Raw genomic sequence first — 235,321 nt, forward strand, 5'->3', positions numbered from 1 at the left:
CTGTCTGTCTGTCTATCTATCTGTCTGTCTGTCTGTCTATCATTCAGTCATTCTATTGATCTATCTGTCTGTCTGTCTGTCTGTCTGCCTATTTCTGTCTGTCTATCTATCATTCAGTCATTCTATCTGTCTGTCTGTCTATCTGTCTTCCTATTTCTGTCTGCCTGTCTGTCTGTCTCTCGTTCTATCTATCTGTCTGTCTGTCTGTATGCCTGTCTATCTTGTTCTGTTGTCTGTCTGTCTATCTATCTATCTATCTGTCTGTCTGATTCTGTCTATCTATCTGTCTGTCTGTCTGTCTGTCTGTCTGCCTATTTCTGTCTGTCTGTCTGTCTGCCTATTTCTGTTTGTCTATCTATCATTCAGTCATTCTATCTGTCTGTCTGTCTGTCTGCCTGCCTGTCTGTCTGTCTATCATCTATCTGTCTGTCTATCTGTCTGTCTGTCTGTCTTCCTATTTCTGTCTGCCTGTCTGTCTGTCCGTCTGTCTCTCATTCTGTCTATCTTGTTCTGTTGTCTGTCTGTCTATCTATCTGTCTGTCTGTTTCTATCTGTCTGTCTGTCTGTCTGTTTCTGTCTATCTATCTATCTGTCTATCTATCTGTCTGTTTCTATCTATCTATCTGTCTGTCTGTCTGTCTGTCTGTTTCTATCTGTCTGTCTGTCTGTCTGTCTGTCTGCCTATTTCTGTCTGTCTATCTATCACTCAGTCATTCTATCTGTCTGTCTGTCTGTCTGCCTGTCTATCGTCTATCTGTCTGTCTGTCTGTCTATCTATCTATCTTGTTCTGTTGTCTATCTATCTATCTATCTATCTGTCTGTCTGTCTGTCTGTCTGTCTGTTTCTATCTGTCTGTCTGTCTGTCTGTCTGCCTATTTCTGTCTGTCTATCTATCATTCAGTCATTCTATCTGTCTGCCTGTCTGCCTGTCTATCATCTATTTGTCTGTCTGTCTGTCTATCTATCTGTCAATCATCTAATCTAGTTTTGGTATAATTTAATTTGTATTATAGAACATTATTGCAGCATTGCAGACTATATCTCTTGTCATACAAACCTATCTTGCATTTAAAAAGTATAAAAAGGTATACAAATTAACTGGAAGAATTTAATCATTATCCTTAACTCCACAAGCCAAATTCGAGGCAAATACAGTTTTTCTCAATCGCTTTGGCTCAATTTTTGAAACAGACTTCACATTCTCTGAACTGTAAGTGCAATTGTCACAACTGTTTTATGGGACATCACAACTCTATTGCATGTCTGCAGAATTCACCCAAAACATTTAATTCATGCTTCAAATCCTACAGTAGTTATTGTGTCAGTAAATTGACCAATGCCACCAAAATGAAAAGTGTTTTTGTCATTGTGTGAGCCGTACTGGTCAAAATGTTTAGATGTTTTTTCAGCATGGTGGTCAACCCTGGAAATGTTTGTTTACTGTACTTACTGTATTATACAAGAATGTCAGTTTTATCTAGCTGAATGCTAGTGTGTATCACACTGGGCTTTTTATATACCGATATCAACAGTAGGTCAAAGTTTACTGGGAAAAGTCAATACTGTACAATACTGTAATACACAGAAAATGGATATGCACATTTGTATGTATAAAGTAAATTTATTTTTGTAGCAATGTTACATGTAAACAGAAAATTCACATTTGCATGTCCATTTTTACACACTTCTTACATGTAAAGTCATATATAGTGAAAAGAAAATTGCCACAAAATGACCAAAAAAAAAAAAAACCTGCAACAATGAAAAAACCTGCGGTTGTTCTGTAAAAAAACAATAAATTGTACCTCCTCACAGTACTTAACACTACAAGTTCCCATCTTCTTGGTGGACATCCTGTTGCTCATGTTTTATCATTTTGCATGTGATGGCACACATGATGAAAGAATGTTTAGAAGTTGTGAAGAGTATGACACTTTCACTGAGAATCAACTCATCAGTTTTGATCAGCGAGCCTTATTCCTTTGCACACATGTGCACATGCAATTTTCTTAAATGAATAAGAAATTCAAATCTGATGTGAACAAGTAACTAGTTGTTCAGAGATTTGAACTTACTGTTATGAACTGAACCAAAACGATTGAGAAAAACTGGAACTGCATGGACTGATATTCAAAATTGGCGCGTGCTGCCATCTAGCGATTATACCTATTGACATGTATTTAATGTAAGCCTAAATAAAGCTTAAATACAAACAAACAAATATAGTTCCTACAAGGCTCGAAAACAGAAAAGTGAAGGTTTGGTAATATGTGCTATTTTTGAATTACACTACAATCTTTTGCTTCATGTGGCTTAAAGGGATAGTTCACCCAAAAATAAAATTCTCTCATCATGTACTCACCCTCATGCCATCCCAGATGTGTATGACTTTCTTTGTTCTGCTGAACACAAATTAAGATTTTTAGAAGAGTATTTCAGCTCTGTAGGTCCATACAATGCAAGTGAATTGTGGCAAGAACTTTGAAGCTCCAAAAAGCACATAAAGGCAGCATGTATTTAAAGATGTTATGTATTGGGTTTTCTTGTGTATGTTATCCCTGAACTAGAGCTCTCTGCCTCTTTCTAATTGGCGTGGAGTGTGCTGATTTGAATAAATATGTAAAACTATAAACAGTGCATTAAAAACACAGATACATCAGATTTGCTATGCATTTAATATGTAATTTTACTTCTAAAAGATTGGCAACATAATTATTGACATTGTTGTCTGACACATTATTATGCATAGGTATGCAATAATTTACTCTTTAATTATTGCACTGTGTCATCCATCACACCCATTGATGCCTGAAGTACAGTAATTCACTGTTTATGTGACACTCATTCTATATTGTGTCTCAGTAACACTTATCAAAAATAATTTAGCTACTAATGTGAAATATGTATATATATATATATATATATATATATATATATATATATATATATATATATATATATTAACAAGCTGTACTACTTTTATTAGTGGTTGTTGAAATATTTAAGTAAAATATTATTTTCAATGCATCGGTCAATTTTTGTGAGTGTCACGCGGGAAAAATAAAAAGGCAGGGCACAGCACATGCATTTTGACGTACATGAAAACAACATATTTAAAGGCAATTATGAAGGAATATTAAATTATTAAAGTATGATTCCGGTCGCTGCCATCTCACTTGACACTGAAAAGGCATTTGATATTGTAGAATGGATTATCTTTTTAAGATTTTGGAAATATATGGGTTCGGGAATACTTTTATTGGTTGGTTTAAGTTACTTTATAGACGCCCGGTAGCAGCAGTACAAACAAATGGATTAATTTCAGATTATTTTACTCTGGATAGGGGCACCCGGCAGGGTTGCCCTCTTTCCCCATTATTGTTCTGTCTTTTCCTGGAACAATAAAATTAGCAGCCGCGATAAGAAAGGAGGATGATTTTCCAGGGGTGATGGCAGGAGGTATGGCGCATAAGCTTCTGCTTTACGCAGATGATATTTTATTATTCGTCTCCGACCCCATTAGATCTATGCCTTACCTCCACAGAAGTATTCATTCCTTTTCTAAATTCTCAGGATACAGAGTCAATTGGTCTAAATCCGAAACTTTGGCTCTGACAGCGCACTGCCCAGTAACGGCTTTTCAGCCGGGCGCATTCCAGTGGCCCAAACAGGGTATTTTATTTATTTATTTTGGGGGGGATTTTTTTCCCCTTTTTCACCCAATTTGGAATGCCCAATTCCCAATGCGTTTTTTAAGTCCTCGTGGTCGAGTAATGATTCGCCTCAATCCGGGTGGCAGAGGACGAATCTCAGTTGCCTCCGCGTCTGAGACCGTCAACCCGTGCATCTTATCATCTGAGCGCGTTGCCATGGAGACATAGTGCGTGTGGAGGCTTCACGCCATCCACAGCGGCATCCACGCTCAACTCACCACGCACCCCACCGAAAGCGAACCACATTATAGCGACCACGAGGAGGTTACCCCATTTGACTACCCTCCCTAGCAACCGGGCCAATTTTCACTTTTGTGTATATAAAATTTCCCAAGAATAAGAATATTATTAACCAGAAAATCGTCTTTGTTGCTGTTCATAACAAGTCCATAAACAATGTCCTTATGAGAGAAGACATCAAGAAGAGGAACCTTTGGGTAAAGCCCCTCATGAATATCAAGCCATAAAGCATCTACATACATACAATGAAAAATAAATGATCAGTAGTTTCAATATTATCACAAAATACACAATTACGAGTTTCAATTCCAAATCTTAGTCGTACAAATTCACTGGAGGGATAAACATCATTTAAAATGTTGAAATGAATTTCCTTAGCTTTGGGAGTTAATGGGAATTTTAAATAATTTGTACATAACCTGTAAATTGTTTCTTTTGAAAAAAACTGTGAAATAAAGTTTCTAAACTACAGTATGGAATAAAATGTTATCAAACATATTTCTGACAGTTTTGTTGGGAAATTTAGTTTCTTTGAAATCGCAACCGCCAATTAAAAGTGATGGGAGACTCGGGGTGGTGGGATTAGAATTTGGAAGAAATTCTTTGATTAGACATATAATAGAGTTGGGGATAGCTTTGATTATAGAATTAAATGTGTTCCGATTACAGGTTATATCATATTTAAGACAGAAATTCTGGGTCACCCCGTGTTCCTCTGCTATTGACTAAATGAAGCATGTCCCTGGAATGTAATAAGGAAGATTTACAATTCAAGCTTGAAGTACCACCTGTTTCGGCACACCATGTAATTAATTTGATTACAAATTTTAATCGATTGACAGCCCTAATTAAAATACTTATCTCAATCTCAGATATACTAAAAACTATAAATTCTCCTTCCTGCCCAGTAGGTGGCGATATGCATGAAGAATGCAAATTGCCAAAAGCAAAAGAAGAATGTGAAAGTGGAGATTTTTGGTAAAAAAAAAAACTTAAATATTGATCTGTTTCTCACCCACATGGATTAAACCACTGGAGTCATTTGGATTACTTTTATGCTGCCTTTATGTCCATTGACCCATTCACTTGCATTGTATGGACCTACAGAGCTGAAATATTCTTCTAAAAATCTTTGTTTGTGTTCAGCAGAAGAAAGAAAGTCATACACATCTGGGATGGCATGAGGGTGAGTAAATGATGAGAGAATTTTCATTTTTGGCTGAACTATCCCTTTAATGGGACCCAGCCCCCTTGTTGAGAACCACTGTTTTAATACATACATTTGTTTCATTTACCAGCACCATGCAATGAAATAGTAATAACCCTCAAAGAGGCTTACTAATTTAACTAGCACCAAACAGTCATATTCAAATCAATACTTGAGATGTGTCAATACAACAAGACCACTCTCGACATTTTCTTCACCTCAATCATCTGTGATTTCATAAATATCAATTGCCCAAAGTGTATCTTCAATGCTTTAAACTAGCCATGTCTAAAGGAAAAGCTTCCTGTCTGGGGGGGCCTTAAGAGAGAGAGAGAGAGAGAGAGAGAGAGAGAGAGAGAGAGAGAGAGAGAGAGAGATCATCTGTTAATGGGAGGTGTTGGAATCCCTTTTATGTACTGCCGCAGACTCCCACAAATGTACACTGGCTAATGACCTTTTTACGGCGGTTTGGAATCTTTACGACGACTCTCTGAATGGGATTCACAGAAGAATGAAGACGAGGAGAGAGAGAGTTTGTCTACTATCCAGACAGAAGTCTTACAGTTTCAGAGCAGATGGTGTGACATTGAAAGGATTGCATCTATCTTTTCCCGCAAGCAGGACTTGTTTTCAGGATTCTGAATGGAACTTTCTGGTCTCAGCATCATCTGGGAACACAAATACAAAAAGGCTGGATATATGTAAGAAAGTTCTGGAAATGCACATTTTATTGTATGCTTTAAACATCTTTAAAATGTATGTCTTTAACCCTCAGGGAGCTGAGGAGATCTGTAAAATTAAAAATAAATGTGATGTTTTAGTAAAAAGAAAAAAAAAAGCATTAAAATGTATTATGTAGACCTAACATGTTGGAAAATTAATAAATGATTAAATTTTCAGAGGTAGCTTTCTATTCTTGCCCTTTTTTAGGGTCAAAGTGTACCACGTTTGTATTTCCAATGAGTATTTATATGTAAACAATTACTAGCAATTTTGATCAAAATGTAGTTGAAGTCTAATTAATGAATAAATCTAAACGCAGTTAAACCACCTGTTTGAATAATGTGTAGATATTATATCTTTATATGGGAAAACCTGTTGCACTTAACGTGTTATGCGAGTAGATTGGAATGAATTAGGAATAGATTTTGGATTTGGAACCATTTGTAATAAACATATTAAAAGGCTGTATTTGTAAAGGATGTTTGTTAATAACATTTCCTTTTTGCAAAATCTCAATTTGATTGTTGGTGGGACTAAAACACCTTTCTCTGTACACTATAAAAAAATAAATAAAAAAAAACTGAATATAGCATTAATGTAGAATAACAGCCCTGGATTGAACTTGCCAATATAACTAGTTTTTGTTGGCTGAACTCAGTAAGTTATACAACTTTGAAAAAATATTCAGCAGAAATCATAAATGCTACCATGGTTTGTGTGTAAAGTGTGCAAAATCTTAAGTCTGATTATGACACATGACGCCTCTTATACACTATAGACTATTTAGGGGCCAAGCATTGAAAGTGCGCAGGCACCTATTTTATCCTGTTCTTCTTCTTCTTCTTCCGCCATTGAAGTCTATGGCCGTCCATAGAACCGTACATAGGAAAGTTATGAAATTTGGCACATTGATAGAGGACACTCTAAACTAAAACTGACACAAATTTGAGGTCTCTAACTCGTACTCTGTAGTGCCACCAACAATTAAAAGTTGCACTTAAGTTTATGCTCATAACTTTTGAATTGTAAGGAAAGTGTTGGGTGTAATGCATTACTAAGTAATTCATTACTGTAATTAAGTTACTTTTTCAATGAAAAAGTAAAGTAAGGGATTACTCTTAATTTTTCAGTAATTTAACTACAGTTACTTCTGATGTAATTGTGTTAAATACCAAATAGACTATAGAACAATTCTATATAAAACGAGTGAATTTAAAATTGAAATTTAATGTCTAATGTTAAAATATACGTTTTCTAATTTAACGCTGCAACTTTAAATTCTTTGGCCAGTTCATGAATAATTTATTTGATTTTATATGATTTATTTGAAAGAATTAAAAGAACAATTTCATGTCTATCCTTATAATTAATAATTAATTACTTTTTTTAGATTAACTTACCCAACACTGTGTAAGGACTAGAATCAAAATCCTCTGATTTCCTTGGTTGCAATTTCTGCCCGACTAGATTTTCCGGCATTTTGTATTTATCTAACAAAAAGTAATCACAAGCTTTTTGATAGACCAAACCGTTTTCGAATAGCGCTTAAATGAATTCAACAGCTAGCAAGCCATAATGGACGTGAGGATGTTTCTTCGCAACGCTTTGGCATATTGACACGAAACTTGGTATATGTCATAGCCATCATGACTTGAGGGTACCTGCAGCGTTTTGGCACAGCGCCACCTAGTGGTCAGGAGATATGAAAAATGACTATTTTTGCTTATAACTTCTGAATAGTTTGGCTAAAAATCATGAGAATGGTCTCTAAAGATCCATTGGGGCACAACGAGTTGAATGATGGCCAATTGTTCTATGTCTGCCTTTTTGAATTTTGTCGTAAAATGCTGTATTTTACAAACGCATTGGCGGCACATTAAAAAACTCGGTATGCATCATCGGCAATATACCCTGAGGTTACCTAGAAAGTTTTGGGCCAGTGCCACCTTGTGGTCAAACATTATAACGAAATGTTTAAAAATGCTTATAACGTTTGATCGTCCTGTTACTGCTCTCTTTAGATTCCTTCGGTCATGCCGAATATGCTGATACCAAATTTGCCATTTTTAATTTCATTGAAAACTTACTTTTCCCAAATCCTCCTAGGCTGTAAGTCCGATTTGCATTAAATTTGTCATGCATCATCTAGGGACACTCTCGACAAAAAGCTATTCGATAGACAAAACGGTTCTCGAATAGCGCACCAACGAATTTGATGGCAGGTTGGCAAAAAGCATCTGAGGCTTTATTTCTGCAACACTTTGCTGTATTTTCATGAAACTTTGTGTGTGTCATAATAACCACACCCTGACCTCAACATGTAAATTTGGTGACTGCGCCACCTATTGGTCAAAAGTTATAATTAACTGTATTTTAATTTGAGCAATTCTATCTTTGTTTTTTATGCTGCTTTTCTTAAAGTCATAATCACTGATGTCCAATGACACTTCCGTACATGCCGTTGGTGTGCTTGGCCCCGGTATTGCTGCTTACAGCTATATTTATCCTTAAGATGTTTCTTATTTCTTTAGGACGGGGTGACCCTTAATACAGCTATTTAGCTTAAAAATTTAAGGCTGCACGGACACTTATGTACTGTATATTGCTGTTTATTTTGCTTTGTTCACTTTTCTTATAACTAAGTGGAGTAACTGAGGAATAAAAAGGAAGTCCCCCATCCCAGTGTCAGCTTGCACAGTACGTCAGCTGCAGCCAATTTTCCCCAAACCGAGATGTGACTTATCACTTGCCGAGTGAGCAGAGGCTTTGATTCCAGAGAGCAGGATTCCTCAGAAGCTGCAGTAATTTGTTATGATGTCAAATGGAAGAAAAGCTTTTCTTAGTCAAGTGCTTTGATTCTCTGAAGGTATTTGTGATTTAGTGATAATATTCTTTTGCACAGCACAATGTTGGTGGAATAAATTGCATTCAGATGCCAGTAGGGAGTATGAATTATAATCCCTGTCTTCTGTAATGCTGTTGTATGGTTTCCGGGACAGGTTCATAGACTCTGGGACAAACCTGATCTCACTTGTGATTAACGAGAAGAGTGTATTATTACAGAGATAACAGATAAATATTGAATACAAGTTCATTTTAAGCTTTATGAAAATGATATTTTCATATTACGTCAATGTTTATGGAACGTGATTGTACTGTACTGTTAGTAAGCTTTCTGATTCTTTTTGTCTTGTTCTCAAAATCCTGTCCAGTTTCCTATTTAGGAGCTGTCAAGTTGCTGTCCACTTCATGTAGTGCTCCAGGACATCATGGGCAGAATCTCTCCAAAAGGTCAAAAGTATCACATTTCAGTTGGTCATTTAAAATTTTTAAAGCTTAAAGGAATATTTTGGGTTCAATACAAGTTCAGCTGAATTGACAGTATTTGTGGCACAATGTTGATTACCACAAAAACATATTTCGATTCATCCCTTGTTTTTTAAAAAAAAGCAAAAATGGAGGTTACAGTGAGGCACTTACAATGGAAGTCAATGGGGCCAATTTATGGAGGGTTTAAAGGCAGAAATGTGAAGCTTATAAATTTATAAAAAACATTTACATTAATTCTTCTTTTAAAACGTATGTTATTTGAGCTGTAAAGTTGTGTAAAGTTGTTTTAGGGTTTGTTGACATTACATAATCATGGCAAGGAAGTTGTAAAATTGGCTATAACTTAACACAGATGCAGTTAGTAAGTGATTTTACACTAAAATCATGTCAACATACATAATGTTCAAAAAAGTGAGTATTTTATCGTTTACCGATAAGTTCACTTCCATTGTAAGTGTCTCATTGTAACACAGAATTTTTTTTTTTTTTTTTTTTTTTTAAGACATTTTGCCACAAATGCTGTCGATTGAGCTTAACTTGTATCAAACCTGGAATATTCCTTTAATTTTGATTTTAAATGTTACACCCTTCCTTTGTAGACAGAAGATGGTAAAAAAGATGGTAGTAAGGAGAAATCAAGTATTGAGGATTTACACCCCTCAAATACCCTTAATGGTACAGCTTTCTCTTTGTTTATTATTGTGCACTGTAAATAAACAAATACATGTACTTTGTACTCTGTCACATACTTCCTATTTCACTCACCTGTCCATTCCTCAGAGCCATTCTGCTGAGAGATTTACTTGAAAGAGACTTCAGCGTCTCCTGTTTCAGACAGGTAGGAGCTCTTCGGGTTAGTAATTATGTTGCTTTTCTGACATTTTGGAGACGTTTTGATCACAGCTTCATTTTGTGATCTGTTTATTATCTGATATATTTAGCATTCTGTAAATTGTTACAAAATGCTTTTTTGTAGAGCGAAAATAATTTTAACAAAAAAAGAATGTAAAAATGCTACTTTAAAAACACATTAAAGGGATACTTCAACCAAAAATGAAAATGCTCTCATCATTTACTCACCCTCATGCCATCCCAGATGTGTATGACTTTCTTTCTTCTGCAGAAGACAATGAAGATTTTTAGAAGAATATTTCAGCTCTGTAGGTCCATACAATGCAAGTGAATGGTGACCAGAACTTTGAAGCTAAAAAAAAAACACATAAAGGCAGAATGAAAGTAATCCATACGACTCCAGTGGTTAAATTATTGTTTTCTGAAGCGATATGATCACTTTGGGTGAGAAACAGATAAATATTTTTATTATAAATCTCCACTTTCACTTTCAGAATGTGAAAGTGAAGGTAGTGAAAGTGATAGTGGAGATTTATAGTAAAAAAGGATTTAAATATTGATCTGTTACTCATTCACACCTATCACATCACTTCAGAAGACACGGATTTAACCACTGGAGTCATATGGATTACTTTTATGCTGCCTTTATGTGCTTTTTGGAGCTTTAAATTTCTGGCCACCATTCACTTCCGTTGTATGGACCTACAGAGCTGAAATATTCTTCTGAAAATCTTCATTTGTGTTCTGCAGAAGAAAGAAAGTCATACACATCTGGGATGGCATGAAGGTGAATAAATGATGAGAGAATTTTCAATTTTGGGTGAACTATCCCTTTAATTGGTTAACTGTTACCTTATAGTGAAAAATATACTAGATTTATCAACACAATATGTGTAACGTTACAGTAACATTCTGTTAAAATTGTTTTTGGAAGTAAAAGTGTAAAATAACTAACAATTACAGTGAGAAGATTCCCTGTTTGATGCATCCCATTTCATTATATTTTATTTAAATAGTTATTTTTCTTCTTATTTTTGGAAAACCTGGATATATAAGATAATTTTTGTGGAAAAGTGTGCTTTCCATGTCTGGAAATACTATTAGCAATTTCTATAGTGCCCATATATTTGTCTACTTTTGATCTGCTCTGAAATATTTCATTTATGTATAAACCTTATAATGCAGTCCTCTATTTTAACACCTGTAATATTATGGCAGGCATCAGTATATTTTAATGTACACATCAGATTTTAGTCAGTTGGTATATTAACATTACACTTAAAAAATATTTAAGCCTAATTTTAAGATTTACGCATTTCGGGGGTCTAGGTAGCTCAGCGAGTATTGACACTGACTATCACCCCTGGAGTTGTGAGTTCGAATCCAGGATGTACAGAGTGACTCCAGCCAGGTCTCCTAAGCAACCAAATTGGCCTGGTTGCTAGGGAGGGAAGAGTCACATGGGGTAACCTCCTCGTGGTCACGATTAGTGGTTCTCGCTCTCAATGGGGCGTGTGGTAAGTTGTGCGTGGATCGCGGAGAGTAGCATGAGCCTCCACATGCTGTGAGTCTATCTATCTATATTTCTATCTTTCTTCTTTTCTCTTTCTTCTTTCTTATTATCTTTCTTTCTATATTCTTCTTTTCTCTTTCTTTCTTTCTTTGTTTCTTTCTTTCTTTCTATCTTTCTTTCTATTTAGCTTCCTTACTTTTTCTCTTTCTTCTTTTCTCTTCTTTCTTTTTATCTTCTTTTCTTTCTTTTTCTCTTTCTTTCTTTCTTTTTTATTTCTTCTTTCTTTTATCTTTCTTTTCTTCTTCCTTTTTTCTTTATTTCTTTCTTTTTTCTTCCTTTGTTTCTATCTATCTATCTATCTATCAATCTTTCTTCTTTTCTCTTTCTTCTTTCTTTTTTATGTATTCTTCTTTTCTCTTTCTTTCTTTGTTTCTGTCTTTCTATCTTTATTTTTAGCTTCCTTTCTTTTCTCTTTCTTCTTTCTTTCTTCTTTCTTTTTTCATTTTACCTTTCTTTCTTTCTTTCTTTCTTTCTTTCTGTCTGTCTCTCTGTCTCTCTCCAGTCCAGAGTCCCTCCCAGTAATAAATTTAAAGTTGGAATGAAAGTGGAGTCTTGTGATCCCAGGAATTCCACCTCTGTGTGCATCGCCATGGTGATGGGGTTAATGGGTCTGCATCTGCGGCTCAGACTAGATGGCGGTGACAACACCAATGACTTCTGGCGACTGGTCGACTCTTCGGACATTCAGTCTATTGGCACGTGTGAAAAGAGTGGAGACATGCTGCAGCCGCCGCTGGGTAAAGTGTGCACTTCTGAGTAGTGACAAACAGAAAAGAATTAAACAGCAAAATATAATACATTTCAGAAAATCAGTAGGGTACAATCAAATCGTTGTACCCTACTGATTTGAAATGAAATTCTACTTGTGGTCATACATACTTATAGCTACTTATTTTGCATTCAGTTCATTTTCCAGACCCTCTTTAATGCCTTTTTCTGTTCAGGGTTCAGAATGAATGCCTCTTCATGGCCCATGTTCCTGTTAAAAACATTAAGTGGGGCCGAGACAGCTCCAACTTCGGCCTTTAAAAAGGTAATTACTGTCTTCAACTTACAAATTGTATAAAATATACATTTTAAAGAATTTAAGAGACAACTGTTTGGAGCAAAGCTTTGAAAGGGATGCGGATGGACTGTTTCTTCTGCAGTTCCTCAGGAGCCTTCCAAACCCTCTCAGAACTACTTCAGTTTGGTATGAAACTGGAAGCGGTGGACTGAAAGAATCCAAATCTCATCTGTCCAGCTACCATCGGAGAGGTGAGATGGAGCGAGATATTCGTCATGTTTGATGGTTGGAGGGGAGAATTTGATTACTGGTGCCAGTATGACTCCAGAGACATCTTCCCTGTGGGCTGGTGTCAACTGACCAATCACAGCAGCCTCCTGGGAACTGCTGTGAGTATAGGCTCTGACCACTAGAGGTCACTATTGTTTTGTTTTGCTTTTCAATGCATCTCAGTTTCAGGTGCCATATAGAGTGAGTCAGTGATAAGAAGAACTGAAATTTTAAATTAGTGTTTAAGCTCAAAATTGGTTTTTGGGTTTAATATAAAGCAATTCTGAATTGAATTATAAGAAATGTTTTTATTATTATTATGTCTATAGTATTGGGACTGATCTGAATGCTAAATTTGGTATTTTGTTGCAGTTGGTTTTCTGTTGTGATTACAGAAGTCTGAGGTGTAATATCCAATATTCTGCGAGGAAAAACTATTTAATGATCGTTCACTAAATTACCATTTTGAGGATTTGATGATTATTGTATGGTGATTTTTTGGTTGGAGGATTTATTTTCTATCAATTCCACTCTCTAAAAGCAACATATTATGTTTGTTATTTAGTATTTAATAAAATAAGTATATTGATTAGGGCTGTCAATCATTTACATTTTTTTATCTACAGTAATTAATTACATGATGTGCTGATTAATTATTTGAATTATTCACAATTAATCACGTATCTGTATTTACTGAGAAAAGCCCCCAAGTAAATATAATTTAGGATATAATAATTCAAATAATTATAAATATAACTAGGACTGTCAATTGATATATATATATATATTTTTTTTTTTTTTATTGAGTTAATTACATGATATGCCGAATAATGAATCAAATAAATCGCAATTAATCTATCAATAATTACTGAGAAAGGCGCATAAAGATAATTTAGTATATAATAATACAAATAATTATAAATATAAAATATTATAAATATTATAATTCCGATAATTCAAAAAAACATTACATATAAAATATAAATATATTATGGCAGCAGACAAGTTAAGCATTTAGACAATACTTTTAAGTATTTTAAGTATGTTTTATTACATGTTACAACATGTTTTATAACATAACCCTATTATTTGCCTATTTTCATCTGCTCTATTTGTCAAGTCATTTTTATTTGTATAGCACTTTTCACAACACACATCGTTTCAAAGCAGCTTTACAGGAAATTCTGCTTCAACAGAAAATGAAACTGTAATGTCTATAAAGTCTTCATTGTGTAGTCTGATTAAATATGATTGTAAATTGTTTATAGAAATTAAGTAATTAAATAATAATTGTATTTATAACTCCAGTGATCAAGCTGAAGGCGACTGTGGCAAGGAACACAAAACTCCATAAGATGTTGGTAAAGGAGAAAAATAACCTTGGGAGAAACCAGACTCACATGACTCACTTCATGTAGTTTAGCATATTTTGCATTATTTTAGTGTCATATGTGTTACCCTGATGGTGTTTTGAGTTTGTGTGAGTGACACTGTGCACTTTCTATACATGTGTATTAATTATTAAGTCATCATGTTGCATTTTGTAGTTACTACAGTGATTAACAGAACATTTTGTTACACAAATTGAAAAGCAGAATTTATAGTTCCTGAAGGATATCAAGTTTATATCATTTAATAACATAAAGAGTAGTGAACTGTAACATACAGAGGCATCAAAACTGCATCCCGTAAAGCCTGAAATATGGTCATTGTATTTTTTGCGGTAACAAATATTTTTTTTGGCCACCACGGTTGCTGGTATTTTACTGTAAATTTAAAGGGGCAATATGTAACATTGATATCAAGCATTTAATATAGGTAATGCAGTCCAAATTATTGGAGAGATTTGTCTCCCCCGCTCCCTCTTCCCCAGACTCGAAGCTCATGTGGGTTGCCAGGTTGAGGACACGCAACAGGAACGAGCAAACTCACAATAGCAAGCGACGAGCCTTACACTGTAAGTTGATCAGCTAATGTATACATTTGCAATGTTTTTATTGTTTACAAATTATAAACCAGCTCATGTGGATTTTTTATATCTCTGTCAATGTTAGCTAGATGTATTGCTGGCTTCCATGGCTGCAGCGCGCTGTGTTTGCCCGCTAACTTGTTTCAAATCTGGCAACCCGGGGTGTTGAAATACTATTGGGAAATGGGCAGTGGGCGGGATCACACAGGCCAAAACACAAACAGAAATTCCGGCCCGGGAAGGGACATTTCAAAGTAGAATATACTGGCTGTAGCATTGTTTTCGGAGAAGTATTTCAACTTAGCATGTTTCCTAAATCTCTGATAACATATTATGATAATTTTATGCTTTAGTACAGTAAATATATTACATATTAAACCTTTAGCCAAATTTTGTTTTACAGTGTATGTACTCATGTGTCAGACGGGAGCATTTCATGATTAATTGCATTCATTTTAATTAATGCGTTATTTTTTTTATAATTATTCGCACTAAATTAATGCATTAAATCGACAGCTCTAATTATGATATTTTGATCCTTGCTGCCAAATTTATGAAAAAATGTATTACTCTTAAGAGAAATGCAAAAGTGTTTTGCTACAGTATATGAATATGAAGACTGTAATGCACAAATAATCATCCATCATGCCTTTTTCTCATCATAAATACTGATGTTGCGCTGTTTCTGCTCTCATTAGGAATTTCACTTTGACTGACACCATCTTTTGCATTTTCATTTTTAATTATTTTTAATTTCAAAGCCTCATCCTCATTTTGCATCTAATTTTTCCATTATCAAAACATTTAATTACATTCAAATTAATACATTTTAATGAACTGAACTGAGTGTGGATATACTTTCAATTAGGTTCACTGAAGGAACACTTACGGAACATTTTTTATTTTCAGCTGGAAATAAAGAATAAGCAAGGATGCATTTAAAGCTAAATTCCTAAATCATCAACACTCTACAATTTTACTACCTTGAATCCCTCTTCATTTTAACTTAAGATATTATTATGAAGTGTGAGGGACAAGAAAACCCACTGCATCTAAACTCTTCTTGACATCAACATTTACATAGCATGCGCACTTTGCTGGACTAAATATAATTTTCTGATGTGCCGTAAATCTGGGATGTGATGTTTATTGCTGCCTGTTGGCACTTTGTAAAGTGTTTAACTTGTGCTTAAGTAGTTTGTGTGGCTCTGGCAGGATAATTGATGTGAAGTGAATGAACATGGCGGTCTTGATGGATGATGGTAGTCACGTGTTACGTGTCACTGTAAAGCCTTTATCGGCTCTTCCTCCTCTGGTAAACGCAGGAAAGGAGCAGCAAACATGCCCGCGAAGTACTCAAAATGGACACGACCAGACTAAAAAGGTACTGGGTGACAAAAGGGGTGTTGGCAGAGGTTTGCTATTTATCTGACAATAGGACCTACAGTATGTATAAAGCATCTATGATTTAAAACCTCTTCAACTCTGCTGACCCACCGGCGGGTCCAAAAGGGGGCACTATAAGTCATGAAAAAAGTTTATGCTTAAAATGTTTAAGTCTTCAAATACTAAGTCAGGCATATGGGGTACTGTTTGAAAGCTTAGAATCTGAACTTGTCATAGATAGCCATCACTTCTGCATTTATGTTACATAAAATAACAAACTATAGCCTGAAAACATTTGCGTCGCAAATTAGCACCACCTTGTGGTTATGTGGTAGAAATATTAATATGAATATAAAAGTCTTTCAAATATCACTTACATAGACAATTATATATCAAATGAAAGCTCTCATTCTCACGAATGTGACTGTACTTTTATCTTAGGCGGTTTTCTAAATAAAATAATGTGCCATTAATTAACCTGTCTGTGAGCCTGCTTTTGAGAATAATCCAATGTTAAATCTTAAATGTCCAGAACAAAATATGCGGTCCAGCGGAAAAGCATGCTAAATAAATCAGTGGAAATATATGTTATCGACTATTGATCAAATGTTATACATCATCGCAAAGGGGAGGATCTCAGCAATATTTTTACCATGATCAATGGAATCACATAATTCTTCACACTATAACCTCCCCAATGTTCAAGCCAAATATACACCCTTGTGCTAACCACAATTTAAAAGTGTCTGTTTTTAAAGAAACGCTACAGGCTAAAAGTGTTCTTGATACTTTAAACAAAAAAGCAAATGGTTTTAATGTACATGGATCCTGGTGGCTTTTATGTCTGCTTTGAATTGAGGTGTGAGATCAGGAATTGTGGTTTTGTCCTTTTCTTTGTATGAGCTTTATCCCTTTCTTCATTTGCCTTGCATGGTAGTTTTTACTGATCATTAGAGAACATTTCTAATGAGCGCTGAAAAATGTGTGTCTGTGGGTGTTTGAGGTTAATCTTTAACTTGCTGGGTTTAACCTCAGGCACAGAGCACATTGTACAGTGTGTGTGTGCACGCACATGTGTATATATTAATAATGTAGCAAAGAACAACATGCAGTAACAAATGCTTAGGACAATGGAAAGGCAATCTCTTCAGATCTTTTGCAGTCTAATTTAAGCTTTTAGGCTTATTTATTTTACATTGAAAACCTAGTTTCCTTAAAAACAGTATATTTATTTTTGTTTTCCTGTTTCTTTTGCTCAGTTTGTAGAGAAGGGAGTGCTGCTTTGTGTTAGACATGTCTTGTGAGAGTTTGTTTTGATCCAGGTCACCAGTTGAATTTACGTCTCTCATGTACTATTACAAAAGACCTCAAAGATTTCACCTCTGGGTATTTGGAAGCACATTTAAAGGAATATTACGGGTTCATTACACATAATGATCAATCGCCAGCATTTGTGGCATTATGTTGATATTAAAATTCATTTTTAAAAAAGGGTGGCAAAGGAGCCTTTTACCCCAAGTGTGGGGTTATAGTGATATTGTGTTAATATAAGGACAATTGTTATAGGGCAACATTTTTCAACTTAGGCAGTTTTTTTGGAGACAGCTAGATGCTTTTGTGAGTAACAAATTAAAGGAGCAATATGTAACATTGTAGTGATGGGTCGTTCATGAAGGATTTGTTCATTTTGAACGAATCTTTTATGTGACTCAGAAGAACGAGTAGTCTCTGAGAGTGATTCGTTCATTTTGTGTTGGCGCGCATGCGCATTGCGCAACCTCCGCTCGTTTGTTACGTGAAAACCGCATAGGCGCTGTACAGGAAACAGAAATGATTAGTTCACCTTTCAACTCTTTTGGTCCGAGTCGTTCGTACCCAGCTAACAAAAAAAGGTCCTCAGAACGTCCCCTAAATTACCTCTACGAACGTCCCACGAACGTCCATGTGTAGGGTCCTCTTGCCATCCTCTGGACGTTCAAGGGGACGTTCACAGGACGTCCATTCAGGACGTTTAGGGGACGTTCACAGAGGCCATTTAGGGGACGTTCTGAGGACCTTTTTTTGTTAGCTGGGTTAGTTTAATTTTTCCTTTGTCTGAGTTGCAAGGTGTCAGGTCTGATGATAAAAGGGAACACATGGGCGAATGGATTTTGCAAGTGTTGCTATGGAAATGTCAGATGAGGGACGATATAGGGACGGTAGCAAACTCTGGCCCGGACAAAATTTGGACTTGTAGGGAACGTTCAGAATGTCCTCGGAACATCCGCCAGCGAACGTTACAAAGCGGACCAAATGCGGACCTAAGCGGACTTTCGCAACGTCCGGGGGATGTCCCCTTTTTGCTGGGTATATGCTATGCATTACTCACACAGGAAACAGAAATGAATGGTTCACCTCTCCAGTCATCTGGTCCGAGTCATTCCTTCTTTTGTCACGTGACAAAAGAACAAAAGACTTGGACAAGAAGATTCCAGAGGTGAACTAATCAAAAGTTTGCGTAAGTAGTTTAATTATGCTCAAATTAACGAAATGAACAAAATGACTTGAATAAAGGTTCGTTCATTTTACTGAACGATACTCAAAGGTCCAAGTCAGTAAAATGATCCGATCTTCCCATCACTATAACTTTGACATCAAGCGTTTAAAATGGGTACTGCAGTCCAAACGTGGGTTGCCAGGTTGAGGACACGCAACAGGAACGAGCAAACTGACAATGGCAAGCGACGAGCCTTACACTGTAAGTTGATCAGCTAATGTATACGTTTGCAATGTTTTTATTGTTTACAAATTATAAATCAGCCCATGTGGATTTTTTATATCTCTGACTCTGTCAATGTTAGCTAGATGTATTGCTGTGCGCTGTGTTTGCCTGCTAACTTGTTTCAAATCTGGCAACCCGGGGTGTCAAAATACTATTGGGAAATGGGCAGTGGGCGAGATCACACAGGCCAAAACACAAACAGAAATTCCGGCCCAGAACGGACATTTCAAAGTAGAATATACTGGCTGTAGCATTGTTTTCGGAGAAGCCAGTATTTCAACTTAGCATGTTTCCTAAATCTATAATGACATATTCTGATAATTTTATGCTTTAGTACAGTAAATATATTACATATTGCACTTTTAAGATCATGCTTATTCAAAATAAAAACTTCAGAAAAGTGTTAAACATTTTCTGTTAGTTTCTGTCAAATTTGGCATTTCATAACATAAAGTGTTTTATAACACTTTAAAGTGTTTTATAAACAAACAAATCTCCATTGTGATTTGACCAGTCAATGTGAGTCCACTTTGAACATTTTTTAGAAACAATTCTATTCACCCACTTAAGAAAAATAATGTGTTTTATAGGGGCCTTTAGCATCTGCAACAAGGGGGGCTTTTTACCCCAAATATGATCCTCTCTCTTACTGGACAGTTATTATTATTTTTTTTAACTTTTGATTTAATAGCCTTGAACACAACTTAAAATTATAAATGAGTATTTTATCTAAAAAAATATATAAATGTAAAAAATACATAAATTTGCAATACGATCTAAAATGATTTAATATTAGATCAAATTACCTCAAAATGAAACTTTAGATATTGCACGCAGGAATATATTTTTCAGTGCATATTTAACAAACCGGTGTTAAAGAAAGTAGTTTGGTAGTTTTTGTTGCTATTTAGTGTTTTGAAGGAACATAAAATCGAATGTGCCTTTTACCCCGGGGAGCCTTTAGCACCCTATTGGATGAATGTCAAATAAAGTGATACATTTTGTCAGAATTTTGACAGATTGACCTAAGTAACATTTCAAAAAAGTGCTGTGATGTTGTGTTTAATTCTGTTTTTATTTTAATTTTTTTTTAATGCAAAGGCCTATTTAAAAATACTATTAAATCTCAACCTTAGCCAATAAATCTCAATGTTAAATCAAAACCAAATAATAATAATAATAATAATAATAATACGTTTAATTTATATAGCGCCTTTCCAGAGCTCAAGGACGCTTTACAAAAGTAACACAATAATACACAAACAAAGAACAGTCACAAAATCACAGTTCAGATAGTACAGTCATTAAAAGTGAATACATAACACATTAAGATAAATAACACTGAGAAATCAAAAAGTTTTAAGTTGAGGTTTAAACTCAGAGATAGAAGAGATGCTGTGAAGAGTCAGGGGGAGTGAATTCCATATATTGGGTGCTCAACGCTGAATGACCTGCCACCCATAGTAGAGAGGCGAGATCTAGGGACAGAAAGGAGTCCGGACCCAGAAGCCCTAAGAGAGCGGATCGGCTTGTAGGGGAGAAGCAATTCACTAAGATAGTGAGGTGCTAGGGGGCCTGGGTAGCTCAGTGGTAAAAATACGCTGGCTACCACCCCTGGAGTTCGCTAGTTCGCTAGTTCGAATCCCAGGGCGTGCTGAGTGACTCCAGCCAGGTCTCCTAAGCAACCAAATTGGCCCGGTTGCTAGGGAGGGTAGAGTCACATGGGGTAACCTCCTCGTGGTCGCTATAATGTGGTTTGTTCTCGGTGGGGCGCATGGTGAATTGAGCGTGGTTGCCGTGGTGGATGGCGTGAAGCCTTCACACACACTATGTCTCCATGGCAACGCGCTCAACAAGCCATGTGATAAGATGCGCGGGTTGACTGTCTCAGACGCGGAGGCAACTGGGATTCGTCCTCCGCCACCCGGACTGAAGCGAATCACTATGCGACCACGAGGACTTAGAGCGCATTGGGAATTGGGCATTCCAAATTGGGAGAAAAAGGGGAAAACCCCCCCCCCCCCCCCCCAAAAAAATAAATAAATAAATAAAAAAGATAGTGAGGTGCCAGACTATGAAGTGATTTAAATGTAAGCAGGATTAGTTTATATTTGATGCGAAACAAAACTGGTAATCAGTGAAGTTCAAACAGGAATGGAGTAATATGAGCTGAGCGCTTGGTATGTGTAAGAATTCTAGCAGCAGAATTTTGAATATATTGCAACTTAGCAATAGAGTTAGCAGATAAACCAATGAAGAGGGCATTGCAGTAGTCAAGACATGAGGATACAGATGCATGAACCAGTGTTTCGGCGTCTTTGAGACTGATAAAGGGATGAAGGCGAGCAATGCGGCGAAGGTGAAAGAAGGCAATTTTAGATACAGCTTCAAAAGTGAGGGAGGGATCAAAGATGATACCTACATTTTTTACATTATTGGACGGTTTGATGAAAGTGCCATCAATATCACAAGCAAAGTCATAAAGGAATTTTTTTCGTAAGTGTTGGTGTTCCAATAATAATGATCTCAGTTCATTATCCATGTTCAAATTTAGGAAGTTGGAGTTAAGCCATTTTTTTTATTTCATTTACACATTTTGTAAGACTTTGGATCTTCTGTTTATATCTAAATCTTTACTTCTAAATCTTTATCTTTACTGATTTCATTAAGTTATAGGCTACATAAGCTCTCCTGTGAAATGAATACGATTATTTGCTCTAATAACCTCCCTCCTCCTCCTCCTCCTCCTCCTCGCCTCCATGTTAATCAGATGTTGCCCGAGCAGGGCTCCACCGGCACGGGCTTTGTCATGCGCTTCTGCCGCTGCTGCTGCCACTGAGACCGGGTGGAAAAGTGCGCGCGAGCTCCGGCTGCTCTTCTCGTATTTAAAATAAACAGTATCGACTAAGCGAAACAGATATACCGGATTCGTTGGTGCACAACGCGGATATAGTTGGCATATAAATTGGCATTTAGGTGAGTTCCTCTCTGGCGTGTTTTCGAGGCTTTTGTCTCTGATGTCTGTTGCTTTGTTTTAGTGGCTTGTGCATTGAGGTCACATGAGTTTATTTTGAGTTGTATTTTCGCCAGTGTTTCATTCCTGATGCATTTCTCATTTTGCTCTTAGAGGAAATAGACACTACTTTTATTTCTCTTTTTGTGTGTGTGTGTGTGTGTGTGTGTGTGTGGAAAAACGTACATTGAGCTGAGAAGAAAGGTTAAATTGTAATCTTTATAGATGGTAGACTTTATACAATGGCCATAGATTATGTGCATTAACTAAAAAGTTAATATAAGTTCATTAATATTATTTGTATGTTTTGTGCTATGTTGAATGAAGTTAGTATTTTTTTTTTCACTAACCTTAAGTGAAAAATATTAAAATATGCATTAAGTGCACAATCTTCTTAGCCATTCCCAAAAATAAGATCCAATAATTTCCCAAAAGAATGAAAAAAATAAAATAATAATAATAATAAATAAATAAATAAATGCTATGAGAGTTATAAAGGAAAAGCTTAGACTGGCATGCTGTATTAAAGGCCAACTTTTAAAAGCTTTAGTTGTGTTGTAGCTGTTTTTACTTCAGTTCCTCTAACAGATTGCATTGTTTCATTAAATCACCTGGGGCTCAGAGAACCCTATATCCCCTCTTAACACACACACACACACACATGCACACACACACACACATGCACACACACACACACATGCACACACACACACACACACACACACATGCACACACACACACACACACATGCACACACACACACACACACACACACACACACACATGCACACACACACACACACATGCACACACACACACACACACACACACACACACACACACACACACACACACATGTTGGTGCAGCTATCATTATGAGGACTCTCCATAGCCATAATGATTTTTATACTGTACGAACTATAGATTCTATCCCCTAACCCTAACCCTACCCCTAAACCTAACCCTCACAAAAAACTTTCTGCATTTTTACATTTAAAAACAACACAAAACATAGTTTTGTATGTTTTTTAAGCAATTTGAATTATGGGGACACTAGAAATGTCCTCATAAACCACATTTATAGCATAATACCCTTGCAATTACCAGTCTGGAACCTTAAAAAATGTCCTCGTAAACCACCCAAGCCCACACACACACACACACACTTTTTGGCATTACTCCCCCCACAACATGTGGTTCTAGTTGCTTCTAAGCTTAAGCCGCAGTCAGCCGTAGACTGATTGCTCAGGCGTTCAGGTCTGGTGTAGGGCGAAATGTAAATACTGCGTATGAGATAGAGTAATTAGACTGGTTTTGCCTGAATGCCTTTTTTCCACATCACTAGCAACCTCTCCCGTGACCAGACGCCCCTCGGGTCCAGCACCGGGCATTGTGGAGTCCTCAGAGTCAACTTGCAGGTCACTGGGTCACACCGCAGCAGGGAGTGAATAGATCACCTATGTATGTGATTCAGCCATTGTGAAACGTGGTTAGAAATGTGCTTCACCTTTAAAAAAAAAAAAAACAGTACTTGCTGACTGATTAGGGTGGGGAAACGTTGCTCTTTGTGAAGTGCTTTTGAAAATGCTTCTGTTTTGCACGCCCATAGCGTGCATGTGTGTTTGTTTAAAAAGCTAGATTCCTCATGTGCCACCTTATATTTGTAAGCTACTTGAATGAGAATCACCCACTCCCCAACCCTCCAATGAAAGAAAACACTTGCCCATTCCTCACACGCTTGCTTGCTTTCTTCTCCTCATTAAACGTCTGCGTGGCTTGGGCTTCGTTTCTCTTCTCGTTCCCCTCTCGAGGCCTAGGAGAGCAGCTGCACGACTCTGCGAAAGCTCCCAGATGTACTTAACAAAGTCGACTTCTGCTGACCTCCCATCAGCCGCCCTGTAACATGAGACGTTTATCTGATCTTTTAGAGATGGCTTGGCTTGTACAGAGCCAATAATAGGAGAATATGGTGGCTTTGTGTTTTGGAACCACTTTCATGAATGGATTGGTTGACACAGAATTGCCGGTATCTGATACTTCGTTAAGGATTCGCAAACATTAAGCATGTTTGAATTGCGAGCCATGCCGTTAAATATTTTATAAGCATGCTCTCATAGATGTATTTGATGAATTTGCAGTGAGCATATAACTAATTTTGCGCTTTGCACATCTGCTTGTCATATCAAATATCATACTTAACCAAAAAGATTTGTTTTCCTACTTCTTTTTTAAGTGTATTACAGTTGAAACTTTTAACACTGACTGAAAACAGCTTTTCAGAAAATACAGAGCACTGTAATGATGTAGAATGCTACAACAACAAATAAAGGTGCTCTCTTAATTGAGACTATGAAGTAGGCATTGCACAGCAACAAAATGAATAATACATTAACTTGCCTGCTCAGAAATATTCATGGGAAATTGTTTGTCGCTCTATAAATTATAAAACTGGCTTGGAAGTCTTTGTCATCTTTTGTCTAAAATTCATCTGATATTTGGGCTGGGTCAGAAGCATTATTGATTTGAGTCAGATTCATCTGAGTACACTAAAAAAACCCTAATAAGTTGACTCTACACATTTGATTGCGTAAACTCGTTCCTTCAATTGAATTGAGTAATGCCGTCACCAAAACGTATGTAATTTAGTTCAGTTAACTAACGGTGTTCATATACAATGGACTTAACTATATGCATTGAGGTAACTTGACTTAACTCAGAATTGCTATTTAAATATTGTTGTTTCTACTGTTGTTAATACTTTTAATTGGATTGATTCTTGGGATGTGAATTCATTTTCAGTAATTCAACGATCAGAGTCCGCTTATACCGCTGTTGCCATATGTAGGGCCCTATGATTTCTGCGATGTGGAAAACTGGATAAAGTCCTAAAAATAGCATTAGCTATAAAACGTGGAAAGTCACGGAATTTGAAATATTTGCGATGAAGATGAATGCTCTAATGTACAGTTAATTCAATTAAGGGTAATTATTAAACCACAAAAGGCTGCAATTTTACTGTAATTAAATAAATATATAATCTGCATGTGCTGCATGCTTCAAAATGAATGCATGCACGCCGGCCGCCCATAAACTGAAAACACCTCCTCGTGATCATGTAGATGACAAACAGCAGAGTGCTCTAAAGCACGTAGCACATACGAACTATATATATATATATATATATATATATATATATTGTATTGGAGTTTAATAATCACACTGGGCCATGTAGCAAGGTTCTTATCCGGAGGTGAGAAACTACCGCCAAAAACACACAGAATGGTGAAAATAAAAGCTCTATTGAAATGGGGAAAATAAAACAATATATTACCACTGTATAGTAATGCAATGTTTACTGTAATTAAATATTAATAATAATGTATTAAAGCAATATCTCCCACATGTGACAAAAATATCTACCATTCACTTCCATGGTAAGTGCCTCTGTAACCCACATTGGGACGACACAATTGTGGTCGATTGAGCTTAACTTGTATTGAACTGGGAATATTCCTTTAATATTTTGCAGTATTGCTTACCAGGTAAATGTGTCTTATTTTAAGGATGATTAGGTATTTTACTGGAAAACAAGACAAAGACATCCATTAAAGATTTTTTGTACAGTGAATTTTAGCTGTGAACACCTTCCATAGTCCACACTAGTGACATCATGTCCCACAGCTTGAAAACACACACACACACACACACACACACACACACACACACACACACACACACATGTAGGTGGAGATGGGGGTCATTCTCTCACCCTAATAAGGATTACCTGTTGGCCCCAGAAAAGAGGCCTTTGACCAGAGATCCGGTGGGGGGGAGGCCTGCAAAACAATAGAGTGCTGAAAAGCACAAACCTCCTGTGAGGCACAGTGGCAAGCTGAAACAGTCGCGCTCTCTCCGTCTTCAAGAGAATCCCCAGACAACTAAATTTTTGTGCTCACCTTTTTGAAAAGTGCTGCTTTCAAGACTGTAACGAGATGCTTCTAATATGCAAAATGGCAAAATCTAAAGGGGAAAAATTGGCAGTATAAAGAGCGTAGAGTCGTTCACTGGTCAGATTCATAGAGAAAATATCAAAGTTTTTTTTTTTTCTTTGTGCCACGTCTCTGTTTGATCCACTCATCAGGACTGCCTCACTTTAGTGAGATACTTGATCTGCAGAAGAAGCATGATTTGACTATATATATATATATATACATAGAATTTAACATTAACCAAGATTATTAAGTATTGTGTATTTTTAGTCTTAAACTAATGTTAACAAATACAACCTTATTGTGAAGTTGTCTTTCTTTCTTTTTTCTTTTTATCTTTCTTTATTTTCCTTTTTACTTTATTTTTTCTTTCTTTCTCTCTCTTTCTTTCTGTTCCTTTTCTTTCTTCTTTATTTCTTTATTTATTTCCTCCTTTTTCTTTTCCTTTCTTTCCTTGTTTTTACCTTCCTTTCATTCTTTCATTCTTTCTTTCTTTAATTTCTCTTTTCTTTCTTCTTTCATTCCTTTCTTTCTTTCCTCCTTTCTTTTCCTTTCTTTCCTTGTTTTTACCTTCCTTTCATTCTTTCATTCTTTCTTTCTTTAATTTCTCTTTTCTTTCTTCTTTCATTCCTTTCTTTCTTTCCTCCTTTCTTTTCCTTTCTTTCCTTGTTTTTTATTTTCTTTCTTTTTACCTTCCTTTCATTCTTCCTTCCTTTCTTTCTTTCTTTAATTTCTCCTTCTTTCTTCTTTCATTCCTTTCTTTCCTTCATTCTTTCAGTTTCTTTCTTCTTTATTTCTTTCCTCCTTTCTTTTTCTTTCTTTTTACCTTCTTTCTTTCCTTCTTTCTTTCCTTCTTTCTTTCCATCTTTCATTCCTCCTTTTATTTTCTCTTTGTTTTTCTTTCATTCTTTCTTTCCATTTCCTTCTCTCTTTCTTTCTCTTTCTTTCTTTCTTTCTTACTTTCTTTAATTTCTCTTTCTTCTTTCATTCCTTTCCTTCTTTCTCTGTTTTTTTCTTTCTTTACTTACTTAAAAAGTACTTAAAGACACTTCGAAGAATACCATTGCATAGTACATGTACAAAAACACGTATTTGTTTGCTACATCATGAGTATCATCATCATCAAATGTTTTGTTTCCATCTAATGATAATATGCATAATCTTTTACAGTCGAATCAAGATTGCTCAATCAGTATTATTTAACATTTATGTGACCTGCATGCACGGATCACTCAGTGTATCCTAACTTTTTCCATTTTTATTTCCCTCTCTATTCACTTTCTCGAAGACTTTTATTCCGGCATTGGGCCAGTCCAGTTGGTCCAGGTGCTCCATGCAGTCCCCTTACCACCTGCCGCACCCCCTGCCTCCTCTACCCGTGCGCAAGGGGGTGCGAGGGAGGAGACCCAAGAGCCAGACCATCGCCATGCTAAAGGCAGCAGCCGAAGCTGCAGCAGCTGCAGCCGCCACATCACAGAACGGCCAAACGCAGTCTAACGCAGCCAAGAATCCCATGACCTCACCGCTCACATCAAAACCCTATAAAAAGAGAGGCCCTAAACCCGGCAGCAAGGTAGAACTGCCTTTTTGACTTTGGAGGGCCTATTGATAGGTTTAAATCAAGTTATTTTGCTTAAGGACCCAGATTTTTACATTGGACGTCAAGTGGCAGTCCAACATCGTATAAAAATTAAGTGTTTACAAAACTAAACACAAATGTCCTCAAACATTAAGTAGCACCACTTTTCAATTTCCATTTTCATTTCTATTTTGTGCCAATTTCCCCAGAAGTGACAATTTTGAAAACATCTGGGTAGATTAGATGCTTTTCAAATGTTTTGGCATAAATTAAATTGGCAAAATAGCTTATGTAAATTAGACTAATTATAGATTGCGCTTCATTCGCAAAACTTTGTGTAATTTGCCCAGCGCAGTTAACATTGGGCTTTTAATGCCCGAGAAAAGCAGACGGTAAACACATTTTTTTATTTTTATTTATTTACATTTTTATCCCCTTTTCTCCCAATTTGGAATGCTCAGTTCCCACTACTTAGTAGGTCCTCGTGGTGGCACAGTTACTCACCTCAATCTGGGTGGCGGAGGACAATTCTCAGTTGTCTCCGCTTCTGAGACCGTCAATCCGCGCATCTTATCACATGGCTTGTTGTGCATGACACCGCGGAGACTCACAGCACGTGGAGGCTCATGCTACTCTCCGCAATCCGCACACAACTTACCACGTGCCCCATTGAGAGCGAGAACCACTAATCATGACCACAAGGAGGTTACCCCATGTGACTCTACCCTCCCTAGCAACCGGGCCAATTTGGTTGCTTAGGAGTCCTGGCTGGAGTCACTCAGCACACCCTGGATTCAAACTCGCGACTCTAGGGGTGATAGTCAGCGTCAATACTCGCTGAGTTTAACATTAGTCTGCTAAATGACTAAATGTACAACAGGGAAAAAACTATGTTAAACACAAATAATAAAATGTAACAAGGCATATAATCATGCATAGTTAGGATGTTGTCTATGACCATATCAAAACAGACCGCAATGCAATAGTTAACCATGTAAAGCCTGTGAAAGAATTGTCCGAATGTTTTTTATTTATTTTTTATTTTTTACATTAAACTGTTTTTAGTATCATTAGACAAACTATCGCTGGGTGTCAGGAACTTATGGTAAGATTACATCATAATAGCATGTAGTGTGAAATAATAAGATCTTTATAATAACAGAGCAGGCTGCATATATGAAAATACACAGAAATATTAGTTCACACTTTAAATATATCTTATAAAATACAGAGATATACTTCAGAAGCCTGTTTTATCATATTTGATACATGTATTTCAAAGGGGATTTTCAATAAAATAATATTCAAAATTTTAACCAAGCACAAGTTGCTTTTATTCAGCAAATACTCATTTTAAAATATCAGTAACAATATAATAATTAATGTCACTTTTACTGTATTAAATAAAGCTGTTATTTATCCCAACATAAGAGTCACTATTCACAGAAATCCGCCGATATAAACATTGAAAGCACTTTTATTTTTTTATTTTATTTTATTTATTTTTTTTTTTACAAATAACCATACCATAAACATGTGAAACTTAAATACCATAGGTTTTTGGCTCCTCAGCTTGAACAGAGAGTGAAACAAGAGCCATTAAAGGTTGTGTATCATATTTGATACACACTGCGTTATAGGGTTAAAAACCTCTCATTTAAAATATATTTACAATTACAGTCTTAACTGATGTTTTGAATGTTTTGAATTAATCTAATTCCAGCAATAGCCAATAGGATGGGATTATAAAAAACAAACTGGGAACAAAAGAAGAAAATTGCCCTGGGAACTGATCATTATGCATCTTTTGTTTGATTTGAGGGTGGGCCGTAAGTCATAAGCAATTATTCAAATGAAACAATAACACTTCCTCTAAAATCCTTCCCCAAAAATGGTCATGCTGGATTCTACTCAAGTCTGATACAATTAAGATAAGGCCTTTATTCAGAATTAAACTAAGGGTGGGGTTGTTTGTGTGAGTGTGTATTTTAGTTTTATCTCTTGTTTTCTGTCTTCCTTCACAGAGGAAACCAAAGGTTACTCATTCACTATCAAGCCCCACTTTGTCCTCTTCAGTGTCAGATGGGAGACTGTCTAGTCTGCAGACAGCAAGAGACTCAGGTGTCGTCTCCACCGGTAGGGCTCTAACTTATTGCTAACTGAAGTAAAATGTATGATGGGTTGATTCTCACGAAACCTGTCAAGAAAATGTCCAGGTCCTATTTTTACTCGAAAACCAAAAGAAACAAAGAATACATTATATTTTGCTTACAGAAAATGAAACCCATTCAGAGTTTTTACATTGTGACATTGCTTCATGACAGTTACGCACATTTTACCCCCCAAATCACATTACCACAATGCGGAAAAAGATTGTCATTATGACCCTGATAGCACACGTACATCACCCAGACATCTGTTTGATGTGTGTGTTTACATCTGGAAGACATATTTTTGATGTTGTTTGCTCATCTTCAATATGTCTATAAAACGTATGTCAGTAAGTATGTCTCAGGTTTGTTTGCAAATATGATTATAAATATGATTATAAAATATATTATTTACATCATAGTAGCACTCCCTTGGTACTGCCTTTTATTTTCGCTGATTTTAATTTACAAAATCATACATCAGCATCTTTTTTTTACTGTAATACAGTAAAAACATGTCTGTGTTATGGTAATAAGAATCATGATGGTAAACAATGGAAACTGTAAAAGTAAAACGACCAGACGTGTTGCGGTAATAAGAGTTATTGGGTAAAATGTGCTTAAGTGTCCTGAAAATAATGACACTATGCTAATAATTGTCATGGTCCAAAAAGTAGGCTTCATTGTCTTCTATGAAAAAAATAATTGTATATATAATTGTGTATTGATTTGGGGTTAAAAATGACCAGGAAATTTTCTTGACATGGTTCGTACATCATCGCCCTATGATGTAAAGTTAAGATCAGTATGAAATACACTGATGAGCCAAAACATTATGACCACTCACAGGTGAAGTGAATAACGTTGATCATCTCCTAACAAGGCCACATGTCAAGATCTCGGTAGATTAGATGGTAATCGAACAATCAGTTCTCGTAGTCAACGTGTTGAATGCAGGAGAAATGGGCAGGAGTAAAGACCTGAGCGACTTTGACAAGGGCCAAATTGTTATGCCAGATGACTGGGTCAGAGCATTTCTGAAACGGCAAGGCTTATGGGGTGCTCCCGGTCAGCAGTGGCGAGTATATATAGACAGTGATCCGAGGAGGGACAGGGTGTTGGGTGCCCAAGGCTCATCGATGCACGAGGGCATCGAACGCTATCCCGTCTGGTCCGAACCGACAGAAGGTCTACTGTGGCACAAATCACAGAAAATTGTAATGATGGTTACAGGAGGAATGTGTCACAACACACAGTGCATCGCACCTTGCTGCATATGGGGCTGTGTAGCCACAGACCGTTCAGAGTGCCCATGATGACCATTGTCCACCATTGAAAGCGCCTACAATGAACACGGGCATCTGAACTGGACATTGGAGCAGTGGAAGAAGGTCACTTGGTCCAATAAATCCCGCTTTCTTTAACATCACGTGGACAACCGTGTATGTGTGCGCCATTTACCTGGGAAGTGATGGCACCAGGATGCACTGTGGAAGATGACAAGCCGGTGGTGGGAGTGTGATGCTCTGGGTAATGTTCTGCTGGGAAACCCTGGGTCCGGCCATTCATGTGGACGTCAGTTTGACACGTGCCACCTACCTAAACATCATTGCAGACCAGGTACACCCCTTCTTGGCAATGGTATTCCCTGATGGCAGTGGCCTCTTTCAGCAGGATAATGCGCCCTGCCACACTGCACACATTGTTCGGGAATGGTTTGAGGAACATTGGCTCCACCTCGCAACTTACAGGACTTGCAGGATCTGCTGCTAATGTCTTCATGCCAGATACCACAGGACACCTTCAGGGGTCTTGTAGAGTCCATGCCTTGGCGGGTTGGCGCTGTTTTGGCGGCACGCGGAGGACCAACAGCATATTAAGCGGGTGGTCATAATGTTTTGGCTCATCAGTGTACACTACTAGTCAAAAGTTTGGACTAGGGCTGTCAATTTAATGCGTTAATTTGGTGCAATTATACAAAAAACCGGACCGTAATGTCCCCGGACCGTACTAAGGAATATTCCTTATATCTGAGCAATTCAAGCTTGAAGTACCACCTGTTTTCTCCTGGAGGCAGTAAGCAAAACTCGTTGTATAGGCAACGCACAGTTATACAGACAGAGAACAAACCACACTCACCGAGAGCAGACAGCACAAGATGAGAACACGTACTTGCGTACAAACACAACTTGATGGAGCGCAAATCCGAACGCTGGGATCTCAAGATGTGTTTTTCTAAGTTTTAAACTTCATTTAACTTGACACAGTGACCTTAAAATGGTATGTTTATGACGTGATGCAACCGAGACGGTCCAAAAGTGTCCATCTGATGCTGGGGTACATTGACACATCTTTAAACAAGCCCTTATGATGAAACAAAAAACCTCCAGCGAAAATGGCTTGTTAATGACAGAGGTCACAGAAGAATGGCCGGACTGGTCCAAGCTGACAGGAAGGTGACAGTAACCAAGTAAACACGTGTTACAACAGTGCTATGCAGAAAAGCATTTCTGAACATACAGCACATCGAACATTGAGGCGGATCGGCTACAGCAGCAGAAGACCCCTCCGGGGTACCACTACTGTCAGCTAAGAACAGGAAACTGAGGCTACAGTGGGCACAGGCTCACCAAAACTGGATTGTAGACAACTGGAAAAACATCACCTGGTCTGACGAATCTGGATCTCTGCTGAGGTACACAAATGGTAGGCCCAATGCAGCCACAGTTTTCTGTTCTTGGCTGACAGAAGCGGAACCCGACGTGATCTTCTGCTGTTGTATCGGCATAGATATTTGTCGCTAACCGATAGTAAAACCGATATATTACCTCTAGTCAGTATACAAATCCCCATACTTACATTTGTGTTATTTCGTAGTTTCGGTGACCTTACTGTTAGTATAACACGTGGAAAATAGCACTAATAAAGATGAATTATGTGTCCAAACTTTTGACTGGTAACAATATTTTTCACAGCAGTTCATCAGTATTACATTTCTAAATCTTCAAATAATTCTCTATACATCTCTCAAACAAATCTTTGAGCAGCTCTAGGAGTTTTTGCTTGATGTAGCCTGTTTTATTACCTCATTCTAGGTTATCACAGTTAACACTTAAAACAGAAATGGTTCATCAGGTACAAACCTTAGCATTTTCACTTTCCACCCAATATGTGCCAAATTCTTTTCAATGTTCTGATGTTTTTGTGTTTACCTGACTGTGCGCCCCTCTAGTTTGCGTGTACGTGAATAAACATGGAGACTCGGGACCGCACATGGACCGCAAGCTGTTGTTGCAGCTGCCGGATCATTTCGGACCGGGTCCAGTGAACACGGTTCTGCAGCATGCGGTCCAAGCCTGCGTTGACTGTGCATTTCAACCCAAAGCTCTGTTCAGCTTCCTGCAGTCTCAGTCTGATGGCGGGGAGATCATCAGAGGTTAGTTTGAAATGTTTATGTAAACTGCTTTTAATGTAATCAAACACGTTTTAAGAGATGATTTATTTGATTATGTATAATTGGACGATTCTTCAAAACAGCACAACAGTCGGGCAACGGAAGTAAAAGTCCCATTCATTTTTTCCATACCACTTACACTGTAAAGCCTGACATATGAAAGAACTGTCAGAAAATTAGACAAACTATAAAAAAAAAAAAAATGCATTTTTTTTTTTTTATGTATCATACATTAGGCTTTAAAAGTCATTATCCTCCAGAGGCCCAGCAATTCATTTTTGTGTAGGACATTTGTTATTGAAGTTTCTCTTAGCCCATACATGCTACAGTGGTAAATCTTGGGGTATTATCAGAGGAATTCATGTGCTTTTCAGAGATACCAAATGTTTGAGAGTTTGGCCATTACAACTTCCTCTCCATGGTCTATAAATATGGATTGAAATGTATCACAGTTCAGTTCAGCACATCAAATACAATATGAATAAAATATTATTTTATATATTTATAGAAGTCTCTTATGATAAGATCATAATAGCTTATAATGTAAAATAATGAGATCTTTATAATAACAGAGCAGGCTGCATATATGACAATACACAGAAATATTAGTTCACACTTTATATATATCTTATAAAATGTATATGGCAGATTTATTTATTTATTTTTATTTATTTTTGTGGTGGGCATAAATGTAATGTAATGTAATGGTGACTGAGTGATATACATCAAAAGCCTGTTGTATCATATTTTGTATCATATTTGATACATGGATTTCAAAGGGGGTTTTTCGATAAAATAATATACAACATTTTAAACAAGCACAAGTTGCTTATATTCAGCAAATACGCATTTTAAAATATCATTAATAATATAATCATACTGTCACTTTTACTTTATTAAAATCAGCAAAGATTTCACATCAAAAATTGTGTATTAAATTTGATACAGGCGGTGTTATAGGGTTAATTATTAACGATAAATTATAAACCTTTCAGACTTATCATGAACCAACAACATAAAAAGTAAGGGAACGTAGATATAAACAGAGACTGTTATAAATAGCATAATTCTATATACATTATTAAATACTTTAATGTGATGCACCTGTAAATAAAATATAAATAATAAAATAATAATAACTAAATGAAATGGTGACAATGAAAAAATAACCAAAACATTATAATCCACCACATTATGTTAAATTACTATAAAAATGTATATATTTTTTGTTAGATTATTTTACAGTAAAATTTGCCAGTATTTCTCTTATTTTGGGCTTAATTAAAATAGAGACATTAATTAATAAGTTACATTAATAAGTTTATAAAAAGTGTTAAAATCAAGAATATTTTATTTAGTGCACTTTCACAGGAATTTAAATATCATATTTTCAATTTATTTAGTATTTATGGGTGCAGCTTGAGCTCATAATTGTGTTATTTTAATGCTGCAGTGCTGTCAACATGTATGTTATTTGCAATAAAGGGAGAAGTGAAAGCAGGTGTGTGTGACCTGAAAAGAGAAGGGTGTGTGTGCACAGCTGATGTCATCAGACTGTGGGTAATAAGGGAGGACATCTGTGTGTAACCTGGTTTTGGATCATTTGATTGGGACACTCCCCGGGGAAATGTGCGTTTTTGTATATGAGTGTCTATGTTGATGTGTGCAGCAGGGGGTGAAGCCCACACTGGGACTCTGGGGCCATCTGCTGCAACCCCCTGGCCCCTTAATCGGCACATATTTAGCCAGCTCAACAACACCCCCCACCCCTTTTTAAAAAGACTGTTTAGAAAATGCTTGCGTTTTTGGAGGAGTGGGAGCGTTTTTTTGTGTGTGTGTGTGTGTTTTTTAGCATATGTTTTGCAACTATGGAAAGGAAAAGTGATCAGGGAACACACCTCGCACAGAGTGACAGTTTAAAGATCAGAAATGAAATTAATTTTAAAATGTATACCTCATGATCTCACAAGTGATATATTCATGAAAAGTGTACTATAGTACAGAAAACAGCTACATTCTGCCATTATAATTGACTTGTTTACAAGTATTTCAATTACTTAAAATTAGATTTTGATTAGATGTTCCTGTGTTAATATAGTCAATGAAATTACTGATAAAAATGTTCATTGAAGAAGGTTTTTTTTGGCTAACAAAGAAGAGACGAAAAAGACGCATCATGACTATAATCAGAGGTTTTTAATTAAAACATATTATTTACGAAAATATGGTGAGAAAAAAATACTGCAAGATATTAACAAAGCACTAACACTGTTTTTTATTTATGTATTTATTTATTTATTTTTTTTTTAAATCTGGAAATAATTGATTGAAATAATCCAGTCATAGTATGTTGGGGATGCACTACAACAACCAGGGAAAATTAAAATTTTCTTTACCTTGTGATAAACAATATTTCTGTCAAAACAGTAGATTGTACCCTTGTCCTCTATTTGGCAACTCTAGTTTGTGCCTGAAAATACCCTTTACCCGTGGTAAAATCACTGTAACACATGGCCTCTTGTGGCTTATTGCTTTTAATTTATCACTCTGTATTTTTTATCTTTTTCTTTCTCAGTTCGCTCTGATGGAGGAATACACTACGTCAAGCTCCCCACGGCCTCCAGTGCATCATTTGTTTTGCGGTTTCTAGAAACTCTGTGTCACCACCTGCAGTGTGACAACTTGTTCAGCAGCCAGCCCTTCAGTCCACTTACTAACACACACACTTCCTATGACAGGAGCAAGTCAGGTATGTTTATGTTTAGGTATGAAGCATGAAATCCAGTGGTCTACTAGTATCCCAAACAGTCCGATCTCTTACCATCTGATGCATATTGTACACAAACTGGAAAGCACTTTCTAGATCTGGCAAGCTCTGATCTGATTGGCAGGCTTTATGCAACATCTAAGAGTTAAGGCACACAGGTTTTTTTTTTTTTTTTGGTACAATGAGCATTTTTGAAGAATAAATATTCACTGGATTTGAAGTTAGTGGCACTTAGTAGCAAGTTAACTAGAAATCCACTAGTGTAACCGGTCCTGCTCGACCCGCTCCGAATGGGATTCGAACCGGCATCTCCGGCATGGGGGGGGTGCGCTAACGAGGAGGCTAAAGGCTACAGCCCCTAGCATCAGTCGCTAGTGCGTCTCTTGAGGCCAGGGGAGTGAGGTTTACAACCACCACACAGCACATACCAGCTGGCTACCGTTACACTAGCATAACTCTATGTATCAAGTTACATTTTTGTCATGTTTTTTTTTCTGTACAAAGTTTTGCAGAGCTGATCCCAAAATAATTTGCGAGACAATGCAAACTATTGCAAGGAACATAAAACTTATTGCGAAGGAATGTAAAACGAATTGCGAGGGAACAAAAACAATTACGAGGTAATACAAACTATTGCGAGGGAACTCAAAACTTATTGCGAGGGGACTCAAAATCTTATTGTGAGAGAAAGCAAACTTTTGCGGGGGAATGCAAAACTCATTGAGGGGGAAAGCAAATTTTATTGTGAGGGAATGCAAACTATGGCAGAGAAACGCAAAACTTATTGCGAGGGAATGCAAAATATTTGTAAGGGAACGCAGAACTATTGTGAGGGAATGCAAAATTGTTTGTGAGAGAACGCAAATGTTATTTCAAGGTAACGGAGAACTTATTGCAAGGGAACCCAAAACTGTTGCGAGGGAACCCAAAACTTATTGTGAGAGAAAGCAAACTTTTGCGGGGGAATGCAAAACTCATTGAGGGGGAAAGCAAATTTTATTGTGAGGGACTGCAAACTATGGCGGAGAAACGCAAAACGTATTGCGAGGGAACGCAAAATTCTTTGTGAGAGAACGCAAATGTTATTTCAAGGGAACACAGAACTTATTGCAAGGGAACCCAAAACTGTTGCGAGGGAACTCAAAACGTATTGTGAGGGAACGCAAACTATTGCGAGGGAACCCCAAACTTGTTGTTGAAATACGCTTTGTTGTTGCGAGGAAACACAAAACTGTTGTGAGGGAACGTAAAACTTATTGCGAAAGAACCCAAAACTGATTGCAATGGACCAAAAAACTCTTAAGAGGGAACGCAAAACAGATTGCAAGGGAACGCAAAACTTATTACAAGGAAATGCAAACTCTTGCAAGGGAATGCTAAATATTTGTAAGGGAATGCAGAACTATTGTGAGGGAATGTAAAACTCTTTGTTAGAGAACGCAAATGTTATATCAAGGGAACGCAGAACTTATTGCGAGGGAACGCAAAACTTATTGCGAGTGAACCCAAAACTGATGGCAAGGGAACGAAAACTATTACGAGGGAACGCAAAACCTATTGAGAGGGAACGCAAAATATTGCAAAGGAACTGTAAACGTATTGCAAGGAAATGCAATGTATCTGTAAGGGAATGCAGAACTATTGCAAGGGAACGCAAAGCTTTTTGTGAGAAAATGTAAACTATTGTGAGGGAACACAAAACTATTGCGAAGGAACGTGAAGTAACACAAGGGAGCGCAAAACTTTTTGTGAGAGAACGTGAAACTGTTACTAGGGAATGCAAAACTCTTTTCACTCCCTGTCCTCTAAGGGTCTCCATACCTGTCAGATAGTCCAAGCAGGTGTTTCTTTGGCCAGAATAACCTGCCATGTGGACCAATCCTTATTTTGTTAGTCAAAGGTCTGGCTACACAAGACTAATGTTCTTCCAGTTGTGATTATAACTGTATCTTTTTTTCTGTTTTCATTGGCAGTGAAAGAGGAGACATCAGAAGCTTTGTCCGTAGCACGGGGTACGAGACGATTCAACAGAGATTCAGCTTCTTACACTGCTGCTCTGTCACCTAAACTACACAGAACAGAAGCTCTACCCTCTGATGGTATGACCTGTTCAACTATTCTGAGTGTTTGAGCTTGTCTGTGAGTGAATGGTACAAATTGAGTGTTTATGGCACACTTGCAGCAGTTCTAGGCCGGTTTTGATTGGCCGAATTGAAACAGAATGAAAGATGGAGCTTCCTTTATGTGCAAAGAGGCATGTATTCTCTCATTAACCTACCCACTGCACTTAAACTCTTTTTTTTTTTTTTTTATGCAGACAGACTCCTAATTAAATTGCCCATGTTGTTAACTAATTAAGTCTCTGATTTTTTCTGAGGGTGAAAATGAAAATGTCAATTCAGGTTATTTTTGTGCTGGTGTGGGTGTAGTTTTATGATTATAGTTTGACAAATGTGGGCGTTATGTGTTCAGTTCTCGTAGTTTAAGCTCATTGTCACAAACCGAAGGTAAATGTGTTAATTAATAAGAGTAGTGTTGCCGTCATTATAGAATTGCTTTGCAGTTGGGTGTCAACACACATGAACGAGAGGAGGATTATAAGCTCAGATCAGAGGCATGTTCCTACTTGTTATATATGATTTATATTCATGCATAACATAACAAATCCAGTCCTACCGTTTGTTTTGGTGTGGGTTTATGTGTTGGTTACATTCTAAAGGTGAGTGTGTAGACTTGTTGTCTCCAGTATGCAAGCTTATTATTCCGAAAAAATCTAGTATAAACCTTCTGTAGGGTAGACCGATGTTCGTTGTCACACATTTTACTTCAGTGAATATTTTTTCAGGGTAGGTTTATTTTTGAAAGACATTGGCTCCATAAGGCTTTTGAACATTTACACAGTTTTTGCCCAGGAAAAGTCAAGTAATTTACATTTAAGCACTTATAAGGGCAGACTGCGCTGATGACAAAATTTGTGCCACACATACCCTAGTATACTTTGGCCTTAAGGATGAACTTAAAACACTGTTATTCACTCTTTGTGACAGACACTGTGGCACATGCTGAAAATGGTGCCACTACAGACCAGCAGTTCTCAGAGGAGTCGATGGACTCGGCTTCTAATTCTGTCGCCCCACGACCCTCTGCGCTACGGAGCACGTCTGAATATCACAACCCGGCCGGGAGCAGCCCGCACTACCCCTCTCACCCTCCACTCCTCCACAGATTCACCTCCAACCCCTCTGAGCTGGGCCCCGCACGCGCACACAGACGAGTGGAAGGTAGGCTATGTAAGAAAGCTTTGTTTCAGCAACTTCACATACACTATTACAATTTCAGATGGCTTGTAAATGAGTGACTACTTTATAACACCTTTTATAACAATATATAACTTTCATTAATAACATTGAAGCTTATGTGTGTCATTTTTAGATGGTAATATACATTCTATCTTAGCATAATATACAGAGTCAGCTATTAGTAAGCCATTTGTAGGTTAATTTGCTTGAAAAGTGCAACATTGTTGCTCTTTGATGCTATTCAAACATCACTCTGTTTTTTTGAGCATTCCGACGAGTCTGACACAGCAACACTGAGCTTGTTTACATAGACATCAGAAAGCTGCGTAAGAGATGCGTTTGCGTTAACTAGGGGTAGACATGATTTACATTTTGTTTTATCGTCTCTAAACGCAAAATTGCCACACGATAAATGTGTACAGCACATAACATGTACGCATTACACACCCTGTCGGATAAATGGAGGAAGGCGGAGTGACTGCTCGTTCTTCAAATTAATTTGAATGAGAAGATGAGAGGAGATTTTGAAGGAAAAAGTGTGTCCTCCTTGGTGTGGAATTGGTTTGGCTTTAGAAAACGTGATACCGAGCAGAAAACAGCGATTTGCATGGTTTGTACATTGTGTATGTCGATATATCCATGTGTGCCTATACAGTATATCAGTGGTCAGGGCTTCATGTGAGACTGATTGAAATAATGAAATGCAGTTTTTCACTGACAGCTGCACGTGTCATTAGATGAGAAAAAATGACACTGAATCCGCTTCTGCGGCATTAAATTTCGTTTGAGCCACCGTCAAAGCAAACTGAATGACATTCATCCCGCACTCCAAACATGCCTCCCGTCCAAACACGTGCAGCTGTGTTTTGAGCGAGTGTTGCGCACCCAGTCTGAAGTCATCCCAGTCCCTTCATTTGTGCTCCTGTGACAGAAAAAGCGCAGATCACACGGTTACCCATTCTGGTTTCTCTCGATGTCATGTGGGTTTTTAAAACACACATCAAAACCCTTTCTAAAATTCTGTTCGATTGATGTTTGATATCAGGAAACAAACCAGACATATTTTCCTTCAGATATTTTCTTTATAGAGATTACTAAAAACACAAAGAGCCTAATTAATAAATTTTATTTATGGATATTTGTTTTTTATTTATAGGTTATTTTACTTTTTGCATTGCTTTGAGATGTTAAGTTTCTTGAGGAAAGTTATAGCAATAATCATAATAATAACAAGAATAACAACAGCAACAATAATAATAATAATAAACAGAAAAAGAAGAAAATTGGTGTACATCATCAGACTGAAATTTGGCATTTATTTTTTTACTTTGACTATGTTTGTCAAGTTCAAAATAAAGAGAAAATTATATAAGATGAAGTTTTCATTTATAAAGTATTTAATTCACTGACTGGATTACTTAGAATTACACATTGAGACATGGCTTAATATATAATGCAATTTTATTGATTTTTCAGAAAAATGTAACTATATCGTGATATAGTATATTGTTATCGTGACATATAATTACTCATATCGTGATATAGGATTTTGGTCATATCGCCCACCCCTAGCGTTTACATGCACTGTGTAAGTGGTGTACTCTTAACCCTCGGCCAGTAGCAGCTTTCTCTGCAGCAAAGGGGACCTAGCGTAATTTTCCCATGACACTGGTGTAAATAACAAACATGGCATCTGAGGAAGGCTTGGCCATTTTTTGTTCTGCGTTGCTTCTCTTCAAGATGTTCCACAGTTGCTGCTGTGTTTGCTTCCTTAACTTTCCATCGCGACCTGCTGTGCTGCAATAGTAGGGTTTTCCTCTTACGTCAAACTCTGGGATTACCCAGGTGCGTTTGAGTGCATGCTCACTCTATAAGAACCTATAAGAATGCCGCTCATGCGTTTACATGGCTACATAAGCCATGTTCTCCGGCAGTAACGTTCTAGTTTACAAGACATTTCAGAATGTCACCTTCTGCAAACCCCCTGGAATGATCAGTTTTCTGGCTCAATCCCGTATAGCGTCATTTGGTTACACAAGTGTCAAAAAATGCACACTTCCGTTTAAACGTAAAATGTGTAAATGTGTAATTTCTGCATATTGCACCAGATAAAATTGCAAAAAGAATTGTTTTCAGATATGTTTCCCCAACATCTGCCATTGGTTGTGCAAACAGATAGTCCCGCCCCACACTCATGTCATTGGTTGAGCCAATGTTGCTGTGTCGGGCCGGTTAGAATGTTAGTTTTTGTGGAAATCAGCCTACTTATAGTTCTTAAACTAGGATAGAAACTATTTTACATGCTTAAGAGATCATTAGAAATAGACATTTTTAAGTATTTATTTATATTTGCATGTAAGTGATCTGTTCATTGCAAGTTAAGCTCAATCGATAGAATTTGTGATATAATGGAAGTGAATGGGGCCAATTCGTAAACGTTAAAAATCTTCACATTTCTGCCTTTAAACCCTCTAAAAATTGAATTCCATTGTAAATGCCTCGCTGTAACCTCGATTTTTTTTTAAAGAAGAAGAGGGATATGTCGAGATGATTTTTTGTGGTAATCAACATTATGAAACAAATGCTGTCGATTGAGTTTAACTTGTATTGAACCAGGAATATTTCCTTAAGTAATGTTTGATAATGCCATATTGAAGTTATTTTAAAGGGTCACTAATTCATAGAATCTAATAATTTTTGGTTATTTATAGTTCAAGCTTTTATTGTCTCCAGTGTTTCAGTGCTGTTTACCAATACGCTGTGCTTCAGTCCTAAAAGCAGGATATTGTATTGTAAGCTGCCAAACCGAAAGCATTCTGTGATCACTGCTGTTCTTTGGAGACTTAAAATCTATTTCTGCCCTGGGATAAACACCCATATCAGTTCCGTACAGCATGCTTGTGTGAGGAACAGATGTATTTTCTTTAATCAAATGTCAAGTGGCAAAATATGCTTTGATATGGATTAAATCCTGTTAGCAGCTCAAGGGGCCATATTTATTTTAGTGTGGGAGTTCTGTTTGGGGTTCAGTTTCATTATCCACCTTTTAGCAACTGAGTTCAAAGACAGTCTAGAAGTGACTGATCCTAGACCAGCTGTCCCATTCAGAGATACTTACTGAACACATGTATATTTTGGGAAATTAAAAATCAGTTGAGGCAGGCAGAGAATAGGATGAACCAAGACTTAATTACTTGGTGATTATGAAACATGCAATATTTCATTACTGTGCTATTACTCATAGAAACCGCTGCATTTAGACTGTTTTTGACATCTTGCATGTCCTGCTTTTAGTCTTGGGTTTGAAATAGCAAACTACCAAATTACTCTTACTATTTCTGCAGTATGTAGATTTCCATTTCCAGTGGGACAAATGAAACATAACTAATTACAGCTGTGTAATTAGTATATAATATAATTTTAGTCTGCCAAAAGTTAGTACCTTTTTACCAAAAATTGGCTTAAAAATGAATGATGATTTTTTTTCCTTGATGATAACACATTATAAAAAAAAAAAAAAAAAAAAACACCCATTATAGACAGTATCATGTACAGTCAGCTGGTCGTTAAACCCCAACAGGGTGATCATAGATGAGTTCAGGTATTTTGCAAGAAAGAACAGCTGACTGTACATTATCCTGCTGATTACACGACAACTTGCCAAATAAAAAAATTAATAAATGGACATAAAATATTGATTTGCATTAAATTATGTTATTATGTGAGAAGAAGGAGAAACTGTTGGTGCTGTTGGTGTTTATTTTGTGAAAATGACCATCTGACGGCTCATTATATCCCATTGTTACATGACTACTTGCCAATTAAATAAATAAAAGGATGTGAAACATTGATTTAAGTTGAAATTATTTTATTAGCTTACTTTTAACCCTTTAAGCTCTGAAGGTGTTTTAAAGATTTCCTGTTTCAGTGGCATACCCAAAATTAAAGGCTTATAACTCGGAAAACAAAACAAAACAAAACAAAACAAAAAAACAAGGAGGGTCGTGTTTTTCAATTTTTTTAATTATATAGATTGATATGTTCTGAGACTCTCAGCCTAAGAAACTGCTGAAAAATCATTAAAAAAAAGAAAAGAAAATTGAGCTAATAATTTACTTATTCTTTCTTATTTGATTATATCTCTGAGTGTAAATAAAGTGGTTCTGAAAAAACTGCGTTTGTTTTGTTCCCAATCATGTTAACTGTATCTGAGAAAAAGTTTGTGTTGATACGACAAAGCAATCAAAAGTTATAGCATTACAAAAATTATTTATCATAGAGTCCATAAGCCTCTCCAAACAAATAAAACAGTAATTGTATATAAGAACTAATTACACATGCAAAAACAACAATGAGGTTTGCATAGCATGGAGACATGATTTTAGTAATTAGATTTCACAGAATGAGTTTCATTCTGTGCCATTTGAGTCATCATTGTGTCTGTGTCATGTACTTGGCACCATCTTCTGGTGGCCATATTTAACATTGTGCTTCATGTGGATTATCTAATGATCTATTGCATCCGATTACCTTGTATGTGGGCTCATTTGAAAGATAATCACCTCCTCTAATGGTATGTGATATTTTATGTTACTTTGAAGTTATAAGTAAAAACATGGCATATAAGCAACACCAACATAATTGTCAAAGACATATACATATACTATTACTCGCTATATTTTTGTCTATGAGTAAAACAAATAGGCTGGTTGTATTCTACTCTTTGAGAGCTTTCCAATGATATATGACACATGGCTATTTGATGAGTTTGATGTTTTTACTGATTGCAATAATTGGTACAGTGCAATATTATCAAAACGGAACACTTCTGATTTGTCTGCAAATTTCAAAGCACTTGTTCAGTTTTGGTCATAATGTCTAAATGCATTGTAAAGTAGAGCTTCTAAGCTTTCAAACGATACCTATTTTGTGTTGGTTAAGACTGAAGTTATTAATATATTGATGTTTATTATTTTTTCTCGCAAGCCCATCCGAGCTTAAAGGGTTAAAAATCGCAGAGTGATACCAGAAGTATTTCAGTATGTATCACAGTGTGCTCTAGTGGCAAAATATCCTAAGCAGGTATTACTGCAGATCAGAGTTCTCCAAATAGATTTCCAAAGGAAGGCGGAGTAACTCCAAAAGGGGGCAGGGTTATTTCAGAAGGGGATTATCATCCAAATGAACCCAAATCTGCTTAATCTTCCTAGAAGCTGAGTAAAAACCCATACCTTTTGCCTTTCATTACCATTTTTTTTTTATTATTATTTGTATTTACAGCTTTTACTTTCAGTTGATTTACAATTGTTGGTGTCGTTGATTATGAAGAAATGTTCTTTGTTGGTTTGGTACTGCTTTGCCATCATTTGTGTTTCTTATTTTGTGTGTTGATGTATCTCATCTAGCTGCCAGCTCAACCACTGGTCCAGATCATCAGGCAGTGGAGAGGGATCTTTCCAGATCATCCAACAAGAGTCCGTCGTGTTGGAGTATAGAGGAAGTGATGCAGTTTGTGCATGATGCCGATCCTCAGGCGCTGGGCCCACATGCAGAGCTCTTCAGGAAACATGTGAGATACATTTTTCTATCCAATCTCTGCGTAACACAAGCCTGTTGAACTGTAGTTACCATTGAAGTTTTACCTTTTAAGTTAATTTCCTTCTCAATATTTTGGCATTGGTGTTTTTCTTTATATGTTTCGCTTTTCCTCAGGAGATTGACGGCAAAGCCTTGATGCTTTTACGGAGTGACATGATTATGAAGTACATGGGGCTGAAACTAGGCCCTGCTCTCAAGCTCTGCCATCACATCGAGAGACTCAAACAAGTGAAATAGTAGTTGGTTGAGCAAATGCATACAGTCTCCACCAGGGGCAACAGAGCAAAACGGAGGTTCACTCCAGTTCAGAGTTGATACCAGACACTTCACTGGAGATACATGGATATTTACTGCTAGAGATGTGGGTCGAGGGTCCAACATGCTGACCCACTTCACATGAAGTCCCCTACTCCTGTTGGTAAATCCAGTGGAAAGAAACAACTGACCTGATAAAATTTTGTAGCAAAAAACAAATGCAACCATTAACATTATCAGATCTGATGGTCTAATTCTGCTTGGACATTGTGTACAAGCTTTAGGGATGATCACTGACTCTATTCTAATAGTCATCTCAAATACAAATACAGTGTAAAACTGCAGCTACAGACCTCAGTACCCCAACGAAGTTCTGGTTTACAGACTATAGTGGAAAGCTGAATCCAAAGGATTACACGGTGTTGTTTATGTATTGTGTTCTGGTACTGTCTACATGCACAGACAAAGTCACAAATGTTCACTTTCCACTGTGGTTTATACTCTGTTTACGTCTGTTAAAGATGTATTTGAATTTAAGGTTTTTGGAAATGAACTACTAAGTGTTTTGGTGCCATTTAATCAAATTCTATTGTTTAGCATTTGTCACAGTTGATTCTTTGGGGTTGGTTTCTATTTATGACTTGAAATTCACAATCATATCATTTCAAAATGTACTGCTGTTCCTAAAAATGATCTTTTTAAGTGCTATAAACCAACAGCGGTTTTGTTATAGTCTATAAAAGGCACCTATTTTAAAAGCACAAACCTGTGTTTCTGACTCACTGTTATTTTGAAAATGTCATTACGGTTGTTTATTGCTCAAGATGATAATTACTCAGGACACTCATCTAAGTCATTTTCATTTATTCATATTTTGTTAAACCAGCAATGATGTCTTTTCCCTAGAAAAAAAAAAGAGGGAAATAAAAGAGACTATATTCAAAGCCCTTACCAGCTCTTTTTGGGTGACCCCCATAAACATGCAGCAGTCCCACATATGTTATGTGTTATGTAGTTATTTTTATTTCTGTATCATATAAATGTGCAACTTTCGGTTCAGTATTCTAAAATTCAATGCATTTGATTATATATATTTTTAATTTAATAAGTAGAAATTGCCTCTTTTTGAGCGCATTTAGTCTATTTAATTGATATTAAGATTCACTGATCTAGTTACTCTGGAGGATGGAGACTTTTTTTTATTATACATTTTTATACATCAGTTTTTAGCTCCTTTTAGATACACTGTATTACTTCTTAAACTCAGGTTGACATATTTTGTATTTACTTATTTGAACTCATTTCTACTATTGAATAAATAATTGCATTTATAAAATTGTCGCTTTTACCGCATCTTTTTCCAAGTGGAAAGGCACTACATTATTTAAATGTGGCGCAGTGACAGAACACGGAAGAACCAATGAAGTTTGTGAGCAATTTCTGCTTCACGTACATCACCCAGACGTCTATTTGATGTGTGTGTTTCAACATCTGGATTCGTACGATATGGTGCGACTGTACAGCCAATGACGTCGCTGGATATCATTTCCATCTAATATGCGAAAATGACTTGCTTCTGTCACACACAACAGCTTCCTATCATGTTTACACTCTAATGATTGGTTACGTTTAGATAAGGGGTTTGGGTAAAGGCATAATATTAATAAGTATGTCCTTAAAGCCTCGTGTGCGGAACTCGCGCTTACTTCCGCATTAGACATCCAGGAATTTGCACGTGATGAAGTCGTACGAGTTTATTAGAACAACATCGTGTGAGACCATATGAAATGGCCAACTCGTAAATTATGTATGACTTTTCATGAGATCGGGTTGGTGTGTTTACATCTGGAAAACGTATTTTTTTACGTTGTTTGATCATCTCCAATATAAGACGTGTCAATAGAGCTGTTCAGCTTGCAGTCCAAAAACCCGGAAGAGAATCCGCCGTGGGTTCCCTAGGGATTTTCCTATGGGTTTTTATAATGGGGTTTTTGAACTTGTGTGTAAAATAAGGTCTGTCGAATACATTACTTGACGAAACGTGGACGTTTTGTTCTACAACATAAATTACACACAGTCATACCTCAAACATGAATTTTGAAGGCGTATTAAATGATTTTTTTTTTTACGCGCCGGCTTCAAAATTCACGTTTCAGGTATGACTGTGTGTAATTTATGTTGTGGAACGAAACATCCACATATCGTCAAGTAATGTTTACCACAGACCAAGGGCGTAGAATACGCGGGGGACGTGTCCCCCTCACTTTTTCATGGGGCATATGTGCTGTGTCTATCATACAGCAAATGTCTAAATGTGTAAATGGAAAAGTTAAAATTCACTGGTCAATCACGTAATTCATTAGATTAAAAAAACGTATCAATTGACAGCTCTAAAAATATATATCTTATATATTTATTTTCGTCTTGCGCTAAACATTCTGTCCCCCTCACTTTTGAGATGATTTCTACGCCCCTGCCACAGACCAAATTCATGTTACGGCTGAACAGCTCTGTAAGTATGTCTCAGATGTCAAAAAGACATTCAGCAGGTGTCTTTGAGATGTTTATGATTTAGAATGTTTTTAAATCTGATCTTTTAAAATCTAATACAGACATATCTGAGATGTATGTGTGCTATCTGGGTGGTATCGAATGTGTCTTATGTTAATTTTAGGCCAGAAACATAATTTACACAGACTATGCGTATGGAAATGCAAGTGCTTACCCAACAAATTATGTGTTTTCGACTTGAACTGCATCTCGATTTACCGATCAGTGAGATTTGCCAGTTTTAGTGTATGGAGTTATATGTCTGCCACAATTCTGCGCGCGCAAGATGATATTTTGAGTGCATTAAAAGGTCTTTTGTACGTGCATGATCTCAGTTTTGTAAAGCAATATATCTTCGTGCAAAGATGAATTCATTTTGCACAAACAAAAATCTATTTCGTGCTTGAATAAAGTTTCTTTGAATGTGAATTTGCACAGATTTCTGAAATTTGTGTAACTCCACTGTTTTTTGCATGTGCAAGATCTCACTCTCTCCTACTACTCATTCTGCATGCGCTCAAAGCTTTGATCACTTGCTTGCTTAACAAATTTACAGCATTATAATGTGCCAGAATTTCAACCAATCAGAGATGAGGTGGTCAATTTTGATTGGCTGGCTAGATCACAGATCAAACTGCTAATCAAAACAGGAGCAAAAGGAGAATTGGATAGTTGTTTTCAAGAAAGGAAATGTGTAACACTATGACCACAAAATCAGTTCTTTTGTTGAAATAAAGCTACACTATGTAACTTTTGGCCCTCTAGCGGTTAAAAAATAAAACTGCATGTGTCTTGCGGAAGAACATTGTTTTGGTAATGACTAAAGTCGTGCTTCGGCTCTGCTCCTCTGCACGGATGAATGTGCTTTGAGGCAACGGTGTACACTGGATACAGGACATCTTATCAGAGCGAATGGACAAATAAATAATGAAAGAAAGGCTGAAAAGAAGGATATCCCAAAACATGTCACCTGAGCAGGTAAGTGACATATCTTATGCTGTTGTTTTGAAAACATTGATGTTTTGAAATGATTGACTTTACAAAAGTCAGGTAACATTCGTTAACATTAGACATAACGATTGCTAGTATGATAAGGTCAAACATTGTAAATTTTTATAACTGCAGGATATTCTGGCCAAATAGACCACGGTAGTAACTAATTTATAGATTGTCATTGTTCCCAACCAGTGGTCAACATCATTTCAAGACTCACATGTTCTTGGCAAGCCTAAGACTAAAGGATTTATTTATATCGGAGTTGTCGCCACCTCTGAAAAGCCGATGTTAATTTGGGTTTTATTACGGACTCTGTTGCTTTCTCTTTTTGCTTGTAGACTCTGCTCTGTTTGGGGTTTCTTTGATTTTACAACTGGTGATTCCCCGGAGGTTTGCTGTTTTGAATGATCCATGGTCAATTTTTCTCGTTCATTGTGACAACAAACTTTCAGCTTCACACTACTCCCACACATGCGCTACAGTAGCTGGAGCTGATTTTCTCTGTGTACGGATATGATGTGAACACGCACGGGCGAATGACGTATGTATGCAATATCCTGCAAAATCCATCCCGACAGCTCTAAAATATAAATCATTATTATAGGTTTATCAAAGCGTATTTGGGTAAAGACATGGTTTGGAAGATGGATTTTTGTTGCACTCTCTCATTAATAACATTTAGTTTTTTTTTTTTTTTTTTTTTTTTTTTTTTAAAAACAAGTTACATAGTGTAGATTTAACTGCTTTTATTTAACCTTAATGAAATATATATTTTTAGTCTGTACACTGCCAATAGGCTTACTAGCTAGATAACTATCTGTCTAGCTCTCTTAGTTTGGTCTATATTAGTATTTGGTTCTCTTGGCTAGTGTTAGGTTATCTAGGTAACCAAGTTACACTTACGTAGCTACTAGCTTGGCCATGTTAGCTACCACTTTAATCTGAAATTATATTAATATAGTCTCTCCCATGTGTAAAACTACATTGTAAATCGTAATAGTGTAGTTTTGTGGGAACTTAATTTGACTTCTATCTATCCCAAAGGATATTCTGAGAGATCAGTTTATTAAAATTAACATGACCAGGTTACAGTCTACCATGGATCATCTAAGTCTTCTTTTTGTTATTATTACATGAATATTATTTTCTTTAATAAACATTTAATATTGTCCACCTTCTTCAGTGTGTCCTCTCCCATTTTTTCTTCAGCCTTGTGTATTGTAAATGTTGCCTAAACTAACATATCCTATTGAAAATAAATTAGAAAAGCTGTTTATGTTTGCATTTCAAAGCTGTGGGGTATCTTGAAATGTTCAGTATGCTGTTTTTATGAAGTTTATGCATTCTACCACAACCCTTATGACAAAAATGATTAATGAGAAGAAACAGAAGAAAAGGAAAAGAGGATAATTATGTCTCCTGTCATAGTTTGGGGTAAATTAACTGTACAGTATATTGAATATCAGTTGTTTGAGACTGCAAAAAAATAAAAATAAAACATAATTGAAAGAACTCCTTATATTGCATGATCCCAAGCTACTATATTTTGAAAAATTTACATTGCAGTAAGTTAAGCCTTACAGTACTCCTGGTATGTCTATAATCCATGGGGTAAATATCTTTTGTAATGATAACTGCATGCAGTATATAAAATGTGTACTGAACTTGGAGCATTGTGCCTGTTGGCTCTTCTGTAATATTTACACTGAGATGTTCATACTGCTGTAGCTACCTCAACTGTCCAATCACAGAGTGCTTGTAAGCAGCTCCTAATAGCCAATCCTGACATAGGAGGCGGGACTTGTCGGAATACCGGTGCAAAAGCAAGCGGGCAGTCTAAAGTTCAGAGCGCACGCAAAGTGCATACGAGGAGCGAGTGAGATCTTAAATATGCAAAAAATGTATTAATCTTTGCAAGAAGATACATTGCTTTACAAAACTGAGTTCAAGCGTGTGCAAAATAACTTTTTGTTTGCTCAAAATATTATCTTGCAAGCGCAGAACATTTTTGTGCACTCAAAATGTAATCTTGCGCATTCAAAAATTCTTTTTTTGCACTCAAAATATCAACTTGCGTGCTCAAAATATAATCTTGCATGCACTGAACATTTTTGTGCGCTCAAAATATTATTTTGCACGTACAGAATTTTGGCACATATATATCTCCATAGCAATCAGGGGAGGAGTTGAAAAGAGAGCCGTCAAGCCCAAGTATGTATAGCTGCAGACTGGAGACCTTCAAGTGGGAGGGCCTCGCCTCCAAGGGAGGAGTTTATGCTGCAAGTATGCCCCACTTGTACAGCCCACTTATGCTGGCCCGCCCCTTTGTAGCTGGCTATGACCTCCGTTTAAAACAGACTCGTTAAGCTGAAAGTCCAATAAAAGCCGTATAGTTAAATACCAAAAAAAGGAGTCAGTATCTTTTTGAATAAGCATGGTATTACTATGACATAATATAACATGATATAAACATGATGTACTGTTATAAAAACACAGATTTGTGAGAGTTTTCGCAGAACTGGAGGTGTCAGAACACACAGTAATGGCATACCACTCTTACTATTTCTCCCATAGATTGATAAATCAAGAGTAGTATGCGTAGTATGCCACTGCGAACGCAGCCCATGAAACACGTGTATACGTTGTCACTTTTGAGTCTAGCCAATCGCAAGCTACTCTGGAGAAACTGCACCGGATGAGCCAGATGTCTGGTCTCGAATCGCTCTCGCAGTACTTTGATTGTATACGTCACAGTGACGCGGTGATTACATCGTCTCAAGTCAGACAAAATTTCTAACCGACATACACTGCTTCAAGTCTGCGCAGCGCTGCATGAAGTCGAACACCTATTGCCAACTCGCGGTCTGGTTGAACATGCTTAACTTGCGTTCTTGCGTTACTGTTGTGATAACAAGCATCGGGACTCAAGGGGGCGATAGAGTTACCTTTAAACACATGTGCAGTTAAACTGGATGTGTTAATATTTAGGTAAATTTGTATAAAAATATTGACTTTGACTTACTGGCTTAGCAATATTCTTTTCAAATTGTTGCTCCGCCATGACAGTAGTTGAGTTGAAAGAGAAAATATACCGTAGAAGTGAACATTTAACACTAATGTCCGCTATAGCGCCCCTTGCTGCAATGTTAAGAATACAACACGTACTTGCGGTTTGACACATTGTGGAATGCAACAACACACAAAATCAAGCCTGTGTAGCTAGAAGCGCCGGCGTTCACAAACTTGCATAGAGTATATTTCGGCCTAAGAAGTTCTTGCATGTGTGCTGGACTGGACATATGGCGTGACCAAAAAAATTTATAAAAAAATGAACCCACTTTATATGAGGTGTCTGTACTTAAGCATTTGATACAATTTACTTATTATATAAATACGTGTTGTTGCATTGTGCTTACATTTAAAGTACCTGCATTTAATTACATCTTTAGTTACACTGTTAACCTTACCCCTAACCCCTAACCCTACTCCTAAACCTATCCGTACCTCAACCTCAATAGCAGCAAATGTGAATCTTGTGAGAATTTTGCAGAACAACATGTAGTTACACAATAAGTGCGTTGTATTGCATGTATTTTAATGTTATTACATAGTAATTAAAGACACCTAATATAAAGTGGGACCAAATAAATTATTGACAACCACTGATTTACATGATTGATTATAATATTCTTAAAATGTGACATTTAAAAGGGTCCTTAAAGCATGTACATCAGTTTACACTTACATAATGTTTTCAGTGTTCATTTGTCATTTTTTAGACCTATATTCTGACCTCTCTGACTATTAATTGTTTGAGCTAAAAGTGGGGATTTGTAAAGTTTGTTAGTCCTTGTAAAGTAACAAATTATAAGTGTTGTAATAATAATCACAATCTCATTCAACAAAGTATTCTTATTTGCAGCTATATTTGCTGGGCAGAAAGGAAGCCAGATGCTGTTTACTATATAGAGCAGTGTGTCCTTGAATGTGTTGTGACCTACTCCTTTTGAAATGGGCTGTTCTGTCCTGTCGGTGTCGTTCACTGAAAAGACTGTGAGTTTTAGGTCTCCTAAAGCACTCTTGTGGCAGGGAATCCTGTCTGCTCTCTGGATTCATGTGGATGCTGGAAAAATATCTCTGTTTGTCACAGAGAATTGGAGGAACCGTCTCTGTGGCCGACACAATGACTTTGACAGTTTGAGTTGAGCTCACAGTTCTGCCATTGTGGGCCTCATCATTTGAATGTGTGATGACCTTTCCATTGCCTTCGCCTATTGTCCATTTGAAGTGTGCACTTTGTCTGGAGTATCTTTGGCTATTCACATCATCATGGTTTAGCCTCTGCAAGCACTTTACTGGTTGACAAATGTCCAAAAATGAACCTTTAGTTGAATCTGTATTAAATAATCGATTGGATTTCAGGCCATGCCAAGGGAATTGTCGTTTAGTAATTGATCTTGCCACTGATAGGTCCAGGGCTGTGTTTGGTGAAGCAGATAACATATGTTCCTGCTTGGTTTGAGTTTGGGTTGTCTTAAGTGACAGATCAAGCACCTCATCCTGAGAGACCAGTTGGGTAGGAGGAAATACGGAATAGCTACCACAACAAGAGATAGTAGGCAAGTCTTCAGTGGAGGTCTGAGTGCTTTTGTTCATTGTAGTACCAGTTCTAGAGGTTTTAATGAATATTTTTGAGTCTGGGCTCTGGGGTATTTGGATTGGAATGGGGACTGGAATTGGTAACGGCACTGGAAGTGGGACCACAACTGGATACGGGACCAACAAAGTGGCTGGAGGGACCAGTGATGGCACAGTTTCATTGGGTAAGAAGTTTGGAGCAAAAGGGAATGGTAGGTCTGGAGAATAATTTTTCTGAAATGGTTTTAGATCTTCCAAAGCTGTGCCAGTTCTTTGGTTTTGAAATGTGGGAACATCTTTGTTGTAAAGCAAAGCTTCTGGCTCCAGGACAGTATGCTGAGGTTGACTCAAAAGTGAGTTTTCGGACAAGGTGTTTGTTTGAATATTGGCAAACGGGCAAGAATGTAAGGAATGTGGAGGTTGGGAGTTTAAATACTGATGGACCTGCTGCTCCAAAACCAAAGGCATGGAGATGGTGCTTGAAGCAGGTACATTGAAGGGATGTAACTCTCTCTCATCAATATGGGGTTGAACATCCTGTGTTAGCTGTAGATGAACAGGCACTATAACAGAACTGTTTCCAAGGCAGAAAGACTGCTGCAAAGATGTGGCCATTTTAAGAGCAAGGCTCAAAGAGTGTTCATTTGAATGACTAAACTCAGTTGAAGTTTCCAAATCAGCATCATTTTTAGTCTGATCAATAGAATTGAAACTATAAGAATCAGAAGTGCAGGCACCATCTTCATCTGGTATTTCTGTGTCGGCTTGTCTTGACTGACACATTTTTACAACTTTTGTTTGGAGGTCCTCCATCGTTGATTCCAAGACGCTGTGGTTTCCACTCAGAAAGACATCAAACTTTAAACTTCTTGTAGTTGACAGATATGTGATCCTGGTAGGAGGGGGAAAAAATTAGTTGGCATCAAAACTTTATGTTCCTTGTCAGTGTGATTTCAGTGAGTTATCTCTGAGTGGTTTTCCAAGGCCAAAGTATACTTCAGTTTTCCGTGTGCTGCTACGTCTTGCACACAGTGTGTGTGATGCAAAATCTTGTCATCAGCAGTGTACGCCGGACAATGGTGCCTTGATCCCGCCATATAATAGAAAAATAAAAAAGGTAACTCTCACAATTGTGACTTTATACCTCACAATACTGATTTTATTTCTCACAATTGCAAGAGATAAAGTTGAAATTGTGAGAGTTTATATCATACAATTGCAAGAAAAAAAGTCAGAATTGTGAGGTATAAAGTCAGAATTTCCTTTTATAAAGATGAAAAGTTACGAAGTCACAATTACAAGAAATTATATCTTGCAATTGCAATTTTATATCTTGCCATTTCAACTTTATTTCTCACTATTTCAGCGTAATACCTCACAGTGTGAGAAAAAGTTGCAATTGCAAGTAATTAAGTTCACAATTGTGAGATATAAAGTCAGAGTTAACATTTATTTTTTTTTTCGTGGCGGGATCCGGCTTCCATATCGAATTGTCTGCATGCAGACTATTTTTTTCGAGACACGCGGACAGTCCACTTCTTTGTGCATTGTCGGCGCATGCACCTGGTGTTGACTGTGCTGAAAAGAGTATTGCAAAGCAGTCATTGTGCACGTGTCAAACGAGTGCACGAGACCTACCCAGAGATCTTCTATACAGATATAACAACCTCTGCGTTTTTCCTTAGGAGAGAGTGTAATGTTCAACTAGCGTGTAAGTCACCATTTGCGGATACCATTCAAAGAAATGAAGAGAGCCATAAACTGACACCTACCTGTCACAAAATTGTCAGTGTCTTCTCTTATAAAACAGCAATTTTATTGTAGAAAAATCCACACATAGTTCATTCCAAAAGGATTGTTTAGTGTAAGTGTAGTCTCTGGGACTGCCGCATTATGCATTTTGTTGCTAATCTTGTAGGCTCCAACTGGTTTAAAGGCTCTGACCTACCAACACGTGGAAAAACAAAGGATGCCATAGCCTTACCACAATTTAAACATCAAAAAATGTGTAGATGCTGCTTAAAAGAAAAGAAAAGAAAACATTTTTCAGTATAATGACTCACCATATTGACTCACCATAAGGACAAGCCGGAACTAGTTAATCCACATTAAATAACAAATCCCTTCACAATGAGATGCCACATTATGTAAGTACATAAACTCTTACAGACAGTTCTATAAATAGCATGGGTTGCTAATCAGCAAAATTACTCTGTACAACCCTGATCCACGTTGATTCAATCCCATCTTTTTCATCTCAAGTGAACAGTATACAGTTTTCGTGCTGGAAACAAGCACAATATCATTCCCATCTCCAGCTGAGGAGGTTAAGCCCAAGGCCCATATGTCATTGTTTAAAGGAAAACGGCAATATTTTAGTGGCATGCCTCTGGAGAACACACACATAAACATTTACACACAGAGATGCATAGGGAAAATAACGTCCCAGAATAGTTGGGCCAGTTTCCACCACAGTATTTAAGTAATGTGTAAATCAAACTGATGATAGCCCATATTGCTTTTCAATTTCCTGCTATATATATATATATATATATATATATATATATATATGCTGCTGTATGGGAAACTTTTTACTCCAGTCAATTTCTATAGCAAGATACACTGGCAAGAAAAATATGTGAACCCTTTGGAATTAGTTGGTTTTCTGCATTAATTGGTCACAAGTATAGACAAACACAATGTGCTTCAGCTATCAAAACACAAACAATCATAATCTTTCATGTCTTTATTGAACACATCCCATTAAATATTCACAATGCAGTGGAAAAAGTAAGAGAACCATTGTATTTAATAACTGGTCGATCCTCCTTTGGCAGCAATAACCTCAACCAAGCGTTTCCGGTAGCTGCGGATTAGACTTGCACAACGTTCTGAAGGAATTTTGGACCATTCTTCCTTACAGAACTTCTTCAACTCAGCCATATTCTGAGGATGTCTGGTGTGACTGGCTCTTTTGAGGTCATTTCACAGTGGGTTAAGGTCTGGGCTCTGACTGGGACACTCCAAAATGTGGATTTTATTTTTGTTAAGCCATCCTGTAGTTTAGAGACTTTAACCAGTTCCAATGATTCCTTCAAGTCTCTAGCTGTCACTCTAAGGTTCTTTTTTACCTCAATGTGCATTCTGCGGTGTGCCCTTTGAGTCATCTTGGCTGGACAGCCACTTCTAGGGAGAGTAGCTACAGTACTATATTGTCTCCATTTATAGACAGTTTGTCTAACTGTGGACATATGAATATCTAAGCTCTTCGAGATAACTTTGTAACCCTTTCCAACTTTATACAACAATACTTGATCATCTGTCTTCTGAAATCTCTTTTTTTTTTTTTTTTTGCAAGGCATGGTCCACGTCAGCAGATGCTTCTTGTGAATAGCAAACTAAAGATGTTTGAGTGCTTTTTATAAGTAAAAGTAGCTCTAACCCACACATCAAATATTGTTTCATTAATTGGATCCCAGGTTTGCCAACTCCTGACTCTAATTAGCTTTTTTTGACATCTTTAGCCTAGGGATTCACTTAGTTTTTCCACAGCACTGTGAATGTTTAATGGGATGTGTTCAATAAATACATGAAAGATTATAATTGTTTGTGTGTTGTTAGCTTAAGCACATTGTGTTTGTCTATACTTGTGACTTTGATGAAGTTGAGATCACATTTTATGACCAATTAATGGAGAAAACCAGCTAATTTCAAAGGTTCATATACTTTTTCTTGCCACTGTATCTTTCTGGATGTCTACAGTATTAGTAGTTTTAAGATATAAACTGAAAATTCTTGCTTGCTTAAACTATACAGCTGTCTGAGGACTCATCTTTTACAAAAACGTTTTCAAACATTTGCCCATGCACTATTGATTTTTGGGCTTACAATTGAATAAAAAAATGTTTAATGAAGTAGTCATTCATCAGTTTGGCTATGTTGGAAAATAAATGCATAAGCCTGACACTATAGCACCCAAATTTCCTCTTACCACAAGCCCAACATCCATTAAAATGCTCTAAAAAACAAAACAGGGCTTTTGAGAGACAGAACCTTATAAATGTCAAAACCATTGAAGTTAATAAATAGAATCCAATTGAAATTAGCATTTCCATGCATGGCAGAAAAAACGACACTTATCGAGACTATTCCTTCTTGTATGACGTAATGTTTACCATGACTTTACATCACATTTTAAATATCAGTTCAGCAGATGCAAATAGACCCACACTGGTGTCCTTATAACTTAACATCAGGGTGAATTTATTATTGTTTTGGGAAACATAATAGTAGATTTGAGAGGATTTAGGATGGTCCTGAGTAGTCAATACTTCTGGGAAATTTAATCCAGATTAGGTTAGCACTAATATAAGTGACTAACATTGACCAGATGCTAGCGCTGCTTTGGGTTAAATTGCAATGAACAAATCCACATGATGAGTGGAGACAGGCCTTGCAAACTATTGTGCAAGTCTTTAAACCTCCATGCAATGGGAAATAATGCTATCATGAATCACATATGGGCAAAAAAAACAAAAAAAGAGAAATGCTTCCTTTATTTTCAGTAGATGGTAGCAAAGAGAGTGGATCTCGAAGCACTGGGGCAAAACTCCAAGTCTTCTCAAAGCAGATGTGTTTAATCTAGCGAGAAGTGGGTGGAACATAAACCAGCCTGTGTATTATTCACATATATTTATCCATTCATTGTTCTGTTTATTTCTTGCTTGCCTTTTAATGTTCTGGACTGAAAGTACCATGGATGAGTTTCAATCTTCCATGCACAAGAATATTGTGTTCACTCTTGTGAAGCTAAATGTTTGCTCCAAATGCAAGTAATACAAACCAAAGAACTGTGTACATGCCCATACAGAAATCTGATAGATGTCAATACATGTAAGACACATCATGGTAACACTTTACAATAAGGTTACATTTTTTAACACTAGTTAACTATATTCGTTAACATGAACTAACAATGAACACTATTACAGCATATTATTATTAATTTATTAATGTTAATTTCAACATATACTAATACATTTATGTATACATTAACATTAGTTCATACATTATGAACTAACATGAACTAAACGAACATTATAGGTGCTGTATGCGATTTTAGCCATTCTAAAATTTCCCCAAGATGAGCTGTTGGATTAGCCACGCCCCCTCTTTCCAAAGATACCCCGCACTCCAAAGATACCAAATAAGCTGTATTGAGACCGACACGAGTAGAAACAGTTGTCAAAACAACAGCAGCAAAATAGCGCCCTCAGCTGACAAATTTTATGAGCAACATGGCATAAAAATGGCATTAAGCCTCAATAATTTGCTGCAACTACGTGCAAAATGATTGGCAGTAGAAAGCGTCATTGTCCGCGGCCCACAGACACATTTTTGTTTGCTGTTTTCAGAGTCTAGATTTGTCACAGAGACCGGTGAGATATCTCACGGCACTTATTTCATTAATATCTTTCAGGGAGTAGTAACATTTTTTGCAAACATTTCCATGAATTAAAAAAAAAAAAAAAAAAAAAAATTATATATATATATATAACCAAGATTAACCCTTAAACATATACCTCGGTCTTTAGAGACCCGGGACCTCATTTAACCCCCTGTACTGTTTTTTTAACTGAGTTGTGCCAACACCTCTTTAGAATTCCTCATTCTACAATATCTCTTATTAATAGTGTAACACACATAAAATAAGAAGACGAAAAAAAGCCAAATATAATGGTTTGAGTACCAAAAGTGTGTAGTGTGTAGGTATGAAACACTTTTTTTTTTTTTTGCACTTGCATAAATTATATTTTTTTATGATTATTTCATAAATATATACATTTACTATCACATGATTTCTATTTCTTTGTTCATTACAAAGAAATTAGTACTGTATTCGTACAAATAAATAGTTTATTTTTCGTGTACACATACATAATATATGTGCTATTTCGTACTCAAGGTGGCGTTGTTGATTCGTTGATTTACTTGATTTACATTTGACATTGCAATTTGATGAAGAAACAAAGTGGAAGTAAACTATAGCAAGTGTAACACATGAACAGTATGATCTGACTATTGTAATTTGAGTGTACTATTGAAATGATGTAAGTTTTGCAACTATTTAGAGTCAATAAGTGCCTGAGAAAATACTTATGTGTATCTTATGTATTATGTGTAGCTCAATATGTGTTTGACAGCCAGTTGCATCTCATGAAATTTCAGTGTGAAAGTAATTGCCTGTTCCTTTTGTCCTGATTTGTTGCATTATCTCTAATAAATGAATATAAACAAAATAAAACATCAAAATATATCAAAATATATTTTATATTATTATGTTCTAATTGTCTTGAAAATATTTTGAAAATGTTACACTACTGGTCAATTTATACATGCCGGGTCTCTAAAGACCTGAATATGTAAAAGTGGTGAAATTCCTATGCATTTAAGGGTTAATAAATACTATAGAAATATATGGTTCATTGTTAGTTACATGATACATAATGGATTAACTAATGCAAACAAATGGAACCTTATTGTAAAAATTTTCACACAAAGAATATGTAAATAGTCACATTTTACATTACATTTACACACATTACTTACAATTACATACATGCAACAAATATTTTGGCTGTTTTCATATATGTAACATAGATTTTTCCAAATGCACACATATATGACAAATACCTGTACATGTACATCTATGAATTCCCATTAGAGGTTGACCGATTGTAGATTGTGCCGATACCGATAACCAAGGTGATGGGAAAGGCCGAAAACCGATTCATATATATATATATATAAATATACAGGGTTGAGAGGGTTACTTTTGAAATGTATTCCAGTACAGATTACAGAATACATGCTGTAAAATGTCATTTGTAACGTATTCTGTTAGATTACTCAAGGTCAGTAATGTAATCTAAATACTTTGGATTACTTCTTCAGCACTGGTAGATTTTTTCACTTGTTTTGACTATAAAAACTCTGTCAGTACAGTAAGACAAAATACACATGTTAAAAATCTTGTTTTAAGGATTTTTATATATTTTTAAAGGGAAAAAATAAAAAAAATTATGACCAAGAATAAAATGTTTGCCCTAATATCAAAGGTCTTACTAGAAAAAAAGAAATTATGATCCAACGTGAAATTTCTTGATAAAAAAATAAGATAGTGTCTGGTAACATGTGCATGTAAAATGGTAAATTTTAGCGTAAAGCTGACAGTTTACACAAGGTTTATTTCTATTTCTTCTGCTCCAAACTTACTTCAAACTTACTTCTCTGTCTGCTCGTATGAATGTAACACATCATAAGAAAGTGTTTCACCGCTGTTCAATGCACTTTGGATCGCATCATTTATATGTATAAATGTTTTCCATCTGAAAGGACTAAATATTAAATGAAACAAATGACAATAAAATGCAAAGTAATCTCTGCAGTAATTAAAATACTTTTTGAATGTAACTGTATTCTAATTACTAATGATTTAAATTGTAACTGTAGTGGAATACAGTTACTTATATTTTTAATACATAATCCCGTTACATGTATAATATATATATATATATATATATATATATATATATATTCTTTATTATGGTGGGCAAAGACAAAAATGAATAAGAAATGAATAAAATCCCAGATGCAGTTTTTTGTTCAACCAAAATCCGAATAATAACCAGAAACATGAAGATTTGGTACATAATGTGGTACTTTTAAGTATAAACCAGCCCAAAACACACTGGGGACTCTTATTTTGAAATGACTAAATGATAAATATTAATGGTAACTATCGACAGATTTTTGCCGATAACCGATAGTTCCAAAAATCAACTATTGGCACCAATTAATCGGTAAAACCGATATATCGGTCTACCTCTAGTTCCTACGTGCTGTATCACTATGTATAAGTTTAAATACATTCAACACTTCATGTTCACATAAGTAATTAGAATCTATGTCTGAAACCAATAGTGGAAGTGGAAATACGGTATGTACATAAATGCTCATATGAATGAACTATATTCTGATAAATAGCTATTTATCAGATTTCTATATGGGCATAATGGAAATGTTGCCCAACAATGTTCCTGTTGCCAAACCAGAGTGGATTAAAGTACTAGATATTTGGAACTTAATAGCCTCCATGTGGCAGGTTAAATGATGCATTGCAACTTCATGAGGATTTGGGGTAAAAAAAAATGCTCAACAGAGAAAGTATTATACCGTTATATTTGTTTATTATTATTATTTAGATAAGTTTGGGAGTGTGCAAAAAATGTTGTGCCCTTTTCCTTAAAAAAAAAAAAAAAAAAGTTTTAGAGATAGAGAGACGCGTGTGGTTTTGTGTTTTTTTTTTTCCTTCATGCATATGTTTGTGGATAAACAGCTACAGTGAATTCCACTTTTTGCACCTTAATGGCTTCCATGCTGTTCTGCCTCAGTCAAGCACAAACCCAATACAACCATAAACCATTTTACCAAAACCACCGGGATAAATATCTCATTTGTGGTCCAAAACATTTGCTCAAAAGTGAAATGCATGTCATGACTGTAGCACTTTCATACTTTCCAGACATTCTTTGAGGATTATTAACACATTTGAATCGATTTGATCCCTAATTAACTTGTCACATGGTTCTTTGCTTTGTCCAAAAGCATGGAAAATTCCTTTCTTTCAAAAATATATTTTCTTTCTTTAGAGAAATGAAATGCGACAGGACATTGTAAATCCTTTAAAGAAAGAATAAGGGTGGCATAGGTCTTATATACATCTCATACAGTTCAAAACTAGATCCTTAAAAAGAATGACACTTCATGCATCTACTCTCAGTATAATCTGAGATTAGGCAGACAATCGTATTGATTATCTACAAACAATTTATTTATGCATTTAGGAAAACATTGTTTAAGAAAACACTGACCTTCAAGTTTAAACATTGATAAGGTATGTGTCTTCTGAGCCTATTTAAACCTTTTCGATTTAAAGTTCTTGCAAACTATGAGACATTTCTATTAAACATATCTCACAAGAACAAACGTTGTAAAAATGCTTGGCAAGTCTTGGTGAATGTTTGTTGTAAACAACAGGAAAAAATGCATCGAAGAGTCTCTTGATGAGTTTAAGAGATTCCAATGTATTTTTAAGGTATATGCCTATATTTAAAATGCTACTTAACACAATTTGTATAGATCCATGAATTCACAGAAACACTCTTACCTTTGTGTAGTTGCCAACACCAGTTTAGATGTGCAGTTTTAATACTTCCACTGTCTGTGTTGTCAAATTTTAGTTTAGTTTAGTATAGTTTTTAAAAGTTTATTACTTGAAAGATAAAGTCTGGCTGTCGCTGCAAATATGTGACAGAGCAGCCTGATCTCAGCGAATTAAACTGTAGAACTGCCCCTTCTGCCCTTGCCCAGCTGAATGTTATTAACTTGATTTCAATGCAGACTAACAACTAGCCCTTTTAAACATGACATCTAAAATGTAATAATATGCCAGTTGAACATGTTCCAATGGTATTGCATACAGTGGAGTGTTTAACAAATCCACAGCTTTTAAAGTGTCTTTAATCAAATTAGGAATCTCAGAGTGTCATACAGGAACTAGGACTTTGTCAGAAGTGATGGTGGTCTGTTGCCTCATGCCTTCCCTTGTCTCCTGCCTCTAAAAGACCCATTGTTCCACATTCAGCCTCAAAGACCTTCTAAGACACTAGACGCTAACCTCAGGGGTCAGAAGGTCTACCTCTGACTAACAGCCTTCCGTCATATCTCGTCTGGCGCTTAATCACTTCTCAATGGCTTCTGTCTAATCTCTTATGGAGAGTTCACGGATCATGAGGGCTTTGTTCACTGTCTCTGTGATGTCTCATTTAGAGTGACAGATGAATACAGGTTTGTTGTTGGGAGTTTTTTATGGAATATTTAGCTGAAATTGGTCATCCCAATGGTGGTTAATGAGATATAAATATGAAAAGATTGTCAGTCAGTTCATTTCGGTTCTGGAGTAACCTATTCAGCTTATTTGCTCTTTTAAACAATGATTCTGTCTTAGAATTAACCATCAGCGATGAGCTTGGTGAAAAAAATTAATCCAAGATGGCGGATGCAGCGAGGTAAATTTTTATTAGCCTAGACCCTACATATACTTAGAATCAGGGGGCTCTATTTTCGTAAGCATGCAAAGCGCAGCACTGCGTGTAACGACCATGCGCTACGTCTTATTAAATTGAGAGTGCTAATTTTAAGTGCAATTTTCGTGCCAGCGCAAAGCGCATGTGGGCGTGGGTGAGAGTGTTTGCGCTACTGTGGGTGTATTGTATGTTAATGAAGTAGTGCAAAGCCAGTTTGCAATTTTCCTGAGAAATAGGTCATTGCGCAAAGACATTTCAATACCATGACTGTTTTCAGCGCAAATGTCTAAACTCAGTTCCTGCATTTGCAGTTTGGAGATTCTACCAGCACGTGGTAATAAAGTTCATGTCCAATCTTTTAAAATAAAGTTGAACATCAAATAATGTCCCTGACAATAGCCTTTTTATGAAACATAAATGTATGAGATTTGTGTTAAACTATCTATAGGTTTATTTTTCAATTGTTATTATTATGTTTATATTTATAATTGTATTTATGATCTAATTAGTATTGGTATTTTTCCACCTGTTGTCGTACAGTGATTTTTAAGTTACTGCAAAAGGAGCCGGTGGAAGAAGTTGGATTTGGTATGACTTTTTGACCACTTTGTTATTTTGATTATATTTGCATTTTGTTTGAAGTATAATTTGAATTTAGAAATAGTTTTGGTTTAATTTTTTAGTGTTTCAACAAATGAATTGAATTGTACAAAATTGACCGGTAGCAGTGAAGTGCGTGCCGATACATTAATGATTCATTCTAGCCATAATTTGTGAGTCAGTAGATGAAAATTATTAATAATACTTACATTCCCTATAATTTAACAGAGCCTTCATCCAAATCCTGGTGAGAACACATTTTCTATGCGTATAAAAGGAACTTGTCACTGTCATAGAAATATGCCTGACATTCAACAAGGACGCAGTTAATCCACAGTAGAACGTAAATTCATATTTCTATTCTTCTAATTTATTATATGCAGTCCATTTACACTACCAATGTCTTATGAATGTGCTGTCTTTGTTTATTTCGCTGGTGCTTGACAGGCAATGGACTATATAATAGGATGCAGATGGTGCAATAACCGGAGAAGAACCTCAGAATTAAATTGCATTTGACCCAGCCAATTAGTGCATTGCGCAGGTGATTTTGCAAACCCATGTGCACCAAGACTTAACGCATTCTTGCAAGAAAATACTCAAACTTTGTGCTTATAATTTAAAATAGGGTCCAGGGACTAAAAACAGTTCAAGGAATGAAAACAAAAGCTGAAAATGAATGAAATTATTTGCAGAATGTAACCGAAAACAAGAACAAAATCCCTACCAGTTGTTCCGGAGTGAAATTGTTATTTTTAAATGAGGGTATAACTGGTTAATTTCATCCCGATAATTTGTTTAATAAAAACCAGAGACTAAATGGTTTATCACTTTAAATTTAGGAATTACACCACTTCCTATTGCCCAGAAAATGGGGCTTCACTCTTTTTAGTAGAACATGATAGCATGTTCCTGCATCACACATTTCTTTGCCTAATTTGCACATTTTAGATGTAGCCTTCCATGACATGCGGAAGACCTTTTCAGCAACTACTGTATATATAATTATTACATATACATAAACAATTAATCCAGATTAAAGGAAAAATATTAAGGTAAAAAGTACATTTCTCAGTTGTTTCCAAGACTTCACTGAATTATTGTTAGATATGATGCATTAATACAGATTTGATGCTGCCGGGCTTACTGGGAAGCAGATCTAATATATAAATCCCATTAGATGAAGTTGAGCCCAAACGTGACCAGAAGCAGTGTGTGCATGTATGCAGGAGAGAGAGATTTAGGATATTAATTGATTTTAGATGGCCAGATGTATGTTTGACATATTTTTGGGGGATATATTAATATAAAGAATACTTTTATTGAAAAGACGTTATTCTGTATAGGCTGCTGTATACATTGCTTATGATGATTTTCATGTTGATACTTCCCCCACATGGGGAAAAAATGAATGTCTTATTATCTCTTATATTGGTTGAGGAAAGCCCCTTATTTTGAGCTTGTTTCTCTTGTGAGATCTGACAACACTGCAACTGAAACATCACCCACCCTTAGCACAGAGTCCTGTCATTTTAAAAAGAACGTTGTTAACTAAAAGGAGGCTGTGGAATGCCCGAACCGGAATGTTTCTGCTCAGAATGAACAGAAATGAAAAACATTTTGTTTTTAGTGCATGCTTAGAATCCATTAAATACTGAAAAGTATCGATACACATTTGTTTAAAATAATAGAAAACTGACTTTTACTCAAAATATGTGTGCGCTATGTAGGGCCTATTTATGCTCATTAGAGTATTGCCTCAAGCCTCGCGTGTCACCTTTATTTAAATCAATTGCAAGTTCAAATCACCCACTTGAGGCTCCATTGTAGTTGCTATAGATGCTACCATAGAAGGCAGCTGCCTATGTAGGCAGGAGGCAGCTCACTAGGTTTGGAACAGACCCACAGTGGCCCCAAAAAGGACAATTTGGACAATTAGGTCACTCTTGAAAATGTCTGCAATGCAATTAGATAAAAAAACAAAACAAATGATTCTACACCAACAAAAAAATTGTCCAAATACTTTTAGGGCCATTGTATGTTTTAGAAATCTTCAACTGCCAGTGATAACGACATAAAACATGACATTTTGAGAAAGAAAATTCTTCTCAGATCCCACCAGTATTAAATTCTATTACACTGCCATCTGGTGGATAATTTGAGTAACACATTGATTATTTGGGCACTTAAGACAGAAAAGTACAAAAACATTTTGACATTATTTGAAACTATTACAGTTTCATTCTGAAACCACGAGATTAATCACGATTTTTTTATTTTTTTATACTGAATGCCATAATTTTAAACCATAAGAAATCAAAAACAAATCTGCATATAATTTAATATATTATGAAAAATAAAATAAAATAAATAATAATAATAATAATAATAATAATAATAATATATATTCTTATTTGTAAGAAATAAGAGTTGTACCTCTTTAAAAGAATACTTCGGGTTCAACACAAGTTGCTCAATTGCAACTCAATGTATTTCTCAATTGCTCAATCGACAGCATTTGTGCCATAATAGTGAATACCACAGAAAAATTATTTCGACTCGTCCCTCCTTTTCTTTAAAAAAAAAAAAAAAAGAAAAGAAAAAATCTGGGTTACAGTGAGACACTTACAATGGAAGTGAATGGGGCCAATCTGTAAACATTAAAATACTGTTTCAAAAGTTTAGCCACAAGATGTAAACAATATACATGTTAACATGATTTTAGTGTGATCAAATCTTTTACTAACCTTTTCTGTGTAAAGTTATAGCCAATTTTACAACTTCGTTGCAATGACGACATAATTCAGTCAATTCTAAAACCCTAAAATGGAAAATTTTACTGCTAAAATAATACACAAATTTTAACAGAAGAATTAATATAAGTGCTTTTATAAAATGATAAACTTCACAATTCTGCCTTTAAACCCTCCAAACATTGGCCCCATTCACTTCCACTGTAAGTGCCTCACTGTAACCTTGAGTTTTGCTTTTTTTAAAGAAAAGGACGGACGAGTCAATATTTTATATATTTTTTGGTAATCAACATTATGCCTCAAATGCTGCTGGTTGAGTTTAACTTGTATTGAACTTGGAATATTGCTTTAAAGCTGCTTTAAAACAATATTTATTGTGAAAAGTGCTATACAAATACATTTTAATTGAAAATGTTTATTTTCTGTTTTAAACATCTTACATTACTATAGTAGAAAAAGACACACTGTCAAATTAATTAAAAGTATACACACAGCGAGCGGCAGTTCTGTGGACGGAAATGCCTTGTTAATGACAGAGGTCAGAGGAGAATGGCCAGACTGGTCCAAGCTTACAGGAAGGTAACAGTAACCCAAAACTGAGGCTGCAGTGGGCACAGTTTTCTGTTCTTGGCTGACAGAAGTGGAACCCGACGTGGTCTTCTGCTGTTGTAGCCCATCCGTCTCAAGGTTCGACATGTTGTGCATTCTGAGATGCTATTCTGCTCACTACAATTGTACAGAGTGGTTATCTGAGTTACCGTAGCCTTTCTGTCAGCTCGAACCAGTCTGGCCATTCTCTGTTGACCTCTCTCATCAACAAGGAATTTTCATCCACAGAACTGCCACTGATGTTTTTTGTTTTTGGCACCATTCTGAGTAAATTCTAGAGTCCCAGGAGATCAGCAGTTACAGAAATACTCAAACCAGCCCACCAGGCACCAACAATCATGCCACAGTCCAAATTTTTCCCCATTCTGATGGTTGATGTGAACATTAACTGAAGCTCCTGACCCGTATCTGCAAGATTTTATACATTACACTGCAGCCACATGATTGGCTGATTAGATAATCGCATGAATAAACAGACGTACAGGTGTACCTTATAAAGTGGCCGGTGAGTGTGTATTTCCATATAACATTTGAATAATTAATTTTGTTTTAGTACAATTGCACTTATAAAATCCAATTATTTTAATTTTGCAAAGATGTCTTTATAAAATGTTTAATGACACAGAGGGGAACGTCATATTTGGAGGTTTGAAGCAGTACAGACTGGCATCAGATTATTAGTCTTATGCCACATGACAGGACTTTTTGATTCTGCTATCACTGTAAGATGTTTATCACGCTGAATCAGTGTTGCATTTTAGAAAGTTTAAAATAAAAATCATACTTCAACCACCAAGAGTTATTTTCCAATGCAGTCACATTTATTGGCTTTCTCTATGCACAGTTACTAAGCAGTCACTTGAGCTGGCAAGAAATGGTTAAAATTTACAATGGAATTCCCACAATGTTTACTAAAAAATAAATACGGGACTCAGAGAGTTGCACAGCTCAAAAATATACAAAGGCTTGGAATTAATGTAAACTTTTAAAACATTTTAAAAAAAGGAAACATTTGTGTCTTTTCTCTCTCTCTCTCTCTCTCTCTCTCTTTTTTTTTTTTTACTTTAAAAAGATCATATGTACAGGTTTATACAAAAATACAAAATGGATTCAAATCTCTTGCAGTGGAGCCTGTATGCTGAGTGAGATTTGTTTCCTATTTATTGTAACTGAATGAGATGCATCTTGTTCCAATACATTTTCACTTTAACCCTCATTTTTTAATTCATCAATTCACTGTTTGTAATTTGTAATTATATCACACCAATACACATCTGAAACCCTTTGGCAAAAACAGACTGTGCTTCTCCATTAATGTAGAGTAATTCAACAACGCTTTTATTAAAATCAAAACCATATAAATAGTCCAAGATGAATTATGACACTTCAGTTACAACAAAGGAAAGAAAACAATAAAATAACTCTTCAACAGAGTGTATTTTTTGTTTCCTAACTTCTTTCTTTATTGATATGATCAGTTTTGTAAAGTATCTTACATGTTTAAAACAGTCCAAAGAAATGGCCCCCTATGTGATTTTCCTTTGTTTTTTCATGAATATTTAGACTGAACGCAAGGCCGAAATTGTCTGGTCAGCTTCACTACGGGTACCACTAGGTGATACCTCAAATGTGGCTACTGTATGAAAACTGAAATAAAAACAGAAAGACATATACATTGCTACATATCTGAACTTTGTTTGAGTTATCACGAGTGTTGTGTAACGGTAATCTTTTGTTTCTTCTCTTTTTTTGGATGGCAAAAATGATAGAATATGGCCTGGGTATAGAATTCAAAGCACCAAAACATTTAACAGCAGTTACATAACATAAAGAGTAGCTTATTTGTTAAAAATGCAACTTTACAGCTAATTAGAAAGGTTTACATGTTCTGTATCTTTATCATTGGCCGATACACCCCTGATATTACGTATGTTCAAACATTTTTATTTTTACTTAAATAAAGCTTTATCATTATTCTTTTCCAAATGTATTAACAAAATACTTCACTGGATAAAATATTCCATAATTAAAAATATATATATATTTTCCCTATTAAATGTTGCAATCTAAAAGAAGACTTTATAGATTTAGTTCTAGTGCATGGACACAAGAGGAAAAAAAGGAGAGAACGTCTGCACGTCCAAAAGTCGTTAGTCATAAAGCAAAGTTAATTGCGACAACCATTAGACAGGTTTATATTGAAGGAGAAATAAGGAAAGAAAAGACGTGGTTCTGGCGCATTGCAGCACCTAGATTGTATGAGAAAATATCTGATAATATCTCTCCTCATAAAAAACAATACAAATTCAATGGACAAACAGTACATGACAAGCCAACAACAGTGGAGAAAAAAGGCTGAAATATTACATAAGTCAAACATCCATGTACACCAGTCAGCAAAAACATTAAAACCACCTGCCTAATATCGTGTAGATGTAGACCTAACTCAGATAACCGCTCTGTACAATTGTGGTGAGAAGAATGCTATTCTGAGATGCGGGTTGGCGCTGTTTTGGCGGCACGAGGGGGACCTACACAATATTAGGCAGGTGGTTTAATGTTGTGGCTGATCGGTGTATATACAGATGAGCAACCAACTTAACCACCGCTGCTTGTTTGCAGTCAATTTAGTTCACCCAAAAATTAAATGCAATCAAATGGTGACAGAGGCAAACATTTTGTGTTCACAGTAGAATGAATTCCATCTTCATTTAAATAGAAGTATTAAAACAATGGCCCCATAATATTCCCTTCTGCCTAAATCTGTTCTTTCCAAGCTCCATTCTTTTACATGGACGGTGCTTCATTACATTAGATTGCCTAGTTCCTCCACTTTAGGGATAAAGCTCAAACTGTGTGTACAATGATGTGAAAACTGCAAATTTCAACAAATCTTACACATTTTGTACATTTACCGAACATAGAACATACTCAACAAATTTAAGTAAAAGTGAAAATAATTTTTTTTTGGTGGAGATGTCTACTTGACATGTTCTTGTGTTTTATTGCATGCTGTACACAGGATGAAGCAACTGAATTACGAACACAGTGAACATCAGAAACTGATGACCAACGGATGATCTTTTAACAGCTTGTTACCTTCCCTTTAGTGGCACAGTGTAGGATTGACAAATCTAGCTAATTCCTAGGAGTTTGGAACTCAGAGAAGACCTTTAAAAGTGAATCCATTCTTCTTCAGTTGAACAGTATGCTTGATTTTAAGGGTATTCACAGAATACATTGAGACTGAAGTTTCTCTGAAGTCCTCATTTCTTTTGAAGCAAAATATTCTTCCATGTTGGACTCTGGTTGTAAAAACGTGACAAATATCCAACCCAATTTGGGTCTTTGAAAAAATGGTAAACTAAACACAGGTACAAGGGTTTAATTTTGGAATGATTTTGGCTCAGTCCAAGATTCAAACAGCATAAAAAAAAAAAAAAAAAAAAACACCTCACAAAGAGTCAAACACACATGTGACAGATGCTCCATTAATGTAATCTGAAAACTAAAAATGTATTACTTACTGTATGTCCGTTTGCCTTGATTTCTAGTGGTAAATCGATAACAGTATTCCATCTCAAGTATATTTAAGGTATTATAATTTAATTTAAAAAAAGAATTTAAGGATTTTGCAACCCAGTCCACTTCTAGACTTATGTTTATAACATCTCTGGCTTCCTTTATATCAAAAGCCTTTTCCCTTGCACACTTACACACCCTGCTGAGAAAGGCCATGGCGCGATTGTCCTCAGTAAAGCTGATTTTTGCTGAAATGTTTAAAGCTGAAATTTCTAATTTAAAAAAAATCATTGAATCTGTGTTTGTGATGATGTACTGATGTAAATGTTCAGATCAGCATGACGTCTTGTTAGTTCTTCTGTAAAAAAAAGCTAATTGGTCACTTGATGAGATCACAAGAGCCCAGCCCAGAGACATAATGTTTTTTACTAACAAGTTTGTCCTGCTTTTCCAGTTTTCAGTGCCATTAACTCAACATGGAGTCCAAGTTGCCAAGGGATAAATGACCTCTTGCTTGGAAACGCTAATCAGAGCTCCATCTCTCACCTACTGGCCGGTGATAAAGTAAATGAAGGTTACGCCTGAAAATCGCTGGAAAAATCGGCTAGTGTGACTCAGCTTAAGCCTAATGCCTACAGATTCATTTCTATAAATTACACTGTAATTTATGGACACCCACAAGAACTCTGCACCTTGGATCATTAAATACCACTCAAACCATATTTTTGTGATGGGATGATGGAAATAGGATTGTTTTCCATTATATTAAATAAGCAATAAGTAAACTTTTTCCAATGTCTTAACAAAGACTGTAATACAATTGATATCGCATTCTTATTTTGTGAGCAAATAAAAGTGGGATTATGACGAAAGTCATTTTTCAATGATGACAAAATGCCAACAATCCACACAATTCATTAATGCATTATTTTCTTTCCAGTTTTCATCTGACCTCTAGAGTATAAAAGTAGCTAAAAGAAATCAAGATTTTTGATGCAGCAAACATTTTAGAGGGAAAAATGTTGTAGATCATAATTCGTGTACAGCACTTTCATTCAGTTCATATAGAACTCCCAAATGTTTTAATTTATCATTTTGCTTAGTGAAAATGTTTATGCCACTAGGAAGAGCGGTCATCGTGTGGACTTCCATCCGAGTTCTCAGTCTCTCCTTCTGATATGGCCTGCATTGGGGCTGTGTAGAGCCGACTCCGCGTGCTATAGCGGCTGCTGTTTGCTGCAGGTGGAATTCTAGATCGTCCCTGTCTAGAAGCAGCTGACATGGTCAGTGTTTTCGGGGAGAATCCCTCACTGTTAGCTTTAGGAAATGGACTCGGAAGGGGATCCTCACCACCAGGAGATTCCTGTTGGGTTAAGGAGGGCTCCTCTGGTTGCCCTGCAGTCTCTAATAGCAGCTCTCCTTGAGACTTGGGTGTGACAGGGCTCTTCAGGATCTCTATAGCAGACATGCGATAACTCGAATCTGAGCGACTACCCTTCTTCAGTAGCAGGAGTTTGAACTCCTCACTGGACGTGCTGGACTTTTTGGCACTTCTGTAGATGGGTCCTGAGGCTCGCTGGGAGATGTTTGGAGGGACTGAGGCAGCAGGGATGACCAGGCATAAAGGAGGATTACAGACAGGGGCTGTTGCAGGTACAACACCAGGTCGACTTTTTACACTCAGCTCCCCCGAATCTTTACGTCCGAGCACTTTCCGTTTAGATCTGAAATAATTTGGGTGATAGGATATTTAGATGAAATAAGTCAGAAACATACTCTACACAAGTACGTGAAAGCAGACTCTTCTAGCAACGCAAGCTCAATGTGTCAGACCGCAATTCATAACACAATGCAAGTATGCGTTGCATTATCAATGTTGTCATAAGGGACGCTATAGTGTAAATTTGACATGAACTGTCTACTTCTCAATAATAACGCATCTGGTTTTATGGCTCAAACTTTTGAAGGTAACTCTATTGCCACCTTGAGTACTGAGGTTTTTTTAATCACCACAGTAACGCAAGAACGCATGTTCTTGTTCAACCAGACTGTCCGTTGCCAATATGTTGGCCAAGCACTTGCATCTGCATATTGCGTAAAATATTCTTGTCATAATTCTATACATATATTACAAGAGCCATGTCAGGATCAGTTTCCATGGTTACATGCAATGCCAAACAAACTTTAAGATTTTGCATTGACTTGTATGATAAAACAATCAGACTTACCTGTGTATCATAGCAAACAGATCTTCAGTTGTGCGTAGTTTGTTGGGAGATGGGAAAACACTATCATCATCGTCATCATCATCAGGTTTAGAGTCATCGGTCAAAGGAGATGTTGAATTTTCACTGGGAGTAGACTCTGTTAAAATTCAAGGTAACCCCCAAAAGCTTTAGTATACAATATGATAACAGTCTATTAAGAAATAATGTATGTGTATCAGCAATTAGACCAACTGCAGAAGATTGAATTCTAATTTCTGCTTTGTGAAACTAGAGGATTTTTCAATTACCTTTACTGAAGTAGTCCTCTGTTTCTGGGGTTGACCCTTCCTCCCTTATGTCCTGTGAGGCACTTCTGGTTGCAATACCTGATGTCTCATAATCCTCCTCTCTGCCTTGTACATCGCTGATTGTGTAAGTGTGCGATGCCTCTTGAGTAGAAACAGGCACTTTGACAGGACTGTTGCACAGTACAAAATTGCTCCTCGGAATCTCCCTGTAAGCTGGGGGTGGCATTGTGCTGGCCAAACACAGGGGCTCTGTTGAAGAGTCTGGCTGTGTTAGTTGATGAAGTACTTGTTTAAGTCTCTCTGGTGAAAATGCCAGTTGCTCATCTTGGAACTTTCTGTTGTCTTGTTCTTGCTGAGACCTGAGCATCTCAGAACTTAGAGACGATCTGGTTAAAGGTTCATCTTTTTCAGGAGTAGGGTCTACAGGTGTTCTGAAGGCAGTCATTGCCCAGTAAGTACCAGGACCAAGCTTTTGCTGTCTCACTCTCACCTCCTCTTGGGGAAGAACAACATTGTCTGTCAGTGGAACCTGCGACTCACAGAGCTGCACTGCTGGGGGTTTATAGGCTGGCGGTTTCCTGTTGTACTTGTTGCGAGAGGATAGGGGATCATTTACTATGGGACACCTGGGACGAGCTGCTTGATTAACACTGACCAGATCATACTCGTTGTTTCCATCAACTTGTCTACAAATAGATCGCAGTTGCACGGATCTAAGAACAGTTGGAGTGATGGCCAAATGGGCTGAACCAGATTCCGAACTTGCTGCACTTTCTGTAGAAGATGCGGCAACTGCATTGCGAGCTTCTGCAGCAGCAGCTGCAGCTATTGCAGCTTTCTGCTTGTTCTGGTGGAGAATGTGCATCTGATTCCTGTAAGGAAACTGCTTGCTGAGAAGAGCACTAAGGTCGAGGTGACTGGGGGGTATGGCCTGGAAGTCAGTTTCTCTCCTGCCTGGATCTCTGACAGAAAACTGTGGCTGTTGGAGAGAACAAAGTGAGGATTTCCTTTCAGGTACTTTGGGTTTTCTCTTGCCGCTGGTTGGAGACAGCGGTCCTGGAAAGAAAGCAGAGGGGAAGGAAGATGTAGGTGTCTCTGATTGGCTGGAATATCCACTAGAAGGGGACGCCAAGCCTGCCAGCTTTTCAGGAGAACTCAGCTTAAAGTCACCCTCAGGTGGAGGAAGAGTTGGGGAAGTAGGTCTGGACCTGGGTCGACAGGCTTGCACTTCTGCATTTTCTGGTGACTTGATGCATTCGAGAACAGTTGTACTTGTAGCAGCGCTAGAGTTGGACAGTGACCTGTAAGAGTCATTGGATTTCAAGTCATTGTGGAGCCAGAGGTCTGCATAGTCTGCTTGCACAGCACCTTCGTCCTTGAAGGAATGCGTGTCTGAGGAACTGAATGGAGAGGAGCAGTCGAGTATATCTGTAACATTCTCCACTCCCCATGCGCCAAGTGACTCAAGACCTGCAGTCTCAAGGTTCCCTGCAGAACCAGCTAAGTTCAGTTGCAATTTCATCTCTCTGGAAGACAAGGGCAGTGGCAGCTCGCTAGTAATCTTTGGTTCGTTCTGCTCTAGAACGTTCACACCGCTGCTTGTTTCCTTTAATGAAGAGCTACGTTTTGGTGGGGGTGGTTTGGCCTTTGGTTTTCTTAAAGAGAAACATGTTCTCCCCAGTGTCCTGGTAGCTCTGTATTCTGACTGGGGGTATTCACCCATGACAGGTGCTATATTCCCACATGGGCCACAGTCAGGGTCGATGGCTGCATAGTTGTAGTAGCTTCTGCTACCTTTAAGACCACAATCAAAGTGCATGGAGGAATAGAATCCTTCAGTGTCAACAATATAGTGTGTCTCTGATTTCCCAGTGGACAGTTGTTCACTGTAGCTCTCGTATGTTTCCCCACTGGAATAACTGGGACAGCTGACACCACTCTCATCCTCTCTGGAATGCTTTGGGCTGAATTCTTGGGGGCAGAGCTGATCCTGTATGTCCTGGGTGCAGTTCCACTCACCATCACTTGCAGTGCTGACCCCTGCATCATCCAACTGATCAGTTGCTGATGAGGTGAAAGAATTGGACCTGTGCCCCTGTCCTTGTGGCTTGTCCATGTGGCAGGGGTCAGTTATAAAGCCAGTGCTGTCATCAATGACATGGGAGCCAGTATTGAGGGAAAGTTCTGAATCACAGTGTGAGGATCCAGTCAGGGGAGGTGAGGCAGCAGCCGGGATAGTCTCAGATGTCTGTGATGGGCATGTGGAGCTACTTCCACTCCAGTTGCCACTTGAGGACTGGTGATCCTCTTTATGGTCGATCTGGCTGCCAAGCACTCCTGTAGTCGAGGCAGAGTGGATGGGGCTGCTAAAAGTATCTGAGCTGGAGGAAATCTCACAGCTCCCCATGTCAACTTTGCGTGGGAGCCTGGATCTGCCTCTCTCAATCCATGCATGGTCAGGGCTCCCAGAGTGCTGCATACGCTTGAGACTTCCAAACTGGAGCTCTGGCATGGCCTGGTCGTCGGTACTCTCCTCCTCATCCTTTGGGATTCTCTGTCCTGGGCCTGGCAGAAAGTCCTCAGCCTCATAAGGAGAGAGCTCCTCATCTTCCTCTTCGTCATCATCATCATCATCACTGTCATCTTGGTCCTCATCTAGAAGCCGTCCACCTTCACGGGGTAAGCTTCTAGAACGGATGCGCATAGCTGATGCTGCAGCATACACCGTATCAGAACGATCCGGCAGGGAGGTGATGTTTCCTGTTGAATGTGAGAGAGAGGCTGGAATTCCTTGACCTCTCTGGGCACGAATACGCCTCCTGGATGGAGCAGCAATCAGTAAGTCATCTGTCTGACATCCAGAGTCCTTGGTGTGCAAAACTCGGCCGCTCAGAGAGAGCTCCTCATGCCACAGTGACTTGTGTGGGTTGGCATGGATAATCACTGTTCTCTCTCTAGCCACAGGTGATTCATCAGAGTCTACAGGTAAAAACAATTATTACCCAATAAACTTTACTTTGCAAAAAGGCTTTACATTTGAATTTATTTCAATTTAAATCTGTTGATGAACTGAAACTTTAGATGGAAAGTATAATTTGGCCATACCCATGTCTTGCTGAACTCGTTTGGGGATGCCAGTGATCGTTTTTCGCCTCCTGAGTTTCCGACGCCTCTGTAGAACCGATTGCGAGTGAACAAGAGAGCAGCGAGCACTGGCTTCTCTGTCAAATCCAACACCTGTGGAGAATGAGGAAAATATAATCCCTCAGAACTAGGTAAGCATCTGTCATGGCATTACTTTATCAGGGAGACTGCTGGAAATTCTGTTGATTAATAACCAGAATCTGCTTAGTATATTAATATCACATTCTCTTAAAAAGCTTTAATATTTTTCAAATCTTTCAGTCCTTGATTTATTATTTTATTTATGTGAAATTAGCACATAATAGATTGTTTTATTTTATTTTTGTAGTCTGTATTTCTCAAATGTATAATTCACCCAAAAAATGTCATAATTTACTCATGCCTAATGTTGTTCCAAACATGTATGACTTTATTTATGTGGAACACAAAAGGAGATATTAGACAGAATGACAGCCTCAGTCACTTTCATTGTATGGAAAAAAGATGCCATGAAAGTGAATGGTGACAGAGTAAACATTCTGCCAAACATCTCCTTTTGTGTTCTACAGAAGAAAGAAAGTCATACAGATTTAAATTTTTGGGGTGAACTATATTTTTAATTGCTGTCAGACTCTGATGTAACGATTCTTTACCAGAGACATTGATGGGAATGATACAGGATGAAACCACTTGAGAGTCATTCTTCATTCTCTCTTCTGGTGAGGGAAGAGGCAGGGCTTTGGTCCAATTCGTCTGTTTGTCCAGGGTGTTAGGGACATTGGGAACTGGACATTTAGGCCTGTGGCTCAGCACTGGTATTTCTCCATCTGTCTCCGTGTTGGTACCCGCCTAATATGGGATGATGTTAGGACTGTTATTCAGAATAAGACTGATGAATTAAGAAATCAATTCATGCACATATAATGTAAACAATTACATGTAAGAATAAAATGTTATCTACAGGATAAGAAATCTATATACACTGATGAGCCAACACATCATGATTACTCACAGGTGAAGTGAGTAATGTTGATCATCTCCTAACAAGACCACATGTCAAGGTCTGGGTAGATTAGATGGTAAGCAAACAATTAGTTCTCATGGTCAAAATGTTGAATGCAGGAGAAATGGGCAGGAGTACAGACTTGAGCAACTTTGACTAGGACCAAATTGTTATGGCCAGATGACTGAGTCAGAGCATCTCTTAAATGGCAAGGCTTGTGGGGTGCTTCCGGTCAGCAGTGGTGAGTACCTACCAACAGTGATCCGATGAGGGACAAACCATAAATCCGGTGACAGGGTGTTGGGTGCCCAAGGCTCATCAATGCGCGAGGGCAATGAAGGCTATCCCATCTGGTTCGAACCGACAGAAGGTCTACTGTGGCACAAGTCATACAATTCTTTTTAATGATGGTTACGGTTGTAATGTGTCACAACACACAGTTCATCGCACCCTGCTGTGTATGGGGCTGCATAGCCGCAGACCGGTCAGAGTGCCCATGATGACCCCTGTCCACCGTCAAAAGTGCCTACAATGGGCATGCGAGTGTCAGAACTGGATCTTGGAGCAGTGGAAGGAGGTCGCCTGTTCTGATGAGTCCTGTTCTCCTTTACATCACATGGACGGCGGTGTATGCCATTTACCTGGGGAAGTGATGGCACCAGGATGCACTGTGGGAAGACGACAAGCCGGTGGAGGGAGTGTGATGCTCTGGGCAATGTTCTGCTGGGAAACACTGGGTCCGGCCATTCATGTGGACATCAGTTTGACACGTGCCACCTACCTAAACATGCAGACCAGGGATACACCCTTCATGGAAATGGTATTCCCTGATGTCAATGGTCTCTTTCAGCAGGATAATGCGCCCTGCCACACTGCACACATTGTTCTGTAATGGTTTGAGGAACATGATGAAGAGTTCAAGGTGTTGCCCTGGCCTCCAAATTCCCCAGATCTCAATACGATTGAGCATCTGTGGGATGTGCTGGACCAACAAGTCCGATCCACGGCGGCTCCACCTCACAACTTACAAAACTTGAAAGATCTGCTGCTAATGTCTTGGTGCCAGATACCACAGGACTCCTTCAGGGGTCTTGTAGAGTCCATGCATCGGCAGGTCGGCGATGTTTTGGCGGCATGCAGAGGACCAACAGCATATTAGGCAGGTGGTCATAATGTTTTGGCTAATCTGTGTATATATGTAATAGCAGAGACATTTTCTATGTTGATAAGAAATGCAGAGCAAATGAAAAGGGACAGGTAAGAGAGGAGAATACAGTAGATGAATGAAACATTTAATTTTATTTGTCTGGCTTCGTGCCAGAATGCATTTCTTTAGAACAACTAAATAATTTTATGAAAATCTATAAAATAATGACCTGAAAGCCAGAAAGAGCACAAAATCAGGGAATAAATCACAAAGCTGCTATTTTTTTTTTTCACACAAAAGGAACAGGAAAGTCTTTAAGAGTATAGCATTGACACATACTCAAGGACCTTGCAGTGCTATACCAAACGCAGTACACCACACAAATGGCCATTTTTATTTACATTTGTTCCCAGGCTGGGACTGATTTGATTTTTATGAGTGATATGAGACTTGTGTTGGCTACTTAACTCTCCTTTAAATTTCAATTTACAAAAATCTATATATCGTCCCAGTTGATATTATGTTTTCATACTGACTGTTTATTTCACAAATGATCATTTCTATTACTGTATAGTAAATGGCTGATTCTGCTAATAAATATGAAAATACCCTTTATTGTCTTTAATAGTTTTATTATCATTAGGATTTACTAATGCATGGAACTCCATGAATCTTTGTAGATTCTTTGCCAAAAGCAGTGAAAAGATGCAACAGAAAAGATATGATATTTGAAAAAGTCATGAACAGACATTAAATATTTACATCTGGAGAATCATGTTAATACAGGAAGGAAAAACAGAAAATGTTAGTAAAGTGTTAGAGGGAAGATGATACTTGGAATATGAATCTGCGGACATTAAGGGGACAAATTACCTTTCTAATCCAGGGTATGAAGTAACAACACTGAATAGGGGTGGAGGATCGTGAGCGCTGGTACTAAATGAAACATGGAAAAATACATAACTAAACGATGTATGAGAACAACAAAAAAATAAATAAATCATGTACTTGATGTCATAAATCAAATATGGAAAGTCTGATGTGATGTCTATGTTATGTTTATGGAGTGTGCATGCTGTCAGGGAACAGGGACGACACACACACACACACACAAACACAAAATAAAACAAAATAGACCTAACTCCAACTAGGAAATCCACTTTGGATCAACAGATCAGATTTCTATGAATAAACTTATCAAAGACATTTCTGAACTTCATGTCTGAAACACACGAGCTGAAATAAAAAGGGTTAGAGAAGGAATTTACTGAATTTGATTGTTATGGAGGGATTCGATTTGATATGACATCCAACCGATGTCCTTGATGAAGACTGTACTTCAAAAAACAAAGAACAAGGTCATGAGACCTGCTTTCAAATACTCTAAGTAATGATGTCATTTACCTATCTGAGAACTGGCTTGAATTCAGCCTCCTTGACTGGCCTCTCCTGCAGCAGTTAAATGCAAGGAAAACACTTTTGATATATATATATATATATATATATATATATATATATATATATATATATATATATATATATAGTACTCTGCAAACGTTTTAGGCACTTGTGAAAAATGTTGCATAGTGAGGATGTCTTCAAAAATAATGACATAAATAGTTTTCATTCATCACTTAATGTCATACAAAGTCCAGTAAACATAAAAAAGCTAAATCAATATTTGGTGTGACCACCTTTGCCTTTAAAACAGCCCCAATTCTCCTACTTACACCTGGACACAGTTTTTCTTGGTTGTTGGCAGATAGGATGTTCCAAGCTTCTTGGAGAATTCGCCACAGTTCTTCTATCTTTGTAGGATATCTATTGTCTCAATTGCTTCTGTCTCTTTATGTAATCTCAGACAGACACGATGTCCAGTGGGGGGCTTTGTGGGGGCCATGACATCTGTTGCAGGGCTCCCTGTTCTTCTATTCTAATCTTTTCTATTTGCAAAAGTAATGTTTGGGAGTCTAACATATTCATATTGACACACTAAAGCTGAAGATATAAATAACCATCTTAAGACAAATGCTTTTGTGAAACATCTTATGTGCCTAAGACTTTTGTGCAGTACTGTATATATATATATATATATATATATATATATATATATATATATATATATATATATACAGTATATATACCGATCAGCCACAACATTAAAACCAACTGCCTAATATTGTGTAGGTCCCCCTCGTGCTGCCAAAATAGCACCAACTCGCATCTCAGTCTGGCCATTCTCTGTTGACCTCTCTCATCAACAAGGCGTTTCCATCTGCAGAACTGCCGCTCACTGGATGTTGTTTGTTTTTGGCACCATTCTGAGTAAATTCTAGAGACTGTTGTGTGTGAAAATCCCAGGAGATCAGCAGTTACAGAAATACTCAAACCAGCCCGTCTGGCACCAACAATCATCCATGTGATTATCTAATCAACCAATCGTGTGACAGCAGTGCAGTGCATAAAATCATCCAGATACGGGTCAGGAGCTTCAGTAAATGTTCACATCAACCATCAGAATGGGGAAAAAAATTGATCTCAGTGATTTGGACCATGGCATGATTGTTGGTGCCAGATGGGCTGGTTTGAGTATTTCTCTTTTTCCAAAAATGTCCGCATTTATATTGCATGCACTCATTTTTTTGTATGTAAAATCTTTGCTGATTTTAATAAAGTAAAAGTGACAGTAATGATTATATTGTTACTGATATTTTAAAATGAGTATTTGCTGAATATAAGCGACTTGTGCTTGGTTGCAATTCTGTATATTATTTTATTGAAAACACCCGTTGAAATCCATGTATCAAATATGATAAAACAGGCTTTTGAGGTATATCTCTCAGTCACCATTATATTCCATTCATGCCACCACAAAAAAAAAAAAAAAAAAAAACATGATAAAAATTGTTTATTGAAAAAATAATATTTTGTTCATATTTATTTGATGTGCTGAATTGAACTGTGATACATTTCAATCCATATTTACAGACCAAGGAGAGGATGTTGTATTTTTAGAGTGTTAGGTCATTGAGCCATTTATGAATTTACAACTAATTAGCAGTAGTTATAATGTAGGACAAAAGGCAGAAGTGGTAGGCCCAGCAGTTCAGACTTGGTTGACGCTTTAAATCAAGGAGCAACTAGTGTGTTACTGGGATAATCCTGTAGTACCATCCTGTAGTACCATTCTGTAGTACTGGTCTGTAGTGGTCCACTATGTGTTTTTTCTGTCATCTATGAACCTGCTCTGCATATATTAAAGGTTAAGGGGATTAAAGGTTGTGTGCCTTACCAGACGTGAGTGTCGGCCCCTCTGCTCGCGCCTTCTGAGTTTGTGAGTTGAGGGGTAGGTTGGCATGGGCGGTGCCACAGATATTGATATGGTGACCCGACCACGCTCTCTGCTGGTTGAACGCTGACGCTGCTGCTGGTCTGTAAAACACACAGACACACCCTTTAGATCACTTTTACTTCAGTGTAAATTGTAGTATGAATTATACCAGCTATGCAATAGCATTTACAGACTGCCAACTGCTGCCTAAAAATCTGTAGTAGATCTATAAAGGATTTGTTGCTTACTGAAAATGTCTAATCAATGTTCTGGTCCCTATGTAATGTTCTGTGTAATTGGTGAAAGTAAAATTGACTCAAGAGAGAGAATAAAAAACATAAATTATACTTTGATGTCATCCTTTGAACTTGAGGTAATGCCAGATCAAATTTCATCAGTGCAACACAAGAGGGCAGCATGAATCAGATGTTCAAGAAAAATATTTACTAAGATTCTGCCGCTTCTGTGAGCACCTAACTTCAAACTAACTTATTTAGTCCTTAATATTTAATAAGGCGTCTATGCTATTTTGAGGTTCGCCTGCAGGAAAACTTGCATCTGTTTTGTGGTTATGTAAATAAGGTTGAGAACTCAACGTCTTCACAGGAAAAGTCTTTAAATATGTAATGAGAATGACTGACATTTCAAAGGCAAAATCCAGCTAGATACCACTGACTATCTCAGTTGCAACAAATATATAAAAAAATATGGTGATGGTAACCAAGTAATCATATCAGATAGTTTGATGACAACATAAATAATAAACTCCAGGGTCATAATTCTCATCTATCCTGATCCGTCACTTATGTGGCCTGATCTGTCCGGATCTATCATCATTGCACCCCTTGGCAAGCCACTGAACCACAAGGGGAATCTGACTGTGATTGCCATGATCTTAACGGATTAGTTCAATCTGTCAACATTTACTCACCCTCATGTTGCTCTAAACCTGTATGATCGTTGTTTTGTTTCCATGAAATTCCAAAGAAGGGGGCTGGAGCTTTCAAGTTTCAAAGGCTGTGTTTACACTGTTACAGAAAAAATCTGCATCTGATTTAGTCTCTGAAATCTGATTTTTTTACTCACATCTGACAGATCGGATATTGTTCCACACGTGTAAACAGAAAAATCTGCACGAGAATTTTTTCGCATCTGATCTGAGCCACTTCTCAATGTGGTTTTAAATCAGATACATATCCGATATCTGGACATCTGACCTACATCCAAACACGTATATCCGATTCCCCTTGGCTTTTCTTAATGACGTGTCCTTATAAAGCAGATGTGCCTGTAGGCGCTCACACAAATACTCAAATTACATTTTGTTGCCACTCCCTGTCGTCAAACGTGTGAACTTGGTCTCACCACTCCTGATTTCAAGCCCTATTCGGGCGGGATTAGTTTTATATGGGGACGTGGCGGGGTAATGTAATAATTACCAGAGCTTCTCAGTAATTTTAATCCTGTGTGAATCGGTCAGTAATTTTCGGGGACTTTTTCCGGACCGCGCGTTCCCGCTCCAGTAGAAAATTACAGTTTGTTTTACCTACTATAAAACGGCCTGTAAAATAACCCCGGTAATTATCAATCCAGTGCGAACTGACATATTAATAGAAAGCCTTTCTAGCACTTGAGCCTTTTAAATGTCGCTGTTTCTTAAGTTCTCAGAGTGTCTGAAGTGGATGTTGGTCAAGAGAAAACTTCAGATAACGCTGGCTGTTGCATTTGGACTGATGCATGTTTTTCTCAAGCATTTTATGCAGTTGTGTGTTTAGTGCGGAAAATTGTGTTGAGCTCTGCAGACACACCCATCTCTAATTTGTACAGACATCCCTTATACTGTGTGAATTGACAGTAAATATTACAGACGTCCGCAGTAATAATTACTTTACGGACATATGTTTGGAAAACTAATCCCGTCTGAATAGGGCTTTAGCCACGCTTCTCATCTGACCGATGTTGAAATCATTAAAGCCGTGCTTACCATGGCAGCAGTAAAAAGTCACTTTTGCTTTCTTTGCCTAATGAATTGCAATCGTGTGCAATTTTTACTACTTTTGAAAATATGAAATACCACAAGGCCATTCAAAACCCAAGGGTGAACCATGGCACTCATAAGTGAAAGCGATCAGCAATGGAATCATTTGAGTTTGGGCGGGAGATTAATGTAAACACAGATATCAGATACGAGTCATGTCTTCAGTGAATGTAAACAGGCAAGACAAAAAAAATCAGATACGGTCAAAAGATCGGATCTGTGCATTATGCCTTGCAGTGTAAATGCAGCCAAAAAGGATGAAAAAGCACCATAAACGTAGTCCATTTGACTTACGATACAACAAACCCAAATTTAAGCCGTTATTCACTATTAATTATTACCTCCAGTGAGCTGTAAACAGCTGCGAACGGATCATTAACTTAGCTGAACTAGAGAACCTGATCAGATTTGATACGTGAATGAATCTTTCAGACTTGTTTTGTGAACTGATTCAAAACTTATCTTAAAAAGATTCAACTCAAAAGATTGATTTGTTCACAAATCAAAGTCGGTTTGTTGCTCACACAAAGCTATCATATGACTTCAGATGACCTGAACACATTTATTATGCACAAGTCATATAGATGACTTTTATGATACTCTTAAAATACTTTTATGGTGCTTTTGTTTTTTTTAACGCTTGAGCAGTCAAGTCCCCCTTTTTTTTTGCATAAAAAAACAACAGCAGTACATTCTTCAATATTTCTCATTTTATGTCCCATGGAAGAAAGAAAGTTATATGGATATGCAACAACATGAGGGTGAATAAATGATGACGATTTATTTTGGGTGAACTATTCCTTTCCTTTTTTAATGAAAAGCATGTTAAATAAATCAAATGACCATTCTGACACACCACGGTTTGAAACAATAAATGTAATCCAAGAGATCCTCTGTACCTCTCTGCAGTGCCCGCAGGTTGAGCTTGGCATGTCGGTGTAACTCCTCCAGGCATGGTGGTCGTGTACACGAGTGGAACAGATTGTGCTGCTGATGCCATGGAGCCAGATAGTGCGACGTCAATTTACTCTCGATGTCAAGATTTGAAACAGCTAGAGAGAGAGTGAGAAAGACAAACAGAGAGAGATAGAGAGAGAAATGGCAAGGTCAAAAAAATCTGCTTTGGAGAGTTTGAGCAAGAAGAATGTCTTCCGAAATAAATGGAGCCCTGTGATTTCCCCGTTGCGCAAAACGCAGATGGAACCACATTATCCAGTCCTAAAAATCGAATCGTGGAATTTCAGAGAAATTAACATATTTTGGATTAAATTAATGTGCGGATGGCCAATTAATAAAATTAAAAGTGTGCTATGTCCTAGTGTGATTATTAAATCCTAAAGACTGCGCTTTAATTAAGCCTAAACATACAAATAGTCTGCATGTGCTGCACGCTTTAAAGTGAATGTGTGAAGCCGGCCGCTCATACACTGAAAACACTGTATCATGAACATTGTGTAGCTCTGTTTGTGCAGATGACAGGGAGCCGAGTACTCATTCAATTTCAAGCATGCAGAACATGCATACCGTATTTATTTAATTTAGTGCTGTCATTCGATTAAAATATTTAATTGTGATTAATCGCGCTTAATAGCAGATTTTGAAAGTGCTTTAGTTTGACTCTCTATATACTTATTTTCCTGTCAAAATGCATTTAGTTCCTTCTTTGAAAAGAAATCATGTAAAAAATCATGTTTAATTAACATTTTCCAAACAAAGTATTCCACAATATAAAGACAGAAATGGACTTAAATAGCACCAATTCAAGAAACATTAAAACATTTCCCAAAGTATAAGTGGGAGGTTTACTAAATGAAAGAACAAATCCCTATAGGTTCCCTTCATTCTATACAATATTAATTGTGGCTATTCACAAGTTGCATTCACTTGTTTCGCTCTGAGTGCTGGCACTGTGCACACTGATGATACTTAATCAGAATTGTCCGGTAAGACCGAAGAGCAACAGAGCGCCTGGCAAATGCTGATGCTTCACTCTAGCGAGTCACAGTTTCACAGGTCCCATCTGGGGTTGATTTGTACAGAAAATATGGATAAGAGGTCCTTTCTCCATCACTTGATCATTGACATGGAATCACTTTTGTGTGTTTGTGGCGTGTGCATCAGTGACCCCGGACACATCGTAAATGTTACAGCCTATTCCAACCAGTGTTCAGAACTCACATGAAGCTGAATTAAATGTCAGAATATAATGTTATAATTGGTAAATGCATTAATAGAAAAATTTACATGTTAAACATTTGAAATTAATCACATGCGTTAACGCAGTAATTTCTTTAGCTCTAATTTAATTAAATTATAGATTTTTTGTGGTTTAATGTAGCGAACTGCTAATCCGGAGGTGAGAAACTACCATCAAAAACACAGAAAATGAAAGGGCTTTAGTTCAGTTTTTTGCCAAAATAAAAGCCTGATTTATAAAGTGGTGACAGAAATTTACTACTACTGTTTATTAAAATTATTATTATTATTTTAAAGCAATATCTCACAAGCAAGAATGCCGTTATTATCCATTTTTGCCTTTATACTGTGATTCTTATTACTGTTTTTTTTATTACTGTTATTTGACAAATAAATAAATAACTCCAATGTTGTGTTTTAGATTAAGCTGTGAGGATGTGATATAAACATTTCATTTGATAAAAATAGTGCAATGTTAAAATTGAATTAAACTTTAAAACACAGAATTCACGAAAACAAAAATAAAATAGATTTCATAGGGCCTTAGTAAAATACATACATGCAAATATACAGTACAAATAAATATTGTACATTTGTTAATAATATCCAAATATAGGTATACGGTTATCACTGATATACATGTCATCAACACATGACAGACTTAAAAAAAAAATGTGTAATGACAAAAAACAAATACTGGAATTGAATATATGTACATACATGTATATATTGCCACATTTTAAATACCAATATTTGTTTTTGTAATATTTGGAAAATATGTTGCATATATGTACAAATGTGACATCAATAAAAACCATATATATGTATTATAGCCTAAATGTCCATGTATGCATTTAACATGCTTTTCCAGCCTTATATCATATATCTGTAGAAGTAAAAGGTAAAAGACAAAACAGCTTCATTCGTATTTTTCTCTCCACCTATTTTTCCCAGCTTCCTGTCTCCTCATCTCCTTTATAAAAGGAGCATCTGCCCATCAGTATTCAATGTGCAGGGGTCCCCTTGAACTACCCAGAGTCATCTGTATCCAAGCAACCCTTCATATCTAATTTACAATGAATTAGCAGATCCTTATCAGGCCGTGATCAGCAGAATAATAACATAAATGCATTTCTTGCCTTAGAAGACCAGAGATACAGGGTGAAGGGCTGATGATGATGATGGATGCTTAGAAAAACACTGAATTTTAAAGCAACACACCTCTGTTGTGTGTAAATAGAACAAAAGCCAAAGGACAAAATACTCAAATCCTTTATAGGAATATGTTTCTGAACAGAAACAGCTTTTAAAGCTAAAGTATGCATTTTTGTTCAATGTTGAAACTTTCTCCAATCCCAATTTATTATGCAGAGACAACCAAGCTATTGGTAGTTTCCCTGTGCATGTGTGTTTGGCATCAGGTAACCTGATATAACCCCCTTTTAATAACTGTCAACTAGTCTTGATGAATGAGACAGTTGAAGAAGTAACCATACATTTGTAGTCTACAATGGCCACAAAAGTATATAAATGTATTAATTTAATTGCATTATATAACAAATTACCAAGCCAAGTGGTATCTGCAAACAAATGATGCTCTTTCTCACAACTAACTTCACTTTTTCTTTGAAAGTGTCCAAATACCTTATCATAATTTTAAACCATATATCTATCTACTAATTGTGGAAGACCTCTGCCTTAAACCTCCATGTATTATGTTGTATTTATGTTCAGCTTTTAAGCTTTTGACTCTTGGGACTCAAGTTCACTAAGTAACTGTAATAAATTATCTAAATAATGGTAACCAGGTTTGGAAAGGTTACTTTTAAGAAGTATCCCACTACAGATTACAGAATACATGCTGTAAAATGTAATTTGTAACATATTGATAGATTACTCAAGGTCAGTAATGTAATCTAAATACTTTGGATTACTTCTTCAGCATTGGCAGATTTTTCACTTATTTTGACTATAAACAAGTACTGTCATGTGAATTTATGATTTATTCTATTTTTGTGTATTTTTCATTCTAAATTGTGTAAATTATCTTTAAACGAGAATTTTCATTGTTGGGCGAACTAATCTGTTAACATAAAACAAAGGCAACCTGAGTAAACATTAAATACAGTTTTCAAATATATATATTTTTTAATGAAGTACAAAAAGTTATCCAACACCTATATCTCCCATGTGAAAAACTAACTGCCCCATTAATCTTAATAGCTGGTTGTGCCACCTTTAGTAGCAACAACTGCAACCAAACACTTCGGATAACTGGAGATCAGTCTTTCACAACGCTGTGGTGGGATTTTGGCCCACTCTTCTTTGCAGAACTGCTTTAGTTCAGCCACATTGGAGGGTTTTTGAGCATGAACTGCCCGTTTAAGGTCCTGCCACAGCATCTCAATCGAGTTCAAGTCAGGACTTTGGCTAGGCCACTCCAAAACTAGGCTATAACTGAAGAGCCACTTGTGTCATTTTTGGACTCTTGAAAATCTACATTTTGACATTATTATTTTGGTGTGAATAAATAAAGGTACATTTCTGATTTCAACATTATATATGTTATATACATTTGTTTTACTAGAAAAACTTGCTTCACACCATGTGACCCACATTCGGTTTTCGACCATTGAAAATGGATAAAATGAAACAAATTACGGATGGAGCCATATTGCGAGCCCCTTATCTCTGGGATTTAACCATTTAGGACCTTAAAAATGATAATAAAAAAAGAAAAGTTTTTTCTGAACCAGAATCAAAAAGGACATCAAGATATGTTTGATACTACTGAAGTCACAGACACTCCAACTTTGCAAAGACAACCCAAAAACAATGACACTACCACCTTTCTATGTTTTGCTCCAAAATCATTGGTGAAAATTGCCATTTTGACCTTCCTCTACAAAATAATAGATTACTCAGTAAATATGGATCCATGGCATTTTATATTTTGGCTTTTATCATCATTTATGTTTATCTGTCTTCAGAAAAAGTATCAATTTAGAAATTTAGTTGATTTGACACAGAATAACCCAGCTCTTGGAAGAAGTGGTAGTGAATTGGTGTTTTGATCCGAACCCTTCCTCCCCTCGTCTCTTTTTGGACGGTGCTGTAATAATGTGTGAAACAGTGAATAGACTCTATTGCTCAGCTCTGCTGTTCCTCTCCATTCTGGCCCGAATCATCAAGAACTGATGCTTATGCGGCACATACATATGTGACCTCTACCATGCACACTCCATAATCATTCAACCTGCACTCTGAAATGATGGACAAGTCATTCAGTTTTAAATTTGTTCAGCCAAAGAGGAAGTATGCTACGCATATGACACTACAAACTTTCAAATGCAAAATCAGCAAATGTTTTCTATTTCAATGCTATTCAAAACTATTACAAGAGATTCCGATTCACATAAGTAGTCCGATGCTTGTATATTGCACTATAATAGCACCAAAATGTAAAGCCAACTGAGGTAAAGCTTACAACTCATCAGATGAGGGTCATCTTTATTATTGTTCCCGCATAGCTGTCGCAAGTACTGTACTTTTACCCTCTGCAGGGAACTACTCTTGTCTGAAATCTAGTTATCTTACCTGTTATACCTGCTCTCTGACTAGCCCTCTTCCTCTCTTTCAAGCCACATCCAGATATCTTCTGCGGAGAGTTACCCATCTCTCCCTGGACTATTCATTCAGAATGGGGGAGTGAAGCATACTGATACTAAAGCAAAACTGATTTGAAAGAGCATCTCTCTCTCTCTCTCTCTCTCTCTCTCTCTCTCTCTCACTTTCTCTTTCATTCTGTCTCCAGCAGGTGCATAGTCAGCAAAGTGAGTTAGGACTGGACTGTGCCAGCAGAAAGGCAAAGTACTGGCAGATCTCTAATTAGAACTGAAAGGTTATAAAACCTTTCTAATTACAATAACATCATGGGACTACCAAAATATAGCCTTACAGGACAATATATTGATAAACATCTAGCCTGATCTCATTATTATTTGTAGGTTTTCGCACACAACATTCAATCATACATTTTTGTACATTTGAATAGATGCTGAAACGTACAATATGGATGTATTGACAGCATCTAAAATGTAATTTTCTTTCTTTAGAAACTTCGTTTCTTGTGTAGTTGTAAAGTAAAATTTTTACTGTTTTATGGCATCGTTCACAAGACACGTGAGATCCAGTAACCATTTGACATCACAGATGTTGTGTCGCAATGCTTAAATGAGTGCGGGTTACAACCGCTATGGCGGACGGAGACAAAGATTATTGAATAAAGACTTAAATTTGGGTCTGTTCCTCACACAGATCTATCATCTGGCTTCTGAAGACTCGGATTATAGTGCACAAATAAAATAGATTTTTCTTATGATTGTATTTTGGTGCTTTCGTGGTGTATTTTATGGTCATTTTCTTTTGAGCCGCAGCATATACAGAAATTAAACGATTAAGTAAATTTACAGAATTTTTACTCATTTTAACATTTTAAAGTTTAGTCTTGGTTAAAGTTGCATAATCCTTTGAAACGAGTTGATTACGGCTTCAGAAATCACACAGAACAGAATTAAACTGTTCTTACGTTAAGTCAGATAACTGACTTTGAACATTTTATTAATCTCTTGTCAATGGCGTGATGTTAAAGGGATAGTTCACCCAAAAATTTTAATTCAGTCATTGTTTACTCACCCCTGTGTTGTTATAACCCTATATGACTTTCTGTCTTTTTCTTAACACAAAGGGAGAAATTGTGAAAAACTTTTGTGCTCAGTGATGTCATACAATGGCAGTTTATGGTGACCACCTCTTCAAGCTTCAAAAGAACACAAAAGTATAATTCAGAAGTCTAATAAATTATTCCATGAGACTCATGATTGTTATGAAAGCATATGATACGATTTGGTGAGAAACAAACTGAAATCTAATGTATTATTTAGTGAAAATGTTCACTGACCATTGATCTCCTGTGTGCATTCATAATAGGGCACGAGAGCAACAGTTCACATAGACCCCTTCGCGACATTGGGGCACTCAAGCGAAAACTCATTTTGTTCATCTAAAAACAGGTCCGCCACTGTGATAGCAACAACAGAACACAACACAGCTGCACACAAAACAGAGAACAGAACTTACTAAACATGTCTGAAGTGTTTGTAGTTGAAGAATTGATGCATTTCTATGCCCAGCCTTATTTTTTTGAACGGAGTACTCGGAAATCAAACAGAAACATAGAGGAGGCTACAGGACGCCACAGTCACACCATGTCCAAACAATCATGAGTCTCTTGGAATAATTTATTAGACTTCTGAATTATACATTTGTGTCCTTTTGAAGCTTGAAGAAGTGGTCACCATAAACTGCCATTGTATGACATCACTGAGCACAACATTTTTTCACAATTTCTCCCTTTGTGTTAAGAAAATAAGAAAGGGGGCCTGGGTAGCTCAGTGAGTACTGACGCTGACTACCACCCCTGGAGTCACGAGTTTGAATCCAGGGTGTGCTGAGTGACTCCAGCCAGGTCTCCTAAGCAACCAAATTGGCCCGGATGCTAGGGAGGGTAGAGTCACATGGGGTAACCTCATCGTGGTCGCTATAATGTGGTTCTCGCTCTCGGTGGGGCACGTGGTGAGTTGTGCGTGGATGCCGCGGAGAATAGTGTGAAGCCTCCACACGCAGGGTTGGGAGGGTTACTTTTGAAATGTATTCCACTACAGATTACAGAATACATGCTGTAAAATATATTTTGTAACGTATTCTGTTAGATTACTCAAGGTCAATAACGCAATCTAAATACTTTGGATTACTTCTTCAGCACTGGTAGATTTTTTCACTTGTTTTGACTATAAACACTCTGCCAGTACAGTAAGACAAAATACACATGTTAAAAATACATTCTCTGTAAAACCGAAACATCTTATGCAGTGTAGTGAAATACAGTTGCTTATATTTGTATTTTAAATACATAATCCCATTACATGTATTCTGCCACTCCCCAACTCTGTCCACACGCACTATGTCTCCGTGGTAACGCGCTCAACATGCCACGTGATAAGATGTGCGGATTGACGGTCTCAGACGCGGAGGCAACTGAGAGTCACTACGCCACCATGAGGACTTAGAGCGCATTGGGAATTGGGCATGCCAAATTGGGGAGAAAAGGAGAGGAAAAAAAGAAAAAGAAAAAGAAAGAAAGTAATATAAGCTTATAACAACACTGGGGTGAGTAAACAATGACTGAATTTTAATTTTTGGGTGAATTATCCATTTTTAAAAAAAAACAAATTTTGTCCAGATCTATTCAAAAATTCAAAGATACATAAAGCAATGTATACAAAATAATGACTAGAATATACCACTTCAATGATAAACATGCTTTCAGTTTTTGTCCAAAGTAATTTTGATATACACATTATATACATTATATAGAGTATATAAATTAGTCTCATTAAAATCTGAAATTCTCAAAAATAGAAATGCTGGCATGAGTAGAGCAGAATAATATCTTATTAATTTGTCTTAAAAAATAAAAAAATAAAAATAAAAATAAAAAAGCAGTGAAACTATTTAATTTCAAAATGTTATTAATATTTGAAAAAAAAAAAACTTTTGTCAACCAAATTAGTCATGTGGTATAACCAATGTGTAGGTAGCCATTTGTTATGTTGTCAGAAACCATAACATTTATGAAAAGGCACATTTTTTCAAGTCATATGGTGTAACCCTAAAACATTCTTGATATCCTTGACTCTAAAATTCATGATAATCATTTAAAAAAAAAAATTTTACCTTGAAAAATGCATGTACTTTTTATTTATTTATTTATATTAATGACTAAGTTGCATACACTAGTTGCTAGGAATGCACCTTAATACCTTTTACTTGATGGTTACACAACATGACATTTTTAAAGTCATAAAATAATCATCATGATTATTATTATTTTTTGGGGTAGAAAATGCTATAAATGTTTTTCAAAAATGTCAAACAAAATTGGACAAAAAAGGTTACATTTCCACAAACTTGACATGTGTGTTTTAAACTAGATTTTTAAAAGATTTCTCATTTTTTATAATCTCGGAAAAGCTTATTATAAATACAATAAAATCAACCAATTAATTCCATGAATTCAAAATTAATGGATTCAATAAGGATTTGTAAACATTTGTACGTCTCTAAAGTTGTTCATACGCTAAACGATTACGTTTTAGATACTGTCAATATCTCAATAGAGTACATTTCAATGTATTTGCAAATGTAAGCAAATATATTTGTGATAATGAATACTTTAAGGTGACTATAAGTAAGCCATTTGTAGGCTGATTTCCCAGTGCTTCCCAGCTCCATATTGGTGAAACCATTTAGAACATTTCACGCTGGAATCAGCTGATGTACAATGTAAAATCTGAAGCAGCAAATTTAGTTAGGGCATGGCATAAAACATGACATTCTAGAAAATAAATAAATAAATACATTCCACAATTAGACTGTGACCATTTACAAATGTCCTAATAAAGAGGATGTGTTCTCTATCAAAAACTCTTCTTTTATTAATACAGATGCACTAGTCATTAGCAGTCAGAGCACTAGCATAGTTGAATCTAGGTCAAGCTTGCCTAGCACAAAGACACGGTTGCTGAGATCTTGGTGGAGAAAAATCTCATTTTTGATTGAACTATTTGGTAGACTTCATTTTAAAGCAATTAACAGCATTAAACAAGAAACATGAGACAACCGAGTGCAGTGGATATGGAAAATATGTAGTAACTGATCAATGTTAAATATATTTGTATGTACAGATGAAGACTCTCTCTTTCTCTGATGGTACCTGGGGACTCTGTCTCACAGCTGGTGCCTCTGCAGGAGTGCTTAATACCCACTGATATACACACCACTATAGTGACGGCCTGTGAATTTGAAGTCTAGGCCTTCAATTTGACTCATGGTGTTAACAAAACACAGTTTTACAATGAATATGACACCCCCTATGGACATCATACAATATAGTGCCTTACATCACAGCCAACTTGAGACTACTGGCATTGCAACAATGCTCACAAACTAAGACACGAAAGCCTCATGTTCATGTACTCTGAAATCGACCCCATGCTGCTGAACTACTGCCGAGCGCTATTTCCCATCAAACATTTTTGCATTAATTCAAATGTGTTTACCTTTTTCTGTGGCACTACTGATAACGCATTGCATGAGCTACACCCAAAATACGAGGGAACCTGCAGGTAATCCCATTCACATAAAGAATGGTTACTGCAATTCATTGCACTTTCACTCTAAAATTACATTTTTACTCCACTGACGGTTAGTTTTAGGGCTGGGGTTTGGGATAGGCTGTGTGGTTACTAAAATATGCATTTCTGTTGACTGTTTTACATAGTTTACAACTAAAACTTCAACTCACTTTTGGCGCCCCTCTGTGGACATTTCACATGGAAACTGGAGTTCACATGTACCCATACGTTTAACAACACTTCCAGTTTTGGCCACTGGGGGCAGTGATCTAAATTTTGGTAAGTGCTGATCGATTTAAGCTAAAAAACTTTTGACGTACTGTCGCCGAGTGAGCTTGTTTACATGGACACTAGAAAGCCGATTATAGCGAGAAAGGGGCTTAAGGCTGAAAAGCGGCGTTCCTGTGTACATGCACCGTGTTCTCTTTGCTCCAATATATATGTGGCTCTGTCCATAAAAGCTTTCTCCACAGCAACGTAATTTCTCATAACCGCTTGTGTAAATAACAAAAATGGGATCAGAGGAAGACTTCACTATTTTGCTAGTTGTTGCTGCGTTTATTTTCCTAACTTTACATCGTGATCTGCACTGGAATTGCGCTGCAATAGTGGGGTTTTCCTCTTATGTCAAACTCCGGGATTCCCCCAGTGTACTTCAGCACATATATGTAGACGTGAAGGACACTAGTCATTATTTCAAATTGGTGTGTATAAACGGGAATAGTTTATAATGTGTGTGCTTTTCCCTTTTACCACTGTACTCCCACAAATATTGAATTTTTTCCGCTGTGTTCAAGGAATACTCCAGGTTCAAAACAAGTTAAGCTCAATTGACAGAATTTGTGAATTTTTAGAGGGTTTAAAGGCAGAAATTTGAAACTTATAATTTTATAAAAGCACTTACATTCATTTTTCTATTAAAATTCATGTATTAGAGCTGTAAACTCATTTATACAGTCATCTTTGGGTTTACGGCATTACGTTGTCATGGCAATGAAGTTGTAAAAAAAGTTTAGTGTGCAATTTTTATCACACTAAAATCATGTTAACACACATATTTTTTTTATGTCTTGTGACTATACTTTTGAAACAGTGAGTATTTTAATGTTTACGGATTGGCCCCATTCACTTCCATTGTAAGTGTCTCACTGTAACCCATTTTTTATTTGCTTTTTTCAAAGAATAGGAGGGACAAGTTGAAATTTATTTTTGTGGTATTCAACATTATGCCACAAATGCTGTCGATTGAGCTTAACTTGTATTGAACCCGGAATATTCCTTTATCTTGTTGATATGATGTATGGCTCAATCCTATAACGTTAGTTATCTGGTCTGTTCCAAGCACATGCGCACTCTTCAAAAACCTTTAAGAGCACCGCTAATATATTTACATGACCACATAAGCCACGTTCTATGGGAGAAACTTGGGTGTGTTGAACTGCTTTCTCTTAATCCCTTGAATGGCATAAGAAAAACAGTGTTCTCGTTTAAATGACGTTTCAGAATGTCGCTTTCTGCAAAAACCCTGGAATAAACCGTTTTTTATTGAAGTGCATATAACCATAGTGTGATCAGTATGCTTCATGCATGCTTGCACAGAAAATACACACTTTAGCTTCAAAATGCTCACTTATACTAAGTAAACTTATTTTATGTCAATAATAAATGTTGACGCAATGCTGGCACATCCAAAAAATCTTGAAGGCATATCACCACCCTCCATGTATAGTTTGGGTCTGTGATAAGATTTAGTCTGATTTGAGGGCACCGTGGCTGGCTGACGGGTGAGGAACGAGGAGCCCTGTTGAGACTTGACTCATAGACCTTTACAAATGAGCCGTAGCAGAGTCACTGAAGCGCGAAGACTGACCACTGCACTGATGTGACACATAAAGATATAAACATCTGGTTGAATGATGATCAAGCACAGATTTTTGAGTGCTACTTATTCATATAGATTCCTTTTTTAGCACCATCATTCAATCTGAGCCATTTTCTCCTCAGATAATAGAGGAGAGTAATACACACAGATTTCAGATAGAGGATAAGATAAGCAGATCAGATGGTCTGTTGAGTGTAGATGTAGGGCAGCACTGTCTCTTTTCTCTCTCTCTCTCTCTCTGTCTCTCTCTCTCTCTCTCTCTCTCTCCCACACACACACACACACACACACACACAAAACCCTTTAATAAACTGTTCCAGAGTTTTAAAGTCTAATACGGATTGTCTTAATCTAAACCTAAATTTGTCAAAAGTACCAGTTCATCTTGGGACAATTTATTTCTTAGACGTACATTTAACCCCCCTCTCCAACCCTACTCGCACACACACACACACACACACACACACACACACACACACACACACACACACACACACACACACACACACACACACACGCAGTGGCAGGCACCAAATTAAAGTAAAAATTGCCATTTGTAAGTAAATAAAATCCACATGGTCTGAGAGCATCAAGTTATTATACCTACATATTTGCTAATGTTTATGTGATTTTATTATTTCCTGGTGAAACGAACATTAGAGATGCTACAGCAACAAATTACTTTTATTCACTTTTACATATATCAAAGTAAAATGGCAGATTATCAGTTCATAAACACTGTTTTTTGCTCTGTTGCTTACACAACGCTATCTTATGACATATTAACACTTTTGCTATAGCGCATGACTTGGAAGGCGATACATTTTAACATTTGAATTACATAATGACATTTACAAGTTTGTTCAAGTTTAATCAAATCAAGTGCATTGCACTTATGAGTCCTAAAGAGCATGCGAGTTGGCACGTGAACCGAAAGTGTCATAGAAGCACCACAAAATGATGCAGCTCACATTTGCTTTTTATGACACTAACAGTTAGGTTTAGGTTTAAGGTTTAGGGCAGGGAGGTCGATTTTGTTGATTTAAAATTTGATAAAGCATTAACCTTAAAAACCTCATCTGTTTGGGAGAACAGGCAGGTTTGTGAATAGGTTAATTTTGGACCCTGTACAACACGGGTGTGACCATGCTACACAGATCGCAGAATTTCTGTAACTACTGCAGGAGTTTAGACACAATGACTTAAAAGTAGACTGCAACTAAAGCATCCATGACAAAGCAGGGCAACAGTCAATCAGTGTCGCCAACACTGTAATTCAGCATGCAACAACACAGCATTTTACAGTTTTAACAACAGCAAGCTCCAACATGTCAGACAGGTAGACCAAACAGACAGACAGTCAGTGACAAAGACATCATCACTATGGCAGGCTTAACTTTTCTAGTACTGCGAGATCATTCATTTATATTAACCCTTATGTTTTGTTGAGATAGAATGCATGCTCTTTATGTTTAGGATCCCAGTGCTCTGTGTGTAAAAATAATAGTAATTTTGAATTTTCCTTTTAAATTCCATTTATGTGTTCCTATGACTAAATCAAAGCTCAGAAGGCATACATTTCTCAAAAACGTAACAAAGTTAAGTAGATTTTACTTAATTTTATACTATTAGAAAAACTGTGCAAAAAGAACTAAAAATCAAGTAAATCCTACTAGTTATTTTTTTCCAGTGTAGAATAACAATTATTTTTACTTGCCACGTTGTACGTATCGCTGCAGTTTCCTGGTGAAATAAACACTAGAGGTGCTACAACAACAACTTTTATTCACTTTCACACACATCACGAGTAAAACGGCAGATTATCAGTTCATAAGCACTTTCTTTTCGATCTGTTCCACACAATGCAATCTCATGAAATCTAAACACTTTTACTATAGCACAAGACTTTTAAGGTGATACATTTAATCGCTTGCATTACATAACTACATTTATAGTAATACAAGCTTGTTTGGGTGCAATTGTAGAACTGAAAGCATTGCACTTGATGTAATGTTATGAAAAAGTTATGAGACAACACTTGAGCCGGAAGTGAATAAGGACTTAAATTTTGGTCTGCTTCTCACCCAAAGCTATTACATCCCTTCGGAAGACGTGGAATACCACTTGAATTGAATGGATTGCTTTCATGAGGCTTTTTGGAACTTGAAAGTTTTGATCCCCATTGACTTGCTGTATATGGACAAAAACACCTCAAACATTCTTCAAAATATCAAGCTGGCTGTACCACAAAGTGGGCATGTATAGTATATGTATATATGTGCTGTATATGTAAAATAGCTGGGGTCTCTTAAACCTCAAACATAAGTAATGTTTCATTTTTCACAGATGACATTTGAAGCATTTTGTTGAATTTTCAGTTACTATCAGTCATGAAATATCAGCCTGATCCTACAATGTTATGTTGTTGTTTGTTTAAAGTTATTTTTCTTAAAAACAACAAAACTAACAGCCCAAAACAGACTAAACAGAACAAAAAGTGACTGAATTTAGGTTGTAGTACAAATGAGTTCCATAAATTCATAATAATAATACGATTAATCGCAATTAGAACCATAAGAACACAGTTGCAAGAGAATGGCATGCCTGTCAGAATGCATTTAAAAGGAATGTACAGTGCAGTTTAAAAAGCAGAAGGACATACCTCTGGATCTGACAGGAACACAGCAGGCAAAAGCCATTGTTGGGGATGGAAAGCTATGTCCAACAGTGTCTTATCCAGCTCAGCTGTCCATCAACACTTACTCGGTCTTCCTCATTCATACACATACGCATGCAGACGCATTCTTGCACACAACCTCACCTGTTGCAGTTTGCAGCCGTCAACCCACATACACAGACTCACACCAAAGTGGAGTCCATCTGCAACATCTGCAGTTGTACTGTCCCATTTACATTGTTCCTCTAGTCCCCCTTTTACTGAGAGCATATTGCAGATGGTACAGTCCAGTCTGCACTCCGTCTGCCCTTAATCTCCTAATGGGCCAGTGTAAGAGCCTGTCCAAAGGGGGATGACAATCAGCAGTATGAAAGAAAGCCATTTGATATGGTCATTCGAATAGAGTCCGTATCGACTGGTATCAGTCCAAACGAATATTGAACATGGTCAACAGGGTACGTTTCTTTCTGTTTACCAATACACTACAGGGGAAGATGAAGAAAGTGCACTCCTTAAAAGAACGGATCACCCAATAATGGTAATTCTTTTATCATTTGCTCACCCTCTTGGCGTGCCAGGAAAGTAAGACTTTCTTTCTTCTGCAGAACCCAAATGAAAATATTTTGAAGAATGTATGAGATGTTTTTGCAATGCAAGTCAATGAGGATCAAAATTTTAAAGCTATAAAAGCACTAAAAGGCAGCATAAAGGTAATCCAGCCGTTTCAAGTGGTATATTCCAGGTAGTCTGAAGTGATATGATAGCTTTGGGTGAAAACAGCCCAAAGTTTAAGTCTTTATTTCACTATAAATCTTCACTTGCAGTGCTTGGGGAAAAAAACAACAACCTTAAACCTAACACTGAAAATATTTTCTTTTGTGTTCTGTAGAAGAAAGAAAGTTGTATCAGTTTGGAACGGCATGAGGGTGAGTAAATGATGAGAGAATGATCATTTTTGGGTGAACTATCCCTTTAAGAACAATGTCCATTTACTGATAAATTGTAACATATTTACATGAGTTTAATATGTATTTAGCCCTAACCCTAATGCATGAACTAATATATTATTGGGTGAATCTCACAAAACATATGATATGTCTCTGATATGTCCAGGTCACATTTCACCCCAAAACTATGCAAAATTCTTTTAAAGAAAATGCTATTTATTTATTTATTTTTTTCATTATTTTCACCCCAATTAAGCACATTTTGGAAATCTCTGACTTTTGATTGCAGACTTTGGTATCTTGGTATATTGCCCCACAATTAGAGATGTTAAGATCTCTTTTGAGACACATATGAAATGACTGGAGTCTTTTTATTAAAAGTCTCCATTTGGTTTCCATTTAATCTCATGGCGTTCTCGAAAAACTGTTGAGAAACGAAAGAGATCACAGTTCTGAATCTGTATACGCCTTTTTCTGCACAATAAAATTACGTAATGGCAGACCGTTACAAATAAAACTCGAATTTTTGTAATATCATGTCATAATAGCTTGTCTCTTGGTGAAGACTTCAAAGTGAATGAGAGCCCCCATGTGTACATATTTGAGAAGTGAACATGTCCGTAAATCCGGTGTGCGACTGTGAGCGGCACACAACCCGGTCCCTCTGCCGGGAATAATGAAGCCCTTTCTGTTAATCCCTGTTAATCTGGTCATCCTGTGCCTTTGACCTTGGCGTCAAATGGTCTGACGGTGGGTGAGTGTTTAGTACGGACAGAGTCACGTTGGCAAACAGAAAACCACAGGTCTGGCTGCTTCCACCGGCAGCTTGTGGCTCTGCAAGCTTCCAATTAACAGCACAAATTCACATGCCTGGACTTGGGGAGAAGCCAACATGGCCATCGCTAAGGCAAGGCATCTGATTGGCTCATGTGAAAAGACGTTGAGTTCAAGATGTTAAAAATCAGAGTAGAACATCCTTAATGGGTTAGTTCACCTCCAAATGAAATAATTAACTCACCCTTATGTCATTCCAAACCTGTATGACTCTCTTCCGTGGAACACAAAAAGAGAAGTTTAGCAGAATGTCCCAGCTGCTCTCTTACATACAATGAAAGTGGATGGGGACCAGGGGATGTAAAGATACAAAAAGGCACCATAAAAGTGGCCCTTATGACTTGTGCGCTATATTCCAATGAAATTCCTTGATTTTTCCATGAACTTTCCAGGCGTTTTTGATTACGGAATACAGGTTTTTTTAAATTATTTTGATTGAGACCAATTCACTAATGAATCATTCAGATTTGTGAGATGTTTTGACCCATCATTGATGATTGTCTCACAAAGCAGACATCATTACAATTTGCGAGCAAGTTTTAGGGGCCGTTCACATCCGTCTGCGCTGTTTTTCAATACTTTTTCTATGTAAACAGGCACTAGTTGGGCGTCTTTGACTATTGCGCCACATCTCGCTGTTTTTTTAGTATCTTGCAAAGAAGTGTTGTGTTTTTTTAAACGCTGTGTCACGTTATAAAGAACTGCAACTTTTAAAATCGAGACACCTGCGTTCTGTTCTACTCGTGCTGTGTCTAGATTTTTTCACTCGGCCCGAATGACCCCTTACTCTACAAAAGAGCAATATCTAACTAGAGATATTTTTAGAGCACAGGAAAACTAGAAAACTTTACATTCACTATATGAATTTCCATGACTTTTCCTGGCCTTGAAATCACAATTTTAAAATTCCATTAATTTTTATTGTATGTAAAAGTACAGAGCCCCTTAGAGGACAGGGCAGGAATATTTTCTTCTGAAATAGTTTTGTATGCCCTCGCAATAAGTTTTGCATTCCTTGCAATAAATTTACCATGGTTTTACTACAGTAACCATATTTTAACCTTGACATTCATAGTGAAACCATAGTGATAATACAGGAAAATGAAAATTATATATATAAAAACAATATCATAATTTAGTGGGTTTTATAATGCAAATACCATAGTTAAACTATGGTTTTACTATAGTAATATTGTGGTAACACTTGAAAATAAGGTTACATTTGTTAACATTAGATAACAACTTTAGTTAACATGAACTGACAATGAATAATATTTTTACAGCATTTATTAATCTTGGTTAATGTTAATATCAACATATAGTAATTCTTCAAAACATTGTATATGTTCACATTAATGCACTATGAAATCAACTAACAATGAACAACTGTATTTTTATTAACTATCAACACATTTTAATAAACGCTGTAAAAAATATATAATTTTAATTTAGGTTCATGATACCTAATGCATTAATTAACAATAACAAATGTAACATAATAAAGTGCTACCAATATTGTAGACTGTAGTAACCATAGTTTTTGCGGAAAACATGCTTTTTTTTCTATAGTAATATTGTAAAATATTGTAGTAACCATGACTGTTGTAGGCTTACCATTTCTTTCTTTCTTTATTTATTTGACGGAAACCATGGTTTTACTATAGTAATATTGTAGTAAATATGAAAAGTAAGTAACCATGTGTTTTTTTTCTTTCCTTTTTCTTTTCTCATAAATCATGGTTTTACTATAGATTCTACCACGGTACCACGGTATTTGTAGCAAAAATTAAAATAACCACAAAATTATGATTTTTATTACCATAGTTTTTGTTTTCCTGTATTAGTACTATGGGTTAACTATGAATATCAAGGTTAATATGATTATTTTAGTAAAACAATTTCGCGCCCTCTCCGTCCAAAAGAGCAGCTTATACGTGCCTTATTCTGCCTTAAATAACACCTTTCGTGTTCCACTTTCCAAAGAAGTCAAACAGTTTTGGAACGACACGAGAACATAATCTTTTAATTTTTTGGGTGACCTATTGTACCTATTATATAGAGCTGTCAAAATTAACGTGTTAATGCATGCGATTAGTTAAAAAAGTTTAAGGCGTTAATTTTTCTTAATCGTGATTAACGCATTTATTGTGTATACAGCATAAACACTGGTGTGAAGGGCAGAACCTTTGTAATGTGTCCACCCGGGTCATTACACTGACACACACGCCACAGCACCAGAGCCCTTGTTGCCGCTTTGACGCGAATCATGAATGCAGCTTCACGATTGCTGTAACAACGTGGATAGCCACAGTCCACCTGCAGATTAATATTGTGGATGATGAGAGCTTAAGAGATTTAATGCCCATTGCAATGAATATGCAACCTATGTGGGGACTAGTTCTTAAAATGCTAGTTGACCACTGACATCTTCTCTCCTATGATAGAGTCGTTAAAATGATGGAGAAAGGAGCTCTTAGTGCTATTCGATGTACAAAAAAAAAGCCCAGATGGGACTTGTGATAGAAATCAAGTATTTTTCAGCCTATGTAAGGCGCATTTTAATTACCACAGAAGCACACCAAATCTTAACTGTCACCAAAACGCAGAATGAGACGTTTTTGTTTGCAAGCATTTTTCAAGGTGTTTAAAGGCCGAAACATACTTCACGCAAGTAAGCGAACGTAGATGCAAGCGCTTGGCCAACGCATGGCCTAGGCATGGTCCCGTTGTACATACTTCACGTGCGCTCTTGCGTTGCTCTGGCGGTTACAAACCTCACACCACAAGGGGGCGATAGAGTTTTCTTTACGCACCACAAAACCGAATCACGAAAATTTGACTCTGCGGTCTGGTGTTTTATGAAGTGAAAAAGCCATCCCAACATGCCCAAAATGACTGGATATCCATAGCTAGTTGCGGCATCTCCACTGCAGACGCCTTTCTAATTCTTCCTGGCTCGGACAAATCGGTCCCGTAGTTGTTTCCATTTTCTCTTTACAGTGTCGTTATTACAATTTAGGGAAGCTGCAATTTCTTGCCAAGCATTTTCAATCATTGTTTTATTCGAATTGAGAGGGGACGAGGGGTCGTAAATATGTTTGTATAATCTAACTTGTTTGGCAAGACTCTCCTCATCCAACAGCTGCCATGACAGCTGTTGACTAAAAACAGAAAATCCGCTCTAGTGCCCCTTGCGGCAATGCAGAGAATGTGTTGGGTTATAAATTTCACTATGCAACGACGCGTGGAATCGAGCTTGCGTAGGAAGGTGCGTCTGCGTTTGCGTAAGTGCATGAAGTATGTTTGGCTCTTAAAGTGATGCACAACGCTGGCGTTGCCACTTTGACGTGAATCATGAACGCAGCTTCACAATTGCTGTAACAAAGTGGATAGCCACAGTCCACCGGCAGATTAATATTGTGGATGATGAGAGTTTAAGAGATTTAATGCCCACTGCAATGTAAATGCAACCTATGTGGGGACTAGTTCTTTCAATTAGTCAAACTCCCACTTAGACTTTGGGAAACATTTAATGTTACTTGAATTGGTGCTGTTTTAGTGCATTTCTGTCTTTATGCTGTGGAAGGCTTATATTGTATTTTTTTTCCTAAGATGGACATAAATGAATTTTGACAAGGAAAATAAAATATATATAGTGTCAAATTTCAGCACTTTCAAAATCTGCGATTAATCGCGATTAATTGCAAAACATTATGTGATTAAATTGTCGATTGACAGCACTACTATTACATTATATACACAAGCAAGGGGCCATTTTGCAGCGTTGTCAGACTTACACACCCAAAAACACACTTCCTCCGCTGTAACCTTTTTCTGACTTGAAAAGTTATGCGACATTGGCGGCACCACAGCATCTGAATGGCCCGCATGAAGCACACCTGTTCTATTCTTTTCATTACACCTTCCTGCTGCTGTTAACTGAGGATCTTCTTAATATTACTTTTAATTTGTGTAAAGGGGTGTACACGAAACAAGCCTGGAATTTTCTGATCAGAAATGTAAGCGTAAGCGTAGTTCTAGCGGGAGACTCGCAGCTGTACATCATCACGCCATTATCTAGTTAGCTCCTAGCCAATCATACATCAGCCATTGCTTTAAAAGCCTGCTTTCAATCTACCTCTTTGCTGTTTCAGTGTGCCAACACGGCAATCTCCACCTCCCCACCACCACCAGTCGAGTCCCGTTCTGCACGGGGGTAGGCTCCTCACCCCCTACCTCCTATCTCAGGTAGGATCTGACGGTTCGAGTAGAAATTTCATCGAAAATCGAAAATCAGACGGGGCTTACACCAAAAGAGAAAATATATTCTGTGGTTCAATATCATTTCATCAAATAAATGTCATGTCAACTTATTAAATATTTCGCAGAGATAAAGTTATCCAAGTTATCTTTGGAAAATCAGTAATGTGTTGCACCGTATGCAACAACTTACAGCAAGAGTGTATGCCTTTATAGCTTTCATAAACACATAAAAATATGACTAAAATTAAATTGAAAATAAAAAAAGAGAGCTAATGGCCTAAATGTTGAGCCTTGAAAAATATCCATGTTGTGCAGAAAGTCTTGAATGTCATTGGTTTAAAAAAATAATACTCTAACCCTTTTTCCAGGCATCGCTCTTCTTAACTCTTGGTTTCCCATCTGTAGTTCCGGCCACACACATACACACACATTGTTTGTTGGTATTCTGACTTTCCAAATGATGAAAGAGTGTATTTGTGTTTGTGTGGGAATTTCTTTGACAGGAAAAGAGGAAAGCCTGTTCCATCACACTCTGTTTTGATTTGTCGCGGCTAATGGAGTGCTGTATCCTGTAACCCAGGGAGCAAGATGCAGTCCTGGACTGAATAACTTACAAGCCTTTGATGTGTGAAATTTTAACTCAAAAAATGAACTGTGTCTATAATTTAAGGATAAATTCCTCATAAAACATGCTTATATAAAGGAAAATAATAATCTGTGACTATGAAGCAGGTGAAAGGAAGAAAATTCTGTCATAACATACCTCATGTCATTCCAAACCTGTATGCCATTACTCATGGAATAAGTAATGGCATACAGGTTTGGAATGACATGTGGGTGAGTAAATATAAACAGAATTTTCATTTGGCAGAAGCTAAGCGTAAACAGCAACAAAATCCATATTCTTTGCACTTAGTGCAAATAGTGGCAGATACTTTTCACATCCCTAATTAAATACTAACATACAGTATAGGGTCATCACCGCAGTATGTTTATTGTGTTTAGCATCCCACAAACACCCTACACCAAGCCAATTTAACTGGCAGCCCGCGGGCCAAATCCATCCAGTTTGAAATTTTCAGTGGCCCACGTGAGGCTGTCAGTTGTCTTAGGGACTATTTACATAGAACACATTTTCTGACTGTTCGCATTGTTTTTTAAAAAAAAAAATGTATTTCCTATGTAAACCTGCACTAGACGGACATCATTGCACATCTTGATGTTTTTACAGTGTCTCGTGCAGGAGCGCCGTGTTTTTTAGACATTTTTAGTTGTTACGCTCCAAATATTAAATATAAAATATAAATAATCATTATCTGTCATTTTGACGTTAACAAACTAAAATCATGGATGATTGACAAGTGTGAGTCCGGAGAAACAGAAAAGTTCTATTCATTAATTTGGTCAAGAAATTCAAAAGTCAAAAGTTTAAATCATTGCATCTATAGCAAACCTCACTGTTATTGTTAAATAAAATTTTTAGTATCAGTCTGAATTACTCTTTCTGTTATGGACCAATTTTTAATTGATTGTTTTTATTTTTTTGTCTCAAGTTACCTGTATTATTATTATTATTATAATTATTATTATTATTTTCAGAATTTCCTGCTAGGTGGAAATATTTCTCATGGTAAAAATTAAAGCTATAAACATACGTTTTATTTATATAGTGAACAAATATTTTAGGCTTACTATAACATTATATCTGTAGATAGAAGCTTTTGGAAAACAAAATATTCTGGCTTGGCCAGCACGCCCAGAAGATTTTTTTTTTTCATCTGGCCCACTTTTCGATGAAGTTGAATAGCTCTGCCCTACACCAACCTCTATCCCTAAACCTAACCCTAACCTTGCCTTACAGAAATTAACCATGGTTTTACAACAGTAACCATAGTATCACCACGGTATTTTGTTGTAAAATCATTGTAACCACAAAATGAAATATGATTACTATATTAACACCATATTACTTTAGTAACACCATGGTTAACTGCATTAAAACTATGTTTTTAATTCAAACCAAAAAAACAACAACTACATTTTAATGTATTATTATAAGTTGAATTAAAGGAAATATTAAGAGTGGAGACAGGAAACAGGATGGGAAAAAGTGTGACAAAATGGCGTAATCAAACCCGGGTCATCCACATGAAGAAAAGCACATCCGCACCGTCATTACACCCCAAGCCACTTTAGTGACACAGGGGGTGCAGTTTGTCTTCAATTTGTGTGTTTCCAATAGACTATTAGAGTGCAAATAGCCACGCTACTGCAAATAATCACTCCGTTTTCATTTTGGGTGAACTATTTCTTTAAGGCTTGCAGTCTTTAAAATCCATTATCCAAAAATGCATTGCATATGATATAGAATGTACATAATGTATATGAATGAGATTATGTGCATGTATTTTATTTATTTATTTATGTATTTGCTAAAGCTGATTATCTAATCAAACTGATCTAATTTTCACAGGCAATCTAACATTTTCTCAAAACTGGCCTCTAGTGCTGTAAAACTCTCTCTATAGCTGAATTTTGTTTGGTTGTAGCTCGAAAATCTGTATTTTCATGCTTAGCTTCACAGTGGAAGCATTTTAAATATTACTGTAAAATTATTATACACTATAGACATTTACAGCAATGACTTGTGATGAATGCAATTTTATATCCATCCTATAGAATGAAATAAAAAATCAACTGACCTCAGTCTTTTCCTCTTCTTCAAATTACAACAAATAAGAGATTGCACTGCAATAATATTCTATGTTTTATTTTATTAAAATAAAAAATACATTTATTTATTTAGAATAAAATTAAAAACAGGTTTATTTAATTCTGTGTATGTTTTCATGAATATTATTTTTTTATTTTTACTAGATTTTATTTAATGTTATTTTTACTAGATTTCTAACAGCTGTACAGCACTTTGGCTTAATGTCTGTGCTAAATGCACTGTGCTAAAAATAAACTTGACTTTTATTCTTACCATACATAAAATGGTCAATTTCCCCTTCTCATTTTTTTCTTCATTTCTTTATTTCACCTTTTTATGCTTTGGAAATACTGTAAATGTTAACTATTGTGCCAATAATGTGTTTTTGACTGACTGACAGAGAGAGAGAGAGAGAGAGAGAGAGAGGGAGAGAGAGAAAGAGAGAGAGAGAGAGAGAGCTATCAGTGTTTGTAATCACAGTGTTACAGACACCTCTATAGTAACTAGGGGGTAATTTATCATTTACAACACAGGATCACAGAGCACATCATGAGCCATGACACCACACCTCTTCCTCATCACAGATGCTCACCTGAGCTCACAGCAGGTGTGACTATTTTAGAATTAGACCCTTTTGAAGTCCACCTTAGGAGGGAAGCAAAGGAGGAATTACATAGACCCCGTTTACACCTGGTATTAACATGTGTCTCGGGTGATCCGATCACATGTGGTCAGGTGAGACACATCGCTGTTTACACCTGGTCGCTTAAATGCATCTCCTGTGACCACTTGTGATCGGATTTTGAGTGGAGGGTCTCTGATTTCATGATGAAAAACATCAGTCACTATGTTACTGTTTAACTGCATGAAAAAAGTCAGAAAATACAAAAAAGTGCTAAAAAAATAACAAAAAATAACAAAACAGTGCACTGTTTCTCCCAGATGCAGATGAAATTTAACCTAAGTACAAACACTTTTGAGCAGAGTTATGCATTATTTAAATGGTTTATCTGAGCTTTAGATGTGTGTGCTTCTCATCTGTGTTCCCGCATGTTGATATCAGACACACAAAGAAGATCTGTGGAATTTTTGTGCTTGTTCATGGATCCTCTTTTTCAAATTTTCCGATCGGACGATTATTTCCTTTGAAAGTCGCTCGTAACCAGCAAATTTTAAACTCTTGTTTTAGCGCATCGGTTGATTGACAGGTGAGGGGTGGTGCTTCACTGTTGTCCGGGATGCATTCAGGATGGTTAGCGTAGGGTTGCTGAGTTTTTAAAATCAAATTAAGACCGTGGAGACCTAGTGCGTGTGGAGGCTCATGCTATTCTCTGTGGCATCCATGCACAACTCACCACGTGCCCCATCGAGAGCGAGAACCACAAGGAGGTTAACCCAACCTGACTCTACCCACCCTAGCAATCGGGCCAATTGGTTGCTTAGGAAGCCTAACTTTAGTCACTCAGCACGCCCTGGATTAGAACTTGTGACTCCAGGTGTGGTAGTCAGAGTCTTTTCTTGCTGAGCCACCCAGGCCCCCGGTTATATGCATTTTTTGACCAACTTTGTATGTGGTTTTTGTGATCCGATCACAAAATGTTTTATAACCCATTTGGACCTGGTTTTTTTGGGCTGACCACATGTGATGGGATCACCCCAAAATGCATCTTAAATCAGGGTCATAGTGGAATATGTTAACTAAAAGAGCTGCACTGTAAAAGGTGTTTCATTTCTCTCCAACTCTCAGCACCAGTCAGAACTGCAAAAATAATAATAATTGTAAATAATAAATAATGTAAAACAAGAGTCCATTGAGTCATTCAGTATCTAAAGGCACTTAAATGCCCACACATTAATATAGTTTTACTCCTGTCGGTCTCCGAATCACATTGCTATGCCTACATTATTAAAAAATAATTTTTTTGCAACTTGGTAAAATGAACACTAGAGGCGCTACAAAAATTTACTTTTCACTCTATTCCTCACACAATGCTATTTTATTACTTTAAAACACTTTTACTATAGCACATGACTTGTAAGGCATTTTAACATTTGCGTTACATAACCAATTACAATTACAAGCTTGTTTGAATTGTGCAGTAAATGTTAGAGCGCTGCACTTGTGATGCAAAGGATCAAAAAGAGCACGCAAGTCGTCAAGTGAGCTGAAAGCATCATAAAAGCACCACAAAATTACATGGTTGCGTTTTTCATCTCACATTTGCTTTTTATGACACTATTAGTTAGGTTTAGGTTTAAGGTTTAGGGTAGGGAGGTCGTTTTTTTTATTTATTTTTATTTAAACATTAGGAAGAACATTTAGCTTGCCTTTGTTCTACAGTCACTTAATTTTCATGAGATCAGGCAGGTCTATACAAATACACAATGCCAATGCGTACATAAACTACCACATCCATTCATACACTGCACACATTCAACACACACATATAAGTCATAAAAGATGTTAACATGGTTCACCGCATATGTGTGTGTGACAAACAAAGACGAGTGCCAGCTCAACATAAATGTAAGCTCCAACAGGAATTCAAAAAAGGAGTTGTTCAGCAGGCATATGGTCACTACGATAAAAAGAATAGTCGCAAACAGCTCTAAAACTCCTGAACTTGAGTGTTTTTATGACACAAAATTTGGTATGCTAAATTCAAATATACAAACGTTCTGTTTGTGTGTGGGTGGGTGTGATGCATTTCAGAACACTGTCCAGAATACATGTACATTATGATGTAACTCATTCCTCCATGTGGTCCACAGCAGCTGCAGTATAACAGAGAACAGGAAGGAAGAGACGAATTGGGTTCTTTAAAGAGTCTTTGTTGAAAATGCTTTCATTTAGTTTAGTCACAATGGAATCATGCTCTGTTTGGAAGCACAAAATGTAAAAAACCACAAGGTTCACAGTGGGTATCCTGTGTTTTATCCGGTGCCCATCTTCATGTTTGTGTGCCATCTGAAGAACAACAAAGGTTTGCATAGGATGCAAATGCTCTAAAAACTGTATATTTACAAAACTCACAAAAAACACAAATAAACACAATAGATAAAAAAAATGAACATCCCACGTATACAGGCTCTATAATTTTGATGAAATTCTTTCATCATTTCACTAAGGTCTCGTCTACGCTAATACTTTTTTGTTTGAAAACGCATTGATTTTGCTACGTTTCAACATCTCATCCAGCGAAAATGCTCTCCGTTACCGCATACTTTGGAAAACGATGACATTAGGAAACTGAAAACAGATTAGAGTGGATGTGGTCTAAATCACAGGTAACACTTTACAATAAGGTACCATTTTTTAACATTAGTTAACAACATTAGTTGACATGAACAATACTTTTACAGCATTTTTTAAATCTTGGTTTTATGTTAATTTCAACATATACTAATATGTTTTTAAAATCAAATGTTGTATACGTTAACATTAGTTGATGCACCATGCACTAACATGAACTAACAATGAACAATTGTATTTTTATCAACTAAAATTAAAGATTAATAAATGTAAAAAGTACATTGTTCATGATTATTTCATGATACCTAATGAATTAACTAATGTTTATGAATGGAACCTTTTTATAAAGTGTTACCAAATCATAGAAAGAATATCAACACAATCTCAATAATAATAATAATAATAATAATAATAATAATAATAATAATAATAATAATACAGATTCACTGATATGAAAATGTTTGCTCCAACAATAAATAATTTCCATTGAACATTGGATCTGTTGAAAACATGACAGGCCAGAATTTTAAAGAGAGCCACAATGAAAGATAAACAGAAGATAAAAATGATAATTAAATATGATAACATGATTATTGATATGAAAATTTTATTTTGTATGTATAAGTCACATTTTACATGTTTGTACTGTATATGACTGAACATTACAAATTCATACCATCCATATGTTATGGGTAATTCCATGGAAATGTCAACCACATCAAGGAAAAATAAATGTTTTAACCAAAGGAACAAAACCCCCTTTTAAATTCTGTATTTTAGTGGTATAATGGACCATGGATAATGCCATCCAGACCGCTAGAGGGTGCCGCCTGCTCACACAGTGCTGAATGCAGAAATGCAGCCTTTTAATGTTTGATCATTTTTACCCTTTTCACACTTTTCACACATTTTTAAAAACTAATTCCAGGGTAATATAATACAAAGTACAATATTATAAATTGACACTAAATAATAAAACAATTTAAATATAAAAAGGTTTGCTAGATTTATGCTGCTAAAAAAGGTGAAAACGGTCCATCGCACAAAACCATATAGCGATTTCAATCTTAATTCAATCAATCATGCAGCATTAATGGATATCACCCCAATATCTCAGAAATCAAAGTCTGCTGGTTTCAAAGCATTTTGGATGGTTTCTCTCATCATGTAGCCAATAGGTAAGTGCAGTTTTCACAACTGTCACGTCCATTTATAGCAGTTTTCCCACATTAACATAAGAACGAGAAAAGAATATGTAATATTAAATTTGTATTCTAAGAGTGCCAACCCTTCTACATATTGTGGCTATTAACATTCTGGACTGTGCATTTAAATTCAAAGAATTTTTACAAAGTGTGTTACTAATTAATAATAAATCAACCATATCATTAATAAACCATATCATATCATTTTTATATCGCCAATTTCATGCCTATAACAGATATGCAGATGATTTCATTTCGGCAGCCGATACATCAGTGCATCCCTACTTAATACTATTCAAACTTATCTGTATGTGAAGTATGACTTCTTTATTTAGATTTAATTTCTAATTAATATGTTTACTCCACAAATGTTTAATGAATGGCTTCTTTCTGTTTTGTGAGATTTGTAAAGACAGGTTTGGAAATACTGTGACGGCACTCACACACACACACACACACACACACACACACACACACACACAAATCAGTAAATTAGTAAAAAAAACACATTTATAATACACTGTAATACTGAAGCAATTTCACTTATATTTCATACTTGCTGAAATTTTAATAATTCAGCCATAAAGAGTACAAATTATTTCACAATCTGGACTGTATCTTTAAATTAATGCACCGTTGGAATTTTATAACATTGACATTATCGTTTTCCAAAGTATGCGGCTATGGAGAGCAATTTCAACATTCTCAGTTTTTGGTGGAGGGAAACACATTTCTAATGTGGATGAGAGGTGTAAACGTAGTACAATCATTTACTGTTAGATGAAATGTTTAATTTTTTGACTTAAAGCCACATTTGTTTTTATATTTTCTTTTTTGTTTGAAACATGAAAATATAAGAGATGTGCATGTGGTTTAGGTTGTATAATTTCAAGACAGGCCGTTTATTGGAAGTGGGTTAACGTTGGGGTAAAGAGAGCTCAACATGCACACGTGTGTGTAAGAATGCCACTGCAGCAGGGTGGGGTGCAGCCTTGTCGTGCAGTAGCACTGCAGAACGCATTGGGCCGAGCAGAGAGTGTGCGTGCATGAGAAAGTGTGTGAGATAACGGTCTGGTGTTCAACATTTCTGCCTGTTATCATCATCCGAAACGTCAACCCTGTCACGGAGGGAAGGTGGGGTGGTCTCCGCGTGTGTATATGCGTGAGTGACATTTTGTGTCAGACTTGTTGGTGAATGGTACAATAAAGCCGTCGCCCATGTTATTTTTAACTCTCTGTCTCCATGGTAACCAGCACATATGCTGGGAGCGATGCACCCTGCTGAGAGTGTGTGTGTGTACAGGAGATGCAGCAGTTCATCTTGCTTTATCTAGAGGAAGCACACACACGCGTTGTGCATGCCTGCCGCAGTGTGTGTGTATGTGTGTGTTTGTCTTATGAGGTCAGATCGAATCAGAGAATCACATGTGATTAATCATACAGAGTATAAGTAATCTGGCAGATCATAACCAAGAAAATGGGGCGTAGGGAAGCACAGACCAGTAGCTACATCAAATGGTGACGATTTAAATGTGCAATATTTTCACATCACCACATGACACATAGTACCAATTCTTAAGCAACTCTACATGTGAAACTGCCATATCTTATTAACCAAACTAGTTATGTAAAGCAAGGGTTTTAAAATATAACATATACAGCTCTGGAAAAAATTAAGAGGCCACTGCAAAATGATCAGTTTCTCTGGATTTACTATTTATAGGTATGTGTTTGAGTAAAATGATTTTTTTTTATTATTCTATAAAGTGCTGACAACTTTTCTCCCAAATCCCAAATAAACATATTGTCATTTAGAGCATTTATTTGCAGAAAATGTCAACTGGTCAAAATAACAAAAAAGATGCAGTGATTTCAGACCTTGAATAATGCAAAGAAAACAAGTTCATATTCATATTTAAACAACTAATGTTTTGACTCGGTGTTGCCGAATAGGCCTGCCTGGGAAATGGGGGCAGCAAGGAACCGTGTCTTGTCAGCCTCGCCCATCTCGAACAGGTTGAGCCAAAGGTGGTGCTCCTGGACCACTAGTGTGGCCATCGTCCGCCCGAGAGACCACACCGTGACCTTCGTCGCTCGGAGAGCGAGGTCGGTCACCGAGCGCAGTTCCTGCATCAAATCTGGGGCGGAACTACCCTCGTGCAGTTCTTTCAGCGCCTTGGCTTGGTGGACCTGCAGGAGAGCCATGGCGTGCAGGGCAGAGGCGGCTTGTCCAGCAGCACTGTAGGCTTTAGCTGTCAGGGACGACGTGAGCCTACAGGGCTTGGACGGGAGCTTAGGGCGTCCGCGCCAGGTGGCGGCGCTCTGCGGGTATAGGTGCACTGCGAGCGCCTTATCCACCAGGGGAATCACTGAATAGCCCCTGGCCGCCCCGCCATTGAGGGTTGTGAGAGCGGGGGAACTGCGGAATCGGGGCCGGGCAGTAAAAGGTGCCTCCCACGACTTCGTCAGCTCCTCATGCACTTCCGGGAAGAATGGCACTGGAGCGGGGCGTGGCTGCTTTGAGTGGCGCCGTGAGCCCAGAAACCAATCATCAAGCCGCGAGGGTTCAGGGGAGAGCGGAGGGTTCCACTCTAACCCGACGCTCGCGGCCGCCCGGGAAAGCATGTCCGTCATTTCGGCATCGGCCTGTGACTGGGCAATCGTCCCCGAAGGGGGAAGCCCAGCTGAGGCTTCTGCGTCTGACTGGACAAACCCGCTCTCCGATGCTGCGCTCGAGAGCTCATCATCTTCGCAGGCTCCAAACAAGAAGCCAGACTCGCTGTGAGAGGAGCTGGTGAACTCATCCGGAAGCCCGATTGGGGCAGACGAGCATGCTGGGGAATGGGAGGTCCGTGGGGGGATACCCAGCGGAGACGATCCCATTGGGGTCCCCAAATCACCCCCAGTGCTAGCCACGCTGGCCTCATACCCATAGGTAGAAGGACTGAGGCGGGGAGCCGCTGGGGTGACCGCAACGTTGCCATGGTCATGTTCTCGCAGTGAGAACATGAACCATTCACAAACGCTGCCTCCGTGTGGGTCGCGCCCAGACACGAAAAACAGTGATCATGACCATCCGAAGTTGAGAGATAACGACCACAACCAGGAATAACACACAATCGGAAAGGCATCTTTAAAAAGACGCGTCTTTAAAAAGACGTTCCGTATGTGCGCTCTTTTAGAGAAATATATACTCTTTTAGAGGGAAAAAGCTCTTTCAGGAAATATACTCTCTAATTTTTCTGCCAAAGCGCCCAGGGGCGTTCTCTCTACAGTGCACCAGTGCAGAGGAGGGAGAAGCCGCTGAAATGCGCCGTCAGATCCAGCAGAGGTGAATGAACAATAGTATTCAGCTCAATGAGCATGACCATTCGGCTCCGAAGAGAAAATCTGAATGAGTGGCTGCATACCAGCTCCTTTTATACCCGTATGTCCGGGGGAGTGGCATGCAAATACCACTCGCCAATTTTCATTGGCCTTTTATCAAAGACCAGAGGTGTCTCAGGCTCCCAAGAGTGACCCCTAGTGTCACTACATCGACACAATGTCGAGTGAGTGACAGATAGGGAACCAAACCTCAGAGTTGGGGAACATTGTCAGAGCAGAAGGAAGCAAGTTTTCTGCCAGGATAACCTTGTACATGGCTTGATTCATGCGTCCTTCACTAAGGAATGAAATGAATCTGCCTGATTCCAGCCTTGCTGAAGCACCCCCAGATCATCACCGATCCTCCACCTGGTCGTCTAATGGTTAGACGGAGACCTGGAGAGGACTACAAGCCACAGTGTCTCGCACTCACTGTGAAATTTGGTGGAGGATCGGTGCTTTTTTTTTCCAGAGCTGTATACTGTATATATATATACTATATGTATATATTATACTACCAAATTTTATTTTATTTTGCTCTGATTTCTAAAGACTGGTTGAAATCTTGACATAGTATGTCTATTTTAGTCATTTTTTTTTTTAGTCAATTGAAAATCATAGTTGGTAAAAAAAAATAAATAAAAAAATTAAAAAAAAATCAGCAAAAATCTCTGGGTAGAAAAAGATACATTGTCAGCCTAAGACAAAGTAAATATATTCCATATTTAAAAACAATTGTATTTCTTTTGGCTTTAGTACAATATATAAAATTAATATTTATTTATTTATTTATTTTTGTCTTCATAATATCACACTTACTATTTTTCTCACACAGTATAAATGGGTCTTTATACATGAAAATATATAGCTGTCCTCATACAGTATTTAGGAAAGGGGTCCCTTGCAAGGGGATCATCATATTTCAGGGTCCTTGGCATCAAAAAACCCTGATTTGAAGCATATAAGCCATATGCTGTATAACAGCTATAGGCTGTTATGATATGTAACTAACTTCATTCCAAATACAAATGCAAATAATAATAAAAAAGGCACCAGATTAAAAACAAAAACAAATAAATGTTACAAATGTTATTCAATCCTTTTTATAACAAGAATCTCTCTTGACATAACATAATATCATTAACATTCACTAAGTTAAATATTCTGTCCTTGACATTAAAATAAGCATAGATGAAAGAATTTTTGAATTGGAATAAATTAACTTACCTATGTAATGCAGGAAAGAGGAGTAAGAGTCGATTCGAGTCAATTCAAAAGGTGAAGTCACAAAGACATGAAAGAGAAAAAATAGAGAGAGACAAATAAAGAATATAGTTAGTTTATGGACACCTGAAGGTTACGTAACTTATGATAGGACAACACTGATTTTGAATAACATGAAAACTAGCCCTCTATTCTGGCTTTTTATTGCCCTGTGGTCATAATAAGTCATACAAAATACAAACTGGAGTTAGAAAATGTGAGGAACAGAGAGTTAAAATCTAATTCTTCACACAGAATTGCACATATAATGGTTAACCTTAAAAACCCCTTAAAAACAAAGGTGTCCTTTTCTGGTACCAAAGTGTTTGACGATTAAAAAAAAATATATATATATATATATATTGAATATCGATGGAGCAACACAATTAGTATGGAAAGAAAAGATTAAAAAAGGTTGTTTCGATGACAACCCATTTAAAGTTGCACTCAGTAATTTTTTGAAGGATGGCTCACACTGACACCTAGTGGCCTGGATGCTGCATCACATGAATGAAAGTGTCTAATTACACTGCGTTTACTGAGATTAAGTGAGTAGTATTCAGCTGGTCATGTGATGCTAACATAGCTGCCCCATGAGGCAGCCCGGCCCCATGTAGAATAAAGAAGCTTTCATAGGGTTACTGATATGACTGAACTCTTCATCTCACACAAGTGGTCATGATTTTATACATATGTTTTAAAATGACTATTAATTTCTTCATAAGTAAACATTTTAAATGAGGAAAAAAAAATTACTGAGTGAACTTTTAAATAAAAAGGAGGGTAATTGATTTATTGTTGTGCACTTGATGCTTCCGTTGCTCGAGAGCATTATCTATTTTTGTCCACTTGAGCTAAAGACACAACTGACTAAAAATGAAGCGGAAACCGTAAGTTTCAAAGACTGAACTTTAAGTGCTTTTGAAGGAGACAGAAAATCATAAACAACAGCTATTCTCAAATTTTAAAAATACCATCACGAATGCTGACAAGAAAAAATTCAGGGCAGATATCACTAAAAAAAACAGAAACTATGCTTCTAACCAAGTGGAGAGCATATACAATCCATTCAGAAAGCATTCAGACCCCTTAATATTTTTCACATTTTGTTGTGTTGCAGCCTTATGATAAAATGCTTTCAATTATTTATTTTTTTCACATCAATCTACACTCCATACCCCATAATGACAAAGCAAAAACCAGATTTTTGATAACTTTGCAAATTTATTCAAAAGAAAAAACTGAAATATCACATTGACATAAGTATTCAGACCCTTTGCTATGACACTTGATATTTAGTGCAGGTGCATCCCATTTCTCTGGATCATCTTTGAGATGTTTCAACACTTTGATTGGAGTGCACTTGTGGCAAATTCAATTGATTGGACATAATCTGGAAAGGCACACACCTGTCTATATAAGGTCTTACAGCTGAAAATGCATATCAGAGCAAAAAACAAGTCATGGGGTCAAAGGAACTGCCTGCAGAGCTCAGAGACAGGATTGTGTCAAGGCACAGATCTGGGGAAGGCTACAAAAATATTTCAGCAGCACTGAAGATTCCCAAGAGCACAGTGACCTCCATAATTCTTAAATGGAAGAAGTTTGGAAGTTTGGAACAACCAGGACTCTTCCTAGAGCTGGCCGCCCGGCCAAACTGATCAATCGGAGGAGAAGGGCCTTGGTCAGAGAGGCGACCCAGAACCTGATGGTCACTATGGTTGAGCTCCAGAGATCTTGTGTGGAGATGGGAGAAACTTGCAGAAGGACAATCATCACTGCAACACTCCACCGATCTGGGCTTTATGGGAGAGTGGCCAGACGGACGCCACTCCTCAGTGCAAGACACATAAAAAAGCACCTAAAGGACTTTCAGACTATGAGAAACAAGATTCTCTGGTCTGATGAAACCAAGATTGAACTGTTTGGCCTCAATTCCAAGCGTCATGTCTGGAGGAAACCAGGCAATGCTCATCACCTGCGCAATACCATCCCAATGGTGAAGCATCATGCTGTGAGGGTGTTTTTCAGTGGCAGGGACTGGGGGACTGGTCAGGGTTGAAGGAAAGCTGAACGCAGCAAAATACAGGATATCCTTAATGAAAACCTGGTCCAGAGCATTCAGGACCTCAGACTGGGCCAAAGGTTCACCTTCCAACAGGACAATGACCCTAAGCACATAGCCAAGACAATGCAAGAGTGGCTTAGGGACAACTCTGTGAATGTCCTTGAATGGCCCAGCCAGATCCCAGACTTGAACCCAATCGAACATCTCTGGAGAGACCTGAAAATGGCTGTCCACCGACGGTCCCCATCCAACCTGACAGAGCTTGAGAGGATCTGCAGAGAAGAATGGCAGAATATCCCCAAATCCAGGTGTGCAAAGCTTGTCACATCATACCCAAAAAGACTTGAGGCTGTAATCGCTGCCAAAGGTGCTTCATCTAAGTACTAAGTTAAGGGTCTGAATGTCAATGTGATATAACAGTTTTTTCTTTTTAATAAATTTGCAAAGTTATAAAAAATCTGTTTTTTGCTTTGTCATTGGGGTATGGAGTGTAGATTGATGTGAAAAAAATAAATAATTGAAACCATTTTAGCATAAGTCTGCAACATAACAAAATGTGAAAAAACGAAGGGGTCTGAATACTTTCTGAATGCACTGTAATTCCTAAAGTATTAGAATCTGAATTGTATTACTTACTCTAAATGTGTGACAATTGATGAAATTGAAAATTTTTGAAGCAGAAAAAAAACAATAGCTGAAGAATGTAACTATTTCAGTGTTAAAATACTTTCTTTTATCTCAGCTTAATATGCAGAGATGACTATATGTAAGCCATTCATAGGTTAATTTTCTCCAAAACTGTAAACACTGTGTCTCTGTGGTGCTATAAAAATTCTTGTGTTTGATTTGAGAGACCCGTTTAGACCCGCTCCAACAACATTACTCAACCTATGGCATTAATATGGGGCAGGACTATTTGTTTGTTCATTCAATGGCAGAAGAGGGGTGTATTAAGAAAACCGTTTTGAAAACATTGTCTATTTTTGCAATTCCATTCAGTGGTGCTAGTATTACATACTTCAGATTTAACATGAACTACGATGAACAAAACTTTTACAACATTTACGTTAATCTTGGTCAGTGTTAATTTCTTAACATACTAATTAGGGCTGTCGATTTTTTACGTTAATTCAGTGCAATTAATTATATAAAAAATAACGTGATAAAAAAATGTACGCAATTAATCATGTCCCCGGACCGTAATATGGAATATTCCTTATATCTTAGCAATTCAAGCTTGAAGTACCACCTGTTTTCTCCAGGGGGCAGTAAGCAAAACTCGCTGTATAGGAAACGCACAGCTTATACAGACAGAGAACAAACCACACTCACCGAGAGCAGACAGCGCAAGATGAGGACATGTTCTTGCGTACAAACACAGCTTGATGGATCGCAAATCATAAGGCAGGGATATCAATACGTGTTTTTATAAGTTTTAATTGAATTTAACTTGACACAGCGACCTAAAAATGATACGTTTATGACGCAGCACAACCAAGATGGTCCAAAAGCGTCCGTCTGACGCAGGTGCACATTGATGCGTCCTTAAACAAACGCTTATAGTGAATCTTGGACTGACTGATGAATTAAATTGCAGAATCATGGATTGCTGTGACTGCAGGCCAGTGATTGGCTTATGTTCAATGATATGGAAAAAAACAATATATTGCATTCTAAAGCCACTTTTTGTATTGTCTTTTTTAATGCTTTACTTGTCAGCCAAAATAATGTAATTATCTGTATTATAATTTTTTTATAATATATACATTTTATTTATAATTATTTAAATATAACTATTTATAATTTTTATTTATTTATTTATTTTTATCCCCTTTTCTCCCCAATTTGGAATGCCCAATTCCCACTACTTAGTAGGTCCTCATGGTGGCACGGTTACTCACCTCAATCCGGGTGGCGGAGGACAAATCTCAGTTGCCTTCTGAGACGTCAATCTGTGCATCTTATCACTTGACACGTTGTGCATGACACCGCGGAGACTCCTCATGTGGAGGCTCATGCTACTCTCCACGATCCACGCACAACTTACCACGTGCCCCATTGAGAGTGAGAACCACTAATCGAGACCACGAGGATGTTACCCCATGTGACTCTACCCTCCTTAGCAACCAGGCCAATTTGGTTGCTTAGGAGACCTGGCTGGAGTCACTCAGCATGCCCTGGATTCGAACTCGCGACTCCAGGGGTGTTAGACTATTTATAATTATTGAATTATTATATATTAAATTATTGTTATTTAAGGGGCTTTCTCAGCAAATATGTATGCAATTGCGATTAATTTGATTAATTAATCAGCATACCATGTAATTAATTGGACTAAAATTTTTAATCGATTGACAGCCCTAATACTAATACGTTTTTACATTAAAAGTTGTATAAGTAAACATTAGTTAATGCATTATGAACTAACAATGAACAATAATATTTATAAATGAAAACTACATAAATAATTACTCAATCGTCCTATATATACACTACATTTCTTCTGAATCTGAAAATTTGAACTTGTAATTTTATAATATAAATATTTACAGCTAATGTCTCCTCTAAAATAACAATACTAATAAAACGGCATAAAAATAAATAAATAAATTCAGATTTAAATACTTTAGTCATTGTTCTAGCTCCATAAAGGTGCCACAGTGTTTAAGCCATTGGTAGGTCAGTTATACTGAAAAGTAAAGCTATAGTTGTCTCTATATACAGTATTAAGCTGGTACACAAGAACATATTTTAATTAACATTGAAAAACGTACAGACTTCACTTGAAACTAGGTACAAATTTGGAAACAACTCGCTCTATAATCTTAAAACATATTTTATGAGTTAAAAGTTTATGCACTGAATCTGACCTCAGATCAGCAGTACTGCAGAAGCAGTGCTCTTCTCATCAGTAAGGTTGCCAAGAAGACAACCATTCATTCCCACCTGCATTCCTATGTTACTATGGTAACGGCTTAAAGATGAGTGCATTAGTTACAGCACCATGCACAATGAACTCTCTTTCATTTAAGAGTGCTTTGTATCTTCATCCTTTCAGTTTTGTTTTGTTTGTGTTTCCTCCTCGAATCGACTCAGAATATGACGCTCCAAATTTAGCCACATCTGCACACAGAAATAAACACACGGTTTGGACCACGACAAGTGGACTCAGTGCGATGCAGGCAGAATCTCGCCCACAGTCCTGGTGGTACCCTATAGAGAGCTGGAGGAGACAGCCAATACGGCAACACTACATGCTCTCGGTGATGATGCGTTCGAGGCAGTTTTATGCCTGGCGAATGTAGGTCAAGCGCAAGAAAGACACATATACACACACTACTACACATGGCGCACACATAATTCACATCTTTCAGAAGGGCAGTGTGCTAAACAGAGAATGAATCACTTAATGTGTGACCTAACCACACATGATGTCACAAAGATCACACGACTCACTTGACAAGACATAGATTTAATTGAACAAACTACGACAGTAGCTATGATTCACAGTTCATTGTTCAGATTTCAGTTCACATAAAAATTGAAATACTGTCATCATTAATTCATCCTCAGCCTGTATGACTTCCTCTCAACTGTGGAACATGTTAGGAAGTATATTAGTCTCAGTCACCCAGGGCTGAAAATGGGGGGGAACGCGGGGGAACGGAGTTCCCGAGAGTGAATTTCAGTTCAAACTGGCAAGGGGAATATTGAGTATTTCTATCTTTTCTCCACTAAATAGCCAACGAAAACCTTGTGGGTTCCGCACATAAATGCGTGGGATCTTCTGCGTCTGTGGTTGCGCAATGTTGACCATCGTGAGATGCCATTCACGCCACAGATCGACAAATACACTGGATTCCACGGTCGACCTTACTTAATGAAGTGTGGAAATCGCAATATAGTGTCTTTTTCCAGCTAAGGTATTGCATTTAGTTACTTTACTCTTCTTGCAAGTCAAATTTCAGTTTTAAAAATAACCTTATTTCTACTCAAATTCATCAATCTGTTGTCTTTTGAGAGATGAAGTCTATTCCATGCACTTCTATTTTGAAAGAATAAAACAAACTTGATCTAACCGGGACGGAGAGAGAAGTGGACAACCCAGATGCACAACAACAATAATACAAGTACATCAGTGTCTCTAATTTGAGAAACAGACTCCTCACAGGTCCTAAATTAGCAGCTTTAATTGCATTGGTGCAAGTAGAGGATTCTTGGATGAAGAAGAATACATCATGTATTTTAAAAGAAATAGTCAATTGAAACATTATACATGCCGTTACTGTAATTTTTCAATTATTTTCAATCAATTTAATGCATCCTCTGTGAACAAAAATAAATAGAGTCCCGCCAGTGAATCTTGGCCATTTCCACCACTGCAGTCACCATTCACTTTCATGGCATCTTTTTTTCCATACAATGAAAGTGAATGGTGACTGAGGCTTTCATTCTGCCTAACATCTCCTTTTGTGTTCCACAGGACAAATAATGAAAGCAAATTATTTGTGTTTTTTGGGTGAAATATACCTTTTAATTTTGTTTACAACAATACACGATTTTTTGCTTGTGTCTATGGTGGTTTCCCTTTTAAAAGGGTTGTGCAGGCAAAGACAACACATTTCACGTCAGGCTTCTAGCCAATACAAACACTCCATGGAGAATCATATATGCCATGTGTGTGTGTGTGTGTGTGTGTGTGTGTAAATGCATGAATGTGTGTGTATATTTTCTACCTCCCTGAGCATCGCAAATTGACCTATATATTCTCCTCTCCGCTCCTGCAAAGCACTCAACTTCAATTATTCATAGTGCACACAAACATTTCAGAACAAAGAAGAATATCATGGAAGAATTTGGACCTCAACATTTGTGCTTGCTTTGTAAAATGAATCTGTTATAATAATGGTATCACTTCGGTGGAATTAAATGGAATAAAAAAGAATGAATCTCTTTGCAATTTGGGAAACCACTGCACAACAATGCGTAACTGTTCAATTAAATGATCTCAATTCCAACCTGGTCGTATAGAATACCGTTACTATACCTACATTTTAGTAAAATTATTTTACGTTACTTCTTGTACAGTACGTATAATGAACGCTGGAGGCACAACAACATCAATTACTTTTTTGCACTTTCACACAAGTCATGAGTAAAATGGCAGATTACCAGTTCATAAACACTTTTTCACTCACACAATGCTATATTATGACATCAAAACGATACATTTTGACGTTTACGTTACATAACCAACTACATTTACAAGCTTGTTCGAGTGTGGTCAAATTGCGCGGTTGCTCAACTGAGAGAGCGTTGCACTTGCGATGCAAAGGATCAAGGTATGAGTCCTGAAGAGCACACGAGTCGACACATGAGCCAAAAGTGTCAATGATGTGATTGCATTTTCTTATCTCACAACTGATTCTAAGACACTATCGGTTAGGTTTAGGTTCAAGGTTTAGAGTAGGGAGGTCGGTTTTGTTGATTAAAAACGCAATAGAGCATTAACCTAAAATAACTCATTTGTTTGGGATAAAATTTTACTCGCTTTTAGCGCCACACAGTGGACATTTCAGATTGGAACTGCCTCGATGCATGTAATGAACCACATAAATGTCAGTTTGCATTTCCATGAAATCAGGCTGCTTAATTCGCTCTATTTGAAAGTCCAATAAGCAGTCCACAATCACCTGTTCTGCGGAGACAAGTTCTGCATAGTTGTGATTACTGTGGGAACATTGTATTCTTTATAAATATAATTTTTCTTGCCTAAAAGCCTTGGAAATGTATAGTGATCAGAGCCATAACCACCATAGATTTTAAGGGGCACACGTTCCCCACAAATATTCAGATGAATGGTCAATCAATATGTTTTTAAATAGTTGATTATTTATTTTTGTTTATTTTTTTGGGATTTTCTCCCCTTTTCTCCCAATTTGGAATGTCCAATTCCCAATGCGCTCGTGGTGACGTAGTCCTCGTGGTGACGTAGTAACTCGCCTCAATCCGGGTGTAACGTTCTGTAACGTCTGTAATGATGTTGCTGGCACTGGCAATGACAAAGACGATGACGATGGTGTAAAGAACACAAGTGCAAATTTATTCCAACGTGTATCCAAAAATCCTAACTACAAACATGAAGCAAACATAAACATGAACTTGGCTTGACATAGATTTGGCTTGGGGTTAGGAGCTGGGGGATCGGAGGACAGAGGTGGAGCCGGTGGGACTGAGCACCAAGGCAGAGCCATAGGGAAGGAGGTCACTGGTGGAGCTGCAGGCTTGGATTGACGAAGCATAGCTGTGGGATTGGACAGCTCAGGCGGAGCCAGGTGACTGACTGACCAAGGCAGAGCTGGAGGGACGAGGGACCCCGGAGAAGCCCATTGGCCGAAGGACCATGGTGAAGCCGAAGGGACATAGAGCCAAGGCGTAACTGAGGAATCGGAGAACCAAGGCAGAGTCCAGGGCTCGGAGGGTCTAGGTGAATTCGGCGGGTCGGAAGTTCCCCTTGTCTGATCCCGAGGAAGTGTCCATAGGGTACAACGGGTATCCAAAACCCTAACTACAAACATGAAGCAAACATAAACATGAACTTGGCTTGACATAGACTTGGCTTGATATAAACTTGAAACTCACAACCAAAGTTACATTCAACAATACCTGACAATGGACAATGGAAAACATGAGGGTTAAATACATGAACATGGGAGAACACATGACAAGTATAACCAATAAACACAAAGAACTCTAAACAAGATAACAAGAAAGTCAACCAATGAAAACAAGACACATGAATATGGAGGGAAACATGAAATCACATTACAAGGGAACCACATGACATGAAAGAGACATGAAAAAAACAAAAGACATGAAAAACATGACCCAACAAAATACACACGACACCGGGTGGCCGAGGACGAATCTCAGTTGCCTCCGCGTCTGAGACCGTCAATCCGTGCATCTCATCACGTGGCTTGTTGAGCGCATTACCGTGGAGACCTAGCATGTGTGGAGGCTTCACACTATTCTCCACGGCATCCACGCACAACTCACCACGCGCCCCACCGAGAGTGAGAACCACATTATAGTGACCGCGAGGAGGTTAACCCGACGTGACTCTACCCACCCTAGCAATCGGGCCAATTGGTTGCTTAAGAAGCCTGACTGGAGTCACTCAGCACGCCCTGGATTCAAGCTCACAAGTCCAGGTGTGGTAGTCAGCGTCTCCATTCAAACAAGCTCAGTCTACCATGTGATAAACATTTTCTCTCGACCAATCAAGCTTTTGGAAGGATTCCATTTAAACTGACTGCCATACCGACTTGCTGTCCAGCCAGGCTTTTACACAGCAGGCCTACATATGGTCAGTCCAGTCCAGAAACCCTCGAATTCCGGCCCATGGTGTGCATATAGCTCTCCTTGGCATAGTGAGACCAGGGTGGCAAATTTCCTGATGCACTTTTTTGAGGTTTATCTACAAAATCTTGATAGAGAGAAGCTGTTGTGTATTCAAAATGTTATTCTCACATCTATTTCAAGCAACTCTCTGATTTTGGCCACACTGTTGGTCTTAATACACAGTTTTACTACACTAATTATTCATGTGATGACATTCAAATGCATTCAAACTGAAAATAAAAATACTGACCTTCTCAATTTGAGGTAGTTTAAAAGTATTTTCTGCTTACTGCATAGTGCATTTAAAAAAAAGTTTTTTAAAGTTAAATTTTTATAGCACAAAACTAAAACCGTAAATGCAGTGGGGGAAAAATAGCAGAATATAGAGTGAGATTAGATTAGGGTCACTACAAGATAGAGAAAGAGAGGAGGAGAAAGATTATGCCAGCTAGTGGTAAAGAAAGATTCCCAACTTTCTCTCATACATACAGTACGTGTGAGCATTGCCTCTCATTAAAAAAGGTAGTCACATTAACTCAAGTGAGATTGCTCTGAATTGTCTTCACCAAACTGTTGAAACAGTTGTGATGGTACACAAAAGTTTTTAAAGATGCTTTAAGTGTTTGCTGTCATGATTGTTAAATTTGGCTGATGATTTATTGTCATACAAATAACTGCAATTATCAGTTTAATTGTCTGTTTTGGGGCTTGTCACGTTTATGATTATTGGCTGATGATGAATTGTCATACTTCTTAAGGTGTATGTGTATTACGGTAAGCTTCCAATTTAATTGAACAAAACAGCCATTTTAGTCATTTAAAAATATTTGAATTTCAAGGTCTGTTTTGTTCATGTAATTTACAGTGTAAGCTTAATACACATTCACCTAAATAAGTCATTTATTTATATTTAACTTGAAATCATAATAAAATAGGGACATATGATTTCCTTTAAGGCTTAGCAAACTTGGTAAATATTACATAGGGGTAAAATGACATGAAAACATATTCAAAATATTAAAATATTTCCAAATACTGCAAATATGTATCTTTTTGTTCAACTTTAATATGTATAAGTCTAATGCTAGTCTAACATTAACACTGTTGTTACTGGAACTCAGCAAACCACATTAATGCATATATTATATTCTATGCACTATAGCACTGGAAAATGAGACACAAAAACATGGCATTTCTACATTGCCTTAAAATTCTGTTATTTGCATAGTAAAATGTGATTAGAATTTGAAGTGCACAAAAATCACAATAAAAAATGTCAAATAATACGATTATTGAATAATTATGACATGCCAACCACTATACCTAACCCGAACCACACAAATAATATTCTTAAATATACCGCAACTGAAAAGTTTTGGAGAATACAATCCTAGCGACTTGTTGCTATTTGGCTACTGACGAGAACAAAGAAAGTAAAGGAGAGAACAAGCTGTAGCCTACTACTGACTAGCGTACTAGTTAGTAGGATAATTGGCTTGTGGCATACTAAGCTAATAGGCTAACCGGTTAGCTTGTGAGCTAACTGGAAAATCAGAACGAGAAATGTTGCATTTCACCATTTATAGTTTTGGTTTAATAATATGATATGAAACATAATGTAACCCTTTAAATAGGGCCTGCAAGAAAAAGAAATTTATCAAAATATTAATAATTACAGTCTTGACCAACACAAAATAGGTATCGTTTGAAAGCTTAGAAGCTCTACTTTCCAATGCATGCAGACATTATGACCAAAACTGAACAAGTGCTTTGAAATTTGCAGACAAATCAGAATGTACATATTATTGTAATCAGTAAAAACATCAAACACATCAAATAGCCACGTGTCATATGTTGTCGGAAAGCTCTCAAGAGTAGAATACAACCAGCCTATTTGTTTCATATATAAAAATATAGCGAGAAATAGCTAAGTATATGTCTTTGACATTTGTGTTTCATGTGAACAGTTGTTGCTTATATGCCATGTTTTCACTTATAACTTAAAGAAAAATACACAGGGCATAGAATTTCACATACCATTACTTAGAGGAGCCGATTATCTTTCAAATGAGCCCACACACAAGGTAATCGGATTCATAGATCATTAGATAATAGACACAAAGTACAATGTGCACACAACATCTTGCAATCTGGCATCTTGCAATCTATCTGAAAACACGTTAGCTTTCCTGGAACAAATGACATCATCGGAAATTATATAGCATCATGACGCTAAACCAATCAGATTGAGTTCAGATCGGTGCAAAAACCATCCATATTTGGGAAGATAGACAATGTGATTGGTGACTGTTTCATATAGCCACCAGGAGGTGGCGCCAAGTACACGACACAGACGCAGAAAATACACAAAGTGGATGCCGCACACTGGTGGTGGTTGAGGACAGTCCACTGTTCACTGCATGAAGCGCTTTGAGTGTAGTGTCAGAAAAGTACTATATAAATGTAACGTTAATTCATTCATTCATTCAATGATCACTCAAATGGCACAGAATGAAACTCATTCTGCGAAATCGCATTACTAAAATCATGTCTGCATGCTATTCAAACCTTTCATCATTGTTGATTTTACATGTGTACTTAGTTATGTTCAATTATTATGTTTTATTGGTTTGGAGAGGCTTTTGGACACTAGGATAAATTATTTTTGTAATGTTATAACTTTTGATTGCTTTGTCGAATTAACACTTTTACTCAGTTGCAGTTGACACAATTGGGAACAAAACATAAGCAGTTTTTCTGAGACATCTTATTTACACCCAGAGACATACAATATATGTCAAATCAGAAAAATAAGAAAAAACAGTTTGTCTCAAGTTTTTTGTGATTTTTCAACAGTTTAGGCTGAGAGTCTCCGAATGTATCATAATCTATGTCATTATTATAATTGTTTTTTTTTTTTTTTTTTTTTTTTTTCTTTACCATAATACCAAACACTTGACCCTCCTTGTTTTTTTCCCTTTAATTTTGGGTATGCCACTGAAACAGGAAATCTTTCAAAACACCTTCAGAGCTTAAAGGGTTAAAAGTCATTATAATTGTATAGTATTTCATACAATTTAAGTGGCTGAAATCTCTTATAGCACACTTCATGTCATTTGCTTTACAGGTAAACACCAAACGTGGACTAAAAATGTTTCAAAAGCATTAAAAAAAATGTAATAATAAAGAAATATTTTAAATGACATGTTCTATAAAAAAACAGCCTAGAGTAACCTGCATGTCTTTCAAAAATATTAGTACAAATGAGATCTGTGAAAAATCAAATGCTAATTGAAGTTTTCCTCAACTGGTTTCATGCCATGTCCAATAATGCAAGTAAAGTTGCTCCTGTGTAGCGAGTAATTGGACATTTAAAGTTGGCAGTATATGTTGGTACAGAGATAATCTACCAGACTGCATAGCAATGTTTGTGAGAGATAGAGATCCAAATGGATTTTGTTTTTAAAAAAGCAGGGAAGGATTGCATGAAGGGTGTAATCCCTTGTGAAAGAGCAGATCTGAGCAGAAAGTGGGAACGGAGTGAGATTACAGGCTGCTCCCTATATTTGACTATTCATTTTTTGTGCTATGCATAATTTGTGCCATGCATAATTTGTTAACTCCATTACCACAGTTAACCATAGCCACAACAAACCACATGGTGTGGAGCTAGTGCAGAATGGTCGAATAAAGAGAGAGAGAGGTGAATTAAACAGAAGGTTATAAGGGGTGGAACAGATCACAGCTTTACTGTCATTTGCTGGGCATGCTCTTTTGTTTCTATGAAAACAGGAATCTCCTGTCCTTGCTTGTTTTGATTATTAGGGGGTTCCTCACCCCATCCCCCCTGGAATCTACACCCCTGCTCAGATGAAATATCAACATGAAGTAGTGCACATGCAATTTATAAATATGCTAAAGTGAGTTTTGGCACCATCTGTAGTCAGGGGAGCGGGGGGGGGGGGGCATCTTATCTTACCCTAATATGTTACTGAACACACTCATTTAGCATATTAAAATGTAAAATTTCAATGTAAATTTTGGAGTTCAGACTGTAGAACCCTCAAGAGCCGTCCACGGAGGAACTATATATATATATATATATATATATATAGTCTGCAGGCGCTGCATGCATCACAGTGAATGAGCGCTCTAACATGTACTACAATAAGCACAGCGCACGATGCAAGCTGTCCCCTTATTGGTCACTATGTTTGTTCACTGTTCCAGGATTAAGCTCATCTACTGATATACAGGTTAAAATTATATGCCTGTAAAAAATGTGTCAACCATTACAAATTTTAGAGAATTTTCGAGCATCGCCAGTTAGAGGTTGTGCTCCAAATACAAATTATCCGTCACTCGGATGGATATGAGTTGTTAAGTTTCCGTCATGGTTATTTTTATCCATCATTAGTTGCTTTTGCATTTCTCCATTGAAACGTGCCTGTTCTCAAAGATCTCTCTCTCTCTCCCTCTCTCACATGTATACACATGCACACACACACACACAAACAGCAGAGTAAAGCTGTGTAAAAATGTTTTTTATTTGTCAAAAAGTTGCTAACGCCGTCCTAGCCGTGTTCTGCCGCTATCCAAATGAGAGAAATGATCGTACTTAAATTACCTAGTCAGGTGTGAAAACGCCCTAAAAGAAGAGTTGCACGAAAGGATGACTATCATGGACCTGCTGACTTGCAGCTGATTGGATAATTAGCAGTGGTTGTTATTGTGGTGACCCTGTGATGGGCTGCAGCGCAGATGTCACAGCGTTGACAGTGTGCATGTGTGCTCGTGTACGCATGTATGTTTTTCAGAACTACAGACCAGAGTTCTCCTCATCACTGCTGTTTTACCCCCACCCCTCTTTCCCATCATTCAAACCCTCGACAGCATTTGTATAGATTCCAGGCCCTCTCCCAACCTTCCCCTGCCCCTTTTAGCCCTTCGTGATGCCCCGCAACAAAACCAGGCATGTGTACGGCTCCTTAAAGACAGAGTACAGATGAAAAAACAGTCCCCAGAGGACACGACAACAAACACATTACAAACCATGCTGCCAGTCTCTGAAGCAGCAATTCCAGGTGTCAGATACGCATATTGTTCGGATAGAGTACAGAATGATGAATGAAAACCCTGGAGAAAAGCACTCCACAATTAAAATCACAAGGTTCAGTGGATCTCAAAACATCTTTGTTGCACTGATTGCACGATCTCTGCAGTTTATCAGGCACAGAGCAATATAATACAAGCAATACAAGTCAAAAAGCTTTTTACCCAATCAGATCATTTCACTTTTCAAACATGTAGACAAGCCATCTTAGCAAGCCATGTAAACAAAATCCTTGTCCACCTTGTCAACAGTACATGGTTAAGGGGTAGGTCACCTGAACTTCTTTATACATTGTTTAAGTTAAAGTTAAACTTTTAGTGTAGTTTTTAACAATCTTTTCTTATAGGTTTTTAGGCATAGAAAATACAGTATATATATTTGAGCAGTTCTGATTTTTTCTTACCCTGCCAACATATTTACTGCATGGCTCTACTACAAAAAAATAAAATAAATAAAAATAAAATAAAATAATTATTATCAAGGAAAATATAGGCCTATTAGTTGCAGAAAAACATTATTTTATTACGATATATTTAAATATTTAAATATACATGTAATATATATTTTCATAAACAAAATATTTCCATAAAACATTGTTTTTTTTTACAAAAACTATATACAACTGATAATGATTACACTTAAAAAGACTTTGCGGTGAAGTAAATATAGCAGAGAAGATTAAGTACTTATCATCTATATTGAATAAGTTCAAGCGTGAACTTGAAAATATTAAGTAAATGCTACATTTGTACTCAATTCAAGCATGTTGAAGTTAACACTTTAGCTCAGCGCTTCTCAACACGCGGCCCTTGAGTGATCTTTTGCGGCCCGCATTATGATATTATAATCAAAAATATATTTATCAGCAGGCTATCAAATCTGTATGAATTGTGAGGTGTCCATTTTCATGAGGATTTACGCTAGTTCTCTACAGTGCTGAATCATGTTAGAGAGGGAATTCAACTGCACGAGGATGTTACAAATAAAAAACAACAACAAATAATATCTGAGTATGGCTGATGTTATGAGAGGGGCGGTCGGTCTGCGTGCGTGTTCATACACAGTATATGTCTGTCAATCAAATATACACACTCACAATCTCACTTGAGAGTTACTCAACGCGGCGCGAATCTGTCCAAACTCTTGAATAGCTCATCAGATATACAGTATATACTAGTCATGACAACAGTATTTACAGAAAAAAACGTAACAGTTTTTCCTGCAGTGACGGCGTTGAGACGCCTTCCAGCAAATGCTTTTTAGTGATCTAATTCGGTGCAAAATGCTAAGGGGGGTGAAAAAATCTTTATGACTTGTCGCTGAAGGTCTTTTGGTGCTAATTTTGGATATATCGCTCTTGTTTCTGAACACATCTCTGGTGTATGTGATGTTAAACACTCATAGTGTTTGTTAGTTGACAATCACAGTGACAACAGAAATGATCTATATCAGAAAATCGAACTGTTACACCCCTTATGTTTAAAAGAAATACTAAAAGGCATAGTTCACCCAAAAATGAAAATTCTCTCATCAATTTCTCACCTTCATGCCATCCCAGATGTGTATGACTTTCTTTCTTCTGCAGAACACAAATGAAGATTTTTAGACTAATATCTCAGCTCTGTAGGTCCATACAATGCAAGTGAATGGTGGCCAGAACTTTGAAGCTCCAAAAATCACATCAAGGCATCATAAAAGTAATCCATAAGACTCCAGTGGTTTAATCTATGTCGTCAGAAGTGATATGATGTGTGGGTGAGAAACAAATCAATATTTAACCCATGTGCCACCTTCGGGACATTTTTGTCTTTTTCATTTTTGTTTTTTCGATCATTTTGGCTGTGTTAAAGGTGTGTATTTTGGGGGAATTCTGATATTTCAACCTCAGTTCCTATAATACATCTATAATATACTGTGTACACAAAATAGTTACACTCAGGACCTTCAGGAGAAAAATGTCCCCATTGAAAACTGCAATATTTGATCCCAGTGCTATTAAAGCATAAAATCATGAATTCTATGATAGTATGCTTTCATTCCGAAGCCCTGGCTTCAAAATGTATTAATTTTTTATATTTTTCACCAGATGGCGCCATTTTCCTCATGTTTAGCCTATGGAGCAAATACATGCTTTTTTCCTATTTTCTGTTTGCTGTATTATAGAGCACTGTAGGCCAACTGAATAAATGATGCAGTTAAAATTGTGTGTGTGTGTGTTGGTATGGATGTCAGAGTGTGTTTTGTATGTGTGTATTGAGAAATGTGTGTGTGTGCGTGTGTGTGTGTGTGTGTGTGTGTAAAAACAACAGTGGCATTATGTAAACAAACTGGCATTTAAAGGGTTAAAATCCTGAAAATGAATGAATATCTTTTAGTTATGATCAGGACTGATGATGGTTAAAAAATCTAAGTCAGTGAAAGTGGAAAATAATATTAATATATTTAATGGCAGTTTTTTGACGCTGACATTTTTGTCCTCGAAGGAATTCTGAGTAACTTTTTTATACTGACGCACAAGGGTTAAATCATTTCTTTAAATCTCCACTTTCACTTTCACATCTGTAGTCACATGTGGCCACTTTTTAGTTTCACTTTCACATCTGAAAGTGAAAGTGGAGATTTATAGTAAAAAAGCCAATGACTTAATGACCCCCTCCAGTGAAAATCAAGTTTTTAACCTTGTTTACATGTCCATATGGTGTTTTTTATATGCTAGAAGACATACCATGACTGAAATCAGCAGTCAACGCCATGGCTGAGCATTTTCACCTTGGAACTGCAGTCTAAAAAAGACAGATTCAGACAGCCAGGGTTTCATACATCACAAACCTAAGGAACCAATCCCATCAACTTGCGGGGCGGGGCTTTTCATATCAATAGCATACGCTACGGCGAAGCAAGGGGTATCAGGAGAAGCCAGGTGTAGCTACGTATCGGTATTTATATTCTGTTTTCAGATGCAAAGTTGCGAAAGGACAAATGGTGAGCCTTCGTGTATTACCAAAGGATATGTATATCTGAGATAAATGGGTGAAGGTGAGCAGGTAGCCGAGCTGCAGGTGAGCGGTGCAGGAGTGAGTGGAGATGGAGGCGGGGACTAATTTGCATATTCATAGATTCGCGCATACTAAAAGAGGCAAAGGTGTAGAATTATATGTAAGCCATTTTAAGGCATGAAGGGATTATTTTCATGGGAAAAAAACTTTTAAATATATAATTTTGATTAACAAAATGAGTTTTAGGGGTTAAACCAGTGACTAGAGAGGGACTTTAAATATTGATCGGAAATGATGTATTGTTAGAACAGTAAAAAAGCTTTTATAGCTCTTAATACATTTTTTAAGCATTCATAAGTAAAACAGTGATCTGATGACAAAGTAAGCAAAGTGGCAAAATATCAGTATTGTTATCAGCCTACAGTTTTGTTGTTGTTGGTACTGGCCAAAAAATTCAATATCGGTGCATTTTTAGTTAATATTTTTAGTTATCAACATTATGCCACAAATGCTGTCGATTGAGACTAACTTGTATTAAACCCGGAATATTTCATTTAATAAACTTGCATGGTTTCACTGTTTCCAGTTTATTTACACTGTTTTATTGTTGATTTTATTGTCATGTTTGGTAAAGTCTGATGTTAATTTACTACTCGAATGGACGTTTTCATGATCAAGAAATAAACCATTGACATTTACCGTTATTGTAACCATTAAAATTGCAAGGTGATGTTGTCTCGCAGACTACACAGCATGCATTAATGCTGTGTTGCATTAACTAAACAAAACATGTGTTATAAGTCTAAATTGTTAAAAGTCTGTAATATACTGCATGTTAATTTAAATGTTACAGAGTTATTTAAATTGACTAAAAAAAACTGCTAAAAGACATTAAGTCAATTTGACTCATCATCTACAGTATTTCAGTGTACAATGTTAATTTCAAAGAATAGCTGGAATAGCTTTTAATGTAATAAACATCAAAAACGCTTGGCATATGGCCTAAAACAATTCTGCTTCGATTTTGTTTTTGAACCTATTCTTGGAACTGATGCTTCCTCTAATGCTATTTCATCTGTTATCCAGGTAGATAATGTTAATTTGGTGACATCAGCGGAATTCACATAACAACAAAGTTATGTAAAAAGTGTTTAAGTTTGCAGGTACATGATCAAGGAATGTAATAGAACCTTAAACGTAAACGTAAGAACAGGACTGATAGGGTAAGTGACAACTCCATCAACTCGCCCGAAATTCTGACACTGAACCCTGGGTCGACCTTATTGTTGAGGCCTGATTTGGTAAATCTATGTGGAACAAAATGCTCCAATGATCATTCTAAAGCCTGCTCACATGAGCTACAGATAATTCGCTTGTGCCGAGGCTCAATCCAATGCCATACACCCTGAAGAATAATCTGATCGGAACGCTCAATCGCCTCCGTCTAATCTGGAGATTTGCGTGGCTCGGATCAAGCCCATGCTGGTAACTGGCTTAGCACCAACACAATTAATGACAGGGCAGAGTGAACCTTGGAACGAAGGTCAAATGGACTGCACGCTCACTGTTATTATATACAAAATCACAGGCAAAACGCAAAAAAAGAAACACTCTGAAGACATCAAACTAATCCAAGATCCACTAAACAAGCATTGGAACATAATGTACACAGAACTTGTTTAGAAAAATTGCAAAATAATTAGCCATAGCAAAAACATTAAAGCTATTTATTTTTAGCTTTAGAGTTTTCATTTTTGGGTGAATTATCCCTTTAAAATGTCACATCCCAGTTTAATATGAAGCTACAACTAAGTAAGCCATTTGTAGGGTACACTGGCTATCTAAACTATGCTCTGTTTATTTGAGCATCCCATCCAGCCCGACACAGCAACACTGACTCAAGCAACGATGTGAGTTTGGTCGACCAATGGAAGCCATGGGGTGTGTTCGAGAAACCTGTTTGAAAACAAATGTTTCTTGCATTTTGTGTTTAGTAATTCTAGGGACGCAGAAATTACACACTTAAGCTTTCATTTCAGAGGGCTTTTAACAGCTCATTTTCTTATTACAACAAGCAGAGTTCTAGAAGAAATTTAGCTAAAATGAACCCATTCAAACCAATCCCTTTCTCTATGTAAGACTTATCCTCTCAGTCAGACTGTGCTTTAAAATCTGTAGATTCAACTAATGGGCAACAGCAGATGGTGCCACAGATAAAGAAATATAATGACCTTAGCTAGTTTCAGGATCACTCGCCTTGATCTATTAAAACCATATGGCCGATCTGCACTTCACGCCCAGGGAGAGTAATTCAGCTCCTCTCCTCATGTGCAGGGCCACGTCCCGAATAAGGCACAGACACACAGAGTGAAGGAGGGGGGAACCCAGTGGAAATTACAAGGCAAGTTAATTGCAGTTTGGCATAGCTGTAATTATTTAACAGAGTAAAAATAGACGCCTTCAATTACTTGATCATACTTGAGGCTTCTGTAGCGTCATGCTCTAATTTTCAAAGGATTGTATGATCTAGTCGTGATATAGAAACTCTTCCATGCATCTCTTTTTCAATGTCTTTTTTTCCTCTCTTTCTCCATCTGAGGTCACTCTGCATCCACGATTATAAGTGATTTCCAATCAGGGGTACCTAAAGGTGAATTGTGTAATTTCTGCAACTCTAGTATCAACAAACTAAATTGCAAAAAATAGTGACGTTTTGAACAGGTTTCCTTCAAAATGGTACAAGATAGTGAAATCGTATGAGTTGGCTCTTACAAAACATTACATTTTTACTCCCACAGATAAAAATAAACAAACCGACGAACAATGTTATTACCGTTTTTTGTTGTTGTTGCTAAGTTTAACCCCTAACCCAAACCTAAACCTAACCTTTGATGCCTGTATTATCTATTGTACAGATTTAAAATTCTGTTTGTTGATTGGTTGGTTTCTATGAGAATAAATGTCCTCCAATTTCTTACGATTTCCCCGTCTCATACGAATTATGAATTTTCATGAGACTATATTGGGTTTCCCAAACATTTTTAGCTGATATAGGAGAAAACATATATATATATATATATATATATCGTTAAACATCCTCTTTAAGCAGCTTTTAATTTAGATTTTGCTTTGTTAAATGTATAATACAGAAAAAATTATATTAATATTAATAATATTAAATTATTATTATTTATCTCATTTATGATGTGAATGTGTGAATATACACTCTTTTAGGTACACCTGTACATCTGTTTATTCATGCGATTATCTAATCAGCCAATCGTGTGGCGGCAGTGCAATGCATAAATCATGCAGATACGGGTCAGGAGCTTCAGTTAATGTTCACATCAACCATCAGAATGGGGGAAAATGTGATCTCAGTGATTTAGACTGTGGCATGATTGTTGGTGCCAGACGGGCTGGTTTGAGTATTTCTGTAACTGCCAGACTGGTTCAAGCTGACAGAAAGGTTACGGTAACTCAGATAACCACTCAGTACAATTGTAGTGAGCAGGATAGCATCTCAGATTGCACAACACGTCGAACCTCGAGGCGGATGGGCTACAACAGCAGAAGACCATGTTGGGCACTTTATTAGGACCATAGTGTTTCTAAAAAAGTGCTCAGTGAGCGTATGTGCCACTTGGCGAGTTTATTTATCAGCCAGGGTATTCACTTTGTTGTTTAAAAGTGACTTTAATAATATAATGGTAATGCCAAACAATATCCAGTATAAAAAGAACACATTTGTGGTTTAGTGTTGATATAGGGTACTTGACAATTACTGATGGGGCTACATAAGGAAAAAAAAAGGTTAGAAAACATCAAGCAAAAGTGTGTTTCTTTCACGTATGTGTTACAGTGTCCAGTGATGTAGCTGCACTAGCCCGCAGCATGCCACTACTGCTGTCAGTACATGACATGTCAACACACTCAGAAGACCACGTAAAAACAAACTCAGACTGATCTAGGGCCAGCTGTCTCAGACCAAATCCTCAGACACACTGCTAATCTAATCACTGATCAGTGACAAAAGGCCACTACTGCAAAGTGTTGTCACAACCATCAAGTGTTGTCTAAGATAAATGCATCTGGGATGGTAATTGACAGGCTGTATGTTTGCAAGAGTACAAAGCATGAGCACAGATGTCTGTGTTCAATAAAACATCTTTTAATAAATACATAGTATTTTAATATAAAAGTACTGGATCTAATTCAACAAATTCAAATGTGTTAGATTAGTCATATTAACAACAAAAAGACTGATCACAATTGTATTTATTTATTTACTGAGAGCATCAAACTGCATCTATTAATAGAATAAAACAATAATATATTCATGTTGTAATCTCTACTTTCACATGGTATTGCAAGTCGGTCCAGTTAAACGCTCAAATCGTCATCTGCACAGAACACTGAAGGAAGACACTTGAGTTTGTTTTTGTGGAGTCTGCAATAGTTTAGTCAATACAAATTAAACTTAATTGACAGAATTTGTGGCATGTTGATTACCACAAAAATGTTGACTTGTCCCACCATTTCTTAAAAAAATAAAAAATAAAGTCTGGACCTGTCTTCACAAAAAATCTTAAGGCTAAAAATAGCTCCTAACGCAGAAATTTAGGAGCAACTCTTAAAAATTAGGGGCGTGTCACTTATAATTTTAGGACTTTAGAAATTTTCATCTAAGAGTAATCTTGGTGCAGAGAAAAAAGGGGGCATTCACATGGAATCACGGCAATCGCGGGGCTACCCGGTTTTTTGATGCTGTTGACGGGATGCAAGCTCGTTTCATTACATCAACATAGGATGAAGAAATGTTCATGAACTGAAAAATCTATCTATCTATATATCTATCTATCTGTCTGTCTGTCTGTCTGTCTATATATCGATCTATCTGTCCTGTATGTCGTTGTCTATCTTAGCTGACAAATAGCAGTTCCCTGTCTACCAGTCACTATGGGCGATTTAAAAGAGCGTGTTAATAAAACGTGACGTCATCCATAGCAACGAGGTCAACTCCGCCTTACTCTTACCTTAAGACTTCCTTAGTAAAACTTGCTCTTAGCAGTTTTGTGAATAGGTTTTAAACAAAAACTCCTAGCTAGGAACTCTTTGGAGAACTCCTAGTGGTAAGATAAAACTTTTGTGAATACGGGCCCTGGGTTACAATAGCCGCTTTTCCACCATCGGGCCAGTGCGTGCCAGTGCTATCAACTGGCCAGCTGGGGCCAATAGCCTCGGACCTCGAGCCGCAAGACCAAAATCGATCTGCGTTCCCACTATCGGGCCAATAACTCCGTAGCGTTGCCCAAAAACCTGTCCTGAATACGCTGCTGTGGTGCCAACGTCACACACTCTGCCCATTTCTCAAGCAAGAGTGAAGCTTAAGCAGAGGTATCATGTTATCTAGTTATCTAGAATATCAGGTTTATATCGAATGTAAACAGCAAGATAAGTTAGCATTGACAACTCATCGACTGTAACTGCCATGGTGTCCCCAGTGGTCTCTCCACTAACAGGCCATTGGCCGTTGGCCCAGAGGAGGCACGATGAAGCCCCGGAAGTGACAGTGGGAATGCAACTGGCCCTGGCACGCACTAGCACACCCTCATTTGGCCTGATAGTGGAAACACAGCTAATGAGGCACTTACAATGGAAGTGAATGGGGCCAATCCGTAAACATTAAAATACTCACTGTTTCAAAAGTATAACCTCAAGACGTAAACAATATATGTGTTAACTAGGGCTGGGTATTGATACAGATTTTCCGATTCGATTCGGATTCACAAGCTCTCGATTTGATTCAATTCCAATCTCGATTAGACTCAATATCGATTCATATGGGTACATTTTGGTTACAGTGTTCATTTTGCTTATATATGAAACAAATTCTCTCTCAGCTAATGCTCTTAATTATAAAAGAACCTTCTAGTCAACCCTTCTAGGTACAAACTGAAAATATACATTTTACAAATTATATTTTATCATTGATTTTTCATCAAATTGGTCACATTTTAGCTTTGAAAAATGTTCAAATTCACCATCACTTAATGTCTAGAAATTGCATATAGTATTACTGTATGTTGCATATATATTTTTGTTACATTTTTATTTTACAAGTATTTACATTGATATGTAGAACACATGCAAAATCGGTACTGTCTCTTCAAGACTAGAAGCATCAGCCAGTAAGCGCATATAACGAGAGAAGACGTGTGTGGTTTCTTTAGCGCATCCATGTTTGAATAGAATTAAATGTTTTGGTTTTTTTATATCAACAACTGAATGAAAAACAGAAGGGTATTAAAAGAGACATTATTCAATAACATGGATCTGTGGATCTCATCTTTGGACACACAGGATGATTTAAACCAAACTTTTACTCTCAACACACAGTGAATGGACCTGTGTGCTAATAACTTCACTATATAATCTGATATAATTGCGTAATCTGGACATTTACTAGCCAGTGGTAATCATAGACATTTTTAGTCGCATAGCGTGAGATTTGTTTGCACATGCAAGTGGTTTACTTGCATTATAGAGGGTTGCCACAGAGTGAAAAATTGATCTTGGGATTTAAGAATCGATATCGAGATCGTTCAAACAAAGATTGCGATGTATCAGAAAATTTATACTTTTACCCACCCCTAGTGATAACTATTTTAGTGTGATAAAACCACTTATTTAACTTTCCAGTGTAAAGTTATATCCAATTTTACAACTCTGTTGCCATGACACGTATCTCTGTAAACCATAAACAATTTAATACATTTTACAGCTAAAACAATACACAAGTTTTAACATAAGAATTAATGTAAGTGCTTTTATAAAATTATAAGCTTCACATTTCTGCCTTTAAACCTTCCAAAAATTGGCCCCATTCACTTCCATTGTAAGTGCCTCACTGTAACCTTGATTTTTGCTTTTTTAAAGAAAAGAATTGAAATTATGCCACAAATGCTATTGAACCGAACTGCAGAATGAAAGCGAACCGTACTCATACCATGCACCTCCCGGGAAGGTCCCATTTCGGTTCACTTTAAAGGGGTCTGAGATCATTTGAAATGATTCCATATGGGTCAAAAACGAACCAAGGGTGAAACCCCTGTATTACTGTTTTAATTTGTGCCCCAGTAACAGAGTACTTACAGTTAATTCCTGAGCTAATGAGCCCAGCTTTGTGCTTTTGGTGTCTGTTCTGCTTAAGCTTATCCTAATCGGTTCATGCTGATACCCCTATATCTGTCTATGATGTCTCTTCCAGGAACAGTATGGGCAGTTGTCCTTCAGACTGGGAAAACAGCATTGTAAGATGCTAAGCAAAGACAATCTGTTGAGAGAATGGTGTGATTGAAGACCACACACACATACAAACCACACACATACGCCTATGAACTACAGATGAGCCTCTACACAACGAATCTAATTCTATCTTCGACACTTGGTGTGACAAATAACTTACCGATACAGATTTTTCTCCTGAAACCTGAGCAGTGAGGAGAAAGGACACAAAGGATTTGTTATAAATCAAACCAACAGCCAAACTATTCATGTTTAAAAGGTGTGTGGTGAGAAACAATTGCTTATTGTAATGCCACAGGTCTGAATGAACATTCCTGGCAGATTTTTAAACAGATATTAGCACTGCGTTTCTTTGCATACTTTTACAGTGCAATGGTTTTTGGACATGGTCAAGACGAAAACGTTTATTCCCTAAGGCTCTTACAGTCCCACTGAAAACAAAACTCTGTTTGGAACTATTACATAAGACAGAGTTGTTTTCTTTGCTGACTTTCCACTCTCCAAGAGGCATGTCTTTTTTGTTAAGAGATAAAATTAGCAAAGGAAAGCTTGCCCAGCCCCAAAAGAAATATATATATTTTTTGCAGTGGACACTCAGTACGTTGACTTACACGGTTATAATAGAGTTACGCCAATGTACAGTCTTCATCTTTATGTCCAAGTACTCATGACACAATGTGTAATCGAATATTTGAAGCAAGGTGTCAAATTCGCCGGGCAAAATTCGCATCACCTGTGTCTTTCAGAACATGTTCACAACGCCAAGGACAGTTATGGTCCGATTAGTGTACACATGCTGGACGAAGGCAAGCAACAATCGCAAGTCTGTTAGTCCAACAAAAAAAAAAAGTGATTAAATGAAATTCAAAAAGACGAACTGTTTTAGTCTGACTGAAATCGAACTATAAAATGCATTAAAAAAAATTATGCAGGTTTGGATAATGTTAAGTAAATGTTGACAGAATTTTCATGTTTGGGTGTACTATCCCTTTAAATCTACCCCCAATATATCTTATAATATTTCAAACCTAATCTTATATAAAATAATCCTTGATTATGGGTAATTTATGATCCAAGCAACCACAAATATGAACTTCTACATAAAATAGTTAATTTTCAATTCAATTGTATTTGCATAATGCATTTAACAATATATCTTGTTACAAAGAAATTTTACAGAAATAAAAGAAAAATAGTGCCTTACAACAGTGCTCAAATACTCAAATCCACTACTTACAGTTACAGCTCTGATACGGTGTCATCATCCAGCCCTCTCTCTCGTTCTCTCCCTCCATCTCACTGTCTTAATTATGGCTATTCCCTCTGTTGTGACTCAATCAGCCAAGTTTTTCCTCTCTGTTTTCCCTCAGTCTCTGTCTGTCAGCGAGAGCGAAACCTCTCATGCAGTATGCACAGTCAAACAAACACTTCTCCTTCTGTTCCTCTGAAACATCTTACAAGCTTCCTTTAGTCACTGAGACAGTGAGGATTCCCATCGATTTTAAAGAGAGGTGCAATTCACGAACTACTGTATGCTATTTAATGTCTTTTCAGCAAAATTCAGACATAATAATTAATGAAAAAGCAAAACTGTAAAAGGTAACATACAAAAATATCAAATCTTTGTTAAAGATATTGCAATAAATGAATTGTATAAACGTACAACTTTTAAATGTGACAACCTGCCCCAACATTTTTACGAAAAACACCCTTGTCCTAATTTTTGGTTCAAATCTAACTTGACTATTGCCAGAATGTATGCCAGTGTGGTCTCATTGAGTTTACTTGTTCACCCAAGAGTTATAACAAAAATATGATATTGGAATTTTTATTTGGAACAGTGAACGCAATAAACTGAAAATTCTTCTGTTATTCTGTAAGCCTGCTGAAGATGAACACATTTATCATCACATCATTACCAAAAGAGCAGCCAGACCCTCCTCGGAAAGTTATGCTGTAGACCTGAGAGCCCTTTGTGGTTTTGATAGATCTTTAAGACTAGAAGTTGAATGCAGGCTTCGGAAGTCATGACAGACACATTTCACACTGTCTGTGAAGCATAGCTGTGCACAGTCTGGGCAGATCGCCAACTCGAGTCGAACTTCTGTTTAACCCGCCCATACATCCAGCCAATCGAAGGAGGTGGTTAATGATTTCCCAAGGTGTCCTCTTGATACATCAAAAATTTTCTACAGATTCCTGAGCATTGCTACATGCCATAAAACTAAATGGTGTCAGACATTCCAGGGTAATTGGACAGTAAAACATCAAAGTGCTAATATAACCGCATATCAGCATAATGTGTGTCTCCCACATGTGTGACCCCCCCCAAAAAAAAAAAAAAAAAAAAAAAAAAAAATGTGTTTACATAGTTACAGTATATAAATGTGTGTGTGTGTGTGTGTGTATATATATATATATATATATATATATATATATATATATATATATATATTAGTACTGTTGATTTAACATGTTAATTTAGTGCTATTAATTATAACGTGTTAAATTTAGTTTTATCATGCACATGTACATAAATTCCTTAATAAAATAAAACAAAAATCTACCAAATGATTAATTCAAGCTTGAAGTACTTCTGTTTTAACAAGCCGCGTCAATAGGTGGCAGCGCACCTCAACAAACCTTAAATGGATAGTTCACCCAAAAATGAAAATTCAGTCATTGTTTACTCACCTCTGTGTTGTTATAACCCTATATGACTTTGACTATTTCTTTCTTTTTCTTAACACAAAGGGAGAAATTGTGAAAAACCTTGTGGTCAGTGATGCCATACAGTGGCAGTTTATGGTGACCACCTCTTCAAGCTTCAAAAGAACACAAAAGTATAATTCAGAAGTCTGATCAATTATTCCATGAGACTCATGATTGTTATGAAAGCATATAAAGTTTGGTGAGAAACAAATTGAAATTGAACGTATTATTAAGTAAAAATGTTGACGGTGTGACTGTGGCTGCCTGTAGCCTCCTCTATGTTTCTGTTTGATTTTCGAGTACTCAAAAAATAAGGCTGGGCATAGAAATGCATTAATTCTTCAACTACAAACACTTCAGACATGTTTAGTAAGTTCTGTTCTCTGTTTTGTGTGCAGCTGTGTTGTGTTTTGTTGTCACTATCGCAGTGGAGGACCTGTTTTTAGATAAACAAAATTTGGTTTCGCTTGAACGCCCCAATGCCGTGAGGGGTCTGCGTGAACTGTTGCTCTCATGCCCTATCATGAACGCGCACAGGAGATCAACGGTCAGTGAACATTTTCACTAAATAATACATTAGATTTCAGTTTGTTTCTCACCAAATCTTATCATATGCTTTTGGGTGAATTAATCCTTTAACAAACCAGAATACAGAAATCTTAAGACACAATATTCAAAGTTTCCACTACTTTTAACTTCACAAAGCGTCCTAAAAATGCGGCATTCATGATGCTGAATACCAGTGAGACACTCCAAATGTGTCCGTCTGAGGAACACACATGTACATAGAGTAACAATTAAAAAAAGCGCAGACAGAATGCAAGAACGTGTACTGTGGGAACTGGACACATGGACAAACTCGATGCAAAACAGATTGCTGTTAATTGTAGGCTTGTTCAATGATATGAGAATAAACCAAACAATATATTGAGTTCTTAAGCCACTTTTTGTATTGTCTAATCAATGCTTTATTCATCTGCCACAATAATGCAATTTATTTCAAACTGAATTTCAATCAGTATTATACATTATAGGCCCTTCATATTATATTTATAAATATTTGAATTATTATGCATTATTTATATGAATTATCTATATTTGGGGCCTTTAACAGCAAATAATGATGTATGTGATTAATTGCGATTAATTCGATTAATTAATGGGCATGTCATGTAAAAAATTCGATTACACTTTGTAAGCGATTGACAGCCCTAATATATATACAGTATATATATACACCGATCAGCCACAACATTAAAACCACCTGCCTAATATTGTGTAGGTCCCCCTCGTGCCGCCAAAACAGCGCCAACCCGCATCTCAGAATGCTAAAACAGCACCAACCCGCATCTCTGAATGCTATTCTGAGATGCGGGTTGGTGCTGTTTGGCGGCATGATGGGGACCTACACAATATTAGGCAGGTGGTTTTATTGATGTGGCTGATCAGTGTATATATATATATATATATATATATATATATATATATATATATATATATATATATATATATATAAGAATATATATTTTACATAAAGACAACAAAGCATACACTTAGGACTGTTGTGACATTATTTTCAGGACACTTAACGGTACGGTAAATATTAGTTAACCAGTTAACAGATTTGACTTTTTTTTTCTTTTTACTGTTTTTAACTGTAGCATTTTTTCCCATTAAAACTATGCATTTATTTATTTATTCAAATGTACATTGAACATTTTCAAAATAAAAGCATTTTCACTATTGGTCCCACACTTTTGGACCTCATTATATCTGTGAGCTTTGTGATCTGAGCTCAGAAAAATCGAGTCATCATGACCAGGCCTCCATCTTTTAATTCCAAAGATTTATGAAAGTTTAGCAAACATTACAGAAACAATAACTTTTGATTTCTTAAGATCAGCCTTTCTCTTCCTAGCAGTCTGATCAAAATTGTGATGGTTTCTGGTCCATACGACTATTTTACATAAATTACAACTTATAAGTATATGCATAAACAAATCTAGACTATGGATGTGCAAAACTATATTTTTGCCCAAACAACTAGTTGACTAATTGGTCTTAAGAAAGCTCTGTATAACTAAATATATATAAATATATATTTAGCAAAAACCTACAAAAACTAGTTGACCATTTTTAAAGGTATAGGCCTTACTCTTTGGTCTATCTGTCCTACACCACTTTGAATGATATGTGAATAAAAGATCATCCAAGACAATACACCCAAACATAAAAGAACAGTCAAGTTTTAATGCAGATTGTAAGGGTAACCCAACTGAGCATGCCAATCATGTACCATAGCAGACAGAGACAGCACCTGCCACTAACCCACACACACACACACAGGTGCCCTCTGACTCCGTGCTTTTAGGATGGGGGTATTGTAGAATGTGGTTGGGAGGGAGGGCTTCCGTTGAGTTTAGAACAAGTTGGGGCAGATAGCGAATGATTGAACAAAATCCATTGGTTTAATTTTGTCACCCTTTAAAGTGCACTTTGATTTTCACATCAAATACCAGCCTACATCAAGATAGAATAATATAGGGCCTGGGTAGCTCAGCGAGTACTGATGCTGACTACCACCCCTGGAGTCATGAGTTCGAATCCATGGTGTGCCTAGTGACTCCAGCCAGGTCTTCTAAGCAACCAAATTGGCCCGGTTGCTAGGGAGGGTAGAGTCACATGGGGTAACCTCCTTGTGGTCGCAATTAGTGGTTCTCGCTCTCAGTGGGGCATACGGTAAGTTGTGTGTGGATTGCGGAGAGTAGCACGAGTCTCCACATGCTGTGAGTCTCCGCAGTGTCATGCACAACGAACCACGTGATAAGATGCGCGGATTGACTGTCTCAGAAGGGGAGGCAACTGAGAATTGTCCTGCACCTCCCAGATTAAGGTGAGTAACCACGCCACCACGAGGACCTAGTAAGTAGTGGGAATTGGGCATTCCAAATTGGGGGGGAAGGGATAAATAAATAATAAAAAAAAAAAAATAGAATAATATAGGGGTGTACACATTTTATTGATTATATTAGGTAAGTAAAGACCTTAACCTCCTTAGACCCCACATCCACATGCGTGGACATTATGTTTTGGCTTCGCTATAGGCTATGCATAATTTAATTTAATTTAAACCGACTGATCTCAGTTCAGGAGAATCAAGTCTGTCATTAAATGGTTAAACTTTTGACGCAACGAGTCATGTGATAAAACAACATGGTGATGATCTCTGCCGAGTTTGTCTTAGGGAGAAATGGCAACAAAACTACACCGGGTAAGAAACCTCATTAAGTTTTTATATTAAAACCTGTTTGAGTCTAAATATTAGAGTCTCTAGTTTCATCCGATATGCAATTTTAAAACATTGCACTGATTTATCGCGAAACAGCACTCTGTTAAACACAATGACCACGTACGTGGACAATAGGCTAATTTTCCTTAAAACATCCTATATTTAATGTGCATTATCACATTGAGAATCAATGGGTTCATCCAAAAGCTGGAAAATGTTGCTTTCAGAGGCTTTATATGGAGTTAGGATGAAAATAAGGTGCATTTCTAACTGTTCTGAGACCAGTGCAGACAGACAGCACACTGGAAGTCATTCCCTAATTATGGAGCAAGGGAGCATCCTATAGCTTTCCTATGCAGCCAAGTGCATTCACTCCTAAAATCCGACCAAAAGTTCAGTTTCAGGCTGCAGATTGACAGTTTGACAGACATGGGACAATGACAATCAGTACATAGATTCAGAATTTATAATGTATCATTTTATTTTAACATGATTGGCAGTGACTGGATGATGCTGGACATTACTTTGAATCAGAATTAATTATGATAATTTCTGATTTAATGTCTGTAACGTCTCAAAGACATGAATAATCAACACTCCTGGAAACATAATAAACAATTTGATGAAAAAAATATGACTTTCTATAGCTTGGTATTATTTAAAATTTCACAACTTAGTCCCGCTGTTCACATACCTGGACATCAATTTTTAAGAGAACTATGTAGTCTCTTTTTGCATGTTTCTTAGGGGCTACTAGTTACGAATCAAAAAAGGGAATGGAAAATGCACACAGCAGTCACACTCGGGTCACAGGAGGTTAACGTATGATGTCAAAATATATGACCGGCCTTGAAGGGAAAGCTCACACAACAATGAAAATTCTGTCATAATCATGTTGTTACAAACCCATGTGACATTCTTCCTTCTGTGGAACACAGAGACGTTAGGCAGAATGTTAGCATCTTTTTCCCATACAATGAAAGTGAATGGTGACAGAGACTAACATTCTGCCTAACGTCTCGTTTTGTGTTCCACAGAACTAGTGCAGCAACGACTAATAAATAATGAAAATAATCGACAACGAATTTCATTATCAATCTATTGGATATATGCAGCATGCTTTTGTTTTTCTTTGTTTTGTTTTTTTGTTTGTTTTTTTCATTTTCATTTGTGAGTGGTTTAAATCATCCTGCTGAAGATAAGCAGGGTTTAAAATAAATAAAATAAAATGCATTTTATATTGTAACATTTATATTTTAAACTTTTTTTTAAACAATCATTTATGTGTGTTTTTTTTTTCATAAATACATTTTAATAAAATACAGGAAATACAACTTGGCTTTTTATATGATAAAATAAATAACTGAACATTGCTTGTCACAATAATCGTTAGTAGCAGCCCTACACTGAACAAAGAATGTCATACAGTAGAGAGTAAATTATTTTTCGGTGAACTATTCCTTTAACCCTCAATTGTACACATTCCTTTCCTCCCCCTTTATTATTATTAAATGTTCTGCATCCAAAGAAAATAAAAGAAATGAAGATCCACGCTTGTCCTGCTGTCCTAACTAATTATTCATGAGGTCAGGGCCTAAAACTTGCTTTCATTAACCAGATGTTAAAATAAGTGACAGCAGGGGGTGCTGCCTATATAATGAATTATATATATATATATATATATATATATATATATATATTTCTATAGATCTACAATTTCTTTAATAAGAACATGAAGTCTTTGGAGACTTGAAGTCTGAAGGCTGCAAAAAAGCTTTTGAACATTACCACCGTTAGTGCCCAGGAAAGAAAGCTACAGCTACAGCTACAGTTATATCCATTAAGCCTACTGTATTATAGACTTACAATAGAACTAGAAAATCTAATATATCTATAGATTTAATAACTTTTCTGCAAAATTTACAGTTTTTTTACAACAGTAAAACAACTATGAAAGACAAAATGATTAATTAAATAGTAAAAATAAAAATGTCGCTTTGCCCAATATGTTAAGTAATTTTATAAATAATGACAAAAGTGACAACTGGAGGAAATAAAAACCTGCACCGACTTGATATTTAAGAAAAATAGGCTTGCCTGAATTTGTCCCAAGTGTGGCTTAAAGGAATAGTTCACCTAAAACGGACAATTCTCTCATTATTTAGTCACTCTTAAACCCTTTCAAACTCATATGACTTTCTTTCTTCTACAGAACATAAACGAAGATATTTTGAAGGATGTATGAGGTGTTCATATCCATTCAATGCAAGTCAATGGGGCCCAAAAAGGACCCCTCAAGCCAGAAAAAGGACATAAAGGCAGCATAAAAGTAATCCATACAACTCGAATGGTTTAATCCATGTCTTCTGAAGCGATATGATCAGTTTTGGGTGAGAAACTAACCAAAATGTAACTCTTTTTCACCATAAATCTTGACATTTGTAGTCTTTGTGGCGATCTTAAGAGAAGTATGTGTTCCACAGAAGGAAGAATGTCACGCGGGTTTGTAACAACATGATTATGACAGAAGTTTCATCTTAAATCCCTGAGTCACCCAAAGCACCAATTACCCCATAAAATGTATATTCCTCCCTCTTCCCCTTCCTTTGAACCCAACAAATACTTCATTTTGAGCTTATATTTGAGGTAAATTATACACTGAGAGTGTCATTCTCCCTTTGTGTGTGCCCCATAATAAATTACCTGAAAGGAAGGGGTTTAACACTGCTTACCATTCCATTGTGTTAACCCCCATGTTAAAGACAGCACAGCCCCAAGGCAAAGAAAACAACACACATACCTTCAGAGTCTGAGCTGTTTCAGTTAAGGAGAGTATCATTTCACCTTGCATTAGCAAAATATATTATAATGTTGAACAAGAACATCAGAAATTCACATCTTACTTTGAAGCTTTTATCTGATTTGCACAACTAACACAACTTGTCATGGGTTGAAACAGAAATAATTAATTGCATATTAATTGCAACAAATTATTTCCAATTTAAACACAAAGCCCCTTTACTCAGCTTAAGGTGTATTATTTTATGTTAAAATACTTTCTCCTATTCAAGCGTATGCAGAAACAGCTATAAGTGAGTCTTTCATAGGTTGATTCCCCCCAAATATTTAAAGGAACACTCAAAAAATATTTTAGTCTTTAAGATTTACGCATTTCAATTTAGAATCAAATGGAATATTGTAATGTTTAACAAAATTAAATTAATAGAACTTTTTCATAAAATATAATCAAAAAATTAATTATATTTTATTGAAGATTACTCAATCCAATTTGATTGAATTTTGTTATGAAACTGATTATTTTTTATTTAAATAAAAATACAAAATAATTCGATTTTATTAAAGATTTCTCAATTCAATTTGATGAAATTATTATGAAATGTATTTAGTTTTTTTTTTAAATCATCAAAAAAATACATTTTATTTGATTAAAGATTACACCCAATTTTTTAAATAATTTTTTATTACAAATTACTCAATACAATTTGATGAAATTTTGTTATGAAATGTATTAATTTTTATTAAAAAATAATTTTTTTATTTTTTATTTTATTAACGATTACTCAATTAAATTGTTATGAAATAAATTTTAAAAAATGGAGGTTACAGTGAGACAATGGAAGTGAATGGAGCCATTTTTGGGGGGGTTAAAAAGGCAGAAATGTGAAGCTTATAATTTTATAAAAGCACTTTAATTCTTCTGTTAAAACTCGTGTTTTATTTGAGCTGTAAAGTTGTTAAAATCAAAAATTTTATGGTAGGCTTACGGTGTACCGAAGTCATGGCAACTAAGTTGTAAAAGGTTAGAACTTTACACATAATAGTGTGAGCGATTACATCACACTTAAAATGTTAACACGCATACTGTTTGCATCTTGTGGCTATGCTTTTGAAACAGTGAGTATTATAGCGTTTACAGATTGGACCCCATTCACTTCCATTGTAAGTGTAGATTTTTTGTATTTATTTATTTTTTAAGAAACGAAAGGCTTAACTCGTATTGAACCCAGAACATTCCTTCAAACAACATCTCCTGTTTGTTTGAGCATCCCGACACAGCAATATTGGTTCAACCAATTATGTGAGTTTGGGGTGTGGCTATCTGTTTATCCAATTAATGCCAGACAGGTGAAGTGTTTAGGAAACCTACTTGAACGTGTTTACTATTTTTGCAGTTCCACTTGAAATTACGTTTTACCTTGAAAATTCCCCATGTGTGTGCTTGGCATAAAGTTTGCCACTCTTTGCAGAATTTGCGCTCAGGAATGGCTCCTGCAGTCAAGCAAATGGCTGGCATATGTGTTTTTGCACAAATGCTGACAGCTGAACAAAACCAGCAAATAAAGGCTCCTTTACTTAAAAACCTTCCCATATTAACATCTTCATTCACATCCTTTCTCTAGCTGATTTGTAGTTTTACAGTAAATTATGTGTAAATGTGTTCTATATTTTGCATTTGGGGTTTTAAAATCAACATACTATAATAAATGTGGTAGACTTCAGTTTAACCAACAAGAACTTTCTTTAATAAACTATAGAGCCTTTTATTAAACTTTGGCTCAATACCATCAAAGCTTCAAAAATAAAAGACCACATGTCCTTGTAGATGACCTGAGGCGATACACGAGTGCTTACGGTAGACTTGTTTTCTATGACTCTGTGTAAAAATGGGTGAAATCTACAAGTACTTAAACCATGGGCTGCAGCAGACCTAGAAGCCGACCAATCAGAGCTGAGCGTGCAGTGGCCTGGAGCAGCGAGGATGATGTCCTGTCCGTAGCTACTTTAATTCCAGGCCACTGAGACTCATTTCTGTATGATCCTTATTAAAAATGGAAAAACCGAGAGCTCGCAATCTATTATATGACAAAGAAAGAATGGAGTATGTGGTGTGTGTGTGCACTTGTGCATGTGTTTATATATCTTTTTGCCAATTGTCTTTCATATGCACATTTACATTTGTATTTTTGTCTGTTCAAACAAACAAATTAATCCTTTTCTGTTCATGCATAAACAAAGTAATACAGTGGTTCTCGACTGGTGTTTGTTTCAGAACCCAGATTTTACACCGGACATCAAATGGCAACAACACAGTGCCAACATTTTTATCGCAGTGGCTGTCAACCAAGGTGCCAAGGCCTCAGCAAACATCTAAGGGGGCCACAAGATGACTTAAAATTATTTAAATTAACTTAAATTAAAATGGACCCACTTTATGTTAGGCCTTAACTACTATGTACTTAACCATTTAATACAATGTACTTATTGTGTACATACATGTTGTTGCATTTTAATTACATTTAAAGTACTTGCATTTAATTACATTTGTAGTTACACTGTTAACGTTACCCCTAACCCAACCCTTACCCCAAAACCTAATTCTAACCCCTTATCCTAACCCTAACCCAACCCTTACTCCTAAACATACCCGTACCTCAACCTCAGTAGCAGCAAATGTGGGAATTTTGCAAAACAACATGTAGTTACACAGTAAATACATAGTAGCACCTAATATAAAGTGTGACCATTTAGATAATTAAATTGTACAAACAGAAATTGTACAAATTGCAGACCAACAATATGCAAAATTATTAATATGAAAAAGGCTGAATAGGAAAATGGACAATTTTGGTTTCTAAATGTTTCTTGAATTTCCATGGTTTCATGCTTTAGGCAGCCAGTAGCTCACCACAAAGACAAACAAACAAACAAACAAACAAACAAAAACATTCTTTTCCTCTGTGCTTGTGATCTGAATTCAAAATAGTCTGGGGATGCATCTCACCTTGCTACCTAACTCCCTATGTCGTGAATCAGTATATAGTGAAGACAAATTCATGCACTAGCACGGTTTGTTGATCCACTGATCATTGGGACACTGATGACTCAGGCCATGTCCACACTAATATGTTTTCAATTGAAAACGCATCTTTTACTACCACACCTGGAGTCGCGAGTTTGAACCCAGGGCATGCTGAGTGACTCCAGTCAGGCTTCCTAAGCAACCAATTGGCCCGGTTGCTAGGGTGGGTAGAGTCACATTGGGTTAACCTCCTCGTGGTCACTATAATGTGTGGTTCTCGCTCTCAGTGGGGCACGTGGTGAGTTGTGTGTGGATGCCGCGGAGAATAGCGTGAAGCCTACAGACACACTAGATCTCCCCGGTAATGCGCTCAACAAGCCACGTGATAAGATGCATGGATTGACGGTCTCAGACACGGAGGCAACTGAGATTCATCCTCCGCCACCTGGATTGAAGCGAGTCATTACGCCACCACGAGGACCTAGAGTGCATTGGGAATTGGGCGTACCAAATTGGGGAGAAAAAGGGGAGAAAATCCCCCTCCCAAAAAAACAAAAAACAAAAAAAACCGCATCTTTTTCTCTATGTTTTGACTTTACGTCCACACTGAGACAGACACTCTCCCAAGTGAATACATTTGAAAACACCGTCTTCGCGCTGTAGTGTGTATGGGGAAGTGGGAGATATCTGAAACTGATGATGCATTTGTTGTCATGTGACGCAGTCATGTGATCCATTCCACCCAAAACAATCAAGATGGCGGCCCACATTGTAGCGACTTTATTGTGCCTGTTATTCACTTTGAGTGCGTTGTTAAAGATAAATGTTAGTTTGTACAACCTTCACAATGCATTCCTTCATAGGCGACGCAAAGTTTACTTGGAACTGCTGTCTGGCAGCGAAACACAAGGACAATTGCGTTTCAGCCCGTACATGGAACAGGGATTTAAGCATTTTCATAGGGTTTAGTATGGACTAGCAACTTTTGGAAAATGCTTGAAAATGGCAGTGTGGACGAAGAGCATTTCGAAAACGAAAACACCTTTTTCAAATGTATCCAGATTAATGTGGACATGCAACGCAATTTCGAGGTTGCGCATTAAATTGCAACCACATGACCTGAACAATGTGCCTTTTCATAAAAATGTCAACATATTGATATTTAATGATATGACAATTTTTTTTAAACTTCACAAACAGCCTTGATCGTCTGAAGTGTTCCTCTCAGTTTTACATGTTTTTTATCGCATGACAACAAACTGGCTTCCTATGTGTTGGTTATACCACATTTGAAAATCAAATTATTTCACTGCTTATTTTTTTAAGAAATAATACAAGAATATTATTCTGCACTACTCATGCCAGAAAAAAAATCTCAAGAATTTTAGCTTTTAATAAGACTTTTTTTTATTTAATGTATCCGGATAGAATGTTAAATGACTTTGAACTCAGAAATTGAAAGCATGCCTTCATCATAAAAGAGTAGCCTATTCAAGTAATTGTTTTGTGTGAAATGCATTTTTAATTTGTGTTTTTAAGTAAATTAATAGATCAGGACAAGAAAATGAGCGTCACATCATTGACCCTACTTCCAAACGAAATCTTTTTTAAAGAGAAAATATGGCTTTGACTTCATAATTTTACACTTGTGCTAATTTTCGAATGACTTGAGAGACTAAAGACACGACAACATTTCCGGTAAGGGAACATAGAGAGCAACGATGCTCCCTGTTTTTACAAAGCATTCTGGAAATGCACTTGACGATTTTGCGAATGGCCTAAAAATGGCCGGCTCCCTGACCAGCGCCCGGACTACTGAGGCTAATAGATGGGCTATTAAACCTGTAGGACAATGAATTTGGCTCCAGGGGCTCATACAGCAGAGAGAGAGGATGCTGCAGTGGGCTCTGTTAAAAGGTTAGACCCCCTCTCCCTCAGGGTTCTGTTACCATTCAGATTCTGTATGCTGGTATGACTGCCCACAGCACTGGCCTAATCTAATGCTGCCTTCACGTGCTTGTCAGAACATCCTACATGCCATTTCTGAAGTCGTATTAGAATGATAATGGATTTTTTTATAATATGCACATGTATAAATGGCTGCACAATTAATCCAATTAATAATCAAGATTGATAAGTATTTATACACATACGACACTCTGCTAATGCAAAAGCATTCTTATATTTTTTGAGTCCAAATACATTAAGTGTCCAAATACTTTTTGGGGTACTGTACCACTTCAAGCAGATCTATTTTTACAAAATGTTAAACCATTCCAATCAATTTACCAAAACGTGCACATCAGTTCAAAGTGAATGCAAGTATTATGATTAAGTCGATGTATGAACATCAACACTAATCTGCTTTCGTTTTAATCTAACTTCATCGTTTTCCAAAGTATAGGGTATTGGCTTCATTTTCGCTGGAGGAAAAAGCTCTAGTTCAAGGGTCCTGTTCTAGTGTGGATGAGAGGCTTAAACATAGCAAAATCAATGCGTTTTAATTAATGAGCAGATTTTCCACAATTCTTACAGACATTACAGAGTTCTTTTAGTACAATGTTGGGACTATCCCCATTACAAACATACTGGCAGGGGTGTTAAGCGTAACAAGTCAAAGGTGTTTCTCCAGTCACTATGAGTCGTCTCTTCTCACTCTTAACGTTTCCCTTCATTAGAAAAACCTGAAAACTGGCGGTATACTCTGGGAGATATCTTGTCAAATTAAGTAGGACCGAGGCAGGTAAGGTGATCTCTACCCAACCCAGTTCATCCTCGCCGGGGAGGGCAGATCACAGGCCTTTTTAATTCCAGAGTGGAGAGAAAAAACCTTCCCAGAATGGATTAGAACCAAGACTATACAAAATGCTATGTAAGGGTAGCCACTCCTGTTCAAAGAGCACCAAATGTGAGCCTTTCGCTTATTTACATACAGTATCACTTTTTGCACAACTCAAAGGTTTCATGAATAAATATCCTTATATTAACCAATAAAAACTGCAATAAGTAGGCAATTTGAGGGTTGAAACCCTGGAAAAGTGTAAACACTGTGGTGCTTTCAAAACATTGCTTTATTTTTTCGAACAACCCGACCAACCTGACATACAGTAGCAACATTGGCTCAACCAATGCTGTAAGTTTGAGGCAGGACTATTTGTTTGTTAGACCAATGGAAAACGGGGGGTGTTTGGGAAACCTGTTGGTTTTGTTATTATTTTTGGTGACGCTAGTGATACAAAAGTGACTAAGGATGTGACATGGTTGTCGACTAATTGACCAACAACTGACTATTCGATTAGTGGGGTTAACTACTAAAATTTATATTTTTAGGGGTGGTGGTTTTACTGGCAGGCGCAATTCTCAAATTAAATGAGAGACGCAACTTCATAGAGAGCGTTTTTGCTGTGCTTAACAGTGAATAACTGTCAGTACAGTAAAACCCTCTGCAATGTTTTAGTTTAGTGTTTTTATCCGCTGTTGTTACAGCAAAGCGCCGCATCAACAATGCATTTCAAGTCGATCACTGTTTGACGTTACTGTAAATCCTCTGCTGTGAGTAACATTCCCATATTTGTGAGATGTTGTGAAAAGATTCTGTCTGACACTGCTTAAATAGTTGCAGTAAAAAAGGTTTAAACTGCTTGATGTCGTGAACGGGATGTTTTGTACCTGCAATATTATGTTGTAGCTCTGTGCTTTTAAATGCGAAGCGAGAATCGCCCCAAAGCACTACGGCAGTCTTTCTAGCAAGTCAGTCCACTGTCGGACATCTTTGGAATCACTACATCACCACGAGGACTTAGAGCACATTGGGAATTTGGCATTCCAAATTGGAAAGAAAATCCCCCCCCCTCCCCCCCCAAAAACAAAACAAAAAAGAACCGGAGAAAATTAGGCATACATAAAAAATAAATAAAATAATAATACAAAAGTGAGTCGACAAGGGGCGTAGATTCCATGGGGGATGGGGGGGAGATAACCCTCCCAATAATAAAAACAAGCAAGTACAACCCCCCAATATTTATACCATGATCAATGGAAACATGTCAATTCTTCACACTGCAACCCCCCCCCAATGTTCAAGCCAAATCTACACCCTTGGCGTTGACAAATTACTTTATAGAAAATTTCAGTGTTCGTATTGCTTTCATATTTTACTTTTTGATATCGTTTCCATGTATGTGTGTATTTCAGTATTAAATGGTTTAAATACAGGCATTTTTCAGTCCGTTTAATTTTATGTATATAACTATGAGTTTTTATAATTATTAAATTAAATATTAGAACTAAATTTCTGTGTTACTGTTTTGTTGTTAATACTAATGCATTTATAAATACTGAATGTTTGCATCAATGTTTCCTGGGAGTCATTTGCTGTTTGAGGTCCCAATGTCATCCCTGCTTATAAGTAATTTAAATATATGGTCTATTCGAATACTCGATTCTGATTGGCTTGAATTGGCTTGTAATGTGTGTGTTAAAATCAGTTAATGCACAGGTAGTTCAAGTCAGTTTATTCCTGCTAGTATTTATATTCTAAATTCTTTTTAAAATTCTAATTCAAAGTTCTACATATTTTAAATAATTTTCATTTCAACACATCTTTTCAAGCCAGCCGATCTATTGATGGTATGAATATGTAAAATATCTTAAAAATATGTAAAGAGTGTAAAGAGGCAAGTCAGCAAAAGTGAAGATTAAAGGCATATGGCGGGCCCTGCCCACAGGACAACTGTTTTTACAAATTCAGAATGGGAGGGTGTCGTTCCCGGCACAACATGCCATCACTTATAGCAGGACAATGCACCATAATTATGGGATTAGGATCGTTTACACTAATCTAGCCACAAAGAATATGAAATAGGCTTGTAGAATGCTTCCAACACAGTTCTTTCCAACTTTAAGATGTTTTCAAATAAGTTTTAGCCAAGTTAATTTGTTCAAATAAAATGCAAGGCAACTTTTCTTATTTGTTTTAATTTTCAGGGGGAAAAAACCTGTCTGAATTTTTTAACTATAGTAATAAAAATGAAGTACATAGAACCAAACCTGAGATATTAAGAAACAAAATAAACTGCTTAACTAATTCAGTAAAGAAATTGGATTGTTGAATTCTACTTGCTTAGCCAATGCTAAAAATGATCTACAAATAGATAGTCTATGAATCAAAGTTATTTTGTAAATATATTATGTCATTGGATTTTTAATCCCAACCCAGGATAAAATGACAAATATTTGCATCAAATTTGGCTTGGAAATTTTTATTTTGGTGCTTTTAAATACTAAAAACTGTGGATCAACTTTGATGATGTGAGAAAAAAGAACACTTACCCTCTAAAATCAATCATATAGCTTATATACGTGAAATAGGGCTGCAACTATAGGGCTGGGCGATATGGCTTCAGAATTTCTCTCTCTATATTTTTCAACAAACTGACAATATTCTATATATATCATCTATAATTATGTTTTTGCTCTGAAATGCATAAAAGTGTTTTTTATTTTATTTTATTTTTTTTAATGTAGAATTTCATGTGGAATTAATATTCCAAATGTATTAAATAAAAATCTATTTCAAATGATGAAGGCATGTTTCCCACAGTTTTTCACTAAATTAACACAAGGGAGAGTAAAATGTAATTATTTTCATTGATTTGCACATTTATACTTATATTTAACATACAATCATACATGGAAGCTTAATAAAAATCATATTTACCTTCATATATTTTTACTAAAACATTTTTCTTTGTGAATGAACAAGGTGTGTTGTATGAAACTTAAGGCCAAAATATAAGGCTCATTAAAATAATGGCGATATTGTTGAATTTTACATCATCAGTAAAATCATCGTCATTATATCGTGGGTTTCGATGTATCGCCCAGCCCTAGCTGCAACTAACGATAATTTTGATAATCAATTAATCTTCTATTATTTTCTCTATTAATCAGATACAGTAATTTTATTTACTGTATTTTGTTCAAATGTATTTATTAAAAACAAATGATTGTATGCTATACATTGTGTATTAAAGGAATATTCCGGGTTCAAAACAAGTTAAGCTCAATCGACAGCATTTGTGGCATAATGTTGATCACCACAAAAGATAATTTAGACTCGTCCCTCCTTTCTTTAAAAGAAGCAAAAATCGAAGTTACAGTGAGACACTTACAATGGAAGTGAATGGGGCCAATTTTTGGAGGGTTTAAATGCAGAAATGTGAAGCTTATAAATTTAAAAAAGCACTTACATTAATTATTCTGTAAAAACGCATGTATTATTTGAGCTGTAAAGTTGTTTAAATCGTCTTTTTTTACGGTCATATAAGGGTTTGTTTACATTACATCGTCATGGCAACCAAGTTGTAAAATTGGCTATAACTTTACACAGAAAAGGTTAGTAAACAATTTTATCACACTAAAATCATGTTAACAAACATATTTTGTACGTCTTGTGGCTATACTTTTGAAACAGCAAGTATTTTAACGTTTACGGAGTGGCCCCATTGACTACCATTGTAAGTGTCTCACTGTAACCCAGACTTTTGCTTTTTGTTTGGGGGGGGGATTTTCACACCTTTTCTCCCCAATTTGGAATGCCCAATTCCCAATGCGCTCTAAGTCCTTGTGGTGGTGTAGTGACTCGCCTCAATCCGGGTGGCGGAGGACGAATCTCAGTTGCCTCCGCGTCTGAGACCATCAATCCGTGCATCTTATCACGTGGCTTGTTGAGTGCGTTACCGAGGAGACGTAGTACATATGGAGGCCCACGCTAAACTCACCACGTGCCCCACTGAGAGCGAGAACCACACATTATAGTGATCACGAGGAGATTACCCCATGTGACTCTACCCTCCCTAGCAACTGGGCCAATTTGGTTGCTAAGGAGACCTGGCTGGAGTCACTCAGCACGCCCTGGATTTGAACTCGCGACTCCAGGGGTGGTAGTCAGCGTCATTACTCACTTTTTTTTAAAGAAAAGGAGGGACAAGTCAAAATTAACTTTTGTGGAAATCAGTATTATGCCACAAATGCTGTATTGAACCCGGAATATTACTTTAAAAAAGGTTTCAAATCTAAATGTTACAACATAATGTTTACATTGGATATATGGGTTATTTTTGATCATCCAAGCATCTGGAACCTTCCGAAATCAACAGTTGTCTTTTTTTTTAATTCAAGGTGCTGTGGGCAATCAAACTAAACTATAATATTCTGACTGTACCCATATGTAGACTACTTAACTTAGTTAGGACTGTGCTTTATAGTGAAAAATGTGTTCCCTATACTCCATAACAGATATTGTTTTCCTTTTATCAGGCTCTTGTAAAATGCTCTTTAAGTCATTAAATAATAAAAAAGGTAATATTATAATGGAGGACAAGAGGTCAGTTTAGCCAGGTCGGGGAATAAAACCACTTTCCAGTTTAACCCCATTCTGCCACACTCACAAGGACATGACATGTTTAAACTCTGTAACATAACAAATAGAAATGAGTCCTCCAAAATGACACACTATTGCACACTGGTTCAGTAAATAATAAAGGTACAACTGAGAGAGTTGTAGGGGTGAAGTAGTTTTGGTCAGATGATAATAATAATCACTCTAGATAGAAAGAGATTATTTCAGCAGGTCCTGGGTTGACCTACATGCCTTAATCTTTTTTTTAGGTCAAATCAGTTCATTACTGAACACGCCACCCAGTTTCCAAAAACACTTTACATCACAATCAAGGGCGATGGAGTGAATTCATCGCTGTTCTAACTAATTGCATAAGTGTGCACGCCTCAAAGCAGAGGGAGAAATCTCTACATTCAACCCCATCTTTCTAGTGCTGTATCCACACACTGGACATAACCCCACTGCAACTTAACATCCTCTTATAATTAAAGTTATACAGAAGCATCCAGTGCCGAGGCTATGATCCATATGAGGCAATGATCTCCTCTGAGGCTTGACAAGAGTGCTTGAGCTTCAACATTTGTTTCAAAGCATGTATCTGTAAAAGGAATATTCTAGGTTCAATACAAGTAAAGCTCAATCATCAGCATTTGTGGCATAATGTTGATTGCCAAAAAAAAAAAAAAAAAAGAAAAGCAAAATAGAGGTTACATTAAGGCACTTACAATGAAAGTCAATAGCTGCTTTTCCACTATCGGGCCAGTGCGAGCCAGGGCTATTAACTGGCCAGCTGGGGCCAATGGACTCGGACATCGAGAGACCGAAATCGATCTGCATTCCCACCATCAGGCCAACAGCCCCACAGCATTACCCTAAAACCCGCCCTTAACACGCCACACTGGTGCCAACGTCACACACCCCAAGAGGGAAGAGGGAAACTCAAGCTGAGGTATCATGTAAACCAGTTATCTAGAATATTGAATTTATATCGTCTGTAAACATTAGCTAGCTAGCAAGTTAAGTTAGCGTTGACAACTCACCGACTGTAACTGCCATGGTGTCCCGAGTGGTCTCTCCACTAACAGCGGGACGATGTTTCAGCACACCATCCATGATCTCGAACCATAAAAAGTTATTTCATTGGGCACCACTTTATCCAAAGTGCATTTTAACAGATTTGTACCGTGACAACGATTTTTTATTTTTCCTGAACCTGTACCAAAACTCCGCCTTTGACACTGACCCCGCCTCAATCCCCAGTTGGCATTGTTTGGCCCAAGAGTAATCCGCGGGCTAAAGGCCATTAGCCTTTGGCCCTGAGAAAGCCCTGAGGAGGCACGATGAACCCCCGGATGTGACAGTGGGAACGCAACTGGCCCTGGCACGCACTAATACGCCCTATTTTGGACTGATATAGTTAAAACGCGGCTAATAGGGCCAATCCGTAAACGTTCAAATACTCACTGTTTTAAAAGCATAGCCACAAGATGTAAACAATATGTGTGTTAACATGATTTTAGTGTCATAAAATCGCTTTCTAACCTTTTCTGTGTTACATTATATCCAATTTTACAACTTCGTTGCCATTATGATCAAACGCCGTAAACCATGTAATCCGGTAGATGACGATTTAATCAACTTTACAGCTTAAAAAGAATGTAAGTGCTTTTATAAAATTCTAAGCTTCACATTTCTGCCTATAAACCCTCCAAAAATTGGCCCCATTCACTTCCATTGTAAGTGCCTCACGGTAACCTAATTTTATTTTTTTTATTTTTTTAAGAAAAGGAGGGACAAGTCGAAATATTATATATTTTTTAATTTTTTTATTTTAATTTATTATTATTATTATTATTTATTTATTTATTTATTGCGGTAATTAACATTATGCAACAAATGCTTTCGACTGAGCTTAACTTGTATTGAACCCGGAATATTCCTTTAAATTATGTATGAGGTCGGTTTTAAATCACATTGAAAACAAACCTTTCTGTACAAGTCTGGTGGATAAGCCATTGCTGCATTTAGTGCTGCATCCAAGCATGCATGTTCAACCAGCATATTTACAATCTCTCCAAACCCACATACAAAAGTTTGATGTAAAACACACAATGTCCTCTTTAAAGAACGACTTTTAAGTGAGAAAATATATCTCATCTTGTCTGGTTTAAACGTAACATCACAGGTAACCCTTTAGGTTAGGTTTCTCCTTATCTTGCCTTTAATTTTGATAGAGCTTGTGGGTGGGTGCAGTGCCAGCCCAGCTTAATATGACATAAAGACAAAATACCTTACTTCATACTAAACCTATGAAACATACACTACTCTCATAATAAGGATAATGTGCACATTTTCCAATGCCCTTGCGCAACCAAATGTGGTTATGCAGTTATGCGTTTTAAACTCTAGTTTGGACTCTAGATTGGAGGTCTTTATTCTAAAAAAAAAAAAAAAAAGAAATAAAAAAAAGAAAAAAAAAAGAAAAAAATAATGTCATACCTGCATATAGCGGTTCCGTTTACCCATATTAATAAGCTGAGGAATGGAAATAGCGGACCGGAGCCATGGCACCTACACGCCCCTCTCTTAAAACAGCTGCTTAAAATAACCAAGACTGTCTACTAATAACGTTAAAAGCCTAATGACCATGCATATGAACGAAAACATTATTCTGCTACATATGAATGCTGTGTTGAAATACGTTTTTTCGGTTCGCAGCGAAAAGCGCAACCGGTCACGGAGCAGGTGTTGGTTACGCATACAGGCGTGTGACACATTATAATGTGGTCGGAGGCAGACTCTGCATGCGAGTTGATACATATAACCACCACATTCATTCATTACTGTCCAATAATCAGGCAAAAAAAGCATCACACTTTCAACTGTGCCATCATTTACGCGTAAACCCAAATGGTACTTACGCACAGCCTCCAGTTTCGGATCCAGCGCACTGGCGCTTTGCTGAATTTTGCCTATTTTGTTCTGCAGTGCCCAGACCCGTTGGTTTGTGCAGACTATTTCGTTCTCAAGCTCCTGAAATAAGGAACAGGCGTGTTTGGCCAGGTCGGAGAGCTGCCGCAGGGTCCGGGATAGAGCCACATTGCTGATGGAGCACAGATCCTCGAACAGCAACCCTTCATCATTGGGGATGGGATGTCTGCACAGGAACGGAGGCTCAACGATCCGTTTGGCAAATGGCATTTTGCAGTAGGTAAATGCAAATCCCCCATATATAAATAAATCAACTAATCCAACAGAAGATTCTGGTGCCTGTCAAGCAAAAATCCATGAATCCTCCGCGCAACCCGCCATCACTTCAGCTCTCCCGTCAGAGGAGATCACATACGGATGGAGGGTTCTCAGAGAAAATTTCCGCACCTCCTCTGAATCTGGATGACTTTCGGAAGGCTACTGGGTTTTTTTTCAGTTTTTTGAGGCTGAGGCTGAATTGGAAGAGAGAACGAGGATGTGCAAAAACACGGACTGGTCTTCATGCATCAGGAACGGGAGTTCTCCGTTAAGATCAACTACAGTCGGAAGCAGTGGCGTAGCCAGGGGTATTAGAGAATATACTTTTACTTAAAATATGTATTTATATGTAACTAGTTTAAAACATTTATACATTCTGATTTCTTGATCTGAAAGTGTGAAAGAACTGTTTGAATGTGCTAATGTTATGTGCTCTGTTGTAATTGAAAATTTGGTTAAAAAAAATTAGGGCGAAAACTTGGCCATCCATTTTTGTTGAGGCCCACCCAAAAGTAATTTCCTGGCTATTCCCATTGGTCGGATGGGTCACCCAACAGCAAAAATACGAATTCTACTATGGTCAAGGCATGTATTTTTTTAAACTATTATTCAATGTCACAAGAACATAGAAAATGTCACATAATAACATCACTAAATAATTTTACATAACTTGCAATTCCTTTATGACCTTACCTTCATGTTTTCCGTCATTTATTATTTTATTATTTTTCTAAAAAAGGTTAACATGCGATTTAAAAATGTCATTTAGAAATTTTGTTCAAAGAGAACCTATTTTTTCTTCTGGGTAAAGACGTGCATCTTGAATATTAATTAGGTCGTGGTGACATCACTTGGAGTGCGTCAAGTCACGTGACCTAATTAATATTCATAAGCCATAGTAGGATTCGAACAACCTTCAAAAGTACACATAAATAGTCTTCTTGATAATTAATGATGCGTTATAATCTCTCTGATCACCAACGCAACATTTGTCAATAATAAACAAATCGAACAAATAATACTGTGTCATATATTGACCAAAACACTTCTAAATGAATGAAGGGCCCCATTCAATCTAACGTCTGTTCACCTGTGTGTAGTTAAACTCCATCTTCTGCTCTTTCATTGAGGGGAATTTATAAATGGTCTTCTCGTTCAGTCTTTCGCTTGTTTTGAGATCCTTCAATAATTTACATTTCATCAATATTTTGGCTCACATGCGAGCTGATGACACTCTGTCTGACTTGATACTGAAAGCTGATTGGCTTGAAATTTTGCCTCTGATAATGATTGGATATTCCTGCGAAAGGAGCCAAATGCAATTATCCTATAACTCTTGTTGTTGTTGTTGTTGTTGTTGTTGTCGTTGTTTTTAAAGAATACAAACTTTTTTATTTTTGAGGGTATGATTGGAATTTAAATTGGGATACTGGATTGGATGTAATTTAGGATATGTTAAAAGTGTTTACACTTGGGGGGTCTGGGTAGCTCAGCGAGTACTGACACTGACTACCACCCATGGAGTCGCGAGTTGGAATCCAGGTTGTGCTGAGTGACTCCAGCCAGGTCTCCTAAGCAACCAAATTGGCCCGGTTGCTAGGGAGGGTAGAGTCACATGGGGTAACCTCCTCGTGGTTGCGATTAGTGGTTCTCGCTCTCAATGGGGCGCGTGATAAGTTGTGCATGGATCGTGGAGAGTAGCATGAGCCTTCACATGCTGTGAGTCTCCACGGTGTTATGCACAACGTGATAAGATGCGCGGATTGACGGTCTCAGAAGCGGAGACAACTGAGACTTGTCCTCCGCCACCCGGATTGAGATGAGTAACCGCGCCACCACGAGGACCTACTAAGTAGTGGGAATTGGGCATTCCAACCTGGGAGGAAAAAGGGAATAAAAAAAAGTGTTTACACTTTGTGGACAATTTCATATAAACAAATGCAAGGTAACTTCTTCAAACCCCAACTTTAGGCTTGTCTGTATTGCTTAATTTGAAATGATTTTATTTAGTTATTTAGCCTATATATTTATGTATGGGTTTTATATTTGTAAATTAATGTATTTATTTTTGATGTTTTAAATGTGTAACTTTATGTGCCTTATTTTTGTTCAGTGATTCACTTGTTTGTGTTTTTCTGGGTTTGTCCAAAAATAAGAGCACAAAAAAATTGGATAAGAGCAAATGACATTCATATGAATATCTATTTTGATTGATTAGTTTACTGTAGAAGCCTTTATGGTGTGATAAAAACACACATTAGTTTTACATTATATGCATCTGAGTATGCATTAGTAGGTAAATTGATTATATATAAAAAAATTTAAAAAAATAAAAAAGAAACGGTGTATTTTATTACATTAGTTGTTATGGTCATTTTTATATGGTCATTTTCCAAGGAGGCTCACCCTTCATTGCCTCCTTTGAGAGGTGACAGAACTCAAATGTATAGAAACACTGTAAAAACCATCAAAAATAAATAAGTAGAATTACAAATCTAAACAAAACATAAATAATTTTCAATACTCTTGAACAGTTATCTTTTCAATGAGTCAATAATTATTTTTATCGCTTGTTTGATGTACAACACAAAATCATTTCAAAACTAAAAATAATTTTAAATACGTACAGAAAAGCCTAAAATTGGGGTTTGAAGCACAGCTGTCAATCTTAAATTCTTTTCAAAGGGAAATTTGAATTTTGCCCTAAAACTATTATACCTATTTTTTCCACAATATCACTATAACCCCCTGGGGGCCTTTTAACGGTAAAATTATTTTACTTCTGTTATTATTTATTTTAAAACTAATTATGTTGCTCTATCATTAATTATTAAAAAGAAATGCATTTATTTATTTTTTTTTGTGACCAGAAAAAAAAGCAAATTTTCCCTAAGGTGTGCCCTTAACCCCATTGTACCCTACAATAATGACAGTCTGCAATGGTTGCAGAGTGGGCAAAATTTAAGCAGTTTCCGGAAGAGGTTTAAACTAAAGCAAAGGCTAGTGGCACAGTTTGGAAAAGGGCTTTATGCTCTCTTTTTAAGGCTTAACAGCATGGTTCAAATACGCAAGCTGAGCTGAATGGTTAGAATGGTTACAATCAAAGATGTAGAGTTGCTGCGTGAAGCATTTGCATGTTTCCATTGATCATGGTTTAAAAAATGTGTGTGTGTGGGGGGGGGGGGTTGCCTCCTCCCCATCCCTCCCGGAATCTACACCCTTGGTTATAATAGTGGTGTGTTTATAGATCTGAGATCTTGAAAGCTGATATAATGACACAGTAATCTAGGTGTACTCATGTCTGACGGTTCGGTGTTGATCAGAATTTATTCTGTATTTACTCTGATGATCTATGGAAAAGATCATCATAATAAAAATTCTGCTGTCCTGAGATCCCCTGCCACAAAACCTCAAGTGTGCAGTGCGGCCTCTAGTGGTGAACCGCTATAATCACATTAATTATGAACGTCAGGCGTTAAAAGTGATAACACCACTACCTGGTGGTCATGTTGTGTGATTACTATTGAACACAGTCGTGTCACCGTGTGACACACGGTATTTTAAGGGAAGAAAATCGTATGATGAGGAGGAGAAAGTATGATTAGAACCAGGGGCGTGGCTAGGGTCTGCCAAGATCGGGGGCTGAGCCCATGGTCCATATTAGACCTAAGAGGTATACTGTGAAAGGAGTTTTTTTCGGAACCAGTTTCCAGCCCTGCTTACAAATGCAGTTATATTTGCTAAAAGAATATACCATTCTTTGGACATTTAACCATTCTTAAATATCCAATAATAATAGCCTAATCTGGTTTGCTGGTCTCCCAGCCTGGTCAGACTGGTCTGTTGGCTGGTTTTAGAGGGTTTTTGATCACATTCAGCCTGATCAAACTGGGAGACCATCTTAAACCAACAAACCAGCTTAGGCTGGTCTAGGCTGTTTTTAAGGAAATACTGATGTCCATTGTAAGTGAGACACTAATCATAAAGGTTACTTGATGATAACAGATAAGGATAACAATTACTCAATGTCTCAAACAATGAATCAAAGTCATTATATTTGATCTACTTTACACCATTTTATTGTCTATTCAGGTTCAATACAAAATCTACCTACCAACCTTAATATTAACAAATGTTTCTTATGATAGGAAAAAAAAAATCAATCATATAGAATTCATCTTTTTCTATGTATGAATGAACGAATGTATTTAAATGATAAACAGTACAGACAATACAAATTCAGTTCTGTTATTTAAAACAGAGTATCACACCATATAAATGTGGGTGTTGAGTATGATGATTTATATCATTATTATTTACAATATACGTTTATTATATCAATATAAATTTAGATATACTGTATTTACAATATAGATATATAATAAGATAATACAGGTGCATCTCAATAAATTAGAATGTCGTGGAAAAGTTCATTTATTTCAGTAATTCAACTCAAATTGTGAAACTCGTGTATTAAATAAATTCAATGCACACAGACTGAAGTAGTTTAAGTCTTTGGTTCTTTTAATTGTGATGATTTTGGCTCACATTTATCAAAAACCCACCAATTCACTATCTCAAAAAATTAGAATATGGTGACATGCCAATCAGCTAATCAACTCAAAACACCTGCAAAGGTTTCCTGAGCCTTCAAAATGGTCTCTCAGTTTGGTTCACTAGGCTACACAATAATGGGGAAGACTGCTGATCTGACAGTTGTCCAGAAGACAATCATTGACACCCTTCACAAGGAGGGTAAGCCACAAACATTCATTGCCAAAGAAGCTGGCTGTTCACAGAGTGCTGTATCCAAGCATGTTAACAGAAAGTTGAGTGGAAGGAAAAAGTGTGGAAGAAAAAGATGCACAACCAACTGAGAGAACCGCAGCCTTATGAGGATTGTCAAGCAAAATCGATTCAAGAATTTGGGTGAACTTCACAAGGAATGGACTGAGGCTGGGGTCAAGGCATCAAGAGCCACCACACACAGACATGTCAAGGAATTTGGCTACAGTTGTCGTATTCCTCTTGTTAAGCCACTCCTGAACCACAGACAACGTCAGAGGCGTCTTACCTGGGCTAAGGAGAAGAAGAACTGGACTGTTGCCCAGTGGTCCAAAGTCCTGTTTTCAGATGAGAGCAAGTTTTGTATTTCATTTGGAAACCAAGGTCCTAGAGTCTGGAGGAAGGGTGGAGAAGCTCATAGCCCAAGTTGCTTGAAGTCCAGTGTTAAGTTTCCACAGTCTGTGACGATTTGGGGTGCAATGTCATCTGCTGGTGTTGGTCCATTGTGTTTTTTGAAAACCAAAGTCACTGCACCCGTTTACCAAGTAATTTTGGAGCACTTCATGCTTCCTTCTGCTGACCAGCTTTTTAAAGATGCTGATTTCATTTTCCAGCAGGATTTGGCACCTGCCCACACTGCCAAAAGCACCAAAAGTTGGTTAAATTACCATGGTGTTGGTGTGCTTGACTGGCCAGCAAACTCACCAGACCTGAGCCCCATAGAGAATCTATGGGGTATTGTCAAGAGGAAAATGAGAAACAAGAGACCAAAAAATGCAGATGAGCTGAAGGCCACTGTCAAAGAAACCTGGGCTTCCATACCACCTCAGCAGTGCCACAAACTGATCACCTCCATGCCACGCCGAATTGAGGCAGTAATTAAAGCAAAAGGAGCCCCTACCAAGTATTGAGTACATATACAGTAAATGAACATACTTTCCAGAAGGCCAACAATTCACTAAAAATGTTTTTTTTTTTATTGGTCTTATGATGTATTCTAATTTTTTGAGATAGTGAATTGGTGGGTTTTTGTTAAATGTGAGCCAAAATCATCACAATTAAAAGAACCAAAGACTTAAACTACTTCAGTCTGTGTGCATTGAATTTATTTAATACACGAGTTTCACAATTTGAGTTGAATTACTGAAATAAATGAACTTTTCCACGACATTCTAATTTATTGAGATATAATGTTTTAGATTATATTAAATCATAAATTATGTCAAACTCAAAACCTCTGCACTAGTACTTTATGGGAACTAGTAAAGTAAATAGACAATTTAGTTGCTTGAGGGAGTATACAGTAATGTCTTGAATGAAGATTTGCGAATCGGTTAAGAACAGCATTTTCATCAATGATGTCAACCACATTCCTTTCAACTGAGAGATTCGCTAAGTTGTTCAGACGAGTTTGGCCCATAGTACTGCTTAGCCATGTGTGGAGGTGTCTCAGTGAACTGGAAGATCGCTCACATGTGCAGCTAGTGACTGGTATGATAAGTGCAACCTGAAGTATGAATGAATGAATGTTACATTTATATAGTGCTTTTCTGACACTACACTCAAAGCGCTTTACGCAGTGAACAGGGGGACTCTCCTCAACCACCACCAGTGTGCACCATCCACCTGGATGATGCGACGGCAGACATAGTGCACCAGTACGCTCACCACACACCAGCTATTGATGGAGAGGAGAGAGTGGAGTGAGCACCTGTCTTACAGATGGAAACATGAGTGGATCTAGCAGTTGGAAAACTGATTGCTGAACTTTGTCTGAATTCTGTGTGACGACATTTTTGGCCACAACTAATTCTTCTCTCTGTAGCTGAATTCTGTAATGTTTTGCGAGCTTCTCTAGGCATTCGTCAGAAAGAAAGCTTTCTGACTTTGGACTACATGCTTGTATTCCTCTCATTAATGTATGACTGACTCTTGAAAAGCGATGGTCTAGTTCACTAAGGATTCTGTCAAGGCAAGGAAGAAAGAGTTTTGTTCGGTAATGCTCAGAGGTACTGAGGTTCTCACTTGTCCCACACGCAGATTCAACAACAAAATCATCCAAACGCTTTTGCTTTCTTCTGGCTCAGATCTCTCTGTAATGTTGTGCTCATCACTAAATGCCCTAGCTTTAGTATAGAGCTCCTCGGCCATTTGGGTTGATCGCATGTTTCCAAGAGTTTCACGTACAGCATCTTTGAAGTCTGTTGCTGTCACCAAGTCACAATTTTCTCCCTGTAAAAACCTGTGAAGACCCTCTGATGTGCTAAGAATGGTTTGAAGCATTACAAGAAGGTACACAGTTGAGAATTTGGTCAGTTTTGCAAGCAGACCCACAGCTGCTGGAGAACTGATGCTTGAAAGACATTGGGTAATAGCAGAGAAGTTGGTGATCACTGATCTTACAGAGCACATCTGGCATGACCAGCACTAAAGCTGGACGCAATCCTAGAGAGGTCTGCACTGTGAAACATTTCTGATGATTAAAAAAAGATGAGCTAAAAAATTAATATATGCTCTCTAATGTGTCAAAAACTCACCTGCCTATTTGATGGCTTTGCATGTGTGACATAGTACTAGATTGAGCTCATGCGCATAACAGTGCACATACACAGCCTCTGGATTGTTCAACTGAAATCGAGCTTGAACTCCATTAATCTCTCCTTTCATTACTGATGCACCATCGTATGTTTGAGCAACACACAGTAAGTCACTGATTCCTTGTTCCTGAAGGGTTAACTCTAAGGACTCTGTAATGTTTTAGGCACTGAAGCCATCTAACTTACGGAAACCTAAGAAATGCTCTGACACATTGCCACTTTCAGGAGCAACACAACGGACACAAACAGAAAGCTGTTCTGAATTGTGATCTTGAGCTTCATCAGCCATGATGGCATACATACCAGCTGCCTTCAATTCTCTGACTATGTCTACTGTAACTTGATCAGCAGACACTGAATCATTTTATTTTGTGACACATTTGACAAGTAAGTTGCTTGCGAAGGCACATGATATTGCTGTAAGAATGGATCGAATCTGGTCAATAATTTCATACACTCTAAGAAGTTACCACAATTTTCACTCTCACTATTTTCTCCATGACCCCAGACTGCTATTCCTTGTTTACCTAAAAAGGTAGTAACACCCAAAATGCGGCGAAGGTATTCACTTCTGTTTGACACTTCCTTTTCATGTCTAGTATGAATCTTTTCAACAGTGTTCCCATGCAGCTTACTGGCCTTGCATGAGCCCCATGCCAGTAATGAATTATTGTGGAAATCTGACTTTTCATGGTCTTTGTAAGTATCAAGAGCTCTCTTGCAGTTCCTAAAGCCAGTGCTCACCAGACCTTGCTTATTAACCCTGTTTGCTATTGATTTGCTACCAAACTGTCTGCAAGCAAAACAAAAGGTGGCATCTTTTTGCACAGAGTATTCTAACCAGGTATATTTTGCAAACCAGCTATGCTGCAAGGACCTTTTCTGGAGGCCAAATGTTTGTTTGGGGTATTGTACATTTGGCTGACAAGGACCAGTTTCTTTTGTTCCCAGGTCACCATCATGTCCCTGTCCCTTTGTTTTTTCTGCCACCTCCTGTCCAGTCCCTGTTGCTTGCATGTTCACCTCCTGTCCAATCCCTGTTGCTTGCATGTTCACCTCCTGTCCTGTAGCTGTTGCTTGCATGTTCACCTCCTGTCCAGTCCCTGTCCCTTTGTTTTTTCTGCCACCTCCTGTCCAATCCCTGTTGCTTGCATGTTCACCTCCTGTCCTGTAGCTGTTGCTTGCATGTTCACCTCCTGTCCAGTCCCTGTCCCTTTGTTTTTTCTGCCACCTCCTGTCCAGTCCCTGTTGCTTGCATGTTCACCTCCTGTCCTGTAGCTGTTGCTTGCATGTTCACCTCCTGTCCAGTCCCTGTTGCTTGTGTCTTCACCTCATCTCCAACATTCTCTACCTTTTGTTGCTATAACATTTAATTTTTCATTATATTTTCCAGGATTAAGTCCATCAAAATAATTGTGTATAATTGCTTATTTATATTTGATAAATACAAAATATAAAATATAAATATAGTAAAAAGCATAATGTTTGGTATCCTTTATAAGCAGAACATAAAGATTAAGACTAACATAGTTTTATTCACCGCATGGTACAGCAGGGCTAAACTAAAGGCACAGGATTTCTAAACAGAACATTTGATTGTATTTTTTACATACGTATATGTGATATTTTGTATATCTCTTTTTTTAAATTGTTGTAATTAACACATGAATTTGCAGTAATAATTCAGTAATTAAGCATGTATTAATGCATAAAGTTCAAATACATGGCTTCAGCTCATTGTGGTAATTAACACATTAATTAACACTATTAGTTCATATAATAAATTGTTAGGGAATTAATCCACGATGACACATTTAATTAATAGCAATTCATATATGACTTCATATATTATTCAGACAGACTCTTTATTAGTTGCTGATGTGGCAGTCAATAACGAATGGCTTAGTTAATCATGAGTCATACATTAACTCAATATTATCTGTGCATTAGTTAAGCATGAATTAATGCATATTAATGCACCTGTATTGTAAAGTATTACCGACTTTGCTATATAGAGGATCATGGTGATTTTGTTTCTTTCAAATCAGTTGTTGAAGCGAAGTGTTGAAACTGACTACAATAATAATAATAATAATAATAATAATAATAATAATAATAAAGTAAAACAAAAAAATAAAATAAAAAAACAAAAATTAGATCCGGGGCTATAGAGAAATCATTCGGGGCTATAGCCTAATAGCCAGGGCCTAGTCACGCATACGTAATTTATGAATAGTAATTTATGAATGCAAACAAATTCACACATTCACTTACAAAAAAATTGCATTTCAAAAAGGAAGACATGTTTTAGACATTAATTAATAAAGAAACAGGTTGCATTTGTATTATTTGGATACATTTAGAACACTTTATATTATATTGTGTATATATATCTCAATTCCAGTAGTATTTGGAAAAATATATGTGACTAATGAAAATGGCATTTTATTTATGTACAACTTAAATTTTAAACATAATTGGGCTCAAAATACAAATGAAATTGTAAACTGGTAGCAAAGTGTCACTAAGAAAACTGATCATACAGAAATCTGACATTTATTTATTTATTTATTTTTTATTGAATTTTTTGTAGTGTTTTAAAATATGTCGTAAGTGTGTGACTTTTTTACATCAGTAAAAACCATATATGAACATATATTTAAAATATGTGTTTTTAATATATTGCTATATGTCATATTTCTCTATGAGTGTGAAATTAAATAATAAATAAATAGAGAATGTTGTGAGGAAACCTGTATTTTTTTGGCTGAACCTATAGTCACGTTTTGTGAGTGTGCTTATTTTTTTATCTGACCATGATAATCTGATGTTAAAACCTCACCTACAAACCATAAAACAGCAATGCCAGGAACAGATTTAACAGAGGTATCAGCTGTGTTAGCATTCTGTTTAAACGGTCTCACTGTTGTGTTCAATAATTGATACACTGTGTGTGACTGTTTCAAAATGTTCCCAGCTATCAATATCTTTCTATCTAATTTTTATTGTTTATAATCTCAAGGTTTAAGTTAGTTATGAAACTCAGAACTGATCTTGATAAACATTTACAGTCAATTTTATTTATGGTTTTATGGGTCTAGATTATATTTGCTCATTGTACTCAAGGTTGTCTCTGTTTTAAGAAGATAGCAAAGGGTCTTTCTATACACATGTGAAATGGAGAGGTTTACATTTTCTAAACATTACTCTTGTTCCTTGGACAACAAAAGGAGACGTTCAGCAGAATGTTAGCTTTAGTCACCATTCACTTTCATTGTGTCTTTCTTCCATACAATGAAAGTGAATAGAGACTGAGGCTAACATTCTGCCAGATATACCACAGAAGAAATGGATACAGGAAACTTTGGAACAACATGAGGGTGAGTAAATGGTGACAGAATTTTAATTTTTGGACGAACTATCCCTTTAAGACTTATGATATTATACCATATCAGTGGATGAGAATATAATTTTGGGGATCTTCTGATTTGAGCCAGTAAGTAACCACCCAGCAGCCATCTAGAAGATCCTAGCAAACACTCTGGAAACCATGTAAAAAATCTAGTTTGTCCAGTACTGCATTTTCAATCATATAAAACTTATCTAAACTATAAATTATTGACACCTGAGCCAAAAAGAACCATCCCATTGCACCTTCACATTATGACACTGTTCAAAGGGCAAAGAGTGTCTTTGATAAAACCATGCATTGTGAAAACAACAGTGTCAGTGTTGGTGGGACGCTTGCTGTTGCGATGTATGCTCGCTGGTTCCTTCTTTTGGCTATGGCCTCCATGGCCTGTGCTCAGACAGTGGAGGAAAGAGCAAGGGAATTCCTGCAGAAGTTTGATGAGGATGCGTCTCATCTCGTGTACCAGTATTCCCTTGCATCCTGGGCCTACAACACAGACATCTCCCAGGAGAACGCAGACAAAGAGGTATGTGTAGATCTGAACAGGGTGAAATGAAACATGCTGCTTCTCAACATACAGTATTTAGAGAACACACCAAATGCACAACTGTTAAAAATGCTTTTTCTAAAGGAAAGGTGGTTCAACAGATTTCTGCCTAGCATCTCTTTTATCTTCTAGACTTATCTTTCTAACCCACTTGTTAAACTATTGAAATGATGAAATGTCCAATATTTGAAGAAAACATTGATATCGAACAACATCAATTAGTAACTGGATGTGTACATTAATTCTTTTTAACACTCAACTCAGGCTGAAGCATATAAGATCTGGAGCGAGTACTTCAGTAAGATGTCTGAGGAGTCCAGCGCCTACCCTATAGATCAGATCTCTGATCCAGAGATTATAATCCAGCTCCAAAAACTCCAAGATAAAGGATCAGGGGCTCTTTCACCTGACAAGGAAAGTCATGTAAGTATGGCAAGGGTTTTCAAACTTTTTAATGCAAAGGACCCCCAAATATTATGATCTCCTTGCTAGAAAATATTTCCATGCATAAAGTGTGTGAAAAACATGTTACATTATAAAGACAGCATTGATTCCAACAATAAATAAATACAAAATTTGCTTTTATTTATCGTTGTACTAAAAGCAAACAAATGTAAAATAATATGTACATATATATATACTCTATTTGTTTAATTATTTTATATTACTTATATATTTATTTATAAGTAATTTCTTTATATTAATTTTAAATATTCAATTTTACTTATTACTTTTCTTTTTATATTGTTTCTTGCTCTTATGCACTATTATTTCTGTTTAATCTTATATTGTGTGCTGTTTTGTCTTCAAAAGTTAGAGATAAAGAGTTGTCTACATTTCAAGGTCTTAACGTCACAGGATGATGTTGCGAAACAGTAATTTTTCATTGTCTTTGCTTTGTATAATTACACTTATTGAACTTTTGCTGATTAAACGAAGTCAGACTGAGCACTGAGAAAGTCACAACTTTAATAACTTTAATAACAATAAATTCTGCTCACTTTTTACCATCGCTTCACAATTATATTATTGTATAATATATAATATTATGTATATAATAATATATACCTAATATAAAAAAAAATATATAAAAAAAACACTTTTCACAATTATCTTTCCAAAGCAGCTTTACAGAAAATCATGCAGTGAGCAAGCTAAAGATGGCAAACAATGCAAACTAGTACAGATTTATTTTTCTTTTCTTACTGTTAAAATCAGTGTTTTGAAGCTGCTTTAAATCTAGCTTCCCAAGCAAACAAAAAATCAGACTACACTGAAGCTATTTTAAAAAGAAAATACAATATCCGATCCTATTATTTACCTCTTAAACAAATACCTGTAGTCTTTAGAGACCTGGGACCTCATTTCACCCCCTGTACCTCATCCATTTTTAGGAGTTGTACCCACACCTCTTTAGTATTCCTCAATCTCTCTCTTATAAATAGTGTACACACACACACACACACACACATACACACACACACACAAATGATTATAAACTCTATTGGAACTGCCGGCGGGTTCAAAAGGGGGTGCTATATAAAAGTTTACATTTAAAATGTTAAAGTCTCCATATACATACAGTAAGTCAGACATATGAGGTGTCATTTGAAAGCTTAGAATCTGAGATAACTATCAGTTCTGCATTTATGCTACATAAAATATCAAAATAAGGTCTCAAAACATTCACGTTGCAAATTAGATATATTTATATGAAAATAAAAGTCATTCACATAGCACCTAAATGGACAAGCCATATATCAAATGAAAGCTCTCATTCTCAGGAATGCGACTGTACAGTTTATTTGTTGCGGTAATACCACAATCAAAAAGAATTTCAAAAGAATCACAAAGTGAAATATCATTTCTGTAAGTCATCAACTTCAAACATCACTTTTATGTGCCTATCACTGTTGCTGTAAGCCCCAAATAGCTAAAAACTCTATCTCGATCTCAGCTTTCTACTGACACTTAGATTGAACTTTAAATTGACTGAATGTCTATGTACGCTAAAATGCGTTGAGACCAATATTTTGCAATTAGTCCACAGTATGTGTGAATGGTGAGCTTTTAAATTTGAGTGTGAAAAATTGTGGACGGCAGCCAAAAATGCACCAGAGTTTAAGGGGTTAAGTACCAAAAGTGTATAAGTACTATATTCATACAAATGACTACTATATCACATTGGTTTTCTGTGCAGCAATAGTGAATTATCAGTACTCCATATGCATGCACACATACATATTATACATGTTATTTCTTACTCAAACTGGTGCTGTTGTTTCAGTGATTGACTTGATTTACATTTGACATTGCAATTTGATGAAGAAACAAAGTGGAAGTAAACTATAGCAAGTGTAACACATGAACAGTATGATCTGACTATTGTAATTTGAGTGTACTATTGAAATGATGTAAGTTGTGCAACTATTTAGAGTCAATAAGTGCCTGTTATGTGTAGCTCAATATGTGTTTGACAGCCAGTTGCATCTCATGAAATTTCAGTGTGAAAGTATGATTTTTCCTGATTTATTGCGTTTTCTCTTTGATGTATATAAAAATAAAACATCAAAATAAATAATGTTATTCTATTATTTTCTAACTGTCTTAAAAAAACATTTTGAAAATGTTACACTATCTGGGCAGTTTGTAGATCATATGTGCTTGGGGGTCTGTAGAGTTTGGCAACCACTGAACCAGTTCTGCAAAAATGCCACTTTTATTTACAGAATTTGTCAAGCACTGAGGTCTCATTCTAAGCTCACTCCATTCCTATGTAGAATTTGACTTCCCTATTCCTAACCTCTGTCAGTATGGGAGAATTCTTGCATGCTGAGAAACTAAAATTGAATAAATGTCTTGTCTCTACCTTGTGTAACACAGCTGAGAAATGTCTTATCAGAGATGAGCACTATTTACAACACAGCGACTGTGTGCATGCTGGAAGACCCCTCTGACTGTCAGACTTTGGAACCAGGTATTGTCAGCTTTTTACATATATCCCCACCCTAATGACAAAGCGAAATCTTCGGCACATAAACCAGATATCTTGTTTCCATCTTTTTGAAAATATGAGTCTGTTTGAGAGGTTTCTATAATCTGTTACATGCACACATGTACAGTATGTAAAAGATCTGAAAAAGAGAACTGTCCTTTTCTATTCTCAGTTCCATGTTGGAAATGATGAGAATCATTTGTGTTTGTTAGAACAAAAAAGAGGATTTGAAAGTTGAAACATAATGTGAATAAGGCAAATTTGTCTGTAAGGAAAAAGCAAGTTCAGATGGAATCACTGTATATCTCTGATGTAAATTTTAGGCAGAGCTATTTCAAATATGATGTCAAATATTAAAGCAATATTGCATTTTAGTTGTAAAGTAAGTGTTGTAAATTGCTTTGGATAAAAGAACCTGCCAACAGTTTAATCAAAACAAAGTGGCCCAATTTACCTGGTTTGACCCTATGCAATTTTCATTCACTAGGCCTCGAGAGTATCATGGCAAATAGCAAAGACTACTACGAGCGTCTGCATGTGTGGGAGGGCTGGAGAGTTGCGACAGGAATGAAGATGAGACCCCTGTATGAGGACTACGTGGACCTGAAGAACGAAGCAGCTAGACTCAACAGTATGAGACTTGTTCTTAAAGAGATAGTTCACCCGAAAATGAAAATTATGTCATCGTTTACTGACTCTCATTATTCCTTGAGTTTGTTGCATTGATTTAATGGATAAATTCTTGATAATACCACATTACACCAATAAAATCTGATATGGTAGTTATGACAACGTTTAAGAGTTTTAGGGAATGGCCAGTTAAAAAACTGGACTGATAATAATTTTATTTCTACATAAGATTACGCTGACTATGGAGATTACTGGAGGGGAGATTACGAAACCATTGATGAACCTAAATACAGCTACACCCGAGACCAAGTTATGGAAGACTCCAGGCGTATTTACAAAGAGGTTGGCCTTGGAAAGATTTTTTTATTGTACAGGGGCAAGAAAAAGTATGTGAACCCTTTGGAATTAGCTGGTTTTCTGCATTAATTGGTCAAAAAAATTGATGTAATCTTCATCAAAGTCACAAGTATAGACAAACAACAATGCACATTAGCTAACAACAAACAAAAAATTATAATCTTGGCAAACCTGGCATCCAATTAATGAAACGAGATTGAAGATGTGGGTTAGAGCTACTTTAACTTATAAAAATCACAGTGGATTTTTTATTTTAGCCATTCTGTAGTGGATTTACTTTGATGTTTAGAGTCATTGACCTGCTGCATAATCAACTTCTACTGAGCTTCAGCTGGCACACAGTCACCCTGACATTATCCTGTAGATTATCTTGATAAACTTGGTAAAATTCATTTTTGCCCCAATGATGGCAAGTGGTCCAGGCAAAGCAGCCCCAAATCATGATGCTCCCTCCACCGTACTTCACCGTTGGGATAATGTTGGTATGCGGTGAACTTTTTACGCCAAGTGTTGCATTATCTTCCCAAACAATTCAACCTTAGATTCATCAGTCCACAAAACATTTTCCCAGTAGCGTTGTGGAGTGTCAAGATGTAGCAATGTTTTTGCTGGAAAGCAGCAGCTTCCTTCGTGGTGTCCTGTCATGGACACAATGCCTGTTTAATGTTTTCCATATAGTAGATTCATGAACAGAGATGTTAACCAGTTCCAATCATTCCTTCAAGTTTTTAGCTGTCACTCTAGGGTTCTTGTTTACCACACTGAGCATTCTGCGGTGTGCCCTTTGAGTCATTTTGGCTGGAAGACCACTTCTAGGGAGAGTTCCCACAGTACTAAATTGTCTCCATTTAACTGTGGACAGATGAATATCTAAGCTCTTCAAGATAAATTTGTTCCAGCTTTATGCAAAGCAACAATTCTTGATCGTAGGCTCTTTTTTTGCAAGGCATGGTCCACATCAGCAGATGCTTCTTGTGAATAGCAAACTCAAAATGTTTGAGTGATTTTTATAAGTCAATGTAGCTCTAACCCACACCTCCAATCTCGCTTCATTAATTGGATGCCAGGTTTGCCAAGATTATAATTGTTTGTGCGTTGTTAGCTTAAGCACATTGTTGTTTGTCTATACTTGTGGCTTTGATGAAGATGAGATCACATTTTATGACCAATTAATGTAGAAAACCAGCTAATTCCAAAGGGTTCACATACTTTTTCTTGACACTGTATTTACACAGATTTAATTTTGATTTACAAAACTGACAGTTGCTGTGATGTTTCAGATCTTACCTCTGTACAAAGAGCTCCATGCTTATGTAAGAGCCAGACTGCAGAATGTCTATCCCGGTCACATCGCCTCCGACGCTTGTCTGCCTGCACACCTGCTTGGTAATATATGGAGAATTATTTAATGCTACTTTTGTAAAAGTGATAGATTTGCAATTTGCAGTGAATTTAATTGACGGATACTAGAAGAAATATATTAGGATATAGCGTTCTATCAAATGGTTTTTGACATTTCTCATTCAGGTGACATGTGGGGACGGTTTTGGACCAACCTGTATCCTCTCTGTGTCCCATATCCCGATAAGACTGATATCGATGTGAGCGCTGCAATGGTGGCCCAGGTAGAACATCTGACTATTTTCAGTTCTGTACAGGGCCGTTTCTTGCTATAAGCGGTATAAGCGGCCACTTAGCCACTAGGGGGCCCTGCAAAGCAAGGTCGGATTTTAATTATTGTTTTATAAAACATTTTTGTATATAATTATTTATTGTTATTTATAGTCATATATTGTTAATTTGTATAGTTATTTATTGGTACGTAATACATTTTTTTATTTCCTTTTTTTTTTTCTCCGCTTTGTGTAATTAATACATTTGAATTTTATGTTAATATATTCAAATTTATTGATGACTGTTTTGTAGTGTCATTCCGAGTAGGAATTTGCTAAGGGCCCCCAAATGCTCAGAAACAGCCCTGGTTCAAAACCAACATAGTCTCATGACAATTTGTAATAATTTGTGCGAGATGGTGAAAACGTAACATACCGTACAACTTGGCTCTTATGAAAAAGTGTGACACAATAGTGATTTTCCTATTAAAGGTTAGGTTTAGGGTTTGGGCTAGGGGCTAAACTTTGTAATATCGTAAGAACATTATTCATAAATTTTTTTCTATGGGAGAAAAGTCGGACGTTTTTATATGCGGTAATGCATGTATGTAATTCAGTGGCGAATCCAGAAACGATGCTCTGGGTGTGCCAAGGGAAAACAAGGTGTGCAAGAACTGAAGCACAATAAAGTGACATACTTCTGACAACCATTGCATTTATTTTTTAGCTCTCAATTCTTCTTAAGCCATGTGTTAAATGTTATAATGACAAGTTAATGCCATTTTTATAAACAGATTCGGAAGGCCTGTTAATGTATCCAAATATAAGGCTAAAATATAGTGACATTCAGTCATGATTCAATTTGAATATTTTAGGAACAATTCATAATTATTTAACAAAATATGCTGAAGACACAATTGAAAATGGAGGGCCAATTTGCACTATTCGGGAATATATAGCCTATTTAATACAAAAACACACTAAGTTGTACATTCACTGGCTCAAAAAACTAATTTTGGACAAAAAATAAATGAGTGATGCATTGTGTGGAACAACAGAACAAACAGCAGTATGAAGATTCAAACATTGTGCTGTCAGTTGATTACATTTTGTAATCGCGATTAATCGCATAATTTTTTTTTATAGTTAATCACGATTAATCACACATTTTGAAAGTGCTGAAATTTGACTCTATATATACAGTACTTATTTTCTTGCCATAATGCATTTATTTCCACCTTAGGAAAGAAAACAAAACAATATGTAACAATATAATGCTTTATTAACATTTTCAAAACAAAGCTTTCCACAGTATAAAGATAAAAATGTACTATAGCACCAGTTCAAGTAACATTAAATGTTTCCCAAAGTCTAAGTGGGAGTTTGACTAATTAAAGAACTAGCTTCCCCATAGGTTGCATATTCATTGCAATGGGCATTAAATCTCTTAAACTCTCCTCCACAATATTAATCTGCCAGTAGACTGTGGCTAACCGCTTTAATACAGCAATTGTAAAGCCCCGTTCATGATTTGCGCCAGGGTGTCAGCATGAGCGTCAAGCGTCGCTTTGAACTCCACATGAAAAGCGCTTGCAGACAAAATGTCTAATTCTGCGTTTTCATGAGAGTTAAGACTTGACCTGCTTCTGTGGCAATTCAATTGCACCTTAAATAGGCTGCAAAGTACTTGCTTTCTGTCACAAATCCAATATGGGCTTGTTTTGTACATACAAATAGCGTTAAGAGGTCCTTTCCCATCGCTGTTGTATGAGTGTTGTGAAGTGTGCCTCAGTGTAATGACTCCAGACAGACACATGGCAAAGGTTCCACCCTAGTCCCACCAGTGTTTTTGCTGGTTTATGCTGTATTAACGGTAAATGCGTTAGTCGAGATTAAGAAAAAATTACATTTTCAACTTTTTTAATTAATTGCATGCGTTAACGCGTTATTTTGACATCTCTATTCAAAATCTTTACTGATTTACTTATTTTGCTCAAATGGACGCACACAGTTATGAATAATGACACAGAAAGTCGAACGTTTTAATCAATTATTACATTTAGTAATTGATGTATCGAATTTTCATCTCCACATCAATGCAACCCAACTAAAAGCATCAATATATATATATATATATATATATATATATATATATATATATATATATATATATATATATATATATTAAAAACGTCATTTTGCCACTGCTATAATTTTTTTTACAATTTCGCCATCTTGAACTATTTTTATGACTTGTCACGAGTCCAGGTTGTCTGTACTCCACCCATTTACTGTTGTGATCTTTCTTCATTCTGTTATTGTTTTTTATCACCATGTTGTTTTATCTTTTATCTTCAAATGAGTATATTAACCCAGGCTAAAGGCCACTTTTAAACTCTATTTTATTTGATCAAAGATTACACATTATCTCTGCCATTCATGAGAATTATCAAAGACTTTCACCACCCCAGATACAGATTCTTTTCAGTGCTCCAATCATGGAAGCACGACCGGATCCTGAGGACCAAAACAGAGAGACTCTTATCCTCAGGCAATCCGGCTACTGAACGGGAACACTTAAGAGAGTCTGTATATTCCAGCTTCGCACAGACACAAAACAGCTTGCACTATAATTGTAATTTTAATTAACTAAAAATTTTGCACATTTTATAGTTCTGTATACAGTATACATTTGTATAACCCAACCCTAACCTATTTAGCATATTTTCTAATATATATTATTTATTTACCTTATATTTCTTTATAGTCTATATATTGTATTCTTTTTGTATCATTATAAGGGTGTATGTCCTTTGTTCGTTGTTGGCTTTGTTTGTTGTTGCAATGTGGGACGAGGAACTAATGAAAAACATTTCACTACATTACATCACATGTATGTAATATGTATGTGACAAATAATAAACCCTGAACCTTGAACCGTTCATCATTTTAAACTTTAGCTAGAGTAATTAAAGTATCTCTAAAGATTATGGAGTGCAGTGATCTTTATTCAAAATGTGGAAATTTGCTTCTTTTTACTTTTCTAATTTAATTGACACCAATATCAATTTCAGGGCTGGAATGAAATGCGACTGTTTAAAGAGGCAGAAACATTCTTTAAGTCGGTGGGCATGCCTAAAATGTTTGAGAACTTCTGGACAAACTCAATGTTTGCGAAGCCCGATGATGGAAGAAAAGTGGTGTGCCATCCGACTGCATGGGACATGGGGAACCGAGAAGACTTCAGGTGGGGCTAATTACTTAAGTATTAAAAAGAACAAAGTAAAGAAATAGAAACTGATTCATGAAAATAAAAAAGCAGATGAGCTTCTCTCATTAAAAGACTTTGACGTACAAACTTTTTTTAAATCCTGAAACCAATATCATAAACAATATCATTTTTGGTTGTTTGATTTGAATATAGTTGTGTATAGTGTATATAATACTTGAGTACTAATTTCCCAAAATAATACTTCAGCATAGTAATGAAGTACATTTGAAAATTAAATCAAATATTTAAAACAATTCATATAAAATTCCCATCATTTGCATTGCTTTAAAATTAGCAAAATGTATTTCTGTTCAGATTTTTGCAAACTTTTCAAATTCAAATTGCTTTATTGGCATGAGCATACATAAGCACATATTATAGAACTAACACATTTTATAAATAGAGAACATGTTATTTAAATCATTTTTGTTATATTATTATATTATATTATATTATTTATTGCAGAATCAAAATGTGCACTGAAGTGAACATGGATAATTTCTTAACTGTTCACCATGAGATGGGGCATAACCAGTACCAAATGGCATACCGTAACCTTTCATACCTGCTGAGAGATGGCGCTAACGAAGGCTTCCACGAGGCTGTTGGAGAGATAATGTCCCTGTCTGCTGCCACTCCCTCTCACCTGCAGTCCTTGGGGCTTCTACCTTCTGACTTCAAAGAAGACTATGGTACAATAAAGAGGGGTTTCCTATCTAAACCGAAGGAAATTGATCGTAGCAGATAGGCTATGACAGAAGTACCAACCCATTCCTTAATATCTGTACCACGTCAAAATCAAGAACATATACCAATTTTACGCAGTCGCTACCGTAGTTATTCCTCTAAATAAAAATAAACAAATGATTTCCCAATTTGTATATTTCATGTTAGATTAGTTATGCAGAGACAGCTATACTGTAATTAAGCCACTGTCTAAACGTTGATTTTCCAGTAACAAAATTGTAACACTGTGGCTGTGTCACTTTCAAAACATTGCTCTGTTTGTTTGAGCATCCTTTTTAGCCTGACACAGCAATATTGACTCAACCAATGGTGTGAGTTTGGGGCATTGATCTTCTTTCTGTCAGACCAGTGAAAGACAAAGGGTGTCATTATTACTTTTATGATTCTGGTGACACTAGTGGCACAGAAATCACACCCTTTACCTTTAAAGCTGAAGTATGTAACTTTTTCGGTGTTAAAATCGTTAATTTTTTTTTTAATCAAATTATTTACATGGTATACGGAGCCTCTTAGAGGACAGGGCGGGAATTTTTTATTCTGAAATAGTTTTGCGTTCCCTCGCAATATAAAATATAAAAATATAGCAGAAAAGATTAAGTACATTCTACATTGAATAAGTTAGTTTAAGCGTGAACTTGGAAATATTAAGTAAATGCTACATTCAAACATGTAAAAATGTATGCTCTAACTTATAAGTAAATATTATTTATGATTGTTTGTTATTTTTACAATGTGTCATCATGTATTAATCCTAAGGTAGAAAACCTTTTCATATTTATTTGCTAATTTTAGTCAGTTTCACTGTTAAATAAAATAAGTACATTTTACTTAACTTTTCGAAGCTGGTGTTCCCAGCATGCACTGGGCTTGAATTATTAATGAGCTTGCATGGTTTCACTGTTTGCAAGTTTATTAACATCGTTTTTGTTGTTAATTTTGCTTTTACATTTGGTAACCTTTTGTTTTGTGCAGTCTTAAGTTCATTTTCTATTCAAAATTACCCTGTCATGATAATAAAAAAAAAATAAATAAAAAAAATAATCTGTTGATTGTCACCATCATGATGTACCAAGTATCATTTAGTTTCAGTCTCCAGTAATGCAGGGTAATGTAGCTGCATAGACTACATAGCATGTATTAAGTTTCCCTGTGGGTGGCTTCCACATCATGTGGTGTTTGATTTAAATTCAAAGCGTGACATGATCTAATAAGGTGTTTATTTAAATTTATTTAACTAAAATATTTAAATGTATTTAAATAAAAATGACTAAAATGTTTAAGTTAAATTTACTCACTTGAATCAATATTATGTCATAAAGTAGATTTTACATAGATTTATACCATTAGGATTTACTTACAAAAACTGTGTACAAATACTTGCGAAACAAAAATGTAGCAAATATTTCTAGTCATTTTTTTCAGTGTAGTTTTGCGTTCCCTCGCAATACATTTACCAAGGTTTTACTACAGTAACCATTTTTTAACCATGATATTTGTAGTGAAACCATAGCGATAATATAGGAAAACGAAAATCATAATTTTACGGGTATCATGGTTTTACTTTGCAAATCCAATAGTTTAACTATGGTTTTACTATAGTTATATTGTGGTAACACTTTAAAATGAGTTTACATTCTCCACGGAGACATAGCGCGTGTGGAGGCTTCACGCCATCCACCGCAGCAACCACGCTCAACTCACCACGTGCCCCACCGAGAACGAACCACATTATAGCGACCACGAGGAGTTTACCCCATGTGACTCTACCCTCCCTAGCAACCGGGCCAATTTGGTTGCTTAGGAGACCTGGCTGGAGTCACTCAGCACACCCTGGGATTCGAACTAGCAAGCTAGCGAAATCCAGGGGTGGTACAGTCTGAGATTTATTATAAGGGATGTTTAAGGACCCGTCAATGTACACCTGCATCAGACGGATGCTTTTGGAGCTTCTCGTTTGCATTGCATCATAAATGTACCGTTTTTAGTTCGCTGTGTAAAGTTAAATGAAGTTTGAAACATAAAAACGTTGCTTGAGATCCCAGCGTTCGGATTTGCGCTCCATCAAGCTGTTGTTGTACGCAAGAACGTGTTCTCATCATGTGCTGTCTGCTCTCAGTGAGTGTGGTTTGTTCTCTGTCTGAATAAGCTGTGCATTGTCTATACAGCTGGAGTTTCGCTTACTGCCCCCTGGAGAAAACAGGTGGTACTTCAAGCTTGAATTGCTCAGATGGAAGGAATATTCCTTATTACGGTCCAGGGACATGATTAATTGCGTTAATTTTTTTAACGCGTTATTTTTGTAAATAATTAATTGCACTGAACTAACATGTTTAACTGACAGCCCTAGTTAAAATATATATATATATATATATATATATATATTTTATCTCAGCTTAATATGCAGAGGTTAATTTTCTTAAAAACTGTAAACACGGTATCTCTGTGGCACTATAAAAAGTTCTGTGTTTGTTTTGAGTGACCCGCTTAGACCCGCCCTAACAACATTACTCAACAAATGGCGTTAGTTAGGGGCGGGGCTATTTTTGGTTTGTTCAACTGCAGAAGAGGGCGTACTTTAACATTGATTATTTTTGCAATTCCATTCTTAGGTAACAGCTAACGTAAGGATTTTGTTTGTTGGTTGAGTAAAGCTGTGAATTAATCTTTCTGTGAATTTTTTTTTTTTTTTTTAACAAACAATTTTTCTATCTATTTTTACCTACAGAGACAGACATTAACTTCCTGTTGAAGCAGGCACTGACCATCGTGGCCACTCTGCCCTTCACCTACATGCTGGAGGAGTGGAGATGGCAAGTCTTCCAGGAGAACATACCCAAAGACCAGTGGATGCTCCACTGGTGGGAAATGAAGTGAGAGACCATTCTAAAAGGGACAGTTTCCCCAAAGTTGAAAATTCTGTCTTCTTTTACACAGTCTCATGTTGTTCCAAACACAAAAGATTTTCTTTCCTCCATGGAACACAAAAAAGATGTTAGGCAGATTGAATGGAAAAAAGAAGCATTTAAAATACATGCCCCCAAAGTGGTTGACCCGATGAGTACATGATTATATTCAGCTGAACATCTCAACATGATGGGAAGTAAAAGATGACAGAAATTTCCATTTTGGGTGGACTAATTCTTTTAAATCTCATCCAAATCAGGCAAAGACTTGTTATTCAGCCTCATTATCTGAATCAGGGCTATTTTGAAATGCAGCCCATTCAGTCTTAACATACAGTTGCACAATGTCTCTATTTCTAACCACAACACTTGTTACCGCAGAAGAGAACTAGTTGGAGTAGTTGAACCTCTACCGAGGGATGAGTCATACTGTGACCCACCGGCACTCTTCCATGTGTCTGGGGATTATTCATTTATCAGGTAATGAAACATGCCATTTTCAAACCACATAAGATGGTTTATTTTTTATTAATATATATATATATATATATATATATATATATACACAGTATATATACATTATATTATTATTATTATTATTATTATTATTATTACCCTTTAGTTTTTTCCTCTTTTTCTGCATGCATCAATGTGCATGTATTCTATTCTTCGAGTTGATTGCATGAGATATATTCTGAAAACTTTTACATAACTGGGTTACATAATTCTGATACAGGGACCTATTTTAAGAGTGCTTGTGCTAAGTGCTATCTATATGATAAGTCATATGTGCAAAGTTAATGGACGTGGCCATGAAGTTTTTTTATTTTTGTGCAAGCACGCACTAAGTCTAGGCACAAGTGGGTTTGGCGAAATTGCATGTGCAAAGCACTAATGGACTGGGTCAAGTGCAATTAAATTTTTTGGTTCTTCTCTGGTTATTGCACTGTCTGTGTCCTGTTATATAGTCCATTCCCTGTCAAGCACCAGTGATATTAACAAAGATAGTACATTCATAAGAAGTTGGTAGTGTAAATGGTCTGTATGCAATGAATAAGAAGGATAAAATATGAACTTGCCGTCTTTTTTGCATTAACTCTATCCTTGTTGAATGTCAGACAGTGACACTCCTTTTATATGCATGGAAAAGGTGGTTGTCATCAGGATTTGGATGTATGTTCCATAAAATTATAGAGAATGCAAGTATTATTAATCATATTGATCAAGTGACACACAAATCATGGCTAGAATTAATAGTGATTGTATCGGCCTTCCAGGATAGGCTGTGGATTTTTGCATGCACTTCACTACTACCTGTCGATTTTGCTTTAAAAATTACATTCATTTATTGAAACACACACACACACACACACACACAAACTAAATTAAACAAAATATATTTATAAATTCAAATTACACTTAAAAAAATCAAAATATAATCAAAATAACGAAGTGGTCAAAATAATTATATGTAAAAACTTCCTGTAAAATGTAAACATTTTACCTTCTCCCAACTTCTTCCACTGGCCTCTTTTGCAGTGACTTAAAAATCCCTCTACGACAACATGCAAAAAAATATTATTACAAATTAGATCATAAATTCAACTGTTAATATAAAAACGTAATAATAATAATAATAATAATAGTTTAAAAATAAACCTCTAGAAAGTTTAACACAAATCTTATACATTTTTGTTTCATAAAGCGGCTACAACAGTGATTGTCAGGGACATAATTTGATGTTCCACAATATTTTCAGAGTTTGGACATGAACTTTATAACCACCTGCTGGTAGAAAACTGCAATTGCAGGAGCTAAGTTTGGACTTTGCACTGAAAACAGACGTGGTTCTAAAACGTAAATAGCAAATTGTGCTTTGCACCACTTCATTTACATGTTAGCCAACCCACAGTTAGCACATACAACCACAGATAGCATAAACACAGCTTTGCGCTGGCACAAACATTGCGCTTAGAATTAGCGCTCTCAAGAAAATTAGATAAGACGTTGCGCACGGTCGTTGCATGTTCCGCTACACCTAGCACAGTCACGAAAATAAAACCCGGAATTTCCAAAAAACAACAGCATGCATTATTTGTATTATCTATTACTTAATAATAATAAAAACAGTACAGTGATGCCCACACAAGAGAAAATGTTCAATCTTTTGTGCTTTCTCATAATAAGTTGTAAAAATAGTACAAGATGGCGAAATAGTACAAAATTGTACAGCTTATACTGTTATTTTTCATGGAAGAAGGAGAAACAGCATGGTTTTAAAGTAGCATTCTGACAATTTATCGAAAGTTTAACCCCCAACCCAAACCTAAACCTAAAAATAAATCTAACTATGATTTTAAGCGGAAAATTGTTGTGGTGTACCACGGAAGAAAGTAAACGTGACAGATTGGAAGGAGACGAGGGAGGCGCATTACATGTTATTTACATACATACATTGTTTTATTGCACAAAGAGTAACAAAATTTGTTCACAGATGTTTCAGTTCTTAAATGAAAGTGTTGGATAGGATGTTAGCGAAAATTTTATTTGAAACTAGTTTGTTGATTATTTGATGTGTATGTGAATAAAATGTGTAGGATATCGTACAAATTCGCCATGTCGTACGCATTATTATGAATTGTCATGATATATTCATCACTTAATAGCCATTTCTATATGTTTCTCTAATAGGTACTTCACTAGAACCATCTATCAGTTCCAGTTTCAAGAAGCATTATGTCAGGCAGCTGGTCACACAGGCCCCCTTTACAAATGTGATATAACAAACTCAACCAAAGCTGGCGAAAAACTCAGGTATGCAGAACATTTTGTTTGTAATTGCTTGGTATTTTGCCTCAGACATATGTTCCTCTAATAACTACTGCAGTAATTCAGAAAAGACTTGAATTGTCATTGTAAATTGAATGGTGAAAAACATTTTTTCAATTGAGAGGATCCCTAGATATCCAGAACTAGACTAAAATAAAGTACTGAAAGCAGGCATGCTTCTCCATGGTAATGTTTAGTGGCAATGCAACTGCTATAAATAACCTGTGATATTTTGCTACACACACAGGCATATGCTTGAGTTAGGGCGATCCAAGTCTTGGACTCGAGCTTTGGAGGAGGTTACAGGGAACACGAGAATGGACGCCCAGCCGCTGCTAAATTACTTCAGCACTCTCATGCAGTGGCTAAAGGAGGAGAACCAGAAGCACAACAGAGTGCGAGACTGGAACATCAAAAGTGATTCATGTGCGTCCTTCATTTTAATAATAAACACTACTTTTTATGTGTTTTAGGGCACCTACATGCTAGTTTACATTGTGTCAGACAATGCTGCATATCCATTGACTGGTTTAAAATGGGGATGATGCATTGGAAAGATGTAGAGGAAAAATATGAAAAAGATGCTCCAAAACGCTGAGACCTCCAAAACGCATTTCTTTAAAGGGATAGTTCACCCAAAAATGAAAATTTTCTCATCATTTACTCACCCTCATGCCATCCCAGATGTGGATGACGTTTTCTGCTGAACTCAAACGAAGATTTTAAGAAGAATATTTCAGCTCTGTAAGTCCATTCAATGCAAGTAAGCAGAACTTGGAAACTACAAAAAGCACATAAAGTCAGCATAAAAGTAATCCATAAGACTCCAGTGGTTAAATCTGTATCTTTAGAAGTGACATGATAGGTGTAGGTGAGAAACAGATCAATATTTAAATCCTTTTTTTTACCATAACTCTCCACTTTCACTTTCACAATCTTCTTCTTTTGTTATTTGCAATTCATATTCTTTGTCCATATCGCCACCTACAAGGCAGGGAGGAGTATTTATACTAAAAAAATGATTTATATATTGATCTGTTTCTCACCTACACCTATCACATCACTTCTAAAGATACAGATTTAACCAGTGGAGTCTTATGGATTACTTTTTTGCTGCCTTTATGTGCTTTTTGGACCTTCAAAGTTTTGATCACCATTCACTTGAATTGTATGGACCTACAGAGCTGAGATATTCTTCTAAAAATCTTTGTTTTTGTTCAGCAGAAGAAAGTCAAACACATTTGGGATGGCATGAGGGTGGGTAAATGATGAGAGAATTTTCATTATTGGGGGAACTATCCCTTTAAGTCTAAAGCTCGGTCAAAGCCTTTTTTAGTGTGTAGGCACCCTCATTTGACTGTTTTTACTACACTGCCAAATACACATAATTTAAATTATAATACAAGGGTTCAATTAAATACAGAAATATAGAAGGAAAAAAATAAGAGATTAATTTTCATAACTAACACTATATATATGCATCATGCAGATTCTGAAAATGCCTTCAAAGTCAGAATAAGTCTAAAAGCTGCCATGGGAAATGATGCAGTAAGTCAGTTTTAATTGTGAACAAACATACTGATTTACTGATACATATGGCATACGCTTTTGTTAATTAATGTTAATTTTTTTATCTCTAAAGTACTCCTGGAATTCAAATGAAATGTACCTCTTTAAGTCCATAATGGCCTTTGCCATGCGCATGTACTACTTGGTAGAAAAGGGGCAAGAAAAGAATTTCATGTGAGTATTAGCTATTTATATCCTCTGCTAATTGCACATTTCAGAATAATGAGCATGAATAATTTTCCTTGTGAAATGAACTTGTGTCTCACACAGGTCAGAGAATATCCACTCATACAAAGAAACGCCCAGAGTCTCCTTTAATTTTGTCGTTTCGGATCCAGACAGAACAGACCTGGTTATTCCTAAGGCAGAAGTGGAGGCGGCTATCTGGTATTTTAACTAGACATACTTTATAAATACAGAAATGTGGACCCACTTTACATAACTTTATTTAACTAAAATGTACTTAAGCATTTGCTACAATATACTAATTATGTACATATGTGTTGTTGCGTTGTAATTATATTTAAAGTACCTTCATTTAATTACATCTGCATTCACTGTTAACCTTCCACTAACCCTACACTAACCATTAACCCTAAACCTAACCCTAACCCTTACCCCTAACCCGAACCCTAAACCCTAAACCTACCTGTAACTCAACCTCATTAGCAGCTAGTGTGAATCTTGTGAGCATTTTGCAGAACAACATGTGGTTACACAATAAATTAATTGTATGTATGTGTTTTTAATGTTATTACATAGTAGTTAAAGACACAGAAAATAAAGTGGAACCAGAAAGGTAAATATTAAATATTTTATGCAATCATTATTATTCTAATACATCTATTAAGTTGTATTGATTAAAATCTAAATAGCAAAAATTATTAAAAAATAAATAATAATTTAATATTAATAATTATGAAAATATTGAATATGATTAAATATTAAATAGTATTATTAATTAATATAAATATGATAATATTATATTATATTATATTTAGGGCTGTCGATTTAACGTGTAAATTCAGGTGTAATTATATAAGAAAAATAACGCTTTTAAAAAATAAACGCAATTAATTATGTCCCCAGAATATAATAAGGAAGATTCCTGAGCAGTTCAGATTTGATGCACCACCTGTTTTCTCCAGGGGGCAGTAAGCAAAACTTTACCTGGATAGACAACAAACAGCTTATACAGAGAACAAACCAACCCTTCAGCACACAGCACAACACGAGGACACGTTCTTGCATTCAAAACACAGCTTAATGGAGCGCAAATCCGAATTTAGGGATCTCAATACGTTTTTCTAAGTATTAAACTACGTTTAACCTTGACACATACCTTAAAATGGTATGTTTATGATGCAACACAACCAAAGCGAGACGCTCTGAAATTGTCCGTCTGACGCAGGTGTACACTGCATCCTTAGTTTGACAAATTCAACTGCATAATGGATTGCTGTGAACTGTAAGCCAATGATTGGCTTATGCTCAATAATCTGCAAATAAACAATACATTGGATTCTAAAGCCACTTTTTGTATTGCCTTATCAATGCTTAACACCTCTGCCACAATAATGTAATGCATTTTATTTATCTGAATACTATATATATATATATATCTTCAAAAACTAATGCCATAAATAGTTTTCATTTATCAATTACCATCATACAAAATCCAGTAAACATAAAAAAAAAGAAAAGCTAAATCAATATTTGGTGTGACCATCTTTGCCTTTAAAGCAGCACCAATTCTCCTAGGTACATCTGGATACAGTTTCTCTTGGTTGTTGGCAGATAGGATGTTCCAAGCTTCTTGGAGAATTGGCCACAGTTATATCTATCTATATCGGCTGTCTCAATTGCTTCGGTCTCTTCTTGTAATCCCAGACTGACTCAATATTCAGTGGAGGGCTCTGCGGGGACCATGCCATCAGTTGCAGGGCTCCCTGTTCTTCTATTCTATTCTATTCTATGTGCAAAAGTAATGTTTGGGAGTCTAAAATGTATATTTCCTATTGACACACTAAAGCTGAAGATATAAATAACCATCTTAAGACAAATGTTTTTGTGAAGCATCTTATAAGCATCTTAAGAATTATATACTATATATATATATATATATATATATATATATATATATATTATTTGTAATTATTTAAATATAACTATTTATATTTATTTCATCATTATATATGACATTTTTATTTGAGGGGCTTTCTCAGCAAATATTTATAAATGCGATTAATTCGATTAATTAATCGGCACACTATGTAATTGATACGATAACATTTTTTAATCTGTTGACAGCTCTAATTATGTTACATTAATGGTGATTATCTCAAGACCACCTACTTTAACTACTAACACATTTGAATGTTTTGGAATTTGTTACATGAAAAACAAATACTATGACGTATTTGGAACTTATTGGGTGAAGCAATCATTTCACTGACCACAGAATTTCCCTAAACAATTATGACTTTCCATAGGCTGTCAAGAGAACGCATCAACAGTGCATTTCTTCTCAATGACGAAACATTGGAATTTGTTGGGCTGCAGTCAACATTGGCTCCACCCAAAGAAGAAAAGGTCACAGTTTGGCTGGTAGTGTTCGGAGTAGTGATTGGACTAACGGTGTGTGTGGGAATCTACCTCGTTGTCACCGGGGTATTCAACAGGAAGAAGTAAGTACTACAGGGGAAACCCCTCAGGAATGAGTAACTGTTTTGAAGTGGAAGTTTTTCTACCAAACATTACTCAGATTCAGTCTGTATTACACATTGGCATGTTTGTGTGTCAGAATTGCATCATGCTAAAGCTTTAAGTAGCTACGTGCATCGTTGGCCATATATAAGAAACCCCCACAATAGATAGTAGTTTTACCTGACAGCTTGTCTTGTTACATTTAGCTATGACTATTATATGTAACACTTTATTTCAGTTTCCACATTAGACATATTACGTTACTATAATTAATGTTAATTATGCAAATACACCCATCTCCACATAATAATTACACTTGAAATGCATACAGTTAATTTGTATTACACAGTAAAATTACATTAAAAACACATTAACACTTACCATATACATGTAAATGGTATGATATATACTGTATATATACACACACACGTATGCTGTATATCAATATAAATTATGTATAAATTACCTTAATGCAGTGGTTCTCAATTTTTATTGGTCAAACTCCCTGTGAAACTAGGAAAACTTTTTGTGAGCCCAATGACATTGTATATTTCGCCACATCTAACAGCAAATGAGCTGTTTTTCTCCGCAACTACCCTTTGGGATCTGTCCGCACTATTTTTCAATTGTTTTCCTACGTAACTTTGCGCTAGACGGACATCTTTGTCTGTTCTGTCGCGTCCCATTGTTTTTCAGTGTTTTCTGCAGGAGCACCATGTGTTAAGACACCCTGTCAAGTTTAAAAAGAACTTCAAGTGGGGGGGCCTGGGTAGCTCAGCGAGTAAAGACGCTCTACCACATCTAGAGTCGCAAGTTCAAATCCAGGGCGTGCTGAGTGACTCCAGCCAGGTCTCCTAAGCAACCAATTGGCCCAGTTGCTAGGGTGGGTAGAGTCACGTTGGGGTAACCTCCTCGTGGTTGCTATAATGTGATTCTCGCTCTCGGTGGGGCACGTGGTGAGTTGTGCGTGGATGCTGCGGAGAAACGTGTGAAGCCTCCACACACACCAGGTCTCCGCGGTAATGCGCTCAACAAGCCACGTGATAAAATGCGCGGATTGACTGTCTCAGACACGGAGGCAACTGAGATTCGTCCTCCATCACCTGGATCGAGGCGAGTCACTACGCCACCATGAGGACTTAGAGCACATTGGGAATTGGGCATTTCAAATTGAAAAAAAAAAAAAAAGAAGAAGTTCAAGTGTAAAAGACACATTTTGAGATACCTGCGTTCTGCTCTATTCGTGGCGTTACGTCTAGCATTTTTAGCACAAGGACGCGTTTGGTGAGAATGTCCTCTTTTTTAGCTTTCTTTGTCCAATGTCTTTAAGTGATGACAAACCTGGGCACGTGACACATTCAGGATTGAAGCATTATAAAATTAAAATTAAACATTGTATATTAATTGTACATTTTAAAGGGATTTAATTGGCTATTTTTAATTGAATTATTTTTTACTTATTTATTTTCAAAACATAACATGCTAGTGGCTCACTGGCCCATTGGGAAACGTCCCACCCCTCCCGATGCCCAATCCGACCCTGCTCCAAAAGCACATTAAAGCACCATAAAAGTCATCCATATTACTCATGCGCTATATTTAAAGTCTTTCAGAACCGAAAAAAGACAGAAATTTATGTCTAAATTCAATGAAAGTATTCCCCTTCACCCATTCGAATCTGTCATGCATGCTAGAACGTCTTTGTTTACATAAGGCAGCAAAGAAGAGGAAATTGCGCACAGGCATCATTGGTTTTTCTGTGTATTGTCACCACTGCAAATGTAAAAGTTTCAAAGTGAACAAGACTTCACTTTAAGAACTCACTTTGAGAACCACTGCCTCACTGAAAGGTGACCTTGACTGAAACTATATATGACCATTAACTATATATGACTTTTTTTATTTTCTCAGGAGAGCTAAGGGGGTTGAGGCAGCTATGAACCCATATGAGGATTTAGATGAAGGAAAAGTGAACAAAGCTTTCGAGGAACATGCCGAACAACAGGAATGTAAAGAAATGGATGATTCCAAACACGAGAGCTCTCCTGTAACATGAGAACTGAGAGTGATGGAAAAAGCTTTTACACCAGTGCATGCATTTGGAGACTTCCTATATTTTAATATAATGAGCAGATTATTTGTTTGATGTGTTCACAAATATTTATTTTATTGCCTGAGGTTCAAATGAACAATGATATACAGGATAAGCTCATGATAATATGATTAATTTAATGTAAAAACAGGATAGCTTATGTTCATAGCTTATACAGACAAATGTAAATATTGGTTAATATTATTAATATTGTTTAAAAAAAGGACAAACAGTGTATTATTTTAAAGATTTGTTCTATGTAAAACAAACAAAATTGGTTTGGTACAAAAAATATTATGAAAACAATAACAAAATGAAATAGAACAATAATGAGGGATGTGGACTCAAGCCACATGACTTGACAAATTTGATGAATTGCAACTCAACTCGACGTAATCAAAGATGACTTGCGACTTGACTTGGACTCGATCCCTCTGACTTGGAAAAACGTTATACCTTCTAAAATCAAAGATCAGAGTTGTACATTTAAAAATGTGGCGCAAAACATTTCCCCAATAAACAGTTCATTTGATTTTCAAATTTACATTTCCATGTTCCACATTCAACTAATCAGACAACCAACCAATCATCTTCCACAGGACTAAGCTTGAACATTGTGCATTCAAGGACGACACAACCAAAATTAAACCAAAGGTAATTTCATCTGGATATAAAGAATACAATATCGAAGGCAACAAAAGGATTTCAACATGTAGAACCTGTGGTTCAAAAATTACAGACGCTTCTTAAACAACGTCCAGTTTTGTGAGGCAATCTGAAAACCCCCAGACAGAGCTAAGTTAAGAGATTGTTAACTCTTACACGCCATGGTTCAATAGCATTTAACTTATCGTGTTAGCTGGGTTAGCTAGCTAGCTACTTAGCTTCACGGAGCTCAGTGCACTACAACTACAGCTTTGGCATGAATTATTTTGCATGCCTCATTGCTGAGCTAAACGATGCACTGTAGACTAACGAAGATCAAATACGGAATCATCCTGTATTTAAAGATGAAATGATGCGTCCCGTATCAAATCAATACGGGATGTGATTTGTCCCATATTTAAGCTGGTCAGATGCTGTCATGGCGAAATCGTACCAGATCATTAATTTAAAATTAAATAGGGGGTCGTCTCAAAAGTCCACACATTGTGCTAAAATGTGCTAAAACTGAGGAGGGTGTAATTAGTAATGAATAATCTGACACTAATTTGGGCAAAGAGCACTAGTGACTTGTTTAAGACTTGAAGTTTAAAGTTGACGACTTGTAACCTGACTTGGACTTGCCTGTCTTGCATTGGGACTTAAATGCAAAGACTTTAGACTCGCTTGGTCCCATCTCTGAAATAAATATCAGTTTCAAAGTAGCTTAACAAACACATGCATATGAATAATGGGGTAAATACGGTTCAGCTTTAAGTAACACAGTACACATCTACTTTTGCAATGGCAGTAACACGAAAATCTTTAAAAGATGTCTCCAACCAAAATTCTGTCTTTAACCTTCAATACAAAATAAAAAAATAATAAAAAAACACATCTAAGATCTATTATTAGTAACAATCAAACAATGCTTTTTAACAATTTACAATTTAACAGATTAATCTGAACAGTCTAAAAAAGACAATTACTTTTTTTAGTTGTATTTGAGGACAAACAATGCCTAGTTGAGAGCATATATCTTAACACCACTATAATTTTCCAAAGTATTGGCAGTTTAAAACATCATAACTGCTAATGTAAATAATGCAGATAATGATAATAAATAACATTCTTACACTTATTATAATGGTCTAAGCTTGTAGTATTAAGCTAAATAAAATAAAAAGTACAACGTTTGTTCATTGTGTTGATTACAATGATGATTATTTTTGGCATATTTGGGCTCTGAAAAGGACATTAAAGTAAATATGCATGGACGCAGTTAGAAGTTTCATTATAAGGAGATAGGAGAGACTGTTCAGGTCACTATGTGGTCTAACTTTTAATGACGGAAAAAAAGGTGTTGGGCGGATCATTGCCAGGTGGGTAACTGTTGCATCTTTGCATTTTCAAATCATCACTGTCTATGTTGTGTATAAACCACCCTCTGTGGAGAGCAGATTCGAAGCGCCGGAGACAGCTTGCAGATTGAGACATGTAGAAAACAAGGCATGATGTTTCAGTGTCATCTGGAGAAATGCTGTGCAGCTTGTTTTTGTCATATTTCTGAAATACACATGATACACTTTTGGTTTAGCTGCAGCTTAAAGGACAGAACTTACAGTACTTCTGAAGGAGTTATGAAGAAGAATGAATCATTGTGCATGACATAAAATCCTTTTAGACAAGAAAGACAACATTCTACGCTTAAAGGAATATTCCAGGTTTAATACAAGTTAAGCTCAGTCGAAATACATTTTTGTGGTAATCAACATTATGACACAAATACGGTCGAATGAAACAGGAATATTCTGTTAAAGATGCCATCAATCTCTACAGCTATGTGGAAATTATGACAGAACAACTCTTTAATCAAAGCACAGAGCTCCAAAGTATGGAGCCCCTGAGAGGACAGGGCAGGAGTTTTTTCTGAAATAGTTTTGTGTTCCTTCGCAATAAGTTTTGCATTCCCTCACAATAGTTTGCGTCTCCTCGCAATAACTTTTGCATGCCCTAGCAATAGTTTGCGTTCACTTGCAATCATTTTTGTAGTTGCTACAATATTACTATAGAAAAAATACATGTTTTCCACAAAAACGATAGTTACTATATTCTACAATGTTAGTAGCACTTTATTATAAGGTAACATTTGTTAACATTAGTAAACGCATTAGGAATCATTAACCAACAATGAACAGAATATTTTTTTTTACAGTATTTATCAATTTTGTTAATGTTAGTTAATAAAACGTATAACATTTAAAGTTAGTTCATAGTGCGTTTACTAATGTTAATTTATAACTTTTGATTTTAAAAATGTGTTAGTAGCTATATGTTGAAATGAAGATTAACCAAGATTACTAAATGCTGTAAATGTATTATTTATTGTTAGTTCATGTCAACTAATGTTGTTTACCAATAATTTCAAATGTAACCTTATTTTAAAGTGTTACCACAATATAGTTAAACTAAGGTATTTGCATAGTAAAACCATAATACCCCCCAAATTATGTTTTTTTTTTTTTATGACCATAGTGTTTTGTTTCCCTGTATTATGACTATGGTTCCACTACCAATATCATGGTTAAAATATGGTTACTGTAGTAAAACCATGGTAAATTTATTATGAGAGGACGTAAAATTATTGCGAGGGCAGACAAAACCATTTTAGAACAATATTACCGCCCTATCATCTAAGGGGCTTGGTAATGGGGCTCCGTACCAAATAAATAATACTGACACGCTATTTAACAAACGTGTTGACATGAAATTTTAGAGTACAAATATAAAATCTTAAAACACCTACCGTAAGTGTTAAAATGTTTTTTTCACCTTGCTTGGTGCAGGAAAAGAAGTTATCCGTGCCTGTGAAGTTCAGCACAACGGAAACTCTTGATTTGATGTCTTTGGTGATGTGGTAGATGGTGATTGTTGCTGTAACAAAAGCAATTCATTTTCAAATACAGTAAGACGATACAAAACAGGGGGATAATAAAAGTTTTCAAAACAGCTTTAACGTGACTTAGTACAAACCTGACATGGTGTCCTCCACACATATCTGTTTATAAAATGGAGCAACATACTTGCCCTCAAAACTCTTCAGGAACAAATTATTTTCTTTATACAGCTCTTTACACAGTTGCCCAATCCATGCAAAATCTGAGAAAATGGAAGCAGAATAAATTGCCACTTAAAAAATCTCAAACACGTTTTGCATTGGTTTTCCTTCAAATCTGTAGTCACATTATTGATGTAAATTCTATGGACACCAATTATCAATTAGAACAACTAAGAGATGCAAAGGGGATACTATTTGCATATAATTCTAAAATTAACAATTCAAAATGGATCAAAACATCAATCAATGCAAAAGAATTCATTTCTTACTTTGAGCTATCTCAGCTTTCTCAGACATGTCAACAGCTTTGTTAAACTGAAAATCACAGCTGTGGCATGAAGGACTGTCAGAGTCGGAGCCCTGATCATCAACCATGGAGACAAGAAGCAGTTCTTCATCACTGAAACAGTTATCCTCAATGTCTGTATCTTCCCACTCGGCTTTTGGATGTGGTGTTTCCTGGTGGCCAACTGTTTCCAGATCTTCCTCTCTTGCCATCGTCAGTCTGAACCTCATGACTGTCGGCTCCTTTTTATAGGCACAGATCTCCTCAGATGCACACTCTTCTGTTTGTTTCTTGCATGGATGATGGATAGTCTAAGAGAGCAGATTATTTACTTCACTAAAGTTGAAGAGACTCAGTCTACTTACCTAAGATCAGAAAGATCTATTATTTCTCAAGCAACGTCTAAAAAAATCAACCATGATGAGGTGGTCTCTAGAATTTAAACACCCCTCACAAAAGACCATGTGATTTTTCCTGACTTAAAAACATTCATGTGTGTTGTATAATGATCAGTCTCACTTCTTTGTCCTGCAACATTTAAATGGTTTACACGATAAGATCAAATGTGGAAGTTTGTGAATGTGTATCTTTGAGTGCATTAGTGTGTGAATAAATTCTAAACCTACCAATAAAGGAAATCCTTCAATCAGAATATCGTTCATGTTTATCTCTTTTTCTAAAGATAGATAGATAACAATGATTTGTAAATCATAAGTATTGCAATGTATTTTAGATAGATAGATAGATAGATAGATAGATAGATAGATATGATTGCATAGAGTACCTTTGCTGCCACGTTGAGCTTAGCACTGATGACAAGGATGTGTGAACTTTGGCTCAGAAAAGTAGGCTTTTCAAAGTTAGTTGACCAGATAATGTGGTAGGAAGAGGAAGCTACAAGAGTCAAGAAACCAAAGCATGAGGCCATGCTAGATAAAAAGGTGTTGTGGGGGAAGGGGTAAAACGTCATGGTTACTTGTGTAACCTCCATTCCATGATGGAGGGAATGAGATGTTGTGTCAATGTAGTGACACTAGGGGTCACTCTTGGGAGCCCGAGACACCTCTGGTCTTTGATAAAAGGCCAATGAAAATTGGCGAGTGGTATTTGCATGCCACTCCCCCAGATATACAGTGCATCCAGAAAGTATTCACAGCGCTTCACTTTTTCCACATTTTGTTATGTTACAGCCTTATTCCAAAATGGATTAAATTCATTATTTTCCTCAAAATTTTACAAACAATACCCCATAATGACAACGTGAAAGAAGTTTGTTTGAAATCTTTGCAAATTTATTAAAAATAAAAAACACACACAAAAAAAATCACATGTACGTATGTATTCACAGCCTTTGCTCAATACTTTGTTGAAGCACCTTTGGCACCAATTACAGCCTCAAGTCTTTTTGAGTATGATGCTACAAGCTTGGCACACCTAATTTTGGGCAGTTTCTCCCGTTCTTCTTTGCAGGACCTCTCAAGCTCCATCAGGTTGGATGGGGAGCATTGTTGCACAGCCATTTTCAAGTCTAGGCTCTGGCTGGGCCACTCAAGGACATTCACAGAGTTGTCCTGTAGCCACTCCTTTGTTATCTTGGCTATGTGCTTAGGGTCATTGTCCTGTTGGAAGATGCACCTTTGCCCCAGTCTGAGGTCCAGAGCGCTCTGAAGCAGGTTTTCATCAAGGATGTCTCTGTACATTGTTGCATTCATCTTTCTCTCGATCCTGACTAGTCACCCAGTTCCTGCCGCTGAAAAACATCCCCACAGCATGATGCTGCCACCACCATGCTTCACTGTAGGGATGGTATTGGCCAGGTGATGATAGATACCTGATTTCCTCCAGACATGACGCTTGCCATTCAGGCCAAAGAGTTCAATCTTTATTTCTCATGGTCTGAGAGTCCTTCAGGTGCCTTTTGGCAAACTCTAGGTGGGCTGTCATGTGCCTTTTACTGAGGAGTGGCTTCCGTCTGGCCACTCTACCATACAGGCCTGATTGGTGGAGTGCTGCAGAGATGGTTGTTCTTCTGGAAGGTTCTCCTCTCTCCACAGAGAAACGCTGTAGCTCTGTCAGAGTGACCATCGGGTTCTTGGTCACCTCCCTGACTAAGGCCCTTCTCCCCCGATCACTCAGTTTGGCCAGGTGGCCAGCTCTAGGAAGAGTCATGGTGGTTCCAAACCTCCTCCATTTACAGATGATGGAGGCCACTGTGCTCATTGGGACCTTCAATGCTGCAAAACATTTTCTGTACCCTTCCCCAGATCTGTGCCTCGATACAATCCTGTCTCGGAGGTCTACAGACAATTCCTTGGACTTCATGGCTTGGTTTGTGCTATGACATGCATTGTTAACTGTGGGACCTTATATAGACAGGTGTGTGCCTTTCCAAATCATGTCCAATCAACTGAATTTACCACAGGTGGACTCCAATCAAGTTGTAGAAACATCTCAAGGATGATCAGTGGAAACAGGATGCACCTGAGCTCAATTTTGAGTGTCATGGCAAAGGCTGTGAATACTTATGTACGTGATTTTTTTTCGGTTTTTATTTTTAATAAAAAAGATTTCAAACAAACTCCTTTCACGTTGTCATTACGGGGTATTGTCTGTAGAATTTTGAGGAAAATACTGAATTTAATCCATTTTGGAATAAGGCTGTAACATAACAAAATGTGGAAAAAGTGAAGCGCTGTGAATATTTTCCGGATGCACTATACAGGTATAAAAGGAGCTGGTATGCAACCACTCATTCAGGTTTTATGCTGAGGAGCCGATATAAGGTCCGGCCATTTCAGCGGGTATTTCAGCATTGTGGCAGGAGGAACACAACATCTCATTCCTTCCATCAGGGAACGGAGATTACACAAGTAACCATGACGTTCCCTATCTGTCACTCACTCGATGTTGTGTTGATGTAGTGACACTAGGGGTCCCTATATGAAACGCCACAATTGGCTGAACTGTGTTACGTGAACTGGCGGTGTGTGATGGGCAGACTACTGTGTGCCTCATAGCCAGCACACCAGGTCGACACATAACCTCCCCCAACATAGTCATGAGTGTCGAACGGCCCTTTGGGGACAAGTCGACTACCCAAAAGATAGAGACAGGCTTAACTCAGTCGTGGCCTCTTTTCTGTTTCTCTTTTTCCACTCCCTAAAAAAGAAGGGGGATTATCCAACTGGGCCACCAGGTCTAGTCGGGGGGTGTCCCTCCCAAGGGGAAGACACAGCGGAGACCACACCTCGCCCAAAGAGAGGGGGGATATTTAAGTGGAAGAATACGTCACATGGTCTTTCCGATCAAGTGGAGAGTCTTCAAGGTAGATCCTACCCAACGGGGGAGGAGTTACTACAAACATGGAAACTGGGGCAGAGGGACTCTGCCCTAGGAAGACACAGTTTGCCAACAGGGAAACGAACTAGCGGAAGATATATATCACATGGGGTTAGCCTTACAGTGAACCGCCACATGCGGAGCACCTACCCCAGAACAGGACTCTTAGTTAGCATGTGTACTGGGCTGGCAGTGAGTCTCTCCAAAAACTCGACTGCCACAGGGCTCGGAGGATGTCAACCAGGGAACAAAGTTTGTCAACACTCCTGGGAATTAATGGCGCACGTCTTCAGCTCCAAGGGAGGTGGAAGGCGCTATGTGCAAGCGATACACCCGGCCGGCTATCCCGGGCTTATCCGCTTGTGTTGCGTGCCACTACCTGGGATGAAACCAGATCCACCCGGAGGTTGTAGAACCTTGCAAAGGTGGGTGTTGCCCAGCCTGCTGCTCTGCAAATGTCTGTTAGAGAGGCACCCCTGGCCAGGGCCCAGGAAGCCACTACACCCCGGGTAGAATGGGCTCGTAGCCCTACCGGGGGCGGCATGTCCTGGGCGACATATGCCATAGTTATGACGTCAATGAGCCAGTGGGTGATCCTCTGCTTGGAGACAGCGCTTCCTTTCTGCTGTGCACCAAAGCAGACAAAGGGCTGCTCAGAGGTTCTAAAGCTCTGCGTGCGATCCAAATAGATGCGTAAAGCGGGCACCGGACCCAGCGAAGACAGGGCTGGGTCTGCCTCCTCCTGGGGCAGCACTTGCAGGTTCACCACCTGGTCCCTAAAAGGGGTGGTGGGAACCTTGGGCACATAGCCCAGTAGGGGTCTCAGGATCACGTGAGAGTAACCCGGACCGAACTCCAGGCACGTTTCGCTGACAGAGAATGCTTGCAGGTCACCTACCCTCTTGACGGAGGTGAGCGCAGTCAGGAGGGCAGTCTTCAAGGACAGTGCCTTAAGCTCGGCTGACTGCAAAGGCTCAAAGAGGACCCTGAAGAACTACAGAGAGGTCCCATGAGGGAACGAGGCGCGGTCTGGAAGGGTTCAGTCTCCTGGCACCTCTTAGGAACCTGATGATCAGGTAGTGCTTCCCTAAGGACTTACCGTCGACTGCGTCGTGGTGTGCTGCTATGGCGGCAACGTACACCTTCAAGGTGGAAGGGGACAGCCTCCCTTCCAACTTCTCCTGCAGGAAGGAAAGAACTGACTGTGCATCTCTGGGGGTCTTCGCATCGGGAAGAACACCACTTAGCGAACAGAAGCCACTTTAAGGTGCGCAGGCACCTCGAAGAGGGGGCCCTAGCCTGAGTGATCTTGTCCACCACCGCAGGTACACACCGGGTATGTGACCCAGGGAGGAAGGAAGCCGCTCTTTTGCTGAACTGTTGGGTACCGCAGTCACTTGGGCATGTGGCGAAATCAAACAAAAAGGCAACAAAAGATTTTCCACCCGGCCCTCCACCGGGGGATGGAGTGGTCTTTCTACCAGCTCCACGTGAGTGGGTTCCCTCGTCCCTGGGTCGCCCGTCTCAGGGGCGCTTTAAGGACCTCCGTGGGTTCTTGGGCGCCGGCTGTGAGACGGCTGGTGTCTACTTCCTGCGGTGGGCTCCATGCCAGGCTGAAGGGGCGGGCTGCGGCAGAGCCGGTGCAGTCACCGCAGGGGGATGCCCTTGTCGATGAGCAGACAGGGTGTGGGATCTTGAGCCATGCCGGGGCAGGATGTGCCGGATTGCCTCCGTCTGCTGCTTCACCACCGAGAACTGCTGGGCAAAGTCCTCGACGGTGTCGCCGAATAGGCCCGCCTGGGAAATGGGGGCAGCAAGGAACGGTGTCTTGTTGGCCTCGCCCATCTCAACCAGGTTGAGGCAAAGGTGGCTCTCCTGGACCACTAGTGTGGCCATCGTCTGCCCGAAAGCCCGCGCCGTGACCTTCGTCACTCGGAGAGCGAGGTCGGTCGCCGAGCACAGTTCCTGCATCAAATCTGGGGCGAAACTACTCTCGTGCAGTTCTTTCAGCGCCTTGGCTTGGTGGACCTGCAGGAGAGCCATGGCGTGCAGGGCAGAGGCGGCTTGTCCAGCAGCGCTGTAGTCTTTAGCCGTCAGGGACGACGTGAGCCTACAGCGCTTGGACGGGAGCTTAGGGTGTCCACGCCAGGTGGCGGTGCTCTGCAGGCATAGGTGCACCGTGAGCGCCTTATCCACCGGGGGAATCGCCGTATAGCCGCTGGCCGCCCCGCCACTGGGGGTAGTGAGAGCGGGGGAACTGCGGAATCGGGGCTGGGCAGTAAAAGGTGCCTCCCACGACTTCGTCAGCTCCTCATGCACTTCCGGGAAGAATGGCACTGGAGCGGGGCGTGGCTGCTTTGAGCGGCGCTGCGAGCCCAGCAACCAATCATCAAGCCGTGAGGGTTCAGGGGAGAGCAGAGGGTTCCACTCTAACCCGACGCTTGCGGCCGCCCGGGAAAGCATGTCCGTCATTTCGGCATCGGCCTGTGACTGGGCAATCGTCCCCAAAGGTGGAAGCCCAGCTGAGGCTTCTGTGTCCGACTGGACGAGCCCGCTCTCCGATGCTGGCTCGAGAGCTCATCATCTTCACGGGCTCCGGACAAGAAGCCAGACTCGCCGTGAGACGAGCCAGCGAACTCATCCGGAAGCCCGATTGGGGCAGACGAGCGTGCTGGGGAATGGGAGGTCCGCGGGGGGATACCCGGCGGAGACGATCCCATTGGGGTCCCCAAATCGCGCCCAGTGCTAGCCATGCTGGCCTCATACCCATAGGTAGAAGGACCGAGGCGGGGAGCAAGCCGTGACCGCAACGTTGCCATGGTCATGTTCTCGCAGTGAGAACATGAACCATCCACAAACGCTGCCCAGACACGGAAGACAGTGATCATGACTATCCGAAGTTGAGAGATAACGACCGCAACCAGGAATAACACACAATCGGAAAGGCATCTTTAAAAAGACGTTCCGTGTGTGCTGCTCTTTTAGAGAAATATATACTCTTTTAGAGGAGGAAAAGCTCTTTCAGAAAATATACTCTCTTGTTTTTCTGCCGAAGCACTCAGGGGCGTTCTCTGCAGTGCACCAGTGCAGAGGAGGGAGAAGCCGCTGAAATGCGCCATCAGATTCAGCAGAGGTGAATGAACAGTAATATTCAGCTCAATGAGCATGACCGTTCGGCTCCGAAGAGAAAATCTGAATGAATGGTTGCATACCAGCTACTTTTATACCCGTATGTCCGGGGGAGTGGCATGCAAATACCACTCGCCAATTTTCATTGGCCTTTTATCAAAGACCAGAGGCGTCTCGGGCTCCCAAGAGTGACCCCTAGTGTCACTACATCGTCACAACATCGAGTGAGTGACAGATAGGGAAAGCATCATTTCAGGGACAATACAACAGTGGCGGCTTCAGATTTCAGAAGTGGGTTGGCCACAGTGGATCCAGATATAGGTATTTTCAGGGTGGCACACCGTTTTTTAACAGTGTTAATATCGAAAGCTACAACTTTGGTCTACAACAATTGTCTGATACTCTTTTGGTAGAAGTTTATTGACCTGTAGTTCCATTGGACTAGTTGTGAGAGTTTTTTTCTATGAAACCCACCTCCACCCCAGCTGCAGTTGTCTAGATCTGCAACATGCTGCAGCATTTCATACATGCTCAATGCAGCATGTCTTGCATTTGGTTTAATTGTGCAGAAGCATGTCCATATGCTCAACTCAGTATGTCCAGTGCTTGAAGTGGGCAGGTACTCAATGGTACGCAGTACCTGCACTTCTATGACCCTGTTTCCACCTGGTATTACGATGCATCTCGGGTGATCCGATCACATGTGGTCAGGTGAGACACATGACTGTTTACACCTGGTCATTTAAATGCGTCTCCTGTGACCACTTGTGTTCGGATTTGGAGGGGAGGGTCTCTGTTTCATGAAAACATATATCAATCACTATGTCAGTGTGTTACTGCATGATATTAAAGCGCACCAACGTCAGAAAAGACAAAGAAAGTGCGAAAAAACTAGCACGCTGTTTCTCCCAGATGTGTTTGAAATTTAATCTAAGCACAAAAGCAACATGTCAAGCAGAATTATCTGTTATTTTAGTGTATTACCTGTATTAAAGGATTTTCAGGTGTTTGTGCTAGTCATCGGTGTTGATATCAGACACACTAAAGAAGATCCGTGAGGCTCTCATGGTTGTGTATGTATCCGGGTTTTTTTTATTTTATTATTTTACGATCGGAACATTATTTCCAATCTGTCCTTTGAAAATCACATTTCTAATGTTTGTAGAACAGCATTCTTCCATCTGAGAAATATTGTTAAGTTATGACACATGCTCTCTGTTGCTGATGCTGAAAAACGAATTCATGTGTTCATGTGTTATGCATTACTGGGAGGATGTCCTGCAAGTTCAATAAATAAACTTCAATTGGTTCAAAATGCAGCAGCCAGAGTGCTGACTAGAACCAAGAAATATGATCATATTAGCTCCGTTTTATCATCGTTATTTTGGCTACCTGCTAAATTTTGTATTAATGTTAAAATTTTGTTAACTACATACAAAGCTTTGAATGGTCTAGCTCCACAGTACTTAAGTGACTTTCTGACATGCTTCATTCCATCACGTTCATTACGATCACAAAATTCTGACCTGTTAATAGTTCCTAGAATATCAAAATCAACAAAAGGAGGAAGATCATTTGGCTCCTAAACTATGGAATAGTCTCCCTAACACTGTTTGAGATTCAGACACACTCACTCAGTTTAAGTCTAGACTAAAGACTCATCTGTTTAACCAGGCATACACCTAATTTATCCATTAACTCACAATTAGGCTGCTTTAGTTAGGTCTGACAGAACCAGAAACATTTATCATGCTCTATAACTCTGCAAAAAATTGAATGGCATCTATGTTAATATTATTCTATTTGTTTCCAAGAATTCCTCGGGATTCATATCCCGAGGTTACCAGAGCTGGCCAGATCCACATCCGTTTCTGCTTGGTGTCAGACTCCACTGCTTTGTGTCTCTGAGTAATGACGACTAAATGCAGCCAGTGCCAACCAGACATCACTTCAGTCTATTATGATGGACTTCAGAGGATGAACTGATGTTATCAGATATCCTGTTTCACTCCAGCCCAGTCCGGTCGGACCTGTGCCCTCTTTTCCCTACCCCAGCCTGGACTATTTACTTTGTGTTTTTCCTCTTCGGGGTAGTTTATGTTTATTGTTTTTTCCCCCTCGTGGGAGTTTGTATTTGTTTTTTGAATAAATAAATTACTTTAATTTACTCTGCGCTTGGCTCCTAAGCCTCATTCCCTACAATCGTGACACCAACGTCTTATGGAGTTTTGTGTTCCTTGCCACAGTCGCCTTCAGCTTGCTCCCTGGGGTTCTAAATACAACTATTATTTAATTATTTATTTTATACACAATTTACAGTCATATTTAATCAAACTACACAATGATCAAGACTTTATAGACACTACAGTTTCATTTTCTGTTAAAGCATGATTTTCTGTAAAGCTGCTTTGAAACGATGTGTGTTGTGAAAAGCGCTATACAAATAAAAATGACTTGACATGACTTTTAAAGCTGCTCGTAAACAGCAAAGTTTAAACTCTTGTTCTAGTGTTTCATTTGACTGACAGGTGAGGGACGGCACTTCATTGCTGCTGGGACGCATACAGGACAGACTAGTTCTTACACCTTAAATGCGATGTGGCCTGATGCATTTTTGACCACATTCGTATGTGGTTTTTGTGATCCAATCACAAAATATTTTAGACCCCGTTTAGACCTGTATTTAGGGCTGACCACATTTGAACGGATCACCCGAAATGCATCCTAATACCAGGTTAAAACGTGGTCTATAATTTAGTTTACAGAGTACTGGCATTTTTTCTTGCATACAACCATCACTCAGATCCTCCCGGTACAATGTAATTTCTTTATTTAATGTAAGTTGGCGATTCGATGCAGCCCGCCAATCACTTTTATCTGACCCTCTGACTGATTTTGATAAAATCAGTCTAAACATTGAACAACAATCAGCAGCGCGTGCAACAACATCAGCGGCCATCAGAATCAATCCGTAGTCCAGTCCCAGACAGGAACACATGTGTTTAAGCTTGTCTGGGCATAGTTCAGTTACACTGCTCTCCAAAACATGAACCACTAACTTTTAGCTGAACACATTTTATTCAGTCTTATTCAGTCAAATGAGTTTACCTGCTGGGTGCGAACAAAACTAAAGACTTAAAAAAAATACATCACAGCAGTTTTTAAAGAAGTGATGTCAGCTCATATGCACAAACTTTTTAAAGAAAGGATAAATCGATGATGAAAAATTTACTGTATAAACAGAAAAGTTTGCTTTTATTCTCCATTCTTCAAGAGTTTAACGAGCATGTCTCATCTGTTCAGCATCTGTAGTGCTCATAAAAAAGTGATAATGTTAAGCATTACTGAACCTGCATACATGCAAAAATCCTGATTATGTTTGGTTCTAAATACAAATGTCTGTCAGCGTTCTCAATCCTGAACATCATCAAATGTATTTGTTCTCCTTTTACCAGTGATTATCTGCACAGGTACTGTATCTGGTTCCTGCACAAATTCACCATATGTGCAGGACAAGGAAAGGCGAATTAACAAAGTCTTTTTTCAGTTTACATTAGACAATAACAGACAGTTCTACATTAGATTGCCACTGTTCCCTATCTGTCACTCACTCGATGTTGTGTCGATGTAGTGACACTAGGGTTCACTCTTGGGAGCCCGAGACACCTCTGGTCTTTGATAAAAGGCCAATGAAAATTGGCGAGTGGTATTTGCATACCACTCCCCTGGACATACGGGTATAAAAGGAGCTGGTATGCAACCACTCATTCAGATTTTCTCTTCGGAGCCAAACGGTCGATGTTTACTGAGCTGACTGTTCATTCACCTCTGCTGGATCTGATGGCGCATTTCAGCGGCTTCTCCCTCCTCTGCACTGGTGCACTGCAGAGAACGCCCCTGGGCGCTTCGGCAGAAATATTCTTCTAAAAGAGTATATTTCTCTAAAAGAGCGGCACACACGGAACGTCTTTTTAAAGATGCGTGTTTTTAAAGATGCCTTTCCATTTGTGTGTTATTCCTGGTTGTGGTCGTTATCTCTCAACTTCTGACAGTCACAATCGCTGTCTTTCATGTCTGGGCGTGACCCACACGGAGACAGCATTCGTGAATGGATCATGTACTCATTGCAAGAACATGACCATGGCAACGTTGCGGTCGCGGCTTGCTTTCGTAAGCGGCTCCCCGCCTCAGTCCTTCTACCTACGGGTATAAGGCCAGCGTGGCTAGCACTGGGGGCGATTTGGGGACCCCAATGGGACCACCTCCGCTGGGTATCCCCCCACGGACCTCCCATTCCCCAGCATGCTCATCTGCCCCGATCAGGCTTCCGGATGAGTCCGCCGGCTCGTCTCACGGCGAGTTCGACCTCTTGTTCGGAGCCCGCGAATCTGATGAGCTTTTGAGCGCAGCATTGGAGAGCGGGCTCATCCAGTCGAATGCAGAAGCCTCAGCTGGGCTCCCCCCCTCGGGTACGGTCACCCAGTCACAGGTTGACGCGGAAATGACGGACATGCTTTCCTGGGCAGCCGCTCACAGCCACGCCCCACTCCAGTTCCTTTCTTCCCGGAAGTGCACGAGGAGCTGACAAGGTCGTGGGAGGCACCTTTTACTGCCCGGTATCTTTCAGCTCCCCTGCCCTCACTACCCTTGTTGGTGGGGCGGCCAGGGGCTATTCGGAGATTCCCCCAGTGGATAAGGCACTCGCGGTGCACCTATGCCCACTGAGCGCCGCCACCTGGCGTGGGCGCCCAAAGCTTCCGTCCAAGGCCTGTAGGTTTACGTCGTCCCTGACGGCCAAAGCCTACAGTGCCGCTGGACAAGCTGCCTCCGCCCTGCACGCCATGGCTCTCCTGCAAGTCCACCAAGCCAAGGCGCTAACTGCATGAGGGTTGTTCTGCCCCAGATTTGATGCAGGAGCTGCGCTCGGTGACCGATCTCGCTCTCCGGGCGACGATGGTCACGCCGCGGTCTCTCGGGCGGGCGATGTCCACCTTGGTGGTCCAGGAGCGCCACCTTTGGCTCAACCTGGTCGAGATGGGTGAGGCTGACAAGGCACGGATCCTTGCTGCCCCCATTTCCTAGGTTGGCCTATTCGGTGACACCGTTGAGGACTTTGCCCAGCAGTTCTCGACGGTGAAGCAGCAGACAGAGGCTATCTGGCACATCCTGCCCCGGCACGGCTCAAGATCCCGCACCCCGCCTGCTCGTCACCAAGGGCATCCCCCTGCGGTGACTGCACCGGCTCCACCGCAGCCCGCCCCTTCGGCCCGGCCCCGGCGTGGAGCCACCTGTTTCACAGCCGGCCGCCAAGAACCCACGACCCGTGACCAAGGGACGACAAAACCCACTGCCTTGGAGCTGGTAAGCAGACCACTCCATCCCTCGGTGGAGGGCCAGGAGGAGAATCTTTTGTTGCCTTTTCATTTAATTTCACCACATGCCCAAGTGGCTGCGTTACCCAACAGTTCAGCAAAAGAGTGGTTTCCTCATTCCCTGGTTTACATACCTGGTGTGCACGGCCGTCATCATGACCATCGTCCACCATTACATTTTGGCAGGTTTGGCACTCCAGCAAACTCCCTGCCCCTGCGTGCCCAGTTGTGGTACAAATCCGCCCCCCGATGTGACAGTCTCCACGGGTCACGAGGACAGGCCTCTTCCTTCCCCATCCCAGGCTGTTCTGAGGGTGGTCACAAGGAGCCAGGTAAGTGCTTCGATGTCCCTGAACTCAGCACAGCCACAACATGGCGTGGCACCTCAGGCTCAGCCCCGCCGCGAAACCCCACCTGCCGGTACGTCTGACGAGATTGTCCCCTTGGTCCCCCTCACCCAGAGCTTGGACACGTGGCTTGTGCTTTCCAATCCGTCGCAATGGCTGATCCAGACCGTCCGACTCAGCTACGCGATTCAGTTCGCCAGGCTTCCGCCCAGGTTCAGCGGCATCCACTTCACCTAGGTGAAGGTCGAGAACACTGCTACCTTGCCCACGGAGATCGCTACCCTCCTACGGAAGGATGCGATAGAGCCTGTCCCTCCGGCCGAGATGAAGAAGGGGTTTTACAGCCCCTACTTCATTTTACCGAAAAAAGGCGGTGGGTTGTGGCCAATCTTGGACCTGCAAGTATTGAACCGGTCTTTACACAGACTCCCGTTCAAGATGCTGACACAAAAACGCATTCTGGCAAGCATCCAACATCAAGATTGGTTCGCGGCGGTAGACCTGAAGGACGCATACTTCCACGTCTCGATTCTACCTCGACACAGACCCTTCCTGCGGTTTGCATTTGAGGGTTGGGCGTATCAGTACAAGGTCCTCCCTTTCGGCCTGTCCTTGTTCCCTCGCATCTTCACGAAGGTCGCAGAGGCAGCCCTTGCCCCGTTAAGGTAAGTGGGCATTCGCATCCTCAACTATCTCAATGACTGGCTAATCCTAGCTCACTCTCGGGATATGTTGTGTGCACACAGGGACCTGGTGCTCTCGCACCTCAGCTGAGTAGGGCTTCGGGTCAACTGGGAAAAGAGCAAGCTCCTCCCAGTTCAGAGCATCTCTTTTCTCAGTTTGGAGTTGGACTCAGTCTCGTTGACAGCGTGCCTCACAAATGAGCGCACACAGTCGGTGCTGACTTGTTTGAAGGCGTTCAGACAGAAGACAGCGGTTCCACTGAAACACTTTCAGAGGCTCCTGGGGCATATGGCATCCTCAGCGGTGTCCACTCCGCTCGGGTTGATGCATATGAGACCGCTACAGCACTGGCTACAGACTCGAGTCCCGAGATGGGCATGGCGCCGCTGGACACATCGCGTGGCCATCACGCCGATCTGTCACCGCCTCTTCAGCCCTTGGACCGACCTCATGTTTCTATGGGCAGGCGTTCCCCTAGAGCAGGTCTCCAGGCGCATCGTGGTTACGACAGATGCCTCCAAAACGGGCTGGGGTGCTGTATGCAATGGGCACACAGCCACCGGCTTATGGACGGGCCCGCAGCTGCATTGCACATCAACTGCCTCAAGTTGCTGGCAATTCTGCTCGCCCTGCAGAAGTTTTGGCCATTGATCCAGGGCAAGCATGTGTTAGTTCGGACAGACAACATGGCAACGGTAGCATATGTCAACCGTCAAGGCGTCTGTGGTCCCATTGTATGTCACAACTCACCTGCCGTCTCCTCCTCTGGAGTCAGCAGCACCTCAAGTCGCTGCGAGCCACTCACATCCCGGGCGACCTCAACACTGCAGTGGACGTGCTGTCATGGCAGGTTACCCTCAGGGGAGAGTGGAGACTCAACCCTCAGGTGGTCCAGCTGATTTGGAGTCGATTCGGGCAGGCACAGGTAGATCTGTTTGCCTCCCAAGAATCCTCCCACTGCCTGCTCTGGTATTCTCTGATGGGGGCCCCCCTCACACAGCTGGCCCTGGGGGCTGTGCAAGTATGCGTTCACCCCAGTGAGCCTACTTGCACAGACCCTGTGCAAGGTCAGGGAGGACGAGGAGCAGGTCACCCTCGTGGCCCCGTATTGACCATGACCGCTCTGGTACGCCCTGACCGAGGCACCTCTCAGTATAGATGTTCTGGCACACAGCTGGCCCCCTGGACTTCACAAATATACATTTCCCCCAGTAAGCTTACTTGCACAGACCCTGTGAAAGGTCAGGGAGGATGAGGAGCAGGTCGTCCTGGTAGCACCCTACTGGCCCACCCAGACGTGGTTCTCGGACCTCACGCTCAACGCAACACCCCCCGGCAAATTCCCCTGAGGAAGGACCTTCTTTCTCAGGGACAGGGCACCATCTGGCACCCACAACCAGACCTCTGGAATCTCCATGTCTGACCCCTGGACGGGACGTGGAAGACTTAAGCAGTCTACCACCCGCAGTGTTAGACACGATCACTCAGGCTAGGGCCCCCTCTATGAGCCGCCTGTATGCCTTGAAGTGGCATCTGTTCGTTAAGTGGTGTTCTTCCTGATGCGAAAACCCCCAGAGATGTGCAGTCGGATTGGTGCTTTCCTTCCTGCAGGAGAGGTTGGAAGGGTGGCTGTCCCCCTCCACCTTGAAGGTGTATGTAGGCACACCATGACACAGTGGACGGTAAGTCCTTAGGGAAGCACGACCTGATTATCAGGTTCCTGAGAGGCGCCAGGAGGTTGAATCCCTCCAGACCGTGCCTCGTTCCCTCATGGGACCTCTCTGTAGTTCTTCAGGGTCTACGGAGAGCCCCCTTTGAGCCCTTGCAGTTAGCTGAGCTTAAGGCACTCTCTTTGAAGACTGCCCTCCTGACTGCGCTCACTTCCATCAAGAGGGTAGGAGACCTGCAAGCGTTCTCTGTCAGCAAAACGTGCCTGGTTTTCAGTCCGGGCTACTCTCACATGATCCTGAGACCCCGACCAGGCTATGTGCCCAAGGTTCCCACGACCCCTTTTAGGGATCAGATGGTAAACCTGCAAGCGCTGCCCAAGGAGGAGGCAGACCCAGCCCTGACGTTGCTGTGTCCGGTGCGCGCTTTACGCATCTATTTGGATCTCACGCAGATCTTTAGAGTCTCTGAGCAGCTCTTTGTCTGCTTTGGTGGAACAGCAGAAAGGAAGCGATGTCTCCAAGCAGAGGATCGCCCACTGGCTCATTGACACCATAACAATGGCATATCACGCCCAGTACGTGCCGCCTCTGGCAGGGCTACGAGCCCATTCTACCAGGGGTGTAGCGGCCTCCTGGGCGTTGACCAGTTGCGCCTCTCTAACAGACATTTGCAGAGCAGCGGGCTGGGCAACACCCAACACCTTTGCGAGGTTCTACAATCTCTGGGTGGAACTGGTTTCATCCCTTGTAGTGGCACGTACAAGCAGATAAGTCCAGGACAGTTGGCCGGGTGTATCGCTTGCATAGTGCCTTTCACCTCCCCTGAGCTGAAGATGTGTGCCGTTGACTTCCAGTAGTGTTCACAAACTGTGTTCCCTGGTTGATTTGCTCCAAGCGCTGTGGCAGACGAGTTTGCAGAGAAACTCACTGCCGGCTCAGTACACGTGCTAACTAAGCCCTGTACTGAGGTAGGTGCTTTGCATGTGGTGGTTCCCCGTAGGTAACCCCATGCGATGTATATCTTCCGCTAATTCGTTTCCCTGTTGGTAAACTGCGTCTTCCTTCGGCAGAGGCCCCTCTGCCCCAGTCTACATGCTTGTAGAAATTATTCCCCCGCAGGGTAGGACCTACCATGGGACTTCTCCACATGACATACTTCCGACAAAGCTCGGCAAGACCATGTAATGTATTTCCACTCAAAATACCCCCCCACCCCCCTCTTTGGGAGGGGTGTGGTCTCCGAAGTGTCTTCCCCTTGGGAGTTTTTTTTTTGGGGAGAGGAAAAAAAGAGGATAAGAGGGCACGACTGAGCTAGCCTGTCTCTATCTTTTGGGCAGTCGACTTGTCCCCAAAGGGCCGTTCGACTCATAACAGTGTTGGGGGAGGTTACGTGTCGGCCTGGTGCGCTGGCTACAAGGCACACAGTGGTCTGCCTGTCACACACCGCCAGTTCACGTAACACAGTTCAGCCAGTTGCGGCATTTCGTATAGGGACCCCTAGTGTCACTACATCGACACAACATCGAGTGAGTGACAGATAGGGAATGTCCTGGTTACTTGCGTAACCTCTGTTCCCTGATGGAATGCTGAACTACCTGCTGAAATGGCCAGGACCATGTCTCGGCTCCTCAGCACAAAACCTGAATGAGTGGTTGCATACCAGCTCCTTTTATATCCATATGTCCAGGGGAGTGGTATGCAGATACCACTCACCAATTTTCATTGGCCTTTTATCAAAGACCAGAGGTGTCTCGGGCTCCCAAGAGTGACCCCTAGTGTCACTACATTGACACAACGTCTCGTTCCCTCCATCAGGGAACGGAGGTTATGCAAGTAACCAGGACGTTTTCTTATGTGGGTTGATATTGTCAGAGATACAGACTTTAGCAGATGTAAATGTTCTTCCTTAGTTTCCATTAACAATAACCCTACATTGTATATTTTTGTTTTCAAAGTAAAATTAATCAAAACCCATTTCTTAATTTAGGGTGTGAGTCATGTTTGTTCGTCAGCCAAATCTTAAGAAGGAATTTATGGCCAGACCTCAAAAATGTTAATTAAACATCCCTGACTATTAACAGTGTTTTGTTTTACATGTCAACATGTTAATTACAATGAAAGTGTTAGGTAAGATAAAAGTATGGCCCCCATTGAGTTTTTATCTGGATAATCTGACCCCTGCAAGAAAGTAGTTGAAGAGCCCTGCTGTATAGTAACCCCTAAACACAGTTATTTAATTTTAAACAAACATTTGTTGTGAAAAAAAGCAGTCATAGAGTATAATTTACTGAAGCAAGAAAAAGTATGTGAACCCTTTGGAATTAGCTGGTTTTCTACATTAACTGGTCATATATGATCTCATCTTCATTCACTCATGAAAAGAGACGTTAATCAGTTCCAAAGATTCCTTCAAATCTTTAGCTGTCACTCTAAGGTTCTTTTTTACCTCATTGAGCATTCTGCAGTGTGCACTTTGAGTAATCTTGGCTGGATGGCCACTTCTAGGGAGAGTAGCCACAGTACTAAATCGTCTCCATTTATAAAAATTTGTCTAACTGTGGATAGATGACTATCTAAGCTATTCAAGAAAATGTTGTAACCCTTTCCAGCTTTATGCAAAGTAACAATTCTTTATCGCAGGTCTTCTGAAATCTTTTTCTTTTCTTTTTTTGCGAGGCATGGTCCATGTCAGCAGATGCTTCTTGTGAAAAGCAAACTCAAAATGTTTGAGTGCTTTTTATAAGTCAAAGTAGATCTAACCCACACCTCCAATCTCATTTCATTAATTGGATGCCAGGTTTTCCAACTCTTGACTCTATTTAGCTTTGGTTGATGTCTTTAGCCTAGTGGTTTACTTTTTCCACATCAAGGAGAAAGTTCAATGGGATGTATTCAGTAAAGACATAAGATTATAATCACTTGTGTTGTTAGCTTAAGCACATTATGCATTGTCTATACTTGTGACCTATTAATGCAAAGCTAATTTCAAAGGGTTCACATACTTTTTCTTGCCTCTGTATTTATATACATATAAAAAAATGTAGTTTAATACTAACAAGGAAAGTACACACACTTCTTTTCTTCCACTTCAAGCACCAAGTATGCCGGTGTATGGCAGCAAGTCACAGCAGCAGCGTAGCAGATCCAGTCCACCAAGTGCAATATCATGTAAATATGGGTATGACATATTGATATGCTAAATCTTCAGAGAGTTGTCATGACTGAACTTTATTCAAAATGAATTAACCATCTATTGATGTAACAGATACCCAGACTCGAAGATGATGTTTGAACCTGAAGGCAGGTATTTATTAAACACACAGTATTAAACAGGTGAGTATCAATCAGAAGATGTTGAACAGTAAATGATGAGCAGTACACCGATAACAGTCTGTATTCATATAGGAAGTGAGAATCCTTGATGAGCCACACTCACAAACATCAGACAGAGACACGAGGAGAGGAGAAACAGATCGTTGGAAACGCTGGAGAGGAACCTTGGAGAAATTGTTGGATGTCGCTGGAGAACAGGTAAGTGAGTCTGTATCCCATGGGAGACCAGACATCATCTGAGGAGTGAGTGTGGATTATGTAGGGAGCTGATTAGCATGGTGATGAGACAGGTGCAGGTGATTAGTATTCAGGAGAGAGGGAAGGCTGTGTGTGTGTGGCGAGAGAGCCTGGTGAATCTGTGACATTCCGTCACACCCAGGAGGGAGAAGAATGCCTTCCAGACTCTTGAAATGAACTGGGGACCTCTGTCAGAGACGATGTTTTTGGAGATTCCATAATTACGGAAGACATGGTTAAATAGCATATCAGCCGTTTCCATGGCGGTGGGAAGACCCCTGAGGGGAACCAGCTTGCAGGCCTTGGAGAATCGGTCCACTGTTACTAGCACGCAGGTGAATCCTTCAGGAGGGCAGTAAGTCCGTTATGAAGTCCACTCCAAAGGTGTGACCAAGGGCGACGCAGAACAGGCAGCGAAAGGAGTTTGTCAACTGGTAGTTGTCGTGGGGTCCTTGACATGGTGCAATCTGGACATCCCTGGATGAACCTTCTGACATCTGTCCATACGTGGCCACCAGAACTGGTCCTGGATGAGCGAGAGGGTCCTATTGGTCCCAGGGTGGCCAGTGCTCAAAGAGGAGTGTACAGACTCGGTGAGTGTCAGATGTTGGGAAGTGGGAACATAGGTCCTGTTGGTGGGGCAGACTGGCAGAGCAGGTTCAGTGGCGGTGGCTTCCACAATGCTATCGTCCAGGGACCACTGGATGGGACTCACTATGACATGTGGAGGGAGTATGATTTTGGGTTCCTCTGGGTTTTCCTCTGCAGAGAAGAGATGGGAAAGAGCATCTGCTTAGTTCCTGGCCCCTGGACGATAGGAGATGGTGAAGTCAAAGCGTGTGAAGAAGAGGGCCCATCGTGCCTGGCGAGGATTGAGTCGACGAGCTTCCCGAAGATACTCAAGGTTTATGTGGTCAGTTAGCACAAGAAAAGTATGATGGGCCCCCTCCAGCCAATGCCGCCACTCTTAATAGCCATAAGCTCCCGGTTTTCGATGTCTTAATTCTGCTCCGCTGGGGTTTGTTTTTTGGAGAAGTAGATAGAGTTTTGATGGTTTCCCCTGCTGCTGAGATAGGATGGCTCCTACACCATTAGCGGAAGCATCTACCCCCACCATGAAAGGTTTTTTGGGTCTGGATGGATTAGGAGTGGAGCTGTGGTGAAGGCATTCTTGAGATGTTGAAAGGCGTAGGAAGCCTTGGGGGTCCAGGATAGAGACTTGGGCTTTGACTTGAAGAGGTAAGTTAAATGGAGCATTGATGGAGCTGTAGTTCCTAATGAACTGACGGTAGAAGTTGGCGAATCCTAAAAAATGCTGGAGTTCCTTGATGGAAGGAGTGGGCCAGGATCGCACAGCTTCTACCTTCACCTCATCCATCTGAATACCTTCAGGGCTGATGTTGTAGCCAAGGAACTGGAGTGACATCTGATGGAATGAAAATTTCTGCCTTGAGGTAGAGAAGGAATTTCCTCAGCCTTTCCAACACAAGCAGGACATGTTGACGGTGGTCGGTCTCTTTCCGGGAGTACACCAGAATGTCATCAATGTAGATCAGGACGAACCGATTGAGGTACTACCGGAACACCTCATTCATGAACCCCTGGCACACGGAAGGGGCGTTGACCAGGCCATACGGCATCACCCGGTATTCGTAGTGGCCTGTAGGGGTCACAAAGGCGTTTTTTCATTTGTCTCCCTTCCGGATCCCAATGAGGTTGTACACGCTGCGAAGGTCCAGCTTGGTGAAGATAGTGGCTCCTCTCAACAGTTCCAAGGCTGCCGGGATGAGGTGAAGCGGATAGCGGAACTTGCTATCTTCCATCCTTCTTTGCCATGAAGAAAAAGCTTGAAGCAACAGGGGATGTGGATGGCTGGATGTAGCCCTGGTTGAGGGCCTCCTCAATATACTCCTCGATGGCCTTTTGCTCTGGGATGGAGAGGGGATATATCTTACCATGGGGCACTGGCTCCCTGGGTAGGAGGTCTATTGCACAGTCCCATGGTCTAGGAGGAGGTAGTTGAGAGGCTCATTGGGGACAGAAGACGTCCTGAAAGTGTAGCAGTGTAGGTGCTACTGGTTGTTTAAATCAGTTTTACTATCAGAAATTATTCCATAATTAATAACAATTAATCAAACAACAATTAAATAATGAAATAGTAATAAAACAGAATTTAACTCATTAAACTATTCTCGGGTCACCACTCTTTGAAAAGAGAAAAATGATAGCAAGTTACTGATTGAGTCTCATAAAACAAAATCTACCCTGTAGGTTGAGTATCTTAATTGTTAATCAAAATAATCAAAAAGGGGAAAAACTAGTTAAATTATTGGTAAACAAATCTAATAGTAATCTAGTTAGTTAGTTTCTAACACCAGTAAAATAATAGTACTCTGAGGTAACTTGGGAGTTCTTCACGTGGCAGAGGTTGGCTTCAACACAATATTCAAACAAAAACAAACAGGAATACTTATAATATAACAAGAGGTATTATAATCAAGCAGTAGTGAACACAGCAATACTATCCGAATATAATCCAAAAATAAAATCAAGGATATCCTAAGCTAACAGTGGAGCTATATGCTAGTGTGTGTGTGTGTGTGTGTTTGTGTCCAGGTGTGGTAACAAAGGAATCAAAATGGAGGATCAGGTTCAAAATGGAGGGTTAAATCCAAAATGGAGCCGATACCACGTGCGGGTGGAAATGAGCGGACACACAAAAGGAACTGACGGAACAGGAGGGAGAATTTGGTTCACCAGCCTGAGTCGAACACAAACCGCGGCACCGCTCACTCAATGAATCAGTGAGAGAGAGAAAGAATGAGAGCGAGAGAGAGAGGAAAAGTGCATGCAGTTTAGATAAGGGTAACCGCTCGTAACAGCGGGACTGAATTACTAGTACAAATCACTTAACAAAACAAACGTAACCCCAAAAGAAACTAAAACAAATCTCCCCACTCGAAGCAGCGAGCAGAGTTTAACATACAGATATACTCAAAACATCTGCATTTAGAATCAAAAATACGATTTAGTTTCACAAGAAAAAAAAAAAGAAAAAGAAAAGTTTCTAAATTAATCTGCCCAGATATCAAGCCTTACTTGGGAAATCCTGTGTGATTTCAGTAGGGTTGTCCATTGGAATTCCTGTTGCATTGAGCGGTCTGGAGAAATGGTCTGGATGGTTCCTTGTCTTACACTCGTCAGCGAAAAGACGAGTCTCTGCTTTGTTCTTCGGATCCAGCGATGGAGAAGAATGCAGAAAGTAGTCAACGTTGAATGAAAGAGGGAGAAGGGAAACTGGTCACCTTTCCGTTTTTCAAAATAAATTCACTGTTGCTTTACAGTGAAACTGAACCAGTTGATACAAGTATACTATAAGACTTCAACAAGCTAAGTTAAATTACTCTACCGTGGCCAAATGGTGAGGTTAGAAAAACGTGGTCTCTGTTCTCAGTCCAAACGGAGTGAAAACTCCTTCAGTACGTGCACAGTACAGATGTCCCTTAACAGCCAGGCAGAGCTTAGCACAGAGAGGCCGAAACTTCATCTGTCCGCTGGTTTTGTTGACAAGATGACGTCATCGGTCGTAGGCCGCTCGACCAATGGTGTTTGAGACTGGGTCCATGGGAGGGACTTCGCATCCAGTTGTGAATTTGTGAAGGATCCTGGGAAACTGAGTTCAATGTCTCTCCTTTTGATCATAGAACAAAGGGCCATGCAGTCTCTGCTGCCATTTTAAGTGGGCCAAGGCCCTACAGCAGGGTGGGATCTCTACAGAAGTTTGACTAGTTGGGCTTTCGATGAGGTGGTATTGAGATGGAGAAGAGGAGAATTTTTGATTGAAGCAGTGGGTCTTGGAGTAGGACGATTGAGGAAGCAGGAAAGAAAACATTGGGGCCCCCACCTCAGGATATTTCCAGTGGACCAGGAGATAACGGGAGAATGCTGAATGAGCCAGGGACATCCTAATATGATTTCGGCTGTAGAGCTCTCCAGAAACTCCAGAAAGTAGAATGATTTCTTCATAATGCAAACATCTGATTTGAAGTGTGACAGGACCAACACAGTGACGGATGACTGCTCTGCCCAGAGGTTTGCCGATTATGGAGTGAAGTGTTTAATGAAGCTCTCAAACGACTGAGAGTCTGGACTATTTTGTTCCCAGAGAGATTGAGCCCACTGCAACACTCTTCCTGCAAGCAGAGAGATAATGAATGAAATTTTAGCCCGCTCGGTGGGGAAGCGATGCAGCTGCATCTCTAGTGCGAGCGAACATTGGAGAGGAAAGCCGCTGCAGTCCTCCGCCGATCCTGAATATGGCGCTGGATTGACCACAGGACTGGTAGTATAGACCGGTGCAGAAGAAGTGGAGGGAGTGCTGGTTGTGATCAGTGGTGCCGCGGGGTTAACCGGAAAGTGCACAGCAGAGAGCATCAACCAGCTCCTGAAATGGATCCGATGGTGTTATACCTGCTGGGTTCATTTTGTTGGCAGGCCTGGTCTTTAATGGATACCCAGAACCGAAGATGAAGTTTGAACCCTAAGGCAGGTATTTATTAAAACACAGTTTAAAAAACAGTATTAAAGTAAACAGGTGAGTATCAGTCAGAAGATGTTGAACAGTAAATAATGAGCAGTACACTGATAACAGTCTGTATTCATATAGGAAGTGAGAATCCTTGATGAGCCACACTCACAAACATCAGATGGGGACATGAGGAGAGGAGAAACGGGGAAACAGATCGTTGGAAATGTTGGAGAGGAACCTTGGAGAAATTGTTGGATATCGCTGGAGTGGAACTTTGAAGACTTCGCTGGAGAACAGGTAAGTAGCAGGAAAGTGAGTCTGTATTCCATGGGAGACCAGACATTGACTGAGCAGTGAGTGTGGCTTATGTAGGGAGTTGATTAGCTTGGTGATGAGAGACAGATGCAGGTGATTAATATTCAGGAGAGAGGGAAGGCTGTGTGTGTGTGGCGAGAGAGCCTAGTGAATCCATGACAATTGAAGTGATTGAATTATTTTATGCCTAAAGTAAAAAAGCGAGATGAAAAAACATTAACTGTACACCAATATGCGCATTTGGTGTCTTTGTTCATTGTTATACAATGAAGAGAAGATTTAATTAAACACAATTTCACATGACTTTTATTTTATTTTTTTAATTATCATTGTTTAAAGATTTCAAAGTAGAAATATGATACTTGAAAACATGATAATATTATAAAGTATATGTTTATGTAGCACAAAGCAATGGTTCAAAGTCTTTAGTAGCTTTTAGCTTATACAGACAAATAAAAATGTTGATCAGTAATATAAATATAAAAAAACTAATAAAAAATAACCAGTTTCAGCACAAAAACAAATAATAAAATCATAGGCATTAAGCAATAAAATAAATTAGAGGTACATGTGTTGTAAGATGACACTCATGCACACACATGCACACAAATAACGGGGTAAAATCATGTCAGCTAATAGTATGTTACACATCTACTCACTACTGCAATGGCAGTAAAACACTAAATTCTTTGGGAGAGGCTCTGCATCTTTAGACCGAACTGAAACAAATTTCTCCAACCATATTCTGCCATGTTCATGAAGAAGTGGCAAGGCAACATTAACCAATGCCTCTTAACAGTTTACAGCAAATTCTCTTAACAGATTTATATGACCAATTTGCTTCTCATTTAGTTGTCAATCCAAAGAATTCATATTTTTTTAATGACACACTAGGGTTACACTAGGGTTGGTCATGCCAGCTTGAATAAAACAGTGAGGTCAGTTCATTGGGGTTAGGGTTGGGTTTGAAATGTAATGTTGTATTTGAGAACAAACTCTGTCAAGTGTCCTGTTTCAAAATCTTAGAATTAAAAATATTGACAGTTTAATGCAGTGCAGTACTCTTGCTATTTGACTTGTCCAAGATTTGAGTTCTGAAAAAGCTTTGTTACTTTAAATTGAGTTTTTCTTTTTCTTTTGTTTACACAAAAACTTTTCTTTCACTATGACATGTTGATAAGGTTTCTGACCCTTAATTTATGGTCTTACTCTCAATTATAATAAAGAACATGTTGGGTGGATCATTCTGTCTTTCATGCATGTCTACTTTATCACTCTCACAGACATTTTGGATGTGAATAAACCATCCTCTGTGGAGAGCTGACTCGAAACGACGGAGACTGCCATCCTCCGAAGTCATGTAGAATACAAAGGACCATTTGTCTGGGTCATCGGCACAGATGTTTTTCAGCTCGCTTTTAGTATAACTCTGAAATAAACATAAGCAAGAGTTTAGTTTACCTGGCACTTAAAGGACATAATTTATACTTCTACTGCAGGTAAACATGAAATAATGAAATAAAATCATCAATAGGACTAGTCAATTAAACCTTCAACATCCATCTTCAAAAATCATATTCAACAAGAAACACATTGGCAATGAATGAAACCTACCTCGACTTTTAAAGTCTTCTTATCTTGCTCAGTAGTGCAGCGGAAGAAGTTGTTGGTGCCAGTGAAGTTCAGCACAACAGGAACACCCGCATTGCTGTCCAGAATGTTGACCATATAGTAGTAGATGGTGATTGGTGCTGAAAAACAAAAAACAAACAAAAAAAAACACTGCACTGAAAAATATGTTGAAAATATTGCTTTTGATATAATCAGAAACAAGGCCAATGGCAGTGATGGTAACCAGCAGAATTTTAGCATGATCCAAATAATCGGACAGCAGAACTATGATTTTAGGATGTAGGTAATAAGGTGTTATTCCAAAGATTTAAGGATTTTAAACAGCTTTTTGTAATTTTTTACCAACTTGGTGGCATTGTCCACAAACTGATCGACTTCATCAACTTTTTTGGGAGGCTGTGAGACACTCTTTAATTCTCAGATGAAAATTCAGAGACTTCCCAATCAATGAGTTTGGGAAACATTTTTACCAAACAGTTCTAGGAGCTACCATAAGGTCCAAGCCAGAAAAATAAAAGCTTAGTAGGACTGCTAATATACAGCAAGAATATAATAGAGTAATTTCCCCCCTCAAACATGAATTTACATTAATTGATACAAACCTGACATGGTGTCCTTCAAAAATATCTGCTCCCTCCATGGGGTGATGTACTTGCCCTTGATGTAACTTTTCAGGTACAGATTACTCCGTTCTTTCATCATTTTCACAATCCGTGAAGGATCTGAGGAAATGGAAGCATTATTGTAGTGTTATTGCAAAGTAAACTGGTTTCTAGACATCAATTATCATGAAAATAATCAGATACAGATTAAAATCTAATTTCTTACTAAAGGCAATCTCAGCTGTCTCAGGCATGACAACAACTTCGTTAAATTGGCAATCTGTCTTTCCACAGTTGTGGCAAGGGTTGTCAGCATCCGAGCCCCGAGAAACCACCATGGAGAAGCTTGTGTCACCAAATGAGACAAGAAGCAATTCTTCATCACTGAAACAGTCATCCTCGATGTCCATATCTTCCCACTCTTCTTCTGGATGTGGTGTTTCCTGGTGGCCACCTGTCCCCAGATTTTCCTCTTTTACCATCATCAGGCTGAACTTTATGACTGTCGGCTCCTTTTTGTATGCTCTGATCTCCTCAGATGTACACTCTGTTTGTACCTTGCAGGGATGATGGATAGTCTAGAGTGTACAGAAAATCCACATCAAGTTAACCAAGTTCAGACAGATGTATTGTTTCTCAAATAATCACTCATGATGAGGTGGTCTCCAGAATATGTTTCAAACACCACCCTCACAAGACCCTCACAACCAAAAATGTATGTAAAAAGTGCAATTTCACTTCTCTCTCTTCTGTGTATATTTGAGTGCATTAATGTGTGGATAAAGTCTGAACTCACCAGTAGGGGGGATCCTTCAGACAGAATCTCTGCAACTGCTTCTGGACGTAAACCCTCAGTGTCTTTCCCGTTTAGCATCAAGAGTTTATCTCCATTTCTGAAGATAGATAGATAGATAGATAGATAGATAGATAGATAGAAAGACAGACAGACAGACAGACAGACAGACAGACAAATAGACAAATAGATAGATAGATAGATAGATAGATAGATAGATAGATAGATAGATAGACAGACAGACAACAGAATAAGATAGATAGATAGACAGACAGACAGACAGACAGACAGACAGACAGACAGATAGATAGATAGATAGATAGATAGATAGATAGATAGATAGATAGATAGATAGATAGACAGACAGACAACAGAATAAGACAGACAGACAGACAGACAGACAGACAGACAGACAGACAGATAGATAGATAGATAGATAGATAGATAGATAGATAGATAGATAGATAAATAGATAGATAGATAGATAGATAGATAGATAACAGAACAAAATAGATAGACAGACAGACAGACAGTTAGACAGACAGACATCAGAACAAGACAGACAGACAGACGATAGATAGATAGATAGATAGATAGATAGATAGATAGATAGATAGATAGATAGATAGATAGATAGATAGATAGATACACAACAGAACAATATAGATAGACAGACAGACAACAGAACAATATAGATAGACAGACAGATAGATAGATAGATAGATAGATAGATAGATAGATAGATAGATAGACAGACAGACAGACAGATAGACAGACAGAAAGAAAGAGAGAATGAGAGATAGACAGACAACAGAAAAAGATAGATAGATAGATAGATAGATAGATAGATAGATAGACAGACAACAGAACAAGATAGATAGATAGATAGACAGACAGACAGACAGACAGACAGAGAGACAGACATCAGAACAAGACAGACAGACAGACAGACAGACAGACAGACAGACAGATAGATAGATAGATAGATAGATAGATAGATAGATAGATAGATAGATAGATAGACAGACAGTAGACAGATAGACAGATAGATAGATAGACAGACAACAGAACAAGATAGATAGATAGATAGATAGATAGATAGATAGATAGATAGATAGACAACAGAACAAGATAGACAGATAGTTAGATAGATAGACAGACAGACAGACAGATAGACAGACAGAAAGACAGAGAGAGAGAATGAGAGACAGACAGTTAGATAGACAGACAGACAACAGAAAAAGATAGACAGACAGACAGACAGAAATAAAGAATGAGAGTCAGACAGACAGTTAGATAGACAGACAACAGAAAAAGATAGATAGACAGATAGATAGATAGATAGATAGATAGATAGATAGATAGATAGATAGATAGATAGATAGACAGACAGTAGACAGATAGACAGACACAACAGAACAAGATAGATAGATAGATAGATAGATAGATAGATAGATAGATAGACAACAGAACAAGATAGACAGATAGTTAGATAGATAGACAGACAGACAGAAAGAAAGAGAGAGAGAATGAGAGACAGACAGTTAGATAGACAGACAGACAACAGAAAAAGATAGATAGACAGACAGACAGACAGAAATAAAGAATGAGAGTCAGACAGACAGTTAGATAGACAGACAACAGAAAAAGATAGATAGATAGATAGATAGATAGATAGATAGATAGATAGATAGATAGACAGACAGTAGACAGATAGACAGACACAACAGAACAAGATAGATAGATAGATAGATAGATAGATAGATAGATAGATAGATAGATAGATAGATAGATAGATAGATAGACAACAGAACAAGATAGACAGATAGTTAGATAGATAGACAGACAGACAGAAAGAAAGAGAGAGAGAATGAGAGACAGACAGTTAGATAGACAGACAGACAACAGAAAAAGATAGATAGACAGACAGACAGACAGAAATAAAGAATGAGAGTCAGACAGACAGTTAGATAGACAGACAACAGAAAAAGATAGATAGATAGATAGATAGATAGATAGATAGATAGATAGATAGATAGATAGATAGATAGATAGATAGATAGATAGATCATTTAATGATGGATAGATTTAGAAAGTATTTAGAAATAATTTATTGTATCACAATAATCTCACCTTAGAAAAATTCCATTGTTATAGTTCAAAAAGTTCTTCACTTCATAGGAGTGTTTCCCTTCACTCTCAGTATGGAGCAACGTCACACCACCGCTAACAAGACTCCCCTGAAAAATTTCACACAGACAATGTTTCCACCTACTTACTAACATAGATGTCAATTGATTGCTATTTGTTTAAACAGCTAGATAGATTTGCATACGTCAACTTACTACAAAAATTGCTTACCTCTGCTGCCATGTTGATCTCAACACCGATTACAAGGATGTGTAAGTGTGGCTCTAAAATACAGCCTTTTTAAAGTCAGTAGACCTAATAGTGCGGAAGGAAGAGGAAGCTGCGTACTGATGTCCAAAGCATGTGGTTTGCTGAAAAAGAAGAAGTGTTCTGTTTTAAGGGAAGACAAAAAAAGTGTTACCCACATGGAGGTAATATGATAGCTGTATGTCATATTCATGTTTTTGTTGAAATAAAGAACTAGCAAAGTTGCTTACTGCCCAGATTTGTTCAGTAACTCACTGTGTGAGAATCAGTGGCATAACATGTCCACAGTGCTACAAGCTGCTCGCTGAGGTATCTACAAGTCGAACTGACTAAATCACAAACCAAGGGCTCAAACAGTCGATTTGTTTTGTAAACTGGTGAACTACATGTGTAAAGCTGACATTGTGCTACAAATGCTGTTGACTGAGCTTAACTTGTATTGAACCCGGAATATTCCTTTAAATGCCAAAGCAAGAAAGACAAGAAAAAAAAAAAAAAGAAATTCAGGAAATTTTGTTATAGATATTTGACATTTAATGCACTTTTACGGCAAAAATAAGTAGCACTGTCATGTGCATATTTGTGTGCTTCAGGAAGTGCCACTTTCTCTTGTCTTTTACAAACATCACTCACAGAGGAACAGTTATTCAATTGAAATTAATAAGCATATTTCATTACTCCCAAACCAAGATGCACACTAAATACACATCAGGATCACTCATGTGGGTGAAGAAAATGTCCTGGTCCAATTTTACTTTGATATCAAAAAAGACTAATAAGAAATTATATTTTGCATACATAAAATGAGGCCTATTATATTTTTCATACAGAAAATGAGGCCTATTTTTAGGGCCTTTAAAACCCCTTAAACACTATAGACCCGATGGCGGGTGCTATGGGGGGGGCGATATATCATGAAAAAGTATAAGCTTAAAAAGTAAATGTCTCTGTACATATAAGTCATGCATATGATGTATCATTTGAACTTTTCAGAGATAACATCACTTCTGCATTTATTTGACTTAAAATAACAAACGGTCTCAGAACATTAGCACTCCCAAGAGGTAATGTGGTAGAAATATGTATATAAAAATAAAAGTCCTTCACATAGCACATAAATGGAAAAGTTATATATCAAATGAAAGCTCTCACTCTCAGGAATGTGACTGTACCATTAATTTATTTGCCCTAAAACCACAGTTCGAAAGATTTTCAAAAGAATCACAAAGTGAAATATGATTTCTGTAAGTCATCAAATACAAAAGTCTATTTTATGCTCCAATAGGCTAACTGCTGCTGTAAGCCCCAAGCAGCTAAAAACTTTATATCTGCTTTTACCTTAGGAAGTTCTTTAAACAATTTGCCATTGTTTACTTGTCTGTGAGCTTGCTTGGCTGAATAATCCAATGTTATATCTTAGATGTCCAAAACAAAATATGTCATCCAGAAGGAAAAGAATGCAAAACATAAATAAAATCATCTATCATCTTCAAAGGGAAGATTGAGCTTCTAGTCCACTCAGAGGCCGAGATATTCAATGAAATAACAAGGGTGGTGCTTGAACTGAAAATTAGACTGAATGTCTATGGATGAGCACATCTATGAGGGCTAAAATGAGACTTGTCAAAGTGAGATGAAAGTGAACAGAACCAGAATTATATGGTTACAAAATTAGGACAACAAAAAAAGTAAAAAAAAATAAAAATATTCTGTTTATCATAAGATTATAAACACAATATTATTTATGAATAATTGGAGTCTTTTTTTCATTATTATTTGGGCGGTTCTCTGAAAAATGAGACCAATTTTTTGCTATTAGTCCACAGTATGTGTGAATGGTGAGCTTTTACATTTGAGTGTGAAAAATTTCAAGCGGCAGCCCAAAAATGCACCAGAGCTTAAGGGGTTAAGATTTTTAACATTGTGAAATTATTGTCATTACAGTTAAGCATATTTTATCCTCCAGTCCTTATTCTCTCATCATGTACTCACCCTCATGCCATCCCAGAAGTGTATGGCTTTCTTTTTGTACAGAACAGAAACAAAGATTTTAAGAAGAATATCTCAGCTCTGTAGGTCCATTCAATGCAAGTCAACTGGGACCAAAACTTTGAAGCTCAAAAAAGTACATAAAGGCAGCATAAAAGTAATCCATAAAACTCCAGTGGTTTAATTCATGTCTTCATGTCTTTGCTTTTGTACTACAAATCTCCACTTTCACTTTCACATTCTTGTTCTTTTGTTTTGGCATTTCACAATCTTTGTGAATATCGCCACCTACCGGGTAGGGAGGAGAATTTATAGTAAAAATGGACTTAAATATTGATCTGTTTCTAACCCACAGCTATCATATTGATTCTGAAGATATAGATTTAACCTCTGGAGTCTTATGAATTACTTTTATGCTGCATTTATATGCTTTTTGGACCTTCAAAGTTATGGTCACCATTCACTTGCATTGTATGGACCTACAGAGCTGAAATATTCTTCTAAAAATCTTCGCTTGTGTTCGACAGAAGAAAGAAAGTCAAACACATCTGGGATGGCATGAGGGTGAGTAAATGATGAGTGAATTTTAATTTTTGGGTGAACTATCCCTTTAAGTGTCCGGACAATAATGTCACAATGCAACTAATCCTAATGGTCCAAAATGTAGGCTTCATTTTCTTATTTTTATGTTAAGAATAACTTTTTATTATTATTATTATTTCTGATTTGGGGTTAACTATGACCAGGACATTTTCTTCACAGGTTTTATGAGACTCACTCTTGTGTGTTCTGATGAGGGAACACTGGCCCGATTATTTTGATTCTGCACTAAAAATCCCACATTTTTGGTCTGTGTTGAACTTTTATTCTAAGGTACCAAATATTGACCTTTCTTCTGATCCTAAACTGCTCGCCATACTTAAATACCTACAGTCATTACTGAATTAAGACAATCCAAAATGGGATGATGATAACCATCTTAACAGTTTGGAACTGGCTTTCTGATTTAGCAGTGTGGAGAAAATTATGAATGAAATCATTAAAAAATCTGATAGTTATTCTCAGATTTGGGAAACTTTTCTGAATTATTAAGATTGAAGGCAATAATGTTAATTATATGTTGAATTTATAACAAAAGGCTAACCTAAAAGGTAAAAGTGCTGCTTTATTTATTGAAACACAACATTCATTAGTTGACAGTGACAGCCACACAATACACACACATTACATTTTGACTCTGTGGTTTCCTGCTCCAAATCCCCAGCCAGTGTTAGTCATTTACGCATTCATACCACTACAGACCGCACACCAACAAAAAAGTCACATAGAAGGCGAAAACAGTACCTTAATGGCCTTCTGACACAAACAAGTATAAGAAAAATTCCACAAACACCCTCAAAGTAGTTCAAAGTTTACATATGGGCACACACACTCACAATTATTGTAACAGACATGTAAGAAGATCCTATAGCCACATCCTCACAGCAAACGCCAAAACCCAACTCAACCGACCTGAGCTGAAAGAGAACAACACTGATATTTTGGCATGTGCAGAAATGTTACATCAAGATGCGTATATATCTGCTTACTCTTTGAATGTACAATAGGCCTTACAACAAAAATACAACTACACACTCATGTACAGTACAGTGTGAAAACAGCTTCATCTCTCCTAATCTAAATTATTTTAAGTAATTCTTAAAATAGTCCAGATATTTAAAAGAAAAAGATTCTGTTCAGACTTAATTTGTAACTTTACAGGTAAGTAACACTTCAAAAGGATATCAGAAATTGCATGCTTGTCTGCTATTTCCTGTTTGTAGCTACATGCGTTGTGTCAGACTGCCCTCTGCTGAGCTTCCAGTTTAAGTGGAGATAAGAAAAGACAGATAAAACAGCATTCCTTATTGCCATTATTGTACCAGATAACTGCAGTAATGCTATGCATAAAAAAATGCCTTGTAACTGATAATTTAAACCACTCTGGCTTTAACTTTGACAATATTTACTGTACCTCAGAGATGGAAGTGTTTAAAAAATGTAAAGAATTATTACAGGAATATTCCAGGTTCAAGTTAAGAATAATAACTTGTAACAGGTATCGCTGACAGAGAACGCTTGCAGGTCCCCGACCCTCTTGATGGAGGTGAGTGCAATCAGGAGGGCCGTCGTCAAGGAGAGGGCTTTCAACTTGGCTGACTCTAGCGGCTCAAAGGGGGCTCTGCGAAGGCCCATGGAGAGATCCCATGAGGGGAACAGGCGTGGCCTAGGAGGATTCAGCCTCCAGGCACCCCTCAGGAACCTGATGATCAGGTCGTGCTTCCTTAAGGACTTACCGTCCACTGTATCATGGTGTGCCACTATGGCGGCCACATACACCTTCAAGGTGGAGGGGGACAGCCGTTCCTCCAGCCTCTCCTGCAGGAAGGAAAGCACTGACCCGACTGTGCATCTCTGAGAGTCTTCAGCTCGGGAAGAACACCAATTCATGAACCGACACCACTTCAGGGTATAAAGCTGCCTCGTGGAGGGAGCTCTGGCCTGAGTGATAGTGTCTACCACTGCTGGTGGTAGGCCACTTAGGTCTTCTGCATCCCGTCCAAGGGCCAGACGTGGAGGTTCCAGAGGTCTGGGCGCGGGTGCCAGATGGTAACCCATTCCTGAGAAAGAAGGTCCTTCCTCAGGGTAAATTCGCCAGGGAGGGGCTGTCATGAGGAGCATCTGAGAACCAAGTATGAGAACCAAGTCAGAGGTCTGAGAACCAAGTCTGGGTGGGCCAATACGGGGCCACGAGGGTGACCTGCTCCTCGTCCTCCCTGACCTTGCACAGGGTCTGTGCAAGTAGGCTCACTGGGGTGAACGCATACTTGCACAGCCCCCAGGGCCAGCTGTGTGAGGGGGGCCCCCATCAGAGAATACCAGAGCAGGCAGTGGGAGGTTTCTCGGGAGGCAAATAGGTCTACTTGTGCTTTGCCAAACTGACTCCAAATCGGCTGGACCACCTGGGGGTGGAGTCTCCACTCTCCCCTGAGCATCACCTGCCACAACAGCACGTCCGCTGTGGCATTGAGGTTGCCCGGGATGTGCCAACACAGTCATGGTCCTGTCCAGAAGCCAGCGGCTGCGTGCCCATTGCACACGGCGCCCCAGCCTCGCTTGGAGTCATCTGTTGTAATGACGACGTGGCTGGACACTTGCTGTAGGGGAACTCCTGCCCAAAGAAATGCAAGGTCTGTCCAAGGGCTGAACAAGTGGCGGCAGATCAGCGTGATGGCCACGCGATGTGTGCCGTGGCGCCATGCCCATCTCGGGACTCGAGTCTGAAGCCAGTGCTGAAGTGGTCTCATATGCATCAACCCTAGTGGCGTGACCGGCACCGAGGATGCCATATGCCCCAGGAGCCTCTGAAAGTGTTTCAGTGGAACCACTGTTCTCTGCTTGAACGACTTCAGGCAGTTCAGCACCGACCATACGCGCTCGCTTGTGAGGTGCGCCATCATCGAGACTGAGTCTAACTCCATGCCCAGACAA

General features: G+C 37.9%; 5 protein-coding genes and 1 pseudogene across 8 annotated transcripts; 2 read left to right on the forward strand and 4 right to left on the reverse strand.

The window, feature by feature from the left end:
• The first annotated feature begins 11,556 nt into the window (after window positions 1–11,556).
• Window positions 11,557–47,163, forward strand: LOC127426247 (sex comb on midleg-like protein 2; annotated as a pseudogene).
• Window positions 47,164–47,284: 121 nt separating this feature from the next.
• Window positions 47,285–62,694, reverse strand: si:ch211-161f7.2 (retinoic acid-induced protein 2). 2 transcript variants are annotated; one of them, XM_051672854.1, is made up of 2 exons: window positions 62,549–62,694; window positions 47,285–54,211 (listed from the first exon to the last, which is right to left on the reverse strand). In XM_051672854.1, exon 2 carries the CDS (start codon window positions 54,130–54,132, stop codon window positions 52,594–52,596), a length of 1,539 nt encoding a protein of 512 aa, XP_051528814.1. In that variant the 5' UTR covers window positions 54,133–54,211; window positions 62,549–62,694; the 3' UTR covers window positions 47,285–52,593. The 2 variants fall into 2 exon arrangements, with proteins under 2 accessions (XP_051528814.1, XP_051528815.1); XM_051672855.1 differs by lacking the exon at window positions 62,549–62,694 and adding an exon at window positions 55,092–55,188.
• Window positions 62,695–68,228: 5,534 nt separating this feature from the next.
• On the reverse strand, window positions 68,229–164,535 carry LOC127425844 (actin remodeling regulator NHS-like). Its single transcript, XM_051672141.1, has 8 exons — window positions 163,997–164,535; window positions 85,008–85,160; window positions 82,032–82,171; window positions 77,243–77,438; window positions 76,572–76,703; window positions 73,467–76,445; window positions 73,180–73,315; window positions 68,229–72,675 (listed from the first exon to the last, which is right to left on the reverse strand). The coding sequence occupies exons 1-8, from the start codon at window positions 164,274–164,276 to the stop codon at window positions 72,072–72,074; spliced, it is 4,620 nt and encodes a 1,539-aa protein (XP_051528101.1). The 5' UTR covers window positions 164,277–164,535; the 3' UTR covers window positions 68,229–72,071.
• Window positions 164,536–175,461: 10,926 nt separating this feature from the next.
• Window positions 175,462–197,344, forward strand: LOC127426183 (angiotensin-converting enzyme 2-like). 2 transcript variants are annotated; one of them, XM_051672816.1, is made up of 18 exons: window positions 175,462–175,644; window positions 175,930–176,088; window positions 178,549–178,642; window positions 179,148–179,291; window positions 179,520–179,632; window positions 180,928–181,033; window positions 181,175–181,272; window positions 184,335–184,507; window positions 184,997–185,223; window positions 188,004–188,148; window positions 188,563–188,661; window positions 190,873–190,995; window positions 191,258–191,436; window positions 192,500–192,558; window positions 192,653–192,753; window positions 192,850–192,966; window positions 195,072–195,266; window positions 197,197–197,344. In XM_051672816.1, the coding sequence occupies exons 1-18, from the start codon at window positions 175,462–175,464 to the stop codon at window positions 197,339–197,341; spliced, it is 2,460 nt and encodes an 819-aa protein (XP_051528776.1). In that variant the 3' UTR covers window positions 197,342–197,344. The 2 variants fall into 2 exon arrangements, with proteins under 2 accessions (XP_051528776.1, XP_051528777.1); XM_051672817.1 differs by having other exon boundaries at window positions 191,258–191,427.
• Window positions 197,345–197,489: 145 nt separating this feature from the next.
• Window positions 197,490–202,317, reverse strand: LOC127426226 (uncharacterized). Of its 2 annotated transcripts, none has more exons than XM_051672896.1 (6): window positions 202,208–202,317; window positions 202,050–202,099; window positions 201,407–201,734; window positions 201,053–201,178; window positions 200,826–200,953; window positions 197,490–199,585 (listed from the first exon to the last, which is right to left on the reverse strand). In XM_051672896.1, the coding sequence occupies exons 2-6, from the start codon at window positions 202,083–202,085 to the stop codon at window positions 199,355–199,357; spliced, it is 849 nt and encodes a 282-aa protein (XP_051528856.1). In that variant the 5' UTR covers window positions 202,086–202,099; window positions 202,208–202,317; the 3' UTR covers window positions 197,490–199,354. The 2 variants fall into 2 exon arrangements, with proteins under 2 accessions (XP_051528856.1, XP_051528857.1); XM_051672897.1 differs by having other exon boundaries at window positions 199,442–199,585; window positions 200,852–200,953.
• A 23,212-nt stretch (window positions 202,318–225,529) lies between these two features.
• On the reverse strand, window positions 225,530–229,905 carry LOC127426214 (uncharacterized). Its single transcript, XM_051672876.1, has 7 exons — window positions 229,766–229,905; window positions 229,538–229,644; window positions 227,408–227,504; window positions 226,838–227,189; window positions 226,612–226,731; window positions 225,992–226,128; window positions 225,530–225,806 (listed from the first exon to the last, which is right to left on the reverse strand). The coding sequence occupies exons 1-7, from the start codon at window positions 229,775–229,777 to the stop codon at window positions 225,570–225,572; spliced, it is 1,062 nt and encodes a 353-aa protein (XP_051528836.1). The 5' UTR covers window positions 229,778–229,905; the 3' UTR covers window positions 225,530–225,569.
• Between the last annotated feature and the right edge of the window lie 5,416 nt (window positions 229,906–235,321).

This window comes from Myxocyprinus asiaticus, chromosome 35 (genome assembly GCF_019703515.2).
Source record: "Myxocyprinus asiaticus isolate MX2 ecotype Aquarium Trade chromosome 35, UBuf_Myxa_2, whole genome shotgun sequence".
NCBI classification, from domain to species: domain Eukaryota; kingdom Metazoa; phylum Chordata; class Actinopteri; order Cypriniformes; family Catostomidae; genus Myxocyprinus; species Myxocyprinus asiaticus.

Bases quoted from the DNA above. Each gene is read 5' to 3' on its own strand.
- si:ch211-161f7.2 (XM_051672854.1), bottom strand. From the start codon at position 54,132: ATGGAGGACCTCCAAACAAAAGTTGTAAAAATGTGTCAGTCAAGACAA.
- LOC127425844 (XM_051672141.1), bottom strand. From the start codon at position 164,276: ATGCCATTTGCCAAACGGATCGTTGAGCCTCCGTTCCTGTGCAGACAT. The intron at 82,172-85,007 runs GTACAGAGGATC...TGTGTTTTACAG, and splicing joins CCTGCGGGCACTGCAGAGAG to ACCAGCAGCAGCGTCAGCGT. The intron at 76,446-76,571 runs GTATGGCCAAAT...TTTTACCTGTAG, and splicing joins ACGAGTTCAGCAAGACATGG to ACTCTGATGAATCACCTGTG.
- LOC127426183 (XM_051672816.1), top strand. From the start codon at position 175,462: ATGTATGCTCGCTGGTTCCTTCTTTTGGCTATGGCCTCCATGGCCTGT. The intron at 184,508-184,996 runs GTGGGGCTAATT...TATTTATTGCAG, and splicing joins GGGAACCGAGAAGACTTCAG to AATCAAAATGTGCACTGAAG. The intron at 192,967-195,071 runs GTATTTTAACTA...GACTTTCCATAG, and splicing joins GAAGTGGAGGCGGCTATCTG to GCTGTCAAGAGAACGCATCA.
- LOC127426226 (XM_051672896.1), bottom strand. From the start codon at position 202,085: ATGAACGATATTCTGATTGAAGGATTTCCTTTATTG. The intron at 200,954-201,052 runs GTTTGTACTAAG...CTTTTGTTACAG, and splicing joins TGTGGAGGACACCATGTCAG to CAACAATCACCATCTACCAC. The intron at 199,586-200,825 runs GTAGGTGTTTTA...TGTGTATTTCAG, and splicing joins AAAACATTTTAACACTTACG to AAATATGACAAAAACAAGCT.
- LOC127426214 (XM_051672876.1), bottom strand. The intron at 227,190-227,407 runs GTGAGTTCAGAC...TGTACACTCTAG, and splicing joins CTGAAGGATCCCCCCTACTG to ACTATCCATCATCCCTGCAA. The intron at 225,807-225,991 runs GTAGGTTTCATT...TGTTTATTTCAG, and splicing joins AGAAGACTTTAAAAGTCGAG to AGTTATACTAAAAGCGAGCT.